The following is a 224,306-nucleotide window of genomic DNA, read 5'->3' as shown; positions in this document are numbered from 1 at the left end:
ACCAGTGAAAAGGGCGAGAAAAAAAAGCACTAAAATGTCTGGAAAAAGGGAAAATAGCTCAATACATTTATGTAGCAATATTCAGTAAATGAATCTCAAATAAAATTAAACAATACTGTGAAAATCCCCTAAAACACTATTGATCTGCACTAATCAAATAAAACAAAGACAATGTTTCAATACGATCACCCAGTTGATAGTACTATAATAAGGAGTCAATAAGGGACCAAAACATTAGGGACACAACTAGTCCCAACAGATGAATAATCCAGTGTCCTTAGTATAACATGGGCTACAAATTTCTTAGGAAATACCACAAACAAAGAAATTATAGATATCAGAACTGAAATGTTTAAACTGATGCAATATTTGTTTCTTATAATCGGTGTGTTGATCAATGTTCCAGGAAATACATTTTATTCCATGTTGATATAACTGGTGTCACTTAATGTAACATCTACATTAGATTGTGTAAAATTAGCCAATACCGCTTGTCTCCTGTAGATGGCAGCACGTCCCTGTGAGCGAGGTGATGTATTAATATTAATAATAATAATAATAATAATATAATAATAATAATAGTAATAATAATTAATATCTAATGACCTGTCCTATATAATAATATATATGTACCTCTGGGGTTAATATAACGACGTCAGTTTTCTTTATTGAATCTGAAGAAAAGCTGAAATTGAAGAAAACCTATAAACAATAAATATATTGTAGGAATCATACAATTTTTTTAAATAAGTTACAATTCCCATGTAGTGATAAAAATGTACATAAATAGTACAAAATAAATAAAATATAAAGCGCAGGAAGTCCAGATATACACAAACAGATGTATTTTTGTTACAAGGTCAATGTGACATTAACCCCCTACCCCCAATAAACAAAAAGACTAGTTCTGCCCTGTGATTAACTTCATGGTCCTTATACGGGGTAGAACCAACGCCCATATATTTTGCGGGTGTATTTTAAACATTTTTTTATTTTTATTTTTTGCTACTATCGTTTGTGTGTGAGAAGGAACATTATATCTTTATTATACGGGGTTTCTTATTGAAACCAAGCTTAATAGCACATGAGTTTTCCGGTATCGAATCAAATGTTAACAAATTTTTCGAGTGCTTACGACCTGGTTTTGTGTAAGTGTATGTGGGGCGAGTATGCCAGACATAAGCCTGATACATATGTTACTGAGCTGGATGTATCGTCAGAAGTCTCTGATAGGGGTATAATTACGCTGTATTTACGTGCAGCTTTTTGAGTGTTGATTACGTTCCAACATGCGTCCAACTCGGCATCAGGTCCAATGTATTTTCTTACTAACCTAATGACTGTGCCTACAGTTGACATCTATCTAATTTGACAATGTAAATAGATCACAATGCCGTAGAGTCCTCTGATATACCTCCTAATACCTGAGTTGTCTAAATCGGGACATGGCCACGCCCACTCCACTATGGGGGGTGTCACTGTCATATTAGAGACATTACCACACCTATGAGTCCGTCCCTGACACCTTCCCTCCCCTGTAGACAATATATTTGAGTCTTATTTTATTCATCGCATTTGGGATCTAAGAAAAGCAGAAGACGCGACCACGTTGTCTGTCTGACGAGTGCGGCTCAGCCGTTGGGCCTATGGGATATGAAGGACAATCTGTGTGCGCTGGCACAGGGGTACATGATGGCACCATTCCTATAGTCTCTGGTATCAGTATTTGTAGGAGGATGTACCATATAACTGCTGAGCATCCAGGGAGCCTAATACCGCCGGGCACAGGAGACGCCAAATTCACTTGCCAAGTGAGGGGGAGGGCTTACTGTTATAAATAATGTGTGTGTGTCTGGTCATTTAGGGGTGAGGTGGGTTAAAATGTTGGGAGTTATGTTTGGAAAATTAACCTCTTCACATGCTGCATTAGTGACGAGTGCAGGTTATAGGGAAAAAAAACACTGACGAAAATACTAAAGAATGATCTTCATAACCAAGAAATAGAACGGGATGCTATTTACACAGCACTACAAAATGTGAAACTCTCTTCCACCCCATCACAGAGTAAGACCCGAGTCTCCCCGACTGGCTGCTGATTCTGCCTCCCCTGGTCTTGTTTTGTACAAGGTGAATTACTACAGTTTTTTGCCGATGCGCCGTGGCTTAATGTAGTTTAGTGGGTAAATGTGGGCCACCACCAATTCATCTGTTTCTCAGGGGCTGATTGGGCTGTAGCTGTGGGTCCATCCACTGCATCGATCCCTATTGTAATCCGCCACTTACAGGTGATAGAATATTAGTGATGACAAGGACAAGGTTGTTCCTTTGCGTTCCTTTCTTCCCCCTCCCGGTCCCTCCACACAACGTCACTACAGGAGCCCAGCACACACCAATCACAGTGCTCTTCCTCCTGCAGAGACTCTGGATGACACATTGTGAGTAGAAGTACCCTCAGCTGTTAGCCCCCAGCACACCCCTCTTACACATCCTGCATGAGGAAGTGCTCGGTGATTGATGAGTGATGCTGGGCACTTCCTCCTGCATAGTGTGAGTGACTGTGGGAGTAGAGACACAGGAGAGTAAGAGGAAGTAGCTTACCTTCCCCTGTGTCTCCTCTACACCCATCTGTTAGCCCCCAGCACACTCCTCTTACATATCCTGCATGAGGAAGCGCTCAGTGATTGATGAGTGATGCTGGGTGCTTCCTCCTGCATAGTGTGAGTGACTGTGGGAGCAGAGATGCAGGAGAGTAAGGGGAAGTAGCTTATCTTTCCTGTATCTCCTCTACTTCCAGCTGTTAGACCCCAGCACACTCCTCTTACATATCCTGCATGAGGAAGAGCTCAGTGATTGATGAGTGATGCTGGGCACTTCCTCCTGCATAGTGTGAGTGACTGTGGGAGTAAAGATACAGGAGAGTAAGAGGAAGTAGCTTATCTTCCCTGTATCTCCTCTACCCCCAACTGATAGCCCCAGCACACTCCTCTTACACATCCTGCATGAGGAAGCGCTTGGTGATTGATGAGTGATGCTGGGTGCTTCCTCCTGCATAGTGTGAGTGACTGTGGGAGTAGAGATACAGGAGAGTAAGAGGAAGTAGCTTACCTTCCCCTGTGTCTCCTCTATCCCCATCTGTTAGCCCCCAGCACACTCCTCTTACATATCCTGCATGAGGAAGCGCTCAGTGATTGATGAGTGATGCTGGGTGCTTCCTCCTGCATAGTGTGAGTGACTATGGGAGTAGAGATACAGGAGAGTAAGAGGAAGTAGCTTACCTTCCCAGTATCTCCTCTATCCACATCTGTTAGCCCCCAGCACACTCCTCTTACATATCCTGCATGAGGAAGCGCTCGGTGATTGATGAGTGATGCTGGGTGCTTCCTCCTGCAAGGACTATGTCAGTAGAGACACAGGAGAGTAAGAGGAAGTAGCTTACCTTCCCAGTATCTCCTCTATCCACATTTTTTAGCCCCTGGCACACTCCTTTTACACATTCTGCATGAGGAAGTGCTCGGTGATTGATGAGTGATGTTGGGCGCTTCCTCCTGCAGAAACTGTATGACTGTGTGAGTAGAGATACAGGAGAGTGAAAGGAAGTAGCTTACCTTCCTAGTATCTCTTCTACCCCCAGCACACTCCTCTTACATATCCTGCATGAGTAAGCGCTCAGTGGTTGATAAGTGATGCTGGGTGCTTCCTTCTGCAAGGACTGTGTCAGTAGAGACTACAGAAAGTAAGAGGAAGTAGCTTACCTTCCCTGTATCTCCTCTATCCCCAGCTAATAGCCCCCGGCACACTCCTCTTACACATTCTGCATGAGGAAGTGCTCAGTGATTGATGAGTGATGCTGGGCGCTTCCTCCTGCAGAAACTGTATGACTGTGTGAGTAGAGACACAGGAGTGTAAGAGGAAGTAGCTTACCTTCCCTGTATCTCCTCTATCCCCAGCTAATAGCCCCTGGCACACTCCTCTTACACATTCTGCATGAGGAAGTGCTCAGTGATTGATGAGTGATGCTGGGCGCTTCCTCCTGCAGAAACTGTATGACTATGTGAGTAGAGACACAGGAGAGTAAGAGGAAGTAGCTTACCTTCCCTGTATCTCCTCTATCCCCATCTGTTAGCCCCCCAGCACACTCCTCTTACACATCCTGCATAAGGAAGCGCTCGGTAATTAATGAGTGATGCTGGCCGCTTCCTCCTGCATAGTTGGAGTGACTGCGTAAGTAGAGACACAGGAGAGTAAGAGGAAGTATCTTACCTTCCCTGTATCTCCTCTACCCCCCAAAGAGCTATGGAATATGCCGGCCCTATATAATTAAATATTAATAATTAAAATCTTGATCTTATGTGGAATATTGAGCATTCTATGTGGCACTGTCTAGTAAACAGACACTACGGATAGCAGAGCGATTTTATAAAAAAGTAAAAACACGACTACTGTCCTAATAATTATCCCACTGGGGAACATTCCTCTTCCAGGAATTATTTGTTAGACGTGTAGATACAGACAAGAAGTCTGCTCCGTTACGCAGTGCCCAGCGCAGGTCTAGTGTTACACAAATTCTTCTTTTCCCACTTGAGTTAAAATACGGCTGTGGATTAATATCTGTGGGGTCATATTTATTCAGCTTGCTGCAATGAGGCCGAATGAAGGGGCTAGACACTTTGTAACAGTGGAAAGTATGTAAAAGATAATTATTAAACAATAGAACATATAATGTATTGATATTCATTTAGTTATACATGTACAGGGGTGGTTTATATGAACTGTATATCAAGTCAGTGACTTGGCAATGAGCATAAGTCTATGAACTATGGCTGTGGCGAGAGATCCAGGGTCTAATAGAGACACATAACTCAATGTACAGTTACAGCTTCTATTTTCATTCACGGGCGTAAGTATATGCCAATGATTCTGGAGGAACTAATTTTTTTTTAGATCCACACCTGACCTTCTTTCTTCAAAAATAGAGAAAATACAATTTGCTCGGAGTCATTTGAAGCCTAAAATGAAAAGTGTGGTGGTGATGGTGGGATTTACCAAAGTGTACTTTTTCCAGACCGCAAACCGCGATGCCGGTTTTGTAACCTGGGATCTGTACACACGGTGCAGACTTTCAAGCGGCGGTTTGCAAAACCACACAGAAACCACACAACAAGACACCAATTTTTTTTTTTTGGTGCATGTGGTTCCCTGTGACTAGATCTTAAAGATACATGTAAGTCACAATAGTTTTTTGCATGATGTTCGGTTTGCAAACCAGCAGTTTGTTCTAAGTAGTGTTCAGGTCGCATCTTTGAAATAAAACGAAAACAGATCACATTGAATTTGACACAAAGCAGAGATAGATACATGATTTCAAATCTATTGTCTCCTTCCTGTCTAACCTCCGCCACCTCTTCCCCACTGCTGATTGCTTCTCTGTCCTCCGATAGCACCCGTCCACTTCTCAATCATCGCTTTGATATATCAAAGCTTTGCCACTTACTTTAAAGACATAATTGACACTGTCTACCAGGATATCTCCTCTGGCCAAATCCACGTCCCCCTGCCCACCGTCTCCACCACTTGTGCCCTCAGTTCCTACTCTACTGTAACTGAGATCTGCATTCTGCTATCTTCTTCTTCTCATGTCTGACCGCCAAAATCTCCCTAACCCAATCAGGATGCACCTTATGGTGCATGTCTAGTGCCAGAGTATTGCTTCGGTCCTGCTCCAGCGCTTCCTGAACTTCTGATCCAGCGTTCTTCGGTTCTGACTCGGCTTCCTGTGACTACTCTCCTGTGTTTCATTTTGGTACCTCGCTGCCCGGCTGGTTTGACGCTTTGGCTTGACCTGACTTCTCTCTGGATGCTCCCTGTGTACTGCACCGCTCGGTTGGCTCTGATCTGGATTACCTGACTACGTCTGTTTGCTACTGTCGCTACACAGCTGACTGTCTTGGAAAACCGCGACCTGTGTACCCTCTGCAGCTAAGCCCAAACCCCCTTGCGGGGGTCCCTGGTGAATACCGGGGGTACGTTAAACTCCGCGCCTCCCTGTTCAATTGCGCCAGTACCGGTTAGTGGCCATCTCTGCAATTCCGTGACGCTCTCCTTTCACTCTCTCATTGACCCACAGCACTCTACCAAAACTGTCCTTACGTGTCTGGAAGTCACACCGGTGTCCGTGTTAGCTGCGATTGCTAACTTATAACTATCCATGTATGTGTCATTATACTTGTGTTCATATCTCTGTTAGCATGTTTATTATATTCATGTATGTAATATCTAGAAGATGATTGATCGACACCAGGGAATCTCTGGCGTTCGATAAATAAAGGACGATGATGATGAATAAATAATGCGGTTTGTGTTGGTAAACTCAATTGCATTCCGATCGATGGATGTTCTAAAATTGCGTAATAAGCCTCGCTATGCTACAAAGCGCAATGTAATACATAAGTGGTGGATGTTATTGTACAAACGGCTGTGACAAAGATAACAATCTCTTTCACAATGGTGCCAGGACATGGGTTATCCATGCCAGAGCATAGGCAAACCGAGGGGGGTTTTCTAGTGCCTGGAAACCCCCCCCCCCCTCCCGAGCCTAGGGCACTGTATAATTGAGGTGGCTGGACCCTGCCCCTGCTTCATACAGCTCTGCTTGAAAAGGGAGAGCTGGGTGCACATAACAGTAGGGCACACAGCATTGCCCATGTATATTATGGGGATAGGAAGAGTTGGAGAGCAGCCAAGCACTGTCTAAAATTATAGCCACGCCCCCATGCATGCTGGTCACGCCCACTGGCGGCGTGGTGTGGAAACCCCCCTCTACAAATCCTGCGTTTGCTCCTGTAAAGAGAGACAAAGATAAAGATATACTGTATATATAAGTTTTTTATTCTACCACCCTGCTTCATTACTCACTCAGTCATTTCAATTAATGCAGATTACACTGTAAAATGGGAGTAAATTAGTCCCCTCCCATCTCTCATGGCCACACCCCTTTTTCCACAAGGACATCCCCTTTCCAGGTGACCACACCTCTTTTGATCACTGGTAATTAGGAAATCTAGACTACTGGCAAGTATGGAATAAGTTTGTTTTATACAAACAGGATGAGTGGAGGTTGAGTTCTTGTGACTTGGTAGCAATGGGGACAAATTTTAAACTGGACTCCCCTAGGCAGGAATGATGCAATGACGTTAAATGCAATAAGTCCAAATGGATGCAGATGTTGCCAGGTTTTTGCTCTGTTTTGGTGAATATTATCTCAATATTCAATAACGCGATGCCCTATTCAACCAGGAAGGCCCACTGCTTCAGTCTCTACGGCCTACTCATCATCATCATCATCATCATTGACGTTACATCAAGCGACTGGTGGGGAGGGGTACAGCCACTTAGAAATGTTTGTTTTTGAACAAATACTTAAAAACAGCTGCTCTTTACAGAGTGAGTTTTATACATACGAGGCATTAGACAAATTGCATGATTATATACACACACATACAATAGGAATGAGATAAATATCTGCCACATTTGTGGATCTTTCATGAGCTCAGTCCTGCCCAACACAGACTTAACACAGCTACAGATGCCGGGTGTCTATGTACGGCCTGATCTGACCCCACATGTGTGTGCTAAGTGATCATGTCTATATTAGGAGCAGGAAAGATTTGTGGGATCGTATCTTGCAGTAGGAGAAGACGCATCCTCACACGTGAAAACAGTCAGGGCAATAATTGTTTTATTTCTCACATTCTTCCTGGTAGAATCCAATGTAAATACAAATAAGTAGAGAAATACTGTTAGAAACACCCTGTACATGTACAAGTATAAATAACGTTCAGTTCGCAGATTACAATAGACATCAGAAACGAATATTGCAGTGAAATAAAGGAGGTTGTAAGCTCCTGGGATTACTCCTCGGCAGAAGAGGCTGACAGACAACACATACACAACACGACATTTACGCCACACATTGATAACTGGTCTCTGTGCTTCCTAGCCACAACTATATATCATCAGCAGAGTAGTTCATTGTCAGTGCACAGGGATATGACACACAATGCGGAGAGCCCAGTACAGCTGGGTTATATTTCCTGACAGTGTGTAACACGGTAAGTTCAGCAGGAAACTTCAGTTGAGCCCCGTTAGCCCACCCATGGTGATAAAAGATTATCTGGCACTAGGTGGGTCCGCTCTTCCCCGGAAAGCAGGAGCCTTGAAGCATGAGCGGGGACAAAGTATCATTAAGTCCTCATGGGGCCCTAGGCAAGATTCTGGTTTGGGCCCCTTCCTCCACTGTTTGTTAAAAAAGAAAACATATATAAAAATGGTTTAGAGTAATCCGGGCCCTTCAGTGCCCACTGGGCCGTAGACAGGAGCCTAGATCTGAATTATGTGGTTATGCACCTGGGGGGTCTACCACAAGTAGATAGATTGTAAGCTTGCGGGCAAGGCCTCCTTACCTCTGTCTGTGTTAAGCTGGGTACACACTACAGAATTTTCCACCAACTTTTATGCCGATCGATTTTACACCCGATCGATGGTCCGATCGCTCGGTCCATGGATTGCATACACACTAGCCTTGTTTTAGACGATAAAGGGGAAGAACGGCCGTCCCGTTAGCAATGATTGTAATTTCGCACTCACTGTCGTGGATCGGTCGGAAACTTATACACACTACACAACAGAAACGAAATTGGAACGAAAATATTTAACGGTAACGACCAACCAAATGAGGCGATAATCGTCCATTTGGGCAGAATTTTGACCATCGTGTCACTGCACACACTGACCCGACTTTTGAACGAGCGGGTCGTATGTCGGCTGATTTAGCCGATTATTGGACGAAAACCCTGTAGTGTGTACCTAGCTTTACCCAGTATTGTTTTATTGCTGTGTTTGTTCCCAAATGTAAAGCACTACGGTAATTGCTGGCGCTATGTAAATAAATGTTGATGATCATGATGATGAAGAGATATGCTCAGTGCAGAGTAAATATTATTGCAGAACACCTATTTTATATCAGTAAAATAGAGAAGTGCACTGTTTTCAGACACTAATTAGCATCATCCAAAATTCAGATATGAAACATAAAGCAAACACATATACAAAACAATTCTTACGACACATACCTGCCAAGTTGAGAGGAATGTCCCGGTGTCCAACCAGTTGGCGCGTTTGTCCCGAATCGTGACAAGTCTGGAGGTATATCCCTGCTCACCTGTGCCAGAGACCTCTTCTCCGTGTGTCAATTTAGGGGTGTTTTTTTAGAGGAGGGAGGGAGCTTGAGGGCAGCCTAGCACTTTATAAGCCTTACACATGCAGTCATTTTTAAATGTTGCGATGTATGATGACATGCTAACGCGACTTGACTACAGCGCAGTTATCCACACAATGGCTCATTTACGAACTGCAAAATGTCCTGACCCACAATACTTCTTTGAGTGTATGTGCACCTATCATATCTCCCAACATGCTAGTCGCCGGACAGGGGGCTTGGCTGCGCTACGATGGCGGGCGTGACCACGGTCTCAGAGGGCTGCCTAGTCTTCAACAATAGCACCAGCAGGACAAACATGTCACCAGGCGGAACAGCCCCCTAAATTCGGGACAGTTGGGAGGTATAACCTGCACTCCCACCAGGCTCATTTCAAGGTCCTTGGCCACTCCCGGTATCTGGAAACACCAGATGGGAAGATTAGCGAATGCTCCAAAAATTGCACAATGTGCAAATAGTAAATTCTCACATCAAGTTCCAACCTATAAAATCCTTCATTCATTTCAAATTTTCTATTTTTTTTCCTAAAATATTGCTTGGTTTAGTCTAACTTATGTCTTAAATTAATCATCAGAATGAGAGGACATTGGGAATACTGATTCCACCATAAAAAAAGGTCCACAAATACGTATTTTTCACTATAAAAACGAGCGAGTTTGTGCAAGCCAGTGTGAGATATCAGAACATATAGTTAGATTTATCCCTAAGGCTGGGTACACACTACAGGAAATTTCTCCCGATGTGACATCTTTAACGATTTTTCCAACAACAGAAAACAAAAAGTCCCGATCAGCAGCCGATTCATTCGTACACACTATACAAGTTTTACACGATTTACCAGATCTCCTCTCATCTGTCCTAACCATCGGCTGAAAAGATACTGACTCTGCACACTCCATAGAGATCTATGGACCCTGCCGATCCTGAGTGCAGACACACTGCAGAATGGGAACGACATCATTCCATCGTGGAACGAGATTTTTTAGTCCGGTTTAAAAATCAAATCAAGCGATACGATGGGCTTTGGAATGACAATCGTTCATTGTTGCAGTTTTATACTAATGAATTATCGGGCCAAACGGTTGTTTATCGTGTGATTGGCCCAATAATCTGTGTATTCAGCCTAATTCTGGTTTTACTTTACAAACTTTTGACATTAGTGTGTCATGAAAAAATAATTGTGTCATCTGTGATTCATACGGTGTTATTTCAACACTTGACAATGTTTAACTTTCTGATTACACACGGCTGGTCCACTGTACAAAACACAACAATTCTACCTTAGGTCTCATTACCGATCCTCACACCTTATTTATCATTGTATGTTACTGTATTGTTAATCATGGTAAGTTCAATATGTGCTTAATGGTTACACTGCACTGGAGAATATATTGGTGCTATATAAATAAATAATAATAATAATAATAATCACAATCTGTGTAGACAAGCGGCTCACAACACTCCCTACCACTGCTACAGATGTCATTATTTTGCATTGTAAATTCCCATCTACTAATAACATTAATGCCTAGGGTGCAGAGAAATAAAATAATGAGAATTATATATTATATGCAGGATCAGAGGGAATGTACTATGAAGCTGGTTGAAACTGAAAAAAGGGGCATTGCGGGGACTAAAAATGATAGTGGCAAACTCTTGAATACTTTCAACCCTGTAACATTTGGGATAGTGCCAGAGCACCAGAACAATTAATAATAAACATGAATCCTGTAATACATGTATGTAGCAGACACATCTGAAACTAATGATTTGTTCCATACAGATCTATACAACAAAAGGCAGCTAATATATATATATATATATATATATATATATATATATATATATATATATATATATACACACACACACATATATATATATATATATATATATATATATATATATATATATATATATAAATATATACGCATATGTATATGTATGTGTGTATATATATATATATATATATATATATATATATATATAAAAGCATCAGTGTGTCTGGAATATCCTGATAGGATAGGACAGCTGATGATGCAGTTATATATTCCTCCAGTATCACTAGGGAGATATAAATACAGTGTATAATGGATGTTAGTGTATAATCCTCCTCATGTATCACAGGGAGAGTACAATTGTTTTCTATCCATCTCCTGATAACTCCCTGTGACCCCCTTCCCCTATCATCCAGTATCCCAGGGGTGGGGGGGGAGCCGGCTGCCCCCTCACTCCAGCCCGAGGACTCAGGTTTCTCCTCACAGATGTTAGGCCCCAGGAATGTAGTTCCGGCTCCATGAGGGGGAAGGGAAGAGAGAAAGTAGTACCTCTGGAATTTCGCTCTCTGCGCCCGTTTCTCGCACGTTTCGCCGGGTGTTTTGGGTCCGGGGCGGTGAGCGGCGGGCACGGCAGCGGCTGGGCTCGGTGTGAGGGGCCGGGAGCTGGAAGGAGGTGCCGGATCACTCCGCCGGTGGAGCAGGAGGGGGAGCCAGGCGGGAGAGGAGGAGGAGGAGGGATAGTGCCGCGGCCGGGTCACATCATGGAGGGGCCGGAGCGGGGCAGCCGGGGCCTGGGGACAGCTCAGTACTGACGGTATGTCCGGGCCCTGCCGGTAACACACAGACATGGGGACCGTGCTGAGGAGCCTGCTGGTCTGCAGCCTGAGCTGCCTGCTGAGGGGTGAGTGCGGGGGTCCCGGGGGTGAGAGGTAATATAGGGATACCCGGGAGAGAAGGTGTATTCATGGGGTCCCAGGGAGGAGGGGGTACAGTATGGGCTGTAAGAGGTGATTGATGTGTATCGGGGGGGTGATAGGGGCTGGGGCACAGGGGTAATGATCTGTGAGGGGGGGGGGGGGTGATAGGAGCTGGGGCACAGGGATAATGATTTGTGGGGGGGTGATAGGAGCTGGGGCACAGGGATAATGATTTGTGGGGGGGTGATAGGAGCTGGGGCACAGGGGTAATGATCTGTGGGGGGGGGGGGGGTGATAGGAGCTGGGGCACAGGGATAATGATCTGTGGGGGGGGGGGTGATAGGGGCTGGGGCACAGGGGGTAATGATCTGTGGGGGGGGGTGATAGGAGCTGGGGCACAGGGGTAATGATCTGTGGGGGGGGGGTGATAGGGGCTGGGGCACAGGGGGTAATGATCTGTGAGGGGGGGGGGTGATAGGAGCTGGGGCACAGGGATAATGATTTGTGGGGGGGTGATAGGAGCTGGGGCACAGGGGTAATGATCTGTGGGGGGGGGGGGGTGATAGGAGCTGGGGCACAGGGATAATGATCTGTGGGGGGGGGGTGATAGGGGCTGGGGCACAGGGGGTAATGATCTGTGGGGGGGGGGGTGATAGGAGCTGGGGCACAGGGGTAATGATCTGTGGGGGGGGGGTGATAGGAGCTGGGGCACAGGGGTAATGATCTGTGGGGGGGGGGTGATAGGGGCTGGGGCACAGGGGGTAATGATCTGTGAGGGGGGGGGGGGTGATAGGAGCTGGGGCACAGGGATAATGATTTGTGGGGGGGTGATAGGAGCTGGGGCACAGGGGTAATGATCTGTGGGGGGGGGGGTGATAGGAGCTGGGGCACAGGGATAATGATCTGTGGGGGGGGGGTGATAGGAGCTGGGGCACAGGGGTAATGATCTGTGGGGGGGGGGGTGATAGGAGCTGGGGCACAGGGGTAATGATCTGTGGGGGGGGGGTGATAGGAGCTGGGGCACAGGGATAATGATTTGTGGGGGGTGATAGGAGCTGGGGCACAGGGATAATGATTTGTGGGGGGGTGATAGGAGCTGGGGCACAGGGGTAATGATCTGTGGGGGGGGGGGGTGATTGTGGGGGGGGGTGATAGGAGCTGGGGCACAGGGGTAATGATCTGTGGGGGGGGGTGATAGGAGCTGGGGCACAGGGGTAATGATCTGTGGGGGGGGGTGATAGGAGCTGGGGCACAGGGGTAATGATCTGTGGGGGGGGTGATAGGAGCTGGGGCACAGGGGTAATGATCTGTGGGGGGGTGATAGGAGCTGGGGCACAGGGATAATGATTTGTGGGGGGGTGATAGGAGCTGGGGCACAGGGATAATGATTTGTGGGGGGGTGATAGGAGCTGGGGCACAGGGATAATGATTTGTGGGGGGGTGATAGGAGCTGGGGCACAGGGGTAATGATCTGTGGGGGGGGGGGGGTGATAGGAGCTGGGGCACAGGGGTAATGATCTGTGGGGGGGGGGTGATAGGAGCTGGGGCACAGCGGTAATGATCTGTGGGGGGGGGTGATAGGAGCTGGGGCACAGGGGTAATGATCTGTGGGGGGGTGATAGGAGCTGGGGCACAGGGATAATGATTTGTGGGGGGGTGATAGGAGCTGGGGCACAGGGGTAATGATCTGTGGGGGGGGTGATAGGAGCTGGGGCACAGGGGTAATGATCTGTGGGGGGGGGGGGGTGATAGGAGCTGGGGCACAGGGGTAATGATCTGTGGGGGGGTGATAGGAGCTGGGGCACAGGGGTAATGATCTGTGGGGGGGGGGTGATAGGAGCTGGGGCACAGGGGTAATGATCTGTGGGGGGGGGTGATAGGAGCTGGGGCACAGGGGTAATGATCTGTGGGGGTGTGATAGGAGCTGGGGCACAGGGGTAATGATCTGTGGGGGGGGGTGATAGGAGCTGGGGCACAGGGGTAATGATCTGGGGGGGGGTGATAGGAGCTGGGGCACAAGGGATATTGATCTGTGGGGGGGGGTGATAGGAGCGAGGGGTGATTTGAGTAAGAAGGGGTGAAGCTATTGGTTACTAGTGGTTAGAGTGGAATGGGAAAGGTGTTTGGGGTATACCAGTGACAGAGGAAATGGGTGACAATCTAGCAGAGGGCAGACTTATTGGGGGATAGTAGTGGTGGGGGAGAATGTTTGAGAATTTATCAGGTTATAGTTGGTGTGATTTAACAGGGAAACATTTATTGGGGATATCAGTGGCAGGGGGAGTTGTTGAGAATATGTGGCACAGAAGGGAGGTGTTTGGGTAACAGGATGGGGAGAGGGGTAGTAATGTGGGGCATAGAGGTCAGGAGATTGGACAGTATAAGGGGCTGAGGGGAAAAGGTGAGGTGCCTGGGAATAGGGTAGGAGTTTGGGTTACAAGGAATTAGGGGACACTAGTGGTAGTGGGGATCATCTGGTGATGTTTTGTTTGGTTGAGGATGGATCCTGTGTGGGCTGGAGGGTATAATCAGGCATCCACTAGAAGTTATTTAGTGTCAGTAAACATGCTTATACATTTACACCCACTTATTGTTTATAGTCTACTTTTGTGAATGGGGTCTTCACTTTAATCTAATTTTTATTTAATTTTTTTGGTATAATTTTCGGGGCGTTGGTCCTGGAGTAAGTGACTTTAGTGCATGTGTTCAGAGTCAATGTAACATATATTTTAAGTAGTGGGTTCTTGCAATCATTCTTAGTATGGTTTTGAAGAGAGAAATCTTTTTTTGGGAGTGGAGAGAGAGGGATGTTGTTTAATTGCTTTGTTTTCCTCTTTATTTTTATATATTTATTTTGGAGTTTGCAAAAGTTGCCAGTTAGTCAGTCTGATCGCTGTGTCTCCTGTTGAGTATTTGTTTTTGGGGGGAGTATGTTAAGTAATCATGGCCCCAAGGGAACTGCATGGGACCATGATTGTTTATTTATTTTGGCTGCCTCCTATCATGCATTGCTGGACTCTGAGTAAGCCCCCTCCCCACAAAATCAATTTGCATGCTAATAGCTTTTACATAAAGACCTCAGTAATTTTATGTTTTGTTACACAGATCTTTTCCATTGAAAATACATTGATTTGTTTTGTGCTTTTCTTAGATTTTGCATGTATTTGACAAAGAGGTCACACTAATGATGGGGTGAGAAGTATTCTGGCTGCAAATCTCTTTTACGCTTTTACAGATGTTTTGTGTTTATATTGTGCAAAAGCTGTAATATATTTAGATTGCTGCACTCCATAAATGTTTGTGAGGAAAGAAATGTCTGAGTGAAAGTTACTTTTTGATTATTTAGGCACTTGAACGTTGGGTTAAAGGTGTTCTGTGTTATTTTTTTTTGCTTTTGTATTGTTAATATTAGTCAGTTTGGGCTAAGTCTTGTTATTTCAGTCTGGAAACTTTAAAGCCAAAAGAGTTTTAAGCAGATTTCTGATAACTCCTTAAGATCATAGTTTAGTTCAAACTGTAGTGTTGGTTCCCCTTTCTTTGTCTAACTTTCCAGCAATGAACAGGTTAACTCATTGACAAAAGGCTCCTGCATTCCTGTAGGATGTGGGAATGAAAAACACTTCTCAGATGTCTGTTTTAATTGTAAATGCTTCTACCAGAAGTTTTTTTTTTTTTAAACAAAGATTTGCACATTAGTGAATCTGATTAATCTTCCAGATAGGAAACAGTTTGTAGTTTGTTAAAGTCGGAATTTATTAGGAATAATTCTATTTTTTTCCATCACTCTGTGAGAGTGAAATAAATCCAACTTTGATTAACACTCTCTGGCTAACAATCAGTGCAATGGTTATTTTCCTGGGCAAGAGGATTGAGAATGATTTCCAAAAGCTGGTGGGGTTAGCTTGCAAACTAACATAGTACAAAAAAATTTTTTTTCAGTCTGCATTTTTTTTCCCCTGCTCCATATTGTGTCCAGCTAAGACAGTTGGTTAAGTATATTTACTGATATACCAGCAATGATTAATTTCTAGATGGTATATCTGTGAATCAAAATTTAGTTTTGGGGGGTTATTTGTCCATGTGAATCTGTGGGAGACTTAGGTCTCGTGCTCATTGGTGTTAAAAAGATGCTTTCTGTGTTTTTTTTTTTAAAGCTTGTAAAACGCATGTAGATGGGGGTGACTGTAGCGTTCCCATACCCTCTGCCGCTGTTACTAGTGTTGCAGTAGTGTTCTGGTTTTACCGCTGATAAAAATGACTCTTAACAACATAGTGTTTGCCATGAGATTTCCCCCCCCTCCACTAATTCAACACCAGTGGGGCAGCACGGTGGCTCAGTGGTTAGCACTTCTGCCTCACAGCGCTGGGGTCATGAGTTCAATTCCCGACCATGGCCTTATCTGTGTGGAGTTTGTATGCTCTCCCTGTGTTTGCGTGGGTTTCCTCCGGGTGCTCCGGTTTCCTCCCACACTCCAAAAACATACAGGTAGGGTAATTGGCTGCTATCAAAATTGACCCTAGTCTCCCTCTCTCTCTGTCTGTGTGTGTGTATATGTTAGGGAATTTAGACTTTAAGCTCCAATGGGGCAGGGACCGATGTGAATGCGTTCTCTGTACAGCGCTGCGGAATCAGTGGCGCTATATAAATGGTGATGATGATGATGGGGCACCTTGTCTTAAGAAGTTACCTGTGATGATGTTTTCTGCCTGCATGAAACCTTTTACATGTATTTTAATTTTTGGCTTCCCATGTCTCTTAAAAACAAAGTGTACGTAAGTCATAGCGGGGTATTCCACGTACATTATGGTTATCCAGTACCGTTCTTTTTTTTCTTGTCTTTCCTAAAGATACGCTGACATGTTTTAGTGGAACTAGGGTTAAAAACTAAAATTGAATTGAAGGCAGCTAGGCCGTAGCCCTCAATAAGAGCTAAACTCCCATCTCCCCACATCTTGGGTAATGAATCCAATGCTGGAAGAGTACTTTACAATCTGGTCTCCATAGGGTCACTCTGGGACAGACAGTAAGGGGAGATGCATGCCAGCCGTTCGTGGCTCTTTAAAGAGATTCTTCTGGTGTCTGTTCCATATGGTGTGTGGACTGCAGCTGCAGCTCAGCTGAGGCCTCCTACACCTGGAAGTCTTTATAGACACTTACAGTGGCACCCTTCACCCGAAACGCGGCTGTTATTCTCTGTGTAAAACCCTCTCCAGTAGTCCTTATAATATATGTGTGTGTGTGTGTGTGTGTGTGTAATATATATATATATATCCCCCCCCCGCCTTGAAACTGATGTTTGTTTAAGGTGTTTGACATTCAGTTGAGAAAGTGTCTTGCACAATAATGGGGATCAGATGTGATGTTAGGACGGCTGCTTATCAATCCTGTGCTTGTTCTGTTAATTGTCAAGGACCCTGGTTCTTGTTCCACAAACTGCAGTGTATGTAGCGCTGTGACAGCATTTCTAGAAGGAGAGAAACTCCTCTCCTGCTGACATCAACAAAATACCAGCTAAAGGATATTTAGGACACAGCACAAAGTGCCACATTAGGTACATGTAGTCTAGGGGCTAGATTTACTAAGCTGCGGGTTTGAATAAGTGGGGATGTTGCCTATAGCAACCAATCAGATTCTAGCTATCATTTTGTAGAAGGTACTAAATAAATGATAGCTAGAATCTGATTGGTTGCTATAGGCAACATCCCCACTTTTTCAAACCCGCAGCTTAGTAAATCTAGCCCTAGGAGTCTAATAATGATCATGAAAAATGCAGCTTCAATGTTTGTGGAAGAAAATTTAAATTTAAAACTGACTTACAATGCAGGCAGCCATTAGCGGGAAGGGTTTGAAATTGTTGCAACGTAAAAGCAACTGTACGGTGTAGGCTGTAAAGAACCACTAAACAGCAACAAGTTTTGTAGGTAAAATGGTTTGCTCAATGTTACCCTGGCATTCTACTGCAGCTATGTTAAAAAGTAAAATATTACCTCCCTACTCTGTTGGACAACTGAAGCTCTTTCCACATCTATAGACAGTGTTTCGTACAGGTCAAAAAACTGAGTATTCTGTCATTTCCGTTACCTCGCCCCCATGTTGAATCAGCCAATCCACATAGTTGTCAGTCACTCTGTGTCTGCTCAGTTAGAGAAGCCCCTTCCTCAAACATGGCAGCTTTCTGCAGAGGAGTGGAAGAGATCATGGCGGACATATTTAATTGTGTGTAAACACTCCAGTTATTTTGTATATATTATCCAGCTCAGTAATGCATTTATTTTCCTATCCATTCATTTTAAATATTAGCTTTACATGGTAGAGCGGGTTAGGAGCGATGGTTCCTGTTCTGCATTTCTCCTTTATTGGTAGCTGTAGAGCATTTTTCCCATTTGAGGGACTAACTTCTCTTGTGATCTTTCCTTTAGCATCTCCATTACTGCTGTACGCCAATCGGCGCGACCTGCGACTGGTGGATGCCGGTGGGACGAAGGGGAACTCTACCGTCATCGTCACTGACCTGGAGGATGCCGCCGCCGTGGACTTTGTGTTTTTCCGAGGCTTCATTTATTGGAGCGACGTGAGCGAGGAAGCTATAAAAAGGATTGATTTTAACAAGAACGGAAGCTCGCAGGATGTTATCATTGCGGGTTTAGTGTCGCCAGATGGACTGGCCTGTGATTGGTTAGGGGAGAAATTGTATTGGACAGACTCTGAAACGAATCGAATAGAGGTTTCTAATCTTGATGGCACTTTGCGGAAAGTATTATTCTGGCAAGAACTGGACCAGCCCCGGGCAATCGCCCTGGATCCCACGAGAGGGTGAGTGTGACTAACGGGTCTCCGTAGAGCAATCTAGTGGGTTATAAAGTTGTGCAGGTTTGGTTTAGATTTGCTGCTCCACCCCACTGTTTAATTAAAACCACCATAAGCAATTACCTGTTAATTTAGTGTTGATTAACGTTTACAAATTTAGATGCGTCTCTGTCTTGCCCCTTTAACACGGCGTGTAATGCCTGATTTTCAAAGTTGAATTTACGCTGCCAGTTTGTGTGTGGGTGTTAGTGAAAAGTGTTTTCCATCCCCATTAAGTCTTTTCAGGTAGAGAAGCTCCTCACATAATGTAAACGGAAAGGTTATGCATTAGATCTCTTTATAAATAGTCATTTATAAATTTGATTGTTCTATTTCTTCTGGAAGTCTGGCATTGGCTGACTTTGAAAATCCCTGTGTGTAAAACTGATAATATATCTGTAATTGGACCGTTGGCCAAGTGCCATAGTACTTACTTTTACAAATTGACCCTATAAAAGCTGAATATCCCTAATGTAGAGTTTGTTTTGGTGTCAGACCTGGTGACGGAGATGCCTGGCGTTAGATAGAGGTCTGCTTTCTATTTACTCGCTGAAACGGATTGTTTTCTTTGATGCGCGGCCATGTGTACACAGCAGCATGCAATCAGATGCCGAGCGTTGCCAGAGCTCCAAGCCTCATCAGATGCTGACTAATTAATTGGGGTTTTTATTTTTTTTACCCCACGGCCTCCTGGGAAGATAATGTGTCTTCTGCTTCTTCATATATCCAATTATCAGTTCTGCTTTTCAGTATTTTGTTGTGTTCTGTGTGTGTGCAAAATTAACTGTTAAACTGCTATATATTCAAAGGAAATATATATATATATATATATATATATATATATATATATATATATATATATATAATTAGTTTTCTCCCCCATTGGACCCTGGTGTTTGTTATAAACCTGACATCTGATGTGAATGCAGGTCCAATCTTCTGGCGCGTGAACAGTAGTTTGTCTATATTCAGTGCTGGACTAAATGTGCTTAAATAAGGGTCTGGGATGTAATGGACCAATTCAGATAAATGTAATATACTTTATTATCTGCACTTTCTTCAGCCTCTTTCTCAGTATGAAATGGCTGATAGAAAAATAAATGCTCCAATGTCTGTAAAATGTTGTTTGTTTGTCTGTTTTTTAACTTGATTTCTAATGTTTAGAAGCCAAAATAAAGTTCATGCGAACTAAATCTGTGCAGAGTATTCCAGGCTTTGTACGGTTAGACGCTCCATTGTTTTGGTAACCAGCGTTACGTTTTGGTGTAAATCATAATCTATTGTTACATTTCTGTAACATTGTATTCTCTCAGATTTTTATTGTCGGTTGTAATGTCTTTACTGATTCATCACGTCCAGTGACCCTGAGCAGGTTATCAAAATACACCCATATCTTCTGTGCCATAAAGCAGAGCACAGCATTGCTGTCTTCCATCTCTCAGCACCAGGCTGTGGAGGAGGAAGTTCCTGTATCTGGTCCCTGGCTGAGCACAGCAGGCAGCTAATGAACTGTGGAAGTAGGGTTATGTTGTAGGTATGAGCAGCGACTACCAGTGTGTTCCTCTCTGCCTGAGCTCAGGGCGGCTTGGGGAGAGGCGTATGGGAGACCCGCGGCTGTCTAATTACAGAAGTCCTCTGATTAAAAGCCCATGTTGGAAAAAAGGAGAGGAGAGATGACTTAGCTCACAGCCATCCAGCTGCTTGCATGTGGTCTTATTGAATGGCTCTTTCCCCTTCCCCCCCCCAGTGCTTGTGTTGTCCCCAGCATGCACGTCAATGAGAATCCTCACCACAGACCATGGGAAGCCTCCGAGCTGTGAAGCGAGTCTAAAATGTGGTTGATAAAGGGGCATGTTTTAATTAAGGCAAACTAACAAAGCTGGCACCTGGTATGAGTTTGCAAATCAATGCTATAAATATGTGTATTTCTGATGCCTTGTGATTTTAAAGGCCTAGTTCTCCTTTCACTGGAGAGCTCTTAATAAATACACTTCCAGACTGTATTAAATCCTACAACAGTGATGAAACGTGCGTTGGGAATAACAGAAGACAGTGAAACTTTATGGCACAGCTCTACTCCTATGTGTGTGCTGTGTAAATACAGGGCAATATTAATAGTAAATAGAAATTATTTGGCTTTAACACTCCAGAAGAAAAAACATAACACATTTTCAATGTAATTTTGAATCAACGCTGTTACACTGTTGGCAGACAAGATTAAATGTTGTGAAGGTATTGACACTTTTTAGGTTTAATCCTCAGGCTCCTGTGTTGTAGAATTCAATGTTATCGACACGGTTCATCAATTCTACCTGAGTTTTATGGATTCAGCTGTTCATTGTTTGCAAACAGGGTTTACTGTATTTCTGCTGGTGGTGGCTAAACAGAGCTGGATAGCGGTGACTATCAAAGGTCTGCATCCCCCGGTGTTTATATCTGAGTAACTGAGTCCCTTTACAAGCATTTGACGCTAGGTATTGGCACTAAAGAATTGGTGGATCTGTGGTTCAGTAATTAGTGTCTCGCTGCAGTTCATGGTGCTATTTGAGGGGAGTTTGTTTGCTCTCCATGTACTTGTAATGAGTTATCTCTCGGTGCTCTTGTGTTCTCAGATGGTCCAAAAATGCTGGCAGGTTAAACGGCTTCTAAATAACAGGTCCTGATGTTTGTGTGTCTGTGGCAGGGAAATAGGACTCTACGCGCCACTGTGGTGGGGATTGATTGTAGAGTGTGTTGGCGCTGTATGTACGTAACAACGACTGGTGTCGTCCTCTCTAATGACCCCCTAAATTAAGGGGGGAAAGGATCGATATTGCCCATGGTCGTATGTTCAATGGGGGATTATTTATTGAAACCCCTGTGAGTTGAGTCAGAGAGGGCTCTACATGATTATCCTCATTCCTTCCAGCACATTGTATGGGAATGGTTAGAACCAGTTCCCAACCTTTAGGTCCGGCCCGGGACATATTTTAGCCATTATTTAGGAACCAGTGATTTTGTAATGAATGATGAAGCCACTTCTTGGGGTGTGTAATGAGTGTGTAATACACACTTGCAGGTAACATATAGCATTATACGGCTTAAAGGATCGGAGTCTGTAGCTCCTCCCACTTCAGCGATAATACATCTCCCCAGAACGGGTTCCAGGCCATTAGAGGTCACACATCATTATAACACTAATAACATGATGGTATTGCAGCAGCCAGGGCTCCTTGTCATACAGTAAATCTGTGGTCAGGACATCACCAGGATCTCTGGTAGTCACAGCACTGAGCGGGGTTTCTGAGCTCTTAGGCCCCACATTGGAGGATGTCCTGGGGCAGCTTATGGACCTTCCTCTGCTGTGAGGCAGAGGCCGGGTGGCTGGAAAGAGCACAGAAGGTGCCACAATGTGCATTATGATGGCCATGGCTACTGGTATCTGTCCAGCAGTTTCCTAGACAGCAATGACTTCTACATATTAGTGTTACTTAGTCAGGTTTCCAGACTGTGTAGAGCAGAGAGCAAATGTTCCCAGACTGTGGCTAATCGCAGGCTGTACTGGGACTGGTGAATACGCTGCTGCTCATTCCCGGGGCCTATGACTTCTGGTCCGTTTTACACCTGAACCCCAGCTTCGTTGTATAGTTTGTTCCCTCACGTTGCTCCTCTTTGCATGTAGTATGTAAACTTTTTTTTCTTCTAGATTCTTTCTGCTTCTGAGAAATAAATCCTATATATTGTGCTTTTGACTCCTGTTGTTTATTAGCTGTATAGTTTATACATCCCTGTGAGCTGGATTTCTTCAGGACTCTTAGAATATTGAGCCTGTGCTCTGCATAAAGGAGAACTGTACACAACTGTAACAAAAGCCATTGGTGGGGCTGGTTGTATTTACAGGTTGATGTGAAGCGGATGGCTCTGCAGTGGGAGGTGCCGGGGATGGGTTAGTCCCATGGTGGAATGCTTTTGAAGTTGTGTTGCAAAACACAAAGCATGAGAGAGAGAGAGAGAGAGCGTGTGCTGATGTAGACAGCTGAGCGCTGATGTGGCTGAGATCTCACATTCTTCAGCTCCTTCCATCCTCTCCATCCACAACATCACTGGCTGCTGGATCTCAGAGTCACACCTGCTGTTTCCAGGCACGACTGGCAAACATCTGTGGCTCCTGCGTTCCACCATTCATTGTCGGAAACAAATAAGACCGGCTGTGAATTGTGTGGATGCACTCTGTGATAGTGTCTCTAACGACGGGGGCCCCTGCTCTTATTTACAAATGGGAGCGAATGTAAGAATTTAACTTGGAAGGAAACAAGAATTTGTTGCAAAATGCAATGTAAACGCAACAAACCTGAGCCCTAGTGAAACGTGGCTGGGTATGGTGTCTTTAAAAACAATAGGTTGGAATTGAAACCGTGACCCTAGCACTGTGAAGTAGCGATGCTAACCAATGTGCTAAAATGCTAGTAAAATGCATGTTATGGGTGGGCATGGGGCTTCCAAGGCGTGTTTATTTTAGTTTTATTAATATTCAATCATGGTTTTTAAATGTATTATTGTTTTCTCTGATCCCTAATGTCCCAATAAACGGATGATATTATCATATATTTATAAGGCACCACAGTGCCGACAGTGGGAAAAACAGGACATGCATAAAACAGGGACATACTATGTAGACAGAATAAATGCAGACATGAAAACAAAGGGTCTGGAGCCCATGGAATATGCATCACAGAAGTGAGTGCTAGCAATAGTGTCAGTAGATCCCTGGCAGGCGTTGAATATTGATGGGTTCTGGCAGGTAGATTGGTACAGGTAGTGCTTGGGTCTCCCCGGTTTCTGTATTTTATAGATTAGATTACAGTACATTGTCAATGTGTGAGTGTCCTGCAAGTTTGTCCACTAAATATCCAGCGACCTTTGAAGAAATGCCGTCATCTGCTCTGTTTGTCTGTTGTACGTATCACCGTCCTCCGATGTGATCATCACTGGACGTTTAAACTGCAGCTGTATGGCCCCATTAATCTGGGATTGATGGGGGTGGGGAGGGGGAACTTTTTTTTGTTGTGCTTTGCTTCAGAGGAGAACAAATTTTGCGGTTTACAGTACAAGCTGTATGATTTCATTTAACGACTTACTAATTGGAGGTGGCTTGATTGTGTGTTTAAACTTGTCTTCCAAAAGCTGAACTTTGTCAACTACAAAGGTTAATTGTCTCTGGCGTTTACCTGGGACGTAATCCTCAGACTTGAGACGTGCGCCGTTCTTAAGTGAACAGCTTGGGTGATGGGTAGGTGTGCTGTTAACCCCTTCTGTGCCGGGAGCACAGACCAGGGTAACACAGGGCTTGTCCTGTAAACACTTGTAACAAAGGTGTCCAGCTCTGATCTCATGATGTAGTATAAATGTCTGCTCTTTAGCTGAATACAGGCGTTTGCTATACATTTATATAGTGCTTTTAGTAACCAACACTAGACTGGTAATCTGATATATTGTGGCACAATTCACATGATGAGGTCTCTGTAGAGCGCTGCGGAATTAGTGGCGCTATATAAATAGATGATGATGGCTTCTCCTTGTTTCAGGTACATGTACTGGACGGACTGGGGCGAGGTGCCAAAGATTGAGCGTGCTGGGATGGACGGGTCACTGCGATCTGTTATTATAGACTCTGACATTTATTGGCCAAACGGGCTGACTTTGGACTACGAAGAGCAGAAACTTTACTGGGCAGACGCAAAGCTAAGTTTCATCCACAAGTCCAACTTGGATGGGTCATTCAGGTAAGCGGCAATATTTCATTTTATTTGTATCCAGTCTAACCCCTAATTTGCATTTTTAAATGTTTGTTTTTGGTGTGTTTTTTTAAGCTTACAAATCATAGAGCAGAGAACCTAATACCGTTAATACGGTACTTTTCACACAGATTTCTTCCTGTGGCTCAGGGAGCTGCAATCAAACAGCTGGCGTTGAAATTACCGTATTAATGGTAATTATGCGTACTATTACCGTAATACTGGTAATAATAGTGTGCAGGCCGCGTTACTTTTTACAGTAACGAAGGCCAATTGAATCCCCCCCCCCTTAGTTATATTTATAGGGGTAGATTCAATTAGTTGCATTGTTCATTAGAGCAACGTGGTCCGTGCATTATTACTGTTACTATGGTCATTTCTCCACAGATTTTTGCTCTCAGCTCTGAGCCAATTACCGTTGTAACGGTAATAATATGCGGACAACGTTGTTCTTTGGAATCTACCCCATAGTGTGAAGGGTTGGAGTGGAATTAAAGTGTTAGGTTTAGACAGCCAAAGAAGGACAGGTTATAATATTGTAATGTTAAAGTTTAATTTACTCTGAGCCAGCGTTGTAGTAACACTTTAACATGTACAAGAGGCATTGTAGTCTGACTGCTTCCGAACCGTGCGATCCGCCTGCACCAAGCCTGCTTCCTGCAGCAGTGAGTGGCTGAGGCGTTCCTGGGAAAGAGCTTAACACACTGGGTAAGATGCTCTCTACCGAGGGAACCTCATTTGTATTTTTCAATGCACTATGCACAAAAGCAAAAAAATATAACATTAGAGACCTGGTGAGACTTGTCCATCTGTGTTTCCAGTTAATAAGCAGTAATACAGATTGCTCAGTGCTGTATAGAGCTTTATCTTGTGACACATTATCCTCAATTCATCCTCATTCACAACCTGCTCCATGGGAGAGGACACGATCGCTTTGATGTGATTTATCTTTTGAACTGAACACACAACATCCGGTAGTATTGTCAGCCTTACAGATTCATACCTCCTTTTATTGCAAGATTTATTGTGGAATTTTGATCCATAATTCTCCCCCAAACTAACTGTACAACTGCAAGAGTTGATCACAAAGCCGTACGTCTGTTGCTTCTTATCGCAGGGTGGGCAGCGCGAACAAGGCGCTGTAGGACTCTTATAATAGACGTTTGTGGGAGCTATTATACTGCTCCAGGGCTAAATAATAAGATTCCTGTAACCATAAAACCCCAGTACCGCATGGACATCTCTGTCTGATCCGTAGACTTGCTCATGTTTGTTCTGCGCTGTCCTCTATCCAGCGTATCCTGTCTGATGGACAGGGGCCTTGACAGGGTTTTGCTGTAAACTTTGGAGTTGGGAAGAAAATTGGGTGACAAATTCAGCACCAGTAATCCTGTGTAACTGCTGCTGTGTTTACACAGCTGCAGGATATTATACTGATACCAATCATCTCCTGATTTACTTTTTCTTAACCCAGCGGCTACCAGATCCTATTCCAGCCGGCAGCTTTTCTTTCTCCCTTTCTGGCAGAATGTTATTTTATTTATTTTTTTTAAATACATTTTATTAAGATTTTTTTAGTACAACTTTTATTGAACTGTTTTGCAGGGATTGACTCTGGGAGGTTGAATAGCAGAGTTTCTGCCCTTTAGCATTTACCTTTGCAGTGTAGATACAGCCGTTTTAAATTTAAATGAATATATAATGTAAGTCTATATAAAAAGTAGGTACTGCTTGTAAAATATGTATTGTAAATAGTGTTCTTATTGTACAATGATAATAATAGTCTCATTATCCTGGGAGACGGTGGAGGAATCCTCGATATCCCAGTTGTTGTCAAAATGGAAGCGGCCAAGTTGTGGACTGAATGCAGCCAATCCGTTCAGCAGAAACCAGCGTCACTATATAGGCATGTCTGTAGTATCTAGTTATCTATTGGCTGCTTCCTTAATACGTTTCATCCAAGGATAATTGTTACACAGTGGTATCTTCCATCCAAACGAGAGTCTGCACCTGTCAAGTCTACTTATCACCTTTTATCTCAGTCATACTTGTTCTATTCACTGGAGATGGTACAGTATATGATTTCGGACGGCTGGCAGCATTGTCCGGATGCCCAGTGGTATGTGAGGGTCAGTAAGGATTATTTGTAGAATGCCATCGATCCTCTGCTACAGGATCCATCCTGGGATCTCCGCCGCGGAGACCGCGCCTGTTGTAACATATAAAGTGTGGCCGGTTTTCTTGAAATCTCATTCAAGGATAAAAATTAATTCGCCCATTAAGAAATCAAAACCAAGAGAGTCGTCCAAAACCTAACAGGAAGCAAATCTATTCCCTGCCGCTTTCTGTCCTGGGTGAAAATGTTTTCATATATGTGATCTATATATTGCGTTCATGTCCTTGTTTAAATTACTTACCAGAAATTCCATTTCTTCTAATAGAGCCGGTTACTACACTGCTGTTCATTATGGAGTCCTGTCAGTGGGTGAACTGTCCTTTTATATCTTCTATACGTGGACTGGTTCCTGCATTTCTATTTTCTTATTTACAGCTTAGTGTATGAATGTTGTGGTTTTTTTTTATATTTGTAAGCTCCTTGGCCTTAGTAACTGTCTTGACCCTCTGTCGGCTATGTACAAGCCTTTAGATATATAAAATATATGTATATGTGTGTGTGTGTGTATATATATATATATATATATATATATATATATATATATATATATATATATATATATATATATATATATATGTGTGTGTGTATATATATATATATATATATATATATATATATATATGTGTGTGTGTATATATGTATATATATATATGTATATATAATTAATTTATTTTGCTGCTATATTATGGAGAAGTGGTTTGAAACGGCATCGGGGTCACCAGCATCGGAGTAGTTTATAGGGGTCTGTTCCTCCAGTCTGTTTAGTCTTCATGCTCCTTCTCCTCCTTGTTCTTCCCAGGGGTTGGTGAACCCAAATTTGTTTTATTTGTAAGTACCAAACGTTTCCAGCTGTGGGGACTCTCTGGCTCAGGGCAAACCTGTTTACTTTAGCCGGCTGCTCACCTCTGGGGATCTGTTTTTCATTGCTCCCTGTGTCTGATTACACTTGTGATAATCTCCCGAGCTCCAGGCAGGAAATGGCAGCGGACAGCAGGACGACTTTCTATGATTTTTCCATAAAGTCTCCTTTTGTTTCACTGCGTTCACAGGCTGATTGCATAAAGAGATCCTTGTGACTGAGTGCATGGAAACGCTGGCTCGTGTTTGTTGTGGAGTGAGCCCTGATTGCACACAGTCTGCATGGAAACGCTTGGTGGGATTTACTTATTGTGGGGCTTATGAAAATTAAATGCATACAGCAAATTGCTAAGGGGTTTTTGTGTCCTTATTTCTACAATGTTTAGATGTTTTTCTGAAAAATACCTTTTTGTTACCTTTCTGAGTACAATAGTACCTCCCACCTGATATACGTTCTCAAGTATCAATGAATACAGTGTGATAGATGGAGAGGTATTTGCGTTGAGTTAAGATGCAAATCTTTTATTGTCAGAGCAAAATAAAGCTCAATGTTTGGAGGGTAAAAGCCGTATAATTTACACCTTTTCTTGTATTTAAATACTTTTTTAATACAATTTGTTAAATGGAATTCTGAAGGTGCTGAATTGTTTTGGTGTAGAATAAAGCTTTAGCTTCTTGTGAGTCCCTCTGTCAGGAAGGTTTATATGGGCTTGTTAATGACTCCTCATCAGCACCCCAGGGATTCTTTTCACTGACGATAGTTACATTACTTTATTGTTCCACCCATAAGGAAAGCAGGCGGATTGCCTCTAAACATCCCCCATGCTTTGATATTGCCCACAGTATAACAGCTGCAGTGATAGGTCTCACGTTGTGCCAATTGTCTCTCACTCACAACTCATTGTATATATCTGCTAGGACTAGCGACCGGTAAATTGTATGTCGTCTATACAGCATCATCCATTATCTTCCACGGCTATAAAGTGTAGTCACTGCAGTGCATTAACACTTTATTAATCAATTATATGTACACAAAACCCTGCATGTCCTACTTACTGTTTGTTCCAGAAATGCTTCTTCTGTTCCCCCTCCACAATACAGATTTCAGTCACTGCACAAAAAGCCTGACTTTGTGTTTTCTAGTGATATAATAAGATGGTCCCTGCCACATTCCCATAGGAGAGAAACATTTCTTACTATCCCTTTTATTTTACACACACCTGATGCTATCAGTACATATATTCTTATGTGTATTTATCTGCCTTGTACCGGAGAGATTACACTGTGCTTTGTTTATATTGCTATTCACTGTATAATGCTGCTCTTCTGGCCTCTTGTCCACTTCATCTTATGTGTGTTACTTTATTTCATGATTTTCTTTTGTTATACTTGTACCTGTGCTACCCCCAGGCTGGAAGGGCCACTAAACCTGGTTGTATCTTAGATACAACCTGGAAGTTGTATCTAAGATCTACTAATAACATCCACACGTCTATATATGTAAAAGTTTCAGGGGACTATACGAGCTGGAGATGTTTAATATAAAGTTGTCTGCATAGGGGAGATATATTCCTGTACACATCAGACTTCCTGTCCGTAGTTCCATTGACACACTACAGTCAGCTTCTCTCCTGCTTGGAATGCCTGATAACAAAGAACAATAGCTTGCACACAGCTGGCACGCCCATGAATAAAATGTGAAATATCTCCAGTGCTGGAAAGATACGTGAACTTTTACATATATATCTGTGAATGTTTTTGTTTTAAACTTAGTGACCTTTTTAATACGTTTAGTTCTTTTTACTTTGTATAAAAACAGAGCAAAATATACAAACCCTAAGAATCCACTGTATGACATCACCTATATTTATACTGTATAAGAAGAAGCCATAGGAGCAGATCTGTGACCTTTGTGGCTGAATGCAGTTATCCATGATCCCTCTTTCTGTGGTCCAGTCTCTCACACGGGGGAACCATGTGACCGCTAGACTGTGTAGGGGGGTAGTTACACAGGACGCACAGTGACGTATCTTGTAGCATTATCTCTGTGATCTTACCGTTTAATTCTTCCTTCCCAGACAAACTGTGGTGAAAGGGTCTTTGCCTCATCCCTTTGCCCTCACCCTGTATGGAGACACCATATACTGGACAGACTGGACCACGCTCTCCATCCTGTCCTGTAACAAGTTCACCGGGGAGGACCGACGAGAAGTGGACACCAACCTCTTTTCCCCCATGGACATCCATGTTTTCAGCCAGCAGAGGCAGCCCAACGGTGAGTGCCAGTTTCAGGGGGTGGCCTCCGCAGTTTACCAATGTTACGGTATTGGAAAACTGTTGTGAATGAGTGCTGTAAATAGTTCCGTACGTCCAAAACAACCGTCGGTCTAGTGATCTGCAAACCTTCAGTTCTAAGCGATCACCTGAATACAATCTGTGTTGGATACTGAGTATGATTTGCCATTGAAACGTTAGATGCAGTCCTGTCTTTCCCCCAGCAGCCACCAATCCGTGTGCCGGTAACAATGGCGGCTGTTCTCACCTGTGCCTGATGTCTCCAGCGACTCCGTTCCATCAGTGTGCGTGTCCCACCGGAGTGCGGCTGAAGGATGACGGGAAGACCTGTATGCATAGTGAGTATGCCGGCTCTTCCAAAGAACTGCTTTTTAAGTTTTATTTTTTGTCTGTTTGCTGTGCCATCTAGTCTCTGGGTTATACTGATATAGGCTTCACAAATCCCTGCTTTTATGTATGAAAAGTGAAGGCTTTAATTATGTGTATTGGGTTCTCTTCCACTGAACTATGTTCCAATGTACGTTCCAACCACTCTTCTCTCAATGGTTGTTAAATGATTTTTTTATTTAATTGTTGAAGATTTTTCGGAATCTACAACGCTGTTTCTGTCTAATGGGTAATTCCCTGGCATTTGGTGGTGGTAGAGGTGTCCAGTGTAATGGAAGGTTAAAGGTAAAGGCTGAGATGTCGTCGTTTGGCTCCCATGTACTGTTCCTGTGTTTGTGTTTCCAGCCCGAATACTAATGGAAGCGACCAACTATGTCACCTACAGGTGACTTTAACTTACTGGCCTATATAGATGCTCTCGTGTTACAGTAACTAAATGCATTGCTCTGTTTTTTGGCTTCCGGATACACTTTTTCCATTAATTAGACACTAATTCTGCTGCTATTGGACACGTTGCATCGCTGCTCTCTGTACACCCATCAGCCAGAGAACAGCTGTATCATATGGAAACCCAATCATCTATCTCTGCCTGATTATATAACGGCACAGAATGGACCTAGCTCAGGCAATGCATTTAAAGCTGCAGGAGGGCATGTAGAAGCCAGTAAATTAAAGTCATCTGCAGGTGGAATACTCCTTTATATGTTCCCCTAAGAAGCTACAACACACATGGTAAGGAAAACAATTCATCTCACGTCTCGGGGGAAGGGTTAACCCTTGCTGTACTCCCTCGTATCTGAGTGAGGGGTGAGAGGAGTCTGTCACTGGTTTGGGGCAGATAACAATCACCCCACAGGTGTTCCCAGGCTGCCCTTTTGTCTGGCTCCTCTCACGCAAACTGCAGCTGCTACAACTCTTAGTCAGACAGACATAAAAAGTGGCAGGTTTTATGGAGCAGAGTCACGGGTTTTTTTTTTTTGGGTGAAACAAATTCTCTGGGTTTCTCCTGAGTTTCCCAGCACCAAACTCAGCCACTTGGTCAGAATTTGGTATCTGGCCTCCTGGAGCCCCTCTCAGCTGTCTGCTTCAGCCCAGGTCTCTCTCTCCCCTTTGTCTACTGCTGGAATGTTGGTCCTGCCCTTAAATCAACATTGAGGAATTCTCCTGCTTGGGCCCCATGTTTGTGTAGGGGGGGGGGCACCTAAATACTGTAATTCTCAGAGCTTCTGCAGAGGGGAAGATATGTCACTAGACTAAACAGTTTTTCACTCTGGATCTAGGCTTTAGTCGAGCAGGACTGAAGCACTATCCTGGGATAAAAACAGAGTAAATCTTATGTTAGTTTTAATTAACTGTTAACCCTTCTAAGCCCCCCTGGCTGGAAAATTGTCTGGATTCATTATATTTGGATAGAGATCTATCCCTTGGAGATCATTGCTCCATTTTCTTACATGAAATGTTATCTCAATATATGCTACAGAGACAGAGTGGGGAGATTGGGTTCTGTCTGTAGATAGAGCCGTTAACCTTACTCTGGTAGTCGGTGAGAGCCCCTTCCCCTCTACCCCCCTCAGTACAGCAGAGTCCTCATACTTACTGTGACTGATTGGCCTCTGCTGACTGCCACCTCTAAATATTCAGGGTGGCCTGAGCATCTGATGGGTAGAAATATCTGGTGCCCCATTGGTCAGGAGCCGCCTGTCGTTTTATTCTGAGCGTCCTATTATTTTGATTCTGTGGCTCTCGTACATTGTTACAGAGGCTGTCTGGGAAGGGGCTCTGGGTACAGTAAGCACTAGGACAGTACTGTATTGAACAAATTGAAATTGAAACCCCGACAATAAACTATTTGGGGGGATCCTTCTCAAGAACTGGAGTATTATAAGATTTTGTGTCCATTTAAATGCATCAAATTGTCTAGTTGAATAACTGCTCGGATTTATCCTATGACAATTATAAACTAGAATTGCACACTTATTTAGAAGTATATTGTTCTCTGAAACCGTTTTTAACGTGCCCAGGTGCTACAGAATTGTTGCTGCTCGCCCGACGGACGGATCTCCGGAGAATATCTTTAGACACCCCTGACTTTACAGACATCGTGCTCCCGCTGGACGATATCCGCCATGCTATCGCTATAGACTACGACCCAGTGGACGGCTACATTTACTGGACAGACGACGAGGTGCGGGCCATTCGACGGGCTCAGATAGACGGCTTGTCCAGCCAGTTCATCGTTGTGTCTCAGGTGTCTCATCCCGATGGAATCGCTGTGGACTGGGTGGCTCGGAACTTGTACTGGACCGACACCGGGACTGATCGCATAGAGGTTACGCGGCTGAACGGTACGATGCGCAAGATTCTAATATCGGAGGACCTGGATGAGCCCAGAGCCATCGTGCTGGACCCTGCAAACGGGTGAGACGTCTGGTTGATTTATTTCACTGCTCTTTGTATCACCTTTAAGGAAAGGTAACATTTTACAACTTTGATGTTTGAGTGGTATACCTGCTGTTCTCCACGTATACTGCCCCCTATAGGTAGTTATGGAGTCTTCTCTTTAACATTAGATAGATCAACACAGCTCATCCTCATCTATGGAAGCCAGTGATGAATTATACATAGTGTTCCTGGTTTCACAGCCAAAATATGGAAGCTTTGGAGAAGAATCTTTACATTTTACCAGAATTGTGTCACTTTCCAGTGCTGCTTTATCTTTAAAAGTCGATTATCTGAATTGGTGTCTGGCGTATAGTTGGATACTCTCTAGCGGGGTAAATACAATCTAACAATAAAAAACAGGAAAACGATTATTAAAATAACAATTATGGTTACAAAATCATTTTGTGCCTATTTTTTTAGGTAGGAAAACAACAATCCAGTGTTGGCCTTCTCCTTTAAATCAGTGTTAGGCAAAAAGTTCAGGTACTTTAAATTATGCATCAGAACTGATATAAGTGTGGACATTCACAGGTGACATTCTACGAAAGGTGGTGTTGCCCATAGCAACCATTCAGATTCTATCTTGCATGATCTTTATAAATTAAAGCACACATCTTATTGGCTGTTGTGGGTAACACCACCTATTCTACAGGTACTAGTTAGTCTAAAGATGAATTTTGATCACGGGGAGGTATTTCCTGTCTGGCGACTAGCAGAAGACCATGTTATTCAGGGAACAATGTTATACTCTGAAGGATTGGTGTTTTATTCACACTTGCTCTGTTTCCACAGTTACATGTATTGGACTGACTGGGGAGAGAACCCGAAGATTGAACGCGCTGCCATGGATGGCTCCGATAGAGCGATTCTAGTGAACACTTCTCTAGGCTGGCCTAATGGTCTTGCCTTGGACTACACGGAAGGGAAAATATACTGGGGTGATGCCAAGACAGACAAAATAGAGGTGGGTTACTGTGATTGTCCTGAATCTTACATATGTTTCCTTTATAAATGCCCTGAGAGCACTAACTCTCTAGTTTATGTTCTGTCCTCTTGTATTTGGCCATATGTCGATTGTAACCTATTGTTACCAATAATGACAAAATCACATTGGGTCAAGATGATGTTTAATTTGCTTTCTTGCAACATATAATTGTCAGCATTCACTGTGCGACATTTGCATGAACAGCTCGAGCTTTTAGAAATGAGAATTCGCCACATTTTGCAGCAATAAACCACAAACATAGATGGCAACGTTTGATTGGTCTCCTCGCTCTGGATTCCTGTACTAGACGTCCCATTGGATAAAAGGGTACCCGCCATAAAAAGGCTCCTATAGGTATTTCTCAATACATCTGTTACATAGATGATAAAGACATGGGACAGTGAGAGCCATGTAAAGTCCGGCGTCCGTTTTAGTTACAATAAGGCAGTAAAGAAAAGATGAATTAAAAGACCTTTAAAAGTATTTGCACAGATAAAGCATTTAGCAGTGTCTAAATGGCACATATTAAAATACACATCAGACTGTGTCTCAGCATCATAGTTTAGCCGACGTCAGGAATATAATTGTAACTTTATCAGAGTGCATTAGAACAGTCGCCGTCCTTTCCCGTTTGTTTCCACGGGGTTGAGTCACAGCCACTGAGTCAGTCGCAAGTTTAGAGAGAATTCCTAACTCGCCGCTCATCCAGCAATGATGTGCCCGTGCCCGCCAGGTATTTATATTACATCAAAGAGGGTTGTCATCTGCAGAGAAGTATCTGGTAAAATATATACTATGGAAGCTCCTCTTCTCCTGTAAGGGGGGTCGACCCGGTCAGGTGCTTTTTGTTTTCATTGTGGTGAGAATAATGTTATTTAAGGCTCTGCCTCTCCGTCCTGGGCTGTGTTTCTTCAGGTGCTTACTGTGCGAATAACACAAAAGACCAGACATGGGGAAACGTGGGTGTTAATTGCATTTGCCTTCCAGTGACTGCTACATGTCTATATTTTTACTTCTAAGTGCAGCCATCGCTTTGTGGGTTCTCCGCCAGCCCCCGAGACGTCGATAAGCCGCCCGCGGTGGTTAATGGAGCCCGGCGGGGGGTCGGGAAGAGGCTTTTGTTCCCCATTTTATCTGGCAGCCTGCAGCAGGCAAGAAGCAAACCGTCTCTGCAGCAGTGACATTAATCTCGCTTCGGTTCCTGAGGAAAGATGGCCGCCTCTCATTGTGCCCTCCCAGCGGGGTGTGGGAGGTGCACTTATTATGAGACTGGATTAACCGTGTGCCTGCCAGTTGTAATTGTATAGCGGTTTTATTTCTACATCCCAGTGTGTCCATGTTTCCATATTAATTCATAAAGGAATGTGACCTCTCGTCAAAAGGTTTTCAGGCCGTAAGAGAGTGAAAAAAATCAGTTTATTGCAAATCAAAAGATTCTTCCTAAAATGTATCTGATTTCTGCCTGCTCATTTGTTGTCAGATTTGTGATGTAGAAATCGCTGCCTATAAACAGTGCTGGCTTAGGAAGCAAAGGTGTATTGTACCTAATGTGCTAATTATAAGTTTGTTGACTCTCTTGTATTAATCCTAATTATTTGTGTATTTTAATTAGTAGTCTTATTTAAACAGCGTCTGGAGAGCTGTGAGTGTCCGTACTGTGTAATGTGCTCCTCTCCAGGCTGAAGGATGTACAAATAACAGGGATTATTATATGGACACTGAGCAACATTGAAACCTAATTTGCCCCTCAATGCAACTAATCCTGATGTGTCTGTCCTTATAATTGGTGTGCAGGTGCTATTTCTTCAGCTGTTTCACCCTGGCTGTACATCACTGCGTAATGTGATTGGTGCTGTATAAAGAATAATAAATAATATAAGAACTTTACTAATATCTGCCATACAGCTACGTTACGAGGGTTTAGTTCTACCCCATACCTGTAATGCGGATACGTGGAATCTGGCGACAGTCCCTAGATAAGACCCCTACATGGGGCGAGATCCCATACGGTAATCTCTGTGTGTGGGCAGCTTTCTCCGGCACCCAGAAAAGTGGGGCCCGCGTGTAATTGTACGTATGCAGGATTGCAATGAAACAATGATTTTCCAATTATGCTAATTGTATTCAGTCTCTCTTTCTGCTGATATCTTGGCATGTAAGTTGCCGAACCCTCTGGCTGTGTATAATGGCTTCAGTTTTGTGTTTCTCTCCCTCTTAACTCCTGACGAGTACATAGAAAAATGTTGGAGAAGAACAATGAATCCCCCTCTCGGGTGTTACAGTAAAACGCTTGTCTTGTTTAGCACGTCTGGTGGCAGCAAATCTGGTGTCTGCAGATTGTTCTTGGTGGTGCCCCCCCCCGTTCCGTGCTCAGCCTGGGGAGCTGGGGAGGTTTGGTGGGAGCATACATGTGTTTCCTGTAGTAGACCATCTCCCCTCTGCGGTTTGCTAATGTTTAGGCTTCTGACCCATAACGTGAAACTCCACACCAGTCAGCCGTTCCCAGAGCCTAAACCACCAAATATTTCATTTACTCTCGTTCCTGAGCTGAGCGGTGACAGGAGGCGAAAAATGGGGTTTAGTACTTAAACTCTGGTGCAGCAAAGATCTGTAGCGGTATATAACTCTGTATGAAGAGAGCTGTATATATGTTATAGGGCATGGTTCAACTAATTGAATGAATGTTCGGTATAACCTGAAATTAGGGACTAAAGACACAGATCACTAGATATTACATCTATACGTTTGTGTGCACAGGCAGTAATCCTTTCAGCTAATAACTATGCAAAACTGTTAGTTCTTATAGACTAAATCTCTTCATGATCAGCATTAACACACCTGTAGATTGTAATATTAATAAACCACCATACCCCCCACAAGAGGATTATTGTTAGAGGATATTAGCAATTACTAGTCACCATTCTGAGTATATTTGTAGAGCCAGACCTTATTTTGTACTACGCAGTTTACTTCATTATTTTACAAACTAATTTTCATTTAAACTACAGAGGCAAGTTCTTGACACTGATAGAATCGATCATTAAGAGTGACTAAATTATCTGTGTTCCTGTTCTGTCGCAGCCTGGAAGCTCATCCCTAACAGTCGGTATTATATACGATTTGTGGATCGCAAATCTGTGCACCTCCACTATATGTCGCAACAAACATTTTAAAATAATGTTTAAAGCCCCGTTTAGGAAAATTAAATGCCTCATTTTATTTTTTTTAACATAACCGTTTCTATTAAAGTGTTATTATTTTAAGAGAGGAGGGATCCAGAAAAAAGGAGAACTGGAAAGCGGAGCAGACAAGATAAAGAATATCACAAAGTAGCATAAGTGTCTTGTTTTACTAGAATTCCAATGTACCTATTTAATGCTATTTTGGATTATTTAGTATAGCACTGTGAACTTAAGCGGTCGTCTTCGTTTACTACATGTTGTGTGGTGTGTGACTTGTAAAGTAGCTTGTATAAGGGAATGGATGGTTGTCTGGATATGTGGGATGAATAGATCTATCCTGGGGAGGTTCAGATCCACTCGCTGTCTGTAGATCCTGAGTGTAACATAAGTGTGTGTCAGTGACTTACTGTGTAATCGGGAGCTATTCTTCTGGTGTGACTTGGTGACTATTGCTCAGTTGTCTAGAGGTCGGCTGCCTATCCCTGGCAACTGGCCCAGTTAAATTTGTTTTAATGGAGAAAGCAGAGCTTAAAAATCCCCTTCCCCCTGCGAGAGAGTCCAGAAATCCTTCTTAATAAAATACGTCGTGGAAATACTCCCCAGGAAAGCAAGCAAAGCGTTTTATGAAGCAGAATCCATTCCCGATAGATAGATCTTAATGTAGCGTAATCTGACACAGCTGACTTCAGTATCAGCCGGTTATCTGGAGGTGTCTGTCTCGGCCTCTGGCACATTATGTAGCAGGAAGATATTATATGTACATAGCTTCATCAGACACAGAGCATGTGGGGGGTATTCTCTGTAAGTGTAGGTACATTGTGGTAAATATAAATAAAACGTTGGTTGTATGTTCATAGACAGTCGGTGAAAGTCTGGGGGTTTTCCTGGCTATACGGAAATGCAGCTTCCACCTCTCATACAGACTGATTCTTGTTATGTTTGCTGTTTAAGGTTTTGCAGTTGATGATATCAATATGACGTTACATCCAGAATTACACAGGAATAGTGCATTGTATGGTTAAAGAGCACACAACCCTTTCTGGACTTTAATGTTAAGGTGTTGTATTGAATTAAGTAACAGAATTGGTCAGACATAAAGGGAAACTCCACCTTTCGGAGAATTCTATTGTGCAGTGTTGTTTTATATTACCTGTGTAGACACAATTGTGGCCAGACCTGAGCTTCTGTCCTCCAGGTGCTGGACTTGAAGGTGGAGTTCCCCTTTAGCTAATCTTTGCCTGGTGTTTGTCCCATTTATTTCAATTAAAGGTTGTGGGAAGCTGTTGTATTTTTACATCATTCTGGAATGGGGGGAGAAATTTGTCACTTTACAGGTTGTGATAGGGTAACATGCTTTGTCTGAGTGCAGCTAAGTGCGTGAGCCGTGATATATTGGTGATTGAAGTGGGATAGCGGACGTGTGCTATGCTTTGCTATTTGTGCTGTTTTATCCGTAGACATTTACTCATTAATGTTGGTTGAGAAAGAAAATAATTTTAAACTTTTAATCAAAGTTGGCATAAAAAAAAAAATCGGGTGTGAAAATCCACCCTCCAGTTCAGCTGCGATATAATGTGCACATTCCACCGTACAGCACTGGGGCGCACAGATGCACTTTGTCATTTGTAACATCTGGTTTGATGAGTGGTTGTTTCGTCTAGGTCATGACCACGGAGGGTACCGGTAGGCGGGTGCTGGTGGAAGACAAGCTGCCCCATATCTTCGGTTTTACACTTCTGGGGGATTATGTGTACTGGACGGACTGGCAGAGACGCAGCATTGAGAGGGTCCACAAGCACACAGGGGAGCGGGAAGTCATCATAGACCAACTTCCTGATTTGATGGGACTGAAAGCCACCAACATTTATAAGATATCAGGTGAGCTGTACATCTGTGTGTCCGACAACCCTCCAAGAACATACAGAAACTGTACCCTTATCTCAGCATGTATGTGTGTGTTGTACCCTTATCTCAGCATGTATGTGTGTGTGTTGTACCCTTATCTCAGCGTGTATGTGTGTGCTGTACCCTTATCTCAGCGTGTATGTGTGTGTTGTACCCTTATCTCAGCATGTATGTGTGTGTGTGTTGTACCCTTATCTCAGCGTGTATGTGTGTGCTGTACCCTTATCTCAGCGTGTATGTGTGTTGTACCCTTATCTCAGCGTGTATGTGTGTGTTGTACCCTTATCTCAGCATGTATGTGTGTGCTGTACCCTTATCTCAGCATGTATGTGTGTTGTACCCTTATCTCAGCGTGTATGTGTGTGCTGTACCCTTATCTCAGCATGTATGTGTGTGTTGTACCCTTATCTCAGCATGTATGTGTGTGTTGTACCCTTATCTCAGCGTGTATGTGTGTTGTACCCTTATCTCAGCGTGTATGTGTGTTGTACCCTTATCTCAGCGTGTATGTGTGTTGTACCCTTATCTCAGCGTGTATGTGTGTTGTACCCTTATCTCAGCATGTATGTGTGTGCTGTACCCTTATCTCAGCATGTATGTGTGTTGTACCCTTATCTCAGCGTGTATGTGTGTGCTGTACCCTTATCTCAGCATGTATGTGTGTGTTGTACCCTTATCTCAGCATGTATGTGTGTGCTGTACCCTTATCTCAGCGTGTATGTGTGTTGTACCCTTATCTCAGCGTGTATGTGTGTGCTGTACCCTTATCTCAGCATGTATGTGTGTGCTGTACCCTTATCTCAGCGTGTATGTGTGTGCTGTACCCTTATCTCAGCGTGTATGTGTGTTGTACCCTTATCTCAGCGTGTATGTGTGTGCTGTACCCTTATCTCAGCGTGTATGTGTGTGCTGTACCCTTATCTCAGCATGTATGTGTGTGTTGTACCCTTATCTCAGCATGTATGTGTGTTGTACCCTTATCTCAGCGTGTATGTGTGTGCTGTACCCTTATCTCAGCATGTATGTGTGTGTTGTACCCTTATCTCAGCATGTATGTGTGTGCTGTACCCTTATCTCAGCGTGTATGTGTGTTGTACCCTTATCTCAGCGTGTATGTGTGTGCTGTACCCTTATCTCAGCATGTATGTGTGTGCTGTACCCTTATCTCAGCGTGTATGTGTGTGCTGTACCCTTATCTCAGCATGTATGTGTGTGCTGTACCCTTATCTCAGCGTGTATGTGTGTGCTGTACCCTTATCTCAGCGTGTATGTGTGTTGTACCCTTATCTCAGCGTGTATGTGTGTGCTGTACCCTTATCTCAGCGTGTATGTGTGTGCTGTACCCTTATCTCAGCATGTATGTGTGTGTTGTACCCTTATCTCAGCATGTATGTGTGTGCTGTACCCTTATCTCAGCGTGTATGTGTGTGCTGTACCCTTATCTCAGCGTGTATGTGTGTTGTACCCTTATCTCAGCATGTATGTGTGTGCTGTACCCTTATCTCAGCGTGTATGTGTGTGCTGTACCCTTATCTCAGCATGTATGTGTGTGTTGTACCCTTATCTCAGCATGTATGTGTGTGTTGTACCCTTATCTCAGCATGTATGTGTGTGTTGTACCCTTATCTCAGCATGTATGTGTGTGCTGTACCCTTATCTCAGCGTGTATGTGTGTGCTGTACCCTTATCTCAGCGTGTATGTGTGTGCTGTACCCTTATCTCAGCGTGTATGTGTGTGCTGTACCCTTATCTCAGCATGTATGTGTGTGTTGTACCCTTATCTCAGCATGTATGTGTGTTGTACCCTTATCTCAGCGTGTATGTGTGTTGTACCCTTATCTCAGCATGTATGTGTGTGTTGTACCCTTATCTCAGCGTGTATGTGTGTTGTACCCTTATCTCAGCGTGTATGTGTGTTGTACCCTTATCTCAGCATGTATGTGTGTGCTGTACCCTTATCTCAGCGTGTATGTGTGTTGTACCCTTATCTCAGCATGTATGTGTGTGCTGTACCCTTATCTCAGCATGTATGTGTGTGTTGTACCCTTATCTCAGCATGTATGTGTGTGTTGTACCCTTATCTCAGCATGTATGTGTGTGTTGTACCCTTATCTCAGCGTGTATGTGTGTTGTACCCTTATCTCAGCATGTATGTGTGTGCTGTACCCTTATCTCAGCATGTATGTGTGTGTTGTACCCTTATCTCAGCATGTATGTGTGTGTTGTACCCTTATCTCAGCATGTATGTGTGTGTTGTACCCTTATCTCAGCATGTATGTGTGTGTTGTACCCTTATCTCAGCGTGTATGTGTGTTGTACCCTTATCTCAGCATGTATGTGTGTGTTGTACCCTTATCTCAGCGTGTATGTGTGTGCTGTACCCTTATCTCAGCGTGTATGTGTGTGCTGTACCCTTATCTCAGCGTGTATGTGTGTGCTGTACCCTTATCTCAACATGTATGTGTGTGTTGTACCCTTATCTCAGCATGTATGTGTGTGCTGTACCCTTATCTCAGCATGTATGTGTGTGTTGTACCCTTATCTCAGCATGTATGTGTGTGTTGTACCCTTATCTCAGCGTGTATGTGTGTGCTGTACCCTTATCTCAGCGTGTATGTGTGTTGTACCCTTATCTCAGCGTGTATGTGTGTTGTACCCTTATCTCAGCGTGTATGTGTGTTGTACCCTTATCTCAGCGTGTATGTGTGTGCTGTACCCTTATCTCAGCGTGTATGTGTGTTGTACCCTTATCTCAGCGTGTATGTGTGTGCTGTACCCTTATCTCAGCGTGTATGTGTGTGCTGTACCCTTATCTCAGCGTGTATGTGTGTTGTACCCTTATCTCAGCATGTATGTGTGTTGTACCCTTATCTCAGCATGTATGTGTGTGCTGTACCCTTATCTCAGCGTGTATGTGTGTTGTACCCTTATCTCAGCGTGTATGTGTGTGCTGTACCCTTATCTCAGCATGTATGTGTGTTGTACCCTTATCTCAGCGTGTATGTGTGTTGTACCCTTATCTCAGCATGTATGTGTGTGCTGTACCCTTATCTCAGCGTGTATGTGTGTGTTGTACCCTTATCTCAGCGTGTATGTGTGTTGTTAACGTGTTACTTCTAAACAGTACAGATGTTAATGCCTCTTATCTTTTTATAAAGGGACCAACGCGTGCGCGGATGACAATGGAGGCTGCAGTCATCTGTGTCTATACCGACCGCAAGGACCGCGCTGTGCTTGTCCCATAGGACTGGAGCTGATCAATGACCTGAGAACCTGCATCGTGCCGGAAGCCTTTCTCCTTTTCTCCCGCAGAGCTGACATTCGCCGCATCTCTCTAGAAACCAACAATAATAACGTGGCCATCCCTCTCACGGGGGTGAAGGAAGCCTCCGCCCTAGATTTTGACGTGACAGACAACAGGATCTACTGGACAGACATCAGTTTAAAGGTGTGTGTATCCCACTTTATTGGATAAGGGATTCAGTGTAGAGGGTCCATGTGTATTTCCACTGTCATGTATTGTCCTTCCTGCTTTGGATTCCACTTCAGAATCTGTCATTTAAATTTTCACCATCTGTCTGTGATAGCGACTTTGTGCTCACTGCGGCGCTAATCTGGGTTTTAATGTTGCAGACGATCAGCCGCGCGTTCATGAATGGAAGCGCTCTGGAGCACGTGGTTCAGTTTGGCTTGGATTATCCGGAAGGCATGGCTGTAGACTGGCTGGGGAAAAACCTCTATTGGGCGGACACTGGCACCAATCGTATTGAAGTTTCTAAGCTTGACGGACTGCATCGGCAGATCTTGGTGTGGAAAGACCTAGACAGCCCTCGGGCACTCGCTCTGGACCCAGCAGACGGGTGAGTGAGCGGGCAGGTTAATATCTTCAAGTATATAATAGTGATTAAGTGAAATCTTGCAGTTCCCACGAAGCTCACACAGCAGCACAGTCTGTGTGGAGAGGAATCCGTAGCAGAAAGAAGTAATAATACCACTGTATAGGTTATTGTACGGCCTCATCTAGAATACTGTGTTCAGTTCTGGAGGCCGTATCTCCAGAAGGATATAAATACATTACTGACTGTACAAAAAAGGGCAACTAAAATGGTGCATGGCCTACAGCACAAAACTTACCCGGGAAGACTAAAGAACTTAATATGTATAGTTTGGAGCAGAGAAGGGAACAGGGGACATGATAGAAACTTTCATATATATCCAGAGTTATAACAAGGTGCAGGAGGGAAACATTCTACAAAGGAAGAGAAGTATTAGAACACGAGGACATGTACTGACACTGGGGGGAAGAGAAGTATTAGAACACGAGGACATGTACTGACACTGGGGGGAAGAGAAGTATTGGAACACGAGGACATGTACTGACACTGGGGGGAAGAGAAGTATTAGAACACGAGGACATGTACTGACACTGGGGGGAAGAGAAGTATTAGAACACGAGGACATGTACTGACACTGGGGGGAAGAGAAGTATTGGAACACGAGGACATGCACTGACACTGGGGGGAAGAGAAGTATTAGAACACGAGGACATGCACTGACACTGGGGGGAAGAGAAGTATTAGAACACGAGGACATGCACTGACACTGGGGGGAAGAGAAGTACTAGAACACGAGGACATGTACTGACACTGGGGGGAAGAGAAGTATTAGAACACGAGGACATGTACTGACACTGGGGGGAAGAGAAGTATTGGAACACGAGGACATGTACTGACACTGGGGGGGAAGAGAAGTATTGGAACACGAGGACATGTACTGACACTGGGGGGAAGAGAAGTATTGGAACACGAGGACATGTACTGACACTGGGGGGGAAGAGAAGTATTGGAACACGAGGACATGTACTGACACTGGGGGGAAGAGAAGTATTAGAACACGAGGACATGTACTGACACTGGGGGGAAGAGAAGTATTAGAACACGAGGACATGTACTGACACTGGGGGGAAGAGAAGTATTAGAACACGAGGACATGTACTGACACTGGGGGGGGGAGAAGTATTAGAACACGAGGACATGTACTGACACTGGGGGGAAAAGAAGTATTAGAACATGAGGACATGTACTGACACTGGGGGGAAGAGAAGTATTAGAACACGAGGACATGTACTGACACTGGGGGGAAGAGAAGTATTAGAACACGAGGACATGTACTGACACTGGGGGGAAGAGAAGTATTAGAACACGAGGACATGTACTGACACTGGGGGGGAAGAGAAGTATTAGAACATGAGGACATGTACTGACACTGGGGGGAAGAGAAGTATTAGAACACGAGGACATGTACTGACACTGGGGGGAAGAGAAGTACTAGAACACGAGGACATGCACTGACACTGGGAGGAAGAGAAGTATTAGGACACAAGGACATGTACTGACACTGGGGGAAGTAGGTTCAGAGGAAATGTGAGGAAAACTACTTCACATAAAGGGTAGTGGATAAGTGGAATAGCCTCCATGGTAGAGGATAATACTGTAGAGCAGTTTAAACATGCTTGGTATAGACATAAGGATATCCTTACAAAACTAAGGATCACATAGGGTTTGAGGTTACCATAGGTTAAAAAATGTGCAGACTAGATGGGCCAAGTGGTTCTGATCTGCCGTCTGTTTATGTGCACGTGTATCCATATACTTGTTAATACTTAAATTCACAAAACCTAGAAGCAGATCAGTGCTCTGAGATTGGTTGCTAGTTGCACTTTTACACATCCTGTTAGGTTGTCTGTAACAAGAAATGCTTTTTGTATGTGGTGAATGTAAATGGAGGAAACACTTTGTGGGAGCCGACGCACACAGTATAGTTGTCTTTAGAGATCTGACTATTCAGCTGCTGGAGTCAGGTGTTGTAACCTCAGCAACTGCGCAGTCACTTTCCTTTCTCTGCTTATGAAACTTTAGAATACATTTTGTTTTTCTTGTGATGGTTCCTATTTTTTGACAGTTCATAAGTCTTCCACGCTTGTCATCAACTTAAATTTTTGTGTTAAACAATTATATGGTTCTTACAATGATATGCTTTCCTGCTCTCTGTACAGACACATCATGAGCAGGTTTTGGTATAATGCCTTTATCCATGATTTTGTATACATGTGTTTCTGGGTGCTCCATCTATGCTTGTGAACTACGATTCTTTAGCATAGCCACGGAGTGCTAGCTTTGAGGATCACTTGCTGGTTTAGACGGCATATTCTCTGTACAGTTTGAGAGCCATGACTTGGTGTTTACTGCTGCCCCCTTGTGTTCAGTGTGTGCTATAGCGCCTCCTCCCTGCAGTGTCTAGGGCTGACAGCTTCATCTTTATAGCCCGCATGTGTGCATTTATAAGAGCAAGTTTTCACTTGATTGCACAATGCTACTAAATATATCCCTTGTGCAATAAACCTCTGTCTTTATTACCCAGCTGTGGAAATCAGAAATCTGTCTGAATCTGTATCTTGTGTTACCTCTGCCACGAAATTGCTGTGAAGCTGATGGGTTAATGTGTTATCATCATTTTGTTCTGGGAAGGAAATGGAAAATAGCAAGTCTCCTGTATTACCTGGGCTCAGTCCGTCTTTGTGTCCTCCTCTGTTCACCATAACAAAGGGACATTTATCCATGCAGCCTCCTGGTCTGGTATCAATAATTATACTCGGTGGGAACACAAACCTGAAATATTATCTGGTCATTTATAGCCAGACAGACCTGGATCAGTCTCAGCGCGATTCCTTTCTCTCTCTCTCTTCCTTTCTCATGTGTAAACTAGGTCAGGGCTGAGGAGCTATTGGAGGGAGAGGGAAAATCTCTTGGCTTAAGATGAACTCTGAAATTAGATGCTAAAACGAAGGCAGACGATGTGCACTACACTCCCCTCCCCAGGAAACCAGACGGTGTTTACATAAGCCCCTTAGAATGGAATAAGATGCACTCGACCCAAGGAGTATGGGGGGGAGAGGGGGCTTTCTCATTCATACACTCATACATTCATACACGCATTGTTGCACCTTTTGCTATCTATTAGTAGCCATAGAATGTGTCTCAGGTTAGCTTGTTCCACAGTGTTTTATGATGTAACTTATTAGTTGTGAAGTAGCTTTATTAATATGGTCAAAACCAGCCTGTTTTCTACACTCACGGAAGTTGACCTGGCTTATGTGCTTCACTACTTGCATTGTTTTTTGGAGGTGTTGAGCTTGTATGATTTGGCTTGCTAGTTTCATAGGTAACAGGCTGCAGGGTATGATCAATGGTGTCACATAATGTACAAATTATATATAATTCTATTATCCTACTCCCTATGTAATGTTTTTAAGCTGTGTACACAAGTGTTTAAGTAGTTTTAGAGCTCTTATTCACTGACACTTTTCCTGTGTTCGAGTGGAGATCGTGGCTTGGTGAGCGAATCTTAACCAGCAAATCAAATAGGGTTACTTGGACGGTACACATGATCTTTGGGTAGAAAATAGGACATACTGCATCTATGTTCTGTCACTTCTTGTATTTACTGAATGCACTTCCTTCAGAAGATCAATGACCCTGTTTGTAGTGAGCAGCTCAGGGAACGCACCCGGGTGTACCAGGGTTATAGAGCTGCAGGGAAGTGTGAGGACATAGCTGAGCAATGTGTTTACTTGTTTATTTATGACACTTCCTACTTCTCCTTAAATGAGGGAACCTAGTGGGTTTTAATGTCTTTATCTAAAAAAATCGGTGGTACTTCAATATGTAGCTGAATATTTAAATCGCTTTTTAACTATTCTCAGCAACATTGTGTCATTGTGATTTCACTTACTAACTGTATGCTCTTCCCGTATAGCTTTATGTACTGGACGGAGTGGGGTGGTAAGCCCAAGATAGACCGAGCCGCTATGGATGGCAGTGAGCGCATCACGCTGGTGCCCAATGTGGGCCGGGCCAACGGGCTGACCATAGACTACGCGGAGAGGAGACTGTACTGGACAGACCTAGACACCAATCTCATTGAGTCATCAAACATGCTGGGTAAGTGAGTCTTGCTGCTCCTCTATCTGTGCTTCGGGGTGTAACGTCAATCTGCAGATGTTTAGTAGTGAGTGTGACGACCTAAGGATGCGGTATGTAGTGACGGAACCAGTTTTGTGCATTAAAGTAAGGCTACGGTGGACTAAATGCTTTACACATTGTGATCATTAGAAAGAAAAGCCCGGGCTCCTAAATGTCTGGGCTTTGACTGCGTAATCTAAATGTCGCTATTTCTCTGTTCCAGTTATTAGCAGAGTAACACTGACCTGCGTGTTTTTACCTTCTTGTATGAAAGTTTCTGTGTTCAGTCAGTAATACGTAAGTGAGCGATACTGCACGGGCTCGGGCGTAGAACAGAGCTGTAAGTGAGCGATACTGCTCGGGCGTAGAACAGAGCTGCGAGTGAGCGTTACTGCACAGGCTCGGGCGTAGAACAGCTGTGAGTGAGTGTTACTGCACGGGTTCGGGCGTAGAACAGAGCTGTGAGTGAGCGTTACTGCACGGGCGTAGAACAGAGCTGTGAGTGAGCGTTACTGCACGGGCGTAGAACAGAGCTGTGAGTGAGCGTTACTGCACGGGCTCGGGCATAGAACAGAGCTGTGAGTGAGCGTTACTGCACGGGCGTAGGACAGAGCTGTGAGTGAACGTTACTGCACGGGCGTAGAACAGAGCTGTGAGTGAGCGTTACTGCACGGGCTCGGGCATAGAACAGAGCTGTGAGTGAGCGTTACTGCACGGGCGTAGGACAGAGCTGTGAGTGAACGTTACTGCACGGGCGTAGAACAGAGCTGTGAGTGAACGTTACTGCACGGGCGTAGAACAGAGCTGTGAGTGAGCGTTACTGCACGGGCTCGGGCATAGAACAGAGCTGTGAGTGAGCGTTACTGCACAGGCACGGGCGTAGGACAGAGCTGTGAGTGAGCGTGGTGGTATAAGCCGTCTGTGTAATTTGAAGGACTGCCTGATTCCTGTGTAGTGCGTGTGCACTGAATGGGACTGCAGAGGACCCAGCTGTGCACAGGGCCCGCAGCCAGCTCAGTTACTGCAGGTGAATGATCTGCTCCCCGTGTCAGGAATGTTTCTATTCGGGAAGTCAGGCGGCTCATGGACAGGTGCCAAACTCCGCTCTCCGCACCAAGTTCATTTGCATTAAAAAGGGATTTATCTGCAGGGGGAAATGTTTAACATGGTGTTTTAAGTAACTGATCCTCTTTGCACAAAAGCTTCCCTTCTGTCGGCCTCCTGAACCAACCCTCCGTCCCTCAGCCTTACAAGCTTCCTAAACACACGTTTCACTGAGAACTGTATTCTCATTTCTGGGTATGAAACCCGAGCTGCTCGTTCCCATTCTGTTAGGGTCTATTTCGGGGAGTCTAGCAGTTAATCTGATCCTTTTCTTATAACTAGTACTATATATTGATTTCTAAAGTCTACTATCATGGGGAAATGTTTTACGCTTTCCAAATACATGTGGTGCCTTTTTATAAATGCAAATGAAATGGTAAGATTGTAATTTAATTTATTAATATTAGGATTGTTGTCTGTGCCTCTGCAAGAAGCTTGTACAGCATTCAGTCTCCGCTCTGTTCACTGTCTGACCTCTAGTGACGGTTCAGCCAGCTGTTGGTTGGTGGACACAGACTGAAGGAGAAACTCTGCAGAGATCATTATAGCTCGTAGGGACGTTGATTGTATTGTTTTATCAGGACAACTGGGTTCTGAAGATCTCCACTACAGCCCAGGCCACCATCTGCTATTAAGACGTCACTTAGATATAACTTGTTATCTGTTCCTCCATGCTAAGTATGAATATAGAGCTGCTGGTTTAGTAGCATAGAAATAGTAGATATATGAATCCATATATTTCCCTCCGGTCCCTTTGTTTGGCGTTGCTCTGTATTGTGATTATTTTCATGGTTACATTGCACGGATACGGCAGGGTTAAGCCTCTGCTGCTACTTGTAGTTCCACAACGGCTGGAGATCCACATGTTGACCGACACAGCTGTGTAGTATAATAGTATGTTTGTCCATTCTTCTACTAAACACGTCATTCTGGTCTTTCTCAGGACAAGACCGCAATGTCATAGCCGACGACCTCCCCCATCCGTTTGGCTTAACACAGTACCAGGACTTTATATACTGGACCGACTGGAGCCGCCGAAGCATCGAGCGAGCCAACAAAACCAGCGGTCAGAACCGTACCATCATCCAAGGCCACCTGGACTATGTCATGGACATCTTGGTATTTCACTCCTCCCGGCAATCTGGCTGGAACGAGTGCGCCTCTAGCAACGGCCACTGCTCTCACCTGTGCCTGGCCACGCCTGTAAGCGGTTACACCTGCGGATGTCCGGTTCACTTCTCCCTCAATACAGATAACAAGACCTGCAGTGGTGAGTAGGGTGGAGGCGATAGAGCATGAAACCGGGGATTGTGTAATGGGTTCCCTTGCACATTAACAGCCAAAGTTTAATCCTCGTACCGTGTCTGTCTCAGCCCCCAGCGCCTTCCTGCTCTTCAGCCAGAAAAATGCCGTCAACCGAATGGTAATTGACGAGCAGCAGTCTCCAGACATCATCCTGCCGATTCACAACTTGCGCAACGTGCGGGCCATCGACTACGACCCTCTAGAGAAGCATCTGTACTGGATAGATTCCCGGCAGAGCATCCGCAGAGCATTGGAAGATGGCAGCCAGGTGAGATGGTCACACACTAAGCCAACTATATGTACCCTTGTAAAGATGATTCATGAGCCCGGCAGGATAGATCCCGCATTGTCACTTTGTTACCCATCTCCTGTATTTCTGTAACATCGCCCCCCTCCGTCTCTCGCAGAACGTGACCGTGGTGTCCAACACAAACACCAACCAGAACTATGACATGCAACCGTACGACATGAGTATAGACATCTACAGCCGCTTCATCTACTGGACGTGTGAAGCTACCAACGTCATCAACGTCACCCGCATGGATGGGACCGCCATCGGTGTCGTGCTGAAAGGGGAACAGGACCGGCCCAGAGCCATTCTAGTGAACCCGGAGAGAGGGTGAGTTGGGCTGAGCGTGTTGGGCTTTGGGGCTGGGAGGTGCACGCTGGCACAACCAGATCTGTGCAGGCGTTGTACACATCTCCCTAATAGGAAGTTCTGTGTGTAATATTGGCAAATAAAACCGTTTTGGATTCTGTAAGTGATTTTACCAGACAATGCCCCTTGGTTGTACATTATTTAAAAACTGGAACTCTGGGATTACTCCTGTGGGTTCTGCACATGTATAGAGAGGGGGGAATGTAGGGAGGAGGGTTTATTTGGACGAAAACTGCAATTTATATCGGATATGACCCCTATAAGCTTATCTGACAATTGGGAGACGCCCCCAAAACACAGTAAGGACCCCACTGGATCCCGTCTTGGAAGCTTGTACATCTCTGATGGAAACAATTGATTGTCTTTTCAGGTACATGTATTTCACCAACGTTCAGGAACGTTCAGCCAAGATAGAGAGAGCCGCCCTCGACGGTACGGAGCGCGAGGTTCTGTTTTTCACTGGCCTCAGCAAGCCCATCGCCCTCGCCCTGGACAACAAAATGGGGAAACTCTTCTGGGCCGACTCTGACTTGAGACGCATAGAGAGCAGCGACCTGTCCGGTAAGGAGGGTGATTAGACCAGGAATGGTTAATAATCGGTAACGATCTCTTACTGGGCTCGTCTGCACCTGCTGGGGTCTTGGTCTAAGATTTCTGCAAGGTGCAGCGTTCTCTATTCTTGCTCAACACATGGGAGGTTTCTTCCTACATATATGAGGATTTACGTTTATTGTCCCCCTGCCCACAGGCGGGAACCGTATCGTCCTTGAAGACTCCAATGTGCTGCAGCCGGTCGGACTGACTGTGTTTGGGAATCACCTGTATTGGATAGACAGACAACAGCAGATGATTGAACGCATTGAGAAAACTGGACGGGAGGGGCGCACTAAAATCCAGGCTCGTATCCCCTACCTGACGGACATCCACGCAGTGACGGAGATAAGCATGCAGGAATACAGTAAGTGTCCAGCTGCCCTTCATCCCCCCCCCTCCTGCACACATACACCAGCGTGGGCTTTAATCACTAGTGCAGTAGAACCAGTTCTGTAATAAATATTTTTTTCACTTTTAAACGCATTCTGGAGAATGACGCTTGAGATATGGGGTTAGCGTTTCTTCACCCAGCAAGTAGGTGTTCAGTGGTTGATGTGATCTGTCTCTCCCCGTTTCAGAGGACCATCCCTGCTCTCAGGAGAACGGCGGCTGCTCCCATATCTGTATTGTGAAAGGAGATGGAACGACTCGCTGCTCCTGCCCCGTCCACCTGGTCCTTCTACAAGATGAGCTGTCCTGCGGAGGTAAGGAGAGGGTTCGGTGTTGGACTGGACAGGCCTGGTTTCGTCTTGGGTTTGGTATACCTTCTGTAAGGCCGCATTGGTTGAGGTCTCTATCAAACTTGTGGTCATGACAACTGTTTGTGGTCAGTGCTGTGTTGACGGCTCTTGTGGGCAGACGTGAGCAGCCACATTTACTATATATGGGCGTAATGAAGGTAAACTACCCAGCTAGTCCTCCCCTGCAGTGCTCAGATTATAGGCTTTCTGCTCTGGTAAATCTCACAAGGTTTCCTGTATGTAGCGGTTTTCCAGATGAATATTCACGGTTATTATAGGGATGAATATGTAAACTATGTTTGTTTCGCCATTTGCAATGTGTGTACCACCAGTGCTGTGTAATTAGTGGCGCTATATAAATAGATGATGATGATATTAAGAGAAATAACTACATTTCCTGTGAACATGATGGGTTTTTTTTTCATCTTTACTCTGATCATATAATATTTGCCCCCGTCACCTGCTGGGTGCTTGTTCTGCTTGTGCATTGTGTAAGGTGGCCAGGACCCATAGTGACCAGATGGATGTGTGTGTGTGTGTGTGTGTGTGTGTGGGATATTGGAGACTAGAGTTGACGCGTTTCGCAGCATGGACTGCAGGGATTATTAATCAGACTTGTTACAAGCTGCTATTGGTTCTTCTTGGCATCTTGCTATTGGAGGCCTAGATAAACACATTGGATGAGGGATTAGATACTGGAATTACACATGTTTACATGAGTTATTGGAAGCTATCATTTAGGCTGCTGTGTAATACAGGATGCAGAGATTAGTCCTACAGGTTTTATGCCAGTACCTAACATGGTGTCAGTGATCCAGGCTGTCTAGAGGCCTATCTTGCATTAATGTCCTGCCTTGTTCTCTTGCAGAGCCCCCGACCTGCTCCCCGCAGCAGTTCACCTGCTACACGGGCGAGGTAGACTGCATCCCCGCGGAGTGGCGGTGTGACGGCTTCACAGAGTGTGTGGATCACAGTGATGAACACAACTGCCCAATGTGCTCAGATACGCAGTACCAGTGCGCCAGCGGGCAGTGCATAGACTCCTCCATGAGGTGTAACGGTGATGCCAACTGCCAGGATAAGTCCGATGAAAAGAACTGCAACGGTACGGACGTCCTCTGTATGGGCCAATACTGGTCTGTACAACATGGTAACCCCATCGGCCAGTATGGGTTTGTGTCTTTACAGTATATCCCCTATGTATTGTTATAATGTTTGAGTGCCGTTGTATAGATGTAATTGCTGTTGCCATATATAATAGGACGTTAATGTTCTCTTCTCAGAGATCTGCGCTGCGGACCACTTCCACTGCGGCAACGGGCAGTGTGTCGGTAAACTGCGGCAGTGTGACCAAACCAAGGAGTGTAGCGATGGCTCCAGCGACCTGGGCTGCTGTAAGTGCCAGATTCCTAAAATACCATCCCAACGAAACGCTGCTTCTCGCTATCGTTTTGTTCTTTGTCCATGTCCGGTGTATCCATCCAACCCTTGTGTTCTTCCTTCTAGACACCACCGAGGAGCCGCCACCACCTTCCACCAACACCATCGGCTCCATCATCGGCGTGATCCTCACGGTGTTTGTGGTGGGCGGCGTGTACTTTGTCTGTCAGCGGGTGCTGTGCCGTCGCATGAAAGGGGATGGGGAGACCATGGCGAATGATTACGTGGTCCACGGGCCAGCCTCCGTGCCGTTGGGATACGTCCCCCATCCCAGCTCCATTACCGGATCACTACCAGGTGAGTGTTCTCTCCAGTCTGCTTATACTTACCAATGGCTGACCAAACCCTTCATTAACTGTTTATATAACATCATGGCGTTACTCTGTATATTGGGGCTGGAGATCACGTTACTTAGTATTTTCAGTCTTCCTGCTGATAAGAAGCTTTATCAGTTCTATTATCCATTTTTCCTCCTCTGACCGCTTTCTGTATCTCGCTCTGCAGGGATGTCACGTGGCAAGTCTGTGATTAGCTCGCTGAGCATTATGGGTGGAAGCAGCGGACCGCCGTATGATCGCGCTCATGTGACTGGAGCATCATCCAGTAGCTCTTCCAGCACCAAAGGAACCTATTTCCCACCAGTGAGTTCACAATATGGGTTATTCCTCCCTTACTCGTATGTTTCCATCCTTGTCTGAGCTCTCCAGACGGCTTCTCCACCATGGTGTCGTGTGTGGTAACTGTCCCCTCTGTCTGCATTCAGCGCTAACTTCTTTTATTTCAATCTTAGATCTTAAACCCTCCGCCATCTCCGGCCACTGAGCGCTCACATTACACCATGGAGCTGGGTTATTCCTCCAACAGTCCATCCACACACAGATCATACAGGTAAGTCTGTGGTCTGGTCCTTCGTACAGTGCTGGCGCTCACTGTACCATCGTTGGTCAGTAACGGGTGTATAAAGTGTAATATCGGTGCTTGCATGGTCCTTTTTATTAAGTTCTGTTCTTCATTTCAGCTACAGACCCTACAGCTACCGTCACTTTGCTCCGCCCACCACGCCATGTAGCACAGATGTGTGCGACAGCGACTACACGCCCAGCCACCGCCTCACCTCGGCGACCGCCAAAGGCTACACCAGCGATCTCAACTACGACTCTGAACCGGTCCCCCCTCCCCCCACCCCACGGAGCCAATACCTATCTGCCGAGGAGAGCTGCCCTCCTTCTCCGTACACGGAACGGAGCTACTCTCATCATCTGTACCCCCCGCCGCCCTCACCTTGCACAGACTCCTCCTGAGCCGTTCCCCAGCTTGTTTGTACGAAAAAACCCTGTGGAGCGGGGTCCTTAGAGACCACCAGCCTGTTTTTGTTTTTAAATTCATGTACAGTTTTATTTGTTTATATTAAGAGAACCCACCCTCACAGGCGATCTGAGGGAGGGGGGCTCAGTCCATATCTGTACATAGATAAAAGGATATTTATATTTTTATTTTTATTTTCTTCGCCCATTTCTTCTCCCACCGTTTTTCTTGTGCCATACAGATACCGCTCCTTCCGTCGGACCTCCCAGCTTTTGTATAGAAGATTCCTGCTCTATCAGTATATTGTACAATCATTAAAAGAAGTCGTTTTCTTTTCTTTTTTGTTTGATTTTATAATCTATTTTTGCAAACTGAACACACAAAATGCCTTAAATCAAACAGCCGCCGAGGACACCGAGATCTTGATGCCAAAATTCCAAGTGATTATGGGGAGAGCGACAGTCGGTCCCGTTCTCTGCAGAAGGGGCTGCACAGCTCGTCTGGTCCCGAACCAGCAGATCTGACCATCTGTGTAGTACCGGTTCTTATGGTACTGTCAGGATCTATCACCCACCCCCTATGTGTCTCATTTCTGGTGCAGAGGAAGCCGGATCATAATAGGAATTGCAACAGCTGGATTTCCCCCCCCCCCATCCCCTCAACCTGAAATATTCTTTCCAGCCGTGCAGAATAACTGGAAGATACAGAGCAGTAAATGGTTCTGGCCCTCGGCTTTGTAAGACCGAATATTTCGGTCTATGTTTTAAAGTGACTGCGGTTGCATTCGGTGCTAAATGGACAGCTAGCTCCACCGTTATTTTACTTCCGCTTTTATTTGCAAAAATGCATCAGTTTTTAGCTAATTTTTACCCATTGGTTCTTTAAATTATATTGCAGTTTTTGTAATCCGTGCAGCTGTATTGTCGTTCAATCGTTTCCCTATAGATTAACGGACTCTACTCTCCGTTTTCTGATAATACCACTAATCTGTACAGAATGTGCTGGGCGATACCACTAGACCAGCTCCTGGGGAAGGGGGTGTTGGCTGGTACCCTCTGGTCACTTTTGCTCACGACGAGATGAAAATGACTTGGCTTTGTGTTCCATGTACCACAGGCTTCTTCTTCATGGCAGCTGAAGTGAAGACTTAGACTTATTATACATTTCTATTTTACAAAGCTGCGAGTGTTAAGTGTTTTTATACTGCGTATGATGTAGATACTGTATTGTATTTATAAACACAATGTAACATTTTTGTACTAGCCTCATGTTTATATACCATATATATCCTTGCAGTATGTTCAGGAAAACAAATGTTAAAATATAGTCACCACCGTACAGGGTGTTAATCAAGGTGCGCGTCTACCGGTTATATGGACGTAACGGGAGTGTTCTGCCTCTCTTGGGTGGCGGAAATCTTATATCCGCGGAGATGAAACTCCCGCACAGTATATGAATAATTCCAGTATGTTGGGCGGCTTTGGTGACATCCCCAGTAACTAGAGGCCGACCTGGATGTGTCACGACGCCTGCGTAATCCTGTGTTGGGGTGACTGGGAAAGTTTTGGCAAATGTCGACGATTGGACTTGAAAGCTTCTTGTAGTTTGTAATAATTGGCTAAACCTCTAATGAAAAGTAATCTAATTCAGGCCATCCATTACAATCAATCTACAAACCTACTTATCGTTTGACAAAACGTAATACTCTTGCGCTATTAATGTTTGAGACCTTTTTGTTTTTCATATATATCTATATATACTTTCAATTCTAGTAATACAGAGGACAAAAGGTCATTTTATTTTTTATGAATTTGATCACGTTCAGCTTTAAAATCTCCCATAAACAATAAACTCGTCACCTTGTATTAATTTTATTAATAATTTAGCAGCAATGGAAATTATCTATCCCTATAGATAGGTGAGAGCAAAGTAATTGGATAGTAGAGTAGAAAATTAATTATCTACTGCCACAAAAAAAAATGGATTGTAAAGTTTTGTGAAAACAAATGTTATGGGTATTTTTTAGCTAATTTAGGCCAGGACTTGGAGGTCGTTTAAAGTTTGTATGTCAGTCCCAGATGACTCTACCATTACCTTTGCCCATAAGGTATAGTATTAGTTTAGCTGTGGTCAACCTGTCCATTATTGGGGGTGATATTAGTCTGTCTTGAGGTTGCAGATCATTCACCTGTCCCATCATCGTCCGTTTTACCCACCAGCGTCTATTATTGAGCATTCTCTGATTTAACCATTGGTCACATATCATTTGTACTGTCCGGTGCCAGGGCAACCAACTTTGAAGTTACACAGACAAATGCCATTTTTTTTTTTCACCAGCCCTTGTCCTTTATCACAAGGTGAAATATTGTCAGAGCCTGTAATTATTTACTAATGCAACATAAATATCCATTACTGTGATCGGATCACACGAAACCCCTTAATGGGAATTCCTGTAAAGATCTATTTCTCTTTTGGACCAAATTATTAGTGCAGTGCTTGTACTGAAATGTTATTCTACAGATTTTGTATCCTGGCTCTGATTGGCTGTAAGAAGAGACCCTAAATCATATATATGTCATGTCTCCGCCTTTTGCTATAGATGTTTAAGGTGTAAACTTAATATATTTCATAGTGTTGCATTATCTCAAAATGGGATATTGTGTTATCGGGTAACTTCCCACCCCTTTAATTAAAATTGTAGCTCAAGTCTTTAAAACCACTATAGTCCGATGTTTGTTCAAGCAGGACCGTTAAATTCCTTATTCAGAGTGTTAGTTACAGTACTGGGTTGAAGGTGCACCCCCTAAGACTGCAGCCTAGGAACCACTGCCTCCGAATAGGGCTTACGCAGTGTCACTGCTTCCTATTCTGCATTTTTAGAATAATGGCTAAGCCAAAAATTCGGCTGCCTCTATAGCTTACAGGTGCTTGTTCTGTGTGTGTACGTCTGTCATTTGGTAGGATCACTTCCAGCCCCTCTGGGCATTTTGTACTTTTAATTAAAGCCTCTTTCATATTTGCGCAGAGTAAACGTTACTGAATGTGACCAAACCCTAGTAATACGCTGCGAGTTTACATTACTGTGTCCCGTACAACCCTGTATGAATGATGTATCTGGCTTAAAGCTTTATATCTATGTTTATTCTCTATCTCCTGCCGCTGGTACGACAGATCTGCAAAAGGATGTATCCATGTTTTATGCTATCGGCCAACATTTGGTCAGCTCAGAGCCACTCGTTCATAGTTTGTTTTGTTTATGGTTTTTTTTTTTCCTTTTTATATATATATTTTTTGTAAAATATGAACTTTACTTTGTAAGCTGTGTATAATAAAAAAAAATCAAAATGACCTTGTATAAAATTTCATTATTACTGTAAGCTCAGTTGTAACAAAGAATTAATTTTTATAATAAAACAAAAGCTCAAAACTAAGTGTCGATTTTGTTTGGTTTTTTTTGTCTGAATATCCGGGTTCCATGTATTGGATCCTGCAAATGTTACTGATTACAGTACAGTACTGTTTCTGTGCTTCGTAGTATTAATATAGCAGCAGAAGGTGAGACAGAAGGGAAGTTTGCACTGGAAGGTTATGACGATCTCCTCTCCTCCACTGTCGTCTTTTTTGTCTAGCTCCATGGAGTTAGTCCCTCATTGTTGTTCTTTGGAAGAACAGTGCAAATGCCTGGTACAAAATGAGCATTTTTGCGCCCGTGTGAATTCCTGAGAAGACCATTCTAAATTTCTTTACAGTCCGGGAAGCATGGGCATTAACGTGTTGTAATGAGGGGAGGGGGCTTTTTCCAAAATTGCTGAATTCGAAATCTGCAGACAAAAGCTAAACTTAAACACCAGCATAAGAGGTATCTTTTCAGTAAGCATGGTGCTGACCTTTCATGAACTTGATGCAGCATTTATGGGCCTTTCCAATAGGACCCCTGGTGGCTATCCCACTAGGGAATGAGGGGGGGGGGCTCTCTGGGACCCTATGGATAGCTAGTTGGTGAGTGTCCTAAAGGCAGCCATACTGTTTATCAGCCGTAGTTATGGCCCCGGTAGCTAGAACTCTAGATGGGAACCTGGAGTCAAATTCAGGATGATGTATGTTGCCTACTGATGAGAACAGAAGTTGCAGAGACCTATAGACTTTCTCTGAGGCCTCCTTAGAATCTATTGGTTTAATAAATCTGGACCCAAAAAACTGGAGACTTATGAGATCAACAATGGCTGTTCCCTGGAGCTTACAGTGGCCCCAAGCAGAGGGGGTGAATTAAGATGCTTTATCAGAGCTTTGGAAGTAGTTCTAAACCAGATAAATTTAAGAGGTCCCCCTTACTCATTCCTGAATATAAATCGTTCTAGCGGTATCAGGACTCTGTTATATCAGTATGAAGTTTCAGATAGAGTCCTTGATGTCTGTCCTGGTAACCATAGTCCACACGGTCTTTTCAGTGCACAAACCTTCCCTGTGGACCTTGTACAGCTTCCACACACTTTTACTAAGATTGTGGTAGACGTCATAGCTGGTCTGAGCCTGCATGTGATCCATCTAAACCCTTACCCCAGTGACATTGTGCTGAAACGCAGGTCCAACAATGCATGTTCTTGCAACACTCCAATCATGGGTGGTTTCTCAGTTGGGAGAAAAGTCATTTAATATCGTTCACATATAATCGTAGGAGTGATTATAGACCTGAAACGAGGGTCAGAGAATAATGATGGTGGTCAAGGAACAAACGGGTGACCATCTATCACTTGGCAGTGCTGTAAATGTTTTCATCGACCATCCGAGTACAATCTTGGGCCCAATTCTACATTTGATAGATCCAGAAGAATGTTTGAGAATGGAAACGAGAGAACTCTGGACTGTTGCATCAAAACGCTCTCGAAAATGGTTGGTGATCTCCAAAAACGAAACCACTGAGCAATCTTAAGTCAAAATAGCTTTGTATAGCAATTTATTGGAATCGGGAGGGGGGTACATTGGGAAAAAAATAGCCCAGTACGGGACAGGGGAAGGAAAATGGTCCGAGCTAAAGTTGACTGCGATCTGGTAGGAGCTTCGACCATGACCGTAAAAGAGACTGGGCCCTGTCTATCGTGCCAGACCTATTATTACACAATTGAGGAAGTTGAAACCTACCCCTCCCTCACCATAACATTTGGAAACAAATTTACAAATAATTTGAAGACAAAAGCACAAGAAAGGAGCCTTCAATGTAACCGTTCTTCAGAGGGTCAGTGGGAGACGTGTCTACCGCCCAATTCTCAAAGTTTTAGGTTTCTTAGAAGTAAATGTGGCAAGTTTTTTTTGCAAGGTTTCTGCAGTTAATCAACCAGATCTCGGACACACACTGGATATAAAAAGTCTGCACACCCTTACTGAAGTTGCAGGTGTTTGTGATGTAAAGCCTGAAATCAAGGTAAATCACGTCTGACCTTTGTCCACTTTTAATTTGATGTTGCAACCAACAAAATTCAAGTGAAAAAACAATTTTTAGGAAAAATAATTGAACATAAAAAAACAACATTACATACGCTATTAAAACATGACGTATAAACATTTAACATCAATAAGTTTGTTGTGCAGTATGTTGCTGGTAACTGAGCAGTTTATTTCAGTGTGGCTCAACTTTTTTTATTTTAATATATAGATTTAAAAACAAACTTAAGGAACCAAGCATCGTACCATAGTTCTGGAACCCCAATCGCAGTGGTTATAATACAACATACTTCATATCTAGGGTACCAAGTGCCAGACTTCCCATGTCTGGTTTATTGGTTGATCCAGGTCTAGGTCGGGGTGTTGGAGGGATTTCTGTAGAAATATTGCAGCGATACAGATCACCCTCCTCCTATAAAATTTGAAAATACAGTATAACACGGCGAGTGACTGAGAAGTTCTCCCTGCAGGTGAAATGTCAGACATTGATTCACAAAATGCTATTATTTTTGTTCTTAAAAATTTAAACTTGTTCCGGAATCCATCAGCCGTCGCTCCTTAATCATATTTTCTCAGCTGTGGTCGTTTCTCGCTCATAATAAATAAGTGGTGAAATAATTCCTCGTGTGTCTTCTGTTTCTTTGCTCACATCGCTTCGGATTTGGTCTTCGAAGCAATAAGAAGATGCAGAATGGTGGTCGGATTCTCCTGCGGACTCATTCTACCTCCTCCTCCTCCTCCTTCTTCTTTTCAACCCCCATAACTTTTTCCTAAAATAAGATTAAAATCTGGAGTTAGAAGTCACTCCTCATTCCTATTTCAACCACAAATACTATCCCACAGTATTCAGCCATTGTATGAAGGAGACAAAGGGCTAGATTTACTAAGCTGCGGGTTTGAAAAAGTGGGGATGTTGCCTATAGCAACCAATCAGATTCTAGCTGTCATTTATTTAGTACCGTCTACAAAATGACAGCTAGAATCTGATTGGTTGCTATAGGCAACATCCCCACTTTTTCAAACCTGCAGCTTAGTAAATCTAGCCCAAAGTATTTGTCATCCTGCTCCTGCATGGCCCCGCCTTTTTCTGTGACTGGGTGGGGCTTACTTTTTCCATACATAAAGCCAGACAAAAGTATGCATGCTGGATTATGCCTATGTATTTAGGGCGTCGCCATAGTATGTAGTGTTGTACAGAGAATACTGAATCGTTCCCACCAGTCCTTGCCCAATTGGAGTTTACAGACCCACTCACTAGGGTCCGTTTTATCAGAAGGCAATGAACCCACCAGTATGTGCTTGAACTCTGGGAGGAAACCTACAAACCACACAAATCGGGAGCTGGCCAGGATGGGGCTCATCGCCACAGCTCTGTGAGGCAGCAATGCTAACCACTGCACCACCCTATAAATACAATACTAACCACCTTCCCACCCATACTGGTCCAAAAACAGGGCTGGGTACAACTTTCTAGCCGATTCCCTCAAAGAATTATGCAACAATTAGATTTTCACTCTGGCTGGGCAATCAATGTAAGGTGATCATTTGAAATGCAACACAGGATCAGGTCGGGATATTCGGATAAATCGCTTTCTCGTTACGCCTTACCCATCCTCCTTGGCTCTCAATCCAAGGGCTGTAGTTTTCCTTGAGATATCGGACCCCAAACCCGAGCACCTTGTTCATTGGCTGGTTATCCAGCGCTGTCAGCTTGGTCGTGGCGTCGATACACAGCGCTATTTTGGTCATGTTATTGGTCTGCTCCTCCTGTACGGACTCCGCGGCTGGCGCCGTATCGGACAGGTAATACTCCGTTAGTTTGCTGAAGAAGCCGTAAGACCAGCAGCGTCGCAGTTTCTGCAGAATGGTCTGTTCCTGGGTCATCTGGGAAACGGGAAAAAACTGCGTCAGAAATCATTCTATAGACAGTAATCGCACAGTGCCACCCGCACGCTGACAAACATCATTGCTCCTCAGCGACGATATTTCAGTAAAGTATCTGAAGTTATTATCCAGACTTGGGTCTTTTTTACCGAATTATTGTTTCTCACTTGGAGCACCAAGCCTAAAATATACTAAACTACATTTCAAATACCCCCCAGTCTTATGAAACACAGCCCCTGAAATCCCTCTCTTCTCATTGTTTAGCAGCGTTCCTCACAGTGACTTTACGAGGAAACGCCTAGTGATGGTGTTTGTGTATATGACAAGTTCACTAAGAAGCAGTAATTGTTTCCTTTCACTTTCATCATCATCATCATCACTATTTATTTATATAGCGCCACTAATTCCGCAGCGCTGTACAGAGAACTCACTCACATCAGTCCCTACCCCATTGGAGCTTACAGTCTAAATTCCCTAACATATACACACACACAGACAGAGGAGACTAGGGTCAATTTTGATAGCAGCCAATTAACCTACTAGTATGTTTTTTGGAGTGTGGGAGGAAACCGGAGCACCCGGAGGAAACCCACGCAAACTTGGGGAGAACATACAAACTCACAGATAAGGCCATGGTTGGGAATTGAACTCATGACCCCAGCACTGTGAGGCAGAAGTGCTAACCACTGAGCCACCGTGCGGCGTTCCTGTAAAGATGTGTTACATTATACACTGGACATGTACATTCATATGACAATCAACGGACAATGTGTCACCTCTTCATTTAGTTTGTCCCCTGTTGATCGCAGAATCTCCACGATATTGGCTATCAGTTCATCTTCATCTGAAAAAAAAGCAGAAGTGTTTGTGTCAGACACCTCTAATATCTAAATATGGAAACGGCTAAATAACACGTATACAAAATAATTATTACATGTCCCGACTGATGAATTAACCCTTTGACCAATCAATCATTTCAGAGATCGACTGCAGGGCGGTTCCCACCCTCAGGATTTGCGCAGGTCATTTAATCTATTTGTCAGGGTCAGTAATAATCCCGCCTGTTCTCACAGACAAAAATCCTTAAACATTCGCTATATCGGGGTTGTTCAAGGACTGGATTCTAGAAACGCTGGTCAGTTACCAGATGATGCCCTGGTCGTGTACCAGGTTGTCAGGTTGGTCTTCACTCCTCATCGTTTTATAAGGCCTACGGCATTATAGCAGGAGGTGCGAAACGGAGAGGGTGGAGCACGGTTTTATGGCGGATTTTCTCAAGAATGATATAAGTGATTATAATTATACAACAATTAGACTTTCACTCAGGCTGTGGTATTAATGTAAAACTGCTGAACATTCCAAAACCCCACATGAATACCTGTTGGAATGGTCTAAACCAGTGTTGGCTAACCTGTGACACTCCAGATGTTGTGAAACTACAAGTCCCAGCATGCTTTGCCAATATACAGCAGCTTATTGCTGGGAGGGTATGCTGGGACTTGTAGTTTCACAACATCTGGAGTGTCACAGGTTAGCCAACACTGGTCTAAACCTACAATCTCTCCATATAAACATTCCCACAAACATGGTAAGTTCAGGTCTCTCTCCGAAAACTAATATTCATTTCCTATATCAGTCTAACCCCTATGTTCCAGCTGACGTCTGCTTGAGGGACACACATATTTGCTTTTGGTTTGTGGTGACTCTATTTATTGTTAGGTTTCGGGAGCCCCACTTCCATCACCTCCTCTATAGTTTATAGTATGAAAGTGGATTTGAGTCTGTGCATAAAATGCTAGAAAAATAGCTATAGTTCGCTGCCATCTAGTGGTCATTGCATTCAATGCAACATTATGTAAGAGTTTAGGTTAGGCTTAGACAACGCAGTACTTTCCAGCTATTATAGAAATACAAGTCCCAGCACTACAGTCATGCTGCGACTTATAGTTCCACTGCAATGGAACTATAACAATAATTATAGTGGCATTACAAAAATACATTTTTGTAATGCCACTAAAAGTGATGCTACCTATTAAAATCATTGGGCCCGAATCAATAGGGGATTGCATTCTGAGTGCAACGCCCGTAAACGGGCTCTGCGCACTTCTGAATTCAACAAGGAACGGACTGGAAGATGCATGTGCTGATGAATTTGGATGTAGGTCCGCTGTGCAAGACATCACAAGACATCGCAGGATACATCCAGTACCTATGGGGATTATAGGTTTGCAGAAGAACGCAAATATTGATTTTCTTTTTCCCCAATGTGGTACATTTATTAGGATGCTGTTAATGTCTACTGAACATAAAATATATTTTTAGTTGCTCCTGATTGTAAACACGCTACAGCATACCTACAAGACTGTCATCACTAATCTTAAGCACTTAAACTAGGCCTGTCGCTGGAGCAAGAGATACGACAGAAAAACAAGGAACTTTGCGATGGTCAGAGCTGGATTCAAAAATGTGGCTGCGTGTGTTTGAGTTTGGCACCAACACCTGATTCTCTCTATACCTGCCACTCCCAATATACCTTGCTGGTCATTGTTGTATGTTGCTGTGCTGTATCCTGTTTTTCTCCTGGTTCACCTGTTCCCTGGGATTTCTTCATACTACCTGTTCACCTGCATCAACCGTGGCACCCCCCCTACTGTAAATTGACTATAGCCAAACACCCCATCCCCATCCTGTTCCCTCCAAGAAATTATAGGCTTGGCAGGATCTGCCTCGCTTCCTCTGCAGCATCGTCAGGATGCTGCTTCATCCTGACAGCTCCTGCCTCTGGGATTTTTTGGACTTTTATTGTGTTCATTGAATGTTCTCCCACAGTACCTCTTATCTACCAGAGGTACTGCTATTGTGCTTGTTTCTTCCTTCTACTATGAGTACCTCTCTGCACTAATTAATCACCAACACCTGAATCTCTCTCTATTTATAAATGCCACTCCCAGTATACCTTGCTGGTCATTGTTATATGTTACTGTGCTGTACCCTGCTGTGGTCCTGGTTCCCCTGTTCCTTGGGATTTCTTCATACTACCTGTTCACCTGCATCAGCACCAATAGATGGTATTTGCTTTCTGTATCTCCCTGCTATCCTTGTCCTATACCTACACCAACCGGTTTGTACCATACTGCAATAAACATTGTGTGTTTTCACCATATTCCGGGCTCCTTGGCTGTGATTTCTGCACTAAAACATGACAAGGCTGTAGTAAGTGTCCTTAGTGTATGGCTGCGTTCACTGGTGTATGTCCCAATTTTGGGCACGCGCAGAGTGAATTTTTTGTACGATACCCTCAAAATTGCCTTGAATCAGGCCCTCTATGTCTATTCTAGTGGGTCCTAATCTTCAGCCTGATTAAATGTAACTTGTGGGTGACATAGGATTGTGGGATATCCTATAATTTACTGAATGTACTGACTGTTATGTTTCAAACTCACCATCTCCATCAGGCTGAACACTACACAACCTTACAAGTCCTCTGAACCCGTCTTCTTTGTCACTCTTTGCGATTCGCTGGATGATATCTTGTATTCTGTTGACGATGCTTCTGGCTTGTTCTACATCTGGATTGTCTACAAATACAGGTAATGTTTGATTAGAACCATTAAGCTGAGTACACACTTTGGAAAATTACTGCAGATGTGATTTCTGTAACAATTTCACCAACGACTGAAAGTCCCGATGAGCAGCCGATTCCTGTGTACACACTGTGCACAATTTACCTTCAGATCTGTGATCTTCATTTCTCATCTGCTGAAAAGATCCTGACTCTGTACACTGTACAGATATCTGCCTACACTGCTGGTGGTGAGTGCGTACACACTTCCACATTTGCCCGACATCGCTGGTCGTGATTTTTAGGAAGTTTATAAAACCAAATTAACAGATGCGATGTGTTTTGTAAAACAAAACATGATCGTGGGAGCGTTTATACTAATGTGTGTACCCAGCTTTATATTCAGCATTAATATATTTGAATTCTATAAATATAAAATTTTTATTAATGTCTGTGTCCTGAATGATCATGTATAAGTCACGTTCTGTGCTCCTCTCATTACCTGCAATGTTCTGTTAGGAACACAATACGCACAACTGTGTTTCCACAGAATTCAGGATAGTTTCACTGAATGTTTAGAAACATTGACGTAGACCATTGTCCTCACTACACATCGCATCACGCAGAAATAAAACACACAGGAATACATGGCCATACTCACAATTCAAGGAAATTAAGGTAGGAATTAAATACTTTAAACAATTATTATTAAATTAAACAATGTTTCTTATCGAGCAGAGTTTAGCTAGAATTTTTTTCTTTCATGCACAACTATACCTGCTGTTTTTAAGAGGTTCAGCTTTTTCATTTTATTCAATGTTGATAAATGCGTATTTAGCTATCAAAATAAATGTTTAAAATATTGGTTGCGATCGTTTCTGACGGAAACTAGCGCATATGCTACTGGCGCAAAGCTGCGCGCAACTTACGATTTGTCCAACTTTACATCCACATATTATTTAGTTTCACGTCTACGTTTCGGATGCAAATGCGATCAAACTCAGCATCAGGTCCTATGTCTTTAAGATGGCTTTCATCGATAAACAGCCATTCATATGCCTCAAACACATTTGTTTACACTCAGTGTATCATAGGACCAAAATGCAATATGCAGCGCTTGCCCTCATGTATCAAACTCCCATTGTCCCATAGATTGTAAGCTTGCGAGCAGGGTTCTCTTACCTCTCTGTCTGTATGTATTACCCAGTATTGTTTTATTACTGTGTGTTTGTTCCCAATTGTAAAGTGCTACGGAATCTGCTGGCGCTATATATATGTATAAATGACAAGTTAACCCGTGCATGATACTCATGCATTCTAGTCAAATCAAGCTACTTAAGGTGTTAAAAAGGTTCTTGTCATGCATTTGGGCCATAGCCCAGGCCTCAACCACCAACCACTCCCAACTGTCACCCCCGGCAACCACCAACCACTCCCAACTGTCACCCCCGGCAACCACCAACCACTCCCCACTGTCACCCCCGGCAACCACCAACCACTCCCAACTGTCACTTCTCCTTCAAGAAATATATATATATTTTTTAAAAATCTTTATAAACACTTTTAACAATTAACAAATTAAATTAACAAATTAAAAACATCTTAGTATACCAAATTTCAGCCCTTTCTGAATTTTTTTTTCCACACACACTAAGAATTTAGTAGGTCAGTGTATAACTCCGCCCAGCAGGTGGCGCTGCAGCTTGGTTTTATTTTTTCCACACACACACACACACAGACAGACTAACACACGCCACTAGACATTTATATATTAGATAATGATAATAAGATACCAATATTTTGTTATGAGGGCACTTATAACCAAACCCATTGTTTTTTTTTTCATCTGATTTAGAGATAATTTGTCTGTTGAATTGGTTCTTATAGCACCAGCTTGTATCTGGATCAAAGTAGATGATATCACAGTAGGCAGGTTAGAGAGACATTTCAAATATTTTATATAGTATCATTTCTGTAATAATGAATGCGAGTGTAAGGATTTGTACACATTGCAGAAAACTTCTCCCGATGTGATATCATTCATCGTTGCAGTGTACACACTAATGTGATATTGGGTCGAACAGTCGTTTATCGTGTGATTGACCCGATAATCTGCTGAAAACTCTGCAGTGTTTACCCAGCCGTAGCATATATGTGATTAAACCCTCACCTGATTCACCTTTTACTTTTGTCTTCTTTTCGCTGGGCGCCCGCAGACATTTGGGGGTAAACCTTTTACGTAGACTCTTCTTTTTCTTCTTCCTCTCTGGTTTGGGTCCATCCCCTGAACCTTTGTGGTCTTCCCCATTACAGGCGGCTCCATCTGCCCCTTGGACAGGCGTCTGCTTACCGAAAAGGTGTTGGTATTTGCTGGCGGGGAGCGTGCGCTGTGCGTAAGCCATCAACACCCGGAACTCCATAGTGTTCTCCTCCGACTCGTGGAGAGGGATCTCGTCCATGGCACTTTCTGGTACCGAAACCATCGTGGCTGTGAAGACACAACAGAGGTGCTATTGTCTAACTCACAATAGTCTAATGAGAAGCCGGATCATGTAGGAGGGCTCGGGAGGGCTGGTAAAATTTAGCCTGGAGGGCAAGACCTGACTCAGCGGCCTATTAGGAACATTTTAAAGCAAAAATAAATGTAGGTGGCCCAGTGACCCAGCCAAAGGTAGCAAACTATGGGACCAGCCCAATGGTCAGGTGCCCCCTGCCCCCTAAACTCTGTTCCCCTATATAACCCCCACTAAAAGTATAGAAAAAGTGTAGGGATAACAGCGCTGCTCTAAAGATATGTAAAGCTGCCAGGGTGGGTCTGTGTGGGACGAATTCCAAACTTCCCAATATAGATCAATGTAAGCATAATATTGAGCCACGGCGCTATGAATTATAGTATTGGTAAACGGAAATACAATATGGCTAAAATGGCAAAACGAATACTAGTAAAATATAATAAGAACAGGAGGCACTTTGAAAATAACCAGAAGGGTTTATTGGAACTAAATGTCATAAAGGTAAGCTCAAAAGGGTAATATATGTATCAAGCTGCAAAATAAAAAATTATGTATTTTTTCCCTGAGTAACCCCCAGATGGAGGGGTGAAACGCATTGGTTATTTGTTTTTATTGTTCTCTACTAGAACAGGTTTATTACAGTTTTATTTGTCCACACACTCTCCAGCGCTGCGGCACATCCCGGCTGCCCCATACCGGAAGCGCGACGTTTGGAACGCAGGCTTGCGTTCCAAGACACAGGAAGAGAAGGTGAGCTTACTGAATCCAGCTACAGTCGGCGGTGCACCGTCTCCGGAAGGAGAGAGCCCTTGCTTATAGCCTTGGAGGGCTTCATGGATTCTGACATTTTCATTTAACCTCTTGTGAGACCTTTACAGAGGTAATTTCTACCCTTTATATTCATCGCTGGAATTGTTATTTTCAGTAGCATACACGATTGCTGTTTTTTCTGGCCATCCCGCCAGAAGTTTGAACGTTATTTTTCCTCCTTGTCCTATAAACTTTGGATCTGTTTTTGCTAGTTTGTATTTTTTATATATTTTTTATTTTATTTCATTTTTTCACCCCTTTTTGACCATATATATTATTTTTATCTTTCTTTTTTCTATTTTTCATTTTTTAGTTTTTTATCTTATCTTCATACATTTTTTATTTTGCAGCTTGATACATATATTACCCTTTTGAGCTTACCTTTATGACATTTAGTTCCAATAAACCCTTCTGGTTATTTTCAAAGTGCCTCCTGTTCTTATTATATTTTACTAGTATTCGTTTTGCCATTTTAGCAATATTGTATTTCCGTTTACCAATACTATAATTCATAGCGCCGTGGGTCAATATTATGCTTACATACCCCCCAATAAGGCTGAACTGTGCTGCACTCGCTCATGTTACTTCCTCTCTGCAAAATATATGTTTTTTTTCGGGAAATGTGAGCAAACTGGAGAAACAAGTTCTATCGCTGATGGTTACACGATGAGCTGTTTGTAGACTTTCACCCGAGCCACGTCACAGTGTGATAATGTTCTGCTCCTGTTTTCCCACTCACCCAGTTCGTGTTTTGGAGTGGAATGACACACTGTGTCTGTTATAAACATTATTAACAACATTTCATACAGCAATTGAGAAGACCTTCAAATAATAACAATTAATGACACCTAATGAGTGTTTAGAATCAATTTACACCCGATGTATATTGCAGGAGGCAGAGTCTGCACCAATCAGACCCACAATTACTTTGCTTCAGACTTTATTGGCAGCAAACGACAGTCGGGTGATTTTTTAGGATCATATCACCCAACTGTCCCGATTTAAGTCCTGATTCTGGGCACTGGTCCCGCAGACTTGGCTATCGGGTCAGTGGGGTTTCATGATTAACGAAATACTCATCCCCGCGTTGCCCCAGTGACTGCACCGCAGCGCAGGTTATCAGGGGTTAATCACCCACAGGGAAGTGAAACAAATGCTAAATATAGAGACGATATAAATACAGTATTTGAATATACTTCATACAAAACTCAATAACATCCGGATAGAAACGTAGGATTTGTCAGCAGAAAAGAACCACAGAAACTCCTCTATTCTGCCTCAGAACCTCAGAACCTCTCTGATCCTTTGCTTTGGGTAGATTTAGAATAGCCTGAGGTGTATCCTGTTGTATTTGTCTCTACCACCTCAGCTGGAAGGCTATTCCACCTATCTACTACGCTTTCTTTATTTTAATTATTCCTCAACTTTCCCCTAAACCAGACGCCCTCCAGATTTAGTGCATGTCCCCTTGTTCTAATACTTTTTCCTTAGTACAAAGTTCCCCCTGTACCTTGATTTCCATCATATCATCCCTCTCCCGTCTCTGCTCCACGCTGCACATTTTTGGGTCCTGTAGCCTTTCCTGGTAAAGTCTAAGATATAGACCTTTATGTCCTTCTGGAGATCTGACCTCCAGCACTGAGCCCAGTATTCCAGGTGTGGTCCCAACAATGTCCTATATAATGTCATCACCTCCCCACTACTGTGTTACATTGTATCACTGTATGAGTAGTGTCATCACCTCCCCATTACTGTGTTACATTGTATCACTGTATGAGTAGTGTCATCACCTCCCCATTACTGTGTTACATTGTATCACTGTATGAGTAGTGTCCTCACCTCCCCATTACTGTGTTACATTGTATCACTGTATGAGTAGTGTCATCACCTCCCCATTACTGTGTTACATTGTATCACTGTATGAGTAGTGTCATCACCTCCCCATTACTGCGTTACATTGTATCACTGTATGAGTAGTGTCATCACCTCCCCATTACTGCGTTACATTGTATCACTGTATGAGTAGTGTCATCACCTCCCCATTACTGCGTTACATTGTATCACTGTATGAGTAGTGTCATCACCTCCCCATTACTGCGTTACATTGTATCACTGTATGAGTAGTGTCATCACCTCCCCATTACTGCGTTACATTGTATCATTGTATGAGTAGTGTCATCACCTCCCCATTACTGTGTTACATTGTATCACTGTATGAGTAGTGTCATCACCTCCCCATTACTGTGTTACATTGTATCACTGTATGAGTAGTGTCATCACCTCCCCATCACTGTGTTACATTGTATCACTGTACGAGTAGTGTCATCACCTCCCCATTACTGCGTTACATTGTATCACTGTATGAGTAGTGTCACCTCCCCATTACTGTGCTACATTGTATCACTGTACGAGTAGTGTCATCACCTCCCCATCACTGTGTTACATTGTATCACTGTACGAGTAGTGTCATCACCTACCCATTACTGCGTTACATTGTATCACTGTACGAGTAGTGTCATCACCTCCCCATTACTGCGTTACATTGTATCACTGTATGAGTAGTGTCATCACCTCCCCATTACTGCGTTACATTGTATCACTGTATGAGTAGTGTCATCACCTCCTCATTACTGCGTTACATTGTATCACTGTATGAGTAGTGTCATCACCTCCCCATTACTGCGTTACATTGTATCACTGTATGAGTAGTGTCATCACCTCCCCATTACTGTTACATTGTATCACTGTATGAGTAGTGTCATCACCTCCCCATTACTGTGTTACATTGTATCACTGTATGAGTAGTATCATCACCTCCCCATTACTGCGTTACATTGTATCACTGTATGAGTAGTGTCATCACCTCCCCATTACTGCGTTACATTGTATCACTGTACGAGTAGTGTCATCACCTCCCTATTACTGCGTTACATTGTATCACTGTATGAGTAGTGTCATCACCTCCCTATTACTGTGTTACATTGTATCACTGTATGAGTAGTGTCATCACCTCCCCGTTACTGCGTTACATTGTATCACTGTATGAGTAGTGTCATCACCTCCCCGTTACTGTGTTACATTGTATCACTGTATGAGTAGTGTCATCACCTCCCCATTACTGTGTTACATTGTATCACTGTATGAGTAGTGTCATCACCTCCCCATTACTGCGTTACATTGTATCACTGTATGAGTAGTGTCATCACCTCCCCATTACTGTGTTACATTGTATCACTGTATGAGTAGTGTCATCACCTCCCTATTACTGTGTTACATTGTATCACTGTATGAGTAGTGTCATCACCTCCCCATTACTGCGTTACATTGTATCACTGTATGAGTAGTGTCATCACCTCCCCATCACTGTGTTACATTGTATCACTGTATGAGTAGTGTCATCACCTCCTCATTACTGTGTTACATTGTATCACTGTATGAGTAGTGTCATCACCTCCCCATTACTGCGTTACATTGTATCACTGTATGAGTAGTGTCATCACCTCCCCATTACTACGTTACATTGTATCACTGTATGAGTAGTGTCATCACCTCCCCATCACTGAGTTACATTGTATCACTGTACGAGTAGTGTCATCACCTCCCCATTACTGCGTTACATTGTATCACTGTATGAGTAGTGTCATCACCTCCCCATTACTGCGTTACATTGTATCACTGTATGAGTAGTGTCATCACCTCCCCATTACTGCGTTACATTGTATCACTGTACGAGTAGTGTCATCACCTCCTCATTACTGTGTTACATTGTATCACTGTACGAGTAGTGTCATCACCACCCCATTACTGTGTTACATTGTATCACTGTATGAGTAGTGTCATCACCTCCCCATTACTGTGTTACATTGTATCACTGTATGAGTAGTGTCATCACCTCCCCATTACTGTGTTACATTGTATCTCTGTATGAGTAGTGTCATCACCTTCCCATTACTGCGTTACATTGTATCACTGTATGAGTAGTGTCATCACCTCCCCATTACTGTGTTACATTGTATCACTGTATGAGTAGTGTCATCACCTCCTCATCACTGTGTTACATTGTATCACTGTATGAGTAGTATCATCACCTCCTCATCACTGTGTTACATTGTATCACTGTATGAGTAGTGTCATCACCTCCTCATCACTGTGTTACATTGTATCACTGTACGAGTAGTGTCATCACCTCCCCATTACTGCGTTACATTGTATCACTGTATGAGTAGTGTCACCTCCCCATTACTGTGCTACATTGTATCACTGTACGAGTAGTGTCATCACCTCCCCATCACTGTGTTACATTGTATCACTGTACGAGTAGTGTCATCACCTACCCATTACTGCGTTACATTGTATCACTGTACGAGTAGTGTCATCACCTCCCCATTACTGCGTTACATTGTATCACTGTATGAGTAGTGTCATCACCTCCCCATTACTGCGTTACATTGTATCACTGTATGAGTAGTGTCATCACCTCCTCATTACTGCGTTACATTGTATCACTGTATGAGTAGTGTCATCACCTCCCCATTACTGCGTTACATTGTATCACTGTATGAGTAGTGTCATCACCTCCCCATTACTGTTACATTGTATCACTGTATGAGTAGTGTCATCACCTCCCCATTACTGTGTTACATTGTATCACTGTATGAGTAGTATCATCACCTCCCCATTACTGCGTTACATTGTATCACTGTATGAGTAGTGTCATCACCTCCCCATTACTGCGTTACATTGTATCACTGTACGAGTAGTGTCATCACCTCCCTATTACTGCGTTACATTGTATCACTGTATGAGTAGTGTCATCACCTCCCTATTACTGTGTTACATTGTATCACTGTATGAGTAGTGTCATCACCTCCCCGTTACTGCGTTACATTGTATCACTGTATGAGTAGTGTCATCACCTCCCCGTTACTGTGTTACATTGTATCACTGTATGAGTAGTGTTATCACCTCCCCATTACTGTGTTACATTGTATCACTGTATGAGTAGTGTCATCACCTCCCCATTACTGCGTTACATTGTATCACTGTATGAGTAGTGTCATCACCTCCCCATTACTGTGTTACATTGTATCACTGTATGAGTAGTGTCATCACCTCCCTATTACTGTGTTACATTGTATCACTGTATGAGTAGTGTCATCACCTCCCCATTACTGCGTTACATTGTATCACTGTATGAGTAGTGTCATCACCTCCCCATCACTGTGTTACATTGTATCACTGTATGAGTAGTGTCATCACCTCCTCATTACTGTGTTACATTGTATCACTGTATGAGTAGTGTCATCACCTCCCCATTACTGCGTTACATTGTATCACTGTATGAGTAGTGTCATCACCTCCCCATTACTGTGTTACATTGTATCACTGTATGAGTAGTGTCATCACCTCCTCATCACTGTGTTACATTGTATCACTGTATGAGTAGTATCATCACCTCCTCATCACTGTGTTACATTGTATCACTGTATGAGTAGTGTCATCACCTCCTCATCACTGTGTTACATTGTATCACTGTACGAGTAGTGTCATCACCTCCCCATTACTGCGTTACATTGTATCACTGTATGAGTAGTGTCACCTCCCCATTACTGTGCTACATTGTATCACTGTACGAGTAGTGTCATCACCTCCCCATCACTGTGTTACATTGTATCACTGTACGAGTAGTGTCATCACCTACCCATTACTGCGTTACATTGTATCACTGTACGAGTAGTGTCATCACCTCCCCATTACTGCGTTACATTGTATCACTGTATGAGTAGTGTCATCACCTCCCCATTACTGCGTTACATTGTATCACTGTATGAGTAGTGTCATCACCTCCTCATTACTGCGTTACATTGTATCACTGTATGAGTAGTGTCATCACCTCCCCATTACTGCGTTACATTGTATCACTGTATGAGTAGTGTCATCACCTCCCCATTACTGTTACATTGTATCACTGTATGAGTAGTGTCATCACCTCCCCATTACTGTGTTACATTGTATCACTGTATGAGTAGTATAATCACCTCCCCATTACTGCGTTACATTGTATCACTGTATGAGTAGTGTCATCACCTCCCCATTACTGCGTTACATTGTATCACTGTACGAGTAGTGTCATCACCTCCCTATTACTGCGTTACATTGTATCACTGTATGAGTAGTGTCATCACCTCCCTATTACTGTGTTACATTGTATCACTGTATGAGTAGTGTCATCACCTCCCCGTTACTGCGTTACATTGTATCACTGTATGAGTAGTGTCATCACCTCCCCGTTACTGTGTTACATTGTATCACTGTATGAGTAGTGTTATCACCTCCCCATTACTGTGTTACATTGTATCACTGTATGAGTAGTGTCATCACCTCCCCATTACTGCGTTACATTGTATCACTGTATGAGTAGTGTCATCACCTCCCCATTACTGTGTTACATTGTATCACTGTATGAGTAGTGTCATCACCTCCCTATTACTGTGTTACATTGTATCACTGTATGAGTAGTGTCATCACCTCCCCATTACTGCGTTACATTGTATCACTGTATGAGTAGTGTCATCACCTCCCCATCACTGTGTTACATTGTATCACTGTATGAGTAGTGTCATCACCTCCTCATTACTGTGTTACATTGTATCACTGTATGAGTAGTGTCATCACCTCCCCATTACTGCGTTACATTGTATCACTGTATGAGTAGTGTCATCACCTCCCCATTACTGTGTTACATTGTATCACTGTACGAGTAGTGTCATCACCTCCCCATTACTGTGTTACATTGTATCACTGTACGAGTAGTGTCATCACCTCCCCATTACTGCGTTACATTGTATCACTGTATGAGTAGTGTCATCACCTCCTCATTACTGCGTTACATTGTATCACTGTATGAGTAGTGTCATCACCTCCCCATTACTGCATTACATTGTATCACTGTATGAGTAGTGTCATCACCTCCTCATTACTGCGTTACATTGTATCACTGTATGAGTAGTGTCATCACCTCCCCATTACTGTGTTACATTGTATCACTGTATGAGTAGTGTCATCACCTCCCCATTACTGCGTTACATTGTATCACTGTATGAGTAGTGTCATCACCTCCCCATTACTGCGTTACATTGTATCACTGTACGAGTAGTGTCATCACCTCCCCATTACTGCGTTACATTGTATCACTGTATGAGTAGTGTCATCACCTCCCCATTACTGCGTTACATTGTATCACTGTATGAGTAGTGTCATCACCTCCCCATTACTGCGTTACATTGTATCACTGTACGAGTAGTGTCATCACCTCCCCATTACTGCGTTACATTGTATCACTGTATGATTAGTGTCATCACCTCCTCATTGCTGTGTTACATTGTATCACTGTATGAGTAGTGTCATCACCTCCCCATTACTGTGTTACATTGTATCACTGTATGAGTAGTGTCATCACCTCCCCATTACTGTGTTACATTGTATCTCTGTATGAGTAGTGTCATCACCTTCCCATTACTGCGTTACATTGTATCACTGTATGAGTAGTGTCATCACCTCCCCATTACTGTGTTACATTGTATCACTGTATGAGTAGTGTCATCACCTCCTCATCACTGTGTTACATTGTATCACTGTATGAGTAGTATCATCACCTCCCCATTACTGCGTTACATTGTATCACTGTATGAGTAGTGTCATCACCTCCCCATTACTGCGTTACATTGCATCACTGTATGAGTAGTGTCATCACCTCCCCATTACTGCGTTACATTGTATCACTGTATGAGTAGTGTCATCACCTCCTCATTACTGTGTTACATTGTATCACTGTAGGCGCAGTAAAGTCTGGATTCAGACCTAGAATACTTGTTCTCAGTATACTCCAATACCCTCATTAAATACTACAGCCCCCAAGTCTCCCATGCTGACAGTATGGCTCCAAAGTCCTCAGTACATACTGTATCTCCCAGCTGTCCCCATTTATGAGGGACAGTCCTGATTTCAGGGTCCTGTCCCTCCTCCCCGATGGGGTCAGACAGTTGGGAGATAAATCCTGCTCATTGCTGGTTAGTCTAATATCGTCATTCCTGACACTATCTGAGGGGACCGCGGGACAAGTCCCAAGTCCGTCATGTCATATATACTGACTCTGATTATAATACACTGTTTCATGTTCTACTTACTTCTTTTTCCAATTAATATTAACTTTTATGGCCTAGAGAATAGAAACAGAAAGTCATAATTAAACGTATGATGTGGAAATCCATCCCGGGAGGTGGAGGGGGGAAGGAGGAGGACATAAGGGAGATAATGGCACAAATAGTGGAAAATTACATTGTTAGACATAATAAGAAGTGAGGAGTATGTTGACCCTCTTTGTGATGCCCACAGGGTAGTGTTGGACCCTGTCCTGACACTTGATGTAGTGTTGGCTGCATATTCACTGGGCTGTGAGGACAGAGTACATTTTTGCAGAAGGGAATCTTCTCGCCTCTGTAATGATGGTTTGTATCCTGCTCATTGCTTTCCCTGTGTGTTGCATCTGATTCCCGGCTTGTAACTACCACCTCGTGCCTCTGTCCTCTGTTTAAACACCTTCTGGACTTACTGATTTCAGGTTACGATTCATTACACCAGAGATTGTGTCTTCTCTCTCTTTCTAAATGACAGACTGCTTAATCTTCCATTACTGCCCATGGCTCCCAAAATCCAGGAACCGACCTCTTTGCTGCTCCTTAAAGTACTTAACCCTGAAAGATCCTTCTCCTTGTACCAACGCCAGAGCCTGACAGGCAGATTACTGCGTGTCCCTTTTATCGTCTAGGGCCTGATTCATTAAGGATCTTAAATGAAGAGGTATCTTGTTTCAGTCTCCTGGACAAAACCATGTTACAATGCAAGGGGTGCAAACTAGTTTTCTGTTTTGCACATAATTTAAATACTGACTGTTCTTTCATGTAGCACAAAAATACTTGATAGCTTATTTGTACACTGAAATTTAAAGTTGATATTTGTGTTCTACATGAAAAAAACAGGAAAAAACAGAGATGGCAGGGAGGAAAGATGGTAGGGTGGAGATATGGTAGGATACTAGTGATGGTAGTGTAGGAGAGATTGTAGGGTACTAGTGATGGTAGGGGGGACAGATGGTAAGGTGGAGAGATGGTAGGGTAGGAAAGATGGTAGGATACTAGTGATGGTAGGGTAGGAGAGATTGTAGGGTACTAGTGATGGTAGGGCGGACAGATGGTAAGGTGGAGAGAGGGTAGGGTAGGAGAGATGGCAGGGAGGAAAGATGGTAGGGTGGAGAGATGGTAGGTAGGAAAGATGGTAGGGTACTAGTGATGATAGGGTGAAGAGAGGGTAGAGTGGAGAGATGGTAAAGTGGAAATATGGTAGTGTAGGAGAGATGGCAGGGAGATAAGATGGTAGGGTGGAGAGATGGCAGGGTAAAGACATGGTAAGGTGGAGAGATGGTAGGGTAGGAAAGATGGTAGGGTACTAGTGATGATAGGGTGAAGAGAGGGTAAGGTGGAGAGATGGTAAAGTGGAAATATGGTAGGGCAGGAGAGATGGCAGGGTACTAGTGATGGTAGTGTGGAGAGATAGTAGGGTAGGAGAGATGGCAAGGTAGAGCGATGGCAGGGTACTAGTGATGGTAGGGTGGAGAGATGAGCACATGGTTGGAGACAAAAGGGAAAGTGCCAGTGGAGAGGGACAGGTTTGAGTGGTGAGCTAGATGCAGGGGGAAGGGGGAGAGGATGAGGGGGGTTGGTCACCAGGTGAGGGCTCCTAAAACAGAGAGAAGTAAAGTTCATGGATGGATGTGAGTTTGTTGCAGATTGATATATTGTTCCAAAGTGTGCAGGAATAGGGGAGGTGGGAAAGAGGGTAGGACCAGAATGTGTAGGGGGGCACGAGGAGGGTGCATGGAGCAGAGCATTGGAAGGTACAGACAGTGAGAAGGAGGTTAGTGGGAGGGAAATAAAGTAAGGAAGTATTGCACCAAAATATTGGAATTAGGGAGGTGGAGGTAAGTGAGAGGATTAATATGTGCGTGGTGGGAGGTAGATGATATGTGGAATAAGAGAGTAGAGGAATTGGAATCAGTCGTACAGGGCAGTGGAGGTTGTAGGTAGGGAGACCGTTAATCCGGAGAGACAGAGGGAGCAACTGGCTGCACAGAACATTCCCGAGAACAGTGTGGAGGTTTCGGAAAGGTGAGAACACGGTGATAAAGCACATTTAGGAAGCATGTAAACAGTTCAATAGGGAGTGTCCAGGTTGTGCAGAAAGTAGAAGAACAACGCGGAGGTAACAGAAACTCACAGGACTGGTGGATTTATCCTCCTGCAGCAGAGTTTCCAGGAAGAGTGTTCAACTCCTGTATAACTCTGACTAAGCTATGTACATCTTAACACACCCTTGTAACAAACACACACACACTACAACAACATGCACATTCTACACAAACTGAAAATGTCAATGTTATAGAGATATGATCAGTGACTGCACATAATCCCCCCTCCCATAAACCTCTGTTCCATGACCAGAAATAAAATATTTAAACAAACATTACATATAAGTCAACAAACCACTGAGTAGTTGCACCTCCAACATGACCTGACCACTGGACATGATCATAATACAATTCTATTACACTATATACAAACATAGGACACTACACCCCCAACATGACCTGACCACTGGACATGATCATAATACAATTCTATTACACTCTATACAGACATAGGACACTACACCTCCAACATGACCTGACCACTGGACATGATCATAATACAATTCTATTACACTCTATACAGACATAGGACACTACACCTCCAACATGACCTGACCACTGGACATGATCATAATACAATTCTATTACACTCTATACAGACATAGGACACTGCACCCCCAACATGACCTGATCACTGGGCATGATCATAATACAATTCTATTACACTGTATACAGACATAGGACACTACACCTCCAACATGACCTGACCACTGGACATGATCATAATACAATTCTATTACACTGTATACAGACATAGGACACTACACCTCCAACATGACCTGACCACTGGACATGATCATAATACAATTCTATTACACTCTATACAGACATAGGACACTACACCTCCAACATGACCTGACCACTGGACATGATCATAATACAATTCTATTACACTATATACAGACATAGGACACTACACCTCCAACATGACCTGACCACTGGACATGATCATAATACAATTCTATTACACTCTATACAGACATAGGACACTACACCTCCAACATGACCTGACCACTGGACATGATCATAATACAATTCTATTACACTCTATACAGACATAGGACACTACACCCCCAACATGACCTGACCTCTGGACATGATCATAATAAAATTCTATTACACTGTATACAGACATAGGACACTACACCTCCAACATGACCTGACCACTGGACATGATCATAATACAATTCTATTACACTCTATACAGACATAGGACACTGCACCCCCAACATGACCTGATCACTGGGCATGATCATAATACAATTCTATTACACTGTATACAGACATAGGACACTACACCTCCAACATGACCTGACCACTGGACATGATCATAATACAATTCTATTACACTGTATACAGACATAGGACACTACACCTCCAACATGACCTGACCACTGGACATGATCATAATACAATTCTATTACACTCTATACAGACATAGGACACTACACCCCCAACATGACCTGACCACTGGACATGATCATAATAAAATTCTATTACACTGTATACAGACATAGGACACTACACCTCCAACATGACCTGACCACTGGACATGATCATAAGACAATTATATTACACTATATACAGACATAGGACACTACACCTCCAACATGACCTGACCACTGGACATGATCATAATACAATTCTATTACACTCTATACAGACATAGGACACTACACCTCCAACATGACCTGACCACTGGACATGATCATAATACAATTCTATTACACTCTATACAGACATAGGACACTACACCTCCAACATGACCTGACCACTGGACATGATCATAATACAATTCTATTACACTCTATACAGACATAGGACACTGCACCTCTAACATGACCTGACCACTGGACATGATCATAATACAATTCTATTACACTCTATACAGACATAGGACACTACACCCCCAACATGACCTGACCTCTGGACATGATCATAATACAATTCTATTACACTCTATACAGACATAGGACACTACATCCCCAACATGACCTGACCACTGGACATGATCATAATACAATTCTATTACACTCTATACAGACATAGGACACTGCACCCCCAACATGACCTGATCACTGGGCATGATCATAATACAATTCTATTACACTGTATACAGACATAGGACACTACACCTCCAACATGACCTGACCACTGGACATGATCATAATACAATTCTATTACACTGTATACAGACATAGGACACTACACCTCCAACATGACCTGACCACTGGACATGATCATAATACAATTCTATTACACTCTATACAGACATAGGACACTACACCTCCAACATGACCTGACCACTGGACATGATCATAATACAATTCTATTACACTATATACAGACATAGGACACTACACCTCCAACATGACCTGACCACTGGACATGATCATAATACAATTCTATTACACTCTATACAGACATAGGACACTACACCTCCAACATGACCTGACCACTGGACATGATCATAATACAATTCTATTACACTCTATACAGACATAGGACACTACACCCCCAACATGACCTGACCTCTGGACATGATCATAATAAAATTCTATTACACTGTATACAGACATAGGACACTACACCTCCAACATGACCTGACCACTGGACATGATCATAATACAATTCTATTACACTCTATACAGACATAGGACACTGCACCCCCAACATGACCTGATCACTGGGCATGATCATAATACAATTCTATTACACTGTATACAGACATAGGACACTACACCTCCAACATGACCTGACCACTGGACATGATCATAATACAATTCTATTACACTGTATACAGACATAGGACACTACACCTCCAACATGACCTGACCACTGGACATGATCATAATACAATTCTATTACACTCTATACAGACATAGGACACTACACCCCCAACATGACCTGACCACTGGACATGATCATAATAAAATTCTATTACACTGTATACAGACATAGGACACTACACCTCCAACATGACCTGACCACTGGACATGATCATAATACAATTATATTACACTATATACAGACATAGGACACTACACCTCCAACATGACCTGACCACTGGACATGATCATAATACAATTCTATTACACTCTATACAGACATAGGACACTACACCTCCAACATGACCTGACCACTGGACATGATCATAATACAATTCTATTACACTCTATACAGACATAGGACACTACACCTCCAACATGACCTGACCACTGGACATGATCATAATACAATTCTATTACACTCTATACAGACATAGGACACTGCACCTCTAACATGACCTGACCACTGGACATGATCATAATACAATTCTATTACACTCTATACAGACATAGGACACTACACCCCCAACATGACCTGACCTCTGGACATGATCATAATACAATTCTATTACACTCTATACAGACATAGGACACTACATCCCCAACATGACCTGACCACTGGACATGATCATAATACAATTCGATTACACCCTATACAGACATAGGACACTACACCCCCAACATGACCTGACCACTGGACATGACCATAATACAATTCTATTACACTCTATACAGACATAGGACACTACACCCCCAACATGACCTGACCACTGGACATGATCATAATACAATTCTATTACACTCTATACAGACATAGGACACTGCACCTCTAACATGACCTGACCACTGGACATGATCATAATACAATTCTATTACACTCTATACAGACATAGGACACTACACCCCCAACATGACCTGACCTCTGGACATGATCATAATACAATTCTATTACACTGTATACAGACATAGGACACTACACCCCCAACATGACCTGACCACTGGACATGATCATAATACAATTCTATTACACTCTATACAGACATAGGACACTACACCCCCAACATGACCTGACCACTGGACATGATCATAATACAATTCTATTACACTCTATACAGACATAGGACACTACACCCCCAACATGATCTGACCTCTGGACATGATCATAATACAATTCTATTACACTCTATACAGACATAGGACACTACATCCCCAACATGACCTGACCACTGGACATGATCATAATACAATTCTATTACACTCTATACAGACATAGGACACTGCACCTCTAACATGACCTGACCACTGGACATGATCATAATACAATTCTATTACACTCTATACAGACATAGGACACTACACCCCCAACATGACCTGACCTCTGGACATGATCATAATACAATTCTATTACACTCTATACAGACATAGGACACTACACCCCCAACATGATCTGACCTCTGGACATGATCATAATACAATTCTATTACACTCTATACAGACATAGGACACTACATCCCCAACATGACCTGACCACTGGACATGATCATAATACAATTCTATTACACTCTATACAGACATAGGACACTGCACCTCTAACATGACCTGACCACTGGACATGATCATAATACAATTCTATTACACTCTATACAGACATAGGACACTACACCCCCAACATGACCTGACCTCTGGACATGATCATAATACAATTCTATTACACTCTATACAGACAAAGGACACTACACCCCCAACATGACCTAACCACTGGACATGATCAAAATACAATTCTATTACATTCTAAGCATTATTGTTGCAGTTTAAAATAACATATACTACATTGTCAGGGACTGATCTTCATAGTATGGGACTTTGAATGAATAAAAATGGACTATGAGCAACTGTGGAATTCAATATTGGATTCTCCCTTTTCACTAAATGAAAGACCCAACCAGTGCAATACACAAGGTGTTATTCTTGTATCTGGTTTACAGGAAATACTTATCTCTGTCTAGTGAGACACATACATGATCGCTTGTCTGGAAACCAGATATCCAGAGAAGATTTATTGCTGCAGTTCTGTGATTTTGTCTTATTCAGGTTATATAGTTTGTCCACGTTATCCTATAGTCATTACTGAATAAGTATCAGACCTCCGGGGCAGCATGAATGAAACACCGGTCACATCTAAATACCTTTAGGCGTGGTTCTCCAACCCACGTATCCAGAAAACCCAGAGCCCCAGGCATTCTGGGTAATAGATCCTATATAACGTTGATAAATTATTGCTTTACTGCCTCAGTAAAAGTGGGATGTAAAGAAAAAATCTGTAACCAATATTTTTATAAACTGATTTAGTGATATTTCTTCCCACATGAAATGACGACTCTTTTCGACGACTCACAGGAAGTCTGAAAACTCCATGTTTACCTTAGTATTAGCCAATCGTGCTGGACTTTCAAATACTTGCCACAAACTGGATTCAAAACATAAATGAAATTGAACAAAATCCTTTAGCCAACATACCAACACAAAGACAGTTACTTGTCTGGTTAATCTTTAAATCTTTATTTGTGGTGTTTAAAAATGGATTAAGAGCCAATAAAAATTGATCCAATTTGATATACAAATGATCGCACTAATGTTTAGTAGGGTTGCATTGCAACCAAGTCACCCACCTGATGTCACTATGAGGTGGCGTTTCCTTTTATTGAATGACAAAGAATGGCTTTGTTGTGGTGTGTTGGATAAACAAATGAAGCCGGTTTGTGGCAATTAATTGTGTTAAGTGTAATTAAATTGGTTACTATAAAAGCCAGAATTTTCACTATAGGTTGAAACGCGTTGAGCGGTGAATCTGGTTATGTGCCATTCCCCCTGTTGTTTCCTTGGGTTGGTGCCATTCTTCGTGGTGAGAGGAACTCTTAAAACGTTATCTATATATTGACAGGAGGACTAACTACACCTAAGGAGGGAACAATGGTTGTGTGTATGCAATTGTTCAATTCTTCAAATGTGAATTTAAATAATATCTTAAAAGCCTAATATGTCAAGTTGGCTATTTGTTTTCCCTTCTCCTTTGTTCTGAGAGCCCGCAGTCGATATTAAGAAAAACACACAAGTGGAAGATTACAATTAAGTGTAACATACGAGAAAGTTGTTTTGTGTGAGCAGAAATATCACTAAATCAAGTTAAGAAACAAAAGTAAACACAGTTGGAGATGATTCCTGTATGTGACACAAAACCCAACAATTCTAAGGATGAAGAGATTGGTTTATGGAACAAATATTTAGACTTTATAGTGACAAATAATACAATTTATAATGTATTATAGCATTTATAGGACAGTATAAAGCACAAAGAGTGCTATTATTTGTAATAAGGTTGTAAGTGAAGCGGTACTTTTTTATACAAATATGCAACTAACCTATTGAAATGTCATACTGATAAAAACCTCCAACGTCATTAGCTAAGGATTATGTAAACGACACATGACAATACACAAAAGTCACCCATTATCACTAATGCAAAAATATCTCCTAGACCAGTTTTGACTAACCTGTGACACTCCAGGTGTTTGTGAAACTACAAGTCCCAGCACACCCTTCCAGCAATAAGCTGCTATATATTAGCAAAGCATGCTGGGACTTGTAGTTTCACAACACCTGGAGTGTCACAGGTTAGCCAACACTATCTGAGACAAACCTCGCTCTGCGTATCTGTGTCTAACGTTTACTGCCATAAAATGTCACAATACTGTACAGCCAGGAAGCTTGTGTGCACATTACCTGTTCCTGGGTAGACTACGCTGCCTCTGTGCCTCAAGTAGATACAACAGGACGTAGAAAGTTTGTGCTGTAAGAGTTAGATTAAATGGGATCACCAAACTGAAGGAAGGGAAATCGCAACGTTGTATCCCAAAGTTCTTACTCCTACCAACAAGTTCCTGCGACCACTCAGAGCCTCGGTGTGTAACATCTGTCAATTATAAACTTTTGTGGCTTCGCATGCCACACCCGTGGGCGTCATCTTGTGTCAGAAGTTAGTGAGTCAGCAAGATTCACAGAAATATCTCACAGGGAAAATCCCATACGGTCTCCCGTCCACATGGAATACACCGTTAATGTGTCAGAAACACACTGTTTATAAACTATGACATCAGAACTTGATGTTTACCTAAATATAGACGATGACATCAGAACTTGATGTTTACCTAAATATAGACGATGACATCAGAACTTGATGTTTGCGTAAATACTGTTTACAGGAGGTTATTTATTTATCAACACGACTTGTGTATCAAATCCTTCATCATTTTTAATAGGGAGCATGTTATTAAATAATAATACTTAAGATTTCATATTAAAAGTTGAACAAATGATGTCAGGACTCAACGATTATAAGCAGAGATGAGAGCTGGCTGTTTATAAAGAGATAAACAGAAATGACAGATTACTGACTCCTGAATTTATAGGTCACATTACAGATTAACCCAGTGGATCCCAAACTTTTTCAGTTCGAGGCACCCTTAGGGTCTCCATAATATTTTTAAAGCACCCCTAAGCCAAAATAGTTACCAAGTAGTTCCCTGCCTTGCCTAGCACTGCCCCTGGCCGCGGCGCCCCTGTGAGATCACCGTGGCACCCCAGGGAGCCTAGGCGCACAGTTTGGGAACCATTGCTCTACAAGATAAATTTTCGTTTTTGGCCAGTGATCAGCACTGTGTCATGTGCACGTTAGATATTGGGATTTAGTAATCATATTATGTCATATGTTAAAGACTTAAAGTGCGGCAGAGCAATAATAGCTAGTAGACAGCGCCATCTTGTGGTATAATGAGGATATTACAATACACACCGATCAGCCAGAACATTAAAAGCACTGACAAGTGAAGTAAATCACATTGATTATCTCATTACAATGACACTTGACAAGGGGTGGGATATATTAGGCAGTAAGTAAACAGTCAGTTCTTGAAGCTGATGTTTTGGAAGCAGGATAAATGGACAAGCGTAAAGATCTGAGCGACTTTGACAAGGGCCGAATTGTGATGGCTGAACTGGGTCAAAGCAACTCCAAACCGGCCGGTCTTGTGGGGTCTTTCCGGTTTACAGTGGTTAGTACCTACCAAAAGTGGGCCAAGGAAGGGCAACCAGTGAGCCGGCAACAGGGTCATGGGCACCCAAGGCTCACTGATGTGCGGGGGGAGCGAAGGCGCCCGTCTGGTCCAATCACACAGAAGAGCTACTGTATCACAAATTGATGAACAAGTTACTGCTGGCTGTGATAGAAAGGTGTCAGAACACACAGAGCATCACAGATTGCTGCATATGGGGCTGCGTAGCTGCAGACTGGTAGGAGTGCCCATGCTGAGCCCTGTCCACCAATGAAAGCCCCTACAATGGGCACGTAAGCACCAGAGCTGGACCATGGAGCAATGGAAGAAGGTGGCCTGGTCTGATGAATCACGTTTTCTTTTACATCATGTGGACGGCCGGGTGTATGTGCGACATTTACCTGGGAAAAGATGGCACCAGGATGCACTATGGGAAGAAGACAAGCCGGCAGAGGCAGTGTGATGCTCTGGGCAATGTTCTGCTGGGAAACCTTGGGTCCTGGCATTCATGTGGATGTTACTGTGACACGTACCACCGACCTAAACATTGCTGCAGACCAAGTTCTCCTTCATGGCAGCGGTATTCCCTGATGGCAGTGGCCTCTTTCAGCAGGATAATGCGCCCTCCACACTGCTAAAAATGGTTTGAAGAGCATGAAAAACAGTTCAAGGTGTTGACTTGACCTCCAAATTCTCCAGATCTCAATCCGATCGAGCGTCTGTGGGATGTGCTGGACCTAAAAGATCGGCTTCTAACGTCTTGGTGCCAGATTTAGGAGGGCGCTGCGCTTAACCGTGGCACCCCGCCAGCATAAAAAACTTTTTTCTTCCGGAGCGGGCGACATGCCGCCTTACATTACAAGTCCCTGATCTGCGGTGCGTGCGACTATCAAAGGAGATTCACAGCTTATGCGCCAACTTCGTACAGTCAGCTTCAGAGTTCCCAGCACCAATGTCTAATCAGGATACAAAGGCTGGGAATGATAATGTGATGGCATGAGGTTACTCTGCCGCCCCATCGTTCACCAGCTTCATGGATTTCGCTAAATGTCACAGACCAAATCCCACTAGCACCGCTTGGCCAAACCAGCCACTCTCAAACTGTAAATGTCAACTGTGCATCGGTGTGGTAGTAGAAGGAGCTATTGCTGCCATCACCAGTCTCCTGCGCCCACAGCTGGAACCGAGTGTGGGTAGAGCTGCTGCAACGCCTCTTTGCTTTTGATCAGGACTGCTGGGCAGTGGGCAGGGGCTAAGGCAGTTATAACCCTTTACAAACACTATCAAGTGACTCACAGCCCTGTAACCTCTGTGAGCTTCACCTTCTGCAGCTGATACCGCACCCTGTGAGAGTCTCTCAATTGTGAGTCAGGGAAAATCCCAGAGTGCCTGGAGGCATTGACAACTGTGCAACTATTATTTACTGGAGCTTATACAATATATGAACCCGACTTGTGTATCATATCCTTAATAATTTATAGTAGGAAGTATGTTATTAAATGTAATACTTAGATTTTCCTAATGAAAGTTGAAGTGATGACATCAGAACTCGTCGATTATAAGCAGACACAAGACGTAACAGATATAATACATTAGTATTATCTTCTGTTCATGACATTTATTTGTGTCATTATCCCTCTGTTTATAGCGCTGCGTAATATGTCAGTGCTTTATAAAGATAATAAATATTTCTATAGCTGGGACACTGCTGCCCCCTGCAGTCTGCACCATGCAATTACACTCTGACCTGCAAAACGACCAGGTAACATTTACTGGTTTATGGGCTCCGGCTGGTGACTCAGTTTACAAGAAACACATTAAGTTTGAACTTTGGTTTATACTTTGTCTCCAGGACTTAAGACTCTTCCGTCACCTATAGCACAATATACAATGTAAACACAGCTCTCCTCCCTGTTGTTTCATTATTCACTGACGTGAAACTAGAAGACATTTCATAGGATACAAATGTATCAAACCAGTGCCACAAAATCCCCCCCCCCCTTAATGAACCAATAAATTAATTAACTTGATGCTTAAAGTCAATAAGCTGCAAAAATGTTGATATTGGTCAGGTCAAGAAAGTATAATTTTAAGGCTAGGTACACACTGAAGGATTTTCCGACTGACGTGTTATCTCAAACGATTGTACCAACGACTGAAGGTCCGATCAATCTGACGATTCATCCATAGGCACTGACACCATTTACCTTCAGATCTGTGCTCTTCATCTGGTCCTCTAGTCTTCAGAGAATGACAGCACAATATTCATTTATTTATTATTGTCACATTGTCACACTGATTAAAACCGCCTTGTTATAGCTATCCACATGTCCTAACGAATTTCGTTCTGTGACTCTGAAACTAAACATTCTGTCCCAGAACGAACAAATGAATTATTCCTTCTACATCACTCTCCACATTTATTTACCGGGACATTCATCGCTAACATCGGCTGAAAAGAGCCCGACTCTGTAACCTCTATGAAGATCGTCAGCATGAGGGCAGACACACTACATGATCGGTGGGTGATTAGTCAGGAAATATTAAACAGTACGACCAACCAAATGAAACGGTGATCGGCACTTTGGGACGACTTTCGACCATCGTGTCACTAAACACATTAACTCGACTTCCGACCGAATGGTCGAATGTCGGCTGATTGGCTGAAAAAGCTCCAGTGTGTACCCAGGATAACATTTAATATGAACAGTGGGTAGTAGAAGAGATGTATTATGTCTAAGTGCTACCGACAAATATCAGCGTTGGTCCAACTGCTACCAAGAATCCCCCACAAAGCCTGATGGGAGTGATAGTTTCATGAAGGTGTAAAACATCTACCTACTAAAAGCGATTTAGTAACAGAATTGAGTCATCATCATCATCACCATTTATTTATATAGCGCCACTAATTCCGCAGCGCTGTACAGAGAACTCACTCACCTCAGTCCGTGCCCCATTGGGGCTTACAGTCTAAATTCCCTAACACACACAAGTCAATTTGTTAACAGCCAATTAACCTACCAGTATGTTTTTGGAGTGTGGGAGGAAACCAGAGCACCCGGAGGAAACCCATGCAAACAAGGGGAGAACATACAAACTCCTCACAGATAAGGCCATGGTTGGGAGTTGAACTCATGACCCCAGTGCTGTGAGGCAGAGGTGCTAACCACTGAGCCACCGTGCTGCCCGTACTCTCCCCCATGGTTAGCTGGACTTAGAAATCACACAGGACCTGGTAGATCCTTTTATAGGTTTCATTCCAAAAAGCAATAAACAAGAGATTGTTGTGAACGTTAAATGATTCCAGAGGTCGGTCTAGCTGCCTAATTTAGTCAGAGCCAAGGTGTGGCAAATAACACAGACAGACAGGGGTTATTAGACCTATCTACAAGGTAAATACCACTAAATGCATCAAGACAATTTTTTTTGTTAGTTTTTCTTTAAATTCCTTTAGTTGTGCGGCCCTGCAAAGCCGGCTCCCCGACGGGGCTGCCTCTTAGTCCGCCAGACCCCTAAGGGATAGGCTACACTGCCGGAATTTAGTTGCACAATCTCAGGAGAGTAATCGGATAACAGAGATCCAGAGACCGTTGGTGTTGTAGCACATTGTTTCCTGTACACTCTGCGAGACTCGAAATGTTTGATGATAACGTCAATTAATTACCTCGCATGCGTTTCAGACAACTAATCTCCACACTGTTCATGTAATGCAAAATTTAATGGGATTCTGGGCAGGAAATGGTCATTGTAATAAAAACACAGCGGCTGATTAATCTCATGAGACACATAAAGTTGTGCAAAGTCACATTGTGTTTCCTTAAACAATTATAATCATGAAATGTAATCGCAGACACGAGTGAGGGCCTGGAGAGTACAATCTTATATATATATATATATATATATTTGGCAGGCCTCCAGAAGGTGCTAGAGGAGTATTGGGTCTCCTCTCATGTCTGATGAGTTCAGCGTCTGTCACGTAGTTTCCTGGAAGCATGAATCCTGCTGACGTTCTCCAACACTAGTTAAAAAGTCTATTTAAATAATAAATAATATTAAAAGTATTCTGGATCGATATGCTAATTACACCTCCTTAAAATTAGAAATGTTGCAAAATTGGGGAGTTTTTTTTAGACTAAAATCAATTACTTAAAATAAATGTTTTACCCCAAGTCACTTCCCCTTACAGCACTGGGGTCATGAGTTCAATTCCCGACCATGGCCTTATCTGTGTGGAGTTTGTATGTTCTCCCCGTGTTTGCGTGGGTTTCCTCCGGGTGCTCCGGTTTCCTCCAAAAATATACTGGTAGGTTAATTGGCTGCTAACAAAATTGACTCTAGTCTGTCTGTGTGTATGTTAGGGAATTTAGACTGTAAGCTCCAATGGGGCAGGGACTGATGTGAGTGAGTTCTCTGTACAGCGCTGCGGAATCAGTGGCGCTTTATAAATAAATGGTGATGGTGATGATGATTGATATGTGTCCTTCATAAAGGTCAGGCCTGTCCGTGTGATGGATACAGACGTGTGTTTGTAAAGATAAGGGTAGATGTAGCTAATTTGCTTATACAAACTATATTTTATATAAGCAAATTAACTCTTCCTCTATAACGTTTGTTTTCATGTATTTCTGCATTTATTTTGTCTGCCTCGTCTGTCCCTGTTTTATGTATGTCCTGTTTTCTCACTGTACGGCGATGCGGAGCACTGTGGCGTCTTATAAGTCTATGATAATAATAATATATATATATAACTTTACTGCTTTTTCATTCATGAAAGATTAGCAGCGTGACTTGTGTGATGGTTCTGTGGATAATTGTATGTACGGTCATAACTACAAGCGTTGTTTTGTTGCAGTACTGTCCCTACAAACAGGTTATTGCTTTGCTGATTTTGTAGACTTGTCCGCAGCAGTCTAAAGTTGGCTTTACTAATTTACCAGAGGTTTAAGCGGCTTTAAACTCCTTAGTCCTCTTTAGAAGTCATTTGTTTGGAGTTAAAACTGGATTCACACTGGACGGTGGACAAAAAACGTGCACTTTTTATTTCAGGTGTGAAACCTCCCCCCCCCCCAAACTATCCTGCTCAGCAACACCAATAATAATAATTCTATACTGTCTCCTCCAGCACTCAACCACTCCTACAAACATTGTTAGTTGTCCTCCTCCACATTGGAATGTAAGCTCTTCTGCCTATGCTTTTGAAATGTCCACTACAACAAAACATGCTGAACTTCAACACCTTATAAATAGATGACAATAATACCAATGTGTAACCTATATTTTTACATATAAATATATATTATAATATGGTAATCATTTAAAACAAACCTATGCGAATGGCGTTTGCTGCAGTACAAAAGCAATTTGAAATTCACTTTGGATTAACAACAGAAGCCACGGACGACAATCGAAATCTCCGACATTCCGATCTGTAGGTTGATCAGGGCACCTCGCTGTAGAAGTTATCAAATATTTTAGGGTGTGATTTTTTTTTTTTTGTAGATCTGGCAATAATCCCACCCATGTTGGTCGCACAGAACATAGTACGTGGAACATTACCGTGATGGTGAAGACATAATTGAATTACCAGATATAAGGAATTGTGAATTATCACAGGAGCCCTGTAGGATGATATTCTCACAGATGGCCATCGTAATTTCTTTACGATTTACGGACTGTGAGCAACACAAAACCAAATAAATTGGGGTAAAATATAGTTTATTCAATATTCTTTTTTAGGTTTATATTTGGGTTATATTTGTTTTCTATGTAAAACACATGAAAATGGCACCTGAAAAATCAACCGTAGACTCAACGAGACATATTTAAAGTACCCTGCTATTAATTGTAGCTTCGTTCATTTCAATGTATTTCATTTTTGAGACTGTAAGCTCCATGGACTGATGTGAATGATTACCTATCCTCTATACGGTGCTGCGCAACAGGATTGGCGCTATATAAATATACGATAATGATCTACATGCAAAGTGATGTAGGCGTACTGGGAAATCTTATTTGCCAATGCTTTGCAGTATTTTTTGAAAGAAAAAAAACCTTGAAATTGTAAAACTCTCCTTAAATCACGAGCACATACAGGCACTCCAGTGTAAATGAGCAGGTAACTGTATCACTTATAAAAAAAACCAAACGTATTTATTTAAATTAGTATCGTAGTGTATCGATGTATCTCATTGTGAATGTAGTGATTTTCATATTACAAATGTATTGATTTCTGATGCATTAGCATATGTTGGAGAAATGCATTTTTGAAAGAGAGGAAGTCCCATGCTAATTAGGCGTTTTCATTTGTAAGTGACCAAGACCTCTTTTAGCCTGAGTGCACAGGAGGGGGTCATTAGACTTTCATCCTGTGTCTTAAGCTGGGTATACACTACAGAAATTTCAACCAACTTTTTATGCCGAGCGATTTTACATGCGATCGATGGTCCGATCGCTTGGTCCATGGACTGCATACACACTAGCCTTGTTTAGGACGATAAAGGGAAGAGCGGACGTCCCTTTAGCGACTTTTTACAGCCATGTTGTCGTGAGCAATGACTGTAATTTCGTACTCACTGTTGTGGATCGGTCGGAAGTTTATACACACTACACAGCGGAAACGAGATTGGAACGAAAATATTAAACGATACGACCAACCAAATGAGGCGACAATCGTCCATTTGGGCAGACTTTCCACCATCGTGTCACTACACACACTGACCCGACTTTTGAACGAGCGGTCGTATGTCGGCTGATTTAGCCGATTATTGGATGAAAACTGTGTAGTGTGTACCCAGCTTTAGAGAGATGGGAAACCTAACAGAAAGTAATTTAGGAAATCACAGATTGATGTAAATTTTGTTAAGTTTAAACTGCATTTAAATCAGAGTTTAGAGAACATATTACATCCTGATGCTAATCATTGAGTGTAATATCTCAGACTTTGCTGTGCCAGTTAGGATCAGGGGGCTGGTTTACCCCCCTGCCAACATCTGCATCAGAATCTGTAGACTAAGAGTTCTGTTTGTCCATGTAATGTATCATACCATCCGCACTTCTGGATGATCCCTAGTACCTCTAACGAGTGTGTAAAGGTCCTTGTAAGGACTGTTGAGCAATAAACCATCACTGCTTGAAGATTCTGCCTGCGCCTATTACCTGCTGTATCCTGTGACCAACAGATAAGAGCTTACACTCTAATTCGTTCCTCGGTTGTCCTGTGTTGAAGCCAGCGTCTCTGTGTCAACGCTAGTCCTGATCCATAGTAAGCGGGCAGTAACACCTACACCAGAAGTACGTGGTTCTAGGTGCCAAATGATTCTAGTGGTGGCAGCAAGATTATTCTACAACTAGTAACACAGCAAAATCACACACAATCATACAAAGAAATAGCAGGACGGGTTGGTTTAGTGGCACTGTCAAATCAGGTTTCATATAGATATATTTTTTTCTTTTTACAACAAATCATCTGTTAAAAAATAAAAACAAACAAACAAAAAAATAATTCTAAAAATATAGAAAAAAACAGCCTAAAAATAAGAACCCCTTCATTGCCAGACAAATTAATCCACCCTGTACATCTGAATGGTCTGCATTTTTTTTTTCTTATTTTCTCTTGAACGAAAAACACGGAGAAGGCAACGCTGACAGGAAGCGGCTGAGTGTAAACAGGAAGTACTGCTTTGCGTATAGACCGCGTCACGGGCAATGAGCGATGATGTCACAAGGAGGGCGCCGAATCAGATTTCAAAAGATGTAAGTCCACAGTGTTCGGGGAGCGACGACCGAGGCTGCAAAGTGGCATCGAAAGGGAAACAAGGTAGACAGACCGTAGATAAAATGAGTTTAGTGCAATTTACAAGTGATACAAAAGATTAAAGAAAGTCGTGTGAAAAAAGCGAGGGCACATTGAGTCAAAATGCGGCCATCCCGGTCACAGAGCGTCGTCCGCAGTATCTTTCTCCAGTGCAAATACTTCCAAATATATGAGTCCTACAGGAATCAACATAAATCTCACAAGTGATTGACAAGTCTGGGTGAAGGCAGCGCACAGCGTCTCCCCCTGAGAGTACCTGGAACCGGCCGTATAACGAGAGGTTAATCCTAAGCATCGGCCTGAAAAGTTCATTATCAGTGGGAGAGGGACCACGGTGCGTGTCTTGGTGGTCCAGGCAGAAGATATACGATGGATACTTCCAGTCCTTGCGGTGCCTCCACCTGTATGGTTACTGCGTACTCTGTCATTATTAGGCAAAGAGTCTCAGCACTCATCTTCCTGGTAGATCTGCTCGTCCAGCTCCTGAGATTCCAGGTGCTCCAGTCTATCTGTCCGTCCACTCATTATCTCATCCGGAGTCTTCATGAACCTGTGTGGAAAAAGAAGAGTTGTCAGATCCCAGGAGGTTTCCAAATAGAAAAGATTTGTATACTAGCGACTGGAGTTGGGCTCCTGTTGGGACACTGGCTAGAAGACCGGGCCCCCCTCCGTTGGGACACTGGCTAGAAGACCGGGCCCCACTCCACTTTGGGACACTGGCTAGAAGACCGGGCCCCCCTCCGTTGGGACACTGGCTAGAAGACCGGGCCCCCCTCCGTTGGGACACTGGCTAGAAGACCGGGCCCCCCTCCGTTGGGACACTGGCTAGAAGACCGGGCCCCACTCCACGTTGGGACACTGGCTAGAAGACCGGGCCCCACTCCACTTTGGGACACTGGCTAGAAGACCGGGCCCCACTCCACTTTGGGACACTGGCTAGAAGATCGGGCCCCACTCCACTTTGGGACACTGGCTAGCAGACCGGGCCCCACTCCACGTTGGGACACTGGCTAGAAGACCGGGCCCCACTCCACTTTGGGACACTGGCTAGAAGACCGGGCCCCTCTCCACGTTGGGACACTGGCTAGAAGACCGGGCCCCCCTCCACGTTGGGACACTGGCTAGAAGACCGGGCCCCACTCCACATTGGGACACTGGCTAGAAGACCGGGCCCCACTCCACTTTGGGACACTGGCTAGAAGACCGGGCCCCACTCCACGTTGGGACACTGGCTAGAAGACCGGGCCCCACTCCACTATGGGACACTGGCTAGAAGACCGGGCCCCACTCCACTTTGGGACACTGGCTAGAAGACCGGGCCCCACTCCACTTTGGGACACTGGCTAGAAGACCGGGCCCCACTCCACTTTGGGACACTGGCTAGAAGATCGGGCCCCACTCCACTTTGGGACACTGGCTAGCAGACCGGGCCCCCCTCCACTTTGGGACACTGGCTAGAAGACCGGGCCCCCCTCCACTTTGGGACACTGGCTAGAAGACCGGGCCCCCCTCCACATTGGGACACTGGCTAGAAGACCGGGCCCCCCTCCACATTGGGACACTGGCTAGAAGACCGGGCCCCACTCCACTTTGGGACACTGGCTAGAAGACCGGGCCCCACTCCACTTTGGGACACTGGCTAGAAGACCGGGCCCCACTCCACTTTGGGACACTGGCTAGAAGACCGGGCCCCACTCCACTTTGGGACACTGGCTAGAAGACCGGGCCCCACTCCACTTTGGGACACTGGCTAGCAGACCGGGCCCCACTCCACTTTGGGACACTGGCTAGAAGACCGGGCCCCACTCCACTTTGGGACACTGGCTAGAAGACCGGGCCCCACTCCACTTTGGGACACTGGCTAGAAGACCGGGCCCCACTCCACTTTGGGACACTGGCTAGAAGACCGGGCCCCACTCCACTTTGGGACACTGGCTAGAAGACCGGGCCCCACTCCACGTTGGGACACTGGCTAGAAGACCGGGCCCCCCTCCACGTTGGGACACTGGCTAGAAGACCGGGCCCCACTCCACATTGGGACACTGGCTAGAAGACCGGGCCCCACTCCACTTTGGGACACTGGCTAGAAGACCGGGCCCCACTCCACGTTGGGACACTGGCTAGAAGACCGGGCCCCACTCCACTTTGGGACACTGGCTAGAAGACCGGGCCCCACTCCACTTTGGGACACTGGCTAGAAGACCGGGCCCCACTCCACTTTGGGACACTGGCTAGAAGACCGGGCCCCACTCCACTTTGGGACACTGGCTAGAAGACCGGGCCCCACTCCACTTTGGGACACTGGCTAGAAGACCGGGCCCCACTCCACTTTGGGACACTGGCTAGAAGACCGGGCCCCACTCCACTTTGGGACACTGGCTAGCAGACCGGGCCCCACTCCACTTTGGGACACTGGCTAGCAGACCGGGCCCCACTCCACTTTGGGACACTGGCTAGCAGACCGGGCCCCACTCCACTTTGGGACACTGGCTAGCAGACCGGGCCCCACTCCACGTTGGGACACTGGCTAGAAGACCGGGCCCCCCTCCACTTTGGGACACTGGCTAGAAGACCGGGCCCCACTCCACGTTGGGACACTGGCTAGCAGACCGGGCCCCCCTCCACTTTGGGACACTGGCTAGAAGACCAGGCCCCCCTCCACATTGGGACACTGGCTAGAAGACCGGGCCCCACTCCACATTGGGACACTGGCTAGAAGACCGGGCCCCACTCCACTTTGGGACACTGGCTAGAAGACCGGGTCCCACTCCACTTTGGGACACTGGCTAGAAGACCGGGCCCCACTCCACTTTGGGACACTGGCTAGAAGACCGGGCCCCACTCCACTTTGGGACACTGGCTAGAAGACCGGGCCCCACTCCACTTTGGGACACTGGCTAGAAGACCGGGCCCCACTCCACTTTGGGACACTGGCTAGAAGACCGGGCCCCACTCCACTTTGGGACACTGGCTAGAAGACCGGGCCCCACTCCACTTTGGGACACTGGCTAGAAGACCGGGCCCCACTCCACTTTGGGACACTGGCTAGAAGACCGGGCCCCACTCCACTTTGGGACACTGGCTAGAAGACCGGGCCCCACTCCACTTTGGGACACTGGCTAGAAGACCGGTCCTCACCCCGTTGGGACACTGGCTAGAAGACCGGGCCCCACTCCACTTTGGGACACTGGCTAGAAGACCGGGCCCCACTCCACTTTGGGACACTGGCTAGAAGACCGGGCCCCACTCCACGTTGGGACACTGGCTAGAAGACCGGTCCTCACCCCGTTGGGACACTGACTACAAGAACAGACCCCACGTTGGGACACCAGGTGTCAGATTGGAGTGTAAACTAGTCACCGGAAGTGAACCAAACAGGGTTTGATCTAGTAAACTGCTCCAAGGGGGGAAGCATGGGGCCACTATCTACTCCACTTATCACTAGTCATATATTATATACATGAGACCCTTTGCAACTTAATTTAAGGCAGACTTTTGTTTTGGGGGAGTGGGGCGTATGCCCTAATCCTATTACACCAGTTGATCATATTTTAAGTGAATTGAGTTTCAGATCGTTGAATCTGGATTCAGTTTGAAAGAGGCAAAATACCGATCTCAAATTAAAATATATCCAGACACATACCCAGGTAAGGAGAGAGATCCACAGGGGGCTACTCTCACACCTCAATAAGGGGGAAGAAAAAAGTGATGGTTGGGGAAGGGGAGTCAAATAATGGCAACTGTACTTTTCAGACTGCACTGTATTAGGACAGCAATAGGAGCATTAACGGAATAAAGCATCTATTTTGGTTGCCTGAAACACACCAGGATGCGACCGCCTACCTCTATTACCCCTCGTGTTGCCGATCACCTGTGACTATGCGCCGTTCTCTCCTATACCAGGTAACGTGATACGAGAGTGTGCAACAACTACATCGTTAGGAGGAACTAGAGCAGTGTCCAGTTACCTGAACAGTAACCTCTGTCCCGGTTCCTTACGGATTATGTTCAGTTTGTAGTAATGGCGGAGAGCACGAGACATCTTCTCATACGTCATATTTGTCCTGTTCTGTTGGTGGAGAGAGAGATATGAGACGCTCGGAGAGCGAGGACACTTAGAGCGCAGGAAGAGACAGATAAGAGAACGAAGAAGAGAGAAAAATCACAGGAAGTGCATTTAATACCTTGTGGTTCCCCCACAGTCGCGCTAAACCATTGGGGTCCATGATTCGGAAAACCATCGACTCCTTGTCTTCCCAACGGATAAAGTTCTCGTATCTGGTGTCAGACAGGAGCTGGTAGACGTAATCCCAGAGCAGCCGGCAGTCTGGAGAGAGGGGGGAGACACAAAAACATATTATATACATACACTGTTATATACATATACATACGGGGGGACGGCGACCCCTAGTGGTGAAATACGGTGACTCCAACTATAACATTTCAAGTGATAGAAGGTATAAAATATAGTAAATAATATCCCCTCATAGGTTAGAGCCATTTACTTGTTGAATTCAGGTTACAATTTAATTTCTGACCCTGGAATACAAGGAGGCCGATGCAATATCATAAAAAAGCCAATGATGAGAGTCAAACTGGGGTGTTCAGTGTCAATTTGTTACAAAGTGGCCTTAACCACTGAGCCACGTGTTAGAGGGAAGAGTGCAGAACATTCCACGTCCAAAACGTTTTAAAAGATGCTGTTACCGGACTAATTACCTAATTATTTCTAAGAATTTTTAGATCCGATTCTCCAGCTCCCTACACTAATCCCTCTACTACGCCCCACATATTACACCGAGTCCCCCGCTCCCTACACTAACCCCTCTACTACTTCCCACATATTACAGAGTCCCCCCGCTCCCTACACTAATCCCTCTACACCTTCTACTACTCCCTACATATTACACCGAGTCCCCCCGCTCACTACACTAATCCCTTTACACCTTCTACTACTCCCCACATATTACACCGAGTCCCCCGCTCACTACACTAATCCCTTTACACCTTCTACTACTCCCCACATATTACACCGAGTCCCCCCGCTCACTACACTAATCCCTCTACACCTTCTACTACTCCCCACATATTACACCGAGTCCCCCCGCTCCCTACACTAATCCCTCTACACCTTCTACTACTCCCCACGTATTACACTGAGTACCCCCGCTCCCTACACTAATCCCTCTACTACTCCCCACATATAACACTCAGTCCCCCAACTCCCTATACTAATCCATCTACTACTCCCCACATAATACACTAAGTCCCCCCTGCTCCCTAAACTACTCCCCACATATTACACCAAGTCCCCCCCACTCCCTATACTAATCCCTCTACACATTCTACTACTCGCCACATATCACAGAGTCCCCCCGCTCCCTACACTACTCCCCACATATCACAAAGTTCCCCGCTCCCTACACTACTCCCCACATATCACACCAAGTCCCCCCCACTCCCTACACTAATCCCTCTACTACTCCACACATAACACGGAGTCTCCCTATTTCCACTAATTCCCACATTTACAAGTACATAAAACCTCAGTGTCCTACTTGTCCTCTGGGCACCGAGATAACGCCAACATACCCGCTATTCTGCCCATGGGCATGGTCTGTTCCTCGGGGGGTGAGATAGAGACCATGACATGATTCATGTACGCCATCTCCTCTCTGTGAGACAAGTTCATCGGTTTGCCCTCTCGCTGCTGCCCGTCATCTGCTCCCAGCCGCGGCTGCTTAAATTCCACAGGATGCCGCGAGTTGAGGAGCAGCGGGTGTATGATCGGGCTTGGCATGAGCTGAATGACCCGTGGGTTCTCTTGCCGCGGGCTGCTGGGTTTAGGCAGAGTTTCAGTGGGGCAGTGGTTGGCTTCAGCGGGGGACACGGATAAGGGGTAAGGGTCCTGGGGGTGGTGGTTGGTTTCACTTTGCAAGCGGTGGAGGCGATCAGCAGGGGAGGGGCGACGGAGATTGCTGTCCAGTGGTGAGCGCAGTGGGCGGGGCTCAGGATCCGGAGAGGGGTGATGGTTAGAAGAAGTCAGAGGAGAGTGGTTTCGATGTCGTAGCTCTATGGTGGGGGTATTCTGCAGGTGGACGTCGGAGGGGGTTCTTGGGGGTCTGTGCTGAAGGTGATCTAGAGAAACAAGGGAAAAGGACAAAACATTAATGAGGGGGGTGGGTAAAATAAAAAGAATCACCAGCGATGGGTCAATGACTTAACGACAATCTCTGATACACCTAAAACTTCGAAACATATTTAATTTATATTACTGATCCCCATAGGAAAGCATGTTGTGTGCACACATTCACTTGAGAGCAGACCACGTTGCATTTAGGAGAGAAACGCGTGTCGTGTCCCGCACGGACGTCTCTCCCAGCGATGCAGAGAGACGCTACATAGAGCGAGACCAGCACATCCTTACCGTCATGGTGGTTGTGGGGCAGCATGATCTCAGGGTGTCCGTGGAGAGAATTCCCGGAGTGGAACGCGGATGAATGCACAGGGCGGGGTTTCCGCTGCCGCAGGATGTGCTGCAGAACCTCGTACAAGACATCACCTGAGCGCAAAATCCGTGTTACTCAATTATGTACAACACAAGCTGCTGCTGTTTGTGTATTAGTGAGGACAGGGCTGCATGTGACAGGGGCATGATGTGAGGAGGGGAATGGAGGCAGCAGGAAGTCACAGACTGAGAGTTATATAGTGGAAGGAGCAGGGTCCCCAGCAGCACAGAGTATATCAGGAGATGAGTGATGTGTTAGTGAGGACAGGGCTGCATGTGACAGGGGCAGTGACATGATGTGAGGAGGGGAATGGAGGCAGCAGGAAGCCACAGACTGAGAGTTATATAGTGGGAGGAGCAGGGTCCCCCAGCAGCACAGAGTATATCAGGAGATTAGTGATGTGTTAGTGAGGACAGGGCTGCATGTGACAGGGGCAGTGACATGATGTGAGGAGGGGAATGGAGGCAGCAGGAAGTCACAGACTGAGAGTTATATAGTAGAAGGAGCAGGGTCCCCAGCAGCACAGAGTATATCAGGAGATGAGTGATGTGTTAGTGAGGACAGGGCTACATGTGACAGGGGCAGTGACATGATGTGAGGAGGGGAATGGAGGCAGCAGGAAGCCACAGACTGAGAGTTATATAGTGGGAAGAGCAGGGTCCCCCAGCAGCACAGAGTATATCAGGAGATGAGTGACGTGTTAGTGAGGACAGGACTGTATGTGACAGGAGCAGTGACATGATGTGAGGAGGGGAATGGAGGCAGCAGGAAGCCACAGACTGAGAGTTATATAGTGGAAGGAGCAGGGTCCCCAGCAGCACAGAGTATATCAGGAGATGAGTGATGTATTAGTGAGGACAGGGCTGCATGTGACAGGGGCAGTGACATGATGTGAGGAGGCGAATGGAGGCAGCAGGAAGTCACAGACTGAGAGTTATATAGTGGAAGGAGCAGGGTCTCCAGCAGCACAGAGTATATCAGGAGATGAGTGACGTGTTAGTGAGGACAGGACTGTATGTGACAGGAGCAGTGACATGATGTGAGGAGGGGAATGGAGGCAGCAGGAAGCCATAGACTGAGAGTTATATAGTGGAAGGAGCAGGGTCCCCAGCAGCACAGAGTATATCAGGAGACGAGTGATGTATTAGTGAGGACAGGGCTGCATGTGACAGGGGCAGTGACATGATGTGAGGAGGGGAATGGAGGCAGCAGGAAGCCACAGACAGAGTTATATAGTGGAAGGAGCAGGGTCCCCAGCAGCACAGAGTATATCAGGAGATGAGTGATGTGTTAGTGAGGACAGGGCTGCATGTGACAGGGGCAGTGACATGATGTGAGGAGGGGAATGGAGGCAGCTGGAAGCCACAGACTGAGAGTTATATAGTGGAAGGAGCAGGTTCCCCCAGCAGCACAGAGTATATCAGGAGATGAGTGATGTATTAGTGAGGACAGGGCTGCATGTGACAGGGGCAGTGACATGATGTGAGGAGGGGAATGGAGGCAGCAGGAAGCCACAGACAGAGTTATATAGTGGAAGGAGCAGGGTCCCCAGCAGCACAGAGTATATCAGGAGATGAGTGATGTGTTAGTGAGGACAGGGCTGCATGTGACAGGGGCAGTGACATGATGTGAGGAGGGGAATGGAGGCAGCAGGAAGCCACAGACTGACAGTTATATAGTGGAAGGAGCAGGGTCCCCCAGCAGCACAGAGTATATCAGGAGATGAGTGATGTGTCAGTGAGGACAGGGCTGCATGTGACAGGGGCAGTGACATGATGTGAGGAGGGGAATGGAGGCAGCAGGAAGCCACAGACTGAGAGTTATATAGTGGAAGGAGCAGGGTCCCCAGCAGCACAGAGTATATCAGGAGATGAGTGATGTGTTAGTGAGGACAGGGCTGCATGTGACAGGGGCAGTGACATGATGTGAGGAGGGGAATGGAGGCAGCAGGAAGCCACAGACTGAGAGTTATATAGTGGAAGGAGCAGGGTCCCCCAGCAGCACAGAGTATATCAGGAGATGAGTGATGTGTCAGTGAGGACAGGGCTGCATGTGACAGGGGCAGTGACATGATGTGAGGAGGGGAATGGAGGCAGCAGGAAGCCACAGACTGAGAGTTATATAGTGGAAGGAGCAGGGTCCCCCAGCAGCACAGAGTATATCAGGAGATGAGTGATGTGTTAGTGAGGACAGGGCTGTATGTGACAGGGGCAGTGACATGATGTGAGGAGGGGAATGGAGGCAGCAGGAAGCCACAGACTGAGAGTTATATAGTGGAAGGAGCAGGGTCCCCAGCAGCACAGAGTATATCAGGAGATGAGTGATGTGTTAGTGAGGACAGGGCTGCATGTGACAGGGGCAGTGACATGATGTGAGGAGGGGAATGGAGGCAGCAGGAAGCCACAGACTGAGAGTTATATAGTGGAAGGAGCAGGGTCCTCCAGCAGCACAGAGTATATCAGGAGATGAGTGATGTGTTAGTGAGGACAGGGCTGCATGTGACAGGGGCAGTGACATGATGTGAGGAGGGGAATGGAGGCAGCAGGAAGCCACAGACTGAGAGTTATATAGTGGAAGGAGCAGGGTCCTCCAGCAGCACAGAGTATATCAGGAGATGAGTGATGTGTTAGTGAGGACAGGGCTGCATGTGACAGGGGCAGTGACATGATGTGAGGAGGGGAATGGAGGCAGCAGGAAGCCACAGACTGAGAGTTATATAGTGGAAGGAGCAGGGTCCCCCAGCAGCACAGAGTATATCAGGAGATTAGTGATGTGTTAGTGAGGACAGGGCTGCATGTGGCAGGGGCAGTGACATGATGTGAGGAGGGGAATGGAGGCAGCAGGAAGCCACAGACTGAGAGTTATATAGTGGAAGGAGCAGGGTCCTCCAGCAGCACAGAGTATATCAGGAGATGAGTGATGTGTTAGTGAGGACAGGGCTGCATGTGACAGTGACATGATGTGAGGAAGGGAATGGAGGCAGCAGGAAGCCACAGACTGAGAGTTATATAGTGGAAGGAGCAGGGTCCCCAGCAGCACAGAGTATATCAGGAGATGGGTGATGCGTTAGTGAGGACAGGGCTGCATGTGACAGTGACATGATGTGAGGAGGTGGATGGAGGCAGCAGGAAGTCACAGACTGACAGTTATATAGTGGAAGGAGCAGGGTCCCCAGCAGCACAGAGTATATCAGGAGATGAGTGATGCGTTAGTGAGGACAGGGCTGCATGTGACAGTGGCAGGGACATGATGTGAGGAGGTGAATGGAGGCAGCAGGAAGTCACAGACTGACAGTTATATAGTGGAAGGAGCAGAGTCCTCCAGCAGCACAGAGTATATCAGGAGATGAGTGATGTGTTAGTGAGGACAGGGCTGCATGTGACAGGGGCAGTGACATGATGTGAGGAGGGGAATGGAGGCAGCAGGAAGTCACAGACTGACAGTTATATAGTGGAAGGAGCAGGGTCCCCCAGCAGCACAGAGTATGTCAGGAGATGAGTGATGTGTCAGTGAGGACAGGGCTGCATGTGACAGGGGCAGTGACATGATGTGAGGAGGGGAATAAAGGCAGCAGGAAGTCACAGACTGACAGTTATATAGTGGAAGGAGCAGGGTCCCCCAGCAGCACAGAGTATATCAGGAGATGAGTGATGTGTCAGTGAGGACAGGGCTGCATGTGACAGGGGCAGTGACATGATGTGAGGAGGGGAATGGAGGCAGCAGGAAGCCACAGACTGAGAGTTATATAGTGGAAGGAGCAGGGTCCCCCAGCAGCACAGAGTATGTCAGGAGATGAGTGATGTGTCAGTGAGGACAGGGCTGCATGTGACAGGGGCAGTGACATGATGTGAGGAGGGGAATAAAGGCAGCAGGAAGTCACAGACTGACAGTTATATAGTGGAAGGAGCAGGGTCCCCCAGCAGCACAGAGTATGTCAGGAGATGAGTGATGTGTCAGTGAGGACAGGGCTGCATGTGACAGGGGCAGTGACATGATGTGAGGAGGGGAATAAAGGCAGCAGGAAGTCACAGACTGACAGTTATATAGTGGAAGGAGCAGGGTCCCCCAGCAGCACAGAGTATGTCAGGAGATGAGTGATGTGTCAGTGAGGACAGGACTGCATGTGACAGGGGCAGGGACATGATGTGAGGAGGTGAATGGAGGCAGCAGGAAGTCACAGACTGACAGTTATATAGTGGAAGGAGCAGGGTCCCCCAGCAGTACAGAGTATATCAGGAGATGAGTGATGTGTTAGTGAGGACAGGGCTGCATGTGACAGGGCAGTGACATGATGTGAGGAGGGGAATGGAGGCAGCAGGAAGTCACAGACTGACAGTTATATAGTGGAAGGAGCAGGGTCCCCCAGCAGCACAGAGTATGTCAGGAGATGAGTGATGTGTCAGTGAGGACAGGGCTGCATGTGACAGGGGCAGTGACATGATGTGAGGAGGGGAATAAAGGCAGCAGGAAGTCACAGACTGACAGTTATATAGTGGAAGGAGCAGGGTCCCCCAGCAGCACAGAGTATGTCAGGAGATGAGTGATGTGTCAGTGAGGACAGGGCTGCATGTGACAGGGGCAGTGACATGATGTGAGGAGGGGAATGGAGGCAGCAGGAAGTCACAGACTGACAGTTATATAGTGGAAGGAGCAGGGTCCCCCAGCAGCACAGAGTATGTCAGGAGATGAGTGATGTGTCAGTGAGGACAGGGCTGCATGTGACAGGGGCAGTGACATGATGTGAGGAGGGGAATAAAGGCAGCAGGAAGTCACAGACTGACAGTTATATAGTGGAAGGAGCAGGGTCCCCAGCAGCACAGAGTATATCAGGAGATGAGTGATGTGTCAGTGAGGACAGGGCTGCATGTGACAGGGGCAGTGACATGATGTGAGGAGGGGAATGGAGGCAGCAGGAAGTTACAGACAACAAAATAAAAAATAAAAAATAATGCTTTAGATATGGTTAGTTGCAATTACTGTGCGGTGTCCCCAGCTAAAATCTAACTCACCAGAGTGTGGGCAGCGGTATCTGAAGTCCTCCTTGGTCAGCAGGAGCAGGGCTTTACCATTCATCTCAAAAGTGTTATTCTCTATCGGGTGCAGCGAGAACTCGCTCTCCGCCCAGCGCAGCCACTGAGCCACGTCCTCCCGCGACCAGTGAGAAGGGGGGAGGCCTACAACAAATAGGATGAGAGCATTAACTGTTTGCCCCAGAAACAAAATCATTTAAACTGAACATTTTTCCCCCACACATAATGGAGGCGGCCATTTTGTGGGCTGTACCGTTATTAATGTGACTGAAGCCAGTCTATTCCTCCACTAGGAACACTTCGGTTTCTGTGAAGAGTTTATGGTTGGAGCCAATACTGATGTGAGGTCAGCGGCTCCCAGTGAACCGATTGGCTGCGTTCTCACGATTATTGGTTAGAGTCACAAAATGGCCGCCGGCGCTGTGTGTAGCCGACCGGAGCACCTTACTGAAATTCCCTATTTTTATGTTGTTCCATCTACCACCTCCTAGTCAGCCATATTGTGGGAGCTTTCCGGACCTGCCCACACCTCCTCCCCAAACCAGTGATGCCATACCCCGTCCCAAATTATGTCATGCACACCCCTCACCCGCTAATGTATTACACTACGAGAGGATTATCACATCTCAATAGTGACAAAAGAGCTCTGTGAGGAGGTAAAGGGATTCTGGGGAAGAGAAAGCAAATAATGGAACTTTACTGAATGGTGAGCTCTGCAGGCAAAGTTAATAGCACCATATAAAAAAAAAAACATCTTATACACAATAACATTTTATACATTTATTCTTTAATATTTGACACAGAAATACAAAAGTAGAATATAACAATGACAGTATTAGAGACCCTTCAATCCTTTTAGTATATGTTAGTTGGTCCTGTGATACCCACTTCCATCTAAAATGCCAATTAATGGCCATGATGCCATGTGCTGAGATCTTCTAACAGCAGCTCCCCCACAATGCACCTGGTCTTTCCAGGAAGCTCTGTCTGGAGGAGGAAATTTCCTGCGGTTAAACAGACGTGACTAATCCGTTATCATAGATCGCAGGCTGGTCAGACACCCCTCAGTGTCCTTGAGCAAGATATCTGACAGTAGCTGAATTTCAGGGTGTAACTGTTTGCACCAGTAGGTAAGGACTAATGTGTTCTAATTAAAAAAAATAATGTATTATATATCACACACACATATATTATTTTTAATTAAAGACATTAACTGCTATGACCAGCCGTGCCTTTCTTTTTCCATGCACAAACCACAATATTGGTATTATATGTTTTATAAGAGACACCACAGATAGAAGATATATTATCATTTTTGGCTCTAAATTGGTGGTGCCCCCCCCCAAATCCAGCCACGAGAGAACGCTGGTCCTGGCTGACGCGTTTAAGGATCCCCAACGGATTATCACGCTCCTGCCGAAAACATTTACATTTGAGCAGAATGTGCTCCTATGAAATACTCGGAATCCTTTCTCGTATAATTAGATGGGACGCGGTAAAGAAATGATCCGGTCAGTGATCCAACGCCGAGCCCACATGCAGTACGGGCCGGACACATCCGCCTGCGTTCCTGCGCAGTCACCGCTGAAGACAAGCAGCGCCCACCTGAACGCAAGGCGGCCTGAGATTATTATGTACGTCTGGCTGTAAAAGGCCGATCTGATCGCACACAGAGGACGAGGAGCCGATTGGCTGTAGAGAGCAGAGTCTCTCTAGGCCGTGTCAGACTATGCCTGCTGCAACTTGTAGTTCCACAGCACCTATCAAGAAATCTGTTTATTTTCTCTGCTCTAGGCTGAAAATAATACTTATATTGTACGAAAAACCATTCCACATCCAAAATAAGTGTAATTCAGTGGGTGGGGCCGTGTTCCCCAGTACGGATCGACAGACACGACAGTCCAATAAAATCAATAAAATTTTTTTTGCTTTGGTAAAACGCGACATATTCCTTAGGGGATGCCGGTTACCTAAAGTCAAAACAAAGCATATTTATTATATCTGTGTGTCAGGCCCTAATATGAATGGGCCCGCCACCCCTCTGCTTACTGCATAACAGAAGGAGCACCCTGCGGGTTTGGGGCTGGAGAGGCTTCGGTCTCTAGGATTCTGCTCACACCCAGATACGTTGTTATCAGCTCCTTCAGTAACTGGAAACTCCCCAGAATAGGAGTATCATTCTGTCACATGTCCCGGTTGTTCTCTGAGCTGTGTATTAATATTTACACAGAGCCTCGGGGGTAACAGTTTGTGCTCAAGGGAAAGTACACTCAGGACTGCTGGTTATAGACTTATATTCTCAGAATAAAACCCTGTTTCCACTGCAGTATTACAGTTGTTGTATATGTGTTGCCATTGCCAATTACCCGATTTATATACTCTCCCGAGGTTGAATAGTCACAAGTTAGGGAGCAAAACAAGCGCACGTGCCTCATAAACAAGCGCAATTCCAACACCAATCCGCTACAGACCGGTGCTTGGTCCTCGTGATGGTCGGCTCCGCGCAGTCTAGCCCCTCGTGTAATCCTTTCACTGAGCGCTAGGGGCGCAGGACACGGGGATCCGCCAGGGTGGAGCCGCGGGATCACATGGGGTCCGTTAGTGTGGTCTGTGAGAATTCTGTATATAATGCGGAACTCCCGTTGGAAGAAGTGTTTCTTAAAGATACGTTACGCTTCCAACAGAGGATGAAATAAACTGTACATACACATAACAGACTGCAGTATACACACAAGAATATGTATAATCATTTCACATCAGAATGCACACAACTTTTAATTGATCATAAAGTAAAATAACAAATTATAATGCAATAAAAGTTAAAGACAAAATATATAGTTTCAGAAATCATTTAAAAAAAACAACAACAAAATAATTAACTCTAATGTGAAAACACTATGATAGTAAATCTATATTTTGTGCCTTATTGAGGTCACTTAGTGAATAGATCAGCTGAATATGGTTGAGAGCGAAAGAAAATGTTGGCATCTATTGAGGGTAGGGGAACCGCGGCAAAATTATTTCACGGTGGACCAGGAGGCTTTAATTATGAGACGCTTATTAAGATTTGGAAACTTTTACATTCATATCTTTGGATGTTAAATAACATTTTAATATATTGTTGTGACAACAGAATAACCGACACTATCACACGTCTCAGAAGTGACCGTTATAGCGACGTAATTCTAAGATTTCCTTCCCCAGTGTTTGCTGGAACCTCAGGGCTGAGCGGGTTCAGATATCAGACGGAGAATTCCATTCGTCATCTCGTTAGGAAACGCTGGTTCCATCCAAGACGTCTGCGGCAGGAAAACCTCTCATCCCACGCAGGAAATTCTTTCCACTCAAGAGTAGGAAATTTCCCTTCTGCAGAAGATGGAGGAAATGGGGGAGAAGGAGCTGGAGGGGGACAGTCTGGGCCCCAAACTGGGCACAAGGAAGGAACGAGTTAACCCCTTATATAAACCGGCTTAGAGGGAACATTCAGACTCTTCATATTAGTTTTCTAACAATAATTCACAATTGTGGTGAAAAGATTTCCGACTGGTATCCTTTGGGCTTGGGGTCGGTGCGGTCCAACGTCTTCACAATGGCGGCCCGTATATAATAAGACGTTTCTCCCCTGTGTGATTGTTTTAACTCCAGTTCCCGTTAACCCCCAATTTTGCTTCTCCATTTTGTCCTGTAGCTGTTTTTATGGGGGGGCCACAGGAGTCCCCACAATAACTGGAACGAACTTCTAGTGTTGGGTTCTGCATCTCGTTGACCTTAGGCAGCCACAAGCCGCAGATTTCATCCAATGAAATCACCGCGATTCCGGGGAGTGACGCTGCAGCGGTTTCTCCGTTAATTCGTACAGAGACGTCAAATGTTCATCACATGATTATTGTAGAATTACCATGGCGATAGGTTGATTTTTTTTTGTAAAAACATATATACCCAAATCTAGTGATAATAATAATAATAATAATAAAGAACCAAGAGTTACAAGTGTCCTTTTCCCCTCTTAAAATACACCTGTCGTCTACAGTCAGTGGAGGCAGACATTTTGTGGGCTGAGCCAGCACTCCTAGGAATGCAGCCTACCCATTGGCTACGAAGCAGTGACATCACAGCGTACATTATATGACAACACTGTGACTTGCAAACCACAGTAAAACCTAACTGCTTACACTGAGATATCTCTGTAAATAAGCGTCCATTGTCAGTTGAAGATCATACACAGGGTTCACTTCCCTTTAGCCCCGGGAGCTGACACTCGTAATTGCTGGAGCTCTGGTTTAGAGTAATGTTTGTATACACAGCGTAGAAATGGCCCACGTTACCACATCCTGCTGTCTCTCATCTGTGGGGAGTACTACATCCAAAACATTTGTGTTACCAATTACTCAACTGATGTGTTAAAAGCTTTTGCCGTGTGACGGCTGCCAGAAGCCTCCGTCCTGCTTAAAGGGATCCAACGCTCCGCAAAATACTAAATATTACAGACGTGTATAAAAATAACAACGTAGATTAAATGGATTTTTATTTACCCCCGACCCAATGATACCCCTTCTCCCAACCAGAGGCTAGGGGGGGGCAGATTTATCAAAACTTCTTAAAATAAAAAAAAGTGGAGATGTTGCCCACAGCAACCAATCAGATTCTAGCTATTATTTATCTAGTTGTGTCTACAAAATGACAGCTAGGATCTGATTGGTTGCTATTTTAGAAGGTTTGATAAATCTACCCCTTGGGTATCTCCATACCTAACAAGGACCTCCCTCTGTCCACCCAGCGCTTCTGTTGGCAAACTCCTGCACCTTCCCGCACGCTGCCATATTGCTCCGCCAAGGCAGGCACTTCGGCAGAAATCGAGGTGCGCCTACGGCGGCCAATCGGGCGTTCCCACCCACCAGTTAGTCTCTGGCCGATAGAAGTCACAGCAAATCTCTGCTTACGGTTTTGCACCTTAAGGGGTTAAAGACGACGGGGAACTTCAGAAACGGAGTAGTAAAAATATTTCCCATGAAATTGCTCAATCTCTCTTCCTGGAGAATTCCCCTCTGTGTGCGCTCAGCTGCGCGACACAACCGTTGGATTCTTTCTGCATGAAGCGTGTGTGTGTGTGTGATACATGTACAGACAGTATACCCGGTGCTACACCTGGATTCCTGCCAACGTGACCACTCTCGTGCCAGAAGCTCCTTCAATCTGCTCTGATTTTGAAAACTGTATTTTCACAGCACAATCACATTGGGGCAGATTCAATTCAGCACAAGGCGACGCCGGAGACCACGCCGTGTCTGTCCACGCACGTGCCGCCTTTAAGGAATTTTCGGTTATCTTGTCTGTGCAGCTGTATTTGGAGCGAGGATTCCTCGCCGGACATCAGCTTCACGGACTGTTCCGGAGACACATTGCGCTGAATTCAATCTCCATCACTGGATGAGATCTTGCGCGTCAATTACAAGACAAAATATCGTTTAGAAACACGACTGACCGAGTTGAATACTTTTTTTGACAGTGTCTGGTGTCATAGCGCACGTGTAAGGTACTCACGTAGGTGTGCCGGCAGCCTGACGGGCTCCTCTTCCATCCTGTACGTACGGGGCCCCAGGCCATGGAGCAGGGAGGGGGACGGTGTGGTACAGTTTTGCCCCGGGCTCTCTGGGGGTGAGAAAGAAATCTGCTCCTGCTGAAACACGCAAGAAAGAAGAGAGATATAAACGGTTGTACGGTCACTGAGATATAATACATGTTTATCTCTGTATAATCCCCTGTAAATAATCTCTGTATAAACGGTGAGTTGTGACGTCATCACTGGTGTATTATAAGGAATAATGACCCCCTATTGTAAATTAATATGGGTATTAGATCTCTCTTCGGAGTTCCCTGATCTAAATAAAAGCATTCGGACCTTTATATGTGCACGCGTCTCTCCGGTGATTTATAAGTTACTGTATGGTGAAGACACTGAGAAATGAGATATAATTTGCTGTACAGTAAATCTAACACACAGTATAACACAATGACAGCACCTGTTTTATACAAACTGTTTTGAGTATGTTACACCCCCCAATCCTGATAACTCCATCAAGATTAACGCCAACGCCCCCCCCCCCCCCCCCCCATAATCTCGGCCATCTTGGACTGTGCATTTATTTCTGTTTTCCATAGTTCGTCTATATCTACGTCCTGTCCTCCACCTGAAAACAATTCCTAGAATACATAGGATTCCGCTTAACCCCACAAGACTCACCCGTTCACCCCACACGACTCTCCGCTACACCCCCAACTCTTCACCCCACGCGACTCTCCCCTCCAACTCATCCTTTAAATGTCTTCTGCAGATCCATCTCCTTAGAAAGCCCGATTCCAAACCAACCTCCTCTTCCTACTTGTCCACCACCATCCCTAACCACACCTTACATTTCATCTAACATTTTAGATTGAAAGCTCTTAAGGCCAGTGCCCTCTTAACTCTTTGTACCAGTTTGCAAATGTTGGTATGTGTGCAGGACCTAATTAAGGGTCCAGGTCGCCCTAGGGTGATAACCCTCGTAGTACCCCCTGGCCTTCACCCCTCCCCCCCCCCAATGTTTATGTTCCTGTGATTTCAGCACCACTTCGCTTTTTAAGAGGGTCACAGCTATCTCTGTCACTCATTTTGTTTCCATTACAATGGGGACTGTAGAGCGGAGCGGAGGCCCCAACGACCGCTACTAAGAACTCAAATGAATTTCAGTTTCTCTCTGTCCCTGTCACAATGTTGCACCCCCCAAAAGCTTTGTGCCCTAGACCTAGTGTTAATGTAACCTCCAGCCAATCATACGAGACCCAAACTGGGCAAATTCATGAACACAATTTTTATTTGACATTTATAACAAAGAAGTGTTTCACAAATTACTTCAGTCTCAGCAGAGCGCCATCTTAGTTTCCTGCTCCCCCTGCGATTATGGCCAATATTTGGGAGAAAAGGGGGTGGAGCTTATCAGTGGGACCCGTCATGTGACCTTTCTAAACGATAATTAACAATTGTTGAAGAATTTTCTTTTTACACCAGATAAGGCCTATCGGAGCACAGATCTTAGATACGTCAGTTCTTCATATATTTGCATTGAATTTGTGAACCCCACAATCACAATTTTTGGCCACAAAGTTCCTCATGGAACTTCAATGCACAACGGTTCAACAAACCTAAACATATCATTAATATTTAATTATATAGCGACAGCAAATTCTGTAGCGCTGTACAATTGGTGCTATTTGTGGTAAAATTGGCTTTAGACCCCTTTAGACTTGCAATTCAATATTTGCTGCTTCCATTACCTACTTTTGTTTGAGGTTCATGTTAAAATCGGGGGCTGTTTAAAAAAAAATGTTAAAAAACTGTCAAAATAATGTTTTTTAATTAGAAAAAAAAAAAAAAAAAGAGTATTTTAATTTTTTTCCACCAATCAAACACCCAAATGATTCAAACCTAACGTCCCTGGTGCAGACTGGCTTCAAAAATGTGGAGCAGACCCCAAAACTTTTCAACTTTCTCATTTTATTCTAAAATTCAAGACACTCAAACGAATTTTAAACTATAAGAGACAGAGGGGTCCATCCCATAATTCACCGCCTGGCAATAAATACATATACGGACGTCACAAACAGGCCCCTTAATCTGAAAAGTAATAAAAGGAAGTGTGGCGTTGCCCATAGCAACCAAACAAGAACACTTTCATTTTCTAAATGGTGGAAACGAAAACGAGAGAATCTGATTGGCTGCTCTGAGTAACAGCGTGTCATTTTTTTTTTTTTTTTTTATTAAACATAACTGCATATACAATAACCTGAAATAACATCACGTAGTGAGGAATATTGGTCCAGTGCACAAAATGGCTGCTTCCTGCGTGCCAATGGGCAGATACTCTGCAAAAATGTTCTGGATATATTTGTTTTTCTTTCTTTTTTGTTTGTTTTTTTTAAAGGTGGGACTATGATGCCTTTTTTTCCCCCTCATCTGTAACATCCACACACAGGGATGGAAAATCTGCATTTATTGTGCGTGTGCGTTTGTTTTGCAGGCTGGTATACCGCCTGGCATCCAGCGCAGGCCATGCCTACTAGAAGTCCCTGTTTAATCCACGAGAAAATCCTGAATTGCATTAAAGAAAAAAACAAACAAACAAATAAAATAATAATAATAATAAAAAAAAAATCAATCAGCAGCAGATTTGTCAATTGCTACAGAGCCTCCGCCAAGTGCTCCCTCGCCGGACGATCGTGTAATCACATTTATCTTAAACAGATCTCTGTGCCGTAACCCCTTCAGTTATCGGTGCTGTAGTCACAGGGCTCCGACCCAAACTTTGCTGTGAACCTCTCAAATTACAGTTTCAATAACCGCCCACAACTGTTCACCCCCTGCAGGGGTACAAGTGTCAGCGATGCCCATCGTCTCTCTGCAAGGTCACACACTACTTCCCTCAATAACTCCCAATTTCCCGGAGAGATCCATTGTGATCCCAGAGATCTAGAGGGGATCTGTATGTAATACTGGGGGGGGGGAGGGTAACATACTCGCTAACACTCACCCCCCCTCCTCTTTTGGCACCACTTCCCAGTCTGAAATAATTTCATTTATAACTCACATCTCAGCTGGCATTTTAATATTCCGGCAGCTGCCAATGTTTCTTTATATAGCCGCATGTCTGCCTGTCCCTATGCCCCCTGTCTGATATCTGCCACCCCCCCCCCCCCTTTTTTTTGTATTCTTGGCACGAGTTTAACACTTGCCGGCGCACTCTGAACTCGCAGTCGTGCACCCTGGAGAGGGAAGGGTTAAGAACGGAGAGCCTGTGAGTACCGCCTTCTGCAGGGCCGCCTTCAACCTGTGGATTCTAGATTAAAAGAAATACCTGCGTCCAAATCCTTTACCAATTCGGGTTTTAACCCTTTCCTCCCCAGAGAGGACAGCAGGAGCTGCGACGCAGCTGCGTTACCTACGCGCTCTCACTGTCCTTACCCCATTCCTCCAATCTCCTCTCAGTCTCCTCATGTCCTTTTCTCAAACCCTTATTTCTCGTTTTTCCTGTGCTGGCAGCTTCCCATCACCCGGGCCGCCCCGTTCTTCCTGGTGACCCTCCCACCTCCGTCTCACCCCTGCAGTGGCTCCTTTACTTCTCGTTTGGAAACTCTCCCTGCTAGTTTCTCTTTCCATTCTCCTCCTTCCTTCTCTGTCTCTCTCGGGTATCAGCCGGGCCTCTCTGCGCACCCTGTGCTCCCCATCGATACACCCGGCCAAATCCCCAAAACATGAGCGGAGAGATATCGAAGACTCTTCCAGCAATGGAGGGGTTAAGCGCTCTCCATACATTTGGGAGAGTCCGTGCATCTCCCAGGATTTGGATCCTGCCCAATGGAGAGAGGAAGTCGAAAAACCAACCAAACTGGTCAGACAGACCGTGAGTCAACATGGAGAGGCCGTGAGCCACAGCCAGTGGGTGTAAACACTTCCACGCAGTCACCTATCACACGCACAACTGCAGAGCACGAAAACTACAGGTGTAACTTACAGGGAACCAGCTAGAGACACATCCAGGCTAGTACCAGCCATTAGACGGACCCCATCGCACACACACAGTGAAAGCGTCGCAATGGGCGCAGCTCAAACAATCAAAAAACTAAAATAAAAGTTTTTCTGCCCCCCTTGAATAAAGCTGCCCCAGACCACAGCCTGTATGGTAACTACGGTCCAATTTCCTCCATAACGTATTTATCTAACATTTGACTACGGAGGACTTTAAATCGAGCAGTTAGAAAAGGAAAACTAAACTATTTTTAATATTTTTCACTCCCCATATCCATCAAAAGTTAACATAAAACAAAATAAAAGATGGAGGGGGGGGGGGTCATTTAAAAACAGCAACAGTTTTATACAAAAATAATACAGCACGTGGTTAAATGTTGCAGGGGTTAATGTAACTGCGATAGGTGAATGTACACAGCATTTCTACAATAAAGGAACCTTTGTCATTATCCAGAGTGAGTCGGTGTTTGAGATGAGGCCGCGAAAGCCGAATATTGAACCATTGCCACTAACGAGACCCTTAGCCTGAAGAGTAACCAGATGGATTCTGGGCATCATTGAGACATCTGGGAAATTCCCCCGAGAAAAAAAAACAGGATTGTTTTGTGTTACAAATAGACCTGTGGATGTCACGTGGGAGAATCCTCCCCAGGCAACGAAGAAGGTGAATCAAGTTAAGAAAAAATTCCAGACAGAAAAAAATTAAAATAAAATCTATTGTGCATAGAAAGAGAGGGGGGGGGGGGGGTATGTACCTTATAGCGGCACAAAGTATAGCGCAGGGAGGACCAGCGAGCGAATGGATAGGGCCGGAGTGAAGAATGAACCATGGGGTGACCAGTAACCAGCACCCAAAATAGCAACTATAAGCATTTACTGGTCTGTGGACACAATGAATGCGAATGGACGTCATAGTTATTGAGGGTTGAATAAAACAAGTGGGTGCGATGGTATTAAATCAGCAACAGATTGCAAGCTCTGTGCTCTAGAACCAACTCACAATCCTTCAAACTTTTGGGAGACCCCCAAAACTTACTTACAGGCATCTGCCTTCCATATAAACTTAACCAGGTCTCTGAAAAGTCTTCAATGTATAGAAGACTCACTTGTCACCAGGTACTTTTAGAGACAAGGACATATCCCATAACCAACTCGGTACTCTTGCCAAAGTAGCTCGAGGAAGATCAGTGACTGCAGACCCCAAAATCAAGTACATAAGAACAGACGGCAGAGGTCAGGCGGGAGAAAGGTCAAGGTCACAGCTTCGGTGACCCCAAGCGTCCAATACCCACATGCGGGTGACGTGCCCTTATGGGTGAATGGAGCACACTGGCCTACGGGCTACGTGCACATGGCTGTGCCAGGCTACAAGCTGAACCCTACAACCAGAGGGTCCATTTGATTGCAAACTATGACCCTCTTGATAAACCTGCCAGACGGGCATTTGCCAGGAGCGCTGGTGGTCTTGGAAGCATTGATGTGCCAATTTTAATTATTAATGAGCTCACCTGCAGTTAAGCATCGCTACATTCAAGCAGCTGCGTTATGTGTCGTCCGCAACATCCATCGAAAAAATAAATAAAAAAAATTGGTAAAAAAATAAAATACAAAGACGCAGCCACGAAATTATAGAGTTATTAGTAGTTGTCTACATCCCGGTCATCTCTCTACACATTATAGCAACTACTCGTAGGACGATGGGTTAAGGGTGAGGGCGACGTGTTGCAATTTCTCTGCATAGCCAGGACAGGTGGGTGACTGTGGTCGGATACAACAGTCGGTTTCAGCTGTGTGTCTGTTATCAGGCTTTTCGTAAAGCACCGGAATCCGCAAGTTGGTCGACGCAACACAACGGACGCCGTCTACAGACAAAAATTGAGAACGCTCTGCTGCAAACTCCATGGTGGTTCCCCCCAAGGAGTATCCGACCCTTACACACAGCGACGGGCATCATTTTGTTGGAGGATCCAATATTCATCAATAAGGAACTAGCGGCAATCATTGAGGCATGAGGAAGTTTGCAAATATTTTTTTTTTCCCTTTAAATGAAATAAGTTACTTACTGCCACTGCTATATTTTTGTAAAAGATCATCCCACGTCACTGACTTACATAGAAAGGTTGTAAAAAAAAAAAAAAAGAAGCAAAGATCCATCGAGTTCAAGCGGCCATAAAAATTTCAATGGTGTTGATAGAGGGAAACGCCACCCAAGCTCCCTCCCTGTGCAGCAGTCCACAATTCAGTCAAATGGTAAGGAATCCATAAGAAAGGGTTCTTTTCAGTTAGGGCTTCACCGCCCTAACTGGAAAGAACCCTTTCTTATACTCAAGCTGTAACCGTTTATCTTCCCCTTGTCCTCTGTGTGGCCTTAAATACAGAAGGTTTGTTAGACAAATTTTTGTACTGAACTAATGATATATATATATATATATATATATATATATTTACACACACACCTCAGTGTAAGCAACACTTGAGTTGGGAGCAGCTGACAACATGGGTTGTTACAGTCTTTGCCATCACTATTTTTAAGGAAGCAAGACTGTATTTAAACACTACCCTACCCCCCACACTGGGCTGAATTAATCAATATTAATGAGAATGTAGCCCAACAATTCACTAGTTTAATAGGAATACACCATAAACAGTGTGGGCAGACACTACTAATACTGTCCTGTATATCGTACAATAAAAAGGATTTATACCAACATATACTGCTGCGCTGTACAATAAGACATATAGAATATACCATGATAACACTACAGGAACATACAGTGATACAGAAGGTGAGAGGATTCCGCTCACTACAGCTTATATCACCCACATATACTGCAGCGCTGTACAATAAGAATAAGTAGAATACGAAGAAGCAGAAATTCCTGAGCACTGTGTCATATTGATATTAACGAGAACAATTCCTAATAGATGGTATAATTCACTCCCTACTGTATATTATAGCAATATTACAACACACAAGGGAGTTCTGCAACCAGATCAAATTTCATACAATTCACATAGACCCCAGGTGGCTCCTTGTATCCTTAACTCAACGTTTATATAAAGATTATTTACAGGGGCTTTACGTATATATAGACATATTTTTTTAATACAGTGTCAATAATTGAAGCGACAATATACTGCTATAGAGCTGTCCTTGCTGAACGTCGGTACTCCCAGGTCTTTGAGTTTAAGTTCTCCGTGTGAAAGGGACTTTCACACAGACGATTTACTGAAACATTATTGCTCGGTAAAGCCTGTCGGAGTGAATGGATTATATTTGTAAGTAATATGAAATAAAGAAAGTAAATGAGGTATTTTAACTAGAATGCATTATATACATCTATAATAAAATGCATTAATATCATTTCCCCTCACTCCCTGGTCATTTAAGACAACGCTCCTCTTCTGCTTATAACAGCATTGAAAGGTCAGAAATCTGAACAAACAGACAGAACTACGCAACCAAAAGTGGTTTTTACTAGAAGGAAGCGTTTCATAAATGTTTGTTTAAATAAAAATAAACGCGATAGTCATCAGACATGTGACCCAAACATTTACAAACCCCGAGAGTGACGATTCAGTCAGTAAATAGAAGCAGAGAGGTACAGATTCTACAGAATCCAACCCTGTACGTTCGTTCTCGGGGTGAAAGATCAGCCGTTAACAGCTCATATCTGTGCGAGATACAAGATACGGACGTCCCTGAGCCCTAGGTGCTCTATCCTTCCCAGATAATCTATGGGCCATGCAGGCTGACAAATAGTCCAGGAATGGGACAGCTTCCAAGATTAGAGGCTGGAAATATAAACTTTGTTCTGTTTATAGATGTGTTTCATATATATATGTTGATGCTGCTTCACTTGCTCCTGCCCTGTAGCTGGGGCAAATTAGACAGCTAAAAAAAAAAACACGTACTTAGGAGATGCCAAGAAACGGAATCAGCCGCGTCTGCGCTGGCACGGAATCAGCCGCCTCTGCGTTGGAACAGAATGAGCCGCGTCTGCGTTGGAACGGAATCAGCCGCCTCTGCGTTGGAACGGAATCAGCCGCCTCTGCGTTGGAACGGAATCAGCCGCCTCTGCGTTGGAACGGAATCAGCCGCCTCTGCGTTGGAACGGAATCAGCCGCCTCTGCGTTGGAACGGAATCAGCCGCCTCTGCGCTGGAACGGAATCAGCCGCCTCTGCGTTGGAACGGAATCAGCCGCGTCTGCGTTGGAACGGAATCAGCCGCGTCTGCGTTGGCGCGTCCTTTGCCTATGTTCATCTGCCCCCTTCCCTCAATCAGTTCCACGCCCCCCAAGTCATAGGCCACCGTGTCATTTGCGTTTTGACAAGAATTGCATGGAACTGCGTTCATTGGCGTAAGTCCTGTTCTGGCGTATTAGCACAGCTATTTCACGCAAGATATGGCATGGAAAGGGACTTACAGCAGAAGAGGAATCAGGCCCTAAATGAACGGAAAACAAAATTTTAGTTCGCACGAACAGTACAAAATTGCGCATCTTACGCAAAAAAAAATGCGTATCCAACTCCAAATTACGACCTATCTACATCTCCTGTCTGGCACATCCAAACACTAGGTTTCCTGCAATTTTTTTTTATTTTTTACTTAATTAAGCCCCGATCACTGCCTTCCTGTAATAGCCGTCACAATTCCCTTCTCAGGTAGGATCACCTGAAGGACAGGAAGCTGCCGACTCCAAGAGTTTAGCCCATCGTCACAAAGAGTTAATGCAACAAACATGTCTAAACCGGGGCTCTGAAAGTTCCCGGGTCTTGAAAATGAGCCAAGCAGGACAGCCAGAGACTTCAGAACACATTAAAATCCAATAGCAGGACCCGCCATTGACTGAGCCAAGAAAAAAGACAAGTTCTCGCAAGCTGCAAAGGATTCTGGGAGCCGTCTCTACAGTGGCGGCAGAACAACGGCTCAGTTACTACACCCGAAGCTTAGTGGACAACTGTGTACAGCAGACAGAGGGCTCCTGCAAGGATCTCAGTGTCACCTTGAGCTCAATAGTATACAATTACTAGAAGCTGCTAAGTGTTACTTTGTTTATAGTGTATTTATGGCTGTATCCAACGTGTGTAAGCTCTGGGCATTAGTCTCTGCTGAAGATATGTATTAAAACGGAGGCGACAAGAAACGGATTGTAGATTGCCAAGTGGTATTTACTAACAATGCGCAATGGGGAAAATCAGCATTAAATCCACAGGAACAAACCAAACATTGGCTTTTATTATATAACCTGCACTAGACTGATAAAAGCCGATTGGCTGCAATGGTTTTAGCACAAATTTACACCTTTGGGCAACACGGTGGCTCAGTGGTTAGCACTTCTGCTTCACAGCACTGGGGTCACGAGTTCGATTCCTAACCATGGCCTTATCTGTGTGGAGTTTGTATGTTCTCCCCGTGTTTGCGTGGGTTTCCTCCGGGTGCTCCGGTTTCCTCCCACACTCCAAAAACATACTAGTGGCGCAGGAACTGATGCGAGTTCTCTGTTCAGCGCTGCGGAATTAGTAGCACTATATAAATAGCTGATGATGATGATGGTCAGTTGATTACCCCGATTGGGTTCATCCTAGTTCGTTCTGCAACAACGAACTTCCTGTCTTTCAATATAGAGAGAATCCTATACCTCGAATATCATTAATTTTTGCAAGACCTGGAAATTTTACAGATATATTCGAGAAAGTTACCAGTAGCTCTCTTATAAAGTATTTTAGATTGATCAGACCTTTAAAACAACCCCATATCCAGGAATACAAACGACGCATCAGACTGTAAAAATACGCACCAGACGGTTCAAACGAATCCGATAGAGAACGACGACTCCCGCAAAGGATGAGGTCACATGGGCCTTTTAAAGTCTAGTGTTGTTTAAGCTCTGGAAACGCTCAGGACATAAATTAAACAACATTTTATCTGCTTCTCTAACTTGCATCACTTTCCAGCCGTGGGAAGCGAGAGCTTGTATGATTGGGTTGCAGTCCCCTAGGTAACAACGACACACGCTCCATACTGTCTGCAGAATGGGGGATCCATACACAGGGCCTGGGGCCTAACACTGTACATTATAATCTGTCTGTGTTTACGATACCCAGGTAAAGACAACACCCAGTCCACAGGTTCCTGATCACCTTTTAAACCAGGAATCTGTGCCCAGCAGGGGGGGTAAGAAACAAAATTACACTATATTTTCCCAGGAAATTGAAAATTCTTCTTAGGACCAGCAGGAAGCTAAATATATTTTTTAATGTACGTGGAATATTAAATTCGCTCTGTCAGATGGCATTTAACATATCAGACTGTGATCGGAGCATCACACATGGAGAATTAACCAATTTCTGGGTTGCAAAAGCAAACACTTACAAACTATAACCCCCCCCTGAAAATAAAACAGTTGATACAGGTCAGGTGCATGTCCACAGCCAAAGTAAGGACCCTAAGCTTTGAAAACAATACATAGATTGTCAGCTCTTGAGATCAGGCAGATACCTCTGTGTTTCAGTTAATGTTTTGGTGTAAATAAAGTCCAATATAAAATAATAAACCTGCAGAAAGGAATGAGCAATTGGGCAATCCATGGCCTATCCCCTGTGTCTATCCAACGCTTGCCATGTTACTTGTGGTAGTTTCACAATGCTTGCAGCAAACCCTTCCTATAACTCAGCCACATGTCCATAGAACACAGAATTCTGCGACTTGTGCAGTTTCCCCCACAAACTCAAATTCATCTTGTCATAAAAATAAACAAAACTTTTGTTTTGTTGCCCCTGTTTCATGTATCAATACAACCCCGTTCTCTGTAAATAACAAATGTTTGTTTTGTTTCTCTCTTCTCAGATAACAATTCCCTCTAGTAAGAGCTCTGCCCCCTCCTGCCAGGGAGGAGAGAGGTGCCCCCTGCTGTGCCCACACACTCACCTTAATGCAAAACTGTGCAGAAGACATTGCCAGCCACAAGGATAGCCCCTCTCTCTGCTGCGGTTAGGGGGGGCAGACCCTGGGTCCCATCGGCCCCCCCCTGTCTCCCAGAAGTTAGCACATTGTATTCCAGGGGTGCAAGGCTCGGAGCCCCCCCTGAGGGGTGCAGGGCAGTGGGGTTCCTGGTGTTTTGGGATTTCTGGTTTCCTTCCTGGAAGAGAGAAGTGGAGGCAGAAGTGAGTCTCCCCCTTCCTCTCTCATTGATCTCAGTGCAAGTCCTGAAACTGACGTGTATTCCCAGCACTCAGCTCAGCCTCTTAAAGAGACACCCACACCAGGAAACACAGACAGGGAAGTGCCCACAGGGGGAGGGGGCATTTTGGAAGAATGGGGGGGGGGTGAGCCATGGGTGGGGGATGCTGGAAGTGAGCTTTGGAGGTAATTGGGGGTTCATGAGAAAGGGGGAGGGACAGATAGAGGGGGGGGGGGGGTTAATAAAAGGGGGGGGGGGGTGGACACATTAGAGGAATGTAGTAGAGTGCAAGCTCTTCAATCTCCTATTCTTTTACTAGTTTATCTGCCTTCTTTAATTAACCCTTATCTACAAGCCGTGGAAGTGGGGGCTCCATAATATTATATAATGATTACATAAAGCTGTCAGTTCCTATAAAGACGGGGGTTTGTCTGCCGTGTGTATAACGCGCCCTCGATCTCCCAGGAACGCGCCTGGATGAGTAACATCAGCAGATGATACAATGTTGCAAGTTGAACAATAACAATGTGTTGTAGGAACAATGGGCTGTGACGGGTTTTTATCGCCTGGACACGGGGGGTTTAACCCCTGCCGTGCCATGGGGGGTTTCGGGGGGAGGAACCTGCTATTATTTGGGAGGGGCAGAGGTAACAGAGACTTACACAGGGGCCAGGTATAGGAGACTGAGACAAAGCAGAGCGGTCCCTTTAAGAAGATCTACCCGGAAATGTCAGCTCATGTTGCAGAGAGAGAGAGCTGGGAAATGAGGAAGAAGGAGGAGGGGGTGAGAGGAGGAGGGGATAGGGGGGAGATATGCTGCCAAAACCGAGGAGGGGGGGAGGAAGACAGGTAGGGGCAGGGCACAGGAGCATGGAGGAAAATAGAGGGTTAGGTGTGTTGTAAAATAAATAATAAACTAGTAGAAGGTGGAGAAAGAAACAGGAAATTTGGGTTAGCTCAACCCTTATTTATTTGTTATTTATTAACATTTATTTATATTTATATAGCACCGGCATATTCAGCAGAACTTTACAATTAGGATATTGTTGGCGCACACTCCCTCTATGCAGGGACACATGGGGACAGCGATGGTTCGAAGCTCAGAGCCAAAGGGTACAATGAAATCACCCGAAGCGCCACGCACTACAAACGTCTTATCAGTGCTCCTGGGTACAAGGCCTTATACGGAATGTGGTACTGGGGAGAGTGCAACTTCCAGTGTAAGAGAGAGAGGAAGAGAGCGAGACATCCTGTGGGAGAGAGAGGAAGAGAGTGCGACATCCGGTGTGAGAGAGGAAGAGAGCGAGATATCCTGTGGGAGAGAGAGAGGAAGAGAGTGAGACATCCTGGGGAGAGAGAGGAAGAGAGTGTCACATCCTGAGGGAGAGAGGAAGTGAGCGAGACATCCTGTGGGAGAAAGAGGAAGAGAGTGAGATACCCTGAGGGAGAGAGAGGAAGAGAATGAGACATCCTGTGTGAGAGAGAGGAAGAGAGTGAGATATCCTGAGGGAGAGAGAGAAAGAGTGAGACATCCTGTGGGAGAGAGAGGAAGAGAGTGAGATACCCTGAGGGAGAGAGAGGTAGAGAGCGAGACATCCTGTGGGAGAGAGAGAAAGAGAGTGTCACATCCTGGGGGAGAGAGGAAGTGAGCGAGACATCCTGTGGGAGAAAGAGGAAGAGAGTGAGATACCCTGACGGAGAGAGAGGTAGAGAGCGAGACATCCTGTGGGAGAGAGAGGAAGAGAGTGAGATACCCTGAGGGAGAGAGAGGTAGAGAGCGAGACATCCTGTGGGAGAGAGAGGAAGAGTGAGACATCCTGGGGAGAGAGAGGAAGAGAGCGAGACATCCTGTGTGAGAGAGAGGAAGAGTGAGACATCCTGGGGAGAGAGAGGAAGAGAGCGAGACATCCTGTGGGAGAGAGAGGAAGAGTGAGACATCCTGGGGAGAGAGAGAGGAAGAGAGCGAGACATCCTGGCATCATGGGGGAGAGAGAGAAAGAGAGTGTCACATCCTGGGGGAGAGAGGAAGTGAGCGAGACATCTTGTGGGAGAAAGAGGAAGAGAGTGAGATACCCTGACGGAGAGAGAGGTAGAGAGCGAGACATCCTGTGGGAGAGAGAGGAAGAGAGTGAGATACCCTGAGGGAGAGAGAGGTAGAGAGCGAGACATCCTGTGGGAGAGAGAGGAAGAGAGTGAGATACCCTGAGGGAGAGAGGTAGAGAGCGAGACATCCTGTGGGAGAGAGAGGAAGAGAGCGAGACATCCTGTGTGAGAGAGAGGAAGAGTGAGACATCCTGGGGAGAGAGGAAGAGAGCGAGACATCCTGGGGGAGAGAGAGAAAGAGAGTGTCACATCCTGGGGGAGAGAGGAAGTGAGCGAGACATCTTGTGGGAGAAAGAGGAAGAGAGTGAGATACCCTGACGGAGAGAGAAAGAGAGTGTCACATCCTGTGTGAGAGAGAGGAAGAGTGAGACATCCTGGGGAGAGAGAGGAAGAGAGCGAGACATCCTGTGGGAGAGAGAGAGGAAGAGTGAGACATCCTGTGTGAGAGAGAGGAAGAGTGAGACATCCTGGGGAGAGAGAGGAAGAGAGCGAGACATCCTGTGGGAGAGAGAGGAAGAGTGAGACATCCTGGGGAGAGAGAGAGGAAGAGAGCGAGACATCATGGCATCATGGGGGAGAGAGAGAAAGAGAGTGTCACATCCTGGGGGAGAGAGGAAGTGAGAGAGACATCCTGTGGGAGAAAGAGGAAGAGAGTGAGATACCCTGACGGAGAGAGAGGTAGAGAGCGAGACATCCTGTGGGAGAGAGAGGAAGAGAGCGAGATATCCTGTGTGAGAGAGAGGAAGAGTGAGACATCCTGGGAGAGAGAGAGGAAGAGAGCGAGACATCCTGGGGGAGAGAGAGAAAGAGAGTGTCACATCCTGGGGGAGAGAGGAAGTGAGCGAGACATCTTGTGGGAGAAAGAGGAAGAGAGTGAGATACCCTGAGGGAGAGAGAGGTAGAGAGCGAGACATCCTGTGTGAGAGAGAGGTAGAGAGCGAGACATCCTGTTATCCGGTCACCCAGAAGTAAACTGAGAAATTGGCCCAACCACTGGCTAAATACTTTGTGAGACTACCTCCACTCAAAAACTCAAAAGACACTCATATGGGCAGCACGGTGGCTCAGTGGTTAGCATTTCTGCCTCACAGCACTGGGGTCATGAGTTCAATTCCCGACCATGGCCTTATCCGTGTGGAGTTTGTATGTTTGTGTGGGTTTCCTCCCACAATCCCCAAAAAACATACTAGTAGGTTAATTGGCTGCTATCAAAATTGACCCTGGTCTGTCTGTCTGTCTCCCTCTCTGTCTGTCTGTGTGTGTGTGTGTATATTAGAGAATTTAGACTGTAAGCTCCAATTGTGCAGGGACTGATGTGAGTTCTCTGTACAGCGCTGCGGAATTAGTGGCGCTATATAAATAAATGATGATTGGTTAACTGAGGGTTGGAACAGAGACTTAACGAGTTAACTTTTACGACCTAACAAATGGGTGCCCTTCATTCTACAGCAAGCTGAGCTACTGCCCTGCTGCAAACTGGTAACTTGAGGGTACGATCAGGTGCCACGCTCCAATAACGGGTACCCAGTCCAAAGTCTTAACTGGACCACACCGCTGTGGGAACCAATTGGGGTTTAAAAGGGTGTATTCAGGCATCCATTGGGTGTTCTACTGTGGCACAGATGGGCTGCAGCTCCTGTTGGATTGGTCCAGGGTGGAGCCTGGGTTGGGATCTTGACTCCTTGGTGGGATGACCCCATTGCAGCACCATCTAATCTCCCGCTGTAGCTCTGTACCTGACCATGATTTTGTGGTAGGTCGGGCACAGATTTGTGTTTATACTCTCCGGGGATGTCGCCATTATGGAGAGGAGCGCATGTTGAGGAGACCTCAACTATAGAAAGGATGGGCACACGGTTCACGCCCCTAACAGCTGGTCAAGCTGCTGAGCAAAATTTGGGACAGCGTTGGCGCTGTATCCCTGGAATAGGAGCCCAGTAACGTAGAATCCGCTGGTGATGCAAACAACAAATAACGTGCAACATAGTAACCAATTTATCTTTATTAAAGGATACAGTCAATCATCGTGAACAATGCTTATCAGTAACTGTGAGAGTCCAGGACAACCCAGAAACGGGGGGAGAGACAGTAACATGGTGGGGACCGGAGACTTATACGTGTTACGTGGACAATACTCTGCAATCACCGCTGGTATATTCTAAAAGTTCTCACTTCTCTCAAATCTCCGCTGATTCTTCATGTTTTGTGTAGATTTTAAATCCTGTTTACAAATTGTATATTCCCGTGAGTTTATGTTAACTAGGATTATACATCTAGTTGTTGGCTTTAGACAGGCTATAAAGGACATATACATCTGTCTCCCTATACAATGTCCATGTATAGATTGTGGAAAACTAATACTTCTACAAACTCCTGGCTCCAGTAAATTAAACGTAGGGATCACCTCAGGCAGAATGGAGCCGATTCCACCTTTCCAACTACATGCAATGTAGGGATTAGTATTCTGTGAAGCAGTTTTGGCCAGTTCACAACGGGGAGCGCGGTGTTTGTATATATTTGGTGATGGTAAGATAATATAGACTCTGCCGGTACAACAACAGACTGTTAATTAATGAAAGCAGGATTAATGATAATTTCACCTTCAATGGAGCATCTACCATCTAAGTCAGTTATATAGGGGGAACGCGCTAAACTCACAGCCTAGTGATAAAAGGAAACATTTAATGAAATAAACAGGAAGATTGACACTAGCACAAACTATAGAGGTTATATCCACCGCTAATTATGTCGTTTCTTTCTATAATAGGGAGCGGAGGTCTACAGTCCTTTCATAGTTTGATAAGGAGAAACATTGTAACAGCTAGCATGATATAAAACTAAACGTACAGTACAAAACATACATTAAAAGAAATTCACATACTTTCCTCTAAAAGTGTTTTTGTTTTTTCTTTGTAAAGATGTACTTAATAGTATGATAATCGCAGTTTTGTGAATTAAACCTTATTACCACTAGATGTTAAAAATGTCATTGTTGATTTCTATCATTAAGTCATTTTAAGAAATTATTTGGGAAGTTAAATTAAAAATAAAAATCTTATTTCAAAGCTGCGCTTCACCCTCAAAATATCAATCACTTTTGATGGTTTTGTAAGTATTGGGGGAAACAAAGAATTTCCTAAACAATATATTCAGGAAACATTCATTAAATAATGGAGTCATTCGAGCCCTCTTTTGCCAAGTACAATTCCAAACCGATTCTTAAGAGGGTCATGTGATTTTCCTGAGGCCGCGTCGTGTAACAGAGTTCTGCTATATTGTTCTGTGACGGGGAGGACAGAGCTGCAGAATGCTCTGTCTAAGAGGCGTAGAAGGGGCGGGGCTTGAAGCGCTAAAGATTGCGCATCTTCAGGCTCCAGCAATGTGGTTTGTTCTAGTTAAAACACCTGTAAAAGCCCAACGTTACTTACAGTGTATTGTGTTAAAATAATAATAATATCTAGGTATGGCTGGCTCGCCATTTAGGACATAGACGGCAGGAACCTGGGAAAAGGCAGGTTAGCCCATGCATGCTGCCATACACAGCTCAGGTTCCGGTCCATTAACTGAAATGATCACTTTCTCATGACATTTACTTCCTGTTTCTAATTTTTGCACCTGATCCTTGTACTTTCCTTATCCAATTATGTCACTTCACAATCACTTTGTATTGTTTGCTTACCAAACGATACAAAGTATCACAGTGTAACAGTAAAAAAAAAAGCTTTCCAGTGCACGCAGGACTTTGTGCTACGATAGAACGAGGCCGTATACATTGCTGGACACCGAAATGAGACAAAAGGCTCACAATCCAGGACTGTGCACGGCAGTAAATCACAAGAGGCCACTGGTAGTGTAAATGTGTCTGATTTGCTCTCCCAATCATTACAACATTATGCAACCAGGCCTCCTACTTAGGCCACAGATTACCTTAGTCTGTTTTTATGTTTTTAGCTAGAGAAGAGAAAATATATTGTATTCTATAGTACATATATTTAACCCTTTCGATAGTTTTTTATTTAATAGGTTAACCAATCTTAAATGAGCGTTCCTCCAATCAATATGTATCAGATAAGTTGTAGTGTAAAGAGAGACTGCATTGATAATTCCTTCCCCCCTATAGATGATTAAGCCCCGCCTTTTTATTCAAATTGTTTTAACAGACCAACCTATCATTAAGAGGGAGGTTTAAAAGCCCAAAGTCCACTCCCTCTTCTCGTCATATATATGTATACATGGACTATTTAAAAAGAATGTGTCGTAGGGCGAAACGCGTAGGAGGGCCCCCTGTTCTGTTTATATCTACCCCGCTTCTGCTTGGTTTCACCACTTTGTTTTCTACACTACCCCTTAGTGTTTGTAGCACTACACTTATGAGTGCTCTCTTTGGGTTTTTTTGTTTATTGGTTTTTTTTTTTATGTCTTTTAGAAGTCACACATTTCTCTGAGCGACTTAGTAAATTTACTACACAACAACCGCGTCACTCTCAGCTGATAACACAGGCCGACTTCTTCTCCTCCTCGTACTCCAGCACGTACTCCGGGTAGATCTGAAGCTTTTCGAACACCACAAAGATGGACGGGTTGTAGACATTGTCCACGCAGGAGTCGTAGCTTTGGATACCGACGCGTTTCTGCGGAGGGCGCTTCATGGTGGAGTCTCCTGTCACGTAGTCTCCCACCAGCACCCGAGCCAAGAACATGGTCCTTTTGCCGCTAGAGGTAGGAAAGGCGTAGTTGTGCGAGTAGGAGGCGTCTCTGGCAAAGTAGCTTCCTGCGGGGAGAACGTGTGGACATTACAACAGTGATTTGCTTAAAGTCTGCTCCTAGACATGACAACAGCCCCAGCGCACACCCTATTCCAATGTCCGCTGGGGAGCTCTTTCAGTGATGTCATTACAGGGGGTGGAGCTAAACAACCACATTCAAATCAAACTCTGCTGCGATTAGACTCATTGAAATGTATCAATAAATAGAAAACTAGAGATTGTTCATCTATCATTTGGTCCATAAATCGACTACGTGACGTCACAAAAGAACGGAGAGGCGCCATTCTCTGCAATATACATTATAAGGAAGGGCGCCAATAGTTATCTATACACCCAATTTTCACTCTTATGGGCATCTCTCTCTCTCCATAAATCCCCCCCCCCCCTCCGTGGGGTCCTTTACATGCAGAGCACCTACCTTGGCCATAGACAGTGCCGTGGGTCCCGCAGATGCGCCAGTCAAAGTTCTGATTGCAGATGGCGTCAAGAAAATTGCTGTCTGTACCGTGAAACAGGCTGCGCTCCGTCACCTCCTTACCCAGATTGGCTTTCTTCATCTGTTCCTTTTGCCTAAACGAGACATTGGGGGAGAATTCATAAATAATGGATCTGTAGGTAACGGTGTAACAGGGTGCTGTATCCCATAGCAACCAGAGTCTACAGGTCGTTTTGTATATTATTTTAGTGCATGTGACACTGGTTGCTATGGGCAACACCACCTGCGGAATAGTTTTCATAACTGTCCCAATCTGCACCTCATTTACAAATTGCAGAACGGCCAAAGGGCAGCTCGGATCTGTCTTTGGAGGGGCTTGGCTCGCGCAGGTGCTCCTAGGGCTCCATCAAAGCGCCAAGGGGTAATAAAGAGCACACATTTAGGGCAGGGAAAACGGGAGGACGACTATTTCCAGTCTGCAACTTGATGTTTGCAGCAGTTCTGTTGTTTTGGAGGATCTGGACTGCTCTATAAGTTTAACTCGACGCATTTTGCCGCATGCAGAGGCACAAAGGTGTCACGTGTAATATAGACAGCCCCGTTTTACGTCCTCTCTCTTATGATTCATTGAAGTCATAAGTGAGGCATATACTGAGCTCACTGCCCCGCTTCCTCCCTGCCGGGATATACATTAAACACACGAAACGCGTCATGTCCCTCAGCAGACTTACCACTGATAGATCTGCCAGAGAGACGGATTCTGTATGCGCCAAATTGTCTTCACCTTCTGCCCGGACAGCGTCTTCATGAACATATCGGTGATGCGTTTAAACTCATCGGATGTTTCCGAGACGTTAACTTTCTACGTGGAATATAAAACACCAGTTAGTCTAGATCTTGTACAGAATTATATTAGTGACACCATTTTGAATGCAGTGGAGGCAGCCATTTTGTGACTGAACCAATGTTTGTGACCTATTAATTAACTATGATCTAGCGCCTCATGAACTCGGTCACCTCTCTGGTACGCAGTCATACGGTAGGCTCCATTCTTGAGAACTGTGGTTCCCTTAGGGCTTGCATCATTTTGAAATAAGAAACAAAATGGCTGCCCCCACTGTATAGACCTTTAAAGCTGCACAGACATTATATACATATATTATATTGGATATTATCTGTTACATACAAACACAAACTAAAATAAAATATGAACAGACTGTAATTCACAGAGAAAAGCTTAGAAGTGTAATGATAATTATACACTGTACATGTAATGGCTCATTGAGAAGTCTGACTAGAGTCATAGCCCCTTATTGTATTCAATCTAAATCTCTTGTTCAACCGGGATGGCCCCAGTTTTTAAGCCAATCAGATCATCAACTGGTCACAGACACACAGAGTATTTCAGGAGGGGAGTGGGCGGATCTTGTGGTACCTGTCCACCTGGGGGATTGTGTTACAAAGACAGGGCTGTATGTGACAGAGGCAGTGACATGATGTGAGGAGAGGAATGGAGGCAGCAGGAAGCCACAGACTGAGAGTTATATAGTGGAAGGAGCAGGGTCCCCAGCAGCACAGAGTATATCAGGAGATGAGTGATGTGATAGTGAGGACAGGGCTGCATGTGACAGGGGCAGTGACATGATGTGAGGAGGGAATGGAGGCAGCAGGAAGCCACAGACTGAGAGTTATATAGTGGAAGGAGCAGGTGCCCCAGCAGCACAGAGTATATCAGGAGATGAGTGATGTGTCAGTGAGGACAGGGCTGCATGTGACAGGGGCAGTGACATGATGTGAGGAGGGGAATGGAGGCAGCAGGAAGCCACAGACTGAGAGTTATATAGTGGAAGGAGCAGGGTCCCCAGCAGCACAGAGTATATCAGGAGATGAGTGATGTGTTAGTGAGGACAGGGCTGCATGTGACAGGGGCAGTGACATGATGTGAGGAGGGGAATGGAGGCAGCAGGAAGTCACAGACTGAGAGTTATATAGTGGAAGGAGCAGGGTCCCCAGCAGCACAGAGTATATCAGGAGATGAGTGATGTGTTAGTGAGGACAGGGCTGTATGTGACAGGGGCAGTGACATGATGTGAGGAGGGGAATGGAGGCAGCAGGAAGCCACAGACTGAAAATTATATAGTGGAAGGAGCAGGGTCCTCCAGCAGCACAGAGTATATCAGGAGATGAGTGATGTGTCAGTGAGGACAGAGCTGCATGTGGCAGGGGCAGTGACATGATGTGAGAAGGGGAATGGAGGCAGCAGGAAGTCACAGACTGAGAGTTATACAGTGGAAGGAGCAGGTTCCCCAGCAGCACAGAGTATATCAGGAGATGGGTGATGCGTTAGTGAGGACAGGGCTGCATGTGACAGGGGTAGTGACATGATGTGAGGACGGGAATGGAGGCAGCAGGAAGCCACAGACTGAGAGTTATATAGTGGAAGGAGCAGGGTCCTCCAGCAGCACAGAGTATATCAGGAGATGAGTGATGTGTCAGTGAGGACAGAGCTGCATGTGGCAGGGGCAGTGACATGATGTGAGGAGAGGAATGGAGGCAGCAGGAAGCCACAGACAGAGTTATATAGTGGAAGGAGCAGGGTCCCCCAGCAGCACAGAGTATATCAGGAGATGAGTGACGTGTTAGTGAGGACAGGGCTGCATGTGACAGGGGCAGTGACATGATGTGAGGAGAGGAATGGAGGCAGCAGGAAGCCACAGACAGAGTTATATAGTGGAAGGAGCAGGGTCCCCCAGCAGCACAGAGTATATCAGGAGATGAGTGACGTGTTAGTGAGGACAGGGCTGCATGTGGCAGGGGCAGTGACATGATGTGAGGAGGGGAATGGAGGCAGCAGGAAGCCACAGACTGAGAGTTATATAGTGGAAGGAGCAGGTGCCCCAGCAGCACAGAGTATATCAGGAGATGAGTGATGTGTTAGTGAGGACAGGGCTGCATGTGACAGGGGCAGTGACATGATGTGAGGAGAGGAATGGAGGCAGCAGGAAGCCACAGACTGAGAGTTATATAGTGGAAGGAGCAGGTGCCCCAGCAGCACAGAGTATATCAGGAGATGAGTGATGTGTTAGTGAGGACAGGGCTGCATGTGACAGGGGCAGTGACATGATGTGAGGAAGGGAATGGAGGCAGCAGGAAGCCACAGACTGAGAGTTATATAGTGGAAGGAGCAGGTGCCCCAGCAGCACAGAGTATATCAGGAGATGAGTGATGTGTTAGTGAGGACAGGGCTGTATGTGACAGGGGCAGTGACATGATGTGAGGAAGGGAATGGAGGCAGCAGGAAGCCACAGACTGAGAGTTATATAGTGGAAGGAGCAGGGTCCCCAGCAGCACAGAGTATATCAGGAGATGAGTGATGGGTTAGTGAGGACAGGGCTGCATGTGACAGGGGCAGTGACATGATGTGAGGAGGGAATGGAGGCAGCAGGAAGCCACAGACAGAGTTATATAGTGGAAGGAGCAGGGTCCCCCAGCAGCACAGAGTATATCAGGAGATGAGTGACGTGTTAGTGAGGACAGGGCTGCATGTGGCAGGGGCAGTGACATGATGTGAGGAGGGGAATGGAGGCAGCAGGAAGCCACAGACTGAGAGTTATATAGTGGAAGGAGCAGGGTCCCCAGCAGCACAGAGTATATCAGGAGATGAGTGATGGGTTAGTGAGGACAGGGCTGCATGTGACAGGGGCAGTGACATGATGTGAGGAGGGGAATGGAGGCAGCAGGAAGCCACAGACTGAGAGTTATATAGTGGAAAGAGCAGGGTCCTCCAGCAGCACAGAGTATATCAGGAGATGAGTGATGTGTTAGTGAGGACAGGGCTGCATGTGACAGGGGCAGTGACATGATGTGAGGAGGGGAATGGAGGCAGCAGGAAGCCACAGACTGACAGTTATATAGTGGAAGGAGCAGGGTCCTCCAGCAGCACAGAGTATATCAGGAGATGAGTGATGGGTTAGTGAGGACAGGGCTGTATGTGACAGGGGCAGTGACATGATGTGAGGAGGGGAATGGAGGCAGCAGGAAGCCACAGACAGAGTTATATAGTGGAAGGAGCAGGGTCCCCAGCAGCACAGAGTATATCAGGAGATGAGTGATGTGTTAGTGAGGACAGGGCTGCATGAAAAGATAATACTTGTTTTCACACATTAAGGCACTGTTGGATACCCCACAGTAGAGTGTATATAACCCAAATGCAACCTACGTAGGGATTTCCCTTAAAACATAGACTCCCTGTACCTTATGACCTATGTCCGGCATGGCCCCAGCGTCCCATTCCATTGGGTAGATCCCTGTTCTCAGTGGTGACACTGGTGCCTTCAGGGTTGAATTGGTGGCAGTCGATTTCGTGCTGTGAAATAAAAAAAAAGTTCCAGGACGTGAAATGGGAGGTTGGCGCCACCTAGCAGAGTATCCAAGAAGTGCAACTCGCCCGTTTTAGATTATTAGTAGAATGTGTAAATCTAGTTCTAGTCTGGTTAAATCTGGGGGAATAACTACTATGGCACTTTAATATATAAAAAAAAAAAAAGAGAAATAAATCATCCGTCTGGATATACACCAAAAACTCCAGGCAACGCTTTCAACAATTTTACATAATCATTTGGCCTCTACTATCCCTGCAGGCAATATATAAATAAAAGGCATTTATACCCCTTGACTTGCAACATGCTTTGTCCAATACTGTAATTACAAAAGTACAAAAAATAAAAACCTAAAACCAAATCTGTATGTACAGTATCTAGCAGTGAAATGAAAGTATGATGCTTAGTTCATATTTTGATTTAAAAAAAAATAAGTTTGCATGTTTGGGTGTATATCTGACTAATAAACAAAGGGTGGAGTGTACCTATGTCTAATATATGCTTAACCTAAATATCATTGTGGAATGTTTTGCTGAGGTCATCTGAATATAGTTGATAAAACCACCAAAAACATACATAGAATAAATCGGACATCATCATCATCACCATTTATTTATATAGTGCCACTAATTAAATTAAATAAAATCTGGTCCATAATTTGTCAGCATAAAAAATAGAGCTTTTAATACACGAATATACCAGCAATTCATCATCATCATCACCATCGTCATTTATTTATAATGGAAACAGATTAAGGACATTGGATGTTGATGCAGAACGTGAAGACACAAGAGAGAAGGTAGAGACAGCCTTGCTCGTAGGAGCTTACAATCTAGACACACTAAACAATCTTGCCAATGTTAAAGGAGAAAGTGTTTTGCATGTAAGTCACTTAAAACAGCATATAAAACATTTCAAGTAAAAAAAAGCTGATCGTGCTAATTAGGAGTAATTAACATTTAAATTATGTGGAGTAAAAGTGTCTCTTTAGTCCCGATATATTAAAAATGCAGTTTTTAATATTCACTCTGTGCCAATCCTTTTAAACCGCTCCTCCAATGGGATTGCAAATATTTATAGCTTGAAACAATTAATAAAAAAAAAAACAACTTCAACATATGGTACATGTGCAATATACAATATGATTTAGCTGGGAAAACATCTTTTTTGTCAGTGCACATTCATTTCTTCTTACACAATTCACATAAACTTGACCATCAGGACTGTAATAGGTCTATTCTCTACTTTTTACACAGAAAATAACATATCCGATTAGGGACAATCCCTACATCTAGTCAACTACATAATTTCCTACAGAAACAAACACTGATGTTGTCAACACATTTACATGAAATCCCTTCAACTTATTAAGGTTGGGCTATTAAGGTCTACTTCCACATTCCTATCTTTTGAGCCTTTTTCTTTTCATCTACATCATTAATACAAAATGCATAAAACCATGCACAGATTTGTCAGTTTCTTTTCCCCTATTCTGTAAATGAAAGAGCATAATTTAATGCAAAGGAAGTAAGTGGTACAAACTCTTCTGTCATTTTTATATACGTATGACACAGAATTTGATAAACATGGACAAGCACAAATGAGAAAACCATCATAAGCAAACATCAAGTTGCCATTAAATTGTGTCCCTAGAGTTCCTAACCAACCAAACAAACTATATGATTCTGATCTTGATGCAAAGTTCACCTTATAGTCGAACATGATCAACGTGACCAAATTTTCCTTGCAATAAATCAGGAATATAGACACAGAATTTATTTGCAATTAGTGCACACCCTACTTCTTTACTGTTCAGCATGCAGTATAAATCCATTCTGTTTTGCAGGTCACACGTCTAATGGCAGAAATTTCCACTGTCATCTCTTACAATGCATTCACAGTTCCATTGCTAACCTTCTCTACTAATCTGAATAATAACTTAACTTCTTTGCTAGTCCTACAGCCTCCACACATGGGTATTAATAAGATATCAAAATACCAATATCAGTTGCATTCAATTCTCATGTACCCTTAATCCTGCCATTAGGAAGAGAATAACATGCTTAATTTCACGACGTATAATTTGCATCTTCCTGATCAGCCTATTGGTAGCGATAGGTAAGCTCTTTCTCCACAAATAAAATAATAACCCTGGTTATTCCTTACATCTAATCATGACTCCCTATATGCAGGGTCGTATTATAGAATGTAGTATTTATATTGCGTCTCTATAGAGATATACCATTGGCTATATCCAACTCCTGCAATTTCCATTGTTTACGAAGAAAATTAAAGCCGCAACAGAGGCGGATAATCGTAGATATTATTATTAGATACAGTTTTGTTAAAATCTCTGGTCCACAATCACATTTGCAGTCCACCTATTGTTTGTTCCATGTTACTGCAAACGGTTGTGTTGTGTAGGAAGTGTACGGGCAATAGTCTCTGCAAGTGAACGGGACAGGTGTTATTGATACCCCCCCCCCCCCCCCTTAGAATGGGTTTTGGATGCGGGATAGCTAGATAGGAAATTAAATGAGAAGAATTTACGAAAGGTTTACCAAAGAACAGGAGGCAAACAATGGGCAACAATTTCACTGTAGTGACAAATCCTCTAGAAATGTAGTGGCAAATCCTCTGCACACTTGTAGGCAACGAAGGCCATAGTGTCTTCGGAGGCAGAAGGATGGGGACTTTTCCTTTCTACCAGTTCATGTTGAGAGGTGGCCTCTCCCTAAAAAGAAATAGGGTTCCAGACACCAAAACGGATGGCGGTGGTGGTGAGGGTGGTGGTTGGGGGCACCAGCTTCTTGTCTGGGTGAAGGGTTATTGATTTTGTGGATCCAGGTGTTCAATCCTTGGCGCAGCTGTACCAGTGGCTCGGCAGTACTGGATATGCGACTGTCCAGCTGGGTTTGCAATGCCGACATCCCCCGGTTCACCTTCACAAATACCAATTCATCTGGCTGAATTCAAAGACACTGTCGGCATGTTCCTGTAGGCTACGCAGCTTGGACCTGTGGATGGAACACCTTCATAAGGTTTGTGAATGGAACACTTTGCTAAAATTAGGGTATTGCAATATTTCAGTTTATCAGTCAGATGAAGATCAAGGATGGAGAGAGGTACAGGGGGCAGATGATGGGAATTTCATTAGTCTTCCCATTATAATTTCATGTGGGCCAAGTCCAGTCTTTCTGTTGCTGTTGGACCCCATTCTCATGAACGGAAGCGGGAAGGCATCAGGCCACATAAGACCCGTTTCTCAACAAATGACAGCAACCTTGTTTATTCAGAATACCGTTCTGCCTCTGCTGGACCAGAAGCCAGCGGACAGTAAGGACAATGTAATTTCTGAATTATTCTTAATAGCTCGCTATGAGTTAATGATCAAAAGGTATCCAAAATACTGGAATAAAATCCATAAACAACTCTTTGCTTACAGTGACTGTATCTGGTTTTGTACATGGATAAGCGTCATCTCAACCAGAGTGCATGCAAAACGATTAGAAGTACATGTTCAACATGGCAACACTTAAATTTGAATGAAATAAAAAATTTATATTATTTAGAATACTCCCCAAACTTTAGGTCGTGTCATCTCAAGCATGATGGTACAGCTTCGTATCAGATGTCAAAGCATTATTAATATTAATACTGTTTATTTATATAGCGTCAATTAAATTATGCAGCGTTGTACAGAGGATATGTAATCATTCACATCAGTCCCTGCCCCATTGGAGCTTACAATCTAAATTCCCTAACACACACACAGATTAGGGTCTACTACTGAGCTTTTCGTACTGTGGAAGGAAACTGGAGCACCTGCAAACACGGAGAGAACATACTAACTCCATGTGGTTCGCTGGTTCACTAATCAACTCCTTCTGCCTTTGCTACAAGTCATCAGACTGTAATCCACAACGACAAAACGTTGCTGTGAGGCAGCACTGCTAACCACGACCATCATTTCATCAATTCCCCCCCCCCCCTCTTCTTATTTCTCTGTAGACTGTCCCGTAGAAGAACAATAATCAATACAACAACCATCCCCACCAGATTGTTTTGACTAGTCTTTCATAATTCACTCTCGAGTCCAGGGCAATTAGATGGCTTCTTAGGACCACCTTACTAGCATCACCTTGGGGAGATATCATTGGGGAGATATCAATGATGTCATCTGATTGAAAGTAATCGTTAATGGAATAATACAACGAGATTATAATGGATTTATAATGGACTTTATTACAGGATACTCAACACAGTGGAGTTGTGGACATTTATACACTGGTTGTATAACATATTAAGACCATGAATTCTACAACGGAATGTGGAGAACTTCTGCAACGTATATATACGATCTGCTGTGTATTCTCTCAATGTTCTTTCTTCCTGCTCTTGTTTGTCTTCCTTTTCGATGACATGCTGTTTTGTAAATGATAACTATATCTTACTATATATATTTATGTCAATTTGATTATATGTCAACTTCAATAAAAGTAGAGATTAAAAAAAAAAGTAGTAGTCTTCAATTACTGTTCGTATTTGGGTAATGGTCTTAGGGTCATGTAATAAGGACTTGTTGGTCCCTCCGGTTGCTTTAGGGGGTGCTCAGGTGCCAGAGCCATGGTCTGACCATGTTATAGAAAGGATTTGGTTGTTAGTCAATTTTAATGTGAGGACATGGCTGAACAGGATGAAGTCTATTCTGGAAAGGGTTCTGTACAGGTGGTCATTCACTCTCCATGAGTCAGAGAGATTATGGAGCTTGAGAAACTCTTGGGGAGCTATAGAGCTTTGGGTGTCTCCTCTGTCAGATGGGGTGCAGACCTGCCAAGGTTAGGTATGATCACTGCATTAAATTTGCTTCCTAATACTAGTTCTCCGTCCCTGAGGTGGGGAAGCAAAGAAAGTAGTTTCTTTAAAAAATGTATATTGGTCAATATTCGGGATGTCAAGGTTGATCAAAGTGCAGAGTAAATTGTTGAGTTTGCCTGTTCAGAGTCCAGTATCTGCCCTCTTTGTCTCTGTGGACCCCAAGGGGTTGAAGATGAGGTGACGGGCAATTAAGATTACCACCTCATGTTTCTTCTGCCTAGCGTCACCTGCATAATAAGTCACCAGGATTTATTTGGACCTGAGTTCAGGACGGAGACGATTAATAAAGTGAGTTTACTGGGGAAAAAGAGTGTGTGCATTTTTTGGGAGAATTTAGCCCCTTAACTTTATATGAGATTATGTGCAACGTCATCAGTAATTAGTGTCAGTTAGAGATTTTGGGTAAAAGAGTATCTGGTCGTCTCAGATGAGATTTTAGGTGGTGTCATAGTTGGGGAAGAGGGGGGGCTTTTGGTGTTGGTTGCCTAAAACACTGGAGGAGGAAGAGGAATGGTGTTGAATGCATCAGGCGGTCAGGGTGATGACACTTTCTGAGCGTAGAAGGGGTTCTGCGAAATCTTAATTGAACTGTAATATGCATTGGAGTGTGTGTTAAGCTAGGTGTGAGGGGAGACAATGTATGTCACACTTGTCAAAGATAGCTTTTAAGAGCCAATAAGAGTTAGTAAGGTCAAACAAGTACAAATTGTGTCAAAAATGTAATAACTGTACCAAAACAGGAAGCCAAAGAGTTTCATCCTGCTTGGCCAAGGATGAGCAACTTCGGGTTTTCTGCGAGAGAGAGGTCAAAGTTTTAGTTACTAGGCTGGAACAGAGCCCAGGAGAACACTGGAAACACGTAGTAGAAATAGAACAATAATTTGGTTAGATGTCGGCGTGGGAGCGCTGATCGAGACAATCATTTGTTACCAGATCTAGGTCATGGGATACTAAGATACCACGGTCAGGTTGGTGGAAGTTAAAGGGGGACTCTCACTCTGACAATATGAGACAGACCAGAAATCTCCCATCATGTGGTCAGCCGTTCATGTCTAGGTTAACTCAAAGTTCAAGCCGAATCCTCAAGAGGTTTAGTAGCAGTGTCAGGGTTCCATAGTTTTGAAAGTTTCTGAACCATGGACCAATTCTTCCTCATGGGTCTCTGTGGCCCCAACATTTTCGGTATTGGTCCAGGGAAGTAGGCTGAAGCCCCAACAGTAGCGTACGTTAGTATCTCTCAGGTTTGATGTGACCTATCAAAGTTCTCTCCAGTGTGGATGGGGAGAGATCTTGGAAGATTTGAACAGTATCGCCTTCATATTGAAGATTTGAAGTTTCCTTGCTTCCCTTAGAATGGCCTATATTGAAAAAGCACTATCACATCCCTCAGTTGGGCTTGATCTTGTGGTCCAACAGGTTTAAGTGCCCTATGGGTTTGGTCCAACATTATCTGCTCCTCAGGGATTTCTTGGGCTAGTTGGTAAAAGTTTTTTGAGATATGAGTCTAAGTGAATTTGTTCTACAGATTAAAGGATGCCTTTTTTTCTGAGGTTACTCCTCTGGGACAATTGTCCATATCCAGTCTTGTTGGATCTGGGACATGTTCTCCTCCGTGTTGTTCTGGTAGACTACGGTGTCCTCCACTCTTCTCTCAACTCTAAATTTGTGGCTTTGAGAGTGGCCACCTTGGATCGAAGAGTGTAAAGAGGATTTTGGAGAGTCGAGTGTATTGAAGAGCGTCTTTCATTTCTTTAAGTAGGGATAGGAAGTGTCTTCTGGTAGTGGGGGCCGATTCATCTTCTTCAGAGTCTGCCTTCTCAGGTCTTTGTGGAGATTCTTAATTGGGAAGTTCTAATGAGTTTTGGTTACAAGTTATGTTCAGAGTAGGTACACTTTTTTGGGACTGTTTTAGGAAGAGAGAGAGAAAATGGTCATGCTGTTGTACTCTCTTCCCAAACCTATCAGAGTTCTGGTTGTACTTAAATCACATGAAGTTTTTGGAGAACAAGAAGCTGTGGGGTAACGTAGAGGGGCAATCAGCAGAATTGATGAGGGAAGCCCCCATTGGGAGGGGGAGTTGAGGTAGCAGTGAAAGGCGCAGCACAAGACCCTCTATGTCAATGTGATGTTTTTTCCCAGCTTGCAGCCTATGGGTCTATTATCAGAGCAGGGATATATAGCAGATGAATTGCAATGAGCACTTGGGGCCCTCTAGTGAGGGAAAAACAAATCACAGTTTCTGTGTAGAATAGGCTGCTGGTACTGAGTGTTTGGATGAATGAGATTTTGACCCAGAGTATTAAAATGAGATAGCACTCACCAGCGATGCCAGTAGAGATGGGTAGGGGTACCTAGGGAGCAGCCCGGCGGTCAAGGGGTTGCTTCTGGGGGCCCCCGACAATTGGAAGGATGCCAGGAAGGATATCCCCGCACATACTAACTTGCTTTGGTAGATGTGGAAGCACCAATGGGGCTGTTCCCGCGGAGGCTTAAGTAGCGGCCCCGGTAGGGGGAGATGTGGGTCCCGATGGTGAAGCCGGGTCATCCAGTGCGTCGATTGTGGAGTTAGGGAGGCCCTCTGCAAGTCGCCCCTTGAGGGCCTGGTGACAGCCAGTATGCAGAGCTGGTGAGGGGAGCAAACACGTGCCGTCCGCTCACCCAGCTGGTTCCCGTCGGGAAGTCCGGTTAGTTTTCCTGTCCTGGCTATTAAGATGTGTGATGCTCAGGGGGAGCCTCTAGTCCTAGGGAGGACAGGGAAAGGCCACACCTTATTTTCTGTGGAAAATAGTGTCCCAAGCCGTTAATTTTGGGAGCACCATCCCCTGGATGATACGTGGAGCCTGGTGATGCAATGAATTAAAAATAAAGAACCCGATCGCAAGATAATTTAGCTAGGCACTTGTGGAGCTACGGAGTGTTGCTTCCGGCTCGTTTAATCACCAAGATACCCCCCACCTCTTACGTCATTTGTGGTGCAAGGGAAACACAAATTCTACCTACCCTTCCCTCTCCAGGCATCTACCTCCCGCTTCTACAGACACCCCACATAAAGTACATTAATCCCTTAACAAACAACAACATCATTTCTTAGAGAAACAAGTATAGATGTAATAATCACCGAACAAAAATCCCTTTAACTCATTAAGATCTGGCTGTTAAGGCCTACTTCCACAGTACAATGTATATGATATTGGAACCAGCGATTCCCACCTCCCAGTTTTCATCTCTTTAGCCCAGAGGTGATACAATAAACCTCAGCGACATCTATAATGACATTACCTTCCTTTCAGCATCTTCACATCCTCAAAACTTTGGAATTTGGGTCTCCTGCGCACCTCCTTCTCTGTCCGATAAATAATGTTCCTCTGCTTCATTTCTGAAAGGAGAAGATCATCAAAGACTAATAATCATCCTTACCTAAATCAGTGATACCGACGATGCAGCGGAAGGGGTGTAAGGTGTGGAACCCCCGTATGCTAGGCAGGGGGGTTTACAATTGCAAAAAAGGAGTGAAAGGGGGTTCTATATAAAAGTTATTTGCATTGAAAAGTTTAACTGTATGAAACAACTTTAAATAAATCATTACCGCCTGCCATAATGCTCATTGATTGTCCGACTATATAAGATCAGCTCCTGGTACATTTTTGACAGATATCTGGGACCTAATTCACTGAATTTGACCGAAAAAAAAGGTCTGTTTAATTTGCACTAATTCCTCAGCAGAGAACCGTGAGGCATCTATTGATGAAGATGGTCCGTACCTCGGAAGTTGATCTCGTACTGCTGTTGTCCGGCCGTGAAAGGGATGATTCCGGCGGGATCAGAGAGATAGATACTTTCTAGGTCTGCAGACAGTATAGTAGAACTCACGTTCTTAATGTTCTAGAGCGACAGAGACACACGTTAAATATGTATATTATACCATGCAGTTTAAAGGCCACCCTCACTCCCAAATCTAAAGAGTATAAAATGGAATTTAAATGAATACCGTCACTTACACACAATGGAGGCAGCCATTTTGGAGGTTGATCAAAGAGAATGCGGCCTAGTAATTTGAGAGGCCGGATTTAGATGAAAGGTGGACAAAATGGCTGTCTCCACTGTGGGTAGGGGACAGGTACAGATGTAAACACACTACAGCTAAAAATATAGCTTCTCTGATACATCTATAAGAAAATAGAAGTACAATGTAATTATGGCTGCACACAATAGCCACAGTCGGCCATTTTGAGTACTGGCATTGCCAGCGGTTGCTTACTGCTTGTCCATACTGTATCCAGTTGCCAGTCTCGTCCTTCCAGTACCAGATCCACTCGGTGGTCAGAACGTATTCCGGGTTCTTGGTGACAGATGATGGGGTGGAGAGCCGACGGACGAGTCTTGAGCCAAATTTCATGGCTTCGAAGTCGACCAATGACAGCCTGCAATACGAGGAGGGGAAGGAGTTAAATGAGGGAATTACAGCTGTCCAAATACTAGACACATATTGTGATATTGTTGGTTTTCTTAAGAGAAATTCTCAGTAAAAGAATACGGTAATACCAAATCTGTTTAACAATATAATCCACGTAGTAACAAACATTAGATGACCTTTCGATCCTTTTCTGTGTCCCATGTATTGCTTATAAATATATATGGAATATACGATTTAAATTAAATTAAAAAATACTTGATTTTAAAAAACATATATATATATATGGAATATGCTGAACTGATATGCCCTGTTTACGTTGTGTCAACGTATTAGTAACTTATGCCTAAAGTAGGTTATTTTTTTATTATTATTATTTCTGTGAGGAGTTTTTATGTGTTTGCGTGGGTTTCCTCCGGGTGCTCCGGTTTCTTCCCACACTCCAAAAACATACTGGTAGGTCAATTGGCTGTTGGGGGGGTCTTGAGGACTGGCTATAAATATGGGCGGTCTCTAGGGGCCCTCTCGCGGTGGATTCGGATCCTACCCGATGACTTTAGGATCGCTGTACGCCTTCTCAACATTCTCCATATTTTGAACATCCTCCCAATCTATTCCGTTGCACACCTGCCAGCGGTAGGGTAGGTAGAAGTGCATATCGGGACATTTACCTGCGAACAAAGAACACCCAAAGTTATCCAGAACACTGACCAGTAGCCATCGATAGAACAGGATTCGGGAATCTCCTATTTGGTCTAGATAACAGCCCGTTGCAACCAATCAGATCCTAGCGACCATTCTCTAGAATTTAATACATAAACGATTTCTAGAATCTGATTGGTTGCTATGGGCAACGCCCACACATTAGCTTTTTAGAAGGTTTAATAAATCTACCCCTAAGTCTCTCTGATCACTTACCTCCCAGCTTGCAGTACTTCCAGATATTGGAAAGACAAATATCAGGGACCTTTCCGGGCTTTGCTACAATAAAAAAAAACAAAAATACATTGTACAATTAGCATCTTCGATGTGTAGCGCAATCAAATTACAACCGGCACTTAGTTTCTGTATCACTTAACTAAACGTAGAACACTTAACGTGACAGTGTAGAGGAACTTTCAGTTCTTCCGCACTGCAGTAATCAGGAGAATGAACGAAGGACTAAACGTGTAGATATAAGGTTCCCCTCGTATCAACGCCCAGGCGGATCTTGACCAATTTGGCCGCCAATGTGTGGAGCTCAAGTTGTTGTCCAGCGCAGCCGTCCTTAAGAGGTTTGATATAACCCCTCTTCTATCCTCCCCCCCTTTGTGTCAAGCTTCTGAGCGGACCCTCCCAATTATCATAGAAATATCTGTCCTTCTAAAACGCATCCTTATTTCCAAAGAACTTTTTGCAAAAATTAAAATTTTAAGTATAAAAATATATTTTTATGGAGCTTTTCATATAAATATTTGAGCACAAACTATTGGAAACAAGACCTTCTTGGTAGCACTGTGGTTAGCATTGCTGACTCACAATGCTGGGGTCATGAGTTTGATTCCGACTAGGGCACTACTAAGTGTGTGTGTAGTTTGTATTTTCCCCCCTTATTTGCGTGGGTTTCCTCCGGGTGCTCCGGTTTCCTCCCACAGTCCACATTCATACTGGTGGGTTAATTGGCTGCTGATTAATAGACGCTAGTGTGCACGTGGTAGGGAATTTAGACTGTAAGCTCTAATGGGTGAATGACAAATATTTTCTGTACAGAGCTACGGAAGATGACGGTGCTATATAACTAAACGATAATAAAAAATGAATAAAATAATACTTACAGTCACTAGATGACACAAGTGTAGGCTTATTCAGAGACGTATTACTACTCGGCTGCAGTTGGAGAGTGGCGTATTGAGTGTCAGCTCTTGACATCGGTTTTACCCTGGCTTCCAGCTTGCTTGAAAGTGAATCATATCCGTCAGATAGCCGGGATAGGTCACTATACACAACGGACGTGCGTGGAGTACTGGTACCACCAACAAGAGGATGAGCTTGCTGGACCGGCACGGTGGATGTACCACGAGGTGGCACAGCTGGTCTGTTGTTCAAATCACTAAACAGATTACTGGACACTGATATTGGATTTGGCTGAGTACTCGATGGACCAGCTGTAGGATTCATAAATGTGTTTGATATTGCTGAGGTGGGAGAAATAACTGGTTTATTAGAACCTACGACCGGAGACGAGTACAGATTAGCAGAACCCGTTGCTGAAATTTTGGTTTGACCAACAGATGGATGAGTTGCGTTCAATCTACCAGATGTTGGTGGGACATTGGATGGTCTAAGTTGCTCGCTGGATAATTTACGCGTCTCAGTTGCTATGTTGGATGTGGTAGATGGTGTTGGCTTTGCACTAGCTGGTACTGGATTAGGTAAAGGGGTAATTGAACGTACAGGTGGCACAGTTGGAGGGTTGGAGCATGTTGGTGGGTTTGATGTTGTCCTGTAATTGGCCAACAGCTGGTCGATAGACAATGGATTTGCTGTTGCTGAGGTGGGAGAAATAACCGGTTTATTAGAACCTACGACCGGAGACGGGTAGAGATTAGCAGAACCCGTTGCTGAAATATTGGTTTGACCAACAGATGGATGAGTTGCGTTCAATCTACCAGATGTTGGTGGGACATTGGATGGTCTAAGTTGCTCGCTGGATAATTTACGCGTCTCAGTTGCTATGTTGGATGTGGTAGATGGTGTTGGCTTTGCACTAGCTGGTACTGGATTAGGTAAAGGGGTAATTGAACGTACAGATGGCACAGTTGGAGGGTTGGAGCATGTTGGTGGGTTTGATGTTGTCCTGTAATTGGCCAACAGCTGGTCGATAGACGATGGATTTGCTGTTGCTGAGGTGGGAGAAATAACCGGTTTATTAGAACCTACGACCGGAGACGGGTAGAGATTAGCAGAACCCGTTGCCGGAATATTGGATTGACCAGTAGATGGATGAGTTGCGTTCAATCTACCAGATGTTGGTGGGACATTGGATGGTCTAAGTTGTTCACTGGATAATTTACGTGGCTCAGTTGCTATGTTGGATGTGGCAGATGGTGTTGGCTTCGCGGTAGCTGGTGCTGGATTAGGTAAAGGGGTATATGACGGAACAGGAAGGACATTTGGCGAGTTTACTCTATTGTAATAGGTCAATGGTTGACCAACGTACGCTGCACTTCCAGTTTTGTCTGGTGGTTTTTCCACAGTAGATGCGAACACTAAAGATCCCACTTGTGCGTTGCCTGAAGAGGGTGTTTCTGATGTAAACCAATCATTCATTAACTTTTGCGTGGTTTTCTGACGGCCATAATCATCATCATCATCATCATCATCTTCGTCTTCTCCAGAACTACACCGCTGACTCTCACCACACTCAGATACTGGTCGGCTGCTGGTTCTCCCACGAACATTGGGCCCTAAATCAATTAATTATAACTATTAGATCACCTTAGAAATAACCAGAATGCCAATTTCGATTGTTTTGCTGGACGTTAGATAAAGTCTATGTCAAAATTATTATTTAATTAGTAATAGAAAATAACACACATGATTTAAAATGATATTAAAACTTAAATGCCAATTCTAATCCTCTTTAGTTCACCTTTACCATTGGACAGGTGAAAATCCAACACATTTATAGTAAATTTGGTCATTAATCTGCCATTTATAACATAGTTACAAGTTAAGTCATTAGTCAGATACCTGTTCCGTCCGTCTTTCCGTCTTGACTCCTGTTCTGCGACCGGCCCCGAGATCCGTTCCGAGTTCTATTCCTGGGCCGTCCTCTCCCTCTGCCCCTCGCTGCACCGCGAGCCCCCCTTCCCATTCCTTGTCTTGGCTCCGCCCTCGGCGCCAGGAGCCGCTGGTTGTGTTTCAGGTCACAGAGCATCTGAAAGTTCTGCACAGTTTCAAAGGATAGCCGGCAGCGATGAAGCAGTAAGTCAGGGCCCGCCTCCAGAAGATGGTGGGACTTTTGGCAAGTACGGCGGCTACATTCCCCTTGCGTGAAAAATCCACAGGCGTGGAGTCGAGTACACGCATTTCCTTGGTCACAGGTGGCGTGCAGGTATTTCCGACAAATCTGCAGAGAAACAGAGCAGTGGACAATCAGCCCAGCTACACATGTAAGAGGTACCGTCGTATTTTTATGCAAGGCAATTATATCTTTTTAGTTTATTGAACATTGTAATTGTCTAGAAACCCACCCACAAATATTAGGCAGGCGGCCACGGGCCCCTACGGCAGATGGAGCCAGAACTGTGGCCCCCCTATTGCTCTGGGCCCCAGGCCCAGTCGCTTCATCAGCCACCATTAAACTATTAAATATCAGTATGTAAAATGAGAAATGACCTCTCCTTTATACCTGAATTCTACACCTGTCAGCAGCTATGAGAATTTCCATTTCAGTGTAAGTCTCATTTAGAAGCCACGTATGCAGACGCGCAGCGTAATTAATTATGCAGAAATGGCGCTGTCGGTCTAGAGCAAACATAGTTGAACTTGCCAGTTTTGGGACAGCCCCTTGTGCACAACCTCACTCGGGGTAGTGGTCCGAGATGGAAAAGTGCACGGTGGGAAACGTGAATGCGAGAAATCTCCGTGTACAGACTGAGGTGTGCTCTGCCCGGTCTGCATTCAGCAACGAATGAACCATTACGCCCCAGCGCCCCTGCCGACACCGCAAACTGAGCACACCCAAATCCCAAACGATCAATCCAACTATCAGATTACAACTGGCACAATCAGCAGGCACACATGCCTTGTTGTCTCACTTCAGCTTACTTAGTTGTGCAGGGTGAGTGGCATAGGCAAACCAAGGGGGTATCACAAGTGCCTGGAAACCCCCCTCCAAACCTGGGGCACTGTACAATTGAGGTGGCTGGACCCTTCCCCCGCTTCACACATCTCTGCTTGAAAAAGGAGAGCGAACAGTAGTGCACGCAGCATTGCCCATGTATATTATGGGGATAGGAACAGTTGGAGAGCAGCCAAGCACTAAAATTATAGCCACGCCCCCATGCATGCTGGTCACGCCCACTGGTGGCGTGGTGTGGAAACCCCCCTCTACAAATCCTGCGTTTGCCCCTGAGTGGATACGTCGGTAACTAAACTGTTGTAGTGTTATTTAGTGCATACATGTGACAGATGTACTCATGTAGAATGACACAACGGGGGAGGGTATGGTACTATGGTACCACTACAGAGGCCAGGAATATCTTGGTGCTTTATAAATAATACAATACTCCTACACTAGATTATATCAGGGCATCCCTGCCAAAATACCTAATTGGATTATTGAAAAACTTTAGACCACACCCAGATCCACCAACACCACAGGTGAGGACACAGGACTGTCCCAGAAAAATCAGGACTGCTGGCAAATATCTGAGAATTATATGGAATAACCTGTGACGGCAAAAACTGATGCCTTTTTCTTTTTTGCATTTTTAGAACAATATCTATTTAACAAATATGACGGTGGCTGTAGACCCCGACCTACCTCCGGAAGCAGCTGGTTGTCATTCTGTAACAGAAGGACCTTTAACTCGTCGTCGTTCAGACCGCTGATCTCGTTGGCTTTTAAAACCGTCAGATTGTGGTTCGACAAAATGTCATGGGAGAACAAGCACTGAGGCCTGAAAGAAAAGAAGCAGGAATTGTATTAGGAAATGTTAAAGCTGAATTTAAATAGATGACAAAATAAAATCGAGCCAGTGGCGGAACTACTGCTGCGGCGGCGGATGGGGCCGCGTCGGGCCCCTGGGGACCCAACGGTCTTGGAAGAGCAGGAGTTAAAAAGTGTTAGGGAATTTCATTCACACATATATATATATGCAGACGATATTGGAAGAGGAGATCTCCTCTCGGTAATCTCAATTTTTTGGGTGTGGAAATTGGTTGATAACAGAGGACAATAGTTTGCGGTTGTCAGCAAAGCTTATGTGAAAACATAATGGCTGATGCGGAGCTGGACGGATAAGCGTAGGGAGGAAAGAGGTCTAAAAAGCTGCGCGTAAAACTAGCACATTTATGCCAAGTCGAGAGCATGTTAAGATTCGTCCAGATCTGCACCAGTAATATGAGGTGAGGGTTATGGCAGACATATATACCCCCAAATATATTTATACCCAATCGGGTTATAGGCACAAGAAAAGCGAACGAAAACACATTAACTATTACATTTCACTGCTCTTTCATTACACTCCTAATTGTCATAAATATTTTTTTAATTATTAGTTAAAAAAAGGACAATAACAAAATATATTCCCCAAACCTGACATTAATGCAGAAGCCCCCACAGAGTCGTAACTTCAAATTTTAGCACCTGGGGTGAGAAACAGAAATGCCCCCCCCCCCATAGCCTTCAATTTTAACCAAATGAACCTAAAATATTCATAAACTGCTCCCCCCATTAGCGTTACGCCCTCTGCGGTCGCCCCTATCGCACAGCCCTCGCGCACCCCCTGAATGTATCTGGTCATTTGGGTAATGTGTAGAATTACAAAACATCTTGGTGGAAGATAAAGGGAGCGTAAGAAACATGCATAGAACGGTACAGAATAGTATGTACGGTATAAACTATGACAGCTAAATTCAAATATAAAAATAGATTTGTCTTCATTTTTATATTATATCAGACACTAACTACAAAAAAACCCACAAATTTCCATCAACATGAAAAATAATCTTACTGTAAAAACAAATAGTCAAATTTCACTTTAATATCGTAGCATAAATTGACAAAACAACTACAGCTCTGATGTGGGGGATAAGAATCCAGTATAACGGTGTAGATAAAATGAAAACAACATTAAAGTCCAGGTATATGGACGTTAAGGTGCATTAAGCGTTAGTTTCTAGAAGAAATCTGATTTAATCAGAGTACAGGGGGCAGTGAATGAAATTAACCGCTGAACGTCCACAACAGAGAAGCGTTTCAATCCGCGGAGTAAAAAAGTGATTTTCTCACAGTGCTGCGGGAAGGAATCAGAGGCCCCTGGTACTGAATTCGGCAACCAGTGACCCAGCTCAAGATAGCCCATTATGGGACCGGTCCCCCTTCCCAGCCAGCCCCTGGATTTAACCTATGCCGAGCTTTGTATATTTATTCAGTGAAATGTCCCAAATCCGGTGAAAATGTTATTTTTAAAACAATTTCGATGAACAATTTCCCCGGCTTGTTAGAACCCTGCCGGCTGCTACACAGTTGTGTCCTTTCCTGCACTATAGTGAGTTTCTGTTTTCTACGTATCCTGGAGACACCTAAACACCTGGGTACGTGATGCAACATCAGATATGTATTACGTGTTGGGTATAAAGGGCGTCTGGCTGACTCCAGATCAGCCGACGGTGTGATCATTGCTGGGTCTCAGTGTGTTATAGAAACAAATTAACTACTTATATTCCCTGCGCTAGGCTCCTCTCTCATTTGCATAGAATGTCACTGACATTTGGGTGGAGTTGTAAATGAAACTTAAGAGACAGATAAAAATAGAAGCATTTACACCATGTTAATTTATGATAATTCTGTATAATTGCACAGTACCACTTCTCTAACCCTGTATGCTGGATATAATTATCTGTAATTATTATGTATGTATTTATGGATAATTGCACAGTACCACTTCTCTAGCCCTGGATGCAGGATGTAATTATCTGTATTTATCCTTATTCTGTATGTATGTATAATTGCACAGTACCACTTCTCTAGCCCTGGATGCAGGATGTAATTATCTGTATTTATCCTTATTCTGTATGTATGTATAATTGCACAGTACCACTTCTCTAGCCCTGGATGCAGGATGTAATTATCTGTATTTATCCTTATTCTGTATGTATGTATGTATAATTGCACAGTACCACTTCTCTAGCCCTGGATGTAGGATGTAATTATCTGTATTTATCCTTATTCTGTATGTATGTATAATTGCACAGTACCACTTCTCTAGCCCTGGATGCAGGATGTAATTATCTGTATTTATCCTTATTCTGTATGTATGGATAATTGCACAGTACCACTTCTCTAGCCCTGGATGCAGGATGTAATGACTGCACTGCACAGTATATCTGTGTTATACCGGTGAATCCCCGGCACTCATCGCTTAGTGTAATATGATGCAGATTATAACTATCGACTCTTCTGCTGTATGTTGGAAAATAATAATATCAAAGCTCCTTGTGAATGGGAACATTAAAGCTACAATGTGTCAGGTGGGTCTAAGAGGTCCCCCCCATTACCTACGTCTGACCCCCCCTATTACCTACCACCAGACAGACACCACCACTGTCACTAGTTGTAACAATGTTGCTGCTGTCTATTAACCCTTTATGCAGGAGACAGAGGCTGTGAGTTGTCTTGTTATACGCGGGGGATGTGGGTTATTTTATTGACTGAACTTCTCCTATGAGTTAAGATATAAGTCAGTTTATAGACACAGTACAACACAGTGACCATCTGTCAGTCTGCACCTTATATCTGAGGGCAGCACATTGTTATCATGTGTATGATGGGGCTTCATGTACAAGTGTCTGGGAACTGTCTCCCTAATAATGAGGCTGTTGATGTGCACTCAGCTCCTGCCCTCTGCTGCCCCCATCACTAACTGTCCACTATGGATCCCACTTCACGAGACCCCCGGCCCACACTCACTTGCCCCAGCTCATCTACCGTTTGTCTCAATCCCCAGACTTACCCCCCACTTACCCTCCTGTGTCCAGACTTTCATATTTATTGCCCTGCTCACACCACATGACCTCCATGTGACCCTAGTGCGCCCTCTGTTACCTGTCTGACCCCGAGACACCGATATCACCCACCTGTATCAGCAATGCCATCAGTGCTCAATGCCCACCTAGTACCTGTCTGACCCAATACTGGCATCAGATATAACCCCCCGCAGCTCCCATAAGCCAACCGGAAAGTACTGACTGCAGCTCATCCCCGAGACATCACTTCCTAACCTTAACCTACCCCCGGTACTGCCAGTGTATGATATTGCCTGTTTCACCCACCCCGTGTGTCAGTTGGTGCTGTCAGTACCCACCTCATGGCCCTCACTTACCCAGCTATCCCCCCCCCCCACCCCAGAATAGCCAGTCTGCAAGTATTGGATACCTATTACCCCCACTTTTACTCTCCACAGCCATCTCTCTGTATAAGAGCACCCCCCTCTTGCTCTCTCTGTATAAGAGCACCCCCTCTTGCCCTCTCTCTGTAAAAGAGCACCCCCTCTTGCTCATCTCTTTGTATAAGAGCACCCCCTCTTGCCCTCTATGTATAAGAGCACACACCTCTTGCCCATCTCTGTATAACAGCACCCCCTCTCTCTGTATAAGAGCACCCCCTCTTGCCCTCATTCTGTATAAGAGCACCCCCTATGTATAAGAGCACCCCCTATGTATAAGAGCACCCCCTCTCTCTGTATAAGAGCACCCTCTCTTGCCCCCCCATGTATAAGAGCACCCCCTCTCTCTGCATAACAGCACCCCCCTCTTGCCCTTTATGTATAAGAGCACCTCCTATTGCCCATCTTTGTATAACAGCACCCCCTCTTGCCCATCTCTCTGTATAAGAGCACCCCCTCTTGCCCATCTCTATATAACAACACCCCCTCTTGCCCATCTCTCTGTATAAGAGCACCCCCTCTTGCCCATCTCTCTGTATAACAGCACCCCCTCTCTTTGTATAAGAGCATCCCCTCTTGTCCTCATTCTGTATAAGAGCACCCCCTCTCTCTGTATAAGAGCACCCCCCCTATGTATAACAGCACCCCTTAAGTATAACAGCACCCCCTTTCTCTCTCTATATATAACAGCACCCCCTATATATAAGAGCACCCACCTCTCTCTCTGTATAACAGCACCCCCTCTCTCTGTATAAGAGCACCCCCTCTCTCTGTATAACAGCACCCCCTCTCTCTATATAACAGCACTCCCTCTCTCTATATAACAGCACCCCCTCTCTCTGTATAACAGCACCCCCTCTCTCTGTATAACAGCACTCGCTCTCTCTATATAACAGCACTCGCTCTCTCTATATAACAGCACCCCCTCTCTCTGTATAAGAGCACCCCCTCTCTCTGTATAAGAGCACCCCCTCTCTCTGTATAACAGCACCCCCTATATATAAGAGCACCCCCCTATATATAACAGCACCCCCCTATATATAACAGCACCCCCTATATATAAGAGCACCCACCTATATATAAGAGCACCCCCCTATATATAACAGCACCCCCTATATATAAGAGCACCCACCTCTCTCTCTATATAACAGCACCCACCTCTCTCTGTATAACAGCACCCCCTATATATAACAGCACCCCCTATATATAACAGCACCCCCCTATATATAACAGCACCCCCCATGTATAAGAGCACCCCCCTATATATAACAGCACCCCCTATATATAACAGCACCCCCCATATATAACAGCACCCCCCTATATATAACAGCACCCCCAATGTATAAGAGCACCACCCCTATATATAACAGCACCCCCCTATATATAAAAGCACCCCCTATATATAACAGCACCCCCCATGTATAAGAGCACCCCCCCTATATATAACAGCACCCCCTATATATAACAGCACCCCCCTATATATAAGAGCACCCACCTCTCTCTCTATATAACAGCACCCACCTCTCTCTGTATAACAGCACCCCCTATATATAACAGCACCCCCTATATATAACAGCACCCCCCTATATATAAGAGCACCCCCCTATATATAACAGCACCCCCCATGTATAAGAGCACCCCCCCTATATATAACAGCACCCCCTATATATAAGAGCACCCCCTATATATAACAGCACCCCCTATATATAACAGCACCCCCCTATATATAACAGCACCCCCCATGTATAACAGCACCCCCCCTATATATAAGAGCACCCACCTCTTCCCCGGCCAGCACTTGCCCTGCAGGTGGTATCTGCACAGGTGAAGTCTCCCGCACTCCGCCTCCTCCTCGCTCTTCAGGTACCGGGGACAGATCCTCACCGGGCTCTGGGCCAGGACCAGATCCCCGACCTGGGGGAATCTCTGCGGCTCGTGCTGTAGGATCTGCTCGATCTGTTCCGGGGCCAGCTCCAGGAGACCGGTCAGCTCGTCCTTCGGCAGCCGCCCATTGTGCGAGCACAGCAGCTTGGTGAGGTAGGCAGTGACCGTGGGGTCCGACATGGCCCCGGGATCACCAGCAGTCTGTGCAGGGGCCCCGGGATCACCAGCAGTCTGTGCAGGGGCCCCGGGATCACCAGCAGTCTGTGCAGGGGCCCCGGGATCACCAGCAGTCTGTGCAGGGGCCCCGGGATCTGTTCTCTGTCCCGGGCCCTCTGTGTGGCTGCAGACACTGGGGCTGACTCTGTGATGACGGGATTGTTATTACCCCTGAGCGGGGCGGATCCTTCTGTGACAGATCAGAGAAACGAAACTGAAACTTCCATCAGTCTGATAACATCCAGACCTCCAGTCTCTTCTCTCTCTGATGAATTGTCAGCTCTGCAGGCCAGGCATTACTATTCCATACCCCTCCTCAGCCTGCCTGTAGTGCACAGTACCTCTTCTCTCTATGATTAAGTGTCAGCTCTGCAGACCAGTCTGCCTGTAGTGCACAGTACCTCTTCTCTCTCTGATGAAGTGTCAGCTCTGCAGACCAGTCTGCCTGTAGTGCACAGTACCTCTTCTCTTGTCTCTCATTTGTTCTCCCCAGAGCTTGGAGAGTATGATACAATTCAGCAGTAATCCAGGGGTGGGGGGTTTGGGCCAGTCTGGGCTCACTGCTACGATGCTGCCACTCTGCCACCTTCCAGTTGGGCACAGTTGGGGCAGAGTAATGGAGAAGGACATAGAAAGAATCTGTTAAACATTTATCTACAACAGAAGCAAGCAGCAGGTACTGCTACAGCTGTTGTGGAACTACAAGGCCTAGCATGCCTTGTCAGCCAAATGGCATGCTGGTCCTTCTAGTTCTACAACATTTTCAGGCCTCGGGCCCCCTATACCTGCGCTAGAGTCGTAGAAACAGGATTGTTTGACAAAAAACTTCAGCTTTCTTTTTTTAAACAATCAGACAGGGAAGAGAATCAGACAGTGTCAGACCTGTGTAGTCCAGAGGACACTTCATTGTGCTTTTCTCATATTGCAGATCTGTAAAATAATCCCAATTGTAAAGCGCTACAGAATTTTCTGGCGCTATATAAATAAATGTTGATGATGATGATAACATCCTATGCACAAAACACGAATCAAGCACAAAACCCAAAAACGTGCACCGTGGATGGATAAATAATGTGAATAATCTATCAATGAGTATCTGACAATGTATCAGAAATAATTGTGCCATATTTAAGAGTTTGTCCTTATGTGCTGCATATACTTTTAACACCCCCCGTCCCCGTCCCCCCCCTCCAGTCCTTGTTAACATTTATTGACATAGTGCAGTCAGTGGACTATGACCTGACCATGGCTCGCACAGTATCATGTCTGATAAACCGCCCTGGTACGAATAGCCCAAAAGCTGACTGTTCACAGCTGACCAATCACATGCCAGCTTACTGGCTGGCATGTGATTGGTTCTGCCCATTGGCAACTGCCCTTACTGTGTACAGAGTATCTGCAGCGTCTGAGACTGTAGATAGCAGTGTTATCTAATAGTCCAGACCAGTAATACAGGCACAGCGACCATACAGCCAAATGTTATTATTATCATTTATTTATATAGCGCCACTAATCCGCAGCGCTGTACAGAGAACTCACTCACATCAGTCCCTGCCCCATTGGAGCTTACAGTCTAAATTCCCTAATACACACACACACTAGGGTCAATTTGTTAACAGCCAATTAACCTACCAGTATGTTTTTGGAGTGTGGGAGGAAACCGGAGCACCCAGAGGAAACCCACGCAAAGACAGGGAGAACATACAAACTCCACACAGATAAGGCCATGGTCGGGAATTGAACTCATGGCCCCAGTGCTGGGAGGCAGAAGTGCTAACCATTGAGCCACTGTGCAAGAGTTATTTATTATATTCACTTGGTAGATGTGACTGGATCACTCATAAATAACTTAAGGTATCAATTTATTGAAGGGAAATAGTGCAGGGCGCATATTTATATAATTGCATAGGCACTTATTTTTTGTATTGTATATATTCTGAGATAGGAAATCGTTATTTCTGAGACCAGGCTAGAAATAGTTTTTTCCTGATTTCACCTTACTAAAGGATATGCCTTATTTCTGATGCATATATCTGATACAATAGGCCTTTGTGGAGGGAGATCTTGTGTGTATTGGGATGTATTTAGTATGGAAGTGTCATTGTATAGGATTTGTAAGGTTGCTAGTGGAAACCTCCAATTGGGCATATGTGCAAGCGAGTCTGATAGCAGGAAGTGCTAACGAAGTTTTGTGATAAGGTGTCATGCCTGCTCTGGCCAAAGGCCCAGCAGGGGGTCGTTACTGTGTGGCCTCTTGTCCACATTGAATTTCAAAGATAAGCGCAAATTTTGTTAGCTTTGCAATGCATGTAAATCCATGTTTGTGTAAATAGAGTATATCCTGATGCTAAAAATAGCACGTGTCTGAAAGGTATAAATGCACTGACTTGTACACTGAAATGTGTTCTTCTGATTCTCCTCTGATCTGATCACTGGTACCTCAAACCAGTGTGAGCAAATAAACATCATGCTTCAAAGACCTGCTTGGAAACATCTTCAATATCGTTGTATTCCTGTGATCTACAGATTAGACCCTAAATCTAATCCGTTCGCCGGCTGTCTGAGGTTTGGACCCAAGCGTGTCCAGTACCACCGCTCTGCCCTCCAGTACAAACTTACTGGGTTTCTGATCCCTTGGAATAACATTAGCGGATTACCTGCGGGTGATCCCAAACGGAGCCTGTTCCTGTGTATTTCAGCCAGCGCCGCTAATTGCCCCCTGATTCAAATATGTGGTTCAACATTTGTGGCTTATCTTTAAGGTTCGTGTTTGAATTTAAGATTTGCCATCACGTTCGCTGTCTGCGTTAAAATTAGTGTTTATAAATATTTTTTATCTTTAAACATAGAATAAATACAATTTGTATTGAATATCAAATATACAGAGAGAGACGTCTGGATTAATGCAAATAACGTTTGTGTCCGTGGGCTGGATATTAGGACCCTCACACTTACAGAGGGAAGATTTGTTAAGTGCCGGACAGAATAGGATTTATTTTGTTGTTTTATTTTTTAGATTCTCATCTATTAAAACTAGTTGTGACTAGTTGCACCAGACTACTGGGAATTTTGTTTTCGTTTATCGCCTGCTGAGCTGCAAAGTAGCCCGACCATCTACCCTGGGAGACGGCATCTGCTACCGCGACAAGTTGGTGGAGGATGCGAGCAGGCACTATAGACTTGCAGCCATAACATTTATGTGAAAAACTTAAAGGGCCAGGCACCAATTTATAACCGAGTTAGGCAAGAAGACTGTGTTGGGGGGTCCAAAGCCTTGGTGGAGGCTGCAGCTGCTCAGCTGCAAAGCAGATGATTTGGGAAAAAACCACCAAAGGCTCTATAATTAATTATCATTTAAGATTAATTGGCACCCCTGAGAGTATTATCTTAATCTATGTTAATGAGATGTAACTGAGGCTTTACTTGTAAATAACTCTGTGGCGTTTGAAAGGTAAGGGTCTGGGGTCCGTTGCGATGGGGCAGAGGCTTCTTGAACTGTCATCATCATCATCATTTATACAGCGCCACTAATTCCGCAGCGCTGTACAGAGAACTCATTCACATCAGTCCCTGCCCTATTGGCGCTTACAGCCTAAATTCCCTAATATAGACACACACTCACAGAGAGACAGAAAGAGAGGGAGACGGACAGACTAGGGTCAATTTTTTTTTTGTCCCCCTTTTGGCCACATGCTGACATTTCTTTTGAATCACTGTGTAATGATTGTGCTTCATACAGCGATGTCATAGAATTAGCTTCAGGAGATCTATAGAGACACAGATCTCACAGGACTGGTCGGACGTCTTTTGCAGAACATCTGGTCCATAAACGCAGCTCTTTTCAGTAGTCATGTGTGTGATGTTGTCTTAGCAATGGTATTACATGCACGGATGGGGGTGGGGCCTTGGAAGGAGGGGGAGGGGGGCTAGTGTCGGTAGTACTGAGAGGACATGTAAAGGTTAATAGAACAAAAGCCTCATACAAGTGTAGCAAATAAATATTTCATTGTTTGTGAAGACTGCGCCTTACAGACTCAGAGAAGCTGATGTCTCCTTCAATGTTCTGCCAGAGTCAGTGTAACTGGGGCGTTATTAATGTTTATGGTTTTCTGTATTATTCTTCTCTCACTCCCACCTCCAAGACTTCTCCCGCGCTGCTCCCCACTTATGGAGCTCCTTACCCAGCCTGACCAGACTCTCCCCCAACCTTTAATCTTTCAAGCGCTCCCCCAAAACCCACCTCCTCACTATAGCCTGTCCTACCCCCATCAGATACTACCCCATTAGCTCCTATTGTCTCAGCATTGCCCTCTCCCTCCACTGCTTTTATAATGGAACCTTTGATTCAGCAACATTCTAAAATGTATCTGGTGGTTAATAACAGGGGGGAGAGAGTTCATGTAACAAATTAATTTCAAGAACAGATTTACTGATATTCAAAGAGTAACGGCTGACAAGACGCCCAGATTGGGGCTATATAACATTGGTTAAATTGGATTTCAATCACAGCTATAGATACCAGTAACCTTATAACACCACCACGTGTAAACAAGGCTCCTGTTTGCTTAGTAGAATATTTGACATCTGCACTCAGATTTCTACTATTAACATTTTACAATTCTTTTTTCACACAACAGGAATGACTTCTAGGCATTACCTTGAGTCTATAAAAAAAATACACCAGCAGTGTAATATGATACAAGGTATTTTGGGTAAGTCACATATTGCTGTGTGGAAACTGTCTGGGAGTAAATATGTTTTATGTCTGAGTAACAAAACAAGAGCAACAAAACAAAAGTGAGTTATGGCCTCAATGACTTGGAGGGTGAGTGCAACACTGACGAATGGCAACGGAAAGACTTTAAATGATTTGACTCCTGTTAAGTATATATATATATGGGATTTTTTGCTATTGCTAAACACGCCGAAGATTATAAGATTATAAGAAGCGATAACTGGGTGTGTGCGCATCTTAGAAATGGCCAATCAGGTAGGTGCATTACAATAAACCCCTCCCCCAAAGAGCAATCTCAGGTCGCTCAACCTTCTCCGAATACTTCTTCTGAAAGGTTTTCTTTAAGTGTTAACATGTTTGTCAGACACCCGACCAACATCTCTCCTCAGGTCCCTATTCTCCGCTATGGATGATACAACCTATGCTATTACTAAATTCCCTCTCCGATATCTTCCCAACGTGGTTCTCCATTTATCAGACCAGGTGATGGAATCGGTGATTAAGGAGGATTGTGATTGAGCGGATTCTGAAAAAAGACAAAACCGTGACAGGTGTTTGGTATATTGATGATAGCTGCTAATTACAGACAGTAAGTGACGGAGTTGATTAATTCAAGAATGTTATATTGGCTGACAAATAGGTCACCTAATTTAGCAGATGGCAAACACAGATATATATTATTAGTAGTCACCCACATCTTATATCCAGGTTTACATTCGGGTGAATGTTTTCTGTATGAATCAGCAAAACAGTTTATGGGGTATATTTACTAAACTGCGGGTTTGAAAAAGTGGAGATGTTGCCTATAGCAACCAATCAGATTCTAGCTGTATTTAATTTTACAGATTGTCCTAAATAAATGATAACTAGAATCTGATTGGTTGCTATAGGCAACATCTCCACTTTACATCACACACTTTTGGGTGTGTGATGTTAACATAAAAACACGGACGGGTACAGGAAGAAAGAACTGTGGTGAATTATTAAAAGCAAACTCTGATCCCAGGGTAGGATTGGGTGATAATAAAAGTATTCCCACAATAATATATATCACAATATATATCCATTTAGCAGAAAATACATATTTAACTCCGGTCTTCAATCCACTAATGTCTCCAGGACAGTCTGACAATGGTTTACACAGCACTCCCCTATCCCCATCCTCTGTCTCCCTCTCCACTGTCTCTTCCCTCTTAATCCTGTCTCTCTCTCTCTTATTTATTCCTCTCACTCCCTCATTTCTCTCTCCCTTACCCACGCATTTCTCTCCTCTTTTATCCCCAGTATCATCCCCATTGTTTTCCTCTCTTTGCCTCCCCATTCTCTCTCCTCTCTCCCCCTTATACTCCTCCTCTTCTTTATCTCTCCCTTGTCCTCCCCATTCTCTCTCTCCCCTTCTCCTCCTCTTCTTTCTCTCTCCCTTGTCCTCCCCCTTCTCTCTCTCTCCCCCTTATACTCCTCCTCTTCTTTATCTCTCCCTTGTCCTCCCCATTCTCTCTCTCCCCCTTCTCCTCCTCTTCTTTCTCTCTCCCTTGTCCTCCCCCTTCTCTCTCTCCTCTCTCCCCCTTATACTCCTCCTCTTCTTTATCTCTCCCTTGTCCTCACCATTCTCTCTCTCCCCCTTCTCCTCCTCTTCTTTCTCTCTCCCTTGTCCTCACCCTTCTCTCTCTCCTCTCTCCCCCTTATCCTCTTCTCTGTCTCTCTCTCTCGCTCTCTCTATCTCCCTAGAGGCAGCGACTCCTCAGTAACGCAGCGTTGTAACCTCACTACATCACATGACTACAAGAATCACAAACATCTCCCAGCTCCCGGCCCACAGCAAAGACTAAGTAAAACTTCTGTCAATTTATACAGAAAATGCAGAAGTCTCAGTGACAAATACACATTAAGCCGCCCCCCACATGATGAGACTTCCGCTATGGTGCTGTCCTGACTCAAAACCCTCCACAACAAATGACATTTGACCGACTAATTCATAAAATAATACGGCCCTCGTGAGATAATCAATAATACATTTTCCTAAGCAGAAATCATGATTATTCTCATAATTAAAATTTGTATTGTGATGTTACCATTGGGCATCAGTAGAAGCTGATGTGTCTGCTAATCTCGCCTACCCAGAGCAGCGAGTAGATTCTGGCGACGTTCCCAGCGGTCTCCAGCGAGTTTGCAAAATTGAGAGAGCTAAAAAACTATATGAAATCTAACAGGGTCTCCTGCACACGATGTCAGAACGGAAGGTCTGACGGTCATTGGAATGGGGCATTCTGGGAACGGGATCTACTGAAAAGATATCATAGGTCCCATTTTGGAGAGAATTGATGACAGCGTTATAGGCTGATAATGAGCAGGATTCTACAGGTTATTCCCTTATTTTGGGATTACGATCATCCTGGCCCTTTTTTCGAGAAAGGGTCGCCCTCCAAAAACGCTGTTGAACAAAACGGTCAGATGGGGGATGAGAATATTTTGAAAGATTTTGCAATATGAGGCTGTAAAGCCATCTGGCCCTGAGGTTTTATTGATTTCCATATTTTTAATGTCTAGTAGGGGGTAAATGTATCAAGCTTAGAGTTTTCCGGCGGGTTTGAAAAGTGGAGATATTGCCTATAGCAACCAATCAGATTCTAGCTGTCATTTTGTAGAATGTACTAAATAAATGATAGCTAGAATCTGATTGGTTTTTCAAACTCGCCGGAAAACTCTCAGCTTGATACATTTACCCTTAAGAGACGTATTTGTTCTGAGAGTTCTTTTTTCTGCTTTGAGGTTTTCAGCGTAGGCTGGGGTGAGGGGCTGGCTGGGTAAGAGGGCAAGGGGGCTATCTGACCCCGGGCCGGTCCCATAGTGGGCTACCTGGGGCTGGGTCACTGGGGGTAAAATTTGCCAGTTAGCCCCTGGCTGGGGCATTGGCCAGGTTACCACGGATCACTGACTGATGGGGGAGATTGTTGGGGTGACATTGGTACTAAAATAATGCTGTAACTCGGATTCTAATTGTGTTTACAACTGAGGGTTGGGAAGAATCCTGAACTGTCAGCCTCTATTTATATAATTGAATTATTGTGACCAAAGTCTATGATACATCACCTTAGATCCAATGAATCTCTGGTGCAATCATGTGATCACATGGGGTGATGGGGGCGCACAATGAGAAAGGAGGACTTGGAAGCTGTGACTGTCTGTGCTGAATATATTATTTTTATATATTATTCCAGCGCCAGCGTGCTAGTGGGCCGCTCTCCTGACATGATTACTGTGTTCCACCAGCCCTGATTCCAAGGACTACACTCCCATCATGTTATGTTTACTGGACTTGGTTATAATGTCATTTAGTTGTCAGTTTAATGCTCCTTTTAATAAACATTAAGTTATAAAGAATAACAATTGATAGAATTGCATCCAGTACACAAAGTAACAGTATAGTACTGTGCAGCTGTTCAATATCGAAAAACAGGGACATATGTAGGGACCAGTGTGTAACAAGTGGGACAGTTGCAGCTATGAGTGAGCAGAGCACTGACAGGTAATGAATGTTAATTCTGGGATGAGCTGCTGCGCATGCGCACTGGATCCCCGGAGGGAGGGGGGGAATTCCCGGCCGGGGGGGGGAAGAGAATGTTTCAGTTTCGTTTCTGCCAAATCATCCTCATAAGGAGGAGGAAACTGCACCGAAACCTCCGGGAGGGGGAGAGCACCCGGGGCAGGAGGGAGAGGGCAGATCACAGGGGGAGAGCACCCGGGGCAGGAGGGAGAGGGCAGATCACAGGGGCAGGAGGGAGAGGGCAGATCACAGGGGCAGGAGGGAGAGGGCAGATCACAGGGGGAGAGCACCCGGGGCAGGAGGGAGAGGGCAGATCACAGGGGCAGAGGGGAGGTTTAAACTTTAAAGGTCCAGTTGGGTCAGGTAATTAGTGTCAGCTCATTTCCACATAATAAGGACATTGGGGGTCACTGTACATGGTGAGGGGTAGGTACAGTGGGGTAGATGTATGCGGCTGTCTGAGGACACTATCGGTGGGAGGGGGCAATAGATCACAGATCAGGGCAATAGATCACAGATTGGGGTAATAGATCACAGATTGGGGTAATAGATCACAGATTGGGGTAATAGATCACAGATAGGGGTCAGTAGATCACAGATAGGGGCAGTAGATCACAGATCAGGGCAATAGATCACAGATCAGGGCAATAGATCACAGATAGGGGGCAGTAGATCACAGATAGGGGCAGTAGATCACAGATCAGGGCAATAGATCACAGATAGGGGGCATTAGATCACAGATAGGGGGCAGTAGATCACAGATCAGGGCAATAGATCACAGATAGGGGGCAGTAGATCACAGACAGGGGCAGGTTCCGGGTGCACATTCCGGACATGGAGGACCCCCTGCGCCTCTGTCGGGTACTTTGCGCCAATGGGGGCAGCATGGAGCTGGGGCAGCTGGGCCGGACCCTGGGGCTGAGCTCTGAGCGGATGACCCGGCTGCTGGAGGCGGAGGAGGGTCGCAGCCTGGTGACCCGGAATCAGGGCAGTGATCGGGTGTGCGTCTATGTGAGCCCCCTGCGGGTGTGCGCGGACCGCAACCAGGAATGTGCCGGAGACTGCGGGAGTCTCCACATGTGCAGATACTTCATCCTGGGGGGCTGCAGCAGGTGAGCTGGGGGAGGGGCTTATACCTCATCCTGGGGGGGGGGGCTATACCTCATCTGGGGGGGCTGCAGCAGGTGAGCTGGGGGAGGGGTATATGTCATCCTGGGGGGGCTATACCTCATCCTGGGGGGCTGCAGCAGGTGAGCTGGGGGAGGGGGGGTTATACCTCATCCTGGGGGGGGGGGCTATACCTCATCCTGGGGGGCTGCAGCAGGTGAGCTGGGGGAGGGGGGGTATATGTCATCCTGGGGGGGGGGGCTATACCTCATCCTGGGGGTTTGCAGCAGGTGAGCTGGGGGCGGGGGGGTTATACCTTATCCTGTCTGGGGGGGTATATGTCATTCTGGGGGGGCTATACCTCATCCTGGGGGGCTGCAGCAGGTGAGCTGGGGGAGGGGGGGTGATACTTCATCCTGGGGGGCTGCAGCAGGTGAGCTGGGTGGGGGTATATGTCATGCTGGGGGGCTGCAGCAGGTGAGCTGGGGGAGGGGGGTATATGTCATCCTGGGGGGGGGGGGCTATACCTCATCCTGGGGGGCTGCAACAGGTGAGCTGGGGGGGGGGTATATGTCATCCTGGGGGGGGGGCTATACCTCATCCTGGGGGGCTGCAGCAGGTGAGCTGGGTGGGGGTATATGTCATGCTGGGGGGCTGCAGCAAGTGAGCTGGGTGTCGGTATATGTCATGCTGGGGGGGCTATACCTCATCCTGGGGGGCTGCAGCAGGTGAGCTGGGGGCGGGGGGGTTATACCTCATCCTGTCTGGGGGGGCTATACCTCATCCTGGGGGGCTGCAGCAGGTGAGCTGGGGGGGGGTATATGTCATTCTGGGGGGGCTATACCTCATCCTGGGGGGCTGCAGCAGGTGAGCTGGGGGAGGGGGGGGGGTGATACTTCATCCTGGGGGGCTGCAGCAGGTGAGCTGGGGGGGGTATATGTCATTCTGGGGGGCTATACCTCATCATGGGGGGCTGCAGCAGGTGAGCTGGGGGAGGGGGGGTGATACTTCATCCTGGGGGGCTGCAGCAGGTGAGCTGGGGGGGGGGTATATGTCATTCTGGGGGGGCTATACCTCATCCTGGGGGCTGCAGCAGGTGAGCTGGGGGGGGGGGGGTACGTATATGTCACTCTGGGGGCGTGATAACTCACCCTGGGGGCTGCAGTAGGGGTGGGGGGGGGGTATACCTCACCCTGGGGAGTTATACCTCGTCCTGGGTGGGGGGGGGGGTTATACTTCATGATCTTCATCCTGGGGATCATTAGAGGTGAGCTCTGGGGGGGATGGATTTATACCTCTTCCTGGGGGGCTGCAACAGGGGAAGTGGGGGTCTGGAGTGGTTGGATTATGGGGGTTTGCAGTATGTAAAACTACAGGTCCAGAGGTTCAGATCATTGTCTGGTATAGACTTCTGGACGTTGCTCTTCAGCCCAGTGCCTGGATGTCAGGGCATGCTGGGACATGTAGTTCCACAGCAGCTGGAGATCCACAAGTACCTACCTCTGATTTAATTATAGAAATAGTTAAGATCCAAGAAATATGTGAAGACGCAGTCTCTTATAATGATACATTTGAGGAGCGTTTGGCTCATTTAGCGTCACCTGAACTTAAAATCCAGAAAAGCAGCTTATTTAATGCAGTTCATCCATTTACAGTCAGATCTGATGACTAACTCTGTAACTCCTGTCTGTCATATGTCGTGAGAACACCAAGCATTGGATGAGGTTGGAGGCACCAGAGTCCAGATTAATGTCCTTATCTCTGTTTCACTACAGGCCGCACTGTAAGTTTAATCACTCTGTCGATAAGGATCAGATCACCCAGGTGTTACAGCGCCACCAGCTTGTCGGGGTGAGCGTAGCGGAACTACGACACCTATTGTTACAGAATGACCCCAACCTCCTGCCTGATGTAAGTACAGACGTGGACGCTAGAGGTGTATCCGCCCCTGGCTAGAGGTGTATCCGCCACAAAACCCCATTGAGATGTATAATAATATTCCTGTTGCAGGACTTTATATTGCTTTTATAAGTAGTAAAATCTTCTTGCAGAGTTTACATTGTTTAATCTTTGCCTCTGATCCACAATCCCCCATATTTTCTCCAAAAACCTTCCCCTCAAACACTTATCTGACATCGCTGTGATGGGGCTAAATCCAGACAAAGTGACAATGTGAGAGAATTTAGTGGTCAATTTTCAAGTTCTTATCTAATGATGGACACCTAGGGCTGGATTTACTAAGCTGTGGGTTTGAAAAAGTGGGGATGTTGCCTATAGCAACCAATCACATTCTAGCTTTCATTTATTTAGTACCTTTTACAAAATGACAGCTAGAATCTGATTGGTTGCTATGGGCAACATCCCCACTTTTTCAAACCCGCAGCTTAGTAAATCTAGCCCCTAGGGGCAGATTTATCAAACCTAAAAAGAAAAAGTGGAGGTGTTGCCTGTAGCAACCAATCAGATTCTAGCTGTCATTTATCTGGTACTGTCTAGAAAATGATAGCTTGAATCTGATTGGTCGTTACGGGCAACACCTCCACGTTCCCTTCTAAGTGGGAAAATGGATTACAAATCTGACGAGTGGTCCTATCAAATGCATTTTACTCATTCTGAGCATTTTAAAAGGATGTTCTATACTCCTAACATGTTGATTCAGTGTTTCTACGCATATCGCAGCGATTAACGTATCCGCAAAGTTCCTACAGACCGTGGCGGCTGATTGCACTGACCCCTAAGTATCAGGTTGAAGCGTGTGTGTGTGTGTGTGTGTGTGTATATATATATATGTATATATATATATATATGTATATATATATATATATATATGTATATATATATATATATATATATATATCACAGCTGCCTGCATAGATAATATACACCTTACGGCATAGATGGTACCATGGCCGTCCTGATCTCTTCGCCTCTCAGTTTCCACACATTCCTCCTGCCTGGAGGAACCAAAACACTGCAGTATAATGGTCCATTCACAGAGCCCTGGCTGTGATATAAATTTCTGGAGGGGGCTGTCAGAGGGAGCCGTATCTCCTGTCCTTGGGTATGAGATAAATCTGTAGCACATCCCACGTAGTTTTCAGAAACCAGACGCTGAGTCTGAGGGAGGGTGTGAGCACAGACAGTCAGTTAGCCCTTCAGCGCTAGTACTGACAATTAGGAATAAAATGCCCTAAACTAATTGTTAGGGAGGGCTTACGTATAGACAGCTGGGGAGTTCAATTCATGGGGACCCCCCCCCCCCCCCCCCCCGCCCGCCCGCCCCTGAACTCTGCAAGCCCCAAGCAATAGTATGACAGCATTTGTCGGACCAGGCATGGGGGAGCCCAAATTGCACAGATATAGGCATTTGGGGGTCTCCAGGCCGCGTGTGTTGTAGTCTGCGGATAACCACACACACGACGGAGCAGATTGCTGGGTAATATACTGCTCCATCAGATATGTGCTGACCTGTTTGTATTGGGCCTAGTGACATTAGACCAGGTGTAGACCCCCGATTTTACCCTCGTCCTACCGGGACCATCTTGCTGTTAGTTCCCTACAGTGGAGGCAGGTTGTGGATGATGGTAGATTAGTCTGCAGTCTCCATATGTCCCGGACTGATCCTATATCCGCTCTCTCTCTCTCCCGTGAAAGGTCTGTCTGCATTATAACCGCGGAGAAGGCGCCCACGGATCCTGCACCTTCAAAGACAAATGCAACAAGCTGCACGTGTGCCAGCACTTCCTGCAGGACGACTGCAAGTTCGGAAGCAGCTGCAAGAGGTCCCATAACCTGGCCGGAGAGGACGCCATCAGGAAACTGATGAAATGGGGACTGTCCGCCAGCATCGTGCCGATGGTCCTGGAGACGTACCTGAACGCCAACAGCATAAAGAGTGGCACCAACGCGTCTCCAAAAAGAGCAATAAGCTCCCCAGTTAAGGCTGGTGAGTGCGTACGTTTGTGTGGCACTGTGGGCCTGATTCATTAAGGGACGTAGATCCTGATAAGTGGCGTATTTTGTTGACATCCAGAGATGCAGGTAAATGTGTCTCATTCTGAAACATAACTCTGAATTTACACACATGAAGTTTAAAGCAATCGGTTGCTGAAACCAGAGAGTGGTGACGTTATCACAGATAACACAGAACGTTACTGTGAGATTATTCTTATTGATCTCTGGTAAGGGAACGGGGCCCCAGAACTGTGTGTGTGGAGTACTCTCTGGGACCGCTAATAACAACTGACTTGTTTCTTCCACAGCCAAAGCCAGGACCCCAAAATCTGCCCCCCATCATCCCCTTGAGGAGATCTGCCTGTACTTCATATTAAACACCTGCAGCTTCAAAGGTGAGAACACGTCAGAATCAAACATCTCCCACATTCAGAGATTTGTTACACAAAGAGATTCCACCAGGGATACAAACTGTTATCAACATTCCATTAACCCTATTGCTCCCAGGGCTGTTAGTGAACCTTTAATTGCCCTCGTGGTCAGTTTGGTAACAGTGATTTTTTTTTACAATGCTACAGACAGGTGTGTACGGGATCATTACCTCCTCCCGTATCGCTGGCAAGTCTGTATCGATGGTACCTGGAAGGACTTCAGTGACATGGAGACCGTGGAGAAGTCATACTGTGACCCCAACACCAGGTACGTTAAACAGGCTCCTGTTCTGTCTCTATGCAGAATAAGGGGATTTAATGCCCATATCGCAGTCGCTGCACAGGGCAATTGTTGCTGGATTCTGCCAGCATCAAACTTCACTGACTACAGACCATTTACCCAGTGATCAGATGTCCTTTATATTGCATTTTATGCTGGAAACAAGTCAGTAAAAATGTCGCTATTACGTAAAACATTGCAGAAAAAAATGTTTTTGTGGGTGCAGTTCCTTGTAACAGCCTGTAGAGTGCGCTGCAATGTAAACATCTCAGCTGATACATAGACCTCGGGTCATGAGTTCAATCCCGACTAAGGTCCTATATGTATAGATTTTGTATTATATTAATAATAATAATTAATTTCGCCTTACAGAAAAGCGATTGCGGATATAAACTTTGATACCATGATGTACAAATCTTATACTATAAAACGTCTCTCCACGCCGTCTTCTGCCTCCAAGCCCCCGAAGTTCATCCTTACCACAGACTGGCTGTGGTACTGGAAGGATGAATACAATAAGTGGATCGAGTATGGCCACGAGGTAAATGATAAAATACTCACTGAACCCTTTAGTGTCACATATAATCATAAGCATGCAGTAACCATCACGTGCCCCAAGATGGCGCTGCAGCACTCCTAATAACAGGAACAATACGGTGATTTCATAATATCTGGTTCCAGTCATTAAATAATAAGACAAACTATTCTGAGGTTCACCCCCCAACTTTAGGCTGTATTTTGGGGGTCCTACACATCCTCCCTACTTCCTGCGCTGTCTCACGCCTGTACTGTCATGGCGGCTACCGTTTCCATTTGAATGGTCCTTTAAATGGAGCAGCACAGATGTCACTGGTTCCCACATTAGTTCAACCCCCCAAAAAAATGTCCGCCTCCTGCTGTGTAGAAAACAAGTACACTTTAAAGGGCAGCAACACTCACTCAAAGAATAACGTGCTTAGTTTGAGACATTTTTATCCATTTATTTTTTTTCCAATTTAGACTTAATGAACTAAAAATTTTCAAAGTTTGAACTGTACCATGTAAGGGTTTGTTTTATGTGTCCCAAGAGCTTACAATTTAGAGACAGTGGCACTAACCTTCGTTGTTTTGCAACAGACAGACCGTCACAAAACGTCGACCATCTCGAGCAGGGACCTGGAGAACGTGTTCTTGTCTGATAATAGCACCAAGATACAGTTCAAGGCCGGCAAACAAGATTACGTGCTGAGCTTTCAAGGTATAGTCTACTGTTGTCTAATAGGGGTGTTGTATAAAAGAGCTTTGTTAAGGAAATAATGGGGATACATAGACATAATGCGTGTTACATAAAATGAACTTTTTATTGCCAAGTTAATCATCCTCCTCATCGTTTATTTATATAGCGCCATCATATTCCGTAGCGCTTTACAATTGGGAACAAACATGGTAAACTAATAAACAAACTGGGTAAAACAGACAAAGAGGTGAGAATACCCTGCTCGCAAGCTTACAATCTATGGGACAATGGGAGTTTGACACATGAGGTTAAGTCTACATTTGCAGTCGGGCCCAACCAGACTGCAAAGGTAAAAGTGACTCATAAGCTAAATGATCCTGTCGCACAACAATGTTGGTCAAGGGGTAGTTGTATAACGGGTGGTAATAGGGTAAGGTAGTGAGGTTAAGAGGGTGGTTGAGGAATATTATAAGCTTGTCTGAAGAGGTGGGTTTCACTGAAAGTTTGTAGACCAGAGGAGTCTTATTGTGCGAGGAAGAGAATTCCATAGAGTGGGTGCAGCCCGAAAAAAGTCCTGTAACGGGAATGGGAGGATGTAATGAGTGTGGATGAGAGACGCAGATCTTGTGCAGAACGGAGTTGCCGAGTTGGGAGATATTTTGAGACAAGAGAGGAGACGTATGTTGGTGCAGCTTTGTTGATGGCCTTGTAGGTTAGTAAAAGTATTTTATATTGGATTCGGTAGAAAACAGGCAACCAGTGTAGAGACTGACAGAGTGATTCAACAGAGGAATGACGATTTGCAAGGAAAATCAATCTTGCCGCAGCGTGCAAAATAGATTGTAGGGGTTTGAGTCTGTTTTTGGGAAGACCAGTAAGGAGGGAATTGCAATAGTCAGTGCGGGAGATGATAAGTGCATGAATTAAGGTTTTTGCAGCGTCTTGTGTGAGTTCTGGAAATGTTCTTTAGAAATGTTTTTTATCACTCATTAATTGGAGGAAATAATGGAGATACTATGTTATAGAATGTGGAGTACAAGGAGGGATAATCCTATAGACCAAGTGCATCAACATTTCCATTCCTCCCCATTAGACTACCCCCCCATGTCTAGATTTGACCCATGTTTTACTCAGAATTTTAAATCTGTTTTTAGAATAGGTTATAACAGGATGATTATATAGCCTTCAAACTGAGTCTTTAAAACAAAATTCCATAATAAATAAAAGAATCTAACCGAAAATATACAGCAAATTATAATATTATAAGCTTAACAGGAGGATACATCATGATGGGGGTGTATCCAAACCCAGCACAGACAAAGACCCCTATAAACCATTCATCTCCTCCATCTGGATATCTAGGTCTTCTGTTCAGCGGTTTCAGTTCCGTATCTTTATTTCAATGCTAAACTTTTGGCCCCCTCACATTTTTCGGCATTTATAATGGTGATTCCTCGTCGCCCGCCCCTCACAGACTCCACCTTTGTCTCTCCCAGAAATGGTTCAGAGGAACACCCGCTTCGGCACGGAGAGGAAAGTGTGCAGGAGACCCAAGTTTGTGTCCGCTGAGGATTTGAAGAGGATAAAAACGAGGTAATGGGGCAGAGAATCTGTTACCCCCACCCTTATAGAGCCACACTCATCTGTCTAACATAAATAATATATAGTCATGGCCAAAAGTATTGAGAATGACACAAGTATTGGTTTTCACAAAGTTTGCTGCTTCAGTGTTTAGACCTTTCCCACCAGTGCAGAGCTTGCTCAGGATTGGCAGCAGGCAGGTGTGAGTGCATCCATGAATAAAGAATGATACCAAAACATCCTCCAAGAGCAACTTCTCCCAACCATTCAAGAACAGTTTGGTGATGAACAATACCTTTTCCAGCATGATGGAGCACCTTGCCATAAGGCAAAAGTGATAACTAAGTGGGTCCATGGCCAGGAAACTCCCCAGACCTTAATCCCTTTGAGAACTTGTGGTCAATCCTCAAGAGTCGGGTGGACAAACAGAAACCCACAAATTTTGACAAACTCCAAGCACTGATTAGGCAAGAATGTCCGTCAGTCAGTATGTGGCCCAGAAGTTGTGTCATTCTCAAAACTTTTGGCCATGATTGTATATTTGTATAAGGAACATTTAGGGTAACGCTGCTGAATCTGTCTCTACTTTGCATAGAGCGTCACTGGTATGATTGAGGGGATTCCGGGAGCTGGGAGGGAAATATAACAGTAATTTATGTACATTGTACTTTCATGAATAAACATCCTCAGTGTTTATCTAAGAGGAGAACATGCAAGTTGGTGAATTTGATATTGAATCCTGTGGGGCGCATGAGAAATAATAGAATATATCTGTATTTCAGGAAGTCTGACTCCTCTAAAGCGAATGAGGACAAGTCCACCCCCCTACACTGGGACAAAGGGCAGGTTCCTGAAGTGGGGTACAAGGTGAGTACGGTATGTTGGGTTGGGTACTAATTATCGGTGCTGATAACACAGAACACCGACTTGGTAGACAAAAGAGCCCGAACGTGACTTCACCGACATTACAAAAATAAAACAGACTTGCCTCTTTAATGACTAGAGAACTGTCTGACTGTTCTCCATCATCCCGATCAGAAGTCATAAAGACACTGCGTTTTACGTCATTGAAAATGGCGACCGCCATATTAGAAGTTTTAAAAAGACAATTCCGGCTGACGATCCCTAACAGTAACTCCTTACATGACAGCCGTCACTTTAAAAGTGGGAATAGCGCGGTCGCCATTTTCAATGACGTAAGAGCGCAGAGCCGTTATTACTTGTGATAGTTCTCTTGTCATTAAAGACGTAAGTCTGTTTTATTTTTTTTAATGTCTGTGAGGTCACGTTCGGGTATATTTTGTCTAACAAGTCTGTGTCATCGGCACCGATAATATCATTATCATCAGGTCTATTCACCCGAGAACTGCAACCAATTGTAATGCAGCTAATAGGCCACAAGGGGGTGCTGTGTCCATTACAGTCTATAGCTGATATCTCATTGCAGCGTTGCTATTCATAATATATAGACGTATGACTCTACATGCTGGATATTCTACGGCCATATGTTTAACTGAACACACAGATAGTAAAATGAGAAGAGACTATATCATCATCATTTATTTATACAGCATATTCCGTAGCGCTTTACAGTTGGAACAAACAAGGTGATAAATCAATACTGGGTAATACAGACAGAGAGGTAAGAGGGCCCTGCTCAAGCTTACAATCTATAGGACAATGGGAGTTTGACACATGAGGATAACTGCTGGTCCAGCCAGATTGCAGAGTTAAAAAGTTCTTAGTGCACTATATGATCAGTCACACAGCAATGTTGGTCACAGGGTTGTTGTCTTGTGTTAGCTGTAGAGGGGTTAATAGGGTAACCTAGGGAGATTAAGAGGGTAGTAGAGGAATACTATAAGCTTGTCTGAAGAGGTGGGTTTTCAGAGAACGTTTGAAGACTAGAGGAAAGTCTTACTATGCGAGGGAGGGAATTCCACAAAGTGGGTGCAGCCCGAAAAAAGTCTTGTAACCGGGAATGGGAGGATGTGATGAGAGTGGAAGAGAGACGCAAATCTTGTGCAGGACGGAGGTGTCGAGTTGGGAGATATTGTGAGACAAGAGAGGAGATGTATGTTGGTGCAGCTTTGTTGATAACCTTGTATGTTAGTTTAAAGTATTTTATATTGAATTCAGTAATAAACAGGCAACCAATGTAGAGACTGACAGTGATTCAGCAAAGGAAGAATGATTTGCAAGGAAAATCAATCTAGTTGCTGAGTGCAAAATAGATTGTAGAGGCCTCAAGTCTGATTCAGGGAAGACCAGTAAGGAGGGAATTGCAATAGTCGATGCCGGAGATGAGTGCATGAATTAAAGTGTCTTGTGTCCGATATGTGCGTATTCTGGAAATGTTCTTTAGATGTATGTAACATGATTTAGATATAGAGTCAATGTGAATGATAATTCTGAGTCAAGGATTGCACCTAGGCAGAGAGCTTGCGGGGTGGGATTTATGGTCATGTTATCAATAGAAATGTCAGGCAGGAAGCTTCTGTTTCTGGGTGGGAATATTATTCATTCAGTTTTTGAAAGATTGAGTTTGAGTTGGCGAGAAGACATCCAAGATGAAATGGCAGAAAGACAGTCAGTAACACGAGACAACACAGATGGTGAAAGATCAGGAGAGGATAGATAAATTTGTGTATCATCCGCATAGAGATGACACTGAAATCCAAAGGAGCTTATTAGTTTTCCAAACACTATATTGTTCCCTAAATTGTTCTCTGTGTTTGCAGCTCGTCCCCTTGGCTGAGACATCAGAGGAATATCGGACAATAGAGACAATGTTTCAGCGTACGCTGCCCTTACAGATACAAAGTATCGAGAGGATTCAGAATCCGGCTCTGTGGGAGGTCTACCAGTGGTAAGTGTGAGCTACAGCGCCATCTGGTGGGTCACCGCGGTATAGCCGCCTCCTGAGATGACGGTAATGGGGGACTTCTCTTGTCTCACAGGCAGAAAGAGCAGATGAAGAAACGGAACGGAGGGAAAGAGGTGGACGAGCGGCAGCTGTTTCACGGAACCAACAGTAACCTGGTTGACGCCATCTGCCAACAGAACTTTGACTGGCGCATTTGTGGGGTTCATGGGACCGCGTACGGGAAAGGTGAGGAACGTGACTTGTGTATGCACAGGGCGAGAGCCCCCACTCATCTCTCACACGTTCCCTCCTCTTACAGGCAGCTACTTCGCCAGAGACGCTTCATATTCGCATCAATACAGCAAGAACGTAGACCGCCAGCAGTACGTCCTCTTTGTGGCCCGTGTATTGGTGGGAGACTTCGTCCGCGGCTCCTCCTCCTACCTGCGCCCTCCGGCGCGACCGACCTCTTCCTCGAGCTTCTACGACAGCTGTGTGGACAGCCAGAGTAATCCGTCCATATTCGTCCTCTTTGAAAAGCTTCAGATATTTCCGGAGTACGTCATCCGGTACAGGGAGCAGCGACAGACCCTGTCCGACCTCATGGCCTTGCTGGGGAAGGGTCGGAGATGACACGGATGGCTGGCCGAGCGCTTAGTGTGTCTGCTGGTGTCTCCACCGTCACCCGGGAAGATAGTGTTTCATTATAACCGCAAGCTTTATCGTAGATCCAACGTTAGTTCCCTAGAAACTAAATCATTATGTACTGTAAGGTTTTAAATAATACAAATCCATAGAAACTGGTTATATTTATATATAATGAACTGTTTTAATAGACGTGTGCTTTTATCCATTGTTCATAAGTTTTAGTTCGAGTGATTTTTTAGCAGTTTTACTCGAATTTAACCTCTCTGAGAGCCGCTTCCTCCGCACTACTGAGCGCTGTCTGACGGCGCAGCCGGGTTTATTTGTAAGGTGGGATGTAACACAGGATGACGACGGTGTTACTGAGCGGTACATGGCAGGAAAACCTTTACATTGAGTCCGTCATGACTGAAACTAAACCAAACTGTCTAGAGTTTGTACATTTTCTATTTCCCTAATTAAAGTTCTATACCAACATTATGGAGTGTCGTCTGCTGGGGTCCTGGGTGGTCGATTAACGTGCAGAAATTAAAGAGACAGAATTTGTTCAATGTAGCGCACGGTCTGTCTCATCTGATGACCGTAAATCCCCATCTCGGATGATACAATTTTGATACTGAATGTGCGCTATATTGAACAAATTCTGTCTCTTCAATTTCTGCATCTATTTCTACGGGGTAGTAGCACCTCAAAAAGTCAGGCGGTTACATGAGGGGTATCTAACATCCACAGTACTCACTACAAATATGCAAATTAAATAGAGGATACTGAATTTTTGAGCAACAGTCATTCAATAAAAACTGGTGCAACAATTTCCTTTTCATCTATATTGTGGTTGACTAACAGGGCAGTAACTAAGAGGTATCAATGAATCTGGACTCTGTCAGTGTTTCACAACTTGGGGGCCGTGTATCGCTGGGACCACCTCAGATAGAGCTGAGGGCTGTTTGTGCCTGTTGAATTAAAGCCTTAGAGCCGATTAAAGTATTCTTAATGAATAAACCGTAATCCAAAAAAACGTAATTTGTTTTAATAACATTTCAAGTCGTTGCTTGGTCATTATATGTACTTGGAGTAAAGTTATATTTTTCAGGGGTTTAATGGATAGAAATGTGATAAGTATAAGTAATGATCCTGCTCTGTATCATAAAAGGAACAATGTACGTGAAATATTTTGAGCTCTGTCACGGTAGGGAAACTTCTACTCAGAATGGAGGCAGCCATTTTGTGGGTGGAGCTAGTACTCGCAGAAATGCAGCCTATCGGATCACTTTGCACCAATGACATCACCGAGGCACACAGTTTGTGGTGGATACACTATATTCTCAGGACGATTGGTTTCTCCCACAAAATGGCTGCCTCCACCTCTTTATAATGATCACATTACACCCAGCAGAGAAGAGAACGTCACATTATATTTCTAAAAATATTTATTTACATGAAATGTCCGAATAAGCTGCATCCAGGACCAATAAGCCACAGATTTCACCCGTTCTGACTCATCGCTGTCAGACAGTCGCCGTCTGCGCTGCGCTATACATACGGGGGGATCTGTGCGTTTATAGAGTTCGAGATACATTCGTTCTCATTTGCCTGTTTAACAACTGGTACAATATGCGCCTTAACCCCCAGCAGCCAATCACAGGACAGATTGAGCAGTTTATTGTGGGGATAACATATAAACCAGTGAAAATAAAATAAATGCAGAGATGAAAACAGCGGCTAGGGAGGGCCTTGCTCAAAGGAGCTTACAATCTAGTGATGTCTAACGCACATTATTCCTCACTATGACTTGTTAGCTGCTCCTAGCGCTGGGCAGTACGTCTATATTACACAGTTTTATATCCACTGTCTGCAAATTGTGGCTGCGATATCCCTCCCTGATCATCCTGGACCTAGCTATACCCAATTACATCTCTTCCCCACCAGTGATGTTATGGGTTCCTCTCTTACTGTATTGTGAGAGGGTCATCTCCCCTCTGTTATAGCGATAGGAGAACTCTGGGAGGAAATAGAGAAAGTATAGAGAAGAAAAACAATGGCAACTGTACCCAATATGAACTAAAAGTCCTATACCAAGCATAGTATAATACATTTATTTATTAACGCACACAAAATGGAAAAAGTGTTACAGCCCCTTTAACTAAGCCACCAAAGTTGCTACAACAGTGAAAAATATACTAAACCAGAAGTTCGTAACCTTTTATTTCTTTATTTTTATCTGGTAACCAGATGTCAAACTACTTTATACACATTTCAGTTGTCAATTAATTACATGTGTTGTTATAATTGCCGAGTACAGACAATATAATGAACTGTTATAATATGTATTATTTTGCAAGACACGTGTTTGCAAAGAGATTAACAAGAATGTGCCCTGAATGGCCGAGGACCTGTGGTTTTGGGTTCTGATTCATAGGTTATGGGCCTTGGGACTGGACTGCTTAGGTCTAGTAAAACGGGGCTAATGATTGGTCAATAGAATCCAGTTCACGATACAGCTACTTCCTGTGTAGGATGAAGCAGGAAGTCCGAAGGCGCCATGCTGGGGAAGGGCAAAGAGGGGACGACTTCCTGGCTGCTGGTTAGAGCTGCAGACAGATATTTCTGGGGTTTGCATCCCCTGTAAATGCAGCTCTAGGTGATCACGTCCAGCGTGGTTCACATGTTGGGGTTGGTGGACTCTCAGACGTAGATCCTGGATCGTACTCATCGGTTAACGAGCTACGACCTTCACGTAGACGCCGTCTTTGGGCCTCAGTGTGTTCAAGGTGGTGATCTGGAGCGGAATCTGTAGGGGAGAGCAGAGGGGTAAATAATCTGCCCCCAGGTACAGCAGCTAATTAGGGGGTTTAACAGTCTGCAAATCTCGCGAAAGAGAACTTCTCAAACTGAACTATAAAGCTGGAAAAAGGGGAAACGTTAAATCTGAAAAGTTGTGATCAAGCCGCTCACAGTTTGTGTAATACCTGTGTACGGTCACCAGGTGTCACTGTTTCCTGTAATGTATCTATATATCTATCTATCATATATTATACACACACCAGGTTATAGAGAGAATAATATGAGGGGTCACCTGTGTTTGGGAACACGTCTCAAAACGAAATTTCTGCAGGACTCGGAACAAGGTGATTTTGGCTTCCAAGATGGCGAGTCTCATCCCAATACAGCTGCGGGGTCCTGCCCCAAACGGGAGGTATAAGAACGGGTGACGCTTCTGCTTCTCTTCAGCGGTGAACCTGCAGAAAAACCCCCAAATAAACGGGACTTTAACCCTATATCGTATTTCTTCCCTTTGCATTTGTCTGAGGGTTACATATATAAATGTATTGTTGTTATTGGACTTGTGATACTCCTCTCTCAATGCAATGGTTTGTGGGTGTGGCCTAATGGAGGCTTGGCATGTTAGCAATGAATGAAGGCCGCCAGTGGGGGCGTGGCCTGGTAACAATAGATGTCATTGGGGGTGTGGCCTGGTAGCAATGGATGAGCGACATTAATTGGGGTTTCAGTGATGCCCGTTTTATCTGCTAATTTCTCCTCCCCAATTCTATGGGGTTCAGCCCAGTTAAGATCAGAAGAGTTTTCCGGCTACAGAAGCTATCATCCAAATATAAATTAAATATAAGACATAATATTAAATTCTGGAGGCCAATTTATAGGCGTTATACAGTAGTTATGACTTATGTAGGGCACTATCTACATGAACCCAGACTGACCGCTCCCATTATACATCGGATAAACCTCTGCACACGTCAGAAACGACTGTAGAATTCTCACATTACATTTTGAAAATATAAAACCTATTTACCGCTAGTGCCGGGAGCACAGATCTGTGCCGTTAATGCACTTTGGGGTAACACAGATTTAAACCACCTCGATCTATCCAAACGTTATAGTCGCAAAAGCAAAAACATTGCGAAATGAAAGACGGCAACGAGAATACGATGGGTACACGCTGCAGACTTACCGTGAGGACCAGAACCTCTCTTCATTGGCTGCAGCGATATACCATGTGACCAGGAATCATTTAAAGGTACAGAACCGCCCCCATAGATCAGACTTCCTGAGTAACGTATAACAGCCTCCAACAGATGAGAAGTGTTGTTGGTTTCTTACCTCTCGGGTCTGAATTTCTCTGGCTCAGGCCAGTACTGGGGGTCGTTCTGTATACACCCAACGGGTATCTCCAGCACCGTACCGGCCGGAATCTTACACCCCATCACTGTGCAACCGTGAACGGCTTCCCGAGCAAATCTAGACAGCGAGAGAGGGCACATATTATACAGACACTGTGCTGTTCTCATATCCAACCAGACTTCACTGTGAACGGTTGAGCTTTCGCCCATTTTCACCCCCTGCAGAAGGTGTTTAGTGACTGCAGTGCATGAGGGAAGATGTTGTTTCATGCAGACTGGAAGCAGTTTCCAGCAATGTCACCGATAACTTTATGGTGGGGGGTGGGTTGTCGGCCACCAAGTGAGGTGTCGAAGTCAGCAAATTGGATAAAGTCATTTCAATTAAAGTCTAGCAAACTTGGTTGTCTTTGTCTGAATAGATGCGTACGGTACGCTACGGCGTACAAGGGCACGCTACGGCGTGAAAGGGCGTGCGCATCCACTACACGTGGCAGCAACAGTAACTGGTCTTTTACCACACATTCGCACAAACACGCATACTTATAAAATAGTACACATTAATGGTAGTTGCAACACATATTCAGTTATGTCGAAATATAGTAGTATTTATATGTTATATCAGAGTTACATGTATATTAGTGAAATACACTGAACAGGTTGAAGGAATCACATCATGAGTGGTATCATAATGAACCTTATTACATATCCTACTGTTTGGTTCACTCTGCGAGGGAATCGCAGAGTGAATACGCAAGTTATGAATGATAGGGAATTATGAACTACTTAAGACTAAGGAATCTTGGCGGGAAGAGCAGAGCATACCCCCTGCAGAGATGACCCCCTCCTTTGGATTCCTTTGTATGAACTAGCCAATAATGACGACCCCTTGGACCTTCCTAAGACCTGGACCAATAGATGCAAGCTATTCCATCTTCATTGTATTACTGTATTTGATTGTGTATATAAGCAGCAGCTTGTGATCCAGAGTGCAGACATCTTGTCCCCAGACTTCAGGATTGAATGACTGCACACTGGATCCAGAGCGCCTGCGATAAGTAACGGCTGTATTTACTATTACTTCGCTTGAGCATATTATTCTACTTATTTGCGAATAAATCTTTGTGCTTTGGAAACACAAATCGAGGTTCGACAATCGTTATTGGTTAGCGACGATACGCACATAACAGAGGTTAAAAACCAGACAATGGACCACAGAAAAATAATAAATAAATGAATAAAAAAAAAAAAAAAAAAAAAAAATCACAGAAATACTTTGGGTCCCGTTAATAAAATGATAAGAAAACAAGTGTGAATTTGGTCTTCACACTTATTGATTGAACATAGATTTCTCTGGTGTTGGGTTAATGTCGAACACACATTTTTTTCAAATATTAAAGATAAAACAAACCATGAATAGTACAGAAACTTGAGACAGACCACGGAGCTGCTACATACCGGAACGCGGGGGGATACATGCGGAGAGACTCCGAGATCACCATGTCCAAATATGGTAGATGGTGCACCGTGTTGTAGTCTGCGGTGTCCTACGGGGACAAGAACCAGCATCTCATTATTTTGGATTATACGAAGTCCTATCAGACAGCTGGACGTCTTCTCCTGGACTGAGAACTGGAGACAGCAGAGGACAGGTGGAATGTGTGGCCAGAAAAATATATCTTTGTGTATCGGTGCGGAGAGACAGATCGGATAGTCCGATATGACTTCTTCTGTCTAACAATCGTCTGGTGATGTGATGAGAAAGGTCTCCAATGGAGATGAGGGGTGTTATTCAGACACAGACCAAAAAGAGTCATTAAAACTAATTTATTTCTACTAATCCTAATTATTCCATCTAAATTAAATCACAAGACACTGACGTTTCTAAAGTTAGAAGAAAACGGCACAGCTATCGCCAACCGGATCGTACAATGGGCCAAAGCATAACACAGTTGGCCAACAATTGCTTTGGAGAATGGAGTCCTGCGCTCAACCACAACTGTAACCAAAGTCAAAATCTTTGATATATATGTATAAGGGGCAACTAAGTCTCCACCAACTGAGAATCTCCCAACCAAAGCCACCAAACAGTTCTCGTGAGTCACCAAGTCAACAAAGAGCTCTAGAGTCCAGTCTCAAATACCAGTCAACCCGGTCTCACTTACGTGTTTCTCAGCAAACTCATCCACTTCTTTCAGAAGAGTCTCCAGGCACTCGGGGTGGGTGGCCAGGAGGTAGGTGGCAAAAGAGAGGAGGCTGCAGGTGGTCTCGTAGCCAGCGATCAGGAAGATGAAGGCCTGGCCTAAGATCTCGTCCTCGTTGAGCGTCTTGGCTTTCTTGCCGGGCTCCTGGTCTTTCCTCTTCTTCGGAGCCGCCAGGTCGGCCTGGTTCACGATGTCGAAGTGGTCCACGGAGACGTGGGCCGTGGAGTCGCGGGCGTCCAGCATGAGCTGCAGAAAATCACAGCGTCTCTGGGGGCCACAGAGCAAAAGAAACCAGTGAATATGTAAACCGAGGATCCAGTTGCTCAGGCAGATCTCCATCTCCAGCACCGAACGGATAAACTAAGATCTATGCATTGGATATTTTTGTATTTAAAACTGCAGATCTGTTGTATATAAAGGTGACCATACACGTTCTAATGCAAAAACACCCCATAAAACGTGACAATGGACAAGTCGATCAGGAGCAATGAAAATTAGAGGTTAGGAAGCATTCACTGGGACCAGATAAATTATATTGAAAAAAAAACAAAAAAAAACACAAAATCCAAATGTCTTATGTGTCACTAGGAACCAATGACCTCCCCGGGATGTTAGAGAGAACTGAGATTTTCATGAAAGTAGCCCAGAAAGTTGCTGTCGTCATAGTCCATTTTGGCAGAGCGGCGCGGCACGTTGGCGAGCAGAACGCGGCGCGGTGAGAGAGCGCTGTACCTCGTTAGCCGGCTGCTGGTCCCGCTGATCGATCATTTCCTTAATGAACTTGCGGAAGAAGCGGTTAATCCGGTCACGGTTGTTATTGGGGAGACGGCGGGCGATGGGGATCATGATGGACGGAAATGCCACTTGGGGTAGAAGAAAAGAAGATTTGAATTAGAGAGATATAAGAATTATTATATAGTTACATATATAATGTATTATATAATGTACAGCGAGACTGTCCAACCATCAATATTTTGCATTTTGTAAAGTAAAACTGGAATGGTTGCTACATAAGTGACTATTTTATACGATAAAGGAGAAACGACGGTCAGTTTTGTGAATGGACCATAATACTGTAGATTTCTGAGGTAAAAATTCCCCCAAAATTAAATTTTTTAAAATTTCTCCAAAATGTAAGCGTACGGCAGGGGAACGACAGAACTGTGACCGGAATTATTCATGAAAACAACTTATTAAATAAGTTAAAACGTTTCTGGTAAAAAAAAAAAAATTACCTCAGAAACACATTGCGGGATCAGAAAATACAAAAATCCACTAATTGATTTAGTACAACAAATATATTTTAAAGATCATTTTCTTCAGTTATTTAATCCCCCCCCAAATAGTCATATGGGTTTGGAAAATGGTTCCAAATTAGGGTTATGGTCAACGGTTTTAATAATTGCACTTCTTGCGCGGTCCGTGTGTAATACGAGGGGGGGGGGGGGGGGTGTAAGGTCTTATCTAGGGAGGTAACATGGACATAAATCTTGCACCCCTTCTCTTTGTGTGATGTCCTAGTCCCCCCTTCCCCCAAAACACTCACATGTCAGCAGGATCAGAGGCTTGAAGGGGGTAAACAAGTCTAGAAACTTCTTGCTGTTCTGCACCAGAGGGTGGTCCGGATTTTTCTGAGAATCCACGCTCGTGCCAAACGCTACACTGGCCACTATGTCCATAGTGTAACAGGCGTAACATCTGAGGGGAAATCAAAATCCCCCCCCAAAAAAAAAACAAAGATTAAAGTAATGATTAGCTGCTATAGACGACGGCTGAAACACATTTTAAAAAATAAACAGCGTTTGTCCCACACCCGCCTAAAACTTTTGCACAGTACCGTACATTCAGAAACGTATACAGGAAACGTTTCCACACATTGACGGAATCTGAAACGCTTCTAAATAACAAATTTAAATATAATAAATCCGAGTGCAAGCTACTGTTTGCTGTTATCAAGGGCAGGAAACCACCCAACTCCCTGCGGCGTCTTCCAAAGGTATTAACGACAGCAAACAAATATTCCTTTATTAGGGGTTTGTTACTCCAAAACACGGACTGAGATTGGGGCCCCGTCAGACATTGGTTAGGTCAGCAGAGCGGTTACCTTTGGACGTTACAGGATTCCCCCGAGTCTGCGAATCGCTGCAAACTACTGACCAGCACGTCGCAGCCGTGGTTGATCAAGGGGCACATCTACGAGAGAAGACGGGGTTCACTAATTACAGCAAGAGAAAGACTTGGGGGGGGGGGGGGGGGGCAGGATGACCGAGGAGGAAACACTTTATGAGCGGAGAGGTATATTATATATGAAGAAAAAGAGCGTCAGGAAGTTGAAAATAATTTACACACATTTAATTCTTCCTACGAAGTGGAGGTTTTATAAATGTTACTTTTCAGGGGGTAACTTGCTTATTGGGGGTATCAGAGAGCATTTCATGAAAGCAGCGGACTGGAATTCCAGACACTTGAGAGGAATCCACAGATAAGATTCAGGTTCATCTAACGTGGTCCTACGGGACCCCCATTTATACGGATGTACAGCGGGATCTGCTCACAGCCCGCGGTACAGAGAGCCGGGAGATGAAGATTAATTCACCTAATAATTGTATTTGTTCATGAAACTGAGGAACGTCCATTAAAAATAACAATAAATGATAAGAACACACTAGAGGTTAATTCCTGCTGCTAAATGCAGTTAATTTATGGTCAGAACAACCTACGGTCTCAACCCCATCAGGTCCTGATTTTCTGTCAGCCGCACATTATCACTACCCCGTAATAAGGGGAAGGGGGGGGGGGGATAGCTATAAACAGCTGGAGTTTCCTGATCCTGCAGGTCTCCGTCCTCAGAATACGCTACACCCCTTTCGGAGACGGACTTACCTCTTTCATGCGCGCGGCGCTGAAGGACGGTGTCAGGACGCTGCGCACTCGCTTCCATTGCTCATCCCGGAGGAATAGCAGACTGTCGCTCAGCGGTTTGGTCACCAAGTTCAGCTTCTGTGGGGGGAGGGGCAAAGACGGCAGGTGAGGAAGACACATTAGGGGAGGGGGCGACAAGCTACAGAGACTGACAAGAGCGCAAGCATCCGGTTATGGGAATACGCCATATTGTGTGTGTTCAGTGCGTCCCCCAAGTCTTAATACATTAGTTATAAAGTCTATCATTCTAATTAAAAGATCATAAACATGTGAGATTTTCTCCCCCATAAATGAAGCAGATGCTGTACGATCAATATGTTACTTCTATAATCAGCAATAATCCCAATCATACTCATTAACCAGTCTCAGTAGAACTCTATAAACAGGCCACACCCACTCGTGCCACGCCCACATTTTATATGTTCCAATCCCGGCCTGTCTGGTTACTCTGCGCTACGGCGATACATCGCTCGCCGGGTGAATTTACCATCCTGTTGGTGAAGTTGGGAAACTCTTTCTGTAGGACCTGTTTGATGGCCTCGGGATCAGATAACAGAACCATCGGACGACGCCCCACGTAGTACCTGGAGGGACAATAATCAGGGATAATATCTACTTATAACATCTTTATTTTCCGTTGGACGTTCCTCGTTCATTCGCCAGGTAGATCAATCAGCGAATCAGAAACATTTAAGCCGTATAGAAACGTCGCTCTTTTAGTTAATATTTATCAGCCATGAAACCATCACGATTACTAATTTGGATTATTCTAGATTATTTTATAATACTGTATTGTGTTTTCCGTTCAAAAACTATGGACACCCTACACTATATATCAGAGATTAAAACTATATAACGAACCCATGAAATAGGATTATGTGGTTTCAGCATTGAGTACTGATTGCAGGAAGAGGAATATACGGCTCAGTTCTTACCCAGTGATTGGTCCGTACGTTCGCATAATTTCCCTTGCAGGTTCCCAGAATCCCTAGAGAGTTAGAAACGCACAACGTCAGATTTGCAGGACGTCAGTCCCAGGCATCCAGCGTGGCTGTAAACGTCATGTGTATAATATATACATAGTTATCACTCGGAGATTTAGCCTCGAAGAAATTCCGAACACTAAAATATAAAACCGGCAGCTTTTCAGTGGATATAAAACGTGGCCGGTATATTTGGAGGGAGGGAAAGGTTTTGAAGATTATTACGAGCCTTGGATCAGCACCACTTGTATACATTCCTAAAAAATAAATATTTGTGCACATTCTGTAGGAAAAATTGGCAAAACAAACGGTGATATCTGACCTTCTGGAAGAGCAGAATGTTCCCGATGAAAGGTAGAGGTTTGGGATGTCTAATTCCCATTTTCTCCAACTGAGAGAAAGCGGACACTGAGTACCTGCAGAGAGAGAGAGCTCATTAGCCAGTAAATACATTGCTAGTTTAATAGGATAGGGGGGGGGGGGGTGCAGAAAGGAACAGACACCCCCTGTACGCACACCTAGAAATTACAGCTCAACAGAAAAATAAAGATTTACAAACTGATCCACAAGAGTGAAAAAATTAAGAATTGAAAGGACAGTTACAAAAACTTCCATAATTAAAGGTTACTTTGCACAAAAAAATGCTTCATATAGGTTTTCAATATCTCTACTTTGAGCATAAACAAGAGTACTCCCAAAACAGGAGATTGATGATAATTTGTCCACTTGGTGGCGCTGTTGCGTTGCAGCCTCACGTTACCTCCGACATGCAGATCTGCAGAGGAAGGAGGTCTCGCTGAGAGCGCTCCACTTATAGACAGGCGCCCAGTGGGACTCAAGCGGTCACCTTACAGCTATACGAGGATGGGTCAGAGACCGGCGAGGGGCTGAGGCCTTGTAAAATATCACAACCACAACCTCACACTCCCAGCTGACTCCTGGGTAGGAAAGGGAGGGGTGGGGGGGGCTTGTAACTTCGCTTGTGACTTAGACATGGTGGATCTCCTGTTCACGCCTGTCGTCACGTATTACCGTCATCCTGTGGCAATGCCAGCGTGAGCCCGGGCGGTAGCCAGCCTCTGTGTCTTCTGCCCCCTCCGCAAAGAGTAAGGCTTAACCCCCAGTGTGCTAGAACATAACACTGTCCAGTATCTGTCTCATCTGACAACTACAAGGGTTAATGGTTTCCGGAACAGATCTACCTATGGCACGGGCAAAGCAGACATACTGCAGAACGGCCAGGAGAGCCTAAAATAGGTGTATTGCCAGTACAGGCGTTGTCAAAATACAACTTTACATTCACGAGGGTTGTGACCGGGGTCTGCGGACTATTAAAAAAACTTGGGTGTGGGTGACAGACAATCCCATACGATACAATCTCGCTTCTCAAATTGATGACAGATCAGATTGTACAGATGACAATGCTTAAAGGAAGCGATGTAACCGGGGCCCCGAGCCTGAGTGATGGGAAATAAACGGATCACTTAATACGTCGGTCTTCTGTCTGTTCTTACACTGTTTATAAATGAAATCGTTCAGCAATAAAATATTCTGGAAACTGGAAAACAGACGCACAACGTATGAATACAACGTGTGCTACAATGTGAAGTTTGAGTTCTTTCAGCTCATTTTAGGGGTGGGGGGGGATGAAGCACAATTTAAATGTTCAACTAATACAATAATATTGAAGCTCCATGGTCCATGGTACAGGGTTTCCTATTTATAGGTGTAAGCAGGAGAGGGGCCAGTTACACCCCCGACGTTGGTTATAGTGTAGAGAACGCTGATACAGCTTCTCCTGGCAGAAATACTAAATAAACTCTATCTGCCAATGTCTTGTTGTTGGGATCTCCTAATACGGGAGGGTGACCCGTGCACACCCGCATTGTGAGAGCACAAAAACCTGCACCGCGAGAAATCCATTTTGTAACACTCACGAAAGCAATAAACGCTGTAGATATTACACACAACAAGACGTTCCTGTGATGACGCACCTTACGGCACTCGTCCACGGGTAACCTTTCACCTGTAAATCATGTGATCGCACCGTGACGCAGCTGAAGACCCTGCGCAATTTGTGTCAAATGTTCCAACGCCGCACAGAGCAGAGATCGCGCCGGAGCTTCCCGGAAAGTCCCTATCTTCAGAAAATAAGGATAAACAGAGGGGAGCACCGGACACTCACCAGTACAGCAGGAACAAGGATCCGGCAACGAGCGCCAACGTGATCTTAAAGCCATCCAGACCCTCCGTCCAGCCGGCCTCCATCTCTCTTCTGTCCGGTTAGCCCCTGTGATAAAGTGAAGATGTAGTCAGGGACACAGGAAGGGGGGTCTTTCCGCAGCCCCCACAGTGACACCGGATGAAGCAGCATCTCTCAGTAAATATTTATGTGGCCCCGTCAGTGCTGGAGAGCGGGGAACGTGACAAGTAAACATGGTATATAATCAAATGAGGTGGTTGTTATCATTAGGGAGAAGACTTCCCAGCACAGTAACACTTCCTCTCTCCAGCCGATAGATAGGAAACCGTTACAGCTTTCTACACATGATAAACAACCTCAGACTCCTAAACCGTCAATCAAACGGAATAGACATAAAAATAAAAAGTTATTTGGAGAACTATACAGGGTACAATTTATACACCTTGCCCCAGTAAGATATAAAACACGTCAGACATTCTTTCATTTTCCTGATAGTTTGGTCAGTAGGTGGCGCTGTTTCACTGCAGAATCTGGAGGTCATTTGCAAAACAGCCACAAGTCCCCTCGGTTTTGCACCTCACCCCCTCTATGGTTCGCCCTGCGCAGATTAAATAAGTAAAAATATAATATATAATTGCACTACGGTCTCCTAAGTGCGCAGCAGGGGGACAGTGACTACATCCCAGCTGGCTATATATCTGTATATTAACTTTGTGATAAATTATGACCATATTGAGCTATCAGAACTCGTCTCCTCCTCATACTGCGAATCTGTACAGACCCACGCGGATCCAAAGCGACATTATCTGAACCCCAAATGCTTCACTGATTGGTTATTTAAATATGTGGCATTGATAATAGGATTAATGGTCCGATAGGATGTAAGATGTGATTATAGATGTAAGGATGGGTCACATCCAGATCTCACTGTCCCTCCACAATTCTGAGCAATATGTTCTCAATAACGGACTGATCCACCCACTGAACATACACAGAATACTGTTCTATTATGTGTTCACCTGCAATGATTATTATAATTGATACAACACATTGATTAAACAATAAAACTTATCTAGCAAAGTAGGAAATAGTACTGTGCAGTGACCCATACATACAGAATAAGAGAAGTGGTACTGAGCGTCTGTCCGTACATACAGAATAAGAGAAGTGGTACTGTGCGTCTGTCCGTACATACAGAATAAGAGAAGTGGTACTGTGCGTCTGTCCGTACATACAGAATAAGAGAAGTGGTACTGTGCGTCTGTCCGTACATACTGAATAAGAGAAGTGGTACTGTGCGTCTGTCCGTACATACAGAATAAAAGAAGCGGTACTGTGCGTCTGTCGGTACATGCAAAATAAGAAGTAGTACTGTGCGTATGTCCATACATACAGAATAAGAAGTGGTACTGAGCGTCTGTCCATACATATAGAATAAGAGAAGTAGTACTGTGCGTCTGTCCATACATACAGAATAAGAGAAGTAGTACTGTGCGTCTGTCCATACATACAGAATAAGAGAAGCGGTACTGAGCTTCTGTCCATACATACAGAATAAAAGAAGCGGTACTGTGCGTCTGTCCGTACATAAAGAATAAAAGAAGTGGTACTGTGCGTCTGTCCATACATACATAATAAGAGAAGTGATACTGTGCGTCTGCCCATACATACAGAATAAAAGAAGTGGTACTGAGCATCTGTCCATAAATACATAATAAAAGAAGTGGTACTGAGCGTCTGTCCATACATACAGAATAAAAGAAGTGGTACTGAGCGTCTGTCTGTACATAAAGAATAAAAGAAGAGGTACTGTGCGTCTGTCCATACATACAGAATAAAAGAAGAGGTACTGAGCGTCTGTCCGTACATAAAGAATAAAAGAAGAGGTACTGTGCGTCTGTCCATACATACAGAATAAAAGAAGAGGTACTGAGCGTCTGTCCATAAATACAGAATAAAAGAAGTGGTACTGAGTGTTTGTCCATAAATACAGAATAAAAGAAGTGGTACTGTGCGTCTGTCCATAAATACAGAATAAAAGAAGTGGTACTGTGCGTCTGTCCATAAATACAGAATAAAAGAAGTGGTACTGAGCGTCTGTCCATAAATACAGAATAAAAGAAGTGGTACTGAGCATCTGTCCATAAATACAGAATAAAAGAAGTGGTACTGAGCATCTGTCCATAAATACAGAATAAAAGAAGTGGTACTGAGCGTCTGTCCATACAGAATAATCACAGACACTGAGAAGGTGTATTACGGATTTGATAATACTAAATGATGAAAGATAATCTATATTTTACCATGTAGTAGGGTTGATTCTGGTACAAATATATAGGTATAACCCTCCTAATTATCAATGACAAAATATTATTGGAAACATGAGGTTAGGGAGGATTCCTAGGCACAGACTTCCCATCAGTCTTTAAGGCTAAAACTCCAGTATTATATAGAATATCCAATATCTCCCCTTCCGTCAATGTATCAGAGCTCTCAGATTGTAACGATTACAGAGAACTAAAGAAACGCGTCACTCTCTATATAACGGAGACAACAGGGACAATTACCCCGGATGTTACACAAGATATTAGGAGTTACCTAGAGGACAAGGAGTCAGGACGGCTGCATTACGGAATATACAGAAGAATACGTTAAAAAGATTGGATGGAGAAACTGAACTATACAGTATTAATGACACTATTGGGCAATTCACATTAAATAAATACAATCTGCATTTTAACACAACCAGCAAACTTATAACTGAGCGGGCGCTTCTTCCATTTACATCATGCTTCAGTGCGATGTCTTTTTAAGGCTTTATCAGAAGCAGCCATTAACTTTATACATGTCCTAAAGCCAATGATATAAAGCACTTTTCATGATCATTTTCCCACTAGGGGGAGCTCTATCGCTGGTATCTATTGATAGTATCTACAGTTTAACTCTGAAAAGCCAGTAAGTCCTCAGTCCTTCTCGTACATAAGGATATAAAAATAATCATCTATAATTATGGGTTTGTTTTATCTTTCTGTCAATGTTACATTAAAGCGTTTGCATATAAACCAGTTGGGGACTGAGCCATACGAAGATGCACAGGACCCGATTCCCATAATATTGTTTAGAATGTAAGCTCTTGGGGGCAATGTCCTCTCTCTTTTCGTTTTTTTTATTTTATTTTTATTATCGAAAAGGTTTAACCTGAGATGTTACTTTATGGGCAGTGACAGTAACTGAGGGCACGACCACAGATATATGGACGTTGGTGCCATCACTCCGTCTTAGGTTTCAGCAGAAAGCGCTGTTTACATATCGGGAAGACAAACCTACACAATCCTACAGCTGCTGGGTTTGTGTCAAAGCTTTAAAGGCAGTGTAATCATATTTTCTAAAACGTCCCTCTAGTGTAAATATTTAGAGATAAACGTATAATATTTTTCTTATAGGACTTTAACCATTTTCTGGGAACGTGCTGCAAACTCTCAGCCATCTCGTGATCTCCTCCCGTCGTCCTCCTGTCAGTCTCACTCCTGGGTGATTAACCCACCATCAATTCATAATACAATGTCTGGGGGCACCGTCTGAAGGACTAGGGGTTGGCGCGCCGTAAACAAGCGTAGGGTAGAACATCAGGCTAGTTAATCCAGATCAATGTATTAATGACGGAACAGACAAGGAGGTGTCGGATACAACCCTATAATATATATTATATATATATCTACCTGGGGAGTCCAGACAAGTGGAGAAATTACTGGGTTGATAATTTTGATAAAGATCATAGGAAGCGTCCAAAACTGTCCACTCATCTGCACAAAGGAATCTACCATCACATTCCTACACGGTCACACTTACTGCAACACTTCTTAAAAGGGAACAAAACACATTTTTCCCCACTTGGTTTAGAAACTAAAATAAGAAAAAATAAATATAGACAGTGAGATTGCAAAAGAAGGCGCTAAGCTGGATCCATGTAGATTATTTTTTTGCATATAGGATGTTCAACTTTTTGGTTACAAAGATTGGATGGAGAAACTGAACTATACAGTATTAATGACACTATTGGGCAATTCACATTAAACAAATAAAATCTGCATTTTAACACAACCAGCAAACTTATAACTTATAACTGAGCGGGACACAAATTTTTCACTCGATCCTGAAAGAAAATGGCTCAAGATGCAAAAAATGTTGATTTGTACAGTAAGAACCTGTATTTCTGGAGGAAGCAGCGGGTGATATATTATTTTCAGACCAGCATAAAGCGTGCTCAGTTTTCTGTAGGATAACACCAGCATTATACAGAGTTCTTCAGGTAAAACAATACCCACATTCTGCAAAGTACACGGAGACCAGGAGTGGAGACAAAGTACACGGAGCAGGTGATCTAGTCCCTGCTTAATGTGTTATCTCTGAGGATGCAGCCGGCAAGACCTTGTCCTGTCATATTGTGATACAATGTCTCATGAACCCAGGAAGCACAGTGACAAATATATATATATATATATACACACACACACACATATATATACACACATACATATATACACACACTATACACACACACTATACACACATGTATATACATATACACTATATGGACAAAACTATTTGCCCACACCTGTTAATTATGAATTGAGGTGTTTCAATCAGACCCGTTGCCAGAGGTGTATAACATCCAGCACCAGCCGTGCAGTCTCCATTTGCAAACATTTGTGATACAAAATGGGTCGTTCTGAAGAGCTCAGTGACACCAAGCGTGGTACTGTGATAGGATGTGCGGTACTGTGATAGGATGTGTGGTACTGTGATAGGATGTGTGGTACTGTGATAGGATGTGTGGTACTGTGATAGGATGTGTGGTACTGTGATAGGATGTGTGGTACTGTGATAGGATGTGTGGTACTGTGATAGGATGTGTGGTACTGTGATAGGATGTGTGGTACTGTGATAGGATGTGTGGTACTGTGATAGGAGGTGTGGTACTGTGATAGGAGGTGTGGCACTGTGATAGGATGTGCGGTACTGTGATAGGATGTGTGGTACTGTGATAGGATGTGTGGTACTGTGATAGGATGTGTGGTACTGTGATAGGATGTGTGGTACTGTGATAGGATGTGTGGTACTGTGATAGGATGTGCGGTACTGTGATAGGATGTGTGGTACTGTGATAGGATGTGTGATACTGTGATAGGATGTGTGGTACTGTGATAGGATGTGTGGTACTGTGATAGGATGTGCGGTACTGTGATAGGATGTGTGGTACTGTGATAGGATGTGTGGTACTGTGATAGGATGTGTGGTACTGTGATAGGATGTGTGGTACTGTGATAGGATGTGCGGTACTGTGATAGGATGTGTGGTACAGTGATAGGATGTGTGATACTGTGATAGGATGTGTGGTACTGTGATAGGATGTGTGGTACTGTGATAGGATGTGTGGTACTGTGATAGGATGTGTGGTACTGTGATAGGATGTGTGGTACTGTGATAGGATGTGTGGTACTGTGATAGGATGTGTGGTACTGTGATAGGATGTGTGGTACTGTGATAGGATGTGTGGTACTGTGATAGGATGTGTGGTACTGTGATAGGATGTGTGGTACTGTGATAGGAGGTGTGGCACTGTGATAGGATGTGTGGTACTGTGATAGGATGTGTGGTACTGTGATAGGATGTGTGGTACTGTGATAGGATGTGTGGTACTGTGATAGGATGTGCGGTACTGTGATAGGATGTGTGGTACTGTGATAGGATGTGTGATACTGTGATAGGATGTGTGGTACTGTGATAGGATGTGTGGTACTGTGATAGGATGTGTGGTACTGTGATAGATGCCACCTTTGTAATAAGACGATTAGTAAAATATCATCCCTGCTGGATATTCCACGGTCAACTGTAAGTGATATTATTAGAAAGTGGAAGCGTTTAGGAACAACAGCAACTCAGCCACGAAGCAGAAGACCACGTAAAATCACAGAGTGGGGTCAACGACTGCTAAGGTGCATGGTGCGTAAAAGTCGCCAACGCTCTGCTGATTCCATAACTGAAGAGTTCTGAACTTCCACTGACATTAATGTAAGCACAAAAACTGTGCGTGGGAGATTAATGGATGGGTTTCCATGGCCCGAGCAGCTGCATGCAGCCTCACATCACCAAGACCAATGCCAAGCGTCGGATGGAGTGGTGTAAAGTACACTGACACTGGACTGTGGAGCAGTGGAAACGTAATCTGTGGAGTGATGTAATGGTGGATGCCGGGAAAGTGTTACCCGCCTGACTGCATTATGCCAACTTTGAAGTTTGGTGGAGGTGGGATAATGGTATGGGGCTGTTTTTCAGGGTTTGGGCTAGGCCCCTTATCTCCAGTGAAGGGCAATCTTAATGCCATGCTTCCAACTTTGTGGTAACAGTTTGGGGAAGGCCCTTTTCTATTCCAACATGACTGTGCTCCAGTGCAAGATATAGTTGGATGAGTTCGGTGTGGAAGAACTTGTCTGGCCCTCACAGAGCTCTGACCTCAACCCCATCGATCAACTCTGGGATGAACTGGAACGGAGATTGTGAGCCAGGTCTTCTCCAACATCAGTGTCTGACCTCATAAATGTTCTACAGAATGAATGGGAACAAATTCCCACAGAAACACTCCAACATCTTGTGGAAAGTCTTCCAAGAGGAGTGGAAGCTGTTATCACTGCAAAAGGGGGACCAACTCCATATTACAGTATATGTATCTGAATACAATGTTATTACAGTCCCTGCTGGTGTAATGGTCAAACGTCTGAATAGTTTCGTCCATACAGTGATATATATATATATATATATACACACACACACACAAACACATTTGCTACACATCCTAGTGCAAGCTACGTTCTCTATGGGTTGTATAAGTGCCAGGATATAGTTAGTGAAAGACAAGAAATTTCTATGCATGAAATAAAATTCTTCCCCCCTTATCACATATATGTCAGATATCTGCAGTTCCGCACAGCTTTCTGAGAGGTCTCTTACACACAACAAATTGCACTCTTAGTGGTTCTTTAAAGTGTTTCTAAATATAAAGTAAAATAGTATTTTGGTTTTAGTAAAGGCTTAAACTATACAGTCTTATAATATACACCTGACATACATGTACGTATTGCGGACTATGTGGGGATTAAACAAAAGTGCAGGAAACAAGATGGAGGTAAACGACGTGTACAACGCTGGTATATAAACGCTATATTCTATGTAAGAGAATAGATCACTTTTTGGCTATAAGTTATATCGGTGCCGTTTTTATGGAATACACTGATAATTTACCTCCACTTTATAACCCCAAATTTGACACCATATTCTGCAAAGTCTGTATTTTATGTTGTAAAAACATCTTCTGTTTTGTCGTTTAGTAACTTATTAAAGTATATTTCTGTTATGTAGTCGTTCTACGGAGAGATTCAGTGAGGGAATAAAATACGTAACAAAACAAGTTCGTAACAAGCGTTTTATAAAAGTGACATTTTCTGGTGTCGTCTCTACCACAAGGGCGGCAGAATCAGCAGAAAACAAAGATATATCTTATAAGAGTAAAGAGGACGCAGAGGGACATAAAAGTGTCAATGCACAAATAAAGTTCCTCCTCTTTTATAGAATACCCCCAAAGAAAGTTAAAATGTAAATTTTCAGAGCAATAAAATAACCTCAGACGTCATCAAATTCACAATTCATTAACGTTTGAACCTACCGGTATGTGTAGATTGCAATCTCTTTGGAGCACCCGAAATTCTGTATACTGAAAAACCTCAGCCAGGGAGGAATGCTGGTATCCGTGTCAATACACGTATGTTACTGCGGTGTCAGAAATCCTGTCCAAACCTGCAGCACGTGGATCACAGACAGACACAATGGAACCAAAAAGAGAATTTGGAAGAAGAAAAAAATCAAAAACAACTACAACATTGTGAAGATTTCCCAACTTCCTCAAAGCCGGCACGTAAACCGCTCCGTCCAATCAGATAACATTCAACGTTAGAAGCTCAGAAATGTAAAGAGCGCTACAGTTACATCTCAGACAATACATCTGGATTTTTCCAGTGTTTGAGTGGATGCGTAGAACAGACACCTGTTATTTGCAGTTCCCTGGTAATAATACCCAGCACTGTGTTGATAACGCCCATTGCCCTGGCAGGGTTGGAGGTAGGATCAGTTTCATCTGGCTCCAAAGTGTTTTATAAACAGCAGAAAGCATCAATTATCAGAAATATTTTTATGTTTATCGCTCGTTGTCTCCGATATAAAAACACATCAAACATTCATCTAACAACGCAGATATCCAACATTCTCCTCTTTAACACCGTCGATGCCGGTGAGGCTTTCAAAGGAAGGAGATTAGATAAAGGTTGGATCTGGTTACAGCCGGACCAGATGGTGTCTGATGGCCGCTGACGTCATCGTGTTCCTATGGAAAGTTATCTTGACATCAGCCCAACAGGCAAAGGGACATAAATATACTCCGACAACAGTTTAAAGAGCTTCACGCACTTTGCTATCTGCCCCTCTGTGGACCGCTTGGGGTAGAAATGACCTTTTAGATTGTAAGCTCTGGTGGTCAGGAGCCTCTTCAATATTTTGTGTCGGTTGTAGTAGGTAATCTCATGTATACTCTTAGATCAGTGTTGGGCAACCTGCTACACTTCAAGGGCTGCATGAATGGCCCTCTAACTTCCAAAGGGCCACACGTTACCCTTAACCTCAGTAATAACTCCAAAAAATACATTAAATAAAATAAAGAGACACAAGGTGCCACTTGGACACACCCACTCATCCAAAATATCTTCATGTGCCCTTTAGAACCACATTAACCCCAAAACATCTCTCGATCTCCCCACTAGGGCACAGGTGAAGGACAGAAGAGTCATAAAGCATGAAGGATCCGGGGGCCACAGGAGAAGGCTCAGGGGCCACATACATCCTATGAGTCACTTATTTACCCTCGCTGTGTTAGACTCACAATATATGTTGTCGTACTTACTTTTTGGACCCTACAACTCAATAGTGATCAGCTATTTAAGTACTATTCATGGGGGGCAGAGGCAGGCTGGGGGGCATCTGCATTTTAGGCTCCGAGAGGCTCCATGTAGTGTATTCTCTGCACAATGACAGCCTAGAAATCTCAAATTATTGTATTTTTATACTGGCCTTGATTTGAGGAATATAACTAAACACTGCTTTGCAGAAGGAGACTGTGCAGAGGGGGGGGGGGGGGGGTGTTACCTTGAAGAGAGGTCATACATCCAAAGGTGTGGGTGGGTTTTGTAGGGTGTGAATTAGGGAGACACGGCGAGACTTGCACCCTCCCACAGACATCTGTGTTCCCAGACTGTAGTCTTTATAAAGAATGTGCCCTTCACTCTTTCACAGCTCAGCCATACGCACGTCATGTATTGTACCATGAAAATACCAGATTTATTACAAATACAAACAAGGGGAAAGAAAACAAAGCCACTGACAATTAGATTGTAATCGCCTCTGGTGCTGGATAAAGTTCTTTGAATGTACAATAGACTGACGCATAAAGTATACGCAACGCAGTAATTTATCAGGAGCAAAGTCTATGACCAAAGGGCAGTGATTTCTCATATACAGCTCAGACACCATTAGTCATTAAAGAAAGTAAGGCAACAAATTGAGTATGTTTTCTCCTGGATAAACCCATGTTACAATGCAAGGGGTGCAAATTAGGTTATTATTTTGCACATAAGATAAATACTGGCTGCTTTGTCAGGTAGCACAGAAATACTGATAGCTTTATATTTACACTGAAATTTTAAAGCTGATCTAGGACATGTCCTACCCCAACTATAGATCTGTCCCCACATATTACATTTACCTCCCCCTCCAATGCAACATGGTTTTGCCAAGGTGCAAAGTTACTCATTTTTTTTTGCTTTACTTTTCTTACTGACTCAGCACTCAGTCTGTAAAGCTCCTAAACATTGTGCAGAATGACAGCAACCAATCTGCCCGTTCACCCCCTATTAACCCATTCACAACACTCATTACCCCCAGCAACCCATCCATCCACCCCGTCAGCACCCATTGGCCACCCAATAACCCATTCACCCCCCATAATCCATTAACACAGTCACTCATCCCAACAGCACCAATTCACAAAGGAGCGGCACCAAACTACCCATCCAACGGGCCAGCACCCATTCAACACCCCCCCCCCCCCCAGTCCATTGTCAAATTCACCCACCACAGTCACCATTAAGTCATTAACCACCGTCCCAGCACCCATGCAGCCCCCCAGCATCCATGAAGCCCCCCCAGCACCCATGCTGCCCCCCCCCAAGCAACCATGCAGCCCCCCAGCATACATGCAGCCCCCCAGCACCCATGCACAGTGACACACGCATCAGCTGCCAGGTGAATGCTGTACAAAGTCACATTTAATGAATGTATAATTTCCTTTATCCCAAACAACAATCGCGATCCCCACGGTGCAGCTGAGGCTTCCACCCTGCTGAGTGCATACAACCAACACACAGAAGAGCCCCAGCTCTGGGTCCCCGGGGCCCCCTCCCTGCACCCACTTACCTGTCACACCGTCTGGCTGCAAGTTGTCAGAGATTGTACGGAGATGTCATTGCGCGGCTTCACCAGGGAGGGGAGCCCGAGTGCCGCGCGCGGTGGCCGCTGGGATATGTAGTTTTATGTGTATACACCTGAGCCGGATGCCGGGGACGGGAGACTACAACTCCCAGGCACCCACAAAAAGCGCCCAGAGAGGCATGCTGGGAGTTGTGGTTCATAGAGCAGGAATGTCAGGCTGAGCTGTGTGGGGACTGGGGACACCTAAATATAAACCCTGTTATAGGACATATAGTGACCTGGCTGTCAGTTACTGTGTAATACAGGCTGGTTCTTCCCAGCTCAATGTATAGAGGGGTAATAACTGCTATATTCATATAATAAGTGCTATTTTATTTTAAGTAGGGGCTAGAAATGGAAATTAAAACATATTAGTCCAGGTTCTATGTGTGGAGAAGATGGATATGAGGACTATTAGTAGTTTATATACATGTTCTCATATATAATACATGGTACAGTGGTCAGGAGCGCTATGGTCGTGGGCTCCATCCTAGGGCGCTATCATCATCATCATCATTTATTTATATAGCACCAACATATTTGTTTGTATTCCCCCCCCCCATGTTAATGGGGTTTTCCTCCCACATCCCGAATACATAGTGGTAGGAAGTGGGGTGTATGCGATGGTCACTTACATTATCTAATATATAAATGCTTAGTGGCGTCTGTCTGTGTGTGTGTGGGAAAAAAAACACCAAGTTGCAGCGCCACCTGCTGGGCGGAGTTATACACTGACCTACTAAATTCTTAGTGTGTGTGGGGAAAAAAATTCAAAAAGGGCTGAAATTTGGTAGGGCTCAAACTCATTTTCGTGAGGTAATTTTACCTCATGAACACACATGTGTAGAGGCGTGCATTAGTGTGTGTGTGTGTGTGTGTGTGTAAAAAACTATTTTCTCAGAAAGGGCTCATCCAATTGACCTGAAATTTGGTATACCGACATTATTTGACAAAAAAATTAGAATAGTCAAGTCAGTTAACTTCCATCATCCCCCCTTCCCCCCGTGGGAGGGGTAGTAAAGGCTAAATTTATGAGTTGAGGGGTCAAACTCATTTTCGTGAGGTAATTTTACCTCATGAACACACATTAAAAAGGCCGCTTGCGTCGGGAAGTAACACTCTTCCCCTGAGGAGGCCTGGGCTAGGCCCAAATGCATGACAAGAACCATTTTAAGACCTTAACTAGCTTGATTTGACTAGAATGCATGAGTATCATGCACGGATTAACTTGTGTATATATATATATATATATATATATACACTTCCACTGAGTCAGTCACAATGAGTCATCCTTGGGGCGGGCACTTGAGGGTAAGCGAGTAGGAGAGACAAGGATGCCGACAGGCGCAGGCGTGACAGCCCCCTCCCCCCTTCACCCTCAGTAGCGCTCGTTCACCCTCAGTAGCGCTCGTTCACGCCTCCGTTCCGCTATACAGTTGAGATTTTAATGAAAACAAAAACGAGTGACAGATTGCTGTGACCCTTTTAAAAAGCCAAGTGGATCTTAATATTAAACAACTTAGGAACATAAACATTGGTCAGGTGAAGGAAGTCGGGTTTTAAATTAAGGAGGGATTGTTTTTACCTACTTACTACACGTTAGTCTGGTGTGGAAGACAAGGGGGCGCTACGACCGTATAAGTCGAGCGCGACCTGAACCCTTAATCAGGTCCTGATGTTAGAATGTGTGAATGTATGTGGTAGGGAACATAGATTGTAAGCTCCTCTGGGGCAGGGAATGAAACATGCTCGATGCGCATATTTGTGTCGCAGCAGAGTCCATGACGATTGTTGTTGTTTTTTTTTACCTCTATCTTAGTGCAGGGTCTATGGGCAGAAGTGGAGAGACGTTCCCCCCATGTATAATGATTCCGTGTGCTGGGGTCTGCAGGTGAGAACATTACAGTGTTACTGAGCACAGACTAAGTGCCTGTAGTTATTCTCATGCTGCAACTGGTCACTGTGGATAAATACACCCTAAATATATCACTATGTGTTTTTAATTTGATAAATTTGCTCCTAAAACAGATCAACCTAGAAGACAAAATAATTTTCAGGAAACCCTCCCTTTGCTGAAAGTTTACTCTCGTGCATATATCTATCTATCTATCTATCTATCTATCTATCTATCTATCTATCTATCTATCTATCTATCTATCTCATATCTATCTATCTATCTATCTATCTATCTCATATCTATCTATCTATCTATCTATCTCATATCTATCTATCTATCTATCTATCTATCTATCTATCTATCTATCTATCTATCTCATCTATCTATTTATCTCATATCTATCTATCTATCTATCTATCTATCTATCTATCTATCTCATATCTATCTATCTCATATCTATCTATTTATCTCATATCTATCTATCTATCTATCTATCTATCTATCTATCTATCTATCTCATATCTATCTATCTCATATCTATCTATCTCATATCTATCTATCTCATATCTATCTATCTATTTATCTCATATCTATCTATCTATCTATCTATCTATCTATCTATCTATCTATCTATCTATCTATCTATCTCATATCTATCTATCTCATATCTATCTCATATCTATCTTCTATCTATCTATCTATCTATCTATCTATCTATCTATCTATCTATCTATCTAATATCTATCTATCTATCTATCTATCTATCTATCTATCTATCTCATATCTATCTATCTATCTATCTCATATCTATCTATCTATCTATCTATCTATCTCATATCTATCTATCTATCTATCTATCTATCTATCTATCTATCTATCTATCTATCTCATATCTATCTATCTATCTATCTATCTATCTATCTCATATCTATCTATCTATCTATCTATCTATCTATCTATCTCTCTCTCTCTCTATATATATATATATATATATATATTTATATTTATATCCTTACCATGAACAATGTCACTCAGCAGAACATGAAGGTAAATTAAAATTCTTCATTCAACGCTTTGACAGCAAAATCGCTGTCATTTTTAAGCTGTGATTTATGGAAGGAACTGTTTCTGTTTTTTTACCACTAGAGGGCGCACATCATTCAATTATTATTATTATTATTATTATTATTATTATTATTATTATCATCTTTTATTCATAAGCCGCCACAAAGCTTCTGCATAGCCGTACACAGGGGGTTGGAACATACAACAATATTATTAGATTACATTAGTACATACAGAACAATGGGTGCAGATAAACAGAATAATAAATTCACAGATGTAATTATCTGAACAAATCGCATGGAATAAAGAACCAATTCAGCGTAAGACAAAACAGGGACAAAGATGAGGACGGAGAGTGGGCAGACAGGAGACACAGGGAACATACGTGAGACATAGAAACATAGATTTTGACGGCAGATAAGAACCGCTTGGCCCATCTAGTCTGCCCATAATTTAACCTATGGTAACCTCAAACCCTGTTTGATCCCTTATTATTTGGAAGAATATCCTTATGTCTATCCCAAGCATGTTTAAATTGCTCTACTGTATTATCCTCTACCACCTCTGATGGGAGTCTATTCTACTTATCCACTACCCTTTCTGTGATGTAGTTTATCCTCACATTTCCTCTGAACCTACTTCCCCCCCCAGTGTCAGTACATGTCCTTGTGTCCTAATACTTCTCTTCCCCCCAGTGTCAGTACATGTCCTCGTGTTCTAATACTTCTCTTCCCCCCCAGTGTCAGTACATGTCCTCGTGTTCTAATACTTCTCTTCCCCCCAGTGTCAGTGCATGTCCTCGTGTTCTAATACTTCTCTTCCCCCCAGTGTCAGTGCATGTCCTCGTGTTCTAATACTTCTCTCCCCCCCCCAGTGTCAGTGCATGTCCTCGTGTTCTAATACTTCTCTTCCCCCCCAGTGTCAGTACATGTCCTCGTGTTCTAATACTTCTCTTCCCCCCCAGTGTCAGTGCATGTCCTCGTGTTCTAATACTTCTCTTCCCTCCAGTGTCAGTACATGTCCTCATGTTCTAATACTTCTCTTCCCCCCCAGTGTCAGTACATGTCCTCGTGTTCTAATACTTCTCTTCCCCCCAGTGTCAGTACATGTCCTCGTGTTCTAATACTTCTCTTCCCCCCAGTGTCAGTACATGTCCTCATGTTCTAATACTTCTCTTCCCCCCCAGTGTCAGTACATGTCCTCGTGTTCTAATACTTCTCTTCCCCCCAGTGTCAGTACATGTCCTCGTGTTCTAATACTTCTCTTCCCCCCAGTGTCAGTACATGTCCTTGTGTTCTAATACTTCTCTTCCCCCCAGTGTCAGTACATGTCCTTGTGTTCTAATACTTCTCTCCCCCCCAGTGTCAGTACATGTCCTCGTGTTCTAATACTTCTCTTCCCCCCAGTGTCAATACATGTCCTCGTGTTCTAATACTTCTCTTCCTCCCAGTGTCAGTGCATGTCCTCATGTTCTAATACTTCTCTTCCCCCCAGTGTCAGTGCATGTCCTCGTGTTCTAATACTTCTCTTCCCCCCAGTGTCAGTGCATGTCCTCATGTTCTAATACTTCTCTTCCCCCCAGTGTCAGTACATGTCCTCGTGTTCTAATACTTCTCTTCCCCCCAGTGTCAGTACATGTCCTTGTGTTCTAATACTTCTCTTCCCCCCAGTGTCAGTGCATGTCCTCGTGTTCTAATACTTCTCTTCCCCCCAGTGTCAGTACATGTCCTCATGTTCTAATACTTCTCTTCCCCCCAGTGTCAGTGCATGTCCTCGTGTTCTAATACTTCTCTTCCCTCCAGTGTCAGTACATGTCCTCGTGTTCTAATACTTCTCTTCCCCCCAGTGTCAGTACATGTCCTCGTGTTCTAATACTTCTCTTCCCCCCTAGTGTCAGTACATGTCCTCATGTTCTAATACTTCTCTTCCTCCCAGTGTCAGTGCATGTCCTCATGTTCTAATACTTCTCTTCCCCCCAGTGTCAGTACATGTCCTCGTGTTCTAATACTTCTCTTCCCCCCAGTGTCAGTACATGTCCTCGTGTTCTAATACTTCTCTTCCTCCCAGTGTCAGTGCATGTCCTCATGTTCTAATACTTCTCTTCCCCCCAGTGTCAGTACATGTCCTCGTGTTCTAATACTTCTCTTCCCCCCAGTGTCAGTACATGTCCTCATGTTCTAATACTTCTCTTCCCCCCCAGTGTCAGTACATGTCCTCGTGTTCTAATACTTTTCTTCCCCCCAGTGTCAGTACATGTCCTCTTGTTCTAATACTTCTCTTCCCCCCAGTGTCAGTGCATGTCCTCTTGTTCTAATACTTCTCTTCCCCCCAGTGTCAGTGCATGTCCTCGTGTTCTAATACTTCTCTTCCCCCCCAGTGTCAGTGCATGTCCTCGTGTTCTAATACTTCTCTTCCCCCCAGTGTCAGTACATGTCCTCGTGTTCTAATACTTCTCTTCCCTCCAGTGTCAGTACATGTCCTCGTGTTCTAATACTTCTTCCCTCCAGTGTCAGTACATGTCCTCGTGTTCTAATACTTCTCTTCCCCCCAGTGTCAGTGCATGTCCTCGTGTTCTAGTACTTCTCTTCCCCCCAGTGTCAGTACATGTCCTCGTGTTCTAATACTTCTCTTCCCTCCAGTGTCAGTACATGTCCTCGTGTTCTAATACTTCTCTTCCCCCCAGTGTCAGTACATGTCCTCATGTTCTAATACTTCTCTTCCCCCCAGTGTCAGTACATGTCCTGGTGTTCTAATACTTCTCTTCCCCCCAGTGTCAGTGCATGTCCTCGTGTTCTAATACTTCTCTTCCCCCCAGTGTCAGTACATGTCCTCGTGTTCTAATACTTCTCTTCCCCCCAGTGTCAGTACATGTCCTCTTGTTCTAATACTTCTCTTCCCCCCAGTGTCAGTGCATGTCCTCTTGTTCTAATACTTCTCTTCCCCCCAGTGTCAGTGCATGTCCTCGTGTTCTAATACTTCTCTTCCCCCCAGTGTCAGTGCATGTCCTCGTGTTCTAGTACTTCTCTTCCCCCCAGTGTCAGTACATGTCCTCGTGTTCCAATACTTCTCTTCCCCCCAGTGTCAGTACATGTCCTCGTGTTCTAATACTTCTCTTCCCCCCAGTGTCAGTGCATGTCCTCGTGTTCTAATACTTCTCTTCCCCCCCAGTGTCAGTACATGTCCTCGTGTTCTAATACTTCTCTTCCCCCCAGTGTCAGTACATGTCCTCGTGTTCTAATACTTCTCTTCCCCCCCAGTGTCAGTGCATGTCCTCGTGTTCTAGTACTTCTCTTCCCCCCAGTGTCAGTACATGTCCTCGTGTTCTAATACTTCTCTTCCCCCCAGTGTCAGTACATGTCCTCGTGTTCTAATACTTCTCTTCCCCCCAGTGTCAGTGCATGTCCTCGTGTTCTAATACTTCTCTTCCCCCCCAGTGTCAGTACATGTCCTCGTGTTCTAATACTTCTCTTCCCCCCAGTGTCAGTACATGTCCTCGTGTTCTAATACTTCTCTTCCCCCCAGTGTCAGTACATGTCCTCGTGTTCTAATACTTCTCTTCCCCCCCAGTGTCAGTACATGTCCTCGTGTTCTTATACTTCTCTTCCCCCCAGTGTCAGTACATGTCCTCGTGTTCTAATACTTCTCTTCCCCCCAGTGTCAGTGCATGTCCTCGTGTTCTAATACTTCTCTTCCCCCCCAGTGTCAGTACATGTCCTCGTGTTCTTATACTTCTCTTCCCCCCAGTGTCAGTACATGTCCTCATGTTCTAGTACTTCTCTTCCCCCCAGTGTCAGTACATGTCCTCGTGTTCTAATACTTCTCTTCCTTTGTAGAATGTTTCCCTCCTGCACCTTGTTATAACCCTGGATATATATGAAAGTTTCTATCATGTCCCCCGTTCCCTTCTCTGCTCCAAACTATACATAATAAGATCTTTTAGTCTTTCCGGGTAAGTTTTGTGCTGTAGACCATGCACCATTACAGTTGTCCTTTGTACAGTCTGTAATGTATTTATATCCTTCTGGAGATACGGCCTCCAGAACTGAACACAGTATCTAGATGAGGCCGTACCAATGACCTATACAGCGGTATTATTACTTCTTTCTGCTACTGATTCCTCTCCCTATAAAACCAAGCATCTGACTTACCTTCCTCATTGCTTTGTTACATTATTTACCGGCCTTTATTCCTAGATCCCTTTCCTCCTCAGTAGTACATTATAGTGTCGCTAATACTGTATTTAGCCTTTGGGTTTGCGAGACCCAAGTACATGATTTTTCATTTTTTGGCATTAAACTGTAGTTGCCAATCTCTTGCCCATTCCTCTAATCTACCTAGATCATCAATCGTTTGTTTTACCCCTCAGGTGAATTGCAAAAAATGTTCGTAGATGATGGGGGTCTTCGCTGGGGGTCTCTGTGATTTGCAGCAAGGCATAATGATGGTCACTGCACAGTATTAGTAAATAGACTCTATAATTACCAAGTAACAGTGTCCTGGAGAGTGAGATAAGAGGTGTAGTGGCAGCTGCAGCAGGTGACGTTAGTTACTGACAGGTATCAGACGTTGTTCCCTATTAGTTCCACTGTGTTTAGCTCTGTGTTTCCTAACAGTTTGTGAGAGATCCCATTTACTGCAGAAACCCCCAACACGGGACCCCCCAACACGTCTCCACCTATGTCACTTCATGTGGGTTCCACAGGTCCACTTCCGCAGAACCAAGAACAATATCGTATTATTTAAAAAATATTCCCTTCCACGCACAGTCTGAACGGTTATCGTAGATAAAGCTGTTTACATGATAAGTTGGGTACACTTTGTACACGGACCGTCGGCCGCATTCTCTTGGAGTTCTCTCTCTTGTTGACTGTAAATGTTACAAAGAACTTTACAAATCGAGTCCACTCACTGCGCAGTTTCGACTCTTACTCTCTATTACAGCGTCTGACCCGGTTTCTCTAATGTGATATTGTTATTCTGAGAGTCTGAGAAGGGAAAGTAACAGCGCAGTAATATATATACTCTGCGATCACTGGGGCACATTAGGGACAGATCCCCCTCCATCCACACAAACATTTTTTTTTAAACGGCAATTTTATGAAATGCAAAACCTATGGGGGGTTTTGTCTTTAATAAAATTGCCCTTTTATAAAATGACGGAAAACCGCCGAGACTCGGAGATTTCCACAACCGCCGCTTGGTAAATATTACACTTCATTTTGGAAAGTTGGGAACATTTTTATAGTAGTTAAGAAGTCACCAGAGGAAGAATATTTATAAAGTGGGCGTCAGACGACGTGTTGCCCCTTTCAACCGTGTGTCCAGGAAAGTTGCCCCTAAAGGAAGCAGATAAGTTTAGAATAAAGTAAAGTGAGGATTATGAAATAGCGATGTATATGCAACATTCCATTCTATATATAGAAGAGGACACAATGTATACACAGCCTCTCCTGCAGTGAGGAGGAAGTGAGAGGAATCTGTGTTGCAATGGTTGATATGTGTATATAGGTTAATAGGCTAAATGCAGCTATTTCCTTTCTCCAGTGATTGAGTCTGTTTAAAGCTGCAGTACCACCATTAATAACTCCCCCTCCCCCATGTAGAATGGCACATCCATTAACTCTTTGGGTATGCAGGCGATAGTAGAACTACGAATCGTCTTGGTTTCAGTTATAGTGTGAAGTTTGAGAGGGTTTAAAGATTCATTTGACCTGCGTGGACGCACGATCAGTCCATGGTAAGGGAAGGAAACTGTGGAGAGAAAGGGAGAGAAGCTTTAGGGTTTTGCTGGAGGGAATGTGGGGGTCTGTTAGGGGGATTGATGGTCGATCTATCCAGCTTAGGGTCTCATATTACATTTAAAGCCCCTCCTGTGATTATCTCACCTTTAGCACCAGAGTTTGGGAAATACACTGAGCAAACCAGGTGGGTTGTTTTATATTTGGGGCATAGAAGTCAGAGGAAGGTTGGAGTCCTTATTTTTTCCAACCAAAAATGAGAACTCTACCATCAGGATTAATTTTAGATTGGATGGAACCCTGTTTCCAGCAGTACCGTTCGCTCCCACTAGAGGGCAGGTGTAGACGACGGAGTGATGACCGATGCGACAGAGCCGTCGTTTCCTTCCTTTCACGCAGGCGGCTCCGTACCTAGCGCAGAACAGCTGTACGCATTGGAGAGTTATTTATTTAGGTATTTTAAAATAATAGATGAAATTTTAAATAAAAATCTCAAATGTATGTTTTAAAAACTTTGTATTTACATTTGTTCTTGGGGTTTTCTTAGTTCAGTTTGTTGTTTTATTGATACCAGTTGTTATGTTAATATATGATCATATAAAATGTATGTTGTAAATACGTATATAGTAAATATAGTGGAAATACTCCTAAACAATACAGCCTGTATGTGTGTCTACGCACTGTACATACAGAGGATATATCAACCCTATTCTAAATGTAATGTATCTTAAGAAATGATTGAATTTGCTTATTGGGGAGTAACGTAAAAATTGCGCCTCTTCTGTGCACATTGTCGGTGATTACGGTAGGAATCTCTGCTCATTTCCCCCGCACCCTGTACAGGCGCACGGTAATATGAGCGGAGACTCCAGCCATAACATCGGCGCGAGGTGTCTCCACAGATGTTCCGCAGACACCTTGCGCCAAATTGGATCTCCCCCTTAGTAACAGTATTATAATACGCATGAGGGGGCATAACGAAAGCCCACCCGTGAAACATCTTGACCCCAATCTGTACCCAGGGGTGGAATGCTATTAATGTGGGGGTCTTGAGTCTCTCCGAGGAGAGGACAACGGGTGCGGGAGAGTAAATGTGGGTTAGGATTGAATCAGTGGACATGTAGGTTCCCAAGCGGTTGGAGCCCACAATCCTCTGTAAAGTTAGGTGGTCCGACAGGGATCCGCTATCCAGGTGGTGGGATGAATAGATAGGGATTAGGGAGAGGTCTATAGAATAACTGACGTTTGTCACATTAACAATAAACTTACGATCGGAATAACGGTCAACAACCAACGTTCCAATTATGACAAGAAAGAGAACATTCACATTCACAAATGTCTTCTAACCAGAGGAACAAAGACGAAGTAGAACCTGAAATAGGAAAGTAACTGGCTGAACGGCACTTAAACTATCTAGATTTTTCTTGCGTTTTTCTTACTTAGACAGAAATTGCGCGCGAGTACGCCCGTATACAAATACTATCTAGCGGATAGGAAGAAACGTTTCTAGTTTAATACAGGTATAAGTACGCTCTGGTTATATAGTACTTGCTGTATGTAGACAGACAGATCACACTGCAGGATATACACAATGCATATGTGTAATATAATATCAGAACGCGCCGTTAAAAATATATATTATTAAATACATTAACAGCTGCTAATAATATATTCATTCATAAAAATATATTGAAAAAAAATGTTTTTGACTTTAATTTTTTTTACCTTGAAATATATTTACCATGATGTTATTAATGCCTGCTGGAAAATGCATTTTTAGACTTGCTTTTAATTGCAAACACATGTTCTGGCATGAATACCAATCGCAACTTACACCTGCCCTGTGGTGCTAGTGATACAGCTAAATGTCACAAACCTGAGAGATGCCCAGTGCTTGAATCGGAGGAATGTGTGTGCGCTCCAGCTTGGCACCCCCTTACTGTACACTGCCTACACCCATATACCCCTTACGTCCCCGGTTCCGCCCTTGAAATTGAAGGCTGTACTAAGGCTCCTGGCATTGGGAGGAGAGTTGGATGCACTTGTGTTCTCTGGCGTATAGTCCGTTTCTAGTATTTAAGTTGTTAGAGGCACCATTTGAGTTTGGTACCCGGCCTGAGTCAGGAAAATTATGAGGGGTACTGGAGAAAATTGACAACTTATTTGCCCCTTGGTCATTAGAGGCCTGTGTAAGTTGGTGTGGCCATAAGGGCTTTACCCTCTGCAGACGGTCTCTTATTGAATGGACCAGGACTGGTTTTTGACTTTGTAATATACTTGACAGGTAGAGAAGTACGAGGGTTTTGTCCGCTGAGAAGAAAGTGGTCTAGATACGGTTCTCGGCGCTACCGCACATTATCAACAAATGTTTTTTTTACTTGCAGAGTTGAGGACCTCGTGTCCCTTTGCAATTTGGAAAGAGTACAGGAGGAGGTGAAGCATTGGGTGGTCGTCCTAATGAATCCAAATGGCCTAGTATGATAGCTGGTACAAATAGGAGCGACCTGTGTACATCAATATATGATAAAGGAGAAGAAGAAGAGGTCATCTTAAATATTAATACTCAATACTAATTTACAGAGAACTGAGGTTCACGGTGCAGAGTAACCCAATGTCTGCATGTTCTCTATACAGTAATAATATAACGTCGTACACTGTAGTTTGACTGTAGATGAGATGCGATATTAGCGCCCTCTGCTGGTGTCAGACAGATCCCTATTTGTTTCCTCTACAATCCTGAAGTGGGGATTTTATCAAGAAAACAATACACCTTTGAAGGTCGCTATGGTGACATTTATACTGTATAACTATTATAATAAAACAGGTTCCCTTCCTTTTGTTTCCCTAACTAAGAAACCCCTGTCACACTGCACAAGAATGTGTACAAAATATGAATTTTTTTTAATGCAAAGAAATAATGTTGCTAATGCCCAAAAGTCAAGCTTTTATAAAAAAAATAATCACATCCCTTACAGATATTTATTAATAGGTATAAAGGACCCACCAATCACACATGTTCAAGTTACAAGCTACCTTCCTTGTCCATTACAGACGGCTGAAGCTCCTCCCACATCACTAGGATAAAAAATAAAAAAAATAGATAAACAAAATAGAAAAAAATATTATTATATAAAAAATATAATTATATCATTATATAAATATCATTATTTTAAAATAAATATATCTATATATTTTTTTTAAAAAACACATAATTTAAACAATAAAGCATTTTTGTTCAATAACTATCTTCTTCTATCGCCATCCTGAGATTGTGCTACGTCAGGAGGATTGTCCTTGTTAAACACTTCCCTGTGCAAAGATTTTGCCGGAGAAGGCCGGTGAATCTCCCCACCGGTGGGTCTAGAGCTGGAGTCACCTCGGCCCTTGAGAAGCCCAAAGTCCAGCAAAAAAAAACAAAACATTTTCTACGGAGATGGAGCTTGTCTGTATTTGATAAATAGGCTCAAAATGTGGGAGTGACAATATCATTCTCTTCCTCCAAAACTGTTGATAAGAATTTAGCCCTAGTTTGTGTAGGAGAAAGGGGTGTTGATTCTACTACCTAATATTTCTTGCAGGAAGAGGCGTTGTCATCGGGAACATACTAGGAATTATTGTAAATATAATGCAAACACTGATCAATCATTTATTAACCTCCGTAGAGCGTTAAATTTATGTATCACATGAAATATCAAAATAAATCCCAGAGTCTGCTCATCTCTACCAACTGTCTAAACAGAATTCTAATAAAAATAGATAGTTGGATGGATGGACGTTAGCTACATAGATAATAGATCAATAGATATTACTGTTTTCATCTCTTCACCATGGTTTCTGGTTATTCCTGTCAATTCTTGGCTTATGACTTATAATCCATCCATTGATTGACAAGAGATTCGACTTTTTCTTCTGTTAATTGTCACCTTAACTATCATCCTCAGACCCCCTCCGATGTCCCTGAGTGTATACAGGGTCTCACAATTACAGAAATCATCAGTATTCCTCACTGTCATGAGCTTGGAGATAAGACGACTATGGATATCAACTTTATCAATGTTCAATTAGACTATTCAGAGCTGCGATACATCTTGGTCGTAATTCTTCTCTCTCTGAACCAAACTTGAAAGTTCTCAAAAGTCCTTTTTGTTGAAAACACAAATGGGATCCTATGTATTGATTACAGGAAACTTAACCAAATAACAGTTAAAAAAAATATCCTCTCATTGATCCTTGAGTTATTGGAAACATTGTGATCAGCAATCATCTTTACGTAACTGGATCTTCGTTGGCTCTTCAACTTAATCTGCATTAGACGACGGGATGAACGGAAGTCTGCTCTCCAGACTTGTTATGGGTGCTGTAAACATCTAGTGATACCATGTGACCTCTTTCACCACATCGGAAAAACTCCAGGACCTTACTAACAATGTCCTACGGGATTACTAGACCATTTTCTGGTGGCCTATCTTGATGATATCTTAATATCTTCCGACAATCTTCAAGAACACCAGCAGTAAGTAAAACTTGTTTTAGACCAACTCCTCCTAAATCAATTATATTTTTAATCTATATAAGTGTGAATTTTAGAAGGCACAAATCCAATTTCTCAGATACATCATCCACCACAAGAGCTAAGTATGGATCCTAGCCAAATGAAGACCTTACTAAATCAGTCTATTCCCCAGAAATTACAAAGGAAAGGTTGGCAAACTTCTACAGATGATTTATTAAAAACATCTTTAGTGTGTAGCTTCTTCTAGTCTACATTCCTGATTCAGAAGCTGCATTTGTGTATCTGAAAACCTTCTTTACCTCCTAGTCTCATCCATGATAATCCATAATTACCATTTGTGGTTAACATGGATACATCCAATTCTGCTGTGGTAGATGTCCTTTCCCAGAGGACTGGGCTTAAAATGAGAAGCAATAAACTATAACATAGGAAGCAAAGAATCATTGACCGTAAAATGTTCCTCTTTGAGACTTCTGGGATGAGGGTTTCATACAGTAACGGTGACTTGTTATTATTAATATTTATTTATAGTTCTGCAGTGCCATTCGTGTACGAACAAGGTAAACAAACAAAACGTATATAACACAAGTTCACAAAATGTACATAGCACAAGTAGAACTTAAAAACTAAGCTAACAAATAAAAGTAGTACTATAACGAAGGGTAATGTAAATCTAGTCATATTAAAAAGAGCAGTTACAAGGGTAGCCATGGGTGACCAGGGAGGGGTAGGAATGGGGAAGAGGGGGAAGGGAGGCTACAAGAGGAAAAGAGGAGCCTGGTTTCAATCAAGAGCTTACAATCTAAAGTGTAGGGATTGGAGTGGAAGACCTATTCATAAAGACATCCCCAGTTTTTTTACTGAAAGCTTCCCGGTGTTATGTATTTCCTGGGAAAAGAAAGCTTGTGCTCCAAGATTGGTTTGAGAATTTCATCAACGTTCCCTTCTATAAACCTAGAAAACGGTCGTCCGGAGGACCTTCCTTGAGAAGATGGAATAACATCAGTAACTGAAACTCCCAAGGACTAGACCCCGGATTATGTGTTGCGGGTCTGTTGTTTTGCAAAACTGCATTTCTTGAGCGACTATTACCAGGGATTTCTAATTAATCAATCAGCTTCAATGGTTCCTAATCCCTGGCCAATCACAGGAACCATTACAGTGAGATAGATATGAGACTGAACATTACAATGAGATAGATGGATAGATAGATAGATAGATATGAGATAGATAGACAGAAAGATAGATAGATAGATAGATAGATAAATAGATATGACAAATATATGAGATAGATAGCTAGATAGATAGATATGAGATTTGTAGATAGATAGTTATTAGATAGATCATCATCACCATTTATTTTTATAGCGCCACTGATTCCGCAGCGCTGTACAGAGAACTCTCTCACATCAGTCCCTGACCCATTAGAGCTTACATTCTAAATCCGCTAACATACACACAGAGAGGGAGACTAGGGTACCTTTTGATAGCAGCCAATTAACCTACCAGTATGTTTTTGGAGTGTGGGAGGAAACCGGAGCACCCGGAGGCAACCCATACAAACTCCTCACAGATAAGGCCATGGTCGGGACTTATGACCTTAGTGCTGGGAGGCAGAAGTGCTAACCACTATGCCACAGATAGATAGATAGATAGATAGATATGAGATAGATAGATAGATATGAGATAGATAGATAGATAGATAGATATGAGATAGATAGATAGATAGATAGACAGACAGACAGACAGACAGACAGACAGATAGATAGACAGACAGATAGATAGATAGATAGATAGATAGATAGATAGATAGATAGATAGATATGAGATAGATAGATAGATATGAGATAGATAGATAGATAGATAGATAGATAGATAGATAGATAGATAGATAGATATGAGATAGATAGATAGATAGATAGATAGATAGATAGATAGATAGATAGATATGAGATAGATAGATAGATAGACAGACAGATAGATAGATAGATAGATAGATAGATAGATATGAGATAGATAGATAGATAGTTAGTTAGGCAGACAGACAGACAGACAGATAGATAGATAGATAGACAGACAGACAGATAGATAGATAGACAGACAGACAGACAGACAGATAGATAGATATGAGATAGATAGATAGATAGATAGATAGATATGAGATAGATAGATAGACAGATAGATAGATAGATAGATAGACAGATAGATAGATAGATAGATAGATAGACAGACAGATAGATAGATATGAGATAGATAGATAGATAGATAGATAGATAGACAGACAGATAGATAGATAGATAGATAGATAGATAGATAGATAGATAGATAGACAGATAGAATATATAGAAACTAATAACATCACAGATACGTTATTAGCTCCTAGTAAAGTCATAGGCTGTATATTGCTTCAGCTCTCACTACACTGTGTTGGTGACAGGTATATACTGTAATTGTTTATTTCACCTTCTATAAACAGGGGGAATAGGCACAGGCTGTTCTAATGATGAGGGAGGGTGAGTGTAATCCTATATAAAGACATCCACCCAGCAGACATGAGTGTGCTGATGTCTGAGTAACTGAATGATCATTTAACCCTTCAGGAGGTGAATCACTAGGTGACATATGTCTGTTGGGGGGAGGGGGGCAGGGACCTGTGCTGTAAAGCCCCTGTAATCTGAGTCCACTGGACTCTGCACACAGCTGACGTCAGGCTGGTGCTTTAAATGCTGCAGACATCAGCAATCGAGCCCCGAGCACATTCTAAGCTTCTCTGCAACTGGATATCTTCACATTGCCAGAGGGGGTGCACTCTAATGCTGAGTGATAGGCTGCTGGCTGTAAGGAAGGTTCAGGGAGAGGGAACAGCAGACTCTCAATTCACAAGATAAATAACCGTCTAAGGGTTGCAAAGCGTGAAAATCGCTCTTAGGCTGTTGGCCATCGTGCGCTTCAGCACATGGGGGCAAAGTTTGAGGGATCATTAATCTGTATTAATAATGGACCTAATACAAACAGAGGTGCACTCAACATGCGTTGGGCGTAGTGCAGTGAAGTGTGAACCACGTGGTTTTCATGTGTACATGGTAACACACGATAAACTCACCTAAATGGATTTGCGCCAAAGAATCCTTGTTCCAACTGACGCTGCACCCACTTGCGTAGTTTGCAATATTTTTAATTCGAGTTGTATTTTTTCAACTCATTAAAAAACATACAATCATCTCTAAAACACTAGCAAAAACAACACGTAAAGGCGTATGAAATGCGTATTGTGCACGAAATCGCTTGATCTGTGTTTTTTTCTAGCTTTAGAAAAGGCTTCTCAAATGCCGATGGGTGTGTGGCCTAAAACGATGTCCGGTTTTAATGGGTTTTATATTTTAATCAGAAATCCTCTCTCCCCCCCCCCGGAGGAACGCGAATACAGGTCCCTGCGTATAGTTGACAAAAATTCACACTCCAGTAATAACCTGCCAGAAGATTTTTTGGATAACTTGTGAAAGTCTTAAAATAACATGAAGATATTTAACAGGAATTATGAGTGAGCTCTATTTTTAATTGGAAATTTAAGAAGTTAGCTGTAACGCGCTCGAATTTATCCACGATTGTTGTCATATTTGTTATAATATTATAACATATATGCGTCACGGGGAAAAATGTATTCAAGTCCCCAAGCATGTCACTGCACAAAAAAGGCTGAGATTCACTGGGCTATGTTTACTAAACTGCGGGTTTGAAAAAGTGGAGATGTTGCCTATAGCAACCAATCAGATTCTAGCTGTCACTTTGTAGAATGCACTAAATAAATCATAACTAGAATCTGATTGGCTGCTGTAGGCAAAATCTCCACTTTTTCAAACCCGCAGTTTAGTAATTATAGAACACTATATTTATGGAGCCAAACTCTGACGTGGAAGTGGGTTATTTAATGTAAACATTCATTTAATTTGCGCCATGCTGTTACCCTGGCAAAGGTCCCAACGGGGTCTGAAACAGTTGGTGCTTAGTGTGTGGCTGACATATCGCTTCAGGACTCCATCAGAAAAGTTACCGCTGTCCTGGGCATTTTAACCTGGCCATCCAAACACACAGGGACACGATTGTTGGCAGTACATCTGAAGTTATGGCACTTGTTTCCCTCTGTTGGCAGTACAGCCAAATATAGGCTTCTTGTTGGCAGTACATTGGAAGATAAGCTCTGTATTGCTCTCGGTTGGCTATACATATGAAGATAGGCTCCTTAATGCTCTCTGTTGGCTGTACAACCAAAGACAAGTGCCTTCTTAGCATACATCTGAAGATAGGCTCCTTGTTGGCAGTACATCCGTATGTAGACTCCTTGTGAGTGAGTTCTCTGTACAGCGCTGCGGAATTAGTGGCGCTATATAAATAAATGATGATGATGATGATGTTGGCAGTACATTCGTATATAGACTCCGTGTTGGCAGTACATCCGTATATAGACTCCTTGTTGGCAGTACATCCGTATATAGACTCCTTGTTGGCAGTACATCCGTATGTAGACTCCTTGTTGGCAGTATAACCGTATATAGACTCCGTGTTGGCAGTACATCCGTATATAGACTCCTTGTTGGCAGTACATCCGTACATCCGTATATAGACTCCTTGTTGGCAGTACAACCGTATATAGACTCTGTGTTGGCAGTACATCCGTATATAGACTCCTTGTTGGCAAGTACAACCGTATATAGACTCCTTGTTGGCAGTACATCCGTATGTAGACTCCTTGTTGGCAGTACAACCGTATATAGACTCCGTGTTGGCAGTACATCCGTATGTAGACTCCTTGTTGGCAGTACATCCGTATGTAGACTCCTTGTTGGCAGTACATCCGTATATAGACTCCTTGTTGGCAGTACATCCATATATAGACTCCTTGTTGGCAGTACAACCGTATATAGACTCCGTGTTGGCAGTACATCCGTATGTAGACTCCTTGTTGGCAGTACATCCATATGTAGACTCCTTGTTGGCAGTACAACCGTATATAGACTCCGTGTTGGCAGTACATCCGTATATAGACTCCTTGTTGGCAGTACATCCGTATATAGACTCCTTGTTGGCAGTACAACCGTATATAGACTCTGTGTTGGCAGTACATCCGTATATAGACTCCTTGTTGCCAGTACATCCGTATATAGACTCCTTGTTGCCAGTACATCCATATATAGACTCCTTGTTGGCAGTACAACCGTATATAGACTCCTTGTTGGCAGTACATCCGTATATAGACTCCTTGTTGGCAGTACATCTGTATGTAGACTCCTTGTTGGCAGTATAACCGTATATAGACTCCGTGTTGGCAGTACATCCGTATATAGACTCCTTGTTGGCAGTACATCCGTATATAGACTCCTTGTTGGCAGTACAACCGTATATAGACTCTGTGTTGGCAGTACATTCGTATATAGACTCCGTGTTGGCAGTACATCCGTATATAGACTCCTTGTTGGCAGTACATCCGTATATAGACTCCTTGTTGGCAGTACATCTGTATGTAGACTCCTTGTTGGCAGTATAACCGTATATAGACTCCTTGTTGCCAGTACATCCATATATAGACTCCTTGTTGGCAGTACAACCGTATATAGACTCCTTGTTGGCAGTACATCCGTATGTAGACTCCTTTTTGGCAGTACATCCGTATATAGACTCCTTGTTGGCAGTACATCCGTATGTAGACTCCTTGTTGGCAGTACATCCGTATATAGACTCCTTGTTGGCAGTACATCCGTATATAGACTCCTTGTTGGCAGTACAACCGTATATAGACTCTGTGTTGGCAGTACATCCGTATATAGACTCCTTGTTGCTAGTACATCCGTATATAGGCTCCTTGTTGGCAGTACATCCGTATATAGACTCCTTGTTGGCAGTACATCCGTATAAATACTCCGTGTTGGCAGTACATCCGTATATAGACTCCTTGTTGGCAGTACATCCGTATATAGACTCCGTGTTGGCAATACATCCGTATATGGTTCCGTGTTGGCAGTACATCCGTATATAGACTCCTTGTTGGCAGTACATCCGTATATAGACTCCTTGTTGCCAGTACATCCGTATATATACTCCTTGTTGGCAGCACATCCGTATATAGACTCCTTGTTGCCAGTACATCCGTATATAGACTCCTTGTTGGCAGTACATCCGTATATAGACTCCTTGTTGGCAGTACATCCGTATATAGACTCCTTGTTGGCAGTACATCCGTAAATATACTCCGTGTTGGCAGTACATCCGTATATAGACTCCTTGTTGGCAGTACATCCGTATATAGACTCCGTGTTGGCAGTACATCCGTATATAGACTCCTTGTTGGCAGTACATCCGTATATAGACTCCTTGTTGCCAGTACATCCGTATATATACTCCTTGTTGGCAGCACATCCGTATATAGACTCCTTGTTGGCAGTACATCCGTATATATACTCCGTGTTGGCAGTACATCCGTATATAGACTCCGTGTTGGCAGTACATCCGTATGTATAGACTCCTTGTTGGCAGTACATCCGTATATAGACTCCTTGTTGGCAGTACATCCGTATATAGACTCCATGTTGTCAGTACATCCGTATATAGACTCCTTGTTGGCAGTATATCCGTATATATACTCCGTGTTGGCAGTACATCCGTATATAGACTCCGTGTTGGCAGTACAACCGTAGATAAGCTCCTTGTTCCTCTATGTTGGCAGTTTACATCCATATATAGGGTCCATGTTGCTCTCTGTTCAATGTGCATCCATAGACTCTTCGTTGGAGTACATCTGAAGATAGGGTCCTTATTGTTCTATGTTGGTAGGACGTCCGAAGATAGTCTCCTTGTTCTTGTGGGTAAGCAGTGCTTTCCCCAGCAGGGCTTCTCATTGCAGCTCTCCATAAGAGGGAGAGAGAGAACAGGAATAAATAGACTAAGTCAGTGGTCCTTTACAGTGGTTGGGGTGGTTCCATAGATGGCCAGTAGGATCCTCCTGGAATAGTTTAGCGCAGTAGAGAGCTATATCTATAATACATGTGACACAAGAAATTAGATTTTATTTTTGTGAAAACTGTCATTCATTGCCGTTCCTCCTTTGGTTATCTCCTTGGCTTTCTCGGTGGTTGCAGGCCAAGTGTCCAGGCTCTGTGTACAGAGGTGAGCATGAAGAAGGAGGATAATCACAACAGCGGCCCATGCCGTTCAAGAGCGAAAGCCTTTTCCGAAATCAGAAGAGGAAGGAGGTTCAGTAATATGATGACAGACATGGTTGTCATCAGCTGATAGTTTTAAGATTTATACAACGACTGGTTCATCTCTCTCGTCTCCACCTCTCGCTGTCTCTCCTCATCCCAGCTGTACCACACCGCCGGCAGCCGCACATCGGCCGAGCGCTCTTTCCCCACCACCAGCTACAATTATTATTCCGCTGTATTATGTTGATCCCTGCAACTCGTAGGGCCTTATAATGTCCAGACTCCCATCCCTTTGCGTAGCGTATCTAGCGTGAACTAGCTCTACGTATGCCCAGGAATGGACCTTATACCAGTGAACGCAAATTGCGTACAAAGTACAGGTTCAAATGGACGCGTATTTTGAGATACATTTGGATTTTAATACGGTCGGAACTACGCGTGAGTTCTGCGTGCTTTATAAACACGCAACTTACCCGCCAGTCATGTCGGACTTGAATCAGGCCCTTAGAGTGTAAGCTCATTTGTTCAGGGTCATCTCTACCTTGTTTCATGTCTTTATTTGCGCTACGTAATACGTTGACACTTTATAAATATAGGACAATAATAATAGGCAGGACAGCAGCACGATATTTATAAAAAGAGGAGTATCGCTTGCGATAAACAAGGCTGGAGATTATCTTACACAAAGTTAAACCGGTGGTGTTATTTGGGGAGAGATATAAGACGGCCAGTAGAGTTTGTGTAAGTGTTTCACATTTTTTCCCCCATTCATTTTTAGCAGCTAAATGAGTCCCGTTACCCTCCCCCACCCAATATGTTATTATAGAAGCAGACTGCAAGTGGGGGATTAATTGGGGGCTCCTGGAGTGCAGGGGGGGGAGGGATGAAAACAATCTGCAAATATTTATATCTGTTTCCTATTGTTATTGAAGTGGGTACTGCACGGTGCGTGTTAAGTGGAAGATTTGTGACAGACCCCCTGATGGGTTTATCTGTGACTCCTTTGGATATATAAGTTACACCAATATTCTGGACCCCAGTGCCGATCGCTGCAATAAGCTCTACACCCCTGTCACAATTTTGCAACCCCAAACATCTTGCGCCCCTCTACCCCCCAAAAAAAAGCAAAAAATCAGGAGGCCTATTGTCTCTTCATGTCCGTTATTAGTGTTCTCTTCTTTCTAGTATCAAAGACTATATTAGAGCAATGGAAGGAGTTCTGTACCTTGTATAAGGATTGCTCCCTATCATTATATACTCTGAAGTGATGATGTCACACTTGTCTATATGGCTGACATCACTACTCACCGATTATAACATTATCACTGCATTGTGAGTAATATCCGATTGTCACTTCCGTCTACAGAATGTTTCATAAATAACAATATGTTGGAAGTGGCTTTAATTCTCATATATGTGATATACTTAGTGAAATATGTTTAAGGATTACAGAATATTTACAGAAAAAAACTGTCCTGATTTTGGTGGGAAAGTCCTAATTCACGGACCTAGAAAGGGGTGGGGCTTATGTGAATTTGGACAGAGTTACGCCCCAAAAGTTGACAAATTGGGGTGAGTTTAGCAGATCGGGGGCTTATTTTGATCTTCTTTCCTCAGTTGACCCCCCAATCCCATGCCGGATTGACATCTCATGTATGGAGAACTTGGTTCAAACTCCATCCTTAAGAGAGCTAATAACCTAGAAGAAGTCAGTCATTAAATGTATACAACAGATATTAAAAAGTAAAAATGTATCTGTGTTACATGTTAAAGAAATTCTTTCTACCTATTAATGATGTTTTTCTTAATAATGATTAGAATCGAATGAAAATTTAAGCCAAAATTACCGTCAGAAGAAATAATTTTAAAGGAGTTCTCAACCTTTTTGGCGCTGCGCCCCTTTGATTATCAAAACTTTTTCTCATTCCACCATTGAAAAATACGTTCAGATTTTTGTATCAGTAAAACATAAAAGTAGTTAAGATTCAACTTCAAATTTAAACTGAATTATTTTGTGGTTTCTTCTTTTTCTTAGTAATAATAATATTAATAATTATAACATTAATATTAATAATAATATCCTTTTAGAAATTCATATCATCAATGGCATATAGACGCTTTCCAGCCTTCGTTTAATATGCAGAAGTGATGTTTAAAAGTCCCAAGTCTGCTATTTATTGGCGACAATGGGGCCCGCTGCATGGCAGATGCAGAGAGTCAGGGGCCCCAGTTCCCTCCTCCCTGCCTCCCTGCACCTGGGCCCACAGCCCGCTAGTTCCGCCTCGGGCCCCAGACACGCGATGTGATTCAGTATTTAATACAGAGGAGGGTGATTATAACGTAAGTTGTTGCACTTTGGAACAGACATTTTAAAACATTCATAAATTAACTTAGAATCGTTTCCATAACTTGTCAGCATTTTGCTTTCTAAATCTTTGGGTAAAGCAATTTCCCCCGGTGCCTCTCCCTGAGTGACAGAGGAGGGCGCTGGGTTATCCAATCAGTGGTGAGACTGTTACAATTACAAATGCGGTTTCCCATTGAACTACTTTGCCATTTGTAGTCAATAATTAATGACCTGACTGTATATATAACTCAGATTAACATGACTGATTGCTACTAATTGGTTCTTTGTCCTATTTGACAGTGGTGGGCAGCAGACGACCCTCCGGCCCCTTCCTGCTTTATTGTCAGATGCTAATCTCCCAATATATCAGTCCTAGGGGGTGAGTCCAAGCCCCAAAGGGGGCATAGTTACCGTGCAACAGGGGCGGGGCTATGCCCCCACTTCTACACACAACACCAGTACACAGCACTGACATGCCAAGAAGCAGGAGGGCCTCTCCCCAGCGAGGGTGGGGGGCAGCCAGGACCGGCCCTGTGCATAGAGGACCTAACACAGTTTTGTTGAAGAGGCCAAAACATTTCTAGCTCCTCCCCCGGGTACAAAATCTGAAACTGGTTGGGATAATATTAAGATAATGTCCCAACTTATAGAATTCTCCAGGCATCTTTCTATGTCCCTGTCTTTATAACGGTGCGAGTCGTTAGGCCTGTGTGTAATACCCCTTTACTGATACACATTATTATTGTACCATCAGTGTGTGATTTGTGTATTGTGCCTGCATTTCCGTATTACCCACAATCTGCTGCGCTTATAACCGAACCCTAATTTATAATGCTACAAAACGCAGGACATAAAACAACAAATACAATACTTTTAGAAGCATTCTAAAAAAAATAAACAAAGATCGCTGCCCGGTGTCCGCGCCTCCATCTCAGTTCCACTTTCGTGGGTTTTTTTTACTCTACCAAAAGCAAATTTTATATTATTTTATTAAAGGGCAGGCAGAGGGATAGGGTTTCTATTAGTACCACATTTCAAAAAGTATGTTTTTTTTTTTTTTATATATTAATGGGCCATATTTGTGGAATAAAAGATATTTTTAAGATGCACTTAGCTACTTTTACAAAAATATTGCCTTAGTTCATTCTGTGACTTAAAGGGGTACAGATTATGTCTACTTTATTGGGCGTTTGGTCGACGTTTAGAGCCATAACAAAATATATACATATATCAAAGTGTGTGTGTCTGTGTGTGTATTTATTTATATGTATTTGTTTACCTAGCGTGTATTAGCAAAGCAGTGCCATAGACTTGGATGTCACAGGTCTGTCGTAAATCATGTAACTCCGTAACTCTCTGGGCGCTGAGAGAGCGATGGTCTGGATCTTGCAGGAAACGTCATCATAACGATCATCGTTTATTTGGAAGACACCAGAAAATACTGCAGAGTTATAAATTCTACAAAATCATCATCATCAACATTTATTTATATAGCGCCAGCAAATTCCGTAGCGCTGTACAATTGGACAATACAATCGCATTTGATAAAAGCGCATCCTCGTACAAAGATGAGAGAAGGAGGAGCAGGCGTGAGATGAAGGGTAGGGAAGACCCTGCTCGTGAGAGCTTACAGTCTATCGGATCACACACACGTCATCTGTGTTTCCTGCCTGACGCTGTGGAGTAATTATAGCCCCTGATGATAAAAATCGCTATGAGCCTTGCGGCTAACCGTAGTCGAAAGCATCTGTCACGGGAGCGGGTGAGAAGAGATGTAGCGTCTACGTCTAAGTGCGCCACAGTCTCTGGTGCAGAATTTAGGTAGATGGCAGTGAAAGCATCAACTGACAGTCGTCACCTTTATTAACCATTAAACTTCCCTGGGGTCATAGTAACATAGTTGATGAGGTTGAAAAAAGACACCAGTCCATCAAGTTCGACCTATTTTGGATCTCCTGCGATCCTGCACTTATATTTGAAATTAATCCAGAGTAAGCAACCGCCAATCTGTTTCACTTGTGAAAATCCCCCCAGACTAAATATTGTAGTCCTATTTTTACCCTATATTCACTACTATCCTACATTTTAATTAACGGTCGTATCCCTGGATACACTTTTCCGCTAAAAATTTGTCTAACCCTTTCTTAAACATATCTATTGAATATGCCATCACAACCTTCCCTGGCAATGATTCCACATCTTCACTGCCCTTACTGTAAAGAATCCCTTCCAGTCCGGGTCCGGCGTACATATTTATAACTCTCATAATTTGGGAATTAAAAACGGGGTCTATGCTCAGGCAAAATAAGAAACCCCATGACATAATACATCCCACATAAAGTGGAACAGTTTTAGGAAGATATTTCCGCCTGTCCTGTTAATTTGGGTTCATCAGAGGCTAAAATATGGGCAATATGTGAGTTAGAGACTGGATTATAGAAATGGGGGTTGGCATGAAAATTGGGATATAGGTTTAGGAAAACTATATATATATATTTGCAAATAAGTTTGCGGGTTCAAGCACTCACAAGCAATGGTATACCCTCCTGAAGTGAGGGTGAGGTGCCACTTCAAAGGGGGGAGGGCGGAGGATCCGCCTAGGGTGCCCCCACTTTGCTTTGGCCCTTGGCGTGCACACTTCTATATGCATTATCAGTACACAGTACTGAATATTATCATATCAGCAATATTATGACAGAATCATCAGACAGCCGATGCTTACTAGCATATATCCAGCAATGGGGCTCATTCGCACCTAATGGCAGTTAACGCGCTTTTCATTCACTAACAAATGCCTGAAAACCACTTTAGTAAGTGCAATTAATGTGCAGGGGATAAACGCCCATTTTTATGCCCCTGTTCCCACCATTGCGTTTTAAATTTTAACGCTGCAGCTCAAATGTTCCCATAGATTGTAAGCTTGCGAGCAGCCTTCTCACCTCTTTGTCTGTTTTACCCAGTTTGTTTATTAGTTTATTATGTTTGTCCTCAATTGTAAAGCGCTACGGAATATGTTGGCGCTATATGAATAAATGATGATGATGATGATGGGGCGCAACTTATTTCTATCGGACTAACGTGTTTGACTGATATAATAGACTGCAAACACGCAAGCCACGCATAGCGCTCGGAAATCGCATTAAAAACGATCACTGGCACGCGACTGACGCGTTTGATAGTTTTCATGCGTTTTATCCTATCTACCAGAGCATAGTGTGACCCAGCAATTACAGATAATGTAACACCCGATATAAATGGGTGCCCTGTTTGATTTATCTGAGGATACAAGGATTATGAGTGGAAGATAAACATTAGATTACAATGTACATCCACATGTATGTTCTGCAGCCATCAGC

The 224,306-nt window shown here is 44.1% G+C and overlaps 6 protein-coding genes across 17 annotated transcripts; 2 read left to right on the top strand and 4 right to left on the bottom strand.

Moving 5' to 3' along the window:
• Window positions 1-11,804: 11,804 nt before the first annotated feature.
• LRP6 (LDL receptor related protein 6) lies at window positions 11,805-57,415 on the top strand. Of its 2 annotated transcripts, none has more exons than XM_075210666.1 (23): window positions 11,805-11,953; window positions 18,390-18,783; window positions 24,381-24,578; window positions 29,703-29,899; window positions 30,123-30,257; window positions 32,328-32,724; window positions 33,541-33,712; window positions 38,577-38,793; window positions 41,979-42,268; window positions 42,454-42,680; window positions 46,636-46,820; window positions 48,889-49,215; window positions 49,319-49,518; window positions 49,658-49,869; window positions 50,279-50,469; window positions 50,657-50,866; window positions 51,081-51,206; window positions 52,111-52,347; window positions 52,526-52,636; window positions 52,749-52,979; window positions 53,187-53,323; window positions 53,473-53,570; window positions 53,701-57,415. In XM_075210666.1, the coding sequence occupies exons 1-23, from the start codon at window positions 11,899-11,901 to the stop codon at window positions 53,981-53,983; spliced, it is 4,830 nt and encodes a 1,609-aa protein (XP_075066767.1). In that variant the 5' UTR covers window positions 11,805-11,898; the 3' UTR covers window positions 53,984-57,415. The 2 variants fall into 2 exon arrangements, with proteins under 2 accessions (XP_075066767.1, XP_075066768.1); XM_075210667.1 differs by having other exon boundaries at window positions 11,806-11,953; window positions 30,126-30,257.
• A 2,003-nt stretch (window positions 57,416-59,418) lies between these two features.
• BCL2L14 (BCL2 like 14) lies at window positions 59,419-85,403 on the bottom strand. Of its 2 annotated transcripts, none has more exons than XM_075210665.1 (6): window positions 85,107-85,403; window positions 67,052-67,360; window positions 64,754-64,888; window positions 62,087-62,154; window positions 61,035-61,310; window positions 59,419-60,196 (listed from the first exon to the last, which is right to left on the bottom strand). In XM_075210665.1, the coding sequence occupies exons 2-6, from the start codon at window positions 67,353-67,355 to the stop codon at window positions 60,143-60,145; spliced, it is 837 nt and encodes a 278-aa protein (XP_075066766.1). In that variant the 5' UTR covers window positions 67,356-67,360; window positions 85,107-85,403; the 3' UTR covers window positions 59,419-60,142. The 2 variants fall into 2 exon arrangements, with proteins under 2 accessions (XP_075066766.1, XP_075066765.1); XM_075210664.1 differs by having other exon boundaries at window positions 67,043-67,360; window positions 85,107-85,399.
• Window positions 85,404-93,854: 8,451 nt separating this feature from the next.
• ETV6 (ETS variant transcription factor 6) lies at window positions 93,855-122,608 on the bottom strand. 3 transcript variants are annotated; one of them, XM_075210662.1, is made up of 8 exons: window positions 122,278-122,608; window positions 111,328-111,463; window positions 105,766-105,930; window positions 100,675-100,809; window positions 99,840-100,385; window positions 98,432-98,574; window positions 98,216-98,316; window positions 93,855-94,797 (listed from the first exon to the last, which is right to left on the bottom strand). In XM_075210662.1, exons 1-8 carry the CDS (start codon window positions 122,302-122,304, stop codon window positions 94,692-94,694), a joined length of 1,359 nt encoding a protein of 452 aa, XP_075066763.1. In that variant the 5' UTR covers window positions 122,305-122,608; the 3' UTR covers window positions 93,855-94,691. The 3 variants fall into 3 exon arrangements, with proteins under 3 accessions (XP_075066763.1, XP_075066764.1, XP_075066762.1); XM_075210663.1 differs by having other exon boundaries at window positions 111,328-111,460; XM_075210661.1 differs by lacking the exon at window positions 122,278-122,608 and adding an exon at window positions 114,782-114,800.
• Window positions 122,609-126,617: 4,009 nt separating this feature from the next.
• Window positions 126,618-154,940, bottom strand: LOC142153250 (zinc finger CCCH-type antiviral protein 1-like). 5 transcript variants are annotated; one of them, XM_075210655.1, is made up of 13 exons: window positions 154,439-154,939; window positions 149,034-149,169; window positions 147,236-147,614; window positions 145,318-146,949; window positions 144,422-144,484; window positions 144,051-144,174; window positions 143,351-143,513; window positions 142,854-142,974; window positions 142,372-142,468; window positions 134,090-134,201; window positions 130,567-130,697; window positions 129,818-129,969; window positions 126,618-129,404 (listed from the first exon to the last, which is right to left on the bottom strand). In XM_075210655.1, exons 1-13 carry the CDS (start codon window positions 154,720-154,722, stop codon window positions 129,118-129,120), a joined length of 3,681 nt encoding a protein of 1,226 aa, XP_075066756.1. In that variant the 5' UTR covers window positions 154,723-154,939; the 3' UTR covers window positions 126,618-129,117. The 5 variants fall into 5 exon arrangements, with proteins under 5 accessions (XP_075066756.1, XP_075066759.1, XP_075066758.1 ...); XM_075210657.1 differs by lacking the exons at window positions 126,618-129,404; window positions 129,818-129,969; window positions 130,567-130,697; window positions 134,090-134,201 and adding exons at window positions 138,440-138,639; window positions 139,825-139,884; XM_075210658.1 differs by lacking the exons at window positions 126,618-129,404; window positions 129,818-129,969; window positions 130,567-130,697; window positions 134,090-134,201 and adding an exon at window positions 134,927-137,231.
• An 8,420-nt stretch (window positions 154,941-163,360) lies between these two features.
• Window positions 163,361-175,597, top strand: LOC142153247 (protein mono-ADP-ribosyltransferase PARP12-like). Of its 2 annotated transcripts, XM_075210651.1 has the most exons (13): window positions 163,361-163,620; window positions 163,681-164,149; window positions 165,920-166,055; window positions 167,799-168,090; window positions 168,407-168,493; window positions 168,677-168,797; window positions 169,182-169,350; window positions 169,926-170,046; window positions 171,522-171,618; window positions 172,389-172,473; window positions 174,348-174,475; window positions 174,567-174,718; window positions 174,792-175,597. In XM_075210651.1, the coding sequence occupies exons 2-13, from the start codon at window positions 163,872-163,874 to the stop codon at window positions 175,103-175,105; spliced, it is 1,980 nt and encodes a 659-aa protein (XP_075066752.1). In that variant the 5' UTR covers window positions 163,361-163,620; window positions 163,681-163,871; the 3' UTR covers window positions 175,106-175,597. The 2 variants fall into 2 exon arrangements, with proteins under 2 accessions (XP_075066752.1, XP_075066751.1); XM_075210650.1 differs by having other exon boundaries at window positions 163,361-164,149.
• A 1,710-nt stretch (window positions 175,598-177,307) lies between these two features.
• TBXAS1 (thromboxane A synthase 1) lies at window positions 177,308-200,022 on the bottom strand. Of its 3 annotated transcripts, XM_075210654.1 has the most exons (16): window positions 198,141-198,230; window positions 195,286-195,416; window positions 194,865-194,986; window positions 187,548-187,652; window positions 185,685-185,778; window positions 185,315-185,367; window positions 184,867-184,963; window positions 184,341-184,457; window positions 183,562-183,650; window positions 183,004-183,155; window positions 182,190-182,320; window positions 181,419-181,724; window positions 180,712-180,800; window positions 179,237-179,374; window positions 178,194-178,356; window positions 177,308-177,908 (listed from the first exon to the last, which is right to left on the bottom strand). In XM_075210654.1, exons 4-16 carry the CDS (start codon window positions 187,628-187,630, stop codon window positions 177,834-177,836), a joined length of 1,587 nt encoding a protein of 528 aa, XP_075066755.1. In that variant the 5' UTR covers window positions 187,631-187,652; window positions 194,865-194,986; window positions 195,286-195,416; window positions 198,141-198,230; the 3' UTR covers window positions 177,308-177,833. The 3 variants fall into 3 exon arrangements, with proteins under 3 accessions (XP_075066755.1, XP_075066754.1, XP_075066753.1); XM_075210653.1 differs by lacking the exons at window positions 194,865-194,986; window positions 198,141-198,230 and adding an exon at window positions 200,003-200,022; XM_075210652.1 differs by lacking the exon at window positions 194,865-194,986.
• Window positions 200,023-224,306: the final 24,284 nt, after the last annotated feature.

The sequence above is a fragment of the Mixophyes fleayi genome, chromosome 4 (genome assembly GCF_038048845.1).
Source record: "Mixophyes fleayi isolate aMixFle1 chromosome 4, aMixFle1.hap1, whole genome shotgun sequence".
Lineage (NCBI taxonomy): Eukaryota > Metazoa > Chordata > Amphibia > Anura > Limnodynastidae > Mixophyes > Mixophyes fleayi.
This window is presented reverse-complemented; position numbering and strand designations above follow the sequence as displayed.

What these genes read in the sequence shown, in the direction of transcription:
- TBXAS1 (XM_075210653.1), bottom strand. Translation starts at nt 187,630, where the DNA reads ATGGAGGCCGGCTGGACGGAGGGTCTGGATGGCTTTAAGATCACGTTG. An exon ending in TCCTTGTTCCTGCTGTACTG is followed by an intron (nt 185,779 to 187,547) that starts GTGAGTGTCCGG and finishes CTCTCTCTGCAG; the next exon opens with GTACTCAGTGTCCGCTTTCT. An exon ending in ACCAGCAGCCGGCTAACGAG is followed by an intron (nt 181,725 to 182,189) that starts GTACAGCGCTCT and finishes TGTGGCCCCCAG; the next exon opens with AGACGCTGTGATTTTCTGCA.
- LOC142153250 (XM_075210655.1), bottom strand. Translation starts at nt 154,722, where the DNA reads ATGTCGGACCCCACGGTCACTGCCTACCTCACCAAGCTGCTGTGCTCG. An exon ending in GGATACAGTATGGACAAGCA is followed by an intron (nt 142,975 to 143,350) that starts GTAAGCAACCGC and finishes CTGTCGCTCTAG; the next exon opens with AACATTAAGAACGTGAGTTC. An exon ending in TGCCGGACATAGGTCATAAG is followed by an intron (nt 130,698 to 134,089) that starts GTACAGGGAGTC and finishes TATTCCACGTAG; the next exon opens with AAAGTTAACGTCTCGGAAAC.
- LRP6 (XM_075210666.1), top strand. Translation starts at nt 11,899, where the DNA reads ATGGGGACCGTGCTGAGGAGCCTGCTGGTCTGCAGCCTGAGCTGCCTG. An exon ending in AGATGAGCTGTCCTGCGGAG is followed by an intron (nt 51,207 to 52,110) that starts GTAAGGAGAGGG and finishes GTTCTCTTGCAG; the next exon opens with AGCCCCCGACCTGCTCCCCG. An exon ending in TCCACACACAGATCATACAG is followed by an intron (nt 53,571 to 53,700) that starts GTAAGTCTGTGG and finishes TCTTCATTTCAG; the next exon opens with CTACAGACCCTACAGCTACC.
- ETV6 (XM_075210662.1), bottom strand. Translation starts at nt 122,304, where the DNA reads ATGTCTTCTGCACAGTTTTGCATTAAG. An exon ending in CAGGCTGCCGGCACACCTAC is followed by an intron (nt 105,931 to 111,327) that starts GTGAGTACCTTA and finishes TATTTGTTGTAG; the next exon opens with GCCTCCCCCCTTCTCACTGG. An exon ending in GCCCATGGGCAGAATAGCGG is followed by an intron (nt 98,575 to 99,839) that starts GTATGTTGGCGT and finishes CCCTCTCTCCAG; the next exon opens with ACTGCCGGCTGCTCTGGGAT.
- LOC142153247 (XM_075210651.1), top strand. Translation starts at nt 163,872, where the DNA reads ATGGAGGACCCCCTGCGCCTCTGTCGGGTACTTTGCGCCAATGGGGGC. An exon ending in AAACACCTGCAGCTTCAAAG is followed by an intron (nt 168,494 to 168,676) that starts GTGAGAACACGT and finishes ACAATGCTACAG; the next exon opens with ACAGGTGTGTACGGGATCAT. An exon ending in TTGAAGAGGATAAAAACGAG is followed by an intron (nt 171,619 to 172,388) that starts GTAATGGGGCAG and finishes TCTGTATTTCAG; the next exon opens with GAAGTCTGACTCCTCTAAAG.
- BCL2L14 (XM_075210664.1), bottom strand. Translation starts at nt 67,355, where the DNA reads ATGGTTTCGGTACCAGAAAGTGCCATGGACGAGATCCCTCTCCACGAG. An exon ending in AAAAGTAAAAGGTGAATCAG is followed by an intron (nt 64,889 to 67,042) that starts GTGAGGGTTTAA and finishes CTGTATTTGTAG; the next exon opens with ACAATCCAGATGTAGAACAA. An exon ending in TGTTCAGCCTGATGGAGATG is followed by an intron (nt 62,155 to 64,753) that starts GTGAGTTTGAAA and finishes CTTTTTTTTCAG; the next exon opens with ATGAAGATGAACTGATAGCC.